The following is a 288,358-nucleotide window of genomic DNA, read 5'->3' on the forward strand; positions in this document are numbered from 1 at the left end:
ACAAAATATGGACTGATAAAATACTAAAAAGCAAAAACAAATTAGAAAATAGTGTTTTGTCCTTTTGTAAAAAAATATGTTGCTTTCACACTGATACAATTGCATCAACTCCACTTAAGCATTTATTTTTGTAATTGATGAATGCTGTGTTTATTGCTTATTATCCTCAGCACTTTTTACAAATAAATAAAAAGATATTGTATTATACCATACAAACATATAATATATAAATATGCTTATGAACTACTAGATAACATTTATTTTATGTCATACTTCATGTATAAATATAATACTTAGAAAAGTTAGGACCTATTATAAAGTCTGGTTTATAGATGAGGAAACAGAGGAATATGGAGAGGTTGAATAAAACATGACTAATACAACTGAGGGGATGGAGAAGTTGTCAAACATTTGCATATTGAAATATATAGTACTTCGTATTGGAGGAGAAAACTTACAAAGAACGTGATGAAAGAATATGGTGCAAATGAAGGCTAGTGGTTTTCAAAATATTCTTAGCAGAAGTGCTAATATTTCTGAGGCATGTAGGGGGCTGGGAGAGACAAGAGTCAGGGTCATTACTTAGGGCTCTGCTTAGAAAGATGATATTCTGACATTAAAAAATTTGAAATCTGGGACACCTGGGTGGCTCAGTAGTTGAGCATCTGCCGTCGGGCCAGGGCGTGATCCTGGAGACCCAGGATCGAGTCCCACATGGAGTTCCCTGCAGGGAGCCTGCTTCTCTCTGCCTATGTCTCTGCCTCTCTCGCTCTCTCATGAATAGAAAATAAGTCTTTTTAAAGAAATTGAAGTCATTGGTAAAGATCAGATATTCCTGTATGTATTCGACCATACTCATTAGCATTTTAAAAAGATTTTATTTATTCCTTCATGAGAGACACAGAGAGGCAGAGACACAGGCAGAGGGAGAAGCAGGCTCCCTGTGGGGAACCCAATGTGGGACTCAATCGCGGGACCCCAAGTTCACACCCTGGGTGCAAGGCAGACGCTTAACCACTGAGTCACCCAGGCATCCCATTTTTTTTTTTTATTAGCATTTTTCCAAAATGCTACTGTTTTTGAAAGGACACAGTTTGTGGTACAAGACTGGACAATCAGGCATGTTTAAGAGTACGATGATCATGTATGTTCACCAAACCTCATATTTCTTTTAGTAACTAACAGATGCTACACCTGTATCCCAGGATACCTAGATATTCCAAGAAATAATGTACACTAAATATGGAAACAGGTATTATAAGCGGAGCTTTTATTTCTTAGATGAATGCATAGCCACGGTAACTGACAGCTATAGGGCTGTAATGTAATGAAAAAGCTGTCAGTTACCCTGTAGTATTAATATAAGTAATAGTAGTGACCTGCTACTCAGAAAACAAAATAAAGTACAAGTAGGTGATCTCCAAGAGCTAACAGGCGATCTCTCTCTCTATGCGAATATGCTCAGGATTTAAAGATGAACTCAAACGGTATATTTGTGGATTTGCAAGCTCTACGTGTTCAAACAGTCCAGCCAAAACTAAGGATAGATGATAGAAACCTCATGGAAGAGAAAGGAATGCTACTTCTTCCCTCATGCTACCCACTTTCCAATATTTTCTCAACCTCAGAATAAAAAAATAATAAGGAATCGTAGTTCACAGTTGCTCCATTTGATACTTCAGTCATTTAAAAATAAACATTTGGGAAGAAGCTGAAGTAGGGTTTTTTTTTTTTTTCCCCCTCATAGGCTATAAGGCAGACTCACCCACACAGACAAGCGTTTAATTGAAAATACTTTTTAATTACTGTGAATTATCTATTCTTTCTTTACAGAAATACCTTCAGGAAAGGCAGTTGAACTAAATTTTCATCTTATTTTGCTGAGACAATCTATTCCCGACTTGCTCTATAGTTAAGGAAAGACCCCCTGGATGTACTAAATGTTTTCCTAAATGTATTTTTATAATGTAAACAGAACAACTTTCCCTCAAAAAAGCCAAATGCTTGTATTTACTTGTGAAGGGAGGAAGCTGGTCATTACACTGAATAGTCGATTGTTAAAATCCTATCTCATATAAATAGAATTTGAATGAATTTATAATTTTAAGTTTCTATAATTTGTAGATTTCGGGTCATCCTTCATTTTAATCTTTGTTTCTCCTTAGGAAAAATAATGCCTGTCTTTGTCTGACTCGGAAAGGATGCTGGTAATTTGCATATGAGATGTATTTTATTAAGATGTTTTTATTTTTGTAAACTATATCATCTTGGTATTATGCTGAGAAATACAGGTGAAGATTTATTGACTTTTGTCTCTGGTTATATGTTAATCAGTCTTAAAATGGTAGAAACATGCTGTCCTGCTACCTACACACTGGGGAACAGTGCTGCCCACAATCCTCAAAAAGTTTAACCTAAATCCAGATCTAGATCTCAGAAAAATATAGCGTGAGATTCTGTTCCTTATGCCTGCTGTGGTTACGAGGGGGGAAAAAAAACCCTGATCAATTAATTCTGCACTAATTCCCTCAAGACTCTATCCCCTTGGGGGGAATAATATGAATATGATTTTACTTATTTGAAAAAGGTTGTGCTTATATTCCTGAAAATTGTCCCATTTCTTGGATCCATTTAAAATTTTACTGTTGGCATAGCAACAGATTAACAGATCTACCACAGTTTTTACCACTTGCTTCATTCTTAAGAAAACAAAGTATATATTTATTTTACATTTAATTACATCCTTTCTGTCTTCTTCTATCAGCCTATGCATGTGAGACTAACTTCCTCCTTCATACCCCTAAGACATTCACTGTATAGTATATGTTTATAATTTGAAACTATCATGCTAAAACAGCTCTCTTAAAAAAAAAAAGTGTTTCACTGAGGTAGCTACTAGGTCACATTCTTATTGTGAAATGTTTATATGTAAATCACCAGACACTTTTAGTATCTGACCTGGGGAAAAAAAAAAAAAAAACACATCTCGTCGATTTTATTTACAGTACTGGCTTTGAAAGCTTCTATCAAAATATTGCCCAAGTATTCTTTCCCCTTCTCTGATAAATGATGTTAATAAATTCTTGGAGCATAAATTAATGTTTTGAGAAAGTACCCAGAATATAATGCCTAAGTAGTTTAGTATATTTTCCCACATTGTCTTAATAAATCAGAATCTTAACATCTAGGAACTCAGCACACCTTTTCCAGATCTCCCCATCACTGTCAGGGAAATACTGCTCATTGTCCACAAAGCCCCTAGAATCTGTGTAGGACTGGGATTCTCAACCCTCTCTGCACATTGGAAACATCTCTGGAACTTTTAAAATTGCCCAGATCTCCTCCCTTTACTTACGCCAATTCTATTTTAATTATTCTAGAGCGGGTTTCAAACATGAATATATATTTAATGCCTCCCCAGGAATACTAACCTGCAGCCAGGGTTGGGAATTGGTAGCTTAAGACCAGAGAATCAACGCAAATAAACTATGTACAGATTTCTCCCCACACTGCCTCCTGCCATCCATGGGAGGGCGAAGCTAAGGAAAGCTGGAGGCAGGTCATCGAAGATGAAAAGGTCAATAAACTAAGAGCTTGGAATGTTGAACCATCAATATTTATCAATATAATTTTAAAAATGGGATGCCTAGGGACACCTGGGTGGCTCAGTGGTTGAGCATCTGCCTTTGGCTTGGGTTCTGGTCCTGGGTCCTGGGGTCAAGTCCCACGTCGGGCTCCCTGCATGGAGCCTACTTCTCCCTCTGCCTGTGTCTCTGACTCTCTCTCTCTCTCTCTCTGTCTGTCTCATAAATAAATAAAATCTTAAAATAAAAAACAAAAACAAAAACGAAAACAAAAACGGGATGCCTAGAATGAAACAGTGTCTAGATTTGGTCTGCAGTGTATAGAGTAAGGGAGTTAATACTTCCCTTGGCCCGGCTAGCATTTCCCATCTTCAAGCATATGACTATATTTATCTTTCCACACCTACGTTGTAATGTGTGTGGTCAACCCTCCAAAAATTAATGAGGTAAAATTAAATAAAACCAAATAAAATTAATAGCAGTTACATCTGGTTTCTCCCATCTTGAGTTTGTAGAATTAAATTTCCAAAATGATGTGGAATCTTTTTATTTATTTATTTATTTTTAAGGATTTCATCATATTCTATCATCTAAGCTTGGTCATTCAAAACTCCCTTCCTCTGTTGTCTTGTGTGATATGCGTGGTCTCCAAAATAAGAAGAGGACTCCTTAGAAACCCAAGAGTTTAGATTATTCTCTGGATGTCATATACAAATATATGTGGAAAACTTGCTTAATTCTTTTAAAAAAATATTTTAAAAAAGATTTTATTTATTTATTCCTGGGTTTCTTTTATCTAACCCTATCCCCTAATGTGACTGCATGTAGAGATAGGATTTTTTTAAAAGGTAATTAAGATTAAATGACGTGATAAGGGTGGGGCTCTAATTCAATCTGACTCTTGTTCTAATAAAAGGAAGAGCGGCCAGAGGTGTGTGTGCAGAGGCACAGAGAGAGGCAGAGACACAGGCAGAGGGAGAAGCAGGCTCCTCATGGGGAGCTTGATGTGGGACTTTATCCCACCAAAAGCTCAACCACTGAGCCACCCAAGCATCCTAGAACTTGCTTAATTCTAATCATTCATCTCATTTAGGAAAATAAAAGGTGCCAGTCAAGACCAGATTAATTTTATGTAGCCACCAAATGGCATCATGGAGTGTCCTTCAGAACAAAGACTAACACATTCATTAAATTCCCCAAATATTGTTAGTATATAGCATAAACACATTTATGTGTTTATTAAGCTGAGCACATTTATTAAGCTGAGCAAAGGCTTTCAGCTTCTGAAACCTCAAAACTTGAGCTATTTGTTGAGTTAAAAATTTAAAATTACATACAGTTGCTACCTTGTTCACTTAAGTTAAAAAAAGAAAGGTTACTAGATTTTTCTTCTTCATTCTTATATTAAGGATTTGGCTACTTCTAGTATTACTAGTCTTATGCCCTTCTTTCCCAATTGTTTTCTAATGTACCTTATAATGTTGCCATTTATGAAGAAATACCAGATTTTAAATCTGACACTCATTGAACATACCTTTCGAAGCCCTGCGGAAATTGGTTTTGGTAACCCCCAAAATAATAGAATTATTGTTGCTGCTAAAAATAAAACCAGTGAGTGAGATTTAAGATTCTGTTTTATCCTTAGACTATATCCCACAAAGGATGTGAAGAGGGTTTTATTCAAAAGGCACTAAAAATACATCTTTCCTCTAGATGATTATATTACCAATTTAATGCAGAATTGAGTTCACCTTTTAAAATTTTTTTCACCTTTAGAGTTAGCATTTTTTTGAATTAGTTTTTTATGCTGTGCCATATTTACATGGTTTTAAGGTCAAAATTATATTTATAGACATACTCAGAGAAGTCTCATGTATCTCCGTTGCCTCCACTTTTTCCTTCCTCAATTCATAGATGTTTCTTTTATCAAAAATAAATGTGTATCTCTCTATATATACTTTTTCCTTATGTACACATGTACGTATGTGTATATTTTTTCTCTTCTTACACAGAAGGCAGCATACTATATGCACTGTATTGTATTTTACTTTTTCATGTCGTAATATGTCCTAAAGATCACTCTAGAGCAGTATGTAGAGATTCTTTTCACTTCTTTGATGTCTGCATTTTGAGGAGATGCCATAGTTGATGTGAACCGTCTCCTATTGATGAACATCTGGGTTGTTTTCAGTCTAATGCTATTAGAAAATACTACAGTCATCAATAACTGCAAATGTTGTTTTATATATGTAAGGAAATATCTTCATGTAAATTTCTAGAGGTTAGAATGCTCGAATCCAAAGGATATTGCCTCTGTCATTTTGGCTGGTAACTTTATTCTTGATTCCTGAAATATACTCTATTTAGTAATGAATGATCTATAATTATATTTTTCTGTGTCATTGAATTGTTTGACGATGTTTTATTTAAGAGTTTATTAAGGACTGAAATGTGTTCTTCCAAAATTCGTTCGTTCAAACCCTATCCCCTAATGCGACTACATATAGAGATAGGGCTTTTAAAGATGTAATTAAGATTAAGTGAGGTGATAAGGGTGGGGCTCTAATTCAACCTGACTCCTGTTATAATAAAAGGAAGAGCCACCAGAGGTGTGTGCGTGTGCCCAGAGAAAAGGTCATGTGAGGACATAGCAAGAAGGTGGCCATCTGTGAGCAAAGGAGAGAGGCCTCAGAGGAAACCAAACCTGTAAGCACTTTGATCTTGGACTTCCAGCCTCAAGGGCTGTGAAAAAATAAATTTTTGTTTAAACCACCCAGTCTGTGGTATTTTGTTATAGCAGCCCTAGCAAACAAACACAATATAATATATGAAGTTTGATTTGGGTGGTTTTTGCTTGTGCAGTTTTTTTTTTTTTTTCAGATTGGGTATATATATTATAGTAATTTCATTTAAAAAGGTACCTATGTATTTTCCTTGTTTCCATGCTCTGGAACAGCTTATGTGAGATTGGGATTATCTGATTTTTGAAATGTGATACATTTCCCCTGAGACACCATCAGAGGCTTGTGTTGTTTGGAGAACAGCTTTTGGATACCTTTATTTCATCTTTCAAATTGGACTCTATTTTTTGTTTTTCATTAGTTTCCTGTGCATGAAGGAACTTTGCATAAAGTTGTGCAAATTTGTCTCTTAAGATTTTTAAATTTTCTTCCATTTAAGTGGTTATTTTGTCCTTGTCATTTCTTACTTGATTACATGTACTCCCTTGTTTTTTTCTTGTTCAGATTAGGTGCCGTTTGGTATATGTTATTAAAATTGTCAAAGAATCAATTTTATTGATTAGTTGTCTTATTTTTCTGATTCTAACTCAGTAATTTTTACTTATTTTCCTTATTATTTATTTTAGTTAAATTTCCATTTTATTTCTACCTTTGAGTTAGAAATTATTTATTTGTATCATCTCTTTTTTAACATAAATATTGAAAGCAATGAATTTTCCTCTGAGTACTGTTTTACTTGGATCTCATGATTAGATATATGTGTAGTTTATATTAACGTTATTTTAGACATTCTATAATTTACGTTTACATTTTCCTGTTTCCCCAAGAGGTATTTAGTAGAGTTTTCTAAGTGGAAAGGCAGCTTGTTTTTGTTTGTGATTTTGTTATTAATTTGAATTATATTGTACTGTGATAAAAAATACGGTTTCTGTTATTTTTACATGATGGACTTTATTAAAGCTTTCTTTGTGACCTAATAACTATCGGTGTCCTGTACACGCTGAAAAAGAATATTGGATGGTGGAGACTATCTAGGTTTCTTAGTTTTAATTGGTCCCTCTTTTGTTGCAATGATGGAGGGATAATGGCTTTTATTTTTTAAGGAGTACCCCTCTTTTTTACTTTATTTTTGGTGTGTCTCCTAATCTCCTGCAATCCTTCAATGGGGCACTCAGGCTCATTTATTTACTTCTTCCATTCACCTCTAGGGGACACTAACTGCTGCACACCTTCCTTTCCAGGGTCTTGCCTCTCCCCAAATCTATTTATGCATACTTTCCTAGGCTCCCTTTTTCCCCCACAGCCGTTTGCTTGTAAGTACTTTGTCTCAGACCTCCCAGTAGTTCCCACTTAGGGTAGGACCATTCCTTTCTGTGGTGGAATCCTAGCTGATGTTATCTGTATTTTGCCAACACTGGGACCTCCCCTCATCAGCACTCTTCTCCCTTCCTCACAGTCCCTACCTGTCTTAAGAACAAAGAGTCTGAAATTTTACCCTACTCATAAACTAACCTGCAAATTTTATGGTTTCTGGTAGAAGACACAAGCCTCCAGGATCAGAGATGAAGGACTGTTTATTATTACTCACAGCAATAGCAATGATTAAGGTCATCAGTAATTTTTGTGTTGGTTCTCTCTAAGTTCTCTAAGTCCAATTTTTTTTTTAAGTTTTATTTATTTATTCATGAGAGACATACAGAGAGAGACAGAGACATAGGCAGAGGGAGAAACAGGCTCCCTGTGGGGAGTCTGATGCAGGATCAAACCCTGAGCTGAAGCCAGATGCTAAACCGCTGAGTCACCCAGGTAGGTGCCCTTCGAAGCCCAGTTTCCACACAGCAATGTAAAGAAGGCTGTGGTGTGTCTGCACATGAAGTTGGTTGCTGTATAGGATAGGGACCATAAGCTTTGCAAACCCAAATCTTTATACTGGGTGATAAATGGGCTACACTACGTTCCAGATGGTGACACTATATTTATCTTCCAAGGCAAACTAGACATTTTTCCACCCCCATATGGGGAAATACTGTCTCTGTCTTCTACAGCTGTTTGCTATACAAACATCATTGAAAAGATAATCTGGAACAAAGTACAACTCAATCCTTGCTCACGAAATGTGCAGAAACTCAAGACCTCATGGGGAATTGTTTCCCAATGCTGATTCTCCACTGGAGGATGCTCAGAGGCTGCCTCTGCTAGTGTCAGGTTTTAGTTTTCCCACTTACATGTAAATTGAAAAAAAATTTTTCTATTTCCTAGTTCAGGAGTTGGCATGGATTATAGATATTATCTGATCTCTTTTCATCCCAAATGGCTTTTGGAAGGTGTCTGATGATTTAAATTTGGGGGATAGCCATTATCCTACAGAATTCTGGAAACTCTCTGATTATCTTATCAATTTCATAGTAAAAATTATCTACTTAATAATTATTTAGGGACACCTGGGTGGCTCAGCATTTGGCTCAAGGTGTGATCCCAGAGTCCGGGTTCCACATTGGACTCCTTGTGGGGAGCCTGCTTCTCCTTTACGTGTGTCTCTGCCTCTCTCTCTTTCATGAATAAATAAATATTTAAAAAAATTATTATTATTTAAATACTATGCATTATTCTCAAAGTTTTAAATCCATCTATAGACAAAATGTGGAAAGCAAAAATAAGTAAAGAGTAGAATATAAATGCTATACAACTGTTGTTTATTCAACAGACATGGATAGAAAACAGGCAGAAGAAATGAAGATGTAGATGTGTTAATTTGCTCATCTTAAATAGTACATAGTAAATATATATTGCTTACTAATTATAAAGAGCAAGTGGAGGGGTGTGGTTTATATTTCATAAATGTGTTACTAGAAAAATAGAAATTATGTAACATGACCAAGAAAAATAAGAAGTGGGAGGGGGAGAGAGGTGAGAGATATAACTGGTTTAAATTCTTTATTTTCACAGTTGGGAAGGTACTGATATTATCTGAAAGTGATAAAGACAGAGTTATAAACATTTTATTTAAAAGTAATCAACAACAACAAAAAAGAAAACTAGGAATTATTAAAAAGTAGTTTCCTCTGGTAATGGAAGAGGAGATGGTTTGGGAATGGAACATTTAACTTTTTATTTTATACTCCTCTATGCTATTTTAAATTTTTGTTTTACCAAATATATATATATATATATTTGGTTTTATAATTAAAAATAATTTTATATGTTAAATGTTTTATATATATATGGTTTTATATATATATGGTTTTATAATTAAAAATAATTTTATAAGTTAAATGTTTTAAGGACTGAGGATTTACCTCTAACAAAATAATGGTCAATGTAGAAATCACTATAAGGTTAGAAGGCTTCTTCTTGGAGAGATCTAGATTGTTTGCTAGGATACAGAATCCACAGGTTGTCAGCTCAGGACATGTAGTCAGATGCTTAAATGAGATATTATGCCTATGGCCTTAGGCTAGAGAATGAGAGACTGGATCAAAACCAAAATACATTCTGTAGACCAAGTGTGCCACTTCCTAGACTGCTGTAAAGGCAACTATGAAACTATGCAAAAGAAATTGAGAGACTCTCACTGACTATGAGAATGTGGAAGGCTAGTGGCACCCAATATCACAGTTGTGCCATTCAGAAATGAAAAGGGAAGATAAAATACTACTCTCAATTGATCTTACTTGTTATTAATTTCTGGAGTTTTATCATCAGCTCCAAAAGGCATTATCAAATAAGGCCTTTTCTATCTTGGTAGAGCTTTTCTTAAGGAGACTGTTACAAGCAGAAATGGAGTAGTTCTGTGTTTCAACTCCAGTCTCTTCTCGCTAGAATTCTTGTACCACTGAGATCCTCTTAGGCTTAACTTTTTCATTAGGAAAATGCATATGGTACTCCTGATTTCATAGGATTGTTTTAAAAATGGAATGAGGTAGTGGCCCCTTGCAGCTGCTTTCTTAGCCTTGTTAACCTGACTTTTACTTTTGTTATAGAAGATTGAAAGTAGGAGATTCTATATTGTTAAAGTCAGAAAGTGGTGAGTACATTCATCACTTCTTGCAATACATACTTATTGCAGGATTACTATGCACTTCACTGTGCACTGTGCTAGGAACTGGGACACATGTTTGAGAAAAACAGGCAAGATGACTGCCCTCATCAGGCTTATCCTCTAGTAGGAAAGACTGACATGGCCTGAAGTACCCTGTTACAATTACAAACTGACATATATGCAGTCAAGGAACTCAGTTTTGTGTTATTAGGTAACAAAGAAACAAGGTTTAAACTAAACATTCAGGAAAAGCTTCTCAGAAAAAGGCATAGTTAACTTGAAAATGAGGAATTAGGAATTATATAGAAAAAGGAAGGAGTTTTCCAGGCAGAAGGAACAGTATGAACGAAGGTCACGGACTAGAGGTGCAAACGCTAACAAGGTCAAAGACATCAAAGGAGGTAGTATGACTACCTACAGAGGGTGGGGGTACCCCCACCGCAGAGGGTGAGGGTAGAACAGTGAGGATGTGGCTGGGGCAAAGGCTGTCCTCTTTCCAGTCCCTAAGGACACCTACTTCTTTGTTCCATAGACATTTAACACATATGTGATGAAAAGAATAATCTCTGGGTTTTTTAAGCACTTTTTCTGTGTTAGGCACTTTACATGTATCAATTCATGGAAATCCATCAACCCTTCAAATGCCCTTGAGAGGTAGCTACATCCCTATTTTACTAATGAGGGAACACCTGGTCATGTGGTAGAGCTTAGATTGGAAGCCACTCTCTCGGGTTTGTTTTCTTAGTCGCCACACTGTAATTAAAGCCTTTCAGGAATGAATGAGTGAATGAATAAATGGATGAATGAAATCATTTTGATTTGAGATCCTCTAGACTAAAATGCGAGCATGTTTCCTTTGGACTTTTGTACATTAGTTTGATGACTTCCTGCACTTGGTGAGCACTTTATTACAAGCTAAAATAAGGACTACTTACTGAGCACTTATGTGCCAGGCACTATGCGAAACTACATACGCATTATTTCAGTTGTTTATTTAGCCATAAACCAAGTTAGTCTGTGAACTCGTTGAGACAGAGGCCTTGACTTATTCGTCTTGGAACCAACAGTGCTTGGCCTATTGTTTGTCTTCAATAAATCTGCTTTTCCTTTTCTGTCCTTTCACTCCATATTTAAGTGCAATTTTAATTGCTTAAGTGCAGGGAGAAGGAGTAGGTGACCTTTTAAGAACTTCCAGAAGCTGTAATTCTGAATGTCCAATCAAACTGCTGTTAACTCAAACTACATTTTAGTATGTAGGAGCAGGCTCAGTTAATTGAAAGATTGTCCTTAAATTCAAAAAAGGCTGATGCAGGAAGATGCTTATAATTTTCAGCCAAATGTACTTTCTCTAAAATGTGCTTTCACATGCCTAATGAAGTTGTTTACTCTGATACTCCATCCACACTGAAAAGAGTTGGAAATATATATATTTTTAAAGAGGAGATATTGTTGCAAGACTTTTATGGTTATTTATCTGGGTTCTAATCCACCTGAAATGATTCTGTCCTCAGGCATGCCTCAGGCCAAAACAATGTGAGAAGAGCTAAGGCTGACCACAACCCTCAGTTCCCCATATCCTTCTATTTATAAAACTAACATCATAAAGAGAGGTTGCAAAATATTGAGGTTCAAAATTAGTTGCAATAAAATAAATTCTAAGCATATAATAGGGCATTAAAAAAAGTGATTGCTACAATACAAGTCAAATCACCTACAGTTAAATATATACATATAATATATATTACTTATAAAGCTATTAATCCAATTTAACAACATCTAGGGCATTTATGTTAAGAAATTGCTAAAAAGCACTAAATGGAATTTACAGAGATGAATAAAAAGCTTAATTATGAAGTAGACTTGGGATATTCCAGTTGGTAAATGAGGCTGTGAAATTGCCTTTTGTTAAAGAGGAGTATTAATGACTATGTTAGTACTTGACTAATATTTTATGATACTTAGTCTGCTGGTATGTGAAATGCTTCATATATCATCCTAAATGATAGTTTAGAAATAGTTTTAATGCCTATTTTATACCTTGCAAGCAAATTACAATCTGTTGATACTGGATATCTGTTGGAATAATCATAAAGTGCAATATGTATGGTTAATGATAATCAAAAGAAATTACTGAAGCTTGTACAGTCCTTTTAATCACTGTATTCTGATTCTGGGTAAATATGTGATATCTGATCAGATGGAAATCTCTAAACTGTTTCCTGATAGTCACGAACACACATTTAGATGCTAAAAAATACTCAGAATCTGATAATAACATGACAGAGAGGGCAAGAGAAGCTTGATGTCTACCAATATTTATACTCAAGGAAGCTGAATTTTGAGTATAAAAAGAAGTAAACACAGTATTACTTGTGAAGAGAAGCTTTGTAAAATGAATTTGCGTAAAATTGGACAAGGAGGTTATGTTGTATTAATTCCTTCCGTGGTTCTCCACAGGGTAGTTCTTTCTCCCTTTGCTTCCTCCACGTGGGGTTAGTCCACAATTTAGCTCTTAGCTCTTTGGTCTTTTGTTGTTACAGCTGCTTTGAATTTAGGGGTTACATCTTCAACTTTTATCTTTATGTGAATAATACTTAAGTCCCACATCCTCAATCTTGACTTTCACAACTTCAGTATCCTACCTCTTGCTTCTAGAAGAATTTTTCAGCTTGAGTCCCCAGCTATCACGTCAGTTTATTTAATATCTAAAATTGCACTTGTCATTCTCCCTGGCTACTCTTTTAGGCATCTCTGTCTATTAGTAACTCCCAAGCGATTGTTCCAGCTCAGTCCCGGAGTGCTTATTTCTGTCCAAATGGCCACCTCTCTTCCCCACCCAGGCCAGAGGACCTCAGGATATCTGCTTAACTCATGCTATCAATGTTAGTGTGGTAGCTACCCAAGGCTGTGGTAGATGCTGGGGATAAACAGATGAATAAAATCTATTTCCTGCTCTCAAGGAGCTCTCAAACCTATGCATTGGTTTCTTTCCCTATGTTGTTAACCATATTACACTCCAGTGTAGTACTATATGAACACGAGCAAAGTGCTTCAAAGGCCCTGGGCCTAGAATTATTAGAGGAATTCCATAAGAAGGAATCCCCGTGGAGTTTAGATTTATACAAGTTTTGAAGGCTAAGATTCCCATAGAGAAGACGTGGGTGGGAAACTTTGCAGACAGAGAGACTTGCATGACAAAAATTGATTTTCTCTGTAATTCCTCTTGTATTTTTTCGCTCCTCCCTATATACTGGTAAAACCTAGTCGACACTTTAATATACTCATGATTGGCCACAGCAATCTCTTAAAGTTCTGGTTTTAGGCTTAGTCTTGTTCCAACCTCTAAACGTGACAGATACACTTTCCCCAAATTTGCTTATGTGCTCTAATGTTTTATCATAATATAATTCAGAAAAGTTAACCTGGAAATCAGTGCCTTTATAGTCTGACCCTCAACTTGCATTGTAATTTAATTTCTTATCAATAGGATGCAGTGAACAATAAATAAAATGAGAAGCACATGAAAATTTATATGTTCTCCAAAAGGGACCTACAGGTTGTATTTTTTAAGTATTTGGGGTGTTGGTGTTGGTGGTGGTATGGATTATGTAGCTTGTAGTTCTAGAGTAAAGAGAGACCTGAGTTCAAATACTGACTGTGTGACCTTGGGCTAGTTATTCCACCTCTCACTGCACTAGAATCCTCATTTGAAAAGGATATGATTGTAAAAGGAGATGATTCATATATATTGTGCATGACTCTGAGCCAGGAATTTTTTCAGGCACTAGGGATATTGTGCTTGAATAAGTCTCAGCCTTCGTGGAGCTTGCATTAAAGAAGTAAACAAGTTAATAAGTGAGATATGTTTCCATAGTGAAACTGTTGTGGAGATAATGAATCAGATTAATATGAGAGTGGGAAACAGAAGATGAGAGTGGTGGGAAGGCCATTTTAGATAGGGTGGTCATGAAGGGGCTCACAGTGGTACTAACCTCATAGAACTTCTGTGAGGATTGAATGAGATAACAGGGCCAGACTTATAGTGGCCCTCCAAGGAATCCTAGCTCTGATATTATCCTTGCTCTTAACTCTCTGAATCTTGACTTATACTATTTTCCCCATCTGGTATGCGCATCCTCCTCCCTGCTCATATCCTGCACTTCTTCAAGGCGTGTTTGAAGCCCAGCCTCCTTCACGCTCTTGCATTATGCATTCCAAACCCCAGGAATCAACAATACTCTGACTTAAAAGTCCTTGCATACATTTGGCATTTAATCACGTGCAGCCTTGAGACTTCGCCTGACTCAGATTACTTTGAATTTTTATATTATGATTTAACTTTCCTGAGATGAGTGTTTGTTCTTCTCAAGTAATATATAAGTTCTCTAAGGACAGGGCAAGACCTGTGCTTTGGACTTGAAAAAATGGAGAGATTATGTATATTACAGAGATTTAATAGATATTTGCTGATACATTAACAAAATACTTTAAAACCTTGACTGAAAGCCCCCAGAGTAGAAGGAATTACTCTGCATCTGGAGTTACGTGGCCTGGAGACCTGGAGATTGGCATGGGCAGTTTAGATCAATATTTAGATTGGCCTTCAAAGTTTGAGGATATAAATTCACAAGAAATTCTAGTTTGATGGCTTTTTCTCACTGTGAAAATGGATCCTGTGTTGTAGCACTTTCAATAGTATTTTATATGCTTATCAGAATATTTTGTGTTATAACATCAAAGGTGATGCCATGTATAGAGTGCTAAGTGAGAGTGAGATTTCCATTCCTAATTTGAAATGCTGCTTATTTAAAGAACATAGACAATTTAAAGTACATGGGAGTTTAGGACCGTACATTATTGCTTTGCTGCAGGAAAAAAAAAAAAAAAAAAAAAAGAAAAGAAGCTGAAAAAAAATGGCAGCCACAGCACTTTATGTCCACAGCTATCATCTCGATGAAGCTATGGTGTCTGGTTCATTTCCCAAATTAGGTAATTGCAGCCATGAAGAAATACTGATGTTTCCTCAGTGTCAGGGAGTCAATAACATCATCTCTGTATACAAAGCACAGCCCATAAATGCTAAAGTTTCTGTGTGTTTTTCTGTGTAATTCTCTTTTCATGAAATGAACTCTTACCCGCCAGAGCAAACTCACACCGCACCAGCTCTTCAGATACACAGCTAGAGAAGGGCAAGCAATTATTCAGCATCTGAAGCTCGGTTATCATTTATTTTTTTTTGTATTTTTTTAAGTGTTTGTCTAGTTTCTTTCATGTTCACTTGGTCTTTCTTAACAAAACAAAAGCTTAAAACAACATTGGAGCGATATGCTAGAAAAAGAAACTAAAGAAAAACCAGAGAGTAGAAAATAAAAAACATTAAATAACTCATCATCCAGAAATAACCATTGGTCTCTCTTTACATATTTGCTCACGTTAATTTCTATGTATGAATGTATATGGTTTTATAAAATTTGCATTTTCTTCGAACTGTTGGTGACCTACTTCTCCCTTAATATAATGTACTGTGAGCATTTTCCATGTCCCCAGTTTACAGTAGTGTCATTTTTATGGCTTTCTGTATCTCTTACAGACATGTTTGAATGTTTCGCTAATACCCTCCTTTTGTTCATTTATAATGTTTTCAGTCTTCTCCTACACAATGCAATGATCAATACAGATTGAAGTTTAATATAGTCTTGATTTTTCTCCTGATTCTCGTTATTTCATTTGTATGCGTTCATGAATGTATATATGTGTGCATACACACATGTGCATTAGGCATTGCTTCTAAGTCCTAGCATTTAGCTATGCAATTATCAATCCATGATCCCTTATATGAAGTCTTTGAGGCCAGATGTGCTATCATAATTTAGAATTTTTTGCATTTAAAGAGTGCATATACCATCTATTATGTGCATTGCCAGTGGGGGCTGAGGCAACATCCGGAAATCAAACTTATAAATATTTCTAAAATAAAATATAGGAGCATTCACGCTAAATGGATAAATAAGCTCATGTAATTTGAGTCACATTTTGCCACCACATGAATTTTGGAATTATCTTATGAAAATATTTGGTTTTCAGATCTGTTTGGGTTTTAGAATTGTGGATGAAAGATTGGGAACCTGTAGTACTGACAAAATGCATTTCAAATGCAGACTGATATTTAGAGTCAAATGATGAAACTATAATGCAGTTCACATTTTACACTTTCTTATTTCAATAAAATAATATCAAAAATTCCTGGAGGGGAAAATCTACTTAATATGCCTCTTTTCTTTTTCTCTAAATTTGGTTTTAGGAAAGTGCACAAAATTCTTCCCAGTCTAAATCTGATTGAAATCACAAGAGCTTTTGAATTTCTTAAGGAGCATATCTCCCTCCCTCCCTCCCTTTTATTCTTACTCTCTTTCTTTTTGACAATTAGCCCTACCCTAGTAAAATTGAATCCTGTATAGTACATAAACTTTTCGGATTAGGAATTACAGTATTTAAGGATACGAAGCAAAACATATAAAGATGAATAGCAGATAGGAGAACAGAAAACCCAATTGAGTGTGACACTAGCTGCCTGACATGGTCTGAACAGGACTTAAAGGAAGAGCCCCACCTACCACACAGCGGATGGAGCTGTCATTATGAATAGGAGGCTCACACAGTGGTCATACAAACTTCTGTCTACTGGGGGATCCTACAGGAAATGTAGACGGGGATCCTCTAGCTGCTGGGGGTAATGATCCCCATTAAATGCCTATAAGCACAATGCAAGACGCCCCAGGTGTAACTCTTCTGAGCATCTGCAGCAGCAGCAATAACACGCAATGCGAAAGCTAGCTCTGTGGTGCTGCTTCATGGAGCATATCCCCGGTCTAGCCTGCAGCAGAAGAATGAAGTTTTTCAGTCCCAACAGAAATGAATGGAAATCCTAATATTCCTCAGGATTAAGTGAAAGAAGATCGAATGGGCAAACAACATTTTGTTTCCTTATAGCTGGACAGACCAGGGGGATTGGATGAGTACTGTCTACTTACTGGTATATGGTCGAGATGCCGTGGATCTTGAAGTCACTTTGCTGTTTTGTAATTACCAATTTGGAACGCCAGTATTTCCATCTAAAGGCTTAAAAAGTCTCACAAAAAATAAAGGATATTGCAGCCTCAGTATCTTATTTCTTTAAGGGGAGGGCTGCTTGTCCCCAAACCAAGAGTTTTAAATCATGGTTAATACAATGATGCATTGTAAAATACATGCAAATCTTATCAATCCAAATTGATTAAGCAAATAGATTGCGTTTCTCAAAGGGAAAAACAAAGATACAAATACCATTATATTGTTATTATCTATATTGCAATGTTTTATTATTATTATATAATATGGTCCTGTTATGTTTAGACAAGGTTTTCTGTACAAAAATGGCTGTGATCAGTTCTTAAAGCAGAGGAGTCTATAGCTTGATGACAGGTCAGAAATTGGCAGAGCCCTGGGGGGCATGCTCTAGGAAGTATCTGGGTGATAGATGTGAAATTAAAAAATGAAAAAACAGGCTTTTTTTTTTTTTGCCTTTGTTCACTGTCATGTACATTAACGTCTGTAAGCATTCTAGCAAGCTCACGTAGCTTCCTTAGGTGAAATTTAGATGACAAATCATTAGAAGTCTAGAGTCTTTCTTCATAGGAAGTGTCTGATCATTGAGGCAGAGGGAAAAAAACACATGTATAGAAAACCTCAAGTCAATAAAACACATGATTAATTACATATGATTAGTATGTAAGTTATGGCATGAGTGATGTTGATTCTAGCCAATTATCTCTGAAACTCAGACAGGGCAACTCTAGTTTGTAATTGTCTCCAGGGGCTCAGAGTTGGAGGAGGATTGCAAGGGGAGAGGACTGGACATTTGTAGGAGTGTGGGCAGGAGAGGGGAGAGATTATTCCAGACGGAGAGGAGTGTTGGGTGACTAGGCTGGGCTCATTCTAGGTGAGCTGCTTGCGGTCGCACAGACATCAGTGCTCTTGTGTCTCCTCCCGCAGCAGTCTCCATGTTGTGTATGACGATTAATTTATCTTTGAGTCTTCAAAGTAATTTGATTTCATCATTTTCGGAGGCACAGTCATGGTTAAAAGGCATACCAATAACTTCAAAAAAGGTATTAAATTAACTGTGTATTATTTACCGCAAGTGTATTTCTCTGGTATAAATCTGCCTGATTTATGCAGCAGGATGAGAAAACAGTTTATTGCCATTATATATTGTTTAGGGATGAAGGTTACAATCTGTCACAATATCTCTGTGAGTCCAAATTCTGGCTAATTAATTCTTTTTATGATGATAAATTTCATTTTATGCTTCACTTGTATTATATTTTATCTCATAAAATATAAATGTAATAAATGTAATAATAAATGAATATAATAAATATAATATGAACAAATAATTATTTTATGATTCACTTTTATTATATGATTCATGTTTTAGTTAGTGTTTCTGATAATGTGCTAGCTTTCCTGATATTTATTTTTAATATAAAAGAGATTGCTGAACTGATTGTGATTAAAGTATAGTTTGGTGTTTAAGAACAGATCAGAAAGGCTGGGATTTCAATTGCAGGTTCACTGCTTGCAGCTCGATGATTTGGGCAAGTTATTTAGCTTCCCTAGACCTCAGTTTTCTTAGTTGTACAACAGAAATAGTAACAGTACCTGTTCTGAAGGTGAAATGAGATAAGACATGTGTAGTGCACTGCCTGACCCATACGATTTTCAATAAGTGCTGATTATTTCTATTGATATCGTTGTGAAGAGATTGATTATGATGCCTTTAATTTTAGTTGCTATAGGATCTAGTGACTTTATAAGTGATATAACTTCTTTGAGTGACATTTTCTCCTGTTGTACAATTTTGCTAGAAGATCTTTTAGTTTCCCTAGCTACCAAGTACTCTGAATCCATCCTGCATTTCCACAAGCCCTTCTACAAAATCTTTAAGTGAAAAGAGAAATTAACTGCAATAACATAACAAATATATTTTGACATTTGCCTTTTTTTTCTGGGCTAAGAAATATGACTAGATAACTGCATTTCTTGAGGGTAAAGTAATAAAAATGTAAACTCTTGGTATCTAAGGAGAATGGGTTTGTTGTTGTTAGCTACTGAACATGCTCCATCCTTGCAGCCTGTCCTGATTTCTTAAGAATGTGGACATTCAAACAAACCATATTAATACCTTGAAATGACTTAGTCATACATTGTATTTTTTTATTATAAAAACAGTGGCAGTTCAGCATTAACTCAGAAATCTTTCATTTGGAGCTATATGGGGGAGTGATTTTTTAAACAAAATATTTTATTAAATAAAATCAGTCATCACATGAAGAGCAAAAGTACCATTGACAGAGCCAGTAAGTTTACTGGGGATATGTATGGACTTTGGTTCAGTTCAGGTTACCCCTCACTGTCACTTCAGGCAAGTTTCTTAACCTCTCTGTATGGTTGGTCCTTGCTATCTTTAAAAAATATTATATAAATATATTAAGATACATATGAAATGACTTTATTGAGATATAATTCACATACCATACAATTTGCACATTTGGACAAGTCAGTGGCTTTTAAATATATTCATAGTTTTGCGATATTTACCGCAACCAATTTTAGAACATTTTCATTATTCTCAAAAGAAGTCTCATACCCAGTAGCAGTCATTGTCCATTCCTCCAACCTCATCAAGTCTCAGGCAGCTACTACTCTATTGTTTTAGTAGCTTTGTTGATTCCGGATATTTCGTATAAGTGAAATCAAATGAAATACATCTTTTGTGTGTGATTTCTTTCATTTAACATAGTATTTACAGTGTTTATCCATGCTGTAGTATTTATAAGCAATTAATTCCTTTTGTCAAATATTTCTTTGATGGATATGTTATATTTTATTTACCCAGCCATCACTTAATAGACATTTGGGTTATTTCCACCTTTTGACTATTTATAAACATCTCAATTTTTATGTAAACATGTGTGCTCATTTCTCTTGAGCATATACCTACGAGTGGAATTGCTGGATCGTATGGTAACCCTCTGTTTAATCTTTCAAGGAAGTGCCAAACTGTTTTACAAAGATACTGCACCATTGTGCATTCCTACCAGCAGTGTACATGGGTTTCAGTTTCTCCACATCCTCACCGACACTTGCTATTACCTGTCTTTTTGATTATAGCCATCATGGTGGTGTGAAGTGGTATCTCGTTATGGTTTTAATTTGCATTTCCCTGATAGCTAATAATCCTGAGCATCTTTTATGTGCTTATTGGCCATTTATATGTCCTTAGATAAATGTCTGTTCAGATCTTTCGTCCATTTTTAAATTGGCTTATTTCTTTAATATCATAAGTTTGAGATAATTATGTGAGTACATTAAATACTTAGAATGGCATCTTGTATACTATAGATGTGCAATAATACTAAGTATTAGTATCATAACCTCATTTAAAATTATGCTATTTCACTGAAAAGTCTACAAAATTTAAAGACTTTATTTTGAGAAAAAGAGATGACTAAGGGAACTCAACTGCAAAGAGGAAATGAACTTGATTTTTATTGTTCCTTATTCAATGTTTAATTGTTTTCTCCCCAGGGATTATTGTAATGGGCTTAATTAAAATAAATTAATAAGAGTTTTTTGTACTCTTCTTTTTTTTTAAATAAATCTAACTTAGTAGCTGAAAACCATCCTAAAAATAAACTGTTGCTATATAGAATAGAGAAAAGCAATTCAATGAATAGATTTGTTTATCATGATAAAAAGATTTTTAATAGTGGAAAGGAAATGCTCACTCTATGTATATATGTTAAAAAATATAAGCTATTCTGAGAGCAAAATGTTTCACTTTAATAATTGCAACAAGTCTTTTTCTTACTATTTCAAGTTATGTGATGTTTCATTTCTATTTTATAAACTCAGAACAAGATTCTTTTTGAGAACGCTGACACATCATGGAAGGCATAGATTAAAGTCATGTTTACAGATGCAAGTTCTATCATTTTTAAAATAAAATAGGATATTTTCATTTTTAGCAAAATCATTTCCTGTATAACCATTATGATCACAGAAAAGAAGATGGAATGAGCATTTGGAGTCATAGAAGGTAAACAGGAATAGCCATTAGCTGCTAATGGAAAAAAGTTCAGCAGGGGCATTAAATCTGTATTACAGAGCCACCAATTTGTATTTTATCATATTGATAATGAATGCCAACATTACCATTGAAACGAAACTAGGCATTCTCCCTTTAATCCCAATAGAGAGTTTAAATCAATAACGCCCACATTATCCATCTACGTGCATATCTATATATGCACATGTACTTTTAAACTACAAAATCCTATAATGTGTTTCACTTTCATTTCAAATCTTTAACACAGTGATGTACTTCTCTATTCTTCCAATCAATTTATTCTGTTAGTGTTTTTCAGCATTTTAAATCCCTGAGCTAAGTCAATAATGTTGATTACTTACCATAAGCACTGTAAACGCTATTCTAATACAGGTTATTTGCAATTTGACATCCTCATCTATATGCATTATTCTGCTAGGAAAATTAAATGAAACCCTTGATTTAGAATCTGAAACACTTAGAAGTAATGATCCTGTTTACTGATTGACTGAAGTTGTGGTTTTTAAGCACTACTTAATAGAGGAAACAAAAAGCAATATTCAAATAAAATGGAAGCATCTGAGTTACTTTAGAAAGCATTCATAGTCAGAAAATAATAGACTTTTATTTTATTTTTCCCTGCTTATGCTTCAGTGCTGCTTAGCCAACATTGTTATTTAGTTCAATATTACCCATTTTTTTGAAATGCATGATCTTTCCAAACTTAAATTTAATGAATCCTATCTAAAAGCAATTCCAAGATTAGAATGTTATTTGCATAAATCAAGTTTTCTGTTATATTTTATATAAAACACATTATTAAAATATACTCTGACAATAGCTTTAATATGTATATTTTTAAGAGAGTTTTATTTATAATTTAACTTATCTTTTACAATGTTATGTATATGATGGTACAGGAGCATTTATCATAGATTGCCTTCTTTCTGAGCTTAGTGAGATACTAAAGTGTTTATGGATATTTGTAGAAATTTTCAAAAAATAAAATTGCTGAAAAGTCTTCCATGAAAATTGAAGTAACATTTAAAATGCTTTTGTCTTCTCTGTCTTCTATTTAAACAGTTGGTCTCAAGTCTCTATTTCAAATGGAAATATCCTCTAAAATCAACCAATCATATTTGATTGAAACAGATATAGTTGGATATTTAGCATTTGATTTAGGCTCGTGGTTATACTGAAAACTAGAAATGAGTAAACTTATTTCAGAGAAGACAAAATAAAAATAAAGCTCTCAAAGTATAGTATTTTGAGTTGAACAAAATATAAATTGCAAAATAATTGAAGAAATAAAATAATTGAGGAATATTTGGTTTTAAATAATTTCTTTCCTAAAGGATTAATTTACACTGAGTTGAACATTTGAGTTTACCAGTATTTCCAAATAGTAAAATATTTCTTGTCTCTGAGATTAATACCTTTCAGTTGAAGTACATTAGACAAAAGAGAGGTATTATGCATTATTTTGGATATATGCTGCCATAAAAATTAAGTAGACTATCAAATTCTTGAAATAATTAAAATACTAACCAGTACATTAAAACCACAGATATATAAATTCTCATTTCTAGATGTGTAGTATCTGCTTTGTGTAGTTTTAATTATTTTTATTGTTAATTTCGTTAATGTCACCTTAATTTTTTAAAAAGTAATTTACATCTGTAGTGGAGACATGAAAACAATTCACATACAACTATTTACATTTTGGCAATAAGAAATAGTTATGGGTAGTCCATAGGAGGATACCTTCAAGTGAAATAAGCAATTTTAACTAGCAGTGAGTAAACAGTAAACATTCCTACTCTCTCTCATTCGGTTGCCATAAAGATTAAAGGAAGAACTTTAATATGGCAAAGTGGAATGAAAGCTCACTAAGTCAGGGAGCAATAGACAAAAGTTGTCATTGAACTTGACCTGTAATGTATAATGTCCAAAGGATTTGAAGGATGATTTTCCTTTGTGTTTTAATGTACTACTTGTTCAGTTGGACATTCAAGTGATACACTGTATTAGAACGAGAAGCTAGAATTTAAAGTACATACTATACAAACACAGATGTATGTACGTGTGCATATTTATTTAAATTTGAAAATGCTGGGTCAAGAAAATAAAGATTTAGAATAAATACATCAGACTTTTCTAAAACAGTTCAAAAGTTAAACAAATTAGGACATGCATTACATGCATACATACATGCACATGTAAAGTGTATTTCTAATTTCTAACATGGTGGGTCAAGAAAATGAAGATTTAGTATAAATAAGCCTTTTTAAAACAAACAATTCAGAAGTTAAACAGGTTAAATTAGGACATGATAGTTGATGACAAGTATTTCTTTTCAACACTATTAATGGAAAAAAAAATAAGATAGGAGACACCTAAAGCATGTACTTTAGACTTTGAAGTGGAAATGCCTGTAGGGGTTCTGTATTTTGTTAAGTGCTTAGAGTTGGTCAACACCTAGACATGATAAGGAGATTAAGTCCTGATTAAACTCCTATCAGTAGAATTCAGATACGTGATCTGGCAGGACAAGAGCTCTAATCAAGTGCTCTTGTTTGTCTGTCATTGGCTCAATATCAGATACAATCAGTCACCCTTTCTTCTGTTCCCAAACACAGCTCCTTCAACTTTGGTTGTTTATAAATTCGATTCTAAAGTACTTGTTTCAACTAGGTGTACGGATGAATTCCATCTATCTGTGCCTAGGTGAGATTATGGCGTGGAATTATAAGGATGAATTCTAGGCTAGAAGATGCCTATAGAGATTAAGTTATTTTCCCCCTTTCCCAACAATTAGCAACACTAGACTGTTTAGCAGAGATCAATTGTAATTGAGGAACTGAGAAAGGGCAATAAACAAATTACTGGTGCTTTCACCGAAGTCTGAAGCCTGTTGGTTTACAGAACCTCTGTTATTTAATCCAGAAGCCCTGTAGGTTGTAAATTATCCATTACAGTTGTCACTAGGTCCTTAAACAGAAGTTATGTACTAGTTTAAAGACACAGGAAAAGAGAGTCTCCTGGTCTTTGTCTCACACAAAACGCACTGTATGGAGTTGGATCAATTTAAAATAAAACACTAATCCTTTCAAGTGATGTAAAAGGTTTAGAGGTCCAATAGGATAAGAAAATATAATTGGGCCTGCTCTTCTAATAAAGATCTGATCTAGGAGCTTCTTATATACATTCTTTCTGGAAGGTTGTGCACCAGAATTAAGCACTTATACTTAATACTGAGCTTTCTAGTGTTTTGTTTGTGTATTTGCATTCAGTGAATGAATATCAAAAAAAAGTAATTTTATCTGTAGAATGAATGAAAGTGTATTAACAGGTGCTTGTTTTTTTTTTTTTTTAACCTGTAACTTCACTGAGATAGATAGACTTTAATTTTCATAAGACATATTTTATGGAATACCTCCCATGAAGTAGCAAACTTAAGTTTCCTTATTCTTTTTTTTTTTTTTTTAAGATTTTATTTATTTATTCATGAGAGACACAGAGAGAGGCAGAGACATAGGCAGAGGGAGGAGCAGGCTCCCTGCAGGGAGCCTGATGTGGGACTTGATCCTGGGACTCCAGGATCAGGCCCTGAGCCCAAGACAGAAGCTCAATGCTGAGCTACCCAGGCGTCCCAAGTTTCCTTATTCTTAATAGAAAATCCTTTGGCTGAAGAAAACTCCCTTATATAACTACAATTAGACCACTTAGTTGTGAATTTCCCCTTTTATTGACCAGAGGCATCCCTTTAAGAACATTCATCCTTAATCATAATTTAGAAAGGATAAAAGAACTTAATAGACCTGCTCCTTAAAAAGTGTCAATAATCATAATAGTAAAATGATAATATTTCCACAAATTAGCAAAATGGATATGCTAGATAAAATCTGTAGCATTGCTTAGTATATTCCTTCTGTGTTCCATAAAGTAAAACTTGGGATACCACTTTTATAAGTCATTAAAGAAGAGCCATCTGTCATCTCCAGCAAATTCTGCTCTACCCTTTGCTTTTATTTCCCCAGCAGATCTTAATAGAAAAAAACAATTCATGGAAACGAGAACAAAGTTGGTGACAGAAACAACCCTTCGGAATGGTGGCGGGGGGGTGGGGGGGGGGTGGGGGGGGGGTGGGGGGGTTGGTGGGGGGGACGGGCAGCCCTGGTGATCCAGTGGTTTAGCGCCACCTTCAGCCCAGGGCGTGATCCTGGAGACACAGGATCGAGTCCCACGTTGGGCTCCCTGCATGGAGCCTGCTGCCCTCTGCCCCCCGCCCCACTCTGTCTCTCATGAATAAATAAATAAAACCTTAAAAAAAAAAAAAAGGCAATTGGAATTGCTCTCCAATTTGCACTACAGGCTTTTCTCTTTTTTCTTGTTTTTTTTTTTTTTTTTTTAGAAACTTTTTATTTTTTCCCCCTGCATATTCTCTTCTCATCTAATATACAGACTTGCTGTTTATTGAGGTGTAAGTTTTGTTCGTTGAATGAGTATGAGCACAATCGGGAGTCACAACATACTTTAAAAAAAGTCATCCTGGGAATAGACAATGCAAAGTATTACCACAGTTTGCAATATAGATTTTTTTTTAGTACAGCATAATAGAATAAGAAGTCCAAGGTAATTTAAATAAAAAAAAAGAGAGTTTTCTGTGCTTTTGAATGTTGGCTATGTTTGGGGGAAAAGTACAAATTGGATGCCAGCGTGACAAAGTAGGCAGTTGTAACCACCAGAGGTCTTAATGATTGAGTGGCTACACATTACATTTAGGTGATGATCCATGTTGGTTATAAAGATGGTCGAATGGTTTATGTGAACAGAGTGGGGCACTCTTTACTGGACCATTGTAGGTGCCCATTTCACTAAATAAGCCATGTAAGTGCCAGCTTTTCATTTTGGTCATGTTATTTGCCCATAATTATCATCAGATGGTTTCCATGAAGTAAAGAGTCTCAGGAAGGATAAGACGCACATTTTACTGGCTGTTGATGAAAAGTCTTTGATAATTCTGTGCAAAAAAGAGAGCCGCCTTCCTCTTCTTTCTTCTTCCTCCATTTCCTCCTTCTCCTTTCTACAAAAGTAATAATAATAATAATGATTATTGTACTAAGCAATAATAGTAGTTTCTCCTTTAAAGTAACTAAGATTCTACTTCCATTTAAAAAGTAGACAGGCTATCTTCAATTGCATCTACCTTGGAAAATATTTTCCTTATCAAATAGTAATTTTGCCAAATAAATATTTTGGTAAAGTTTAAATAGGCTAAGAAGAAATTACCAAGCCAAATGCTTGTTTTGTTGAAATGTGTTTTAAGTGGAAATAAAAATTTTGATCATTGTGGCAAAAGACAACCTTGCTGTGTGAGCACAACAAAGGATTTGTTGCTGCTAAGGATTAGCCCCATGGTCCCTACAAGGTGTTCTTACATGCCAGTGATGCCTAATCACGAGAAATTGAACAAATAGCATGAATTTGCCTGATTAGGAAGTAAACAAATATTTAATATAGAAAAATCTTCAACAGCATTCTTTGCTGACCCAAGCTGACAATGCTATATTAGTCAATGGCCAAAGACTGAAAAAACTATATTTTCTTAATGACATAGTTTGACAATGAATTTTTTTTGCAATTTTTATTCTGAGAGAACTTCTGAATGGTTTAGTGCTTATGTTAAATCATTAAGATGTTTAGAACACTTTGATCTTATGGGGAGACACCTGAATAGCATATCTGGTATTGATATTTTATGATCTTTCTTCATAAAGGAAAATATGAAATATATGGCTATATATTTACATGTAAAATAGAGATTTAGGTTGAGATAGTGACTTTTACAACTCAATTTTTCAATTGTGACATCTATACTGATTAATGAATTCAAGAAAATTCACTTAGTTGAGATTCATTAAACTATCAGCATTTGTTGATTTTCTAATTTAATTCTTAGTAACTTTTAAAAAGTTTTCATGCATAATTGTGATGATTTTTTAAACGGAAAAAATACCATAAAAAATCAACAAAGGGTCGAAGGGTAGTTTTGATTCATTTACTATGATTCCCTGCCTTATGGAAAAAACTATTGGTGAAACAATCTGAGAATTGGCATACTTTTAGTGTTAATCTATAAGGATGCTTTTAATCTGTTTGTTGTATATCCAAGGTGCATTCATTTTTTGGTAAAATCCTTGATTTTTAAGAATAACATTAGAATCCCAAATTCCAGGAAAGTTTCATTTTGCATAAAGAGAGACCGATGAGGCTTTAAGCTTTTTTTTTTTTTTTCTAGATCAGGTGAGGCAGAACCAATTATTTACCTCAAACTAGAGAAACCCAAGAATGTCACTTCCCAGGATCCTATGAGGCTAGATGAGATTACTTTCCCTTGACATCCTTTTCCAGCTTGGAGAAGACCAAGGTCAGCCCCTAGAGCTGCCTGACATCAGATTGAACTCAGAGCTTAATACCACAAACTTGTAGGTGCATCTGGAGAACAGAACCCAGTCATTTTAGCCTCAGTGGTCTGAGGATCTTTTCACATACTATTGACCCTAAATTAAGCATTTAGGAATTCTTTCACATTACTCAGATAATCTGAAATATGTCTCCTTGACACTTTTTATCAGAGTCCCATAGCAAATGGCACAGTGGAATCCATTCCTGAGCTGCTTAAGGAAATTTTTGAATATTGCTGCCTGGTGCTAATGGGAAAATCTATATTGTCAGTTTAGTAGAAGATCAGAAGTGTCTCAGCAGGTGGAAGATCCAGAATTAGCCATTGAAGAATCAGGATTGCTTTTAACCCTCTAAGACTTCAAATTCTCTCTCAAATAGATGGCACTGAGACCCTAGGAAGTGCCATTCTTGGATCCCCAGCCTACCCTTTGGAATGAACTTATATGTAGTGACAGGTCCAGGAAATGTAACCACAATTTCTGAACCATCTTTTGACAAAGTCTCCAATGCTACTTGTGCATCTAAATGAAAATGAGGAGCCATTAGAATCTAAGATGGATATTTCCTAGGCTTTCTTAGATCTTCTAGACAAAGCAAGGGTTTTTACTCAGGGCTTCTTTATTAACTTGTCAAAATGCTTAGCTGTATATTTTGGCTAAGATCCCCTGAAAGTCCATACTCTAGGGAGATAATGGCTCAGCTGCAAAGAAGACCAGAGGGAGCTGGGAAGGTCAATTAAAATGTATTAAAAAGCTACTTGATGCCAAGCACTATGCTAGGTTGTTCTTACAACTCTATCATGTCTTCACTAAAAAAGGGGAAAAAACCCAAAGCATTTTATTACTATAATAGTGATCATAACAAACAAAAAAAAAATACATTTGATGTTAAAGGAACTAAAACTAAGTAGCTCCCAATCAAACTCTTAAAACCCTTCTTAACGTGCTGTTGGATCATGGATTTTATAAACTGGAATCATTTTCCTGCTGGCAGCTACTTTAGGTCATAAATTGAGCTTGTGACTGCCTATGCAAATCCTTCCTCCTGGTCTCACTGAAGTCCCATTGGGGACTTGACTCTCTTTGTAGAAATCAGGGGTAGCTTGTTGAGCCTGGAGAAAAGCCAGTGGTATTCTGGGGGTTGTGAAAATCCCAAGGGCAGAGATGTGAAGTCTCACGTGGGGAACCTGGAGAGATTGGTTTAGTATGACTTTTAAAACTGAGCTGGTATCAGACAAAGTAGCAGGGTTGGAAAAGGCCTCCTCTGACAGATTATTTGATGGCAAACTCTATGTTATTTTAGAACATAAAATAGTGACTAACCAACCCTGGCTGATATTACCCTGTCCTTAATAGTAAACCTTCATGGCTCAAGGTTGCTGTATGTGTACTAGATAAGGCAGTGCATAGGAAGATAGGGCCAGGAACTGGACAGAAGAGAGTGGAGATCTCACAGATACCCTCTTAAGAGTTGCTGATTCTGGATGGGATGGCTATGCCAAGCTAGGAAACAAAGTCACCAAGGATATGGACTTCCTCCCTCCACTTTGTCACACGTTCTGTTGTGATTTAGTGCAAAGCATATCCTACTGCTGCCATCTCAGGAGCAGCGAGGGACATTAGGTTGTGGACTGTGAAATGGACCCATCTTGTGTGGCTGAAATGGTAAGAACTTCAAACTCGTCTCTTGAAGATGTCAAGCTCAGTCTCTACACGCAAAAGGGATAGTGTGACAGCATTCATTCTTACTCTCTTGATTTGGACTCATAAGGGTTTATGCCAACATAAAAGACACTATTAGCATCTGGAGCACCAGGAATTATTAAAAATTAATTGCATAGTTTTTGCCAGTTTGCTCTAAGGTAGGAGACCATCAGGCCATGTTTATGAAGGGAGCATCAAAATCAAGGCAGTTAGTATGGAACAATCATGTGTAAACACCGTGATCTAGGGAGTCTGCTATTTCTTCTGCTGTGGCTGAGTACATAATCACCCCCAACCGTGCTGATCACGTCTTAGATTTAGATCTCATTTACATAATACATAAGCATGCAGAAAACATCCTAGAGGGCAAATAAACACATCAAGAAAGAACGAGGAGAAACACTGAGAATTATTCTTTTATTCATTTTACATGCCTTTTTTTTGGATCAATTTGGAGCGCTAGCTAAGCCACCAAATAATTTTTCTCACAAGCCCTTCAACATAGAAGGCATCCAGTATACTAAAGTCTAATCCAGTTGCTTTCATTCATCTTCCATTTGTAAGCAAGTCTGTGGGTTTCATCGTCATGAGTACAAGTCCTAGTGTTTTGGGGAAGTTCCTTGGGAGATGCTTCAAAATGAACATGTTATTTCAAAGCACTCAAAGCTACTAGGTTCTAGAAAATGTAATCTGCTTAGCTTTTAACCATTCTTATTAATTAAGCACAATGGCAATGTTAAGTCAATCATAGCTCTTTTTTAGAATGTTACTTTACATTTTCCTCACACGATTTTTCATCCATATCATGGTGTCACACTTTTGTGACCAAAAAAAAAAAAAAAAAGTAATAATATTTTCTGAACTTAAGCCAACAGAAGGTCTAGTAATTAGCAGAGGTCCCCAGTCTTCTTCTTCTTCTTCTTCTTTTTTTTCTTTTCTTTCTCTTTGAGAAGGTTAGAAGCTAGAGGAAAGAATATTTTAAGAGCAAATCCTTAGGCAAGTAGTGACAAAATCCTTGTCCTTGAAGCTTATATAAATAACTTTCTAGTGTTTTTTTAACCTTTTCTCTCCCCTCCTCCATTCCCTCAGCAATGAGGCATGTCACTCCACTCGTTCACATCCATCTTTTTTTATTGATGTCCACTTTGGTGTCTGTACAGGTCATCAATTTTGCTGCCTCTTAGGCAGCCAGTGGGAATGTACAAGTTAAGTCACTGGACTTTGTGTGTCGAGCTTGAGGAGGAGGGAAAGGGAGGAAGTGTCAGCTTTCTTTAGCACTAACAGTCCCAATCAGATACTGGCACTGGGCCTCATAAATCTTGTGGCTGACCCAGGTGAACCCTTGAGGCGCAGCGCTCACTGAAAACTGATCAGGCCTCTGCTTAGCTTAACAGGCCGCTCTCGGTGACAAGTGAAGGGTTCAACAAATGCACAAAACAGATATATATTAGTTGAAAAACTAATGGCTTTTAAAAGAATGTTTGACAATTGTTTAAGGCTGTCTGTAGATCCATTATACTGATAAACGACCGACATGGTGTATACTAAAGTGGAGCTGGTTAGGAGGACGCCAACTTAAAGTTTGTTTTTTTCTTCCTCTCCTTTTCTTTCTTTCTCCTAGGTCATCTAGGGGTGGACTCTGTAAGCAGCACATCACCAAACCTGGGAAAATACCTGTGCTGCATAAATTTAACCTTGCTGTCCAAGTGGAATTAAAGAGATTCTGAGACTGCCCTCAGTGACCTGCAATTGACCGCTTGAACTTCTAAGTTAGGGTCAGTTGGGGCCCAGAATAAGAGGTCAGAAACTGGTCAGCTTTCTCAAGCCCCAACATGCTGAATAGGAAGACTTTATAGCTGTGATTTATGCAATTTGCTGAGACAGGTTAAGGAGACCTTAAAACACACCACGGGGCTCACTTGCACAGGGACACCGTCCTCTTGGAAAATAAATTCTGATTGTCCAGCGGGAAATCTCTTGGGGATACGCCTTGAAGTATTTTACCCTCTGTGTCTACAGATTCATTCCCACACTCGACCCCTGAACGTGACAGGGTTAGTGTTTCCAGATTTATTTAAACAATACAAATGCACCAAATGAAGCACTTTCAAACCTGATTAATTGCGAAAGCAGAATAACCATTGGTAATGAATTATTTGGGGGAGCAGTAAACTCCCACAAAAGTTAACTCTTAAATCAGAGTTAACTTCAGAGGCCCAACACAATAAAAGCTACAATATTTAAACCTTTCCAAAGAAAAGATGTTGGGATTTGTGTTGGTCTTTGAAGCTTGGTTCTTGCGAACTGTGTCAAGGCTTTTCTGGATAACATAGATGAAAATTATGCTGTTTTTATTAGAGTAAATGTTAGAGCTCTTACAGATAAGTTTCTGTTCCTTGTCTGGGCACGATGAAGTCAGAAACAGATCAACACTCGTGATTTCCACTTTTGCGGAAATTTGCAATGTGTGTGACATTCTTTGTTTGGCTTCCACGTTTGTTAGCAGACCAACAATCTGTTTTTTTGTGATGCAAGTCATGATATGGCCATGAATGTCAGTTTTACTCAGCCTGAAAGCAAAGAATTGAACCCAGGTCTTTTACAGATGAAAAGCTACTTGGTGCTATAAACCTTCAAGCTACCTTTCTGCTTTTTCACAGGGCATTTAGTGTTTCTGGGTGCATATGCCTCTATAACTCAAATTGGCCCTGATTTAATAGATGCAATTCATGAGGTATTAGTCTGTAATGTGATCTAATTTCATTTGGTAAATGAGAGAAAAAGGTAAAACCGTGAAAGATCCTCACTTTGAGAAATGGCTAGTGTGTAATATTCAGCAGCTAATTTCCGGGAGAGTTTTAAAGACACACTTTAAACAAGCGATATGCATACCCCAAACATGTGTTTAAGTGTGCAATTGGGATGACTTGCTGAATTACCTATCAGCTGGTCAGGTAACTAATAGCCAACCTAGCTAGGTGTATAAGCTTATGTCAGGAAAAACTCAAAAGTTATTATAAATTAATAAATGCTGTGGAAGAACTTTTCTGCGCAAATATTTAGCTGATTGACCTCAAGACCCCTTTGTTTTATCAAAGTCACACTGATTTTTCTTTCCCTCTCTTTGACACTACCCAACGATGAATTTTCTTGAAAATAGGACTTAGCCATAAAAGGCACTTCTTTTAAGGGCATAGAAAAGCTTCTTGTGTATTTTTTGAAAAAGATGTAAGATTCTATTGTATGGGGATAGAGGAAAGGAAAGGACTCATCCTCTTGCACACCTTACTATAATGTTTTTGCCTCTGGTGGTAGAAAACTGATCCTCACGCAGGTTAGAGGTCTTGCAGATGCGAATGGGGCCTGCTAAGGGTTACTCAAGGAAGTTAAGGAAAGGACAAGAAGCTTTGAACAGGGCCTCTCCCCCCTCAGATCAGACTGTCATAGCCTTTGTCTTCTCAGCAGCACAATTGACTTTTGCCAGTGGGTTCCCACACTTTAGTGTGGTTAAAATGTTGTTTTCCTGCTGCATTTAATCTGTTGTAAAAAGGGTATCTTCATTCTTGAACAATAAAAATTAAAGCTAATGTTCCCAGTTCACTGTAAATAGCTTTTTGGAAACTCAGTTAATTAAATCTTCCATTATGAAGTATTTTCTATTACTAGAAGAAATTAAAAGTAGACAGGGAGCACAGGGCAGCCATTAATGAGGTTACTGAAGATCCAAAGGGAGGCTGCATTATGAGATTGGCTCCAGAGAAAGTCTGTGGTTAAGCAAATCCCTGAAGGAATGAAGGTTCACCATACCAATGATCACTATTGATCCATTAGTATTTTTGAAAGCTCTTGTAGCAGTCAATGGGCAGTTTTGTCTTTTGGCCTTAGTACTAACTGTTGATTGATTTATAGATGGCCTTGTTAAAAATAAACAGATTAACACTGAAAGCATGTTAGTAAGTAATGAATGAATTAGGCATTTGGTGTACTCTGTAGTATGGCCCTCTTAGGACAGTTCAGTCCTTCCCGTTCTGCATGGACTAAACCCCTTCAACTTTTTGTGTTATTTCTTTAATCTATGCCAACTCAATCTGTGGGATTTCCTCATCACTTGTGTTCAAAACCATTTCTATATTGACGAATATTTGGAAGAGTTGAGTCCTTTCCAATTGCTTTTCCTGCCAACTCTGCTGGGGTTTTCTCTCTTTGGGTTAAAATTAAAATATCAAAATATGGTCTTGTTTTCTTATCATCACCAATAATTTTTGCAATCTTAAGAACATTAACTTTAGGTATTATGGCCAAATTCCAGTTCAAACAACATGCAGTTTGTTTTTTCCAGAATGCAAGCAATATGAATTTACTGAGAGAAAATGGTTGTCTTCTTAGTGAGGCATTACTGGCAATAAATAATTGGCCATTGTGTTCCAGACCTGAGACGCAGCAAGTTGCTTACTCCTTTGCTTGGCAGTTGGCTTTCTTCAACAGCTCAGGTCACCAACAGGGGCTGTGAGGTTTGCTTCTCTTGATACCTTAAGGATAATTTCATCCCTTGTATATTTCTCTGCAGTTCTAGAATCTTACACTTAACTTATCTCAAAGACACTGCCTAACAAAGGAAAAAGTGTTTAAACTGATAGTAGGCTAATTTTCCTGGAAAACCAACTAAATAATTACAACAGAAATGTTTTTATTAATATACCAGTTCAATATTTTGTAGGCCCACAATCACAAACATGGTATCTTCACTCTTTCTCTATGTAGCCTGGACAATAGGTTGATATACTTTTCATCATTTATTCTTACTAAATAATAAGAACCAATACATTAAGGCTTCACTCTGCTTGCTAAGTGTTTTTATCTCTGTTAACTCTAAATCCTCATAACAACATTATTAGATAGGTATCACTATTATCTTCACTGAACAGATAAGGAAATTGAGGCACAGAAGTGGTGATGTTTAAGGACAGTCAGAAACTGGTGACAGAGTTTCAACTCAGCAAACCTGCCTTTGGAGCTTGTGCTTATGAACATGCTAAACTACATCAAACAATTCATCCACATAGAGACAGAGTCAAACTGGGCTGGCTCTAGACAAAATCATGCAAACTACTTGACACCTGTGGTGTCCTTTCCCAGTGCCCTTCCCTTGTACTCGGGATCTAGCAAGAAAGAATGTAGTATTTATTGTTTATCCATTGATTAAATCCATTATACTGTGATACCTTCTTTTAAGAAATTTATATTTGTTCATTTGTTCATTCCACAAATATTTATTGAGACTTTATCGTGTCCAGAAGCAATTCTTTCCTTCCTTCCCCCATCTCCTCTCTTTTTCCTTCCTTCCATCTCTGTCTCCCTCTCCGTCTTTTTCTCCCTCTTCTTTCCTTCCGTTGTCCCTAACTCTCTTCCTTCTCTCCTAAAGAAGTCCAGGGGTACCTGGGTGGCTCAGTCAGTTGAGCATCTGACTCTTAACTTCATCTCATGTCAAGATCTTGGGGGCCTGGGATGGAGCCCCACATCAGGCTCCATGCTCAGCAGGGAGTCTCCTGGAGGACTCTCTCCCTCTTTCTGTCCCTCCCCCAACTCATGTGCGTGCACGCGCACACACACACACATTGTCTCTCTCTCTCTCTCAAATAAATATATCTTAAAAAAAAAAAATCGTCCAGGACTCAGTAGCAAACAAGTGGAGGAGATGCAAGGTCTTCTCCTTACTTTTGAAATTCTAGTAAAGTACAGACTGGACTCAAGGTAAACCTTCTTTAACCATTTTGGGAAGAGGGAGACCAACAGTCAGGAAGTCACTCCACAAGGACCAGATAGTGCTAATCCCCTGGAGAAGCTTAAAAAAATACACACAGATCTCTCTGAAGCCTTTACTAAGTCCTCTTGATTTTAGAGGCTTAGCTTCATAGACTTGGCAGACAAGCATTTCATTAGAAGTATACCAAGTACAATGATTTCCCAGTATGTACTGGAAGAGCACTTGCCGTAACTTCTCAAGGGAATGACGAGGCATTTTTGTTAATGCGATATAGTATTCTAGAGTTTTGCTTTTAGCTGTGCATTTTACATGCACAATTTCAAATGAAAAGTTAATTGAAACTATCATATTTTACCAAACTTTTATGGCAGCTATCCAAAGTATGAATCACTTCATTTGAAATAATCCCAGGTTTGCAACAAGATTCGTGCTTTTAATGAGCCTGGTTTAAACCATGGATTTAATGCAGAACCAATTCAGTTAAACTGTATGATTTTTCTGATCCTGTTGTAAATGTTTTTTATAGTTTTAATGCTTAAGAGACTTTTGTCAAACTTTTTGGTGACAAGTAGATCAAAAAACCCACAGTTATTTGGCTCTATCCTTCTCCAAAGCTGGCAGAGAATAGGAATTGCAGAATGCAATTGGCAGAGCCACATGCACACAAAGACAATGTAATAACATTTCAAAAGGACAATTCCATGGGGTTCTTTGTTGAAAGCATTATTTTGTCTGCTTTCAGTGATTTACTGTTTTTTCTTTCTAGATTTTATTCCAGAACTTAGAAAATATCAGATTTAGAAATAAGAAGAAAAAAACAGTGCTTTGTACCTTTCAAAGACCACAAAATACATATAGGAAAAGACAAAAATAATAAAGAACTTAAATTGGAATTTGTTGAAATGCTACATTTCTTTGACTTTATTTTGTATTTAACTTATGCATTTATACTCATACTAGTAATGCACTAAGTTTCTTCAATAACATGGAGAAAAAGCAGAATTATATAATAAATTTAAAAGAGGTTGCAAAAAAAAAAAAAAAGAAGAGAGAGCAAAAGTGAACTTAGAATTAAAATGACCAAGGAAAATATGTACATGAAAAGATGTATAATATTCTAAGCTTTTAAGGAAATTCAGATTAAAACCTCAGTGAGATAATACCATACATCTAGTGGAATGGCTTAAATAAAAATCTTGACAATACCAAGTGCTGACAAGACTGAAGCAAATGGAACTCTCACATATTGCTGATGGGAATGCAAAATGGTATATCCACTCTGGAAAACAGTTTTAGCAGATTTTTATATAGTTAAACATATATCTACCATCTGAATTAGCAGTATCGCTCCTGATTTTTATCTGTGGGAATTAAACTTTATATTAACATAGTGTCTATAGATGAATGTTGATAGCAGTTCTGAATGTTACTGTTGTGACCTGGAAAAAAAAAAAATCCAAACTGTGGTATACCCATGATGTGAAATAATACTGAGCAATAAAAAGGAACAAACTACTGATACATGCCACAACCTAGATGATTCTCACAAATGACATTATGTTGAGTGAAAGAAGCCAGTCTTAAAAGGCTATGTAATAGATGAGTCCATTTATATGACATTTGAGTGGAGAACAGCAGAGGTTGCCAGTGTTGTGGTAGAGGAAGGATGTAATTATTTTGGGGATGATGAAACTGTTTTGTAGCCTGATTGTGATGGTCTATACACGTGTTAAAATACATAGAATCATGCAAGAAATAAAAATAATAAGTCTGAAGTATTTAGGTTCAAATCTGGCCCCAGGTTTTCTTTTTTTTTTATATATATATTTTTTTAATTTTTATTTATTTATGATAGTCACAGAGAGAGAGAGAGAGAGAGAGAGAGGCAGAGACACAGGCAGAGGGAGAAGAAGCAGGCTCCATGCACCGGGAGCCCGACGTGGGATTCGATCCCGGGTCTCCAGGATCGCGCCCTGGGCCAAAGGCAGGCGCCAAATCGCTGCGCCACCCAGGGATCCCTGGCCCCAGGTTTTCTAATGGAAAAAAGGAAGCTTATTCAGTTATACAATTAACAGGATCCCTAATGGAGGAAAAAAAAAAAAAAACCCAAAACACCGGGAACTCTGAGGAAGTTCAACTAGTATTCACGTTGGTACCAGATGTGCCTTCACAAAGGGACCATGTGTTAATCACACAATAAGGTCCTATGTAAACAATGATTTAGTTTCACTAAAATGTTTCATTTTGGGTCCTTCAATATAAGCCATAGCATTATACCAAAAGACAGCTGAATAAAATTAATTTGAGGTGTGTCAACCCCATGTAATCTAAAAAAAATAAAAAAAAGAAGAAAAAGAAAAATCCTTATTTTGCTCCAACCAGAGGTAGATTTTAACATATCCTTCAAAACTGTCAACTTATGTCACTTCTGTGAAGCCTGCTTCACCTGTGGCAGAGTTAGTTGTGACATTTGTCCTGTTCCACAGCATTCTGCATCCAACTTTAAAGAGAAACTGTGACATTATTTGTGACTATTCATTTACTTGATGATTGCTCTCATTATATTGAGTTTTTGGAAAATAGGAATTTTTTAAATCTTTGTACTTTATCAGGCTGCCTGGCATATAATTGATGTTCTAATATTGGTTGACTGAATCAAATACATGTGGCATTGGTAGTAGTCGGAAGGGGTAGTGCTGAGGATGGAGAGGAAAGGTACTCACCAAACAGCTTTCCCTCTGAGGACTAATTTGAGAAGACTCAACACACAACTGTGAGGAAGATATTGCACATGAGGCTATTGAATGGGATTTATGAACTGTGCCCAGAGAACAGCAGGATTTTTAAGGCTGTATGGACATAAGTATTCCATAATGTTTTAGAAGTAAAAACAAAAGAGTTAGGAGTCATTAAGATGTCCACACCTTCTAGTTTAAGTCTTAAATTAATTTGCCCATTTTGCCTTTTTTTTTTTTTTTTTAGTAATTTACACTGGATGAACTGCTATGAAATTTCTCTGTGACCTTGGGAAAGTCACTTAACATGGCTAGGCCTCAAAATGCTTATCAAAGAAATGAAAGGGATTTAGTATTCACACAAAACCAATATTTTGTTCTTTCCTGACATCTTAATAGTTTAATGAAAGCCATATTTTATAGGCTTAATACATAGAATCTGACTTCCTTCTCTGACTTAATTGATGGGCTGCTCAATAATTTCCCTACCTGACTTGTTTTTTCTCATCCATTTGCTGCAATATTTAAAATTCCCACCAGGATCTGCTTGCGTTCAGGATTACCTCTCTAAGGCTCCTTTTAAAATGCAAGCAAATTATCTAGAGGATAGACACATAAACTCATTAATACATATTCAATATGGATTAGTGATCTTTAAAACTTAAATCCAATCAGGTCACCACCTTACTTAAAATCTCTTAGTGGCTTCCCTATGGGCTTAGGATAAAGACAAACTGCTTATTATAGCCTTTGAGCCCTAGGGTATTCAATCCACCTTCCAACCCACCTCTCCAGACTCACCCCCATTACACTCCTCAGCTCTCCGACTCCAACCTCTCCACCTTCCTTCAGTCTTCTGCTATCACCCTGCTTCTTTCAGCCTGTCACTTGTCCTTCCCCTAAGCACTTTTTTCTAGCTTGCCTCGTTACTGCCTATTTATCTTTCACTTGCCATTTAATTGCTTTTTTCTCAGGGCACTGTTCTTGATCTTCATAACTAAGTTACTTTTTCCTATCCCTGACTTCCATAGTAGCATCCTGCCCCTCTGCTTGATTGTTCATCACAGCCTTTCTCCTGTGATTATCAGATTACTGTCTGTCTGCGTCTGCTAGATGATAAACTCCCTGAGGACAGGGATTGTGTCTGCTTTTGCTTACTGTGATAGCCTTACTGCCTATCATGAGGCCTATCACGTAGTATGCCTTCATAAATAGTTGTTGAATGAATGGATAAATAAAGAATTAAATGAATGAGTAAATAAATATATCATCAATCTATTCATCTCTAGTCTTAACAAAGCACAGAACTCTGTGGAATGGGATTTAATAGCCAAAGTTTTCCAGTTGTCTACCAAGAGGCCCACTCCTCCCTAAGCTTGTTTTGTTTTATTTTATTTTTTTCTCACTTCTTCCTCTATTGTTCTCCTTGTTTGCTCTCTTTCAGTCACAGTGGCCTCCTTGTGGTTCTCCAAACACATCAAGCCTCCTCTGGCCTTAGGGCAATTGGTCTTTTCTTCCTGGAAGTTTTCCTTCATATTTCCACATGGCTGACTTCTTTACTCAGAAGCTGCCTTCTCTTCACTCAGCATAACACCCTCCAGTTCCATCCATGTTGAAGCAAAATGGTGGATATTCATCGTTTCTAATGGCTGAGTAATATTCCATTGTATCTATAGACCACATCTTCTTTATCCATTCATCTTTTGATGGACACCGAGGCTCCTTCCACAGTTTGGCTATTGTGGACATTGCTGCTATAAACATCGGGGTGCAGGTATCTCAGTCTTTCACTGCATCTGTATCTTTGGGGTAAATACTACATGTTGGTAAATAGAACTTCAATTAAAAAAAATACCAAAAAAATAATCATTTTGTACTTTAAAAAAAAGAATTATTCATGAAAAAAAAAAAAAAAAAAAGGAAAAGAAGCTGCTTTTTCAATAGGCCCACCCTGGCCTTTCTATTTGAAAGTACAATCCTCTCCCTATCCTCCCCCAGCTCTATAATCATCATCCTCTTTACCATGCTTTACTTTCCTTTCTTTTTTCCCCATAGCCGTATTATCTGCTAACATCCTATATAATTCATGCATTTATTCTATTTATTATTTCTTTTTTGTTTCTGTTCTTAGATATAAGCTGCACAGGGCCAGCGATCTCTCTTTGGTTCATTAATAGAACTCCAATACCTCCCTGGAGCACTGCTTGGTGACATGTGGTAAGTGCTCAATAAATATTTGTTGAATGAATGAAGGGAGAGAGGTGGGCAGAAACATTGTCTAGGTGAGGTATAACATGAAAAATACCAGGCAATCAGCAGTCACTAGATTATCAATGGAGAGCAACAGGAGGGAGACAGGGTTTTCTAAGGCAAAGCCATCTACCTCTCCAGTATGCATTAGGCCTGACCCTGCTTTTAAGTTAATGAACATTAATGGAGGAGGATTCTAATTTACTCCAAAATAATTTATATACTAGATAGGCTTATGGGCACGGCCATGCTTCTGACAAGGGAAAGATTTCTGCCTTTGAGTTCTGCTATGTAAACATGGCAGATGGTTATATAAACATAGTACTTAAGAACTGTATTTGGCAAAGAAGTAAGAAATAGTCTTACAAGGACATTCTGCACTTTGTGTTATAAGAACTAGAGAATTGTACAAAGACATAAAGTCCCTTCCTCTCAAACCTGTAAAAGGTATCTATTACCATGGTCACCCAAGTCCACCAGATTTCCAAACTGATCAAACTTTCTTGCTTTTACTCCATTTGGACAACCTTGACAAATTTGATATTTATTACCTTATATTTAGGAGAAATGTATTTGAACATTATTCTTTAAAATTGACAAGACATTTGATATATAGTTAACACTTGCAAATCTGGAAACTCATGACATACAAAAAGGGAGAAAAAAATAATGGAAGTGTCTTGAAATTATTCTCAATTGTATGCTACCTTTGAGAGGGAAACTTGCTGAAATTTTCTATTCAGTAAAAAAAGTCATAACCAAGTTGGGTTTAAAGACTAATTGTATCAGACTTAGCGGAGGTTAGATAAATTTTAAGGTCAAACTTGAAGTCACAGGGAAGATAATACAGACTCTATTCTCAAGTACAGCTGCCAGAAATGTATTTAGCCTATCAATAAACAGATAAAGAAGGATCCTTTGTTTCTTCCACTGTTACTCCTGCTCTTTGAATCTTTACATAATTTCTCTGGCCACATTTCCTCTAAATTATTTTTTTACAAGGAATGGTCTTATATGACAGTTTGCATCCTACATCCTTCCACCCTAGTCTTCAATCTTTTTATGAGAATCGGAAAAGAAAGAGAACTAATCATACAGTCAATGCTGTGATCTTCTCAATGAAATTATTTAGGCGACTGAAGTACTCTGTATTAATGTTGAAATTGTAAAAATTATTTGCATTAAAATTTCCTATGGCTTTTGTTATATTGGCATTCTTATCTCATATTTCATAGAAATATTTCTAATTGATGTCCAGTGGTCTAGATTTCAAGGATCTGGGCTGTGACTCTTGTTACATAATAATAGCTATTTAAAGTGTTAAGTCAAAAAAACCCGAACCAAACAAAATAAGATGGCAGGTAGGTGGGATCATGAGATATGTGGTTTGAATAGGGGAGTTGCAAACCTTGTATTTCAAAAAACTGGAAAACTGAGAAAGCTTCCTTCTCTCCATGAATTTTAAAGAGTGAACAAGCTTAACCCACTGAACACAACTCTGAAATGTTTCTAATTCCCTTATTATCAATGAAGGTAGACCAGAGAATGTGAAGAGAATTTTACCTTAGGGAAATGTACTGCTGTGCCTTCTCAGTAACTGTATAGTCCATTTCTGCCTCTATGCCTGAAAATTAACAGCATGTTAACAGGACGATTGCCTACACTGTGGCACTGTCTGTTTAGGATTAGGCCATAAAATATTGATGGAGATAATTGTTCCTGTGCTTGAACATCAGAAAGATGGAACTAAGAGTAGTTTAACTGGCATTTGCCTTTATGCTTGGTAAATAGAGGGCTGGATTTCAAAGTATAGAGGGATAAGTATTACCATGTGCTCACTTCCACAGCCAAAGCATCATTGATCAGAAACTGTGGTTTGTAAAAATGTTATAGTAAAAGTTCAGTGAAATAATTCAGCTAAGCTTTGTTGGAATTTACTGAAATAGAATCTGATAGAACTGCCTCTTAAGAACATGCAAGCAGGATTTCTTCCCATTTGTCAAGGTTTGTTTGTTTGTTTGTTTTTTAATTTGAAATGATTGTGATTTTTTTAAAATTTTTAATTTGTTATAGTATTGACTGCTATGGTACTTAGTGCATAATCTAGATTTCTTACACTTTCACCAAAAGCGAGGACCCTCGAATTTGGACTGCCTTGGTTTGGGTCTTAGCTGTGCTTATGCCTACCTGTGATTTGTTGGGCTACTTACCTCTCTGAGACTCTGCTTCCTTCTTAAAATGGAGGTTTCAGTGTATTCATGCTATAAGTCACTGTAGCATTAAATGAGATGATATGTGTGAAGCTCTTAGCACAGAGACCCACACACAGTAGACTCTCAAGTCATGTTAACCTTTGTGATGATAGAGCATCTATTTCTAGGAAGGAACAATGTGCTTCAACAGTGGCTGAATTTCGTGCCGAAAATACATGATCAGAAACTCGTTGCCTCCGAAAGGCTAAGCTGTTGCTTTATTTCAGGAGCAATGCTAAGGTGGATTTCATGTCTCTCATCTTTGAGTGGGGCCAAAGCCCGCTGCAGCTAGTTTTCGCCTAAAAATGTGGCGCAGAAAATTATAATGAAGCATTTCTCTCTTCCTTTTTTGCTTTTTTAAAGCTGAACCCTCTGAAGTCTTTACATGCAGATGAGATTGTTCACTATTTCATTCTTGATCTCATTTTGATACTAGAAATTTTTGGACTTTGGTTGGGAGGAACAGAAAGTAACTGAATGCGTTTCAACATTCATTTGGTTCAGCTAAAAAAGACTTAACATCTGTAACTACATTTCCATTCAGTCTCCAACTTCTGGTGTTCTTGGAGTACAGGACAATGCCAACCCAAAAGGAACAAGTTTATTAAAACTGACAGAAGTGCATTCTGACATGTAGGAGGTGGAAATTCACAAATTCATTTCTTTTGGACTGTTTTTAAAAGTTCTTACCCACTATTCTCAGGAAGGAGTCACCACTGCTTGACATAAGAGAGCACAAAAAAAATAATAATAATAATAAGAGAGCACAAATAATGTGGATGAAGTCCGTGGAAATGTTCAACGTGCCCGTTTTAACAGACCTTCAGGGTGGATTAGGTCCTATTCTAATTTTTTGGTTAATTTTGTTGACTAGGCTAAGAGTGTTAACTTAAGCTATATTCAGGATAAATATTAAGGACTAGAAACCATTTTTCTTTTACAATTATTTTTGAGAAATGCTTAATGCATATTCAATTTTATAATCTCTTTCTTTTCAACCACACCAAATTTCTACTGTCAAAGCTAGAAAACCTCTGTAGAATTAAAAGAGCTAAAATTTTATTTCGAACTTTTTTCTAAGTAGATAGAGTTTCATTCACAACCAGATAAAGATATCTTTGTATCCTACTTATTGCAATAATAGACCGGATGGATTCTTGGTAAAACCTGAATATTTTTAAATGCTCTATATGTTCTAGTTCTAAATTGCATGTTTTAAGCATATTGCTTTGAAATCCTGAAAAAATGCATACTGAATTTTGATGTGTTCTAAAACAGTCATGAAAATTAACATCTTCCCTCAGCCCAGGGCCAAGCAGATTTTTTTGCAGGGCCAAATTAGAATCTGCCTACAGGCTTCAGATAAAAAAAGGTAGCAAGCAGGCAACTTTTTAAAGTCAGAAAAGGCGAAGTAATCTTATATGGCTATCTTTTTTGGTAATCTAAGTAGCTAGGGAAGGGAATAATCTTTTAACTTAGGCTTAACCCTCTAGAGTGTGTGGATGTCAATAGATTTGTTTTCCAGGATGTAAGCTGGCATAATGGTACTCACACCTATAGAAAACAAAATGTTTTAATGTAGTTACTGGGAGTAGAACACTCAGGGCACATTAACTAGGTATTTATTTTAGATACGTGTTCTTTCAGTGTTCACATTTTGAGTTCACTAATTGGATATATGGCATTGGGAGGTCAGAAGCCAGAATCATGGATTACTAATTGCAGATTACTATTTCTTCCTGCTCTGAAATTCTGTAGGTGAAACTAACAGCCTGGATTACAACAACCATTAGACTACATACAACACTAGAGAAGCAAAGCCCATGGCATCAGGAAAGGAAGAATATAGAGCAGTCTAGAAAGAGAAGGCCTGGGAACAGAAGCATGTGAACCTGGAAACTATGATACATAAATGTAGATATACGTGTATAGAATGAGGAACCATTTCAACATTCAGGAGACTGTTATGAGCACCTACTCTACTGGGAATATACTAGATGTTTAGAGTAAAAAAATGGATAAGACACTCTTTGCCCTCAAACAGCTCAAATTCTGGTGAGAGGACCACAAGAAAATGAAGGAAATATGACCTGACGGAGATGGCAATAAAAATGGTAATAACAGCAAACATGTTTTGAGTGCTTAAAATGGCCCAGTCTCTGTTTCAAGCCTATTAGCACTCATTTTCATTTATCCAACAGCTGAATAAGTTAAGGACAATGATTATTTCCATGTTGCATTTAAGAGACTGAGACTGGAAGAGATTAAATAATGAAACCAAGGTCACAAATCTAGGAAGTGGTGCTGCTACTAGGAATAAAAAGAGAAGGCTAGGTTTGAGAGGAAGACCTGTCAATCTATCTGTTTGCCTATTTATGTCTATATATCTCAGGACACGATTAGATGTATATGTATCTATATGCATATGCCATTGTATCCATCCTTACCATGCTTTATGTGTTCCCGCTTTTCCAATTTTCTGTGTTCCATTACCACATCTGGGCCATACTTAATGCATTTCCTCATTCTTTATGTCTGTCCACCTGTCAAGACCAGATCAGATTCTCCTTCGTTCATGAGTCCTTCTCTAAAGATTTTTTTTTTCTTCTCTAAAGATTTTTGATGGAAACGATCTCTTCCCACTCCAAAAAGTCATTAGCTTTATTATTGTTCATTTACTCACTAATACTGTTTTATAGAGTATGTTATAGCTAGTTGCTTTGCTTGAATGTAGCAATTTGAAAAGTATGTCCCTTCGGTGTTGCATGTACAAAGCACTAAGGTATTTCTTGATGCATTGGTGCATAGATTGATTGGAGCAAGCAAACCCCTGTCACTTATATATTGTTGCTCTTGTACCAAAGTCTCATGTGCCATTCCTTCTCGTGGTTCCACTGATACTTCAGTTCTAATCAGCGATGTTCAAACGAAGTCTATTCTTGTATGTTCTTTACTGGTAGAAGTGCTTTCCAGGGTTATGCCCTGCTGGGTCCTTTACTGGGTCACTTCTTGGTTTTACTTTGACAAGCTTGTGTCACAGTTTTCTATTCTTTCTAGTCTGGTGAACAGTCTCTTACAAGGAGAGCCTGGAAAGGAATCAGCCAGCCAGCCAGCAAGCCAGCCAGCCAGCCAGGATGTTTTCCTTACAACAACATTTTATGCTCTTTTACAAAGCTGCTAAAATGGGAATCATTCTTTTGCAATTCTCTCATCAGATTGCAGTTTCAATGCCTGGGGTTTTGGCCATATTCAAATGCAGAGATTCTTAAAGTAGATGAGATCTCTCTCTTCTCTGGAGTCCCCACAAAGCTTAGCCTGTGGGATGGTCCTTTTAACCAGAAGACTAGGAAGAACTGAAATCTCATTGCAATCTTTTCAGCTTCCTTTGAATTCTTTCCCAGAACAGTTACCCCTAGTAGGCTAAGCTCTAAGAGCTTGGTAAAAATACCCCAATTGTTCTCCATTCCACTCTTTCTATTTTCTGTGCTGACAGAATCAGATGACTCCACAAAGACATCATGTTGGCTACAATTACTCCCCCTCCCCACCCCACTACCTCCAATCCTTGTCTTTTCTAAGCTGTTTCAAATCTTTGAGGAGTGAGTCCTAGGGGAAACCAAAGTTCAGAATTCTTAATCTAGTGAACTTGAGTTAAAAAAAAAAAAAGAATTATAATTATGTTATTCTTGGTTGGAACTGGCTAAACATGAAATTCTTTGTCTAGGAGTACCCACATTATGGATATACTGGACTGTAATAGAATCTCATGGTCTGTTGAATTAAAGCCAACCTGCTAGGTGTGCCAACTGTGAAGGAGTTTTATGATGAGAATGTCATGGTCTAGTTTATCAAGAAAGATGTGGCACAAATCTCTGGTTCACGGTCCATCTATAAGGTCCATCTTTAAGAAGTTTGAGAAACTCTTTGTTAACCTTTTGTGCTAAGTAGTGGATGAACATACTCTATTAAATATTGAAGAAGGGGGGATGGTATGTGTTGCTGGTTCTACAAAATATAAGAATCTCTGTGGATTATCCCAATTTACCCTCCTCCAGTGAATAAATTATGCTTGCTAATTGTTGAGGGGAAAATTTCCTTTAAGTCCTCTTCAGAGACTCTCTCGAAAGACTCTGTTTGACCTAACTGGTAGTCTGATAGTGCTCAGGTTAATGCTAGAAAAACTAGATACATTCTTAAAGGTGGAAAAAATGGATCACACATTCTCTCACTCCCCTCACTTCCAGCACCCTCACTGTCTTCTTTGTCAATACCAGGTTGTACCACAAAGAGTTGTATAGTGAAAATAAAATGGAATGACTGAAAAGTTAGCAGAAATGTGTATTAAGCTTATCCACTATAGGCCATGTACTGTGTAAGGAGCCAGAGAAAGAAAGAGAGGCGAAGGATGCCTGGGTGGCTCAGCAGTTGAGTGTCTACCTTTGGCTCAGGGTGTGATCCCCGGGTCTGGAATTGAGTCCCACATTGGGCTACTTGCAGGGAGCCTGCTTCTCCCTCTGCCTATGCCTCTGCCTCTCTCTTTCTCTCTCTCTCTCTCTCTCTCTGTGTCTCTCATGAATAAATAAATAAAATCTTAAAAAAAAGAAAAATAAGAAACTATCCCTGCCCCAAGTCTAATAAAATGAATAGAAAGAAAAAGAACATGTACATGGAAGGGTAAATATGAAGAGTAAGGAAATGAATAAATCAGAAATCATACTGGGAAGCAACTATGTAGAAGGAAAGGAAGTTTTCACAAAATACTCTAAAAATGTACTAAAAAAAGATTTTATAAATGCTTATGACAGTTTATAATGAGGGAGATTGTATTTTTTGCCCTGTAAAAAAGAAGCTTGCCATTCTCATCCATTAGAGTAGGACATGTGTTGTTTGTTATCTTTTGTTTCTGTTTTTATGAGATAATGAATTGTACTCATTCCCTTGTGATTTGGAGCATAAGGTTTCATATATGTGGGATGGAGCAGAAATATTAACTGTTCTAAACAGAGATTATCCTAGTGATGTTGGTCTTATTAGCTCAAAATAATAAATGTCAACTCCAAAAACAAGGAAATGAAGCTAAGCAAAATTCCACTAATGTTTATGTGGACCATAAACATTAAACATTTGGAAGCTCAAATCAACATTTTCCTATTTTTATTAAATACCCCATTGTGAGTCCTTGTCAAGGTAAATATCTATATGTAAGTTATAAGAGGCAGAAATAAGACAAATTTTTACATTTTCAAAATTTGGAAAAGGATGATATGATAAAGAAATGTTTTCTAAAGCATTCAAAGCAAAGGCCTTTCAACTACCACTCAACAGAGAAATAGCTTCTAATAAATCAGTTACAAATACACTGGCATATTTAAAATTGGGTGGTAAATCTTATTAATTACCTTACCAATCACTGCTCAAACCCAAACCTTTTGAAGGTTTTCTCAAAATATTTAACAAAGCATGCACATATTTGAGATTCTGGGTAATGATAGTGTATATAGTACAGTATTGATGATGCTCAACCATTTTCAATAATACAATCATTCCTTCCTGTATTCATTCACACATTTGGTATGTTGCTGTACTTGGGAACAGATAGAGGACCATGACATGGTTCCAGATCTCAAGAAATCACAACCTTTTGGAGGAGATGTCATCATTTCAGTTTCAGAAGTGCTCGTCCCCTTTCATGGCATACATACAAAATGTAGTGTGATGAATAAGGTTTTTTTGGTTAGAAACCCTGGCTCTGAAGCCTTCTTCTTCCAGTTAATAGTTATATTCTAAGCAAGGCAGCTTCTCAATGGTAAAATGAGGTAGGAACTCCTTCACTGAGTTGGGAGAATTATATGAAACAGTGCATGTGAATCATTTGGCACAAGACCTGGCACATTCAAATTGATTTAAAAAAAATGAGCTACTGTTATCATCATATTACTTGAATCTGGACCAGAATTATTATTTATTTTTGCTCAGAAAAATAGCAAACAGCTTATTCAGGGATATACAGATCAGAGGTAGAAACGCTCGGACTCAAACTCAGGTTTCAATGCTGGGTGATTTATATGCTCAGTTTTTTGTTTTTTTCTTTCTACTACATTAGATCTCTTCAGAAAGAGCTTCATTTCCATGAGTTCCTTGAAAGGATACTGCTTCTAATTAATATGGAAAAATCATCCATGCCATTGTTTCTGAATCTCTTTTTTCTCTGGACTATTTTACCAAATCTTCTGTAAGAGTTATTCTTTTTACTCTTTTACAGAAATATTCATAATATTATAGAATCATAGATGTTACTAAATGATGAATAATAATTATAGGAGAAGTTATTTTCACTTTTTCCCAACTAAATATCACCACATTATGGATCTGGCAAGTTTAAGCCCTTGATTAACTCTTATTTTGTAGCTACTAAACACAATCTTTAAAAAAAATTCTTAAGGAAAAGATGTCAAGCATGTATGAAAGCTTTGTCAGTTCTGTTTTCAAGCTAGAGTTGTTTTTTTTTTTTTTTTTTTTTTTTTTCTAACTGCTAAGTTATACACCCCATTGGAATCCATTACCGTGGCAGGTTTTTCTAGGCAAATAGCACACCAGAGGAAAGTTTGGCTGTGGGTTTTCTTCTTTCTGATTTAGTTTATTCTTTGGTTGCTAATTTGCATTTTTCTCTGAAATGGATTAGAATTATAATACATATGCAAAAGCATAAAGCAAAGAAAGACAACCCCTGGCCCCTAACTAACAGTATGAACTTCGGGAGAATTACATGACTAATTTCTAACTCAGTTTAAACATCTGTAAAAGAGGGTCATAATTTCTAATTTCAAGTTTTGTTTTGAGGATAGAATGTAATGATGTGCTGAAGCTGGCCGATTGTTAATTATTCAGGAATTTTGAGAGCTGGGTATTAAAATCTTGGTAGTTTAAAATCAGCCATGGGGTTAGTATTTATACCATGGAAATTGGCAAATGCTATAAATTGGAATTTTCCTTTTCCTTCCTGGCAAGCAAGTTGGCCAGCACCTCACTGGATAATCCTTGTACACCAGTTAGTAAAGTTCCAGACCCATATTAAGAATTCAGTATTCTTAGTTCTTAGGCATATGATTTGGATGTTAATTCAGAAATCTGCATAGGAGTGTTTTTCTTAGTTACCTCTCCAAAGGCTTGTACCAATTTATACTTTTATGCTAATAATAAAGATGTCAAGATGCTTGTGTTAAGAAGCTTACCTTTTAGGACCTGCACAAAAGAATCAATTAAAGAGGAATAAAGAGGAATATGCATGGCTTCATGAGAGAAAACTCCTTAGTTGATAGCCAAGATGGCTTAATGAAATGGAGATGCAGAAATACTGCTGATTGCAGGTCATTGTAAGCTTCTTGGTGTATCTTTGGTGGTGGTACACAGAATAGTTCATGAATTAATATGAACTAGCATATATTCTCATTTATTTATAAATATTTTCTAAGCATAGCATGTTACCTCATCTCTCTGTTCATATGTTGGCTTTTATTACTTTTGTTTCTTCTATGCAATGAATTTTGCTTACCTGGAAGTGAAGTGCTTGAAAATCATATACAAGTTCAAAATGTGTTTTTAATGATAAGGTCCATGGCTTGGTTCTGAAAAGAGCATTTGTATATCAAATACCCTTATATAAGGCTCTGCCTCCTACTTGATAGGGACACAGGAAAAGCAGGATTCCAGAGGGGAACAGTTTCCTAAACCTCACTTGCACAAGTGATCCCAAGTAGCTATTGAATTCACATTTCAGAGAATGAACTCAGAAATGGGCCACATTTTTTAGTATGACTGTTTCTACTAGGAGGGGTAAAGGTGTCTGCTACCACTAGCTAGAGAACTCCCCATTTAGATATAAAGTAGGGAAAAGAATATGAAGAATAAATAGGAATTGTCAGAGAATGTTGAAAGAATACATTCACAGAGTGAATATTGATTGAGAGAAAAAAATTTTGACCTAAGCTACTTTTGATGATGTATTCAGGAAAATTATTGCCCAGATCCAGTTATATTCCTCTTATTTTCCTAACATCCTATTGGTGTACATAATTTTGTCTTTTAATAAATACCTAAATGTATAAGTTAAGTGAGTTTATAATATCTAGCTGCATAGTCTCACAGTAATTTTGATTATAAATATTTTACAACTCAGCATAAAATTTCAAGGAATGGAGAAATGGATAAAGCATAGATAATCATATCTTTCTGAAACAACCACAGTTAATATTTGGGTAACATGCTTTTAGACATTTTAAAAACAATATGCAAACACATATATATATGTCCATATGAACATAAATATGCATATATATGATTTTCCATTTACCTATTTATATTAAATGTGGAGCCATTGTATTCTAACAATTTGCTTTCTCATTTAATATATCAAGGTTATTGTTCCATATCAGCACACATAGCCCTATCTCATTATTTTTAATAGTATTTACATTAATCTCTTCTCTTCCATGGGGATATGTTGTACAACCCCAGTGGATGCCTGAAACCACAGATAGTACTGAACCTTGTATATACTCTTTCTTAGATGAACATATCTATGATGAAATATAATTTATACATTAAGCACAGTAGGAGATTGGAAACAATAATAATATGATAGAACAATTATAATGATACACTATAAAGAACGTTATGTGAATGTGGTCCCTCTCCCTCTCACTCAAAGTATTGCACTGTACTCACCCTTCTTGTGATAATGTGAGATGATCAAATACATACTTTGTGAGACCAAGTGAGGTCAATGATGTAAGCATTGTGACACAACTACTACTGGGCCACTATTGCCCTTCTGATAATACCTCAGAAGGAGAATCTTCAGATCCTGGACTAAAGGTGACTATGGATGATGGAAACCATAGAAAGTGAAGCTACCGATAAGGGGGGACTGCTGCAGTATTCTGCTGCTGTATATACAGTAATTTATATAGTAATATGTTGATAGAAATTTAAGAGTTTCTAGTTTTTCAACGTTAAAAACAGTGGTTATTCATATGTAAATCTTCCTCTTTAGACTTATATATAATTATAATTTATGAGTGTTTCTGTTGAATAAATACCCAGAAGTGTATCACTTATTACTGCTTTTGATTTTCACCATGACCTCGCAAGGTTACTATTGTTGTATATATTTTATCATGAGAGAACTAATGAGTAAAAAGGTTAAATAGCCTATCCAAAGTCAGGTAGCTAAAAAGTAGAAGGGGCAGGTTGCGTACACACCTCATATATATGAGTACAGCACTCATGCAGTCTGCTACAGAGCACTCTACAAAGCCGTCTCTTATCATTGCTGTCTCCTAGCATTTCATTTATTCTAGTAATTTACCATTTTTGAAGTTGGAATCCATCTCCCTGTTGATGCCATTTTAACAGTCCTCATCAGCTGGATAGCAGCCTGACACAGACGTCATTCTTGACATGTGTGCACCTAGATTATTACTGGTTCCATGACTGGACGCTTGTAACCCTTCAATAAGCCACTTAAGGACCTTGAAGGAAGGAATATGAGTCTTGGCTGTATCTGAAAACCTTCTGTTGTTGACACCTTTGTTTAATAAATAGAGTGCTAATGACCAAAGTTGGCAAATGGATGTCAAAAACCTGGTAGAAAATCATAGAGACGTTAGTAGAGAATTCTTTAAAGAAATATCACATTCCCAGCAATCTTGATGGAATATGGATAACAGTTGGCAGAAAAACACAAACATTGTTAATGCTGAGTAAAAAGGAATTAAGGAAGGACAGGACCTCAACAGTGAAGAATCTCAGCGAATTGATTTAATTTGTATATTCCGTGTTATATATGCATGCGTGTGACGTATGATAAAAGTTCAAGTCTAACTGTGGAAGAGCTCTTTGAGTAACTAAAAATAAAAGTTATAAATGGCAATAAAATGTTGCACATAGTAAAATTCATTGTTTTTTTTTCTTTATGTAACATAAAGGTGCCCTTTATAATTAACGGCTTTTTAGATCCCATGAAATATATTGGTACCTACCTTATAGAATTGTTGTAAGAATGACTGTAAGTGCTTAGGCCAGTACCTAACATGTGATGGGCATTTTGTAAATGATAGTTATTAAATATATTTAATAGAAATTATAAATTTTCCTCCAAAAAGAGTGAATCAATTTCCAATACCATTTTAACAATTTAATTACAGTAATTTATAACCTAAAACATAATTTGATGTAATTCTTCATCAAAGAAAACAAAGCTATTATCTCAAAGCTATCATATGTGACCATGTATCCTCTATACAGATGAAAGGAATAGTTAAATTTGCTGAAAGTCTAAACCCACCCCCCCCAAACACCTTCCTAAAGTAGTCTCATAATCACTTAATTCTACCTTTTATTTTTTCAAGTAGATTTTTTCTGTTCTTTTTTCTCAAATAGATGTTTAAGATTTCTGGGTTATATATGTGAATAAAGATTGTACCTCCACTAATGATTCTTTGACCATTAGCTAATAACTCTTATTATTTGACAGATACATTATATTTTAAAATTAAAAAGTGTTAAGGAAATTTCTTGGATGATTTTTTTTTTAAGATTTTATTAATTTATTCATGAGAGACACACACACACAGAGAGAGGCAGAGACACAGGCAGAGGGAGAAGCAGGCTCCATGCAGGGAGCCTGATGTGGGACTCGATCCCGGGTCTCCAGGATCAGGCCCTGAGCTGAACGCAGTGCTAAACCACTGAGCCACCCAGGCTGCCTGGATGCTTTTATTTAAAAAAAAAAAAAAAAAGCAGTGAGAACATATTACCTAACTAGATTCAGGAATATTTTGATATATATGAAATCAATCAGCTCTTCTATACAATGCATGTTTTGAGACCTTGGTCCTTTACTGATTCAATTTCCTGATCAGTGCAAACTTGACATTGCACTTTGACTTTAAGACATTGAAATTGTTACTCTTTAGTCAAGTTCTCATTTCAGATGTAGGAGTGTCAGACTGCTCTAGGTAGGAATTAGAGAAAGAAATTTTCTAAATAGAAATAACAGAAAACTTTCTGCTTGTTATCTTCTCATAAGGTGTCTTCCTTTGAGGTGACATTCCTATAATGTTTTCAGAAGATTTTATTTATTTATTTGAGAGAGAGAGAGAGAGAGAGAGAGAGAGCGAGCACATGAGCAGGAGGCAGAGCAGAGGGAGAGAGAGAAACAGACTCTTCACTGAGGAAGGAGCCTGATGAAAGGACTCCATCTACCTTGAAATCATGACCTGAGCCAAAGGAGACAACCAGCTGAGCTACCCAGGAGGCTTCATTTCTATAATTTTTTAGAGCCAGTTCTCCTGAGTTCATGACTTCCTAACTTTCATATTTGAACTCACACATATTAAAAGAAAGATTCTGAATCTCTTAACTTCCTATGGGTATTTTTTGGTTTACAAAGATTAATTTAGAATATAAAATATAGCTGCCATTCTGATATAGAAAAATGGTGGGTTTCTCTTTCCCTTCCCTATGGGGGAATATTTGCTAACCTTTTGGAATCACCTGAAGTTTTGGTCTTCCTATCTCTCTTGGCAGATATTTGTTTAGGCCTTTTGGTGGGCCATCCAACAGGCACTGTCAGTTGTCTCCCAGGAGACCATGTCTACTTGCAGGGCTTACAAACCTTCACCCCATGATCCTTGAAAGAATGAATGGAACATTGTTCATCTCCCATTTATTTGCCATTCTCTCCCTCCAGTGTCTGTAAGACTTAAAGAGCAGAGTCTGCTTAAAGAGCACAGGTGAATTTCTATGGGGGATTCAGAGAAAATCAGAAGGAAATTACCTTTATGTAAGGATAAAGTTTATTTTCTGGATAATTTGACTTTTAAAAGAAATCTCATAAGAGAAAATACCTAAACATTCATACTTTCAAAACAAATGTTAAGGATTTGCGCATGCTGCCCCCTCTAAGAAAATCACAATTCTGATGGTATGGCAAATAAAGAAAAATGTATAAGACACACATCTCTGGTTTTTCACATCTCTAGATATTCACCACTTATTTCAAACATACAGAGAAATTTTATTCCATATTATGTGTTCAAGCCACTTGCTGACAGATGTCTTTCCTTTCAGTCATCTCTTATACCTCTGCTCTCAGAGCTGTTTATAGATATCCTAAGGGATGGCCAAATTAAAGTCCAAGTTAGAGCAAAATTATTGCAATGAAGTTTTTAGTTGTTTCTGGAGTTTCAGGAAGGAGTTTAATTTGTCTTTATGAGGGTACCCAATAATGAGTCATCCTTTGATGCCCACAAGTCCAAGAAATTGCTCTATCTACACAGAGAGCAGCATGGCACTGCTTACCTGAGTAGGGGTGTTGAGGCTGGATAGTTTATGCTAAAAACGTAGCAGACCTCATGCCAGCATATCTAGTACAGTAGTTGTTAAGATAGGCAAGCAAACAATTGTAATTGAAAGTGGAGTCAAGCATTTAGAGGCAGAAACACTAATTAGAACTAATTGACAAGTGTTATAGCACTCACCAGGGTAGCTCTTTACATAGGAAAATGATAGTTATGTAAATACAGTGATTAATTGTATTCACTTAGCCATTACTTTTCTTTTTGGCATGAAGCATGACCAGAACTTGGCCATTGATTACAACTTCAAATTTATGGTAGATTTCTCAATGAACATTTCTGTTTCTCCAGCCAGTTTTGCTTTTGTTATTTGTGTGTGTGTGTGTGTGTGTGTGTCACATTTCTATGTGTGTGTTTTACTACAACATCTCTGTTGGATATACAATTTGTAAGCATCTTCAATTTTGTTGTGGAACTTACTCTAAATCCATTGACATACTGAAAAATCATTCCAGGCTGGTAAACATAAATACAGTTATTTGCTCTACTTTTTTTTAGGATTTAAATATTCTGGTAATAATTTGAAAACAAGTCTTCAAATCTGTCAATCTAGCATCTGCCACAAACACTAATTCTCGTAAGAAAAAGGAGTTGTGCTGAGTGCATTATTTATCTTTAAGTACATTTTGTCATATTAAAAATATTGTGAGAAGACTCCAAATACAGAGGTTTCACAAAAGCAAAACCAAAGAAAGCACATTGGACTACCTCTTATAATGTGAGAAATGGTGAGGGAGAGTCTTATTAAAGCCAGATACCAGGTGGGAGCTGCAGTGGAAGTACAATGGGGTTGAGAAAATTTTGGAGATGTGGGTTCAAGCTATGATTCTATCATGAATTATCTTTGTAACCAAGGGAAGCCACTTGAGCTCTTTTGATCTTAGTTTTCTTGTCTTTAAAATGAGAGGAATGAAGCAGATGTTCTCCAAGGTTCTCTCTTCCTTTGAAAAATTAGTCCATTTTAAATTATTTATTTTGAAACATTTCCAATGTAAGTTCAGTAGAGTGGAGCTTAGCCCATTTTCACAGACAGTGGTAAAGATCCTCTGATGATGTTAGTGGTGGCTCAGACTTGGGATTGAGTCTGGTTTATGACCCTTGTGGACTTTACCCATTTCCTTGGGGAATGGGGTGGGAATTGGAGAGAGGTAAAGGGATAGTATATCCTTGGATTGACATACTCAGGATAATTGAAACAGTTATTCTGTTTCAATTACATAGATATTATAAACCATCTTCTGATTAAAAAACTTATTATTTTTTTTTTTAAGTTTTAGGGCAAGGAAAAGGACAAAGTTGAGAAAGTTGGCAATCTACTTCTATACATGATCATATCTCTAAATAGCTATTTCTTAAGAATGTGTTTGTCTGATTTTTGCAACAAGTCATCACAACCTCTTCTACAACATAATCTCAGGGTAATTTAATGTAAAAAAAAAAGAATTTTATTATTATATCAGTTTCCTAGTGCTGCCATAATGAATTGTTATAAGCCGGGTAGCTTGAAAAGCAGAAATTTATTCTCTCACAGTTTCAGGCTAGAAGTCTGATATCAAATGATGAACAGGACCCTGTTCCCTCTGAAACCTTGGGGAAAGAATCTGGTCCCTGTGTCTTTCAGTTTATGGTAGTAGCTGGCAATCCTTGGTGTTTCCTGGAAGCAGCATTCCAATCTTTGTCTCTGTTGTCCCATTGTGTTATCCCTGTATGTCTGTGTCTCTGTCCAAATCTCTCTCATAAGTATACCAGTCATTGGATTTAGGGACCACCTTAATACAGTGTGACTTCATTGTAACTGATTACATCTGCAAACACTCCATTTCCATATAAGACCACATTCTTCTGAGTTTTTAGGTAGACATGAATTTGGGGGAGACACTATTCAACTCAGGAAAATTGTCATCTAGAGGAAAATTCCAACCCAACAAGTATCTGATGACAAATAAAAAAATATATTTTGAAGAGTTATTTACTGGTTTTAGAGAGAGAGCGAGCGAGCATGGGCAGAGAGAAGGGCAGAGGGAGACAGAGAGAGAGAGAGAGAGAGAGGCTTCTTGCTGAGCATGGAGCCTAATGCAGGGCTCCATGTCACAACCCTGAGAACATGACCTGAGCCAAAATCAAGAGTCCCATGCTTAACCGACTGAGCTACCCAGGTTGCCCACAAATAAAAATGTTTTCATTTAAAAATCAAAAGTACACAAAAATCTGACACTCTTAAGAATTTTAGATGTAGATGTTAGAAATGATTCTCAAATATATGGCTTAAATGTGAAAATTAATAATTTTACCAATAAATTTTAAATGTATGAAATTTGTGTGATGAGTCACAAAATTGAGTGTATGCCAAGCATGTTCGGTTAAACAGCTTTGATGTACCATAATTGTAGTTGAATGTGTAAAAGAAGAACAAAAAAGAATGTAAGGTAATGTGTATTTATTTAATCCCTAAATTACTTCTTTTATGGCTTTTTCCTTTTCTTTTAAAGCATTTTCTTCCCAATAATTCCATCGCATATAATCTTACATATCTATTATTCTGTTTTCTTGATTTTTATCTTTTTTCTAGCATATTGATGTTTATAATTCTATTTTTAGCTTTTATATGAAAGTAAAAACTGATTTAAAGGTGATTTATTAAACCTGACTATCACCAGTGGAACTTGATCTAATTTAGCTATGATAATTTTTTTAAAGGAAGGGACTGTGATTCATTTATTGACAAGTTAAAAAAACCCTTCTATTATCACCTTTTCTCTGAATCCTTCACTTCTCTAATGAATTTATAGTGAGATTTTAATTAAAATGTTGATAATAAAAGTATAAAGCATGTGTTTTAAATTTACACCTGTAAATAATTCAGCAAGCTTAAAACATTTATACGTACACGACACTGGAGAGAAAGATGAGGTCTGATGGTAGAGGGGCATGATATGTTCAATGAAATAGTGAGCAGTAAAATGACCTGATCAAATTTGTGTATATATATATATACACAAATAAGTCATAATATATATATATTATATAAGTCATTATATATATATAATATATATTATATATATAATATATAAGTCATATATATGACTTATTTTTTTAAAATATTTTTAAAAAATATATATATTTTTTAAAAAGTCATATATATGTATAAAGTCATATATATAGTTTTTTAAGTCATATATATGACTTATTATTTAAAAAATATTTAAAAAAATATTTTTTAAATAATATATATTATATAAGTCATTATATATATAATATATATTATATATAATATATAATAAGTCATATATATATATGACTTATTTTTTTTTAAAAAGGAAAGGAAGTGAACAGTATAATGCAGGAATCTACATAGCCAGGACTGAGAGTGTTTAAACAAGATAGTACCAGTAATAACTGAATGAAAAGGGATAGATTTAAAAGTATCAAATGTAGAATCGGCGTATAGGTTGGACAAAGAAAAGGAAGAATTTGAGGATGATATATAGGTTTCTGTATTAGTCAGTTTGGTAGTGGGTGATGACTTTAACATCACAGGGAATATAATAAGAGATGGATAAATAGGATTTTGGAAAAGAATATTTGACTTTGTGTTTGTAAGTTCAGATGCTTATGGAGCACCAAAGAGTAGACATCCAAAGTGAATATTTGAAGCACAGGAAAAATATCTTAAATCAAGAGAATTTTAAATTTGATTTCTCTTTTTTTTCCAAAAGAAAATTTTCAATGGTTTATGAATAACAAGATAAAATAAATTGAAAATAATTAACACAAATGTAACAAAAAATAATAAAGGTGGGAAAATCAAAGGTGAGATAAGTAAAAAAAAATCTCATAAGTGAGATTAGTCAAAAAACTGTCTATACAGCTGCTTGATGTGGGGTAGAAATATTTATCCAAGCCTGCTAGCAGCAATCATGAAGGAACACCATCAATATTAACAGGGCATGGAGTTTTGTTAATTATTGAATCCCTTGAACCTAGAAGAATGTCTGACACATAGTAGTGGTTCAATAAGTATTTGCTGAATAAGTGCAAAAAGTTATTTGAAGATTTTAAAATGATTTTTAATGATAATAGTTATTTGCTCTAGGAAAAATTACTCAGATGTTTGAGATAGATTATATTCTTTTTTCCGAGGACACTGATATTTGGCTAACAGTTTGATAATAACAATATTAACAATTGATAATTCAGTTACCAAAATGTATTAGTATCATTTGCACTTTGGAGAGGGGAGGTGAATCTAGGTTTTCTTGAAATAGTTTTATACACTTGACATTTCCTTGAAATAGTTTTACACACTTAATAGTGGCCTGTTCCTCGATGTTCCAGAACAAGTGCTCATGAAACTCTACTTTATGAATGACTGTGTTCATAACTGTCAAAGAAGGGTTCTTGGGCAGCCCGGGTGGCTCAGCGGTTTAGCGCCGCCTTCAGCCCAGGGTGTGATCCTGGAGTCCTGGGATCGAGTCCCACGTCAGGCTCCCTACGTGGAGCCTGCTTCTCCCTCTGCCTGTGTCTCTGCCTCTTTCTGTGTGTCTTTTATGAATAAATAAATACAATCTTAAAATTTTTTTTAGATGTATTGCTGTATCTTATTACTCTACTTTCTTTGAGTCTTACTACCCAATGGTAGTTTAATTTTTTGTATTGCCGGGAATAGTAAATAATCTCTAGAACAAGAAGGTCTTTGTTCAGATTTTACTGCCTATTTAGATTTTCATTTGAGAACACATCAAGAAAACTGGTCTTTTGAGGTGAAATATAATTTTGTAAATTTTGTTAGTAAACCAAATGAAGGCTTCAGAATCCAGACCATAAAGTATTTTCTGTAGTATAGAAATTATGTTCTTTCTGGCTGGGACTCCTCACCATGAGGCTGATAACCTTGGAGTAAAAAGAATTTATGATAGAACTGAAATCTGCCCCTTATGATCTCCAGAGATTATGAGCAAGACAGAGTAAAGACACAGAGAGAAAAAAAAAGTGGCAATAAATCAACATTCTTATTCTTAGGTACTGTATGTCCTTACCACTTCTATCTTACTTACTTCTGCGTTCCATGAGAAGGAGGAGTTTTACTTAGGACGCAGGAACTAGTAGTGTACTTTTACTGGCATATTAGCGGTGTGCCTTTACAAGCATGTCGCTACCTTTCAGGAGAATCCTCAAACCTGGAAACTTCCAATATGGCACTGAGGGGGCAGGAAAGGGCAAGCTTTGTTAGCTTGGGACAAGTTGCCCCTTCCACATGGCATGAACATAGCACTCAGTGACCCATATTTGTTCCAATAAGGATAAATGGATGTCAATACGACTGGTGAACCATCAGATCTTGTTGAAGAGTAAAGAGGTCATCTTGTCTGGGTAATTTTGGTATCGCAGTACCAGTGTATCACAATGAGAGAACCTGATGGCTGTGGTAGCTTCTCAGGTATCACCAGTCCAGGGAGCAGCTAGTTTAGCCACTCTGCAGCCTGGAACTTGTTAGAATCCTAAGAGAACCAGGCACATTGAAAACCCTTTTTAGGGCAGCCTGGGTGGCCCAGCGGTTTAGCGCCACCTTTCAGCCCAGGGGTGATCCTAGAGGCCCCGGGCTCGAGTCCCACGTCGTGCTCCCTGCATGGAGCCTGCTTCTCCCTCTGCCTGTGTCTCTGCCTCTCTCTCTCTCTCTGTGCTCTCATGAATAAATAAATAAAATCTTAAAAAGAAAGAAAAACCCTTTTCATTCCCCCGCCCAGCACAAGGCTATATGCCAACATTGCCCTCTGCACCAAGATGTGTTCTCAGATAGGAGCAAGGGTAGGCAGTAGAACTTCATAAGACTGAACATTTTCTTGGGTTGCCTAGCCAGAACATAGTTACCTGTGAGGGTTGTTATAATTACTAGGTGGAACTAAACTTACTGAGTTGAACTAAATTATAGTCGCTTCAGCTAGAAGTAGCTCTATTTTTATTATCCGGAAGGATGAAGAATTTTTAAAGAGATTGGGTCACTAATAGAAAAATAAAGGCATTTTCTTTCCATATAGGGATGTGAATAAACTGAGACTCTTTTTAAAATTATATTTTATCTTTGTTCAGATAATTTGGAAATGGGACCAATCTAGGAGACTTTTTATTAAAATTATACAAACCAGTGTTGCATACTAGAGAAAGGCCTTTTGGATCATGGAGTAATTAGTGTGGTTAATACTATTTAAAAAATTCTAACCCATTCATAGTTCCGGAAGGTCTACAGTGAGGGTGGATGTGACTTCTTTGAAAATAATTCCTTGAGAGGAAAGCAAGAAAGGCCTGGTTTGTGAGTATAAATAAGTTTAAAAAATTACAGTTATCTCACTTTAGAAAAGTAGTCAGGCTCGGGGTGCCTAGCTTTTGTCAGGGACACAGAAAGCTCCATCTTTATTTTGATGGACGAAAGGAGAGATTAGTTTGAACAGCTGATTTTTATTCCAGTCATTCCACAAACTGTCAGGGTTTGTTTGGGATTTCTTCCTAGTAGGCTGTTTATCACTCTGACTTTCTTTGTTCTTCCTGGCTTTGATCTCAGTGGACCAGATTTTTGTCCTAAGTAACTCTAGGGGAATTCCAGGACAAGAGCAACATTCTGATTTGATGTTTGGAAGCATTGGTTTTGCTTTCTCCATCATTTGTCTTTGCTACTCTGTGTGCTTCTTTCATTTTCTTCTTTTACTTTGGTTCATTTTAAGAGTGCAACATATCAGAGAAACAAGAAGAAGATGGGTCTTCTACAGAGTTTCTCTTTCAGATTGATTTTTCAAAGAGCTGCAGAATAGCAGTAAATGCCTTGCCCTGGTTCTGCCACATGGGAGTCAGTCCAAAGACAAGTGTTTATTTTCTTGGTGAAAAATAATATCTCAGCCTGTTTGTGTGGAGTGGTTACAAGCATTGAATTGCATTAGCTGATTATTGTGAGGCCTAACCCTTTGTAGATATTTTTTGTTTGATTGTTTAAAATGTTTTAAAATCATAACCAATTTTTGGTTCCTGGTATTTTTTTAGAATACTCATAGATTTTTGGTTGTTTTAGACATGTATATGTATGATTTCTGCATATATATATTTTTTCCCCAAGTGTTATTCCCTTTTGCAGATTCTTTTCCCTTGATAGAAGTGTGCTTTATACTTATATACTAAGGGATTCTGTGAATCTGAATAGATCTAAAACAACTTGGAATCAGTATTGCTTAGAGGGTCTACAAAAATGATTTATAAGACTATAACACACATGCATATATATTTAAGGTCAAATAAAAATTGGATATATATCAAATTTAAGATGGTTTGAGAGGGGCTAAATTGACACTTTGGCTGGAATTGTAATAGTCCAGTGCAGTGCAATGATCAGAATCACAGAAAATGTCTCTCTATATATGATTATTAACAAAGATAACATGAAATCAGAAACTGACTTTTACTTAGTAAATAGAATATATTTAGCATGCAGAAACCTTTGAAACTTGGAGAACAGTAGAAAAAAGGGATAGGGGCAGCCCGGGTGGTTTAGTGCCAACTTCGGCCCAGGGCGTGATCCTGGAGACCTGGGATCAAGTCCCATGTCAGGCTCCCTGCATGGAGCCTGCATCTCCCTCTGCCTGTGTCTCTGCCTCTCTCTCTCTTTCTCTCTCTCTCTGTCTCTCATGAATAAATAAATAAAATCTTAAAGAAAAAAAAAAGGGATAAGGGAGATCTTGTAATTGAAGAGGTGGAAAACATAGGTGAGGTGACAGGTGCCATCTGCTCTGGGAAGCCTTTCTACAACGCTCTGTGCATTTAAGCGACATGATTCTTTGGTTGAAGGCAATGACACTACTTTGATAATATCATTCCTTGGCTACAAAAGAGTTAAATATATATATTTTTAAATCTGGCCTAAAAATGGCCCATACCTAGCACTGAAGCTGCAGAACAAATTTATGCTAACAAAGAGCCTGAAGAAGATGATGTGACTAACATATCCCTAACAAACTATGCCTGTTACTTGCTATACTATATAAAAATATTTATATAGAGAATTAGTCACCTCTTGTATAAATCTCTAAAACATGTGAATCTGCTTGTCATTATATACTTAAACCTTCATTCTTTATGTGTTACTAGCTCTTTGCATCATTTCTTTCTCTTATGGCCCACTTTAAAATAAGGACCCTTTCACTAGCTCAAATAATTGGAGAATCACCAGTTGGAGGCATTTTCCATAGAGATTAGAACAAAAGGCAATAATGGGAATAAATCTCTGGAAGTTGGACTTCTTATACCAAGAGTATACTCCCTTCTCACTTATAACAGAAATATCCATCATTTAGGTCTTTGTCCTTTAAGAAATTACCAATTCTTTCCATGTAGTAGTTTGTCCTCAGAAAATACTTTTAATGCAATCTTTGAAATCTATTATATCCTTGCTGAATTTTCAAATCAGATTTTAGTAGTCAGTCAACTAAAATGTCAGTGAAAATCTGTAATTTATTATCTTTGTCTCAGCTTACAAGTTAACACAACACAACATAACATATTGATGGCAAAATGTAAAGCTTCACATAAACAAAAACAAAAGGCAAACAGATGGAAGCTCAACACATAGGAGAATAGCTATGGGGTAGAGAAAATGTATTTATTTCTTATTTTCATTTAGCCGTCTACATTATGAACTTGTTGGCAATTATATATATTTTGGGCCAAAGTTTTGAATGAGAAATTAAACTATTCAAACTAATTTTCATAAATTATGAAAATGCCATAGACTGTTCACAAAGTAAAATTTATTAATTCAGTTTCATACTATTAGAGAAGGCATGCTGATAGTGCCCAAATTCCTCAGGGCATTCAACAAAGGCATGCACCAGAAGAGTCTAGGAGAGTGGCCTAGTTCTGAGAAGACTAGAGCATCTGGGGAGAGCCCTGGCTAATCCCAGGGTTTTTATTTTTAAATTTACCCCAGTACATAACTAAACCACGTGAAGAAACGATAGAAGTTGACATTGAACTTCAAAATTTTACTAAGCCCAGAACTAAACCTAAAATATGCTTCTTTTACTATATCACAAGTGAATATCAATTTAAAATGGAGCCACTAAGAAAATGAAGGTGCCTCCAGATATTCCTGAATTCCAAACCTAAGTGAATTTAGAACCATGACCTTTAGACATGAAGCTAAGATAGAATTTAAAACACTTCCCTAAAAACAGCCTGTTCCTCAGCCTTGAGATTTAGTTAGTATACATTTCTGACAATCATGCACATGAAAGAGGCTTTGAAAGAGCACTTTCCAGAAAACCAGTGCATTAATCTGGAGACTTTGAGGTGCCTGTCCATGATTTGTGCTTTAACCAATCCTCTTCTTCCCCCTAAATATACTTTTCTTTTTTTCCTTTGTATTACACATGTGCTGATTTCTCTTTTACCAAACTCTGAGCCCTTTGAACCAGGAAAATGGTCTACAATGTCAGCTTTGTTTCTCTCTGTCCTCTCTTTTGAGAATCTAGATCCTGGAATCTTTGTATGCATAAACTACTTCACACATCCTTGTATGTAAAGGATACTAGTAAATAAGACTACTGAGATCTAAATACTTTCTGCAATGTATAATTTTGTCTAACATTTTTTCAGGGAATAGCTTTGCAAGTTGAGTGAACCAGTTTATAGCAACTCATGTTGTACCATAATTTTACAAACTCTATGAAAAATATCAGGGGCACCTGGGTGGCTCAGTGGTTGAGCATCTGCCTCTGACTCAGGGCATGATCCTGGGGTCCAGGATCGAGTCCTGCATCAGGCTCCCGATGGAGAACCTGCTTCTCCATCTGCCTATGTCTCTGCCTCTCTCTCTGTGTCTCTCATGAATAAATAAATAAAATCTTAAAAAAAAGAAAAAGGAAAAATATCAGCTCACTCTGTAGTACCATATATTAAATATATGTAGAATATAATCAAGTTTGTAAACTATAACTTATTGAACTAACAGTTATCATTCATTCACCTAACAGTTATTGAGTTATTAGTGGGTACAACTAATAAGTACTACTAATAAGTACCACTCTGGATTGGATATTGGGGGTGCAGTTTAATATCCACAATCCTAAAGAACTTTATTGAGCTCTAGAACTTTACTAAGTGACTACTACTCTGTATTAAGTACTGTTTAAGATGCACTACCATCTTTTCCTCATTTAATTATCATAACAGTTCATGATCTCCATTTTACAGATACAGAAACTAAAGATCACATTTAGATCTTTCATCCATTTTGAGTTTATCTTTGTGTACGGTGAAAGAGAATGGTCTAGTTTCATTCTTCTGCATGTGGATGTCCAATTTTCCCAGCACCATTTATTGAAGAGACTGTCTTTCTTCCAATGGATAGTCTTTCCTCCTTTATCGAATATTGGTTGACCATAAAGTTCAGGGTCCACTTCTGGGTTCTCTATTCTGTTCCATTGATCTATGTGTCTGTTTTTGTGCTGGTACCACGCTGTCTTGATGACCACAGCTTTGTAGAACAACCTGAAATCTGGCATTGTGATGCCCCCAGATATGGTTTTCTTTTTTAAAATTCCCCTGGCTATTCGGGGTCTTTTCTGATTCCACACAAATCTTAAAATAATTTGTTCTAACTCTCTGAAGAAAGTCCATGGTATTTTGATAGGGATTGCATTAAATGTGTAAATTGCTCTGGGTAACATTGACATTTTCACAATATTAATTCTGCCAATCCATGAGCATGGAATGTTTTTCCATCTCTTTGTGTCTTCCTCAATTTCTTTCAGAAGTGTTCTATAGTTTTGAGGGTATAGATCCTTTACCTCTTTGGTTAGGTTTATTCCTAGGTATCTTATGCTTTTGGGTGCAATTGTAAATGGAATGGACTCCTTAATTTCTCTTTCTTCAGTCTCATTGTTAGTGTATAGAAATGCCACTGATTTCTGGGCATTGATTTTGTATCCTGCCACGCTACCGAATTGCTGTATGAGTTCTAGCAATCTTGGGGTGGAGACTTTTGGGTTTTCTATGTAGAATATCATGTCATCGGCGAAGAGGGAGAGTTTGACTTCTTCTTTGCCAATTTGAATGCCTTAAATTGAACATCAATTAAAAAGAAATTTATTTTAAAAAAACAAACAATTAATAAAATTAAATAAATGGAAATAAATTTAAAAAATTTTAATTAATAAAAACAAGATTAAATTAAACAAACAAAAAAAGAAACTAAAGATCAGAGAAGTTAATTGTTTTCCAAAAGCTGAAATCTCAATCAAGATGTCTGATTATCAAATCTATGCTTGCAAATATGGCCAGAAGACATGTTTTCTGGTTACCAGAAATGTTCTAAAAGTGAATTAGTTTCCAACTCTGAGATTTGGGGAGAATTCATAGGAAAAAAACAAGATATTTTAATTCTCTTGAAAAAGAAAATCTAGCAACCATTCCATATGGCAAAAATTGGCTGCAGCTGAGTAGCAGCTATTTGCTTATACTGGTCATTTTCTTCCCAGTGGCTAGCTGCACTTCCTTGTTATTTGCATTGTTCCTGCAGGCATTTGTGTTTAAGACTCTTATATTCTTCCATGTTTTCTATATGTAATTCATTTTATTTAAAAAAAAACATACTGGGACCTAATTAACAAGTAAAATAGGAGATTAAAATTTGGCCTTATTAATGTTACAACTATTGGAGGGGAAAGTATAGGTAGGACAACAGTGAACTTCTTATTCCAGAACTCCAATATTAGACAGCCTTTCCCAGCCTATATAAAAAAAGACAGGCACATTTAAAAAATAAACACACACACACAAATAAACACGAAGACAAAAAATTTCTATAAATTAACAACACAGTTGATTAAAAATCAAAACTATATGAATGGGCCTAACATAGCTGAAGAGAAGCTTAGTAACATGGAAGATGCATTTGTGGAAAAATCCAAAATGGGGCACAGAGAAATGAATAGATACCAAACATGAGAGATCATTAAAGAAACATGGAGGATGAAATGAAAAAGTTTACTACATACTCAGTGGAGTTTCATACAGAGAAAGTAAATGGAGAGGGGAAATATTCAAAATAATAAGGTCTTAATACTCAAATCCAAAATTTGTGAAGACATAGTGATGAATTCAAACATCATAAACATGCAAGTCCAAATGAAGACACATAGGTATTGAAATTGTATAACATCAGTGATAAAGAGAAAAATTTAAATGCAAACAGAAAAGACAGATTACTTGCAAATGGGTGACACTTATTCTCAAAAGGTAGTAGATTAATGTCTTTAAAGAATTTAGGGAAATTATATTTTGCATGGTCCAAATTATGCTCAGCCAAATTACCATGTAAGGATGATAGTAAGATGAAGATTTTTTCAGACAAGAAAGATAGGGCATTTATACCCTAGACAAATTCTGAGAGAACTTTAAAAGAGTACATTTAAGTAAGGAGAAAATCAACCACAGAGGAGGGAATGAAAATAATAAAAGCCTCAGTGAGCAAATTAATTTAAAAATATATATTAGCAATCTCGGGCAGCCCGGGTGGCTCAGCAGTTTGATGCTGCCTTCGGCCCAGGGCCTGATCCTGGAGACCCTGGATCGAGTCCCATGTCGGGCTCCCTCCATGGAGCCTGCTTCTCCTTATGCCTGTGTCTCTGCCTCTCTCTTTCTCTGTGTGTGTCTCTCATGAATAAATAAAATATTTAAATATATATATATATATATATATATATATAAGCAATCTTGTCAGAAGATAAATCTGTTTTTGGAAGGTGGGCAGTTAAATGAGGGACTTCAGTGATAAATAATAATATAGAACTAGAAAGAAGATTGAATTAAAATTTTCCATGTTCTTGATAATGTTTGAAAAATAGGTTATATATATTGTTAAAGATGGATTTGGGGTAAAAAAATGCATGCCAAATATTTAAGGCACTGATTCAAAACATTTAACAATGTACATGGTCTGGACAACAGCTAATTATAAAAGGACACTGAACAATGAGAAAGGACAATATTTATAAGCAACCGGGACTGCTATTCTGACATCTTCCAGTAAATATAAGCTGATTCAAAGATAGCCATTAAAATAATGGGAATGAATGAATAACTTTCCAAAATGTAGATGGAAAAAAGGAAATAGAGAAATTTTTATCAATTCTACAAGATTAAAAAACTGAGGTCTAGACAAATTACATGACTTGCTCAGCTCACTTAATAAACCAGGTGAGGTTAGGAGTAAACTTGGATTTTAACTATGTCTAGTGTTTCTTTACTGTGGTATTTGGCCCCACAAATTCAGTTTTCACATCAATATTTTATAAACATTTACTAGATTTATTTTCTTATTTCAGGCAGATGTATGCTATCATCATTATTGCTGATTCATATTTTAGTAGTTTTTAAATATCTCCATTTATGCTTTATAGAGGATTATTAACGTGTGCAGCTCTAAATGGTAATATCCCTTTAAAAATATTACCTATAATTTAAGCTTTTAACAATGTGTATATGTTTTAAATTTTATTAAATAGAAAAGTATTGCTATCTCTATTACAAGCATAAGTAAATGGCTGTTATTCAAAAAAGTAAGAATTTGTTCTGTGTATTTATAAAAGGACTTTATTTCTTCCACTTCAGTTTTCCTGAGGGAAAGATATTTTGTCAAATTTTATCTCTCTTTGTAACATGATTTCAATGGGTAAAACATGATTTTCTTGATTAAATGATTTATAGTATCCAAAGCAACAAGTTTGAAAGCTTAAAAAAACAAGCAGTCTAGAAATAATTCTCTTTATCATTTTTTTCTTATCTTACATTTATCCTTTGACCCCAAATACTCCACTAGCAGGGTAAGTTAGCTTCCTTTTTCAATAGAAAAAGAAATAGGAGAACTGTTTTTTTTAAGATTCTGTTAAAATCGTGTGATATCACTGGGAAATTGCTATCAAAGTTCAGTAATGACATAACTACTTCGGAAGTTAACCAAGGAGATTTTAGGTAATGTAGTTTTTAAAAGTCCAGTTAAATCACATCAAACCATTAAAAAAATGAAAACCTGTCATTTAAGGGAGTAACCATTTTTTGAGCACCTACTGGGAGCTAACTACTCTTTTATGATAGGTAATTGGTATAATATCTAGTAGGATTTTCCTTGTACACGGTGCTGAGGAACTTACATGGAAAGGAGAACCAAAGAGAGAAGGAATGGAGTTATCTCAGGAGGGAGGAAAAAAAAGTCTGAGTCAGAAACATAGTTACCTAATTGGACCAAAGTTGGCCATTGCCTACAGAGGACCTGAGAGAATTTTTTTTTTTCCCTCATGAATCAGCCTAGATTTAGAGAAAAGGAATGTTGTTATGGGATGAATATATATCATGAGGAATCAGAGAGAGAAGCTGCTGAGTATCTTTTGGCATGAAAATAAAGGATTAGCTTGGGCAGGTGCAAGGGATCAAACCTAAAGCTACGGAAATTATACTTATTAAATTCCTGCAACCCTTTGGGCCACTTGATTTAAGTGCCTTCTTTCTTAGTTTCACACTTTACTGTCTTTATGTGTGTACAATGAGACATGAATTTCTTCTGGGAAAACAAAGAGAAGAAGTCTGATCTAGTTGAAATGACTTCCGACGATGATGAGTCCCTTCCTCCGGCCACCAGCATGCATGCTCTCCGTTACCCCACACACGTTTGACAGGACAATGGGAACCGCTGTGACAGTGGACGCTGATGTGCACCGGAGATACCACCCTTGGTCTGCCTCTAGGTTTTGGGTCACCTCTGACGATGACGTCATGTCCCTTGGCCATAATGTAAAATAGATTGCTTTCTTGGCAGTAGGAAAAGTTGCATCTCCAAGATATCATTTTTGGATCTGGTCAGAATCCTATTGCATTTGAATTTTAGGATATGTTCCTGTTCTACTTGATTCCCTCAATTATAGAGCTTTACCTCCGGTATCAACTGTTTTCCATTACGTTTTCACACTGTAAGTTTCCCAGAAAAATTCATGCCAGTTATTATTATTTTTATGAGTTTATATCCTCAAATACAAAACATACAAAATAGGCTAGAATTTATTAACATGAAACATTTAATACAGAAAGAGATAGGGCATTATAAAGTTATATGTCACGAGCATATTGAATGTGCCCAATTGCTTTTAAATGTCTAAAGTATAACCATTATGTGCTATTATAGGGATTATAAACTATATTGAAGTAATATATTCAAGCATCCAAAAAATCAAAGTAAATAAAAATAATTCTGCTCATTGGCTCACAGTTAGGAAGGAATGAGAGTAATAACAATAAAATAATAATGTGCAGGCAAAGACAAATACGTCGTGCAGCAGCCTGAGCTGCGGCAGGCCCTGATTCAAGGGAGGGAGCCGGAGGCTTCCAACTCATAAAAATGAATATTTGTCTGCCAGGGGAAGACTGCACACATCTCTTTGCCACTCTTGCCCCCTGGGGGCCTCTTCTGCCCTGCCTTTGTCCCCAGTGAGGGAGGGGGGAGAACAGAGGGTATAGATATGGCTAGGAACATTTCATTCTGGGAGCTTGCGACTCCAAGGAGTAGCTGAGCACCTGCATCTCCAGAGAGTAATTTAGTTCCTGGGTCACACTGACCTTGCATCGTGGAGTCTGTGATGAAGATCTTATCTGGGCCTTTCCTTAGGGTTTGTTCTCATTCGGAGATGAAGCGAGGAACCTTTTCAAGTCTTATCATTTAGCAAATGGGAAAACTTAGGGATAGATGTAAATGATACCTTATTCCACTTCAATTATTTTCCAGAATCCCCTTGCTGAAACCCAACGTCACTATTGTGCATGGCGGCAACCGTCAGCTTGTTTTCTCGGGAACACAGGATAGACGCAGGTGTTGTAGGACAATGCACATTTACTGTCTTATCCCGGGGCTGCCCCAGCCATGCTCCCTGGAAGGGCCTCCATGTGCTGCTTCACTGTGGAGCCTCACCGAGTGAGCAGTGAGGGAGAGGCAGAGAAACTGGGTGGGCAGGCTGGTGCTGGAGAGGGAGCAGGGCAGAGAACGCTTCCTTGTCAGCCCTTGTTAGTCACAGTCATAGGCAGTACAGCAGAAGATCAAGCTCATTACAAGGAAACATTTTTTCTTATGGCAAAATGTATGAAAATCTTAAAGGTCAAGCTGTATGCTAGGAATTGTTGAAGAGCCTTTGAAGCATTTGCTAACTGAATCATGAATTATAGTGTATGTTAAAAATGATTATGTGTAAAAATAAGGCACATACAGGGTTGAAAGTGACTTTGAAATTCTCCTTATTCATGTACATATGTGAACCTGAAGGACGTGTATCCAGTTTTATATATATTTTTTTAATAAAATTTTTGTTTTAGGGTTGTTTCAGGTTTGTGGAATAATTGCAAAGCTAGTACAGACAGTATTTTCCACATCCCTCAGACCCGTTTCCCCCTATTATTAACATCTTGCATTAGTATGGTATTTTTGTCACAAGTTATGAATCAATATTGGTATTTATTAACCAAAGGGCATACTTTATTCAGATTCTCTTGGTTTTTACCTGTTGTTCTTTTTTTTCTCCCCTCTGTTCCAAGAACTCATCCAGGAAGGTAGTTTGCATTCTCTTAGTGAGTAATTATGTGGATTATCCTCTCATATCCTTATCTGCCATCTATATGTTCTCTCCAGTGAGGTGTCTTAGATTTCCTGCCCATTTTACCATTTGACGTTTCTCTCATTCTTGCATTCTATTCTGGTACAATCTACTACATCAGATTTATGTTTTGTAAATATTTCTCCAAGATATGGCCTGCTTTCTCATGTAATACTATCTTTCAAAGGGAGGTTTTCAATTTTGATAAAATATAATCCATTGATATTTCCTTTCATGAATCATACTTTTGGTGCTGCATCCAAAAACTTATCACCAAATCAAAGGTCACCTAGATTTTCTCCTATGTTTTCTTCCAGAAGTTTCACAACCTTGGATTTAACATTTAGGTTTATGATCCACTGTGAGGCAATTTTTGATAAAGGTATGTAGTCTGTATCTAGGTTCAATTGTATGTATGACTGTCCTATGTTCCAGCACCATTTATTGAAAAGACTGTCTTTTCTCCATTAAATTGTACCCTTGTCCAAGATCAGTTGACAATATTTGTGTAGGTCTATTTCTGGAGTCTGTATTCTATTCTACTGATCTTTAAATATTTCAGGTCACAGTCTTCTTTCCATGAATTCTGGTGGAAAGTCTACTATAATTCTTGTTATATTCCTCTAGATAAGGTGTCTTTTCCTCTGGCTTCTCTCGATATATTTTTTTCCTTTTTCCATTTATTGCAGTATGAATATGATATGCCAAGGTAGGTTTTTTGGTTTTGTTTTAATCTATGTTTTAAGTTCTATCATAAATCTTGACAATTTTACTTTAAATATTTCTCCTGCTTTGTTCTGTCTTTTATCTCTATCAGAGATACTCCAACTAGGTATTTGGTATACTTTTTGAAGCTGTCCCACAGTTCTTGGATGTTTTGTTTGTTTCATTTATGTTTTCCTTTGCATTTTGGTTTCTGTTGAGCTATCCTTAAGCTCACTGATTCTTTACTTGGCATGCTGGTCTCCTAATGAGTCCATTGCAAGCATGCTTCATTTTTACTATGTTTTTAATACTAACATTTCTTTTGAATTCTTCCTTAGTGTTTCCATCTCTCTACTTACATAAACCACCTGTTCTTGAATGCTGTTTATTTTTTCCATTAGAGCTCTCAACATATTAAACATAATTATTTAAAAATTTTGATAATTCCAACATCTGCATCAGTTCTAAGTCTGGTTCTGATGATTGCTTCCTGTCTTCACACTGTGTTTTCTTCGTTATTTTTGTCATACCTTGTCTTTTTTTTTTTTTTTTTTTTGAAAGCCAGGGATATTTTGCATTGGATAGTAGCAACTGAAGTAAACAGGCCTTCATTGCAAGGATTTATGGACATATGGCTAGGAATTTGACTGTGCTTAATGACTGTTGTAGTTATAGGTATCACAGGCTTTAAGGGTCTCTCTTGCCTTTATTTTTCCTTCCTTCTAGACTTTGAGCTTTTCTAATACTTCTCCACAGAGGAAGTCGGTGCCTTGCAGCTCTTTCAGCCGTAATCCACTATTATTATACTGGAGCCCTCTTGGTAGGGTAGGAGGATGTTGGGGGAAGGAGAGCATTCTATTGCCTTCCAATTGAATATCCATGTTCTGGTGGGCCTTTGTCTGGTGGCTATGACCATCAAACATGTGCCTCTATTTATCTCGCTCCCCCACTTCCCCTCTGGTATCCTTTCTGACTGCAGACTTACCATTCTTTTTCCTTGAAGCCCTGACTCCTACTGAATATGGTTTCTTCTCCTTAGTAAAGCAGAAACGCTATAGGGAACAGGAGTCAAATGATTGGTTGGCCCTAAATGGAATAGGGTTCTGGCAAGTCTTTCTCTTTCTCCCTGGTGCCTTTGTCTATTTTTGTTATTGAGAAAGCTTTGGGAAATTTCACAATGATTCTCCTTCCCCTCCCTGTCTCAGAGCCATGAGTGTTATCTCTCATAGATCTTCACTATGAGAACCTGGTAGGCTTCCTGCAAGTAGAGTCCATAAAAGTATGAAGGCTTCCCTGAGATTGTAGTCCCCAGTAGTTTCTTATTCTCATACAATACAAATTCAGTTTGTAAAAATTAATCTTTTAAGTGTTCCTACCAGTTTACAGCTACACATAAACACATCTTGTTTGCTTTATCTCAGGATGTTCCTGTGTTCTTGATTTCAGGGTAATATTTTGCCCTGCAACCCTCAGTGCTCTAAAAAGGCCAAGAAAAGTCATTAATTTACACATTGGCCAGATTTTTTTTTTTTTCTTTTTGGCTGGATGAGGTGATGTGTTCTAAGCTCTTTGCATATTGGAGCTGAAACCAAAAGTCTACATCTGTTAATTTTAGTTTTCTTTTTTCTTAAGGTTTTATTTATTTTTTCATGGGAGGCACAGAGAGAGAAGCAGAGGGAGAAACAGCTCCCTGTGGGGAGCCTGTTATGGGATTCAATCCCAGGACCCTGGGATCATGAACTGAGCCAAAAGCAGGCACTCAGCCACTGAGCATTCCAGATGCCCCTAGTTTTAGTTTTCTTCTAAATGTAATGCATAGCGTCGTGAAACATGCCAGATTTACACCATCATTATTTCTACTGTTGTAATTTTTTATCATATTTCTCCTTGCTCTCATTGGAAACAAAATATTCAATCATCAGAAACTTCATAAAGCTCAGTTCCTCCATTTTGGAAATCTCTTCATTTACTGGATTTTAATCAAAAGCTAAATAAATTCTAGGCAACTGAAAGAAATAAAGTGGAATAAATTTGTTGCATTGGAAGAGTTCAAGGTCTAGTGGTATACACAGACAAGTACTAGGACACATAAATGGACAGAGTGCTAAGAGCACAAAAAAGCAGTTAAAGCAAACACCAGGTTGAGGAAGGTTCTGGGACAAGTTGATGGAATCAAGAGTAGTGTTGAAGTAGGTGGAGAGAGAGGAGGGAGAGAGGAACATTGCAGCCACAGGGACACCCTGTGAAAGCATGAAGGATCCATGAGAAAGTGTGTGAATCTGCTGTGGGGAGGTGGGCTCTCCTAAGGCATTTGATTTTATCCTGAAATCTATGTAGGAGCTATTGAAGGGTAGTAAGCTACCATATGTTTGGATTTGCCTTCTGTACTGAGGACTCCCACAGTGATGGGGGGATGAGGTGGAATGTCTGAGACAACAGAGAAGCTGGGTGAGGGCTAAGGCATCTGTGGAGGTGAGAATTAGGAGGGTCTGAATTAAGGCAGTGCGAAGGGGGTGAGCTAAGGGACAAATACATATCCTATCAAGGTGCACATATTGTATATGTTTATGGTATACTGGGAGACTATAAGAGTTAATAAAAATCCAAATGAGTTCCAGGTTTCTGTGATTTTGGTAATGGGAGGAGGTTAGTGCCAACCACTGAAATGGGATTGAAGGTATAGGAAGAACAGGTGATGTTTGTAGAGAGAGGGGGAAGGACAATAATGATTTTTTCCCCTCTATATTTCAAAAAGAAGTATTTCTTTCTTAAGTATTCTAAAGACCCACTTTATGGAGAAGGAGAGGTAATAAAAGAGGTTGCCACAACAAATCAGATTGTATAATTTTCTACTCTTGAATAGAAATTGGAAACCGTTATCATAGCTACATTTCAAAATCAAATGCAGTCTCCTAATTCAGACCATGCGCCTTCATCAAGAGGTCATGTTCTACTCTGCTCTGGTGACTCCAGAAAGACATTCTGTTTTTTGTTCTCCCATACAGCTAATTATTGGGTAGGAAGACCTGGTTAAAAGGATAAGAAAACAGGTGGTGGAAACATAGCTATAGGTTAAACACTTTATTTAATCACTTCCTGACTAAATGAGGGATAATCTTTCCAAATTAGGTAAGGAGATTTTTTTTTTTTAAGATTTTACTTATTTATTCATGAGAGAGACACACAGAAAGAGGCAGAGACAGGCAGAAGGAGAAGCAGGCTCCCTATGGGGAGCCTGATGTAAGACTCAATCCCAGGACCCCAGGAACAGGACCTGAACCAAAGACAGACACTCAACCACTGAGCCACGTAAGGAGATTTCTAACTTCTGCAAAAATTCCATCATACTTGTAACTACACAAGTAGTTGTTCAGATTCATGGAAAATTCAACTAACGTTTTAGAGGAGCATCTAACCTAAGGCCCGAATATTATTTCTTTAGGCTAAAAAGTATAATTTAGTAGGTACTTCATAGTTATAGGTATGTTTCCTATGACTAGGTATCCTGATAATCATTGTTGTAATTTCCTATAATATTGTTCATATGTTCATATATCATTTGAAGTTTCTTCTTTGTTTTATAATTATATTGCAGACTGTTTTTGTTTTTATTTTTAGACCTTGAGCCCCCACCCCAGGAGTAGAAGTGAGTAACATAATAGTTGCTCAGTTAAAAATAATCTTTCAACAAACATTTACTGTTTAGGAAATACAATATTATCACTGCCTTTACAGAAGTGGTGTGTTACAGAGTAGATAAATTTAGACTGTGACTTCTGAATAATCGTGACCATCTTTTGAAATAGGTCATATTAAGTAAAGAATTAAACCAGATTCTTCTTTGAAATTGAGAGAGAAAATTATTTTATTATGATCCATCAGAAAAAGCAAGCATTTTTGCTTTAAAAATAAAGACATACTTTGTTGACAGAACTCAAATGGAAGTATATAATAAGTCACTAAAAATAATAGACCAAACTTTTAAAAAACTTGAGTGATTGATGTTGAAGCACACAAAATCTAGTCAAAAGGGAAGTCCCAGAAATCTTTAGAATCATATAATAACACATACACAGTTTCAGTTAGGGACATCCTTACACTTAAAGTTCTAGTGTTTATACCATAATGAGAACTCCTACGTATAATTATTACTTAATATTTGTGGAAGATAATGAACTCTCTTTCACATTAAGCTATGTTCCTCTTTAAATATTGGATCTGTGAGGTTTTACTGATATGCATGTTAGGCTATGCACTAGTAGGTTCACCTCTGCTCTGTTCAAATCACAGAATGAATGGAAACCATAAACTGAGCATATACTGTATCAGTTAAAGATTTACCAAATGAGTTCCCGTGGTTTCCCTCTCTCCCAAAATGCATTCCCTTATTTTGGAAAAGATCTCTGAAGCGGAATGCATCCTGGCCTTTAGGCCTGAGGGTACATTATTTCAAGCATATCAGGCTGCCTGGTCTAGTGCCTTTTACATGGGAAACATCTAAAGACCCTGTTCCCTCACAAAGATTTTAGTAAAAATCCAAATGAAATTGATTCCTCCTTCGGCTTTGTTTTGATTTGGGAGATAGGAGTTCTGACTTATTTATTCTCTTACATTGTTTTAGCTCACTTGGCTAAACACAAGGAAGAAGTCACCACAAATTGTTTGTTTACATAAATTGACACTGTCTTTTTAAAATCATGTGCTGGGTTTCCTTTTTATTAAAAAAAATGTTATTGCAAATCCGTTAGTAGGTACTATTTAAGATCTATTTTAAGATGTGAGGTCTATTAATTACTGAAATTCATGTAATATCAAAATAATGGTCTCTTGCAAATGTTTAAACTGTCATAAGTTCACAGGGCTAACTTAAATGAGTCTAAGTAGAGTGCTCCATTAATCAGATGAATGCCATATGTCAACTTCTAATGAATTTTTAAAAAAATCCCACACTTTCTTGATTTTCTCCCTTTAATTTGTAAATAGAGTTGCGTATCATACCTTGAACTTCAAAGGTAGATCTGTTGGTTTATCAATTCAAGTGTTATATCAGATTGTAGAGGTGATTTCCCTCCTTTGGGAATGTCATTTGGTGATTTTCTAATTAATGCACTACCATGAGCGAAGGCGACAGATTAACTATAGCATGAGCAGGAACATGCTAATTCTTCACCGAAACTCTCAACAGTTGAGTCACATGCAGTTCCAATTATTTTGCATGTTTGGCAATCTTTCTTCCCCGGTGGAACAATAAACATTAACTCATTACTGTGAAAGAAGCTTATGAAAACATGGTTGACATAAATTACTCTCTATTAAAAATTTTTTATTACAATACCAGTTTTCCTTTTTGCAACGTGATAGAGTTGCATTTTATTTTTAAAAGGACATGATCAAACATTCTCCACAAATATTCCAAATTTGCTGTGGGCCACTAAAATGTCAGATCTCTGATAGTTTTATTAATTCATTCATTTTCAAGATGATATACAAAACAGAGAGGAGAGTGGGATATATTATAATCTGAAATTTAGAACTTGAACAGAGACTTCTTAAGGGTACTAAGGGGGTGACTTTAAAAAATCACAATGCCTTTGTGTCTCAAATTTGTTTTCCAATGCCAAACATTCCTAGAAATACTTAAATTATAAACTCAATGTCCTTGTATTTACAACTATGGTAGTTTTAACATGGGTAGTTCATGCCACATTTTTCCCTTTTTTGGTTTTACTGAAAACACAGATAAGATCATTGGACATCTCTGCAGCCTTTTTAGAGGCAAAGCTGACGTCCGGGAAGGCTTTGGTGGGCGGCCTCCGCTGTCCAGGCCCCCTTGTGAAGGAACCTTCTGTCCTGCAGTGGGATCGCAGCTTCTTGGAAAGGGGAGCCATTTATCACAGTCCTAAATGAAAGCATTCTTTGAACACAAATGTCTTTTTCTCCCTTTGTCTAATTACTGAGAGGAAAAGTGAGAAGGAAATGTCAAAACAGAGAAACAGTGGTGTATAGAGAGAGCAGCCACTCTGGAGCTCAACCGGCTTTTGTGAGGGTCTGGGCGATTTGTCAAATGGTTGTGGCATAAGTCAAGCTCTGAGGTTGAAAGGTCTTGACCTAAGGAGTCCTGGAATCAGACAGTGTAAGCAAGGGGTCCGCTAGAATTTTCAGCTGTAGTGGAGATGAACAATAATGGGAGCTGGACATAACAAAACCTCATTTGCATAATTCAGGTAAGTAATTTTATTGAAACTGACAAGGATGTGACAGGCTAAGAAAGAGACGAGAACACACTCTTGCTGGGAACCACTAAAGCTCCTCAGTTAGGTATGTGAAAATAAATGACAGCTAATCTCTTCACTAAAAAATCTGTAAACAATGCTATTTTACCCAGGACTCACCCATGACCTTTTGTAGAGCTGGCTATAGATTCTTTAGTTTAGTCTTCCAGAATATAACAAATAGAATGGACCAAATTTAAATTATGTTTTAGCCTTTAACTCATAAAAATTACTCCCCTGAATAGGAGATCCTTCCAAGGCAGGTCTACATGAAGAGAGAGTAGCAACTTTTGTAAGTGGATGGTTATCAAAGATTTGAGATCCATACTATAAAAAACCTTATTTTTGCTTAAAACAGTTTTTTTGGGGGGAGAAATTTTAACTCGGGTAGCTTGTACTACGAATCTAAAAAAGTGGAATGCCTTTAACACTTGAGCTTGCTGATATATGTTCAAGAGATTATATTAATCTTTACCAGCTGATCTTTTCAGCTGTTTTTGTCTTTCTGCTTCACAAGGTGTGGATTTCAAGACATGAATTTAGTATTGATACATAATTTTAAAAACTGGAATATTTAATGCCTAACTAATAAATGCTGTTTTTGAATTTTGATAAAATCTTATGACATCAGCAAAATCTACAAATTAGATTTTATGTGGCCTGGATATACCTATCCATAAAAAAAAAAAAAAGCAGTAGAAATGGTAAGGTTATCAGTAAAAGGATTTCCTTATTTTAGATAAGAGAAACGAAATTCTTAAAAGCACTCTCTCTGTCCTATATTTGGCTTTGCTTTTATGTGTGGATCACCAGGAGATAGCTACATATCTTTTGTAAATCCAGGCTGCTCACCAGTCATTGGTGACTTTTATAGGCAAGGGCAGTAATGGATGGAAATAGTAATCAGGGTAGAGGAGAATGCTACTCAAACCTAGTTTGCCAGAGGAGAACCATGTCTGCTGTGCCCTTCAAAGATGAAAAAAATATGAAACCTACTTAGTCAGATACGAGTAGCAAAATCTCTAAGATTTTCTGGGTAGCAAATACACAAATACTCTTTCTGCAGTATATGGAACACATATATAGTTTGACCAAAATGTGGATCATTCCATCGAATGGGAAGCAGTTGAGAGTTCTGGCTAGATCAAATGTGGATCTCAGTATTATAAGCAGTCTAATGCATAATTCATGAGGCTTAATGAATATTCCAATTCATGACAGCCAACTGGCTCCATAGGTCACACCTCCTAGTCTCATATAAATAAAGAATGAGATACTGGAAAGCATACCAGCTGAACCAAACTGAGTGCCAAAAACATGCATATTAATGAGGCACTATAATAGATACTTGACTCTTTGGAAGTGCCTATATTGGTTTCCAGCTACAGAGGGAAAGAAAGTTCACAATGTACCTTTAAACACACCATACTGTGTACCATAAAATGCAGCTCTTTCTATGAAATATGGAATGAAATTACACTGATGTGATTTCAGATTCAGTCATTAACTCCATAACATCCTCTGACACTTCCATCAACACTGAAACATTCTGGAAAGATCCCTACCCCCTGCTCCCATGTTCCTTTGCAAGACTCAACTTGGTAACTAGGGAGAGGAAGTCCTTCAACAGTGCTGTTCTTTTATGTGTTCTGTTTAGTCCTTGGATCAGGATGAATGGTAGCTCAGATGAATGCATTTGTGCCATTTTTCTTGGCCCCAGACTATGTTTCCTCACTACCATGACATCTGAACAGAAGGAGAAAACATCTCCCTTTTGTAGCAGGCTAATTTAATTTGTACCTTCCACCTAGGGGTAAATATGTTTGTCTGTCTGTCTGAACTTTTTGCCTACTTTCTTTTCTCACGGGAAACCCTACTGAGTCGAAAGCAGGAAATTGCTTAGTGCTTTAACTTTATTTTAAAGTAATTTAATTTTAAGTCTTCTCACACCCACCCTAAAGTGAAGCAACTGTTGGAACCCCCTCGGGATACCCTTAATGACTTCTGCATGTCTCCCGTGTCACAGATGTCAAAGGCTTGTTGTTTCGGAGGTATTTTATCTTTCGGAATAGATGGTTTAAAAGAGATTGCTTTGGGTTTTACCCACAGAAGATGTGCATTTGTTTTAAAAGAATGAAGAAAAAAATCTTGCGGCTTTTACATTGACTCACATCCTTCCAAATCCATATTACAAGTTATTGATTTTTACTTGATCTTAAGTTGATCTTGGGCATTATTTGTGGCTTGACCTGTTTGATGTAGAATTTGTCAAAGATTTCAAGTAGACTACCAAAAAACACAAAATAGCAGTAATTCATTACTCAAGAACTATGAAATGTCTAAGCATTTGATCTGAATATTGTTACTGTTTCTCAGGGCCTCTTGAATGAGCCTCTCAAATGAAAGTTATGGCAAAGAGCAAATAGTGTATTTATTAATAAAACCTTTTGAATAGAGGAGAATTTCTTGCTTACATGAAATGTACTTCTCAAAACACAATTTAGTTTCTTTTAATTGTAATAGTTTTCAAATGAACTATAGGAAAAATATTGCTGTTTTCTTTTGTTTATGAGAACACATTCTCATACTTTTATCTCTAAATACCACTTTTAATAGAGATATAACCACAATTAATAATTTCACATTATAAGAAATAAGATATTTTTGACATTTCATTATAAGCAGGGCTTGTTTAAAAGAGAAAAATAGTGCTCGCTTCGGCAGCACATATACTAAAAGAGAAAAATAACTTTGTTAAAATTATGTTATTAATTCCTATTAAGTGTAAAAGACCATTCTGAAATATATTATTAGCTTATAATACAGGAACCTTTAACTACTCATGGCCAGACCACTCTTAGTTTTTGGTACCATACCATGATAAGTTATATTTTCATGCATATAATTTAGAAAGAGTGTCAATAATAGTAATAATGTTAATGACAAAATTCTATTAGTTGAGCTTGAATTCTTAACTGTATAAGTTAGTTGACAAGATAATTCAATGCATTAAAAGGATTTTATGTAATTGAATGAATACTTTTGAAAATTTCTTATATTAAAATATTTAAATATCTTCACATGAAGCTGCATATTTAAAAACACATGGACATATATGGCTTTTTCTGAAGAATTCTCAACTGTAAGAGTATTACAGTTGGGTATAAGAATTTTTCAGTGCCTCCAGAAAGTCTGAGTTTTGCACTTCAGATCTATGTTTCTTCAAAATATGTCAAAACATTTTCAATTCTAAAATTTTCATTGGACAACTTTATTTCTAAAGCATTACTTCTGATAGGGAAGCCAAATATAATTAGTATGATTTATATTAACAGAAATTTGAGAATTTGATTCATTGCTAGAGAAGTTTTTCATCTTTTTGGGGACTCTAAACTGGCACAAATTGCTGCAGAAGAAGAGAGGTGTCTCTGGTACAATAATGTGGCATTTCCAACTGAATCCAAAATTGTGCATGAAGGCTAGCCACTAGTACATTAGAATCTGAACCTGGAATTGGCAAGGCATATCTGTAAATGGCCAGGAATAAATAATTTAGGCTTTGGAAGTTACATATGGCCTCTGTCACATATTTCTCGTTGTTTTGTTTTTTGTACAGCCCTTTAAAATTTTGAAAACCATCCTTAGACTGAGGGCCATGCAAAAACAGGCCACAGGCCACAGGCTGGACTTGGATCAAAGACCCTAGTTTGTTGACTCCTAATCTAAAGTTTTAAAACCTGGTCTAATGTTGCAAAACATCTTCTTATCCTCAGACATATCGTTACACAGATGATCATTTCAAGTGCACGATTTCTTTTTTATTTTATACTCTACTATAATTTGTGGAAGAATATCTTATCTATAAGGCTTTATATATTTATTCTATTTGGAGGACTTAAAATTTTTAACTTCTAGTACTTAAAACAGTCCAACAACCACTATCATATTTCTTACCTATACATGATATTCTTTTATCAGCTGAAATTGTTGTAGTGGTGGCAATGGGGGGTCTGGACAACTTTCAACAAAGCCTTAGCTTTTCTACATTGCTGCAAAGTGAATGATTCTATGTAAACATTTCTCCAATTAACTTTAAGAGAAAATACTACAAGGTACCAATACTATATGCATTTCACTTGTGGAATTTTTCTTTAACACACATTTTAAGCCAAAGTCTTTTAATTTGAAATAACACAAGATGTCAAAGAATTCAGGATATTTTTTCCAGCAATTATTTCAAGTATATCAGTAAAATATAGTTTCTCTAATCTTTAAACTAATATGATGTGGATTCCCTCTGACATACCCAAAATAGTAGGTCTACAAAGGCAAAGCTCTCCTCTTTGTAAAAATGCTTTTTTTTAAATTAAAGTATCTGGATGAAGTGGGGATTATCTTTAAAATATCAAAATGCATTTTCCAGCCTGCCTTCCCCACCTTCATCATTAACACAGTGCATACTTAATGACTGTGTTTTGGGGCCAAATTTTCTTTAATCCTACCACAGTTTATTTCCACATTGCCTGTCTCTCCCAGGTTCTACACTCATCCCATTCCCATGATTCTCTTTCACAGTGCCTGGGGATGGGACTGCTCACCAAACAAATGCAGAATGTGAAATAGATTCACCGGGTGATGAGGGGGAAGATATTTTTGCCTTTAGGCAGGTTGTTATTTTAAATGCGGCGCTAAAGATATTATTTCATTTTACAGTGGTACTTAGGCCCTAACATTTTGTCTTAATACAAAAGAGATCATGGTCTAATGGCCACAGGGTTGATTCCTACCAACAGGAGAAATGCAAAGGCTACTCAGACCCTGCTGGAGGCAGTAGGGAATAAGAAAGGGGATGATCTAAGGGGGAGTCTTTACCTTAGAAGTATAAGAACCATTTAGCATCAGGCAAAGAACTATAAGGATGAATATTTAGTTGGTGGCTTATCCACAACCTTTGCTTTTTTCAACAAAGGTTATTTTGTGCCTACCATACATATGCCAGGGGTGGCTTTTTGGCTCCAGGGATATAACATGAAAAAGATCGTCTTTGCCCTTAAGTATCTCTGAATCCTTTCTTCCATCTTGATTGGCTTTTTTTCCACACTTTTTCAAATCATATCTCTATAGTCATCACAAAGGCCCCCAGATCCTAAAATATGTAAAATTTACTTCAAGTCCTGTAAATGTCATGGTCGTTCAGATTCAGTACTTATTGTCATCATCAGTGAATTTGGCTGTTTCTCCCACTAACTAGAATAGGAGTTTAGAAATCCCCTGATCTTCATTAAAAAATGTATGCATAGGTCCACAGGTGCACTATTCTGTCAAAGGACCCCTAGCTTTTTCCTGTGTCTCAGAATCCCATAAGCCAGAAGAGATTAAGAAACAGTGAAATAGACTCTCATTACTTAAAGGCTTTACTTCTTTGCCACGAGAAATATGGTAGTATTGTGAAAATAACATTATCGCACCTAATAAAACTAAAACTTATTCCTGAATATCATCTCATACCTGATCCATTTTCAATTCCCAGATATACTCCAAATATGCTTTGCACCATGCACCCTGTCCTTCAGTACCTTTTTGATGATGCTCTCGCTTGCTGAATGGTTACCAGCAGGCATTTCCCACGCTGGTGGGAATACTCTGTTCCCTTGGTTCCTTGTGTGAAAGAGTTGTTTTGAAGTTGATGAAATGAACTTTTAATAGCAGGATCAAATAGCCTTTTTTTTTTTTTTTTTTGTCAGATAAGGCAATGAATTCATCTGTGACAGAAGTAGAGGCACTGGACAATACAGAGATTTGGAATTACAGTGCCACCTATCCTGTACTCAAATATATTATTCCTGTAACATGATTGTCCAAAGTGGCTGAGGACAGAGTTAGAGGACTTCTTTGAGATTAAAAAAAACAGGATGTATGACTGTCTTTTTTTTTTTTTGCTTCCTTTTTAATAATTATTTGATATTTGACAATATGGGTTTAAACTTGCTTTCACTATAGCATTCCACTTTATTGAAAGGCTCAGAAGAAAAAAAAACACTTGATTTATTCATCCCATCTCTTCTTTTAGTATACATAATAAATACATGATTATATCAATACCGACACCCATACACATGACACAAAATAAACAAGTGCATATAAAATTACTTACAGATTTGTTAATTTTCACTGCCAACCAGTACCAGAATATTTTTGGTACCGCCAGACTAATCCAGCCTCTACAAACAGTGTGGAGAGATTGATAGATTTTTAGATATTGGCATATGTACATTTATAGCTATTGACAAAGCTTAACTCTTTTCAAGAACATTCCAACTAATATTGGCATTCTGTTTTATCCGTTGACACTCAACATGATGTACTGTGGAAGACTTTAAGACTTTCACTGTTTGACTAAGCTTTACAGTCATTAATGTTTAATCACTTACAATTCAGTAAGCATTGTACTTTCATTTTTTATGTGGCTTGTTTATCTATGTAAAGTAAATCAACAGAGCCTTCCTGATAGGCTCCCAGTACGTTTATAATCAGTCCCTTTAGTGATCAGTGATGAATACGGACACAACTATTTGGAATTACTTCCTTGTTTTATATAGATTCTGAATTCAATATCCCTTTCACAACAATTATGATAAAAGTGAATTCTAGCCAAACTCTCCAAATCCATGAACATCTTGGTGGCGGGAGAGCAAAGATAATATTATCTTTTACCCCCCTAATGTACTGTTTAAAATGTGTTGTATGTTCACGCACTATTTCTGTACTATAAAAAAATGGTTACATTAAACAATATTTTGGACAAAAGAGACTTTTAGCCATCGAGAGAGTCAAAATTTCATAGTATTCATCCTTAAGGGCAAGTACAACTCACTCCCTGCAATGGTTACCCCGAGGAAACAATGACGGAACCTTGAACCATAGTTCTGCACATGCCACTGCGATGAATGCACACTATTGTGTCATCATCATCAGGACACTAGTGAGAGACAAAATGCACTTGGCCAAGGCCAGGGGAAATGGAGACACAAAGAACCCAATTCAAGCAAAGCATAGTGGGTAGAGGGCACATTTGTCGAATTTTAACAGACTCCTGGCATTTGTATTTACTCTTTGTTTACATTTGGGCTTTTGCAGAAATGCTGAAGTGATTTTGCAAGTCCTCACTGTATATCGAGAAACTGAAAATGTAGATAGATAAAAGCACAATTTGTTACTTAAGAAAATGTATTAATGTTCCCAGAAATATTTTTTAAAACTGGTTTCAAAGAAACTAAGAAACAATTGGAGACTATTCATATAACAAATAAAAATGTCATTTTCTTTTTACAGTTCTCCAAATGGAAAAATACAGTTCTGTTTTTCCCTTTCGTGAAACTGGCCCAAAGTGTGAACAAACAAGCCACGACCAGGCTGACAGGTACTCAGTTATACTTTACTGCCGTTAGAGTGCCACCATCGTGTCCAATATCACATTCTCCATTCATCTGTCTATATTTGCAAGAGAAAAGATTCTCATGTGTAGCTCTTTTTTTAAAAAAAAAAGTTTGAATGCATTGTTTATTCTGTACTGTCTATTTTGAATACATCTTCATCTTTTATTGGCATATAATTCATGGTCACTGAAGATGGCAAGAAGATAGGTCAGTAATGCAAAAAATCAGAAAATTAGATCCATTGTAACCTTCGAGAGAATTAGGTAAAAGGCTGAGCCAGAGTGTCTGTGTGCTGACTGAAAGGGTGGCCGTAACTGAAATGCCCAGAAGGGAATGGCACAGCTGGCTTCCTGCTGCCCCCACCGGGTTAGGCTGGGGAGCAAAGTTGCCTGGAGTTGTCCTACTGCGTTCACTTCAGCTTCAGTGCATAGAGCTGCCTGGGAAGTCAGCTGCCAGGGTCAGACATAGGGCCCATTCTTGGAGGCCATTCTCTGGATTCCCAGGCTGATTTTGCAAGGGCCTTTACACGTGGCAATGCCTTACCTCATGTGCTTGCTGCTTTTGCAGACGTGGGTTTCCGAGGCGCATCTATGACTCCTGTTGTGTGCCAGTATGGATTAATTTTTCTGTCTGATTCCTCTGGATCAGTGCATCTCAGACTTGTGTGCATCAGCAAGTCCTGGGAGTTTGTTAGCAATGCAGATTCCTAGGTTCAGATGGGTGTGGTTAGGACGTAGGTTATCACTGGGCCTCATTTTGAGAAATCACTATCCTATCCATGGTGGTAAATAGAAATTTCTTTTAGATTTCTCTTTTCAGTTCATTTGTGAAAAGTCGTATCACTTATCTGGAACACTGGAAAGCATCCCAGATAATAATTAAATCTTTTCTAATATAGACTAAAACACCGATGGAAGTCACATTAAAATAATTTTGTTCTGCATAATGATGAAGCAGTGGAGCATTCCCTCATTATACAGGGAACAGATTCGGTAAGTCACACATGTGGGAGAGGTCTGAAACTCTAAGGAAGTACATTATATGTCACCAGATCATGGCTCTTTGACTAGTCACTTATTAGTGCTGAGGAGGAGTGAATTTTTTTTTCTCTTATTTGTTTGTTCATCTTGCTAGGCTAATACAGTGTCATGGTTGGTTTAATTTTTATTTCTTTTATTACTAAAGAAATTACATAGTTCTTTTGCTAATTGGTCATTTGTATTCCTGCTTCTTTAGATTGTAGTATGTATCATTTGCCCAATTTTTCTCTTTCCCATGGAGGCATTAGAGTTGACTATTGGTCTGAAAGAGGTCTCAGTACACTTATTGTATTTGTTGACAATTTTTACTTCTCTTAGATTTTAAAATGGCATAGCAGACATTGCTAACTAAACCAAGATGAAGTTTTAGAATCATTTTAGCACGTCAATCAGACTGCAAAAGATAGGCATTTTACTCAAACTAAAACAACCTATTTAATATTCCTGTTATAGTTTTAATTTTTGTGTTACTTTTCAGTGGTTTTGTAATTAAGTAGCATTTTAAAAATGCACTTAAAGTAATTTTCCTGGGAATTATCTTTTTTCTTTAAATTTGTAGAACTCTTTGGAAAATCATTCTGGCCCTGGAGTCTTTTGTAGGATATATATATTCTCTGTCCAATAATTCCAAGTAGTTTAAGACATTGCAGGTTTACTTCTGCAGTTTGCTATGTCTGTTGACTATTGTCTGGTTTTGCTTTTAACGGTGACTGGTTCCTGAGGTTACTACCCTGGGACCACTTTAAATTAATTTTAACCTTCTTTCTTCTGTGTTCTAAAAGAACACAGTCAGTGGCAGTTTCGGATACATAAAACTAAGTTCATCAAGTATAGATATAAAAATTCAAATTCTCATATTCAAAACTCAGCGTAAAATTTCAGGCAATTTATTAGACTTCTCTGGGCCTGTAGACATACTGGCCTCCTTGCTGTTCTTGAAAATGACTTAAGTCCACTTCAGCATCATGGCCTTGCACTTCCTATTCCTTCCTCTTAAAATGATCTTACCATAGGCTTCACATGCATGGTTCACCCTATCTTTTCACTGAGGTCTCTGCTCAAATTTCATCTCCTAAGAGAGTTCTAAAAAGATTCTCTATCCATGTAGTATTCTGCTTCATTTTTTAATACCATTTTTTCATTACTTATCAATTCTTCTATAAAATGTAATTTGTAATTATATGTATTGACTTGTCCCCCTTTCTATGTGTTATATGTACAGTGGTGTCCCCACTCTTAAAACATTTATTGAATTAATGTATAAGTAAATCTAAAGTAGTAAACTTAAATTCTATTTAGATCTCTTTTAAAATAGTTTTTATTTTCAAATATCACCAATATGAGATAATATCAGCATAATAGGAGACTGAGCAATAAGTATGAACATCCTGAGTATAAATTTATCTTGGTTCCTTGAAACTTAACCAAATTGTGAATAGTAATAAAAAACTAATAATAATTAAATTGTTAATAATTCATTAACACCTACTTAATATAATCACTAAGATAATTATTAGATAATCATCCTTTCTTCTTGTACATAAAATCTTCAATTCAGTGCTCTGAGCACTATCTGTACACCTGCAGAAAAGACTACTGATTATTCAATTACAGCCCAATTGTTGCCTTTGTTTAAAGAAAGGACCACTTCCTCATTTCGTATAGATATAAGCTATGTTGGCCCAGTTCATTTCCCAGAAGCAAACTGAAATGTAATACTTGACAATGGGTTACGTAGGCTACTCAAATTCTTGCTTGTATTATCTTTTTATGATTGGCTTTTTTCTTTCAGCTCATCAAATAGAGATTGATTTCTCAGAACTACTTAATATTTGGATGATGGTGCAATGATCATGTTTTCTGACAGTTTACTATTTATGTGTATTGCATGTGTGTGTGAGTTGTGGATAAAAATATTGGAGAAATAATCTCTCTCAATATATTTATGTATGTGTATATACATATATGTCTTATTTCTGCATTTTTGTCTGATAATGAATGCTATTACTATTCCATTCTATGAACTCTATTCTCTAAACCCCCTATTTGATTGCCTTTATTATTCATTTGATCGTTAATTGTCTTCTGTTAAATATATTTCCCATGTATCATTTTAACTAGATAGTTAGTTCTTTAGGGTAGACACCATGCCTTATTCTTCTTAATTGGTATCCCCCAGTGCCTAGTACAATGTCTAAGACAGTGCCTAAGATGTGCTAGGCAGTAAACATTTTTCTTAAGAGTTTGACTTATTTGAGTTTGATCTATAGCTTTGTGTCCCCATGACTGCCATTATTGCTACTGGTGTTACCATTCGTAATATTAAGTACTTATTTTTGAGTGCTTACTATATTCTAGGATTGTGGTAAATGCTTTTAACACATTTTTTTTTTTTTAACCTGAGTCTCACACTGATTTTATGACGCAGGGTCATTTTACAGGTGGAGGGACTGAGTTGTAGAGAGACCAGCACTGATCATTTAGCTTTTAAGTTTTGATCAAGTTCCAATTTAAATTCAAAGTCTTTACTGGACTAAGCATCCAGGTCATCCTCCTGAGCACTCAAACCCTGTGTCTCTAAAAGTAGAATGGGGTAATAAATAAAGACCTTGACATGTTTCTTCTTTTCATGGTGACCACCAACTGTTTCTCTGTCTTCTCTCTTCTTGTTTGTCTTTCATATGGGACAGAAAAATACTGTTTCACGTTTTGACAATAATATGATACATCAGTTAGAAAAAAGGAACAAAGGGGCAAGAAATAATAGTGTGATAAACATTAATAAAAGCTGATTTGGAAATTGTTTTCCCCAAACCCCAAATGATAAAAGAGTGAGAGATTAGCTTACAGTGGGCTGGTTAAAATTATTTTAAAAGGGTTTTGATTGAAGTTACACTCCTTTGGCCTTTTTTTATGGAAATACAGAGTAAAAATAAAAACAACACCAAACATAAAACAAGAAGGCTTCTTTATGTCAGTAAACTTATTTAAAATGTTCCTTTTATTGTTGAATGTAGTGAAATATCTTTGCATCTTTCCAACCGTGTTTTTCCTACCCCAAGGGAAAATCGCTTTGAAGAATGCGGCAAATTATTTTGTATACTACATCCAAGGCTACTGAACCAGAAGAATAAGGACATACTGCTTGTGAGTTCAGCTGGATCAATAGCTCAGCCCTGGGATTTGCTCGTCTGCTAGATACTGAATGAAAAGCACTAAGCTGCCAGTTTGTACCATGGATATTTAAGACCCCAATGCAGCCAAGAGACGCTTTTCATAAGACAGAAAGCAACTTACCTGTAAAAATGTTTAGATATATGAGCACACAGCATACAGAGACTATGAAATGTACGTGGCATGTCATGTAGGAAATTCTCTTTCTGTCCTATTACTCAAGAGAAAGAGTGCGCGCGCGCGCGCACACACACACACACACACACTCACACATAGACAACTATACCTAGAAATATATATTTGTGGAATACCTTTGTTCCAAAGGCCTCAAAGCACTCCACAGACATGATCAGATTTCATTCTCCTATCTCTGTGAATAAAAAGTGAGTGGTTGTGATTACCTACTTTTTCTTGCTGGAGAGCATTATACAGCTGGCCACGCCGGGTCAGGAGCCAGGGTGCTGGATCTCTCTTTCCTGGGTGTGCTCTTCACCATTGTTTAATGGTTGCCTAATGTGGGTGCAGTTGGACGTGTCATCAGATTAGAGTCCTGTCATGTTGTCGTTCCTGTCTGCTTTGCTGCAACTCCTGGTTTTTCCTCAGTAAACATCCATTTGGTCTTGGTATCACAGCAGTGAGATTCCCAAGCAGGCCTATTAGACAGGAAAGCAGCAAGAAGATATTAGATCCAGGCTTTCATGCTTAGCTTGAGATCTCTGTGGTACTGTCACTGTTCCGAACATGAAAGACTCCCCAACGTGGTATTTAGAAATTGCCACGAGGAAAGGGGCAATACAAATAAAGCAATTAAAAATGCAAAAATAAAAGTCATCCAGCTGAAAAATAGATATGCACTGAGGCAACGAGAAGTTTCTGGCAGTTGGCTGTGCTTATTATTCTTCCCTCTCGTCCACAGTCGGAGTCGACACAGGCAATCCAGAATGATAGGATAAGTGAAAGCTTTCTACATCCCATTTAGGCCCAGTTGCCATCCTGAGGATCTAGGAGTGCTTTGCTGGCACGGGGCCCAGCCAGGATGTGCAAGAGAAGGAGAGCTAGCACTTGAATCTCTTTGTGACCGAAAAGTGGCCCTTGCCTCTGGCATTCTCCCCAACTTCGGCTTCTGCTTCAAGCAGTGGCGCGGTGACTCAACTGACAGAACGGATGCGAAAGCCAAGTGTGAAAATGTTTGGGAAGACAACTCCTTCCATTAGAGCAAAAGGAAAATTCTGTTGTGATTTCAGAATCTACTTGCTCATTTGCCTCAGGAGTCTGGGTCTGGCCATCAACCCAGGAAGAAAGGAGGGATTTCCTTTTCTCCTTTCTTTCTTTGAAAGTATTGGTTCTTTGATACTTTTTAAGGAAGTGATTACTGGAAATTTGCTACACCTGTGTTGAAAAAAATACACTGAGAGCACATAACTGTCCATCTTATTCTCTACTCAAAATATTCTTTCAAGAAAAAGCGCACACCAGTGGCCTAGATGCAGCTCACCCAAATCATTATTGTAGCACAATCTCTGTAACCAATCAAATTCAAGTCCAGATTTCTGCTTCACTTGTTAAACTGTATGACCTTAGGTAAACTGCATAATGTCTGCCTGTCCCAGATTTCTTCTCAGTAAATTACCGGTAATAATGTTTATGCCATGAAACATTGGGATGTTGGGATGGGGTTGGGTTGGGATGGGGATTAAATTAGATACTGTCTTTAATGGCTACATTCAGTGCCAGGCAGTAGGTAAACCCATAATGAGTGGTGTGTCATTGGTACTTCTTGATGGTCCAACTTTTTTCTTTTCTTATCACCAACGCAGTCACCAATTCAAGTGACTAGATTGTCAAACATTGTTCTGTGTCTTGCCAGGGCATGTTGACATGCATAACATGACTGTATTTTTAAGGATTTATTCTCACAACTGTTTTTTTTTTTTTTTTTAAGATTTATTTATTCATGAGAGAGAGAAAGAGAGAGAGGTAGAGACATAGGCAGAGGGAGAAGCAGGCTCCCTGCAGGGAGCCCGAAGTGGGACTCAATCCCAGGACCCCAGGATCATGACGACCTGAGCTAAGGCATATGCTCAACCACTGAGCCACCCAGGTGTACTCCTCACAACTAGTTTTGGTTGACTTTTCCCCGCTAATTCTGAATGGCATAGTCTATCTTGATAGAAACCAAGTAGAAACAAAAGGGAAAACCAGAAATGGAGTAGAAAAGGCCAAGTTGAAAAGAATGACTAGGGAAGAGGAAGGCCAAAGTGTACCAGGAAATCCATTGTGATGTTGAAGCACGTGGGATAGAATAAAAACGAGGGCAGGATTCAGACACCACCAGCTTCCAACCTTTCCTCTGCCACTTACTGTTTGTGTGGCTACTGGTGAATCATTTAACTTCTGCAAATTATCCTTTTTGTCCCCTCCAGAAATAGAGTAATATCAATTACACCAGAGAGTGTTAGAAGTATTAAACAAGGATCACAAGTCTCAATTAAACTTAGAACTTTCTTCTCTATCTTCTTTTTGGAAGAATATCCTTAAACATGCTGAGTATCCAGCTCATTCACATCACTCAACAGTTGATTGTAAAAAAAGACGTACACAGTATGAACAGGTAAAAAGCTAAAAACATTCAACACTTTTGGTATAAAATAATTTGCTCAAATCTTAATGTCTTCTATTTTTTATTTAAATTTCTCAAACAAAATGAAGTGTTCAATTTAATACCATGTCTGAGAGTATAGCATTCCAACTCTATCCACCAGTACACTGTATTTTTTTTTTTTTTATGATAGTCACACACACAGAGAGAGAGAAAGAAAGAGGCAGAGACACAGGCAGAGGGAGAAGCAGGCTCCATGCACCGGGAGCCCGACCCGGGATTCGATCCCGGGTCTCCAGGATCGTGCCCTGGGCCAAAGGCAGGCACTAAACCACTGCGCCACCCAGGGATCCCAGTACACTGTATTTTTACCAATAAAATTTGAAGTCATAGCTAACTGAAGGCATTTGTACCAATACCCACTTCAGCCATATTTGTTGGCTAAAAATGGCCTCTTTACTGATTTTATTGGGAAGTGGGATTGAGATTCTAAGGAACAACCAGCTCATCAATACTACATAACATTGTTTTTTTAAGTGGACAGTGAATTGTGCTGAGCTCAAATACTATTTAGTACAGTAAATGTTCCATAAAATAAAGCCTTCTTATCATGCTTTCAAATATTGTAGGGAAAAATGCTATAAATAATAAAATATTTCAAATGGCATTGGAAATATCCACTATAGGCTTAAAGAGTGAGCACTGGAAATAAGAGTGTTACAAATAGACTTTATTGTTTTACTTTATGGATAGCACAGCAGTTTTTTTTTTAATGTAAAATTGTAGAAAATGGCCATTAGCGTCCCAGTGATCAATCTCTAAGTTACCTGTTGTTTTTGGAAGTACAAAAATTTTCATAAAACTGCTGATGTCAATATAGCTTTCAGGCATAGGAAAGTAATTAGGTTTGATTGCAAAATCAGACTACTTCAAGTAAAAGATTACTTGGATCTTACTTTTAGTTAAGTAAAAAACTTTTTAAATAATTTTAGGTTGGGATGGGAAAAATTTTCTGCTTGTTCTTCTAAGTCTCACTAATTAAACTTCTATTTCTAATTGATAACACATTTTCTTTTTTTAAAGATTTTATTTTTTTAATTTATTCATGAGAAACACAGAGAGATGAGATAGGCAGAGGGATAGGCAGGCTCACTGTGGGGAGCCCAATGCAGGACTTGATCCCAGGATCCCGGGATGACCACCTGAGCCAAAGGCAGATGCTCAACCCCTGAGCCATCCAGGTGTTCTATAACACATTTTCAAGCAACCAGCAAAATATCACACAAAAAGCTCTTTTCTGCATTAGCAGAAAATGTAATTTTATAGAAATTATTTTGGAAAATTTAAAGTGAATGTTCTGGTTTAGTTTTTATTAGGCATCAAATATACTTTCATCAAATGGTGATCAAGAGTATTTAGGTAAGCTGACATTTAAGCTACATAGAATGATCCAAACTAAGTTATAAATATTTTGTAACATTATGTAATTGGCTTTTCTCAATTCTTTTTAGTTGTCTAAGTAATTTGGTGGCAAAATAATGATTTATGTGTATAAATGTGATTCAAGCATACATAGGATTTCTGGTAGCCATTATGACATAAACCTTTCTGAAATGTCAGTCCTGGGTCCTAGAATTCAAGCATGTATCACAGCCAAAAATGATGACTGGAATTTTTCAACTGGAAATTTTTCTGTGTATCAAGAGAGTCTTCTATGGTTTACCTCCCTGTTCTCATGCTTTATATAGTTTATAAGAAAAAAAAAAAAAAAACCCTTCCCCTAAGTTTTGTCCACCCAATTCTCTTAAATTTCTTCTGTGATAGAAATCCTAGTCTGTTACTGTCACTCTATAGAAATGACAGATTTCCATATAGGTAGTTAATGTGTCACTTCAGAGTCATCTACTGAACCTTTTCCTTCCACTGGTGCCATTCTTCTGCCCTGTCTCCGCTCTTGATGGGACACTAAGGAGAGGACGCACCCTCTCCTGAATGTTATGGATGTCACTTCAAGAGTCAGCTAAGTGTATAAAACTGGAGACATTCAAAGTAAAGTGTTGAAAAGCTGTGTGTAGTGGTACTACCAAGGATGAACTGTGGCGGGGGCCGGCAGTCCATCCTGGGTGAAGGCAATAAAAAGAGCATTGGTTGCAGAATTAAAAATGAAAGTGAAACTAGTTAAAAGTCAGGCTTTCCTGACAATTCAGAACAAAGCCATTGAAAAAAAATTCTTCTCCCTGAAAATCTTTTGTTTGTCTAAGTTCTATGCAATTGTTGTCGGTTGCTGTCCCTTTTATAAAATCATGGTGGACATGCATCTAGAAGACTACAGTAGTACATACAGTTCTGTGGTGGAAATCCAAAATTGACCAAGCAAAATTTCTGAAATTGAAGACTAAAATAATCCGTGGTGTAATTAATGCAATCCAGCAGCATCAGCACATTAGAGTTTGGGGAGGTGAATGCTGAATTGGGTTGTAATGGAAATATATAAGGGACATATCTATAGATAAGGTAAATCTGAATTTATTCAATATATTTGAGGGATGCCTGGGTGGCTCAGTGGTTGAGCATCTGCCTTTGGCCCAGGGTGTGATCCAGGACTGGGGATCAAGTCCCACATGGAGCTCCCTGTGAGGAGCCTGCTTCTCCCTCTGCCTAAGTCTCTACCTCTCTCTCTCTGTCTCTCATGGATAAATAAATATAAATTAAAAAAAATTTCTTTATTCATTAGATTTGAGAATTACATGAAGGTCTACCTGATGGTCTGATCCTGGGTTACCCCCCTAACTTCACTGTCCCCACTGACTGCTTCACTCACTTTGCTTTTTTCCAGTACTCCTCATTCCCTGCTGCCTTGGGGTTTCTACGGTTGTTCATCCCTTTGCCTTGGAATGCTTTTTCCCTCATAGAGTCATTACTTAGTCCTCATTTTTTTTTTTTTTTTTAGCTCTCTTATCAAATATCTTCTTCGTAGGGAGCTCCTTCTTTGCTTACACTATCTAAAACCATACCTCCAGCCTCCATCACCCATTTGCTTTACTCTTCCATGTCTTTTGCTTTTCCTAACCCCTTACTTAGCACTCTCTAATGTCAATGGATTTGACTTACTCTTTATTTGTTCTTTTGTTATCAATTTCCCCTAGAATATAGGAGAGAATCAGAGAATTTTCTTCTTTCATTAATTGCCATATTCCAGTTTCTAGAGGCTCACAGGCTTAGACTAGTTACATAAAAAATATTTGTTGAGTAAAAAGAGGAAAGATACATGATTTGTGAAGGCAGTTTTATAATAAAGAAAACATTTTAATATAAATAATAGAACTTTTTTTTTGTCTAAGGACCCATGTCTTAGTTTCATGGTGCCCACCTCCATTTCTGCACAAAAAATACTTAATGAATGGGGTAAACATATGTCCTGGTTTACTCCTGTGGTCTCAGCATTAATTATTAATTGCGCCGCCTTCAGTTTTCACAAGTGTCTCAGGATAATAATATGATCTTCCAATCAATAAATGTTTAATGAATGAAATATTGCAGACTACTGTGGAAAAGTAGAGCTGTTTGAAGTATACCATACTTTCTGACTATCCCCCCAGCTAACTATGCATTTAATTGGGTGAAGTATCCAAAGTATCCAAAGAAAGTAGCTTAATATAATTTTTTTTTCTGATTTTACCTCCTGTAGCTGTCTTAGTTTTATATTTCTACTGAATTATAGAATATATATGTTTCCACTGGATTATATAATATATATTATATATCACATGATATATATTGACATTGAATGGTTCAATTCATTCATTAATATTTACTGAGCCTCTACAATGTATTTGGTCTTTTAAGGAGCTCCCTGTCTGGTAGGGGTACTAATGGAATTTCAGGGCCAATGTCATGAATGTAAGTAGTTAATAATTTTAGAAACCTTTTGAGAAAAGGAAGCCATGCTTCTAATGCTAATAAGAAAAAAAATTAAATTAACTGAAATTGGATTCTTCTAAAATAACAATGATGCTCTTAGACATTTTCTTGACTCTGTCCTACTATAGGCTCCCCACCAACCCCCGGTCCTAACACCCTAAAAATAACACTGCCAGATTCTGGCATTCATTTAAGTCCTTATTTTTATAAATGTTTTAAAATTTTATATTTATATACAAATTTTGTATTCTATTTTTACTCTTTCTTGTACTTTCAGACCAGCACAAGTCACATTGTATCATAAGCACACATCATAATTATAAGTGTGGCTCTAATTTATGTAAACTACTTAATCCATTTTTGTAGACATTTGATTTATTATTACTTTTATTATAGAACAATTTTGTAATAAATGTCCCTATGCTTCCGGATTACTTTATATTTTGATTTCCTTTGAGTAAATAAAAAGTAGAGTTACTCAAAGCACTGGACGTGAGCTAAACTTTTTATAGCTCCTTATATGATCTTCTAAAATGTGTTTACAAATTTATAGCTTTGATGACAATTTAAGTGCTATACTTTCTCTTTTTTCTAAGTCTAACCTTCATCCTCACTAACTTAGATATTCTTATTTCCTTTTCTGTGGCTAGAAGGGAGATGAAAAAATTTGCTGAGCAGACAGCCAATAGCTACTGTGATGCACAGACATATTTTTAGTATCTATTGGCCTGGTAATATAATTCAGTGATTATAAGGCTAGGTTTCAAGGGCATCTGGGTGGCTCAGTCAGTTAGGCTTTGCACTCTTGATTTTGGCTTAGGTCATGATCTCCAGGTCATGATCACAAGGTGTAAGTTCGAGCCCCATGTGGAGCCCCATGTGGGCTCATGTAGGGCTTCACACTTAGCATGGAGTCAGCTTGAGATTTTCTCTCCCTCTGGACCTCTCCCCCGCTTGTGCTCTCTAAATAAATAAATAAAATATTAAAAACAAAAGCCTAGATTTCAGATAAATTTGAGCCAAATTTCACCTCTGTTTAGTACCTGCCAGAATTGTAGTTTTATGCACATTATATAATCTCATTGAACTTCAGTGTCCCAAAAAGGATATAATTCTTGCTTTACAGGGTTACCACAGGCTAATTATTATAAAACCTCTAGCAGAGTACCTGTACATGGTAGGTACACACAATATTACAGTTATTTGTATTAATAAAAAGCAATTTAGGCTAATAGGAAACAAAGGTACCTCTTTGTTGTTTTTACTGATAATTTTAGTATTTAAAGGTTACATTTGTTCTTATGTTCATTGTTATCATACATTTCTATGATGTAATTCTGGACTCTATATTTGTGCATGCCAGAAACCATCACAAAGTAGTTTCTAGGAAAAATACAATCCATTGGCTCACGTAAACAGCTAATTCAGGGGTGGACTTGGAGTTGGCTCTTGAGTTCAGAGATTCTAATTATATTGTCAAATCTCTCATGACTTCTGGCTTTCACTCTCACCTGTCTACCTTGCTCCTTGTAAAGTGGTTTTGTTCCCTCCTATGCAGACACCCTTCATGCAGCTAAGGAACCAGGGGTTCCAGGCTTCCCCTTTCCAGCTTGGAAAGAGCGCTCCTATAGCCCAACATCCATGATTAAGTCTTCTGGGATCCCGCCTCTCAGCCCTGATCACAATTCAGTCGGCTTTTCTCAGGAGAGGCACCGCGCCTGAAAGCATTCATTGTATGTCATAAATGAACTTGTCTCTTGCTTTTCCATAAAGGTGCTAATTTTGTCACTTGGATTACTTTCTGAGTCTGTCGCTCAGATGAGGAATTCTGGTTGAGAAAGTTTGGATGCAAGTGTTATGAAGAGCCAGGCCAAGTTCAGAGAGGTGATCAGAAGTAAGAGTTTGGAGAATCTTGTTGGTTTATCTAAAAAAACTATAGCTACCACCTAGCTTAGCTGTTGACATTATAGAACACTTGGTGTTTAGAAGACTATGATATGCTGAGTTTTCCTGATGAAAAATCCCTTTTATTCCAAGGCCTTCCCCGGCCTCCCCCCCACCCCCTGTCCCCAGCCCAGGGGCTGAAGGGAAGCTGTTATTGCCTCCTTCTGGGGGCCCAGGGTTAAGGCTGAGCACATTCTTCTGACTGGCTTCTCCAGTCCTCTTCTTGAGCTCTTTATTGAAGAGCCTTAAAAAGTGGGGGGAGAACTTTTGGAGGTAAAAAAAAGTAATAATATTCTTTTGGTTGCTAGAGTAACATTCACGCTCTGCCACAAAACGTCCCTTGGTGCCACTGTCAGAGCCATAATAAGGCTCGTTTGTCAGTTCCAATGTGACATTTCTTATGTTTCTATATAATGCTTCTTAGATTACAATCCGTAGACAGTAATCATTGTCAGCGGGATCATCTTGGAAAACAAAGAGAAACATGAGCATCCAACGCCCCAAATCTGAACCGTTTCGTTTGCTCTAAGCAGTACGCGCCTGCTGAGGTGTGAGCTGGCTGCCATCAGTGTCATTTCAGTGAGTAACGTGATTGACTTTCCTCCTGCTATGAACAAGGCCCAAATTTTCATTCCACTTCTGGGGCTGTTTGCCTGGCCTTCATTTTCTTTTGTGTGTGTGCATGTGTGTGTGGCGTTTTGGCTTGGAAAGCTATTACCCCTTTGATTCGGTTTTAAAGGTTACAAGGCATATTAGGCCAGAAATGTGAGGATTTTGCTGAATCCTTAGTGAAAAGCAATCATTGCTGCTCAGTTTCCTTCATTGATACTGACATACATTTTGACAAACAGTACGCTTTAGCCCAAATTAGGTGGTCTTATTTACTCCTTCATCTCATTCTAAAAAAATCCCAATTTTAGGGATGTGGAAGTGCGAGTAGACGATGAGGTCCTTGATGTCAGTTAGCAGGTATGATTTTTAGCTTGTTTTTATTTGTAAACAGTTTTCTTTACAGAGTGTAAATCACCTGTGAACTCTCTACGTAGACTGAGAAAAACGAAAGAAAGTGAATCCAATAATAGACTTTCTCATATATAATAGAGCCTGTTTTTGTGTAAAATATCCAGCTAATTTGGGCTAAAGCTTTTGTGGGGGTATTTAATTATTCAGATAATTACCTTAATTTGCCAATGGAATACAACTACACCTAAATGGAGTTCAAATTGGGAAGGTTGCCCAGTGCTTTTGATTTTGTTTCATTACTTTACTCAGGATATTGGTTTTTTCAATTCTCTAGTGTTCTCTATACACTTTTATTCCAGGCAAATTTATTTTTATAGCCCCAAATTACACTTATATGTGAATAAAATCTAAACTATGGATAATTTCAATTTTATCTTCTCAGACAATACCTGTCTCTATATTCTAGATGCCCACTGGACATTTATTTCCATTTGGCTCACCACAATCTCAGACTCCATGTACCTAACATCGAGCTGTTATTCTAAAATCACATTTCATTTTTTGACCCTGGATCATCGAGACTTCCTGCCCTTTCCATGGTACCAACCTCTACTTCCCTTTCCAGCTACCTATGGAATCCAATGTAATTGGGCTTTTGCCTCTAGCTCTCCGTGGAAACAGCTTTTATCACTGATGACCTCCATGTTGTTAATTAAAGTTGGTGCTCGTATCTCAACTCTCTTTTTACTTGAATTGTCATCAAGTTTTTCTTGATATATTTGTTTTCTTTGCTTTCTAGTACAACACCATCTTCTGCATGTCCTGATGTCTCTCTGGCTGACCCTGCCTCCTCACCTTTGCTGGTGCTTCATCACCTGCCATTGGCAGGTTGGACTGCTTTGTGGCTCAGCGCTTAGACGTCTTTTTCCTATTTACAGTCCTTATGAAGATCTTCTCTTTCAGGTTTATGGCTTCCAAATACTGTTGATTACTTCACACTTGTACCTTTGGCCTCAAACACTTCTTTGAACTCCAGATAGCTCTACTTGGATGCTTAATAAACATCTCAAAATTTATATGCCCAAAGCCGAGCTTCTGATCCTCCATAATTTTATGCTTCTCACAGTCTTTTCCATTTCACTGAATTTCTTCCAAATACTCAGGCCAGTACATCAGTAAATCCTGTTATCTTTGCATTCAAAATTAGGAGCATCTACATAACTTGCAGCACCTGGTGCAAATGAAAATCTGGGGCCATTTATTAAAATATTATTAAGAATTTCAAGACTATGACAGTAGAGCATTAAATCAGAGGTAGTCCTGCATGACAGCCTGAGATACCCGCCTATGAAGACTGTTCACAATATAATGGTTGTAACCACTCACCTCTTCCATTTGCCTGAAATCCAAGCCCCACATTATTTTTTTCCTGAGCTATTTAAATATTTATTTATTTATTTTAGAGAGTGAGGGAGAGTGCATGTGAGCAGAGGGAGAGACAGAGGGAGAGGGAGAGAGAGAATCTCAAGCCAACTTCATGCTGAGCATGGAGTCTGACATGGGGCTTGATCTCATGATCCTGAGATCATGAACTGAGCTGATACCAAGAATTGGATGCTTCATTACTTGGGTACCCTGAGCTGTTTAAATGAGGTCCAGCTGGGTGTCCCTGTTCCTCCTCTTAACCCTTCCAATCTATTCTCAACTGAACAGAGAGTCTTACTAAAAGATAAATCAGATAATTTCACTCCTTTGCTCAAATCCCTCCAGTGACTGCCATTTCACTCACAGTATAACCTCCATTTCTCTTTCTCCAACTTGAGTTAGTGTGCTATTGTGTCACACCTAGATAACTGCAATATCCTCCAAGTCTTCTTACACCTGTCTCTCCTTATAGAGATCTGCCCGCATACCTTAGTAAGACCAGTCTTTATGAAATACTATTTTTATCACTTCACTTCATAACATTTAATGCTTATCTCATACTATTTCAAGTAAAACCTCTTCTAGCTCTTAAAGCCCCCCACAAACTATCTCAACTCTACAAAATAATACATTGCTCATTAAGCTCCATTCACTTTAGTCTGGCCAGCCTCAAATATATAGTTGACAGTTGCACAACATGGGTTTGAACTGCCTGGGTCACTTATGTGCAGGTTTTTTTTTTGACAAATACACAGTACATACTACAAATATATATTCTATTCCTTATGATTGTAATAACATTTTCTTTTTTCTTTCTGATTTTATTGTAAGGAAACAGTATATAATATATATAACATATAGAATGTGTATTAATCAACTGTTTATATTATTGAAAAGTCTTCTGGTCAACAGTAGGCTATTAGTAGTTAAATTTGGGGGGGTGTTAATTATTGTATGCAGACTTTCAACTCTGTAACTGTCCCTACCTCTATGTCCTTCAAGGGTTAACTGTATTCCACATTCTCCCATAATCTTGTTAATATTATATTTCTTAGTAGGAAGTACATTTTTTGCTTTATGACTCCCTTGATCATGTACATCCTCCAGGGCTTACTATGTTTCTACTTTCTCCCCAATGCCTTCTCTGACTGCCTGGTTCTTACTGATCCTGAGTTCTAATATCTATTAAATTTAAATTTTGATACTATGTGCTTCAACACAAAGCACTCTATGGAATTGGTCACTTAATAAGTACCTTTGAGGGGGCGCTTGGGTGGCTCAGTCGGTTGAGTATCCAATTCTTGACTCTTAATAGTTTGTGCTCAGGTCACGATCTCACTTAAACCCAGCACACTGGGCTCGGCACTTAGCAAGGAGTCTGCTTGAGATTCTCCCCCTTGGCCCCTCTCCTGACAAGTGCTCTTCCTCTCTCCCCCTGTCAAAGAAATAAATAAATCTTAAAAAAAAAAAAAAGGTATCTTTGGGCAGCGTCCATATCTTTTCTCCTTGATTATGCAGTGCACTGCTGAAGCCAGTGAAAGTGTTCAATATGCATTATTAACTCATTGTAAGCATGATATTAAACTATCTAATAATTAATAATTTACTAAACATATTATATAAGTTAACAACAAGGTACTAAATATAAAACAAACCGAAACAGGTTTGGCATGGAGAATGCACAAAATAATGACAGTTATTATTTATTGAGCATTTGGCAAACACTGTATTAATGGTTTTACACAAGTTAGCATATTTAATCTTCACAATAAACTTCTAAGTTAGGCGTTGTTGTTTTCCCATTTTAGCTGTGGAGAACCTGAAGTTCAAAAGGGCTAAGGAACTTTGTCAAGGACACAAAGCTAGGAAGTGGGTAGAACAAGTTTCATATATAGGTAGAGCTTAAGAACTCATCCATTGAGCTCACTTGCCTCTCCTAGTCTTCATTTACTATAAAATTGTTAAGGCCCTGGACCATTATCATAATCTCAATGCAAAGTTTCTTATATACTTTGCTAAGATACAAATCATGTATTTTCCTTTTTGCTTTATGAGAGAACTATGGAGGCTTTGTACTTTGTTTCAGACTGATAACCAGAGGAAAATAGGCAAATAGTCACCCATTTTCTCAGTGATGGGCACTTTGTAAATAGCTCTTGGCAACCAGGGCCCACATGGTTTGTGCACAGGGCCATCTTTCAGGCGTTCTACACTGGGACAGGAATTCCAAGTATTTGCCAGTCTTACAAATTCGTTTCCAGAAAGACTTTATTTTCAGTAGTTGAGTTTAAAAACATTCTAAATTACATTTACTATAGTTTGTTTAAAGCTTTTTTTCTGGCCTATCTTTCTGAGTTGCAGCTTAATTTTTCACTGTCTCATTTTAATTTCTTTCTTTCTTTCTAGATTTCATCCTCTCATTCATTATTCTTTGTCTCCTTTCTGTTTCTGGCTTTTCTTCCTGCAGCTGGGCTTTTGTTAGAAGGGGTGGACACAGCTGCCCAACCGTTTTCACATCCTTCACTGGAATGATTTTCTTGAGGTAAAACATCATTTAAGTATTACTCTACAATTAAATATTTCTGTCATCCTCAAATTCTGAGTCTGACAGTGTGCCAATAAGACCCTTTGCAGTTGTTTGTATTGGTTTGGATCCTTCCCTGTTTGCATTATTCTATTTGTTCTGTGCTGGTTTGCCTTCTATGTAATATTTTCTTATAGTCCTCATTTTCGGTTTCTATTTTATCACAAGCACCAACTTGGTTTCATTGTTGTCTTTCATTTTTTACAGGGGGAGCTATTCACTGACTACTTTCCACTGCAAATTTTGACTGCTTTTTAAACTAAATGTTTCATCAGTTTGATGGGCCAAGTTTTCAGAGGATTTAGGAGTGATCTTGGAGTCAGGAGTTAGATTCTTTCTCCACCTTTGAAGATTTTAACTTGTCCATCATTCTCTTGGATTGAAGCAGGAACAGTTTGTATTGATAGCACTACTTAAGAGCACAATGTTATACCACAAGAAAGTAATTTGTGGTGGAAACCTGAGACTATCTGCTTTGAGTCTTATTCTAAGTGGAAGTGTCTTTTAATCTTTCAACAGTTATCCTAGACTTTTTCAGAGTAGCACATTAGCAGACTCGTCAATGGAATATTAGATATTTAAACATCCAATTCTTATTAATGCACTAAATCATGCTTATTCATTATGCCTGATTTATCTACAGATAAATAGGGATGTATCAGGGTACCTGATTTAAAGACTGCCATTTGACATTTACAGAAGGGAGAAGCTGGAACCAGGATAATACTAACACATTTAACAGCCATGATCACCAATGAATGAATGGAAGCCAGTTTCAGGGTTGAGTCTTAGAGATTCCTATCATGCTAACTCTTAACACTTTGGTTGTTGAATTGTTGGGAGGTTGAGGTCTGAGTTAGAGGGCACCAGCATGTGCATGGAGGTGGGGGGAGGGGACTTGAGTTAGCATGGAATTATTCTAATACTTTAATAAGTGGATACATGTTAGTCTTGGGTAGAGTGTTGTCATCCCTTTCTAGTTTACACAGTGTGATTCACAGAGAAGTATCAGGATGACATGATTTTCCATGGTGGTTCCTAGTGAAATGTGTCCATGTCAAGCTTAGATCTTTTTAAATTGAGGTTCATGACTCTATGGTAAACAAAGCCTACCTTTGTCTGCAGGAGGTTTTTTATATTTTGAAAGCCCTGAATGTAGGATTGGGTTTTATTTGAACCATTTTTTTTGAACCAGTTATTAACTTAATTTTGGAGAAATCTCTTAACTCCCTTTCCTTATCAGAAAAAGAAGGGAATTGAATGGATGAGCTTTAAGCTCCCTTTAAGATTTAATATTCTCTACTCCTATTTAAATGCTAATAAGAGGGTTGGCTCAGTAGGCTAAGTGTCCAACACTTGGTTGTGGCTCAGGTCATGATTTCAGGGTCATGATCTCAAGGTTATGATCTCAGGGTTGTTAGATTGAGCCCTGCATGGGTCTTTGTGCTCAGCATGGAGTCTGCTTGAGATTCTCTGCCTCTCCCTCTGCTTCTTCCCCTGCTTATGCACTCTGTTTCACTCTCTAAAATAAATAAAGAAATAATTTTTTAAATAAATAAACAAATAAGTAAACACCAATAAAAAAGCTTATTTTGCCTGACACTTAGTAGACGATTGAATAAAAATCAACTCATCTTTTAGGATGTGTAGGAAAACAAACAGTATGACCAACTTCTGGGCATATAAACTATCCTTGATAATTCTGTACTCATTTTTTTCCACACGTCCAAAACATGTTTAAAGACTATCTAATTAAATATTCTTTTCTCCTTTAATCCAAATACAAAATCAAACAACGATTATGTAAAATGAATTGCTTTTCTCTATGTATTTGGCATTTAATTACATTCTGAAACATCACTATAGCCTTTCTGCAATGAGGGTACAGTTCTCCTTCATTATTCTCTCTGCTTGTATGGAAGACATAATTTCCAATGTTTATTTCAATTGAAAGCAGTTGAACTTTGTGAAAGTTCATTGTTTAGATTGCATTTGTCATGTTCAGAATCATGCAGAAGGAGCTATTTTTCACATTAATGACACCTGTGTAGTAAGTCAGAACTATTAATATGTGATATGATGGTCCATATCTCAGTGCAAAAGGAGGAAACAAGAAAAGATCATTTCTTCTTAAACTTTAAAAACTGCTCTGAAATTAATCCGGATCACACACGAGAATTCTGTTAGCCTTTGGCATTTCCACAGGTCTCCGAAGCACAACAGTTAAATTGTTTAGGTCATGTGGTTTTACCTTCACACTGATAACCTGTTTTACAGACAGCAGCTTTAGTCCCTAATGATCACATTTTGATAATGCTCTTACTTAGACACTAAATCATGATCTTTCACACAAAACTAAATATATTCCCCTTAAGGTTAAGACCAATATGCTGCCTGTCCTAATTATAGTATCAGTTATCATGTTTTAGGTCTTTTGTGACAAACATGTCTTTAATGAGGAAAGTGTCCTGAAAAAATAAGAGCTTTGTTTATGGTTGAGGTTCAATATATTTTTATTGACATTAGGTGTAATCTTTGTTGGTTCTAATTTAATGGGTTCTAAACCATGCAACTAATTAAAGAATAAAGCTAAGAGCCAGAATCAGAAAACAGAGAGAGGGACTATAACAGTGAAAATCCAACCTGATGTTTTGGCCAAAAATGTATTTGTTTCTCCATTTACTTTCCTACCCACTATGAAAGATATATTTATTCAGGACCTAATATTTTCTAGACAGTGTGTTAATTTTAGTGATATAAAAATGAAGGAAAATAGAATTTGATCCCAAGGGATTCATATTTTGGGGATATATCAAAGATATAAGTTATTATAATATACTCAAGTTTGTGAAACTAGACAAACATAAAGTACGATGGTTTATAACAGTAAGAAAAAATTATATAAGTTTTATCTATGCCAGGCAATCATCTAAGCTTTATTTATTTATTCATTTACAGATTTTATTTACTTTTTTGAGAGAGAGAGAGCATGTGGGGGGGGGGAGAACGAGAGAGATACAGAGAGAGATCACATGATCAGAGGGAAGGGCAGAGGCAGAAGCAGAGTCCCTGCTGAGTAGGGAGCCAGATGTGGGGCTTGATCCTAGGACCCTGGGGTCATGACCAGAGCCAAAGGCAGAGGCTTAACCAAATAAGCCCCCAGGTGACCCTAAGCATTTTATATTTAATATTTTATGATGAGTATAAGGTAAATACCACAACTATCATTGCTATCTTACAGATTGGAAACTGAAGTATAGGGAGGTTACTTGTCCAGTGCCACTCAACGATTCTGGGTCCTCTAAGAGGAATCATTTCTCACAGAAGGATGATTGAGCTCTCTCAAAGAAGAGATGGATTAGCTCCTGAAAACAGTTATAAAGGACCCAGTGCATGGCAACTACTAAGCCAAGTAGGTCCTTCCAAAATCATATCTTGTAGAAGGATGTTTCTATCCAGAGTATCAAGAATGTTTTATTCTGGCTATATGTCTCTTGTACTCTGAATAAAGGCTGCAGCAGGCACTAGTCTTAGCATCACATTTCCCTTTATAGATACACGTGTGTCACAATCAGTCCTTGATTTTTAGTCTATTTATTGAAAAGAGTTTACCAGCTGACAAATCCCCCCACTTTCCCATCTCAATCAATACTGTATTGGTCAGGTATCCAATAAGATCGATCGATCTATCATCTATCTATCTATCTATCTATCTATCTATCTATCTATCTATCTATCTATCTATGATCTATCTATCTTACAGGGACAGAGACAGAAAGATTTATTTATTAGGAGAAATTGGCTACATGACTATGGAGACTGAGAAGTCCCACAGTCTGCCACCTGCAAGCTGCAAGCCAGTAGTATAGTTCCAATCCAAGCATGAAGGTCTAATCCAAGGACAGGAGAAGACTGATGTTCCAGCTTAACAGGCACAAAGAATAAACTCTGCTTTTCCTGTGCCTTTTTGTTCTATCCTGGCTTTCAGTAGATTGGCTGATACCTACCCACACTGGGGGAAGAAGACAAGCTGCTGTACTCAACCTATTGATTCCAACGCTAGTCTCTTTGGGCAATGAATACCCTCAGAAACACACTCAGAAATAATGTTTAATCAAATATCTGGGCACCCTGTGACCCAGTCAAATTGACATATAAAATTAACCATCCCAAGCACCAATGCATGAAGTATCTGATTAGCACCAAGTATCAGAGACCCAAAGAGGGAGAGGACCTGCTGCTGGCAGGTGTCCAGGTACTTAGCTGTCAGCACACAGACATCTTTCTGGATGGTTCCCATTGCCTTGTGTTAGTTTGCTGACTCTGAGGAGTGCTAGGTAAACTTATGGTTCTAGTCAATCAAGAGAAAAATCATTAAGGGAAATAGTAATTCAGCTGGTATATGTGGAAACAAAGCTGGTTTTATACAGTTTAGAATATTACATGATCTATTTTCCACCTAAAATAGATTATACCCAATTTTGATGAGAAGGCAGGGGAATGAATTCACTTATCATAGTTGTAGGAATATAAACTGGTGCAACCTTTTGGGAAGGAAATATGCATATATTTTCATATGAAAAGCTATAATAGATGTACACAATGATAAGGGAACAGTTGTTAGTTAGAGATACTTTATTATAAAGAAAATATTGGAAAATTTTACCTGGTAATAAGGAGTTAGCCAGGTAAATATGTTTTATCCAAACAATGGGATACTATGTAGCCATTTAAATATCATATTGTGGAAGATTACTTATTGAAATAGGGAAAAGTTGATACTATATTTAGTAATGTGTGAAGAAATAGACTAATATTAGTGTATTATTAATGTATATCAATATATTCAATATATGATTTTTATAAAGAGAGTATGTATGTAATGCAGAAATATATGTGTATAAAATCTGTACATAGGTATTAATATATATATGTGTATATATAGCCATTTTAGAAGATTATAAACTAATATTTTACTAGTGATAGAGTTGCAAGAATTAAAATTTCTTTTTTTGCTTGAGTATTCATTGACATGAGTTGTATAATTAGGAAAAAACCTAGATGAATGGATAAAGAAGATGTGGTATGTATACACAATGGAATATTACTCAGCCATAAAAAATAATAAAGAATTGCCATTTGAAATGAGTTGGTTGAAACTAGAGAGTATCATGCTAAGTGTAATAAGTCAGTCAGAGAAAGACAAATACCATATGATTTCACCCACATGTGGAAAGAATTCAAGAAGCAAAACAGAAGAACATAGGGGAAGGGAAGGAAAGAGAGGCAGACCATAAGACTCTTAACTATAGGAAACAAACTGAGGATGGCTGGAGGGGAGGTGGGTTGGAAGGATGGGGTAACTGGGTGATGGGCATTAAGGACAGAAGTTGAAGTAATGAGCACTGGGTGTTATATGCAACTGAAGAATCACTAAATTCTACCCCTGAAACTAATAATACAGCATGTATTAACTACATTGAATTTAAATTAAAAAATTTAAAAAGGAATAAAAAAGCAATAATTATTGCACATATTAGTACTAGATAATGGGAAAGAAATCCAGATAAAATCAAATCAAATAAAATTTCTCACTCCTTCCTCATTAAATTACTTTTTATCATAGTTTTAGTAAACCTGGTCATTCTCATCCAGATTTGAGGTACTCTTTGCCCACATCATTTACCAATTCTCTGGCTAATGCCCTTTCTAAGGTCTTGAATAAAGATTAGTGTAGATTGTTTTTACTTCAGTTAACTAATCTACATTATTATCATCATTTTATCTGTGAAAAAGAGCTCATAATTAATAAAGGACAATGCTTTGCATTGGCATTAGTTTTATTTCAATATCTTCTAGATCAGGAGTCATTATATGACAATACTCAGGCTGAGGCTGGGTCACAGGTATGGAGCTTAGCTCTCATAGTATCCTCTAACATTTAAAAAACATGATATTCTTCACATAAAAATCCAGATATGAGATTTCTCTTGAAAAACAGATCACTCCCACAATGCAGTTAGAGTGCCTAGCAGACAGTGACTAGCTGGAAATGAGCAGCCACTGGCCTTTGTAAATGGCGCACTTGCTCCAGTTGGCCATGGCTCCCACCACTCTTTATTTTACCTCATATCTGGCTCAAATTCCTTGCCTAAATTTATAGGCCTTTTAGTGTGCTATCCTATTTTGAATCATCGCTGTTTTCATCATTTTTAAGGATAAGAATAATAGAATTGACTAATGATTATTGTATTTACTATCTTAAGTAAGATCATCTGATAACAATTGACCTTCTAATTGCAGGGTATATTTCTTTTTTACATTTCCAGAAAGACTGAAGAGAGAGAAAGAAAGAGGGGGTGGACAGAGAGAAGGAGGGAAGGAGGGAGGGAAAGAGAGAGAAGAAGAGAGAAAGAGAGGGAGAGAGACAGAGAGAGAGAGAGAGAAACTATATAACAAAGGCATTTATCAGAGGAGTACATGTAATGTCAAGAAAACTATTTGGAAGATTTTGTTTTTTTCTGGTTTACAACTTTATCAATGCCCATACAAAATTGCTTTATTTGTATTTGAGCAGTTCAATATTTATTCAGTTTGTGCTGTAAAGTAAATAATTGAGTTTTTTTTCCAATTGCCTCAAGGTATATATAGAGAAAAATAATGAAATATTAAAAGGAAACTAGCTTTGCTAATTTATTGAGATAAAAAACAGAAAAGCAGACTAGCTGAAAGTCCTACAAGAGGACAGTGATGCTCCAGCCCATTGGGACATTGAGGCATCAACCAATGTGCCATTAAATAATAAAACCTGTGAGGAGGCAATGCGGGAGAATAAAAGCCTATTAAAGTGCTCCTAAGAGTTAAGACTCTTGCCAGCAGAGCCATCTGTCAAGAGATTATGGAGAAGGAAATTTCTGCAGGAATTTTCCCTTGGGACCAGATGAAGTGCCAAGAAAAGGTGTGTGGCATCAGGAGTGAAGACAAACTCTGAGAGTCTTCTGCAGCGCTCATCACAGAGAGGGAGCCCTCAAGCCACAGAGTCTCAGGGAAGAGGAAGAGCAGACCTGGAAGTCTGCATTGTCTTTGACTGGAGAACCGAAGTCACAGGAAAAAGAGTTCATGAAAACGAATCTCCTTAGGGTAAGTTAAACTTTGTTGTATTGGAGTCTGAGAATTTTCTGTAGTTCAAAGACAATGACTTAATGTACTGAATTTTAAGAGTACTGGTAATGATGAATATTAAGTTGATGAGTCAAATTGAAGAAGGCAATAAAAAATACTACAAAATCAATTTCCACTTGAGCAAAAGTGGAAATGTAATGTTTTTTTGTTAAATAATTGAATCTGTGGAGTTTGTGACAATACCTGAGATATTTATTTATAGGAAATCTACTAATATACTGTTTTTATATATTTCTTCCAAATAAATGCTGGATAAAAAGTAGTCAAGGTGGACTCATGAGTATTTGCTTCTAGAGAATTAAGTTCATGCCATGCTGTGAAATAATTAAAAACCATACAACCATGAAAGTTATGAGTTAATAATAAGGACAAATATTTCATGAAGTTCCTAGAATCATGTCAGGAAAAGCTACTTTATAAAATTCTGAATAGATATATGAGTTTATTCCCTGACCTATGTTCCTATAGAGTACCATTTTGTGTTTTTTATTGATAATTATTCCTCATATCCTTTGTGATTGGCTTAGTTTTTTTCCTTTTTTTTTAAAGATAAAAATGTGAATCCTAAAAGAATAAAAATATCACTTATTTTTAATAATAAGATTTTTAAAAATAAGATTTTTTAAAAAATCATAGATTTATTTGCACTATAAGGTAAATATTATGCTTTTATTCTTCTTTTTTTTTAGATTTTTTTTAACTCAGAAGAGTTGTCCCTTTACATGCCAGGAAAATAAACACGCATGAATGTATGTTTCAGCCTAATTTAGCAAATGTTTTTAAACCTATAATACTGATAAGAAATTGTTATTCAGAAATCAGGATTAAACAGAGTTTAATTCTATTTTTTTTTGTCATGATCAAAATTAAGACATTTTGTTTAACTCATTGGTTACTTAGAGAAATGGAGACGAGCAGACATATATATAAATTCTAAACAGGCAAGAAAGAATTTTATCTGTTGGGAAAGAACACAAAGTCAAATAAAACAGTTAGTTCTGAGTGATCACAGTCATCCGGTGTTCATGCTGGCACTGTGCCCATATAAGATTATTGTGTTTAATTGGAAAGACATTATCTTGTGAATTTAAGTCAAGTTATTCTGTGAATTCAATTATAGTGGACAATTAAGTTCAATAATACAGGCTTTTGATCTTTTTTCTTCTACAACAGAACAAAATAAAACAAAACAAAGTAAAAATCATTTTTGCCTGAATTATCAGGATATTTTTAAATTCTTGTTTTTTCATTATTTCATTCATTCTTCCATTGACTTGTTCATTCAACCAATATTTAGCAAGCAGCCTTTGGTTGGAGGATATTATTGGACTAGCCATGAAATAATGAATGTACATGGTCCCTGCTCTCAAAGGGCTTACAGTCCATTACATGGCACATAACTTATCCCTTCAGCTTCAAAATAATTTGAAAGACAAATATTATTTCACCAACATGAGTTTAAGGCTAACAGAAGTCAAGCAATAGCAATAGGAAGTGTATGTGAATATTATAATTCAGGACGTGTAGTACATTGATTTTCTTTGTACTTAATATTGGAAAAGTTTTACTTAAATTAAGGGCTGAAATGAGAATTATTTACTCTGCTCCTGTGTTTTCATTAAATATGGTTTGTGATTCTTTAAAAAAAATGCAGTAGATTAATTTTACATGTTGAAAATAACAAAGAATTTCTGTGCCACAAAATGTAGACTTAAATTCTACTGAAGATTTACAAATACTGCAATTTGTTTGTGATCAAAACTCATCCTTGAATATAAGGATACTTCTGTAAATAGAAAATCTATTTGAAATTGGAAATAAGATTTTTACCTGCTATATCTATTGTTCCTAAGATTGATTTGGGGGTATTTCTAGCATTTTTGGCAGTATTACAATGGTTGATCTTGAACAAAGTGATATTTAAGTTTTTGAGTTATGGAGATCCTCTCTCTGGGATCTTTGCCAGAAATAATGAAGTTCTTGCTTGGATGAATGGGTCTGGAAACTGTCACTTCAAATAAAATGCGCTTATTATAGAGCACTATCATATCCTTCCAAAATAATAAAATACTAAGTTCAATAGTCAATATTTTGATAATGTAACATATGTACAAAAGTACAAATATAACATTCTTTTCATAGAGAATGGGTTAGTCAGAAGGGAACAAATTGGAATTAAAGAACCATACAACTATTAGGAATAAAATCTGGAACATTAAGGTAATAATAGTTCAGCAGTCTGTGAGCAAAGAGAGGAACTATTTGCTCTTGACTTATTTTTTTTTTCAGATAAAATTGATATTAGGTTTCTAGTTGAGTTTGGTGTGTTTAATTTTTATGTATTGGTCAAAAAACATGTTCTTATACTACATTATTTTGAATATTTCCCCCTTTTATTTGTGTCTTGAGTACATGGGATAAAGAACACATCATTTTTGAGGCTCCCTGATTATTAAGAGGAATGGTCACAGCCTCCTCCCTACCTACCACCTTAACACTTTATATCCGAAGAAGTGATACCTTCCTAACCAAAACTTGGTAACACAACTACTGTTGAGATTTCATATATCTGTGCAGCAATGTGGGCTGCAGTTAAGCACAGGTTGCTAATATCAAACCTCCTTGGTTTCAGTCTTAGCTTTGTTAATTACTATTTTGTGAGGGTAAGTCTCTTACCTGCTTTCCTAAGCTATAAAATGGGCATAATAATGGCATTATTATTATTTTTTTAATAATGGCATTATTTTTTTCGTGTGGATCAAATAAAATAATGTATGCACGGTGGCCATCAAATTGTAAATCCTCACAAATATTGATGATGGTGATGGCGATGGTGATGATGATGATGATAAATATTCAGACTTTTCCAGGGCCTTATCTGACTTCTTGCATTAGCCTCTAACTTTATCCAGTTTGGGACATCTTTACTGCATTCCATGCAAGCCACCAAAACAGCTTTTAGAAAGTGTAAATCTGATCTTGTTACTTTCCCAAAGTGGCACTACATTACCTTTGGCTGAAGACCCACATCCCCTACCATAGACCACAAGGCTCCTCTCTCACCCTCCTGGCAGTTTTTCACACCTCTGAGTCTTGGCAACCCTGGTTCCTCTGCCTAAAATCCTTCCTCTTTCCCCCCACCTGGCTAATTCAAACTTAACCTTCAACACTCAGCTCAAGCTGTCAGGAAGACTTTTCTGATCCCACCTTCACCCACCCCTCTGCATACTCAGGACTATGCATAGGTCTGTCTCAGCTCTAGTTTTCCAGTCTGTCAGCTTGTCATTTGCTTCAAAAGACTGTGAACTATTTGAAAACAGGGGCTATATCTTTTTTTCATTAACCCAGAATTTAGTACAATTTCTGTCACATAGAAGGTGCATAATAAATGCTAAAAGGTTGAATGAACATTCTGGGGAGCAGGCATGGAGCAGTGATTCTTCCCCCTTTACGGGTGCGTTTGTCTTCTGCGTACTGATGCCGTGCAGAGGTACTGACATAAACACAGGGACCCATGAAAGGTAAGGCAAGAATGGCCATTCTTGTTTTATCCTTCCAGCTGTTGAGCTGGAGTCAGAGGACCAGTTATAGTGCTTTTAATTTTAAACGTAATTAAAGAAAGAAACTCCACAGTGGTGATAGAGAATGGATTATTTTTGTTGAAAATTTTTTTTTTTTATCAAACTAGATGGCCCAATATATTACCAAAAGGGTGGTAAGAAACTTCTGGATCTTTGCCGTTTGCTCTTCTCTTAGAGGAATTATGTTGGAACTGGTGCTTAAAAAGTCAAGATTTTAGTGGTTGCTAGAATGATTATATCAGTCTGGATGTAAAGATGTGGTCTTAGAAAATAAGATTAATACACAAAAATATTTTATTAGGCAATTAGTATTGTTATGAATGAATTCAAAATGTTTATGGAAATAATTAAGCTGTGTTATGAGACTCATCTTAAAATTTTCACATTACCCTGACATTTTGAATATGAATTGGGATTTAATATAGTTTGCATATTTTTGAATAAGCAAATGTAGATGACTGAGGTGTGATTCCTTTTGCACCATTAGTAAGCTGCTTCTAGAAGCTCCAATTTTGAGTTTTCTGTACTTTGAAAAAAACTGTTTTCAAACTATAGCAAGAGCCTATAGATCCCCAGGTTCTTTCCTGCCCTCTCCTCTGGCACTTGTTAGGGGGCTCTGCTCTTGCTCCTATACCTAGAGCAGAGAAGAGGGAAAACATCTCATTATAGGCGTGCGCTAACTGCTGCATTGCTCATTCTGCTGCTAGCTGCAGCTCACTGGCCCCTGCTTTTTCTTGTCACCCATGCAGACATGACTCTGCTTAGAGCCTCACTTTTCAGGTTCTTTATCCCCAGGACAGTCTAGTGAAGCAACTCTCAGCACCAGTTAATTGTATAGGTCTTGTTCTAGCACTAAACTTGTCAGGCAGCTGTGCTATCTCCAGGGGGGTTTCTTTGTTGGTCCTTGACTTACTATGAAAAACAACTGTGTTACAAGCTGGTTTGGGACGAAAATATCACAACTCCAAACTAAATCACTATGCCAATGAGTTATACCAGAATCATCATAAATTAGAATAAAGCTATACTACTACCTGATGGAAGTATTAGTTTTTCTTCTAGCCTTTAGTCTTTATGATCAACTCAGACAAGTACCAAGGATTGTTTTTTATTTTCATTTTTATTTTTAACAATACTGACTGAAAGTCCACTATGTAACAATATCTTGAGTTCAAATTATACTCATTGGGTAAATGAATCTACATAGTAAATTCACTGATTGCTTCTTTATGGTTCCAGGACTTGGCTTAACCCTTGGGGCATAATAGATACTTAATCTTTGTAAATACTTGAATATATTAAAGAGAATTGGACTATGTGGTATGTGTAGGCAACTTGGAGAAACTATGTAAATTCTATTTCATTTTTAGGAGAAAAATGAATGGATATAGAAAATAAGTGACAGACCATTGGGTTTCTCTGAGACCTTTCAATGGGAGGATAGTCACAGGAAGGAGCCTCTGAGCCCCACTCTGGCATCTCCCAAACTGTGACTTTTTAAAGACTACCTCTAAGTCATATTGAGGTTAACTTATTGTGTTCGTTTTTTTACCAGGCGAAAATTAACCAAATTTTCATTCAAAGTTATGTTTTCTATTCTATGAAAAGCGGTTGTCAATGAGACACTCAAGGTCAGAGTTGATATCTGGCTTTATCTTCCTTTAAAAATGAATTTAATGACTTCATTAAAATCCAGGGATATATGAAAGGCAGCAATACTATCACTCAGCTAACAGAGATTTACTTATCAGAATTTCAAACAAGGAATTCATCAAGCTACAAATTTCTTCCAAGGAACAGAACTGTCCTGTATTCAAAGAGCAGAGGGCCATATCTCCTGTCATGCCCTTGATGACAATTCTGACGTTGACACGTATTCTAGTATAGGGCTAAAAGAAGGCTGCTTCCTGTCTCAGCTAGCTCAAGGTCCAGGAATCGATCAAGAGAAGGCAGACGTAAGGATTTCCTCTTCTTTAGAAGCCAGAGCATCCTGGCATGACTATTTTGAATCAGGTTTCCAAATTCTCAAGTTAACCTATGTAAAGGTCCTTAAGGCTGTTTATCCTTCTAGGTATCCTCAAGGCTGAGAAGTGGCCTTTGAGTAGAGTCAGCTCCCACAGTGGCTCAAGACCCAAGGCAATTCAAGAGAAAAAAACAAAACAAAACAGGTAAGTACAAGAGACAGTAACTAAGGCTTTGACAGATAACCACTGAAGGAAAAAGCACACACACACACACACACACACACACTTGCACACACACACATACCCCACTTATGAAGAGATTGAGACATAATCTGGCAGTGATTTTTTTTATCTTCAATAAAGAACTAAATTCTTTAAAGAAAAATGGCATAATTAGAGTAAGACTATTTTGACTCAAAGAATCTATGGTTCTGTCAAGTTGACCTTCTTTTTGACATATTTGTCTTTACCTCAAGACCTTTGCACCAACTCTTCTGCTACTTGAATGGTTTTCCTCTGTTTTCACATGACTGACTTCTTGTCATCATTAGTAATTTTCAACTTAAATATCGATTTCCTCAGAGAGGATTTTCCTGACCACTGGAAAAAAAGCAGCTCATTACTCACCTGACATCCCCCTATTTTAATTCTTTGCATTGTTATACTCATCAGTATCTAATATTTTTATTGTTTGCCTTTAGAAAATGTGTTTTTTAATCTTCTCCCTCACTTTGGCATAACATAAAATCCTATGAGTACAGGTTCTTGTTTTTTCCCTTTCTATCCCTTTGATTGACACATAATAGATATCCAATGAATATTCACACAGTGGATGACTTTTTCATTACCAGAGGTTAAAAAGTTACTTGGATTATAACTGATTTTTAACAAAGAGTTGTTTAACTGCAATTGAAGACTAATAATAATGGGAGGGGCAGATTCCAATAGAGCTATTTCTTTTTAACTCTCACAATTGCATATTCTTCTTCTGTTTGCTAATTTGGTGTGAAATGGCCTTGATTCTTTGTCTTAGCCATTAAAAAAAATCAAACTGTTTCTTACAAGTTTTAGTGAGTTTTAGCATTATATTGATGTTTGATTTAAAGGCTGACATGATTTCTACATATTTCACAGTTGATTAAGCAACCAATCAGAAATACACAGAAGGGTCACATTTATGACATTCCTTTACTTTTTATATGATATATATAGACCTTTAGATGAGGAATATAATATTTAGATTAAAAATGCCATGGCATTACTTTTATTTTGTTGTGTTGCATATTGCTTTCCTCATTAGTGTTGTCACGTATGTGGTTTACCTCTATTGAATAACGAATGACAAGTGAATGCCATTTAAATTTAATACAGAGTTTAGTTATCATGGCTTTGTGATGATAAGCAGGATCAATAACAAGCAACCGACTTATTCTCATATTAGGTTGAATTATAATTGTCAAATATTTATCAGTTTTGCAAACCTAGTGATCTCCTAAAATAACCCCGGCTTGACAATCTCCTATTAACATCAAGAGAGTGTTGTGACACCTGATTCCAAAAAAGTACTGAGTATTACTTAAATATGCTGACAACAAATCTGCACCAATTGACAAAAACAGTCAATGCGGAAGAAAGCCCAAGAAATGAAGGGAGCATATTTGGGTAACTCTAACATACCCCCATTAACAGACTTGAGATTGAGATTGGCATATGCAAAAATGTTGCTCTTTCCTTAATCCACCATACCAGTGTGTTTTAAAAAATTCTATTATCAACCAAGAGCTCCCCTAAAATATACCTCGAGGCCCACTTCCATTCTGCCCATAGCACACAGTGTGTCTGTGACTCAGTCCTCATGCTGTGGTTCTTACTTGAACATGGTGAAAAACCGCGTGAGGTGCTCTGGCCCCCACTGCATCCTGGACCCCAGCATCCTGCTAGATTTTGCTGACATTAAACAAAATCTTTAGGGTTCAGGAAGGTTGGGCAAAGACATCAGAGGGAAACATGCAACAATGTGGAACATTGCTGCTTGGCCTGTTGGGCTTAACGCGCCAAAATAGCCCAGAAGGAATAGCAGAGCCTTTTGAAGTAGCTGAGATGCTTCCCTGATGTCACTTCTCTGAGTTTTAGATCAATGCCTGGAAGATGAATCAGAACATGTGAGGAGAGTCACTGAGGGGAAATGTGTTGGAAAGGTTGCAGGAGTGAAGCACCCAAGCCCGGAGAAAAGGTGGGGTGAGATGTGCAAGCAGGAAAAAACAAAGGGCTGAGTCATTGGAGGCCTAATTGACAATGGCACAGCTGTGACAACAATTTGCCGGCGGCCTGACCTATTTGATGAAAGGGCCTCCGCTTTCCTTGGAACCTCAGAGTTGCAATGGCTCATAGAAACGCACCACTCATGTTTCCAGCTGGCTCAGCCTCATAAATACCTAAACTCACAAGATGACATTTTTAATGCTCTGCAATTGCTATTCTGCGTTTATATTTATTGCAATTCAACATATCCATTAGTGCATCTATCACTGATAAGTTTGTCACTGCTTCAGGAATACAGTCCATCATGCTGCATCAATTTTACTTTACAAGCTATTAATGTACTATAATGCAGCTTATAACATCGTGGGGATATATTTGATTAGGGAGGTGCCAGAGTCAGTCAGATTGAACTGAGACCCAAAATCTTTATTTGTTTATTGTAAAGATGAACAGCCTTGGTGCATAGTGAATGTGTTAATATAACAGGTGTATCTTCTTCACTTTCTCAAGCAGGCACTGAAAAGAACGAATTTAAGCAATCTATTTTGACTCACAACAGACTTACAATATTTTGTTGACACTTGACATGTTTATTCTTTTAGCAAAATTATAATCATGTTTTAATATTTCCTGCATGCAATTAGCAGCTTTATTCAAGAGACAACGATGGCATATGAGTCCAGAAGATAGGACCAACTATGGCTTTCTGAAATGAGGTAAATAAACATATTAAAACTTTAGCAAATAAAACAGAGCTTTTTAATACACGAGGTATTTCCGGATGCTGTAACAATTTCTGTGAAAAATAAACAAAACAAAAGACACCTATAAAAATATTTGAAACTGTCTAGAAATTAACAGGTCACATGAATATGAACTATATCATTTCATTCTATAATTAGAATCTGGCAACTCACCTTTGGTGTCCATGGCCTCCAGAGGCTGAACTAGGTCAGTACAGTGTGAGCTATTCTAACATTTCTGGCCATAATACAATTCTTGAGCCACATTTTAAATCTTATTGTACCAATTGCAAATTATAAAGGAAGACTTATGCACTTAAAAAAAATCTGTTCGTGAAGTGTTATCAAACCCACCTGTGAAAACTGCTTTTTAGAGAGTTGAACACGGTAGTCAGGCAGATGTGCGCTTGAACCCTTACTGAGTTACTTTTCAAATGTGTAGCATCAGGCAAGGTAATAATTTCTTTAAGCCTCAGTATTTGTTTACTGAGGATAATAAGACCCAATGCATAGACTGTTCTTAGAATTCAAGTGAGATACCCGGTGTGGTATTTCTACACAATGTCATGCACATAGTTACTGGAAAAAATTAGATGGCCCTGTATATGATTTTACAAGATGATTGCCAAGCCCGGACTTAAAACATCTAAGTTCAGAGTATCATACCTGTTATATAAAAACATGATATATGGGATCCCTGGGTGGCGCAGTGGTTTGGCGCCTGCCTTTGGCCCAGGGCGCGATCCTGGAGACCCAGGATCGAATCCCACATCAGGCTCCTGGTGCATGGAGCCTGCTTCTCCCTCTGCCTATGTCTCTACCTCTTTCTCTCTCTCTCTCTCTCTCTCTCTCTCTGTGTGTGTGTGTGTGTGACTATCATAAATAAATTTAAAAAATCAAAAATAAAAAAAAATAAAAACATGATATATAATACATCTGCACAGAGAATCTTTGGTAGGCCCTACAAAACGTGGACATCCGTAATAAGGTAGGGTAGGAGCACAAGATTCGCTTTTCACATTATGTCCTTTTGTGGCATTTGATGTCTTGCTATTTGTCCATATTATTTTTATGGTAAAATCCATAGTTTAATTTTTTTAAGGATATAATTCACTAAAAACATCAACACATTATCTGGCACATAATGAAAACTCAGCAGATGTGGGCTGTTTTTATAATGGCAATTTTACATGCTCCTCTTCCCCCATGAAATGTGACCGGCATCTTTGCTGCTACTTTATTAAGTAGTGTGAGGTCTGACTCTGAGTTTTTAAAAGTGGAAGTTGTTTGGGAACAGGCAGATTTATGAAGTCGGTGGGATAAACGTCTCCAAGTGTGTGTGTCAGGAGGCCCCGGCAGTGTGAGGGGCTGCTTCCAGAGACTCCGAGGCCTGTGAGGGCATTTTCAGAAACACGGTGTGCAGGAGGAGGGGTCAGATCAGGGTTTCCCATCTTCCAGGAGGTGTGACAGGTTCAAGTCTGTGTGGAGGAGGACCAGCAGGATGGCCCTGGGAGCAGGGTCCATATCAACACCAATAGCTGAAGGACCTGAGGACCTGGGGAGCTGAGGAGAGGGGGCCCCCTCCTAGTGACAGTTCCAGGGCTGCCACACAGAAGAGGGATTCGACTTAATCTGTGTTAGTTCCTGAGGGCAGAACTGGGACCACTGAGTAGAAGTTAAAAAAAAAAAAAAAAAAAAAAAAAAGACCTATTTCAGCTTACAGCCGCAGCTAAAACCCAGCATGTCATGATTTATAGCAGCAAATGCTACCCTAGGCAAGGATAGACTTTTCTGTTAAATTCTGAAGATAAAATGTACCAAAGCATCTGGATTCTTACAAGGATAATGTCCCAAACCTAAACTGAATAAATAATCCCTGCAGATACGGTGTTACAAAGGTTAGATACATCTAGAGGATGAACTCTGCGTCTGCTGCAGGGCCTGGTGCCATCCTTGGCTCTGGCTCATTGCCGCCCCCACCTGTATTCAGAGCCCATCAGGTATGATCCTGCCTCTGCAGTGCTTTTACCCCATCCCTCCATTCTGGTGTCACAATTTACAGAGTTCAATACTGGGCACCCCTGCCTGCTGACGCTTGGCTTGTCTCTCTGCCTCCAAATCCCATACCTACCCCCCTTTTAATCCCTTGTGGCCTCGTAAGATGTGTTTCTTCTCATTGCAATGTAAACTCCTTGAGAGTCTAAGTGCAATAGATATTTGCTTTCTAGAGTAGAATAAACCTCAGTAGATTGAATTACACCCCTTTGTGAAGAGTTAAGGAGGCAATTACAGATTTAAATAGTAGAAAACCATTCACTACCTCTTTCTGACCTTTAATCTTGCCAGAGATCATCTATCTCTGATGGTGGTAAGCAACAAGAAAATATGAAACACATAACCAGAAGAGGATCTCTCTCTCTCTCTCTCTCTCTCTCTCTCTGAGAGAAAGAGAGGGAGAGCCTACAAGTGAGCAGGGGGAGGGGTGGAAGGAGAGGGAGAGATTCTCAAGCAGACTCCCTGCTGAGCCCATCTTGGAGCCCCATCTCACCACCCTAAGTTCATGACCTGAGCCACAATCAAGAGTCAAGAGCTTAATGGACTCAGCCACCCAGATGCCTGGGGAAGAGGACTTTCAGATAACAACACATGTCTAAACCTGTGTCACTCATTAAGGAGTCCTCCTAATAAGGATGTATATTATTCTTCAGTGTTTCTAGGACTGGGTTAAGGGTAGTTTTGGATTTATGCATGGGTACTATTTCAAATATTTTCCAATCATAGCTGTATACAGATTGACCAGTACTGCCTTTAATGCTGACACAGATTTGGGGGCCTCTACTATGCTAGACATTGACTCTAACTGTAGGGAACTCATTATCAGTCCTGGAAGTACAATGAGCAGAGGCCAACCTCAAGAAGGCACAGGGATACAATACTTTGCTTACATTGGGTAGTCCAACAATTTCCCTACGAGTGAGTCTTGGAGTTATGGATGTGTCACTCATCCATTCAGGCTAGTGGAATCTTACAGATGTCAAGTCTTGTCAACAGGCATCCTCATTTTTCTCTCTGGTCTCCTATATCCTGTTCAAAAGTATATTTGAAAGTTTTAAATAGCCAATGCAGGTTTCATAAACACTTTACCTAAAATGAGGCAAGCAGGATAGGAATTTAGCCTATGCATCAAAAGGGGTGGAACCTCTGAATCAGGTTCAAATGTTACAGTAAACTACACCAAATGTTTGCTCTAAAGTTCCAAAAATATAGCTCAAATCTGAAAATCTAGCACATCAAAAATAGCCTGTATCAGAAATACTTTTTAAAAAAACTTCCCATTACTATTTATTTAGGGAACGAAAAGCAACTGTACTGATGGGAAGGAAAAGGCATTACTTCTAAAATTCCACAAATCAAATTTTTCTTACACCTTACTAGAAATTGTTCTTGCACTCTTTAGCTCAATTTAATAAACTATTGTCATTTACATTTGCTCTGTGCCAGGCATAGTCCCGATTGCTACTGGATATACACAGATTAGACAAGTCATTCTAGACAGGGCAACTAAAGTCTAGGCAACTGACATCTTATCCTAATCCTTATCTGGATTGTATTTTCACAATAATTTATTTATTTAAAATATTTTATTTTTTTTATTCATGAGAGAGAGAGAGAGAGAGAGAGAGAGGCAGAGACACAGGCAGAGGGAGAAGGAGGCTCCATGCAGGGAGCCTGACGTGGGACTCGATCCTGAATCTCCAGGATCATGCCCTGGGCTGAAGGCGGTGCTAAACCGCTGAGCCATCTGGGCTGCCCCACAATAATGCATTTAATTTTTAAAACATCTATTATCATGAGCTGTAACTCCCTAAAGGTAAGAACCTTTTCTGTCTTATTAACAAGGTAACATCTAGCACAGTGATTGCCACGTGATAGGTGTTCAAAAAATGTTTGCTGAGTGGATGAATTAGTAGATGACCAAATTATTGTATTTCAAAGTAGAGTAACATAACTTCTTTGAAAGAAATCCCCATAAAGCACTGGGATTCAAAGATAGGCATGTTACATTAAAATGGACATGGGTGGGCATTAGTGAATGTGTCGTTTGAGATAGCCACTAAAAATTTATTATCGCATGAATAGAGACTTGATCAGATTGAGATATCCCCTCTCCATCCCAATACATTCTAAAACTACAGTTTAACGTTTTGATCTCTGAAATGTCTCATTGGGTGGAGGAGAGATATGCAAAAGACAATGTTTAATTATTGCCCCAACTTGCACCTACCTGCAGAGCCTGTGCCGTCATTGTCACCATCCTTCCTAAAACAGAGAGAGGGAGTGATCTTTGCTTGTGTTTATAGATGACAGAGCTGAAGGTATTTCATGCCATGTGCATGAGTGCAGACCACAAGATCAATGGAGCCCTGCAGAGAGTTCCACAGGCACAGTGTGAATGACTTAGTCCTTTCCTAGCCTAGGAGCTGCTGGTGGGCAATCCTTTTGCTGTTAGCCTACCACTTGTGTGTTTACTCTTGGGCAGTGTGACATTATTCCTCTAGCGTGAGCCACCCCATTCTGAGTGCTTCATGCCAGCATGCACTCCTGTTGCTACCCAGAAAATGACAGCTTTTCCACATTGCCTCTGGTGGTGACTCACAGCATCCCTATCACTTGTGATCAATGGCTTTAGCTCCCCTTTCCTCTGTTTCTTTAACATCTGCCTCTGTTGGTTCTCCTCACACTCTTAGCTCAGCAGTCCTTGGTGGTAATAGGCTTGGCTTTGATGCCAGTTGGCTTGCAGAGTAGGAACTCAGTGTTGGTGACCCCTTCTTGTCATTTGAGGTTACGCAGTCATTACTGGCAAAATAAACACAAGATATCCTGAACTAGGATGTGACTTGGAAATGTCATTCTTGATAGGGCTGGATCAATCAAGAAATTTGGGGTGATTCCATTTGTTAGGAGTTAGTAGTTTGGTACCCTGTGTATCGATGCATCTTTCTAAGGATCTCATTAGCCCTGAATTGCCTATTGGTATTCTGAATATATGCTACTCCTTTGTTGCACTGCATATGCATGATATATTATCTCCTTTGGATTTGTGATGAACAGCACCATGTAAACTTCAAAAATAATCCACAATTGCTGATTTTCTCTTTCTGGGGATTAACCAGTACATATTAATGGCCATAGGACTTTAGAAATCACAATCTAATGATATGTAAGAGCATCTGAGGAATTTTCAAATGGCATTTCCATGTTCTTTATCATATCTTCTAATATAGTCAACTCAAGGCATATTCCACTTTCTGGTGTCATTTTGAGATCAAGCTTAGGAGTCACACTAAATCTAGGCAACACAATACCACTGATAGCAGGGTGTCTAGTAACATTGGCTATGTACATATCTAAACTTCAACCAATATTATATTTATTATTTATAATAATAAACTAAAAATTTCATTCTCTAACTTCCATTGACCATCTACTGACTAAAGCTTATGTTCAGTTATAATAAGCAGCAGACAAGGATTATTGCTGGAAAGTGTAGTCTCTAATTTTAAAGATCAGTACTATACATTTTCCCAGAGAATCTAAAAAGTTCCTTAAAACTCTTTTTTTCTATCTTAATTCAATAAAGTGGATGAAGTATGTAGATGTCTGTTAAGCTATTTTCAGCTTGGGTAAGTGTAAATGTTAAACCCAAATGCCAACTTTTGATTTATTTCAATGAGCCATGCTGTCTCTTTAGTATCAAACTATTAACACATGTAAAACTGTGAAGAGAGGTTAATATGCAATATTTTCATCTACTTGACGTATTTCCTTTGACTTGATAATAAATGCCCTACCTACATGAGTCAAGCCTTTTTTGGTTCTAAGTCCAGTCATTTAACCTACCTCCACTTAACTAATTCTCTAGGTTGATAGATGCCCTCTCTTTCCCCTATAAAATGCACTAAAGCCCACAGGCTGCTAAATGCAAGTGTTAGATATAAGTTCTTCCCATCATTTTTACACACCTTGTTTTCTCTTAGTAAGCTGAATGCTTTTAAGAGTTAACGATGTTTGTTTGCAAACCTGGTCATTTTATTTTGCAGTATCATAATTACATAATTTAATTTAGTATCTGTGTCCTGATGAATTAAGGTGAAAAAGAGAGAGTAGTTTGGGATTACAACTAAATGAAATACTTGGGAAAAGTTGGTAAGGGCAAATTGTTAAAACAATATTGCTCAGACAGAGTGATGTATGAAAGCACTGAATTACTATATTATACACCTGAAACTAATATAACACTATATGCTAACAAACTGAAATTAAAGTAAAAACTTAAAAAACCCAATATTGCTCAAGAATCAGGTGTGGGCAAGACAACTATGAATCCCGAAAAAAATTATAATTTAGAAGACTTATGTACCCAGATTGCTTTATATTTAGCTCAAAACTCTATTTCACCTTTAAGAAGGCTAAATTCAAAATCATGGTTATTGCATTTTGGCTGTGGCTTGTACAAGAATAATAGTAGAAACTCCAAGTAACAGATACAAAAACAATTAGAAGTAAATATATACATTTTAATATTTTAAATTAAGGGCATAAAAGTGTCTGTTACCTTTATGAATTCCGAATTGAACAGCTTTTTCATTTAGCCAACCATCTCTTGGTTTAGCTTCTTTTGGAAAATAGATATCTCCAGTAAAAAGCAGACTCTGGCTTGCAGATTTACTAGACTAATACTGGGACATTATTGAATCCAATGATGAGCTAAACCATAATCTTGGAAACCAAGGAGGCAGGAAAGCTGGGGGAAGCTCAGAAGCAGGAGAGTAGTTTGTGACTATTCTTACTACATTCCTACTCACATGAGCCCTAGCACATTTCAGTCTGTGTCTCTAGATTTTATTTTATTTATTTTTAGTATTTTTAAAGTTACTACAGTGTAGTTGACCTAGAACATCCTATTAGTTTCAGGTGTACAACATAGGGAGGGATTCAACAATTCTATACATTACTCAGTTCTCAGCATGATAAGACTAGTCACAATCTGTCTCTAGGTTTTACGTTTCAAGTTTCTGGAAAGGAGAAGCTGAATCTGCTATTCTTGAATAAGCCACCTATTCTGAATTAATCATTTATATTCTAGAGGAAGAGGTTGGTTTTATAGTCATGAATCAAGAACTATTTTTGGAAAGGGATAGCTGTCATGAATCCTGCACCTGCCCCCAAGAAGAATGTACTACACCCTTAAAATTGATTAAGAATTAGAAAAAAATGGAAAGACATTTAGTAGTATATATAATGAGGGGGAATTTTCTCCACCAGAATTCTGGGGACCTTCTCCCAAAGCTGAAGGAGGTTAGAGTGCAGGATGAGGGTATAATTCCTGAGGACATGACAGGAAGAAAGGATCACCTATAGGAAAATGGGGTCTTTGGACGGTAGGGTATGAGTAGCAAGGGTCTAAAAGAAGGAAATCAAAGGAAAAGCAATATGGTGCTGAATGGCTTGGAACTTGGAATGAGAGAGAGACAGAGACAGAGAGGAATAGAGATAGAGATCTTGGCATCTGTCTTACGTATGGAACGCTGAGGAGAAAGAAGGTCTAAAGGAGCTTTTTTTTTTTTTTTTTTAAAGATTTTATTTATTCATGAGAGACACACAGAGAAAGGCAGAGACATAGGCAGAGGGAAAAGCAGGCTGCCTTTGGGGAGCCTGATGTGGGACTCAATCGCAGGACCCTGGGATCACGACCTGATCCAAAGGCAGAAGCTCAACCATTGAGCCACCCAGGTGCCCCGAGGACCTTTCAGAACATTTTTAGAGTGAAACAATGCATCAATACCTGTACTCTCCATTAAAAAAAGAAACAAAACAAAACATGTCAACATCATTTTTAAAGGATTTCTGATTGTTGTTTTGGATGAGGGAAAGCAGGTCACTACAAGGCGGCCATAATTATTTATGCTAAAATATCAATAATGTAATACATACTGACCACAATAGTTCAGATTTAGTACTGCTTTTGGAAATCATTGGTGTTCTTCTTTACTCAGAAAAGTTGTATCCAAACACGTTTACACCATTCAAAGTAAATACAGAATTAGACACCCAGTTTCTAGCCCTTATTTCTACAATTAATAGGTCTACAAACTAGTATTTCTAAGCCTCCTTTTTGTTACTCATAAAATGTGGCTGATAAATATGAATATCAAATCAGCTGACATGTGCAAATGTGTGCAGTACAAAAGCAAAATATTCTAGCATGAAATTATTACTTTTTGTCCACGGACCTAGAATCCTAGAAAGGTAGAGATAGAATAAAACAAACGTTAATAAACATTATTGATAAATGGATAGAATCCATTCTGTAGTTTTTACTCACTTCTCCTTTATTACCCCCTCTGGAAGATCACAAAGATCACTCATGTTTCTCTTCTCTGGCTTCCTCAACACATTCAGGTCTTCTCTAGTTTCTCCCCACATACTTCCAGATAGGATACAGCCTCTAGTTCTCTTCCCACACAAGCCTGAAACAAATGTGTGGTGTCTTTTTCTTTTTAGGGTTTTATGGCCTAGAGCTATTTGGAAATAAACACAAAGAACAAAAATAACACTTTAGAGAAGTTACCAATTCTCGAGATACATCAATTGGGCTTTTGTCTACATGGAAGCGTCTGTGTGTCTAGCCCATCACAATTTCTCATTAGCTTTTAACTTTAGAAGGTCTTGGAGATGTTATTATACCCTTGGTATTTCATTTTTTTATCTCTGGGTAGGACTTCTAAGGTCTTGATACAAGTTTTCCAGTTCTTGAAGAAAACTGGATTTGAATAACCTCCTGTTTCCTCTCCTCTTCCTGTCCTCACACCCTGTTTTTGTCTATGAGGTGAAACCGACTCATTATGGATGACAATCTGAGAATTCTGTTAGGACAAAATTGCAACATCCCAGTGTGCTCAGCATCGAGCAGATCCTTTGCAAATTAAGGAAACTCCTAACAAGTACCTGCAATTTTAATATCCCTTTGTTTCTTAGAGAAAAAAAAAATCACCTTAGGTCATTTTCGACAGATATAATTTGGGCCTCCTGTATGTGCTGGATGAAAAGGGACATGTATGAATTAGTTTTTACTGCACTCTGTATTGCAAAAAGATTATAGCTTTCCATAAACTTAACTCATAAAATGACATTCAATATAAGTTATTTCTTTCCAGAGAGATTCCCATGGAATGCCTCTAGTTTTAAAATAGTACTCATTGTTTATTGAACTAACTTAAAAGAAATCAAAAGTGATTATGCTTATGTTTTCTTAAAGAAGAAAAAAGTTAGATTTTAATCTATTCATGTTCCCTCTGTGAGAGTATGTTCCAACTGAGAAATGGGACAAAACAGGAAATACTTTATGATTTTTTATGTGAAAGGGGGACTATAACCATCACTTCTGTTTAGTTTATAATTTTTCAAGTGTTGCCAGCCTTTCATCCCCTCCTGATGGGGCACTTCTTAACTTTCATCATATACAGTTATACAAATGAGTATTAACAGAGGAAAAATTACATGAATTATTTAGGAAAGCCAAATGCTTTGAGCATTACTGTGAAAAGAAATAATTCAGCATTATCCTTATCATCCTTTGTGTGTAAAAAGCCAATATTAACTTACTCTGGGAAAAAAAAAAGAAATATATCTTCATGCCAAAGTTATTGAAAAAACTTTTATACATATGTAATATATATTCTTATATTATGTATATTAGATATACATTATATACTACATATTGTGAATAAGGTACATATTTTTCTAGAGATACTGTGTCTCTGAATGTTGTAGGTGTGAGTGGTATTTAAAGACCATTTATTAAATGCTACCATGTAATTCCTTTCACATATATAAATCATTCCAACCACAATCACTAAAGTGCTTTTAAATGGTAAAGTCCTGTATCAGTAGGCTGTATTACTATTATTACTTGTATGGTTTATTTATACCCCTATACACTGCTTTTTGCATTTTATGTATTCTTTTATTTGTGAGAATTATTGACAGCACAATGAACTTTCTAAATACCACAAACTATGCAGTGCACAAGCAATCTGAGGGAATCATTTAGAATTTTGAATAATAAAAAATGAAATCAATCTCTATTTGTGCAAGTTTCTAGTGTGTTATGAATGCAATGTGATCTTGGTATTTGCTTATCAAAGGAATGCACTAAAATATTGCAGAAAAGGCCATGGGGCATAGAGAACTCTATTTTATTATTTCACTGTCCTTTGACTCTTAATTCCAAATTCCTCTCTCTTCTGTTGGTCTTATTAATGAACATTAACAATGAGATAAAAGTCTTCAGTCTAGTGTTTAACAAAAAGTGGTAGAATTTCAACTCGAGTGAAGCTTCATTTTATAGAAGATTCTGTGGCTAATGAATAGTCTGCATTTTGATGTTTTCAGATCTTATTAAGAAAGCCTAACTCAATGAACAGTTTTCTTACTCAATGATTATTTTCTTATGTACTCTTCTCATTCAAGTTAATTCAGTAGATATTGATTGAATTGCTATATACGCTTCTGAGGTGGTCCTTTAAAATGAGTCCATCTAGTGTTTTCTTCTGTTCTTGTATTCTGATCTTGTATTACTCTGCTTAAGACTCAAAATCCTAGTAAATAGAATCCAGTTGGCCAGACTTAAGAGCTGTAATATGGTGGTAAGAGCAAATTTTGGCAGGAGGAGCCAAAATTGCTTTGACCCCTTCGAGGTAAGATAAGTACCTGAATTTATCTCCCTAAGACTGCACTCACTGGGGAGAAATTTCTGCCCAAAAGTAATATGGAGTGGAGTGTGGTCAACAAAGGGGGATAGATAATGATCTCTATAGTCAAGAAGCCTAAGTGGAGTAGGTGGATATTTAGCAGAACCTTAAATAAAGTGTGGGTTTCAGATAGACAGAAAGGGAGCCAAAAGCATTTCAAGAATGAATCCATTTGAATTACTAATATCCAATCATTCATTTTCTTATAATCTGTTGAAAGAGATAGCCATGCATCAAACAATCAATCACAGAGACAGTAGCGTTACAAGCTATGAAGAATGTTTGGGTCTCATAAGTTAGCCACTTTGTAACATGAGTCTTGGTAAAGGTTCCTAGTTTACTTTATCTTTGCCTGAATTTCACTTGGTCAGTACTAGCTTTATTGTGAAATACTAACATATGTACAACTTTTCACCTTCCTCACAGGGGAATTAAGACTACTGTGAGTTTTATTAATGACTCTGATGCCCTCAGAGGGAGGTTCAAAGTATTGCAAATAAAGGATTTGAGAAAATGATTTTCCCCAGTTGTTGCTCAATTTGAGTTTCAGTTGTGCCTTTTACTTGTTATGTGACCTTGAGCAAATATTTTAGATGCTCTGGTTCTTCAGATCCACATGTGAATATGTGATATTTATATCATTGATTATTTGATCCATATTAACTATAATAGATTACAAATTGTTTATAGAATTAAGTATTTTGCTAATTACATCCCTTACACTAAGACCAATAAATGCATTCTGGAACTTCTGGATTTAAAACCACAACAATTTTAGAGTTCTATGCCATTTTTAGGGGAAAAAATAACCAAATAACCAAATGGTTCAATATGAAGTATGCATGCACAGTATAAGAATGAGGTTGAAGCTTTAATATTCCCCCAATAGCTTTCAATAATCTTGTAAAACTAAAATTATATTCATAGAAATTTGTATAAGTGCTATTTCTACTTTTCCTGGTAGTTTGTAGGCCAATGAAACGATATCTCATTTTCCATCATCAATATCAGATTTCTCAGTTTAAAAACATAGTGAGAACAAATAAATATATAGTTCTTTCTCAATTTCTGCTCCAAAGAAGCAATGATGTGTACTTTAAAAAAGCGGACAATGTAAGCAATGCTTATGTGACTAGCTTGGCGACCTTCCTTTTAAGTATTTTTAATTTAGGTCTTTCTGATTTGAGGGGAAATGATGAGTCAGAACCAGCCTTGTATAATTTGGATCAGTAGCTGGTTACCTGGTTATATGATATGACTTGAGGGGGCAAATCCAAGAGTATCTTAGCGTCCAAAGTATCTGGAAAATCTCACCAAACTTATTGAAAGACCTGGTTAAGAATTAAAATCTTATCTTGGGAAGAGCAGAAAATTAATTCACTAATGCCTGGAAACATGTATATTCTCCTTTCTATATCCGGTCCCATCGCCTTCTGCTCCTCCCAAAAGAAGCCTCCTTCATTCTTTCCCAAATATTCCTGTAACTACCTGACTTCCAAGTCTTCTTATTCTGGAATCAACACCCCTTTTCTCTCTTTTTGTTCTAATTCTATATTAGCCTCTAATAGCTATATTAAGCCTTTATAGCTTAAACTCTGTCTTCCATAAAACCTTCATTACTAACTCAAGTTGAAAGGCACTGTCCTTTTTCTGAACACATATGAGCTTTGTGGTCTGTATGACTTAGTTTTTAATCATTTGGTTTTGCCTTGTGACATCTAATCTATTGTATGTTTAATTTTTTTAATTGTTCTTTTTCCTTGTTTTTCTTTATCCTCCCCCTCATTATTCCTGTTCAATTTATTCTTCACATATATCCAAAAGGATCCTTCTAAATACCACTCTTCTGTTTAAAATCCATTGCCTATTGCACAACCAATTAGGTCTAAATTCCATACTTTGACTTATGAAGCCAATGGGTCTTTCAAATCACATAATACATAGAGCTCTTTCCTGCCTCAGGGCCATTGCCAATACTATTTTTTTCTGCCAAGAATTCTCTCTGCCTATCTTTTTTTTTTTTTTATGTGGTTATCTACTTCTTATTCTTTAGAGCTCTATAGATGTGTTACTTCCTTTATATTCTTTCTTTGTGTCATCAAAATATGATTCTCTTTGGGTTCTCTTTTATTTTAAGATCATATTCCTTTCTTTCATCTCTATACTGATATTTCCATTTATCTCTCTTTACTCTTCACCATTCTCCACTGCTCTCTGCTCTGGAGACTTGCTTTGTGATCTACATCATTGGCTTTCCTGTTTACTGGATTTGATTTTGGTTTGGTTAATGAGAGCTGAGACTCACATAGTAGGGAGTGGGGGCTACATATTTATTTCCTGGCTCCCTCCTTTCCAGACCATACAGGGTTTCTTGTAGTTATTGCATATTTGCATTTTACAGATGAAGAAACAACTCAGAATGGTTAAGAAATTTACCATTTACAATTATACAGCTACAAGTGATAGTTTCAGGATTTAAATTTAAGTATTTTCTCTACATCATTCTGCTTAACAATTGAAACAATCACTTTGTCTAGCTTTTATTTCTCAGTCTAGTTCAAAGCACTAGCCTGAGCCTTGTTTCTTTATCTCTTTGCCTCTAAAATTACTGTCTCTTTAACTTATGCTCATGATGGGGGATTTGGGGAAATGTTGTCATAGTATTTATACCCATCTGTGTTGACCTATAGAATCCCTGCAGAATTTATTAAACGTGTTAAAAAAATATTCAGACCATAACAAATAACCAAGAGTGATTAAATTAAAAAACAAAAACTACCTTGATATATATCCTCAAGACAAGTATAGTAATAGCTTATTTTTAAGAATTGTTTGAACTTAGTTTTTAGCTTAAGTAAAAAAAATTGCTTGAGATTTTACAATATTGAGCTCCATATACTGTCTACTACAACAATGTTTTTTTTTTTTTTTTTTAATGATAGTCACAGAGAGAGAGAGAGGCAGAGACACAGGCAGAGGAAGAAGCAGGCTCCATGCACCGGAAGCCCGATGTGGGATTCGATCCCGGGTCTCCAGGATCGCGCCCTGGGCCAAAGGCAGGCACCAAACCGCTGCGCCACCCAGGGATCTCTACTACAACAATGTTAATGAAACTTACGATGAGAGAAGATTTTTAAAATCATCATGGGACAAACCCTTTAGAATTTCTATATTAGATTTTGTTAACTGGATAAAGTTTGCTACTTGGGCTTTATTAATTGAGAGAACAAATACAAGGGCTAGTATGTAAACTTGGACAGAATGCAAAATTCTTATAGGTTATACATATTTGAAAGAGTTGAGGGGAATAATTGTTTAAGCCTTGAAAGTTGGAGCTTTTTACATATTTTGCTAAAGCATTGTATGTCCGATACCTCATTCTTCCCTTAAATATGAAGAGCTCTATGAAAAGGCTTTTATTCTCTTAAGGAGATCCATTAATCTCCTTAACCATAGGAAAGGCAAAAACCTTGAAGGATGAGAATGAACCTTAATGTAAATACAGATAAATATGGCGACAGCTGTAGCTGAATAGTTACAGAATTGGCTTGAGAAACGAAACCTCTGTAGTAGACACACACACACACACACACACACACACACACACACACTTTGGATTTATTTATGAAACAGCGTCTTCTAAACACAGAAACTTGCATTGCAGAAAAGGCAATTAAATAGAACAGCATGAGGTTGTCAATCACTTCAACAACTAACAAAAGCATCTACTATCAAAGCAAATAATGTAAATGTGCAAAAAGGTAGCTTGCTATCAAAGCAAATAATGTAAACATGCAAAGGCAAAGAATTCTCTATATCAAATGTCACCATTTTAATGTTTACTGTTTTTGTGAATGTTTTTGTATATGCTTGATACTATATCAGTTGTTCTGAAATTTTACATAGAATTGGCTATTATCACTACTTAGAGGATTTGGTCACCGTGTGAAGCTTTTGAAAGAGGCTGGGACTTTCTTTCTCCTTTTTTTTTTTTTTGTTGCTGTGTTGTACAAATAAATGGACAGTCACAGCTTATCATCACTTAAAGATGCATGTGCATGCTGCAGTTTACTGAAACATGATTGGCTGCTACATAAATCAATCTGATAGAGATCGGTTCCATGACGAAGAGATAAATCATTAGCCAGAGCTTTTGGAATGTAATTCATTTTAGATAGTGATTATTGATGATTTAATTTTAGCAGTACATGTACATGTCTAGATCATGATTTTATATAAAATGTTAATGCAGAAGAATATATTCATTTTGAAAGTGAGTATAAAGAAACCAAGTGGAAGTTTTCATGCAAAACATGTTAATGAAATGGCAGGCTTGCAAAGTCCCAAGTTCTTTTTGTTACATAAGCTAGAATGGAGCATATTCTCAGGAAATTTCTTAAATGTTTTCTTAAGACATGGTAGCTCAAAGACATGGCTCCAAACTTCATTTGATTTATCGCACATTTTGGATTTACATCTTCTGTATCTTTGCCTCCATTTCTACTGTTCCTTGTCCTCTAAGACCCACTATTTCTTATTCATTTCAACTCAACAATATTTAGTGGTTGTCCTCAAGAGGAAAGATCCTATGCTCCGAAATGTACCATTTGTTTTCTATCACGCCGATAAGTAGGGCATGAGTCATTGTGTTCAATGGTGCTGATGTCAGTAGCTCCAGGTGGCAGTGCCATGAGGCTGGTAAATTCGCATTGAGAGGTGGACCAGCTAGATGGTGCCCGAGTCCCCTGTCTCTAAGGAACATCGTTGGGAAATTAACAAGATGGCAAATTCAGTTTATTGGAAAACGTCCAGGAAAAGTTATATACTGTAGGGAAAAATACTTTGAAAGTCTACTTGGCGTGAAGATGAGCTGATCAAATACAATAGCTAGTCACCAGAATATCTTCTCAGAAATGTCTTTGATTTACTGAGTGAAGTATTCAAATTTGGGTCATTGATGTGAAATGCCACTAACAGGAATCTTCCTTCTTAATCTTTCCCTCATAAGGGAAAGATTTTTTTTTAAGATTCATTAATTTATTTTAGACAGAGACAGAGGGTGGGGAGGAGCATAGGTGGAGGGAGAGGGGCAAGCAGACTCCCCAGTGAGTGCAGAGCCGTATGTGGGGCTTGATCCCAGGACCCTGAGATCATGACCTGAGCTGAAGTCAGATGCTTAACTGACTGAGCCACCCAGGCATCCCATGAGGTCCTGTTTTGAATCAATGTGAACAAATATTTTCACTACGCTGGTTTGCAGGGGCACCAAATTATTGCCCTGCCCAAATGTCTGATTTAAGTCCCTAGAGAAGAGGGCAGGTGAGAGTACAATGGCAGACCTCACAGAGGTTTTATTTCATGTCTCTGGTCTTTGCCCCTGGCTAGCTCAGAGTTAGTCCTCCTGGGTTTTCCGATCACTCTACAGCCATTAACAAGAAAGTCCATCTCACTGAGGAGACACAGTATATTAAAAATCCTAGTTTGAGATCAGTTTTGCAGTGTTCTTTTCCATCCTCTGCCTCTCCATACCCAATCTGTCTAGTCTTTGCTTTTCCCTCAGAAGTGTCACCATCGTGTCTAATTCCTAACAGTTCCTCAGTTGTTCTACACCATCTAAAATCTGTCAGCCTCCAGAATCCAGTTCTTGCCTTATCCCTGTCTGCCTAGGACTCTGCTGTTCACTTATTTCTTTTGATTCTGAGTGATTTCAAGCCACCAGAACCTCTCCTTAAATCATACTGGGTGCTTCTTTTTAGTGGATAACTCCCTAGTGGAACGGGGTACTCAGGAGGACGCCAATATTTGATTGAAAATGAATGAGTAGAACCCAGAAACATCCTGCCTTTTAAACATACAACTCCTTGCCCCCGCTTCTTGATTAAAATAAATAGAGTAAGATAAAGCAAAGATTTTATTCTGAGAAAGTTTGAGCCATTGGAAAGAATGAGAATGTTCAGAGAGAAGCTGGCATATATGATAATATAGAGGATTATATTCTTTGAAGATCACATCAGGTTTCCTTTTAGGAAAATAAATATTCCCCTCTGTGGCAATCACAGAGGATTTGAGGGTCTTGATTCCAGATGAGAGAGAAGTAAGCTAGCCATAGCAACATGAAGGGTATGTGTGTGTGTGTGTGTGTGTGTGTGTGTGTGTGTGTGTATAAAAGGGATTTTAGTAGGGAATCCCTGTGGAGGTACACACGTTCTGGGGGAGAGTCCTACAAATCTAGTGGTAGCCTGTCCTATATTTCTTTTCTTTCTTTTTATTTTTCCCTTGCAATTTCTTCCCTTCTGTTATTCCTAAGCCTTCAGTGAAGTTTTGCTAAATAGCTCAGCTCGCTATTGCCTGTGCTCTGGGGAAAAACGGAGATAAGCCCGTGTCTACACTTGGCACCAAATGGCATGAAGGGAGCAGAAATGGCAGAGTCAGATTCAGGCAGCAAGAGGTTGCAGGCAGAGGGTGTGGCAGCAGACAGAGACAGATGGCTGGCTGAGGGGGAAAGTGACAACCAGCACACATTCTTGAACATAAAAGCAATCTCGGGGATTCTCAGAGTTACTAGGGCACAAGAAATTGCTAAAAGACCAAAGTCTCTCAGGGTGGGGTCTCAGAGTATTGTTGTGGAGTCATTAAAGGGAAGGGTGACCCCTGGAGGCCAGAGCAGCCTACAGCGCAAACTTGATTCACCAATTCCTTCAAGATGCATTCCTTGGTAAAGAATAAAAATTGCCCACTCCACCCGAAATGCCAGCTAAGCATTTTGAAAAAATGCATTATTTTATTAGAGCTTCTTATTGAATTAATGTACAGTTAGGGCTAAAGGAATAAATGCAGACTTAGCAGTGTTTATCCTCCCAGGCACCACCTGCCCTTTGATTATCCTGAGCCAGAGTTTCCAGTATCCGTACTCTTCCTGAAGAAACCACAAAACATTCCCAAAGGCCCCAGTGTCCTCTCACCCCCTTCCGACCCTCATCCACCACCAAAAAGAGGTCTGCTTGCTAGTGCAGTGCACTCTAACTAGCAGTGCATTTGCTCGAGTTAAATGTTTTCTCCTGTCAGTCTAGTGAATAAACTTCTTAATGAGATCTGAATGTATTACATACTTTGGTTTACCAGCAAGCCTATTGGTGGGCGGTCTGTATGCAGCAGAGACATGTTCTTTACTGAAGCTGCATAGCCAGAAAGTTGTGTTTGCAGCTTGATCCTGAGGGCTGTTGGGATCTGAGGGGCTTCTGCCGAAGCAAAGGGGTGCGCCCTAGCCCTAGTCAGTGAAGGACTGTAGCCAGGCCTGATGGATTATCTTTGAGCTTTGGACAAATAAGCTAGTCCCCTTTCAAAAATGACACTTTCAATTTTGCCAGTTCAGAAATAGCTTTTGTCTCTAAGTACAAGTTATGATCCCCATTGCTTCACAACTTACCTTTGGATCAAAAGTAGATTTGTTCTATAGCTTGGCTACTGAAAAGATCCACTTCCTCTTTTTGTCCTAATCTATGACTTAAACAGTATAACATATCATACAATTCCTAATGGAAAATATTTTCCTAAAGGGCAACACACAAGAATTATTTGACCAGCTTTTTGATTCAAGGAGGCAAGTGCCAGAAGGGACACAAACTGAGATTATTTTAAATCTGTAATTTAATTTTTTTTTGAAATTTTGGTTAGTGCAATTGCTTAGGCACCAAATAGGTAGTGATGATTGTCCCAGAGTTAAAAAATCAGAGCAAGAGGTTGTCATTTATGGTGATTTGACTTTATGGAAGTCTCTATGAATGCTGCAAACTTTTTCCAAGTGATGTTTTTACAGAATTGCTTTTAAAAACCCCAGAGGGTAAATAGTATTCTCAGAATAAACAGAAAAATGCTGACCTTGTCAGATTTAGCTGCTGAAAGCCAAGCTGTTTTAAGACTTGGAGGATCAAGGGTCATGGTTATAAACAACGCAGATTAAAAAAAAAAAAGGAAGAAAGTAAGAAAGCCAAAAGAAAAAAATATATATAGTGGGCTACACATGGATATAAATAATAAATAGGTTGACCTTGACAAGCAGGATATGAGATATATTTATGTAAAAATAAAGCAAAGAAAAAGCAACCTCCCCCCCAAACAAAACCCCCCAAACCCAGAGGCCCAAAACTACTTGAGAAAATGTTTTTTAGAGCATATTTAAAGCCGGAAATGAGTCACTTTAACTTCATCTGTTTTTGGTTTCAGAAGGGGAGAAAGGTCAAAGCTTCTTTGTTTTAAGTAAGCTGGTCACTACTTCTGAAGTGTAACATGATAGGGTTCAGGATCCTTAATGAAACAGGCATTTCCCAGACACCCAGAGCTGCAGGAGAGTTCTTTGCAGTGGCCGGCAAGAACTGGGCTTCCAGAAGGTGTCTTAAACAAAAGCAAGGCGGAGCATGACCCTTTCCTGACTTTGGTATCTGGGTGGGTGTCTGTAGCCACTTCAGTGGAGAGTAAGATGCTGGAATCAGCCACTCCTTACAGCAGTTTCATATATTATGGCACAGTGTAGCCCTACAACCAAACTATTCCAGTTCTCTTCAGTGTAGGAACTACACACAGAGCTTTGTGTTTTATACGCTGCCCTGATACAAGTGTTGTTTTTTGTGAAGCCTAGACAAAGAAACAAGTTAGGAGACTATTCTCATCACTGAGAGCACAAGCACTGACTTCTAAAAAATTCAACAGTCCTTAAATCTACTAGATTCAGCATCCTTCCAAAGGGAATGTTAAAGTGTAATCTGGCTCAAAGAGTAGTGAGGCTGAAGCTGACTGAAGAGGAGACGGATTTCAAGGAGTAATCCCAGACCCTGCTCTGAGCTTTAGAGGCCCAAACAAACTGCCATCTTCAGCAGGAAAGATAGAGTGTCTCCCTTTCTATATCTTCCCCAGACTTATCAGGGTAAGGAGGTCTAGACCCTGAAGAGGAAGGAGTTTTGAAGCACAGAAACAAAATTTGTACATGTAGTTAGATATTGAGGGCTTCCTCGCCTGGAAAAGGACAGGCTGGTGGCCGGCCTACCCTTTGCTGCCCTCCTCTAGTCTAGCTGGAGCATGTTGTTTCACATGTACCTCTGGACTATAGGCTGCTTGTTCCTGACTTTGACTCGGCAACCTTTGTCAGGCCTGCTGTATTCCTGACCTTGCTTCCTATGAGCAATATATTCACTCTGGGTCATCACTACCATGCCTGTCACCATTTTGCTTAATGGTTGGAGTTTGATGTTTTTGACCTTGGATTGAACCCGGTAATGAATAACTTCTCTATACTGGCTCGGCGGCTGAATTATCAGTGCCTTTCCCTGGCAATATGCATGTTTTCAATGATTAGAAATACAGCCTCCAAGGAAGAAAAGGGGGTGATGTTTACATGGGCTGGGCCTAGTTGCAGATTCTGGAGGTGGATATTCCAGCAGAGATGCATGTTCATAGAAGTGCTCCAAACTGTTTTGTGTAAGAACAGAAGCTATTCAACATCTAGTACAACCTGCTCCTTTCTCTTCATCCATTTAAGAAGGGTGAGGAATGTTTCCCAACCATGCAGCTCTTTATAGTTTCTCAAGATTTTTCATCTATATTATCCCACCAAATTCACCATGACCTTGAAAACTTAGTAGAGAAACTATTATCATCCTCCAAGTTTACACTACTAACAGATGGCAGGTCCGAAACAAAAATCCATGTCCTATTGTCTCCAGTACCTGCCATATTTCTACCACTCTCTGGCTCTCTCCTGCTTGCTGTTATAAAAATAGTAAACCCACAGTTGGAGAGTTCTAGATCTTTATGGAACCTTTAAATAATGTCTACTTTCATTTTATTATTGTTATCATTGTCATTATTATTCTCACAAAAGTGGAAATTTGGCTCTGAGGCAAAGAAGTGGCTTACACAGAGCTGTTAGTAGAAAACACTACATCTTCTGACTTTGAATCATACAACAGACACACATTCACAAGAAAAGAAAAAGAAGAGAGATTGAGATAGATTCATAAGACTCAGGAGACAGTTACAAGGAAGTACTCATTTCATGGTAGTGAATTTTAGTAAGGCTAGCTTCTGGTATGAAAAACTTCAAAATAATTAGATTTTTCTTAACTATGGAAAATATGAACAGAGTCTAGTTGTTGTTTTTTTTTATGATTTATTTATTTACGTGAGAGTGAGAGAGCATGAGCAGGAGGGGCAGAGTGAGAAAGAGTGAGAAACCCAAGTAGACTCATCACTGAGCCTAGAGTCTGATACTTGGATCAATCCTGTCACTACTCTGAGATCATGACCTGAGCTAAAAACCGAGAGTCGGATGCTTAAGCAACTGCATCACCCAGGTGCCCCACAATGGCTAAGTTTTTAGTTAACTTTTAAAAAGCTGATTCCTTATAGTTCCTTTCTTTATTGAATATATTCTGATCCATAAGACATCATTGGTGATATACATATGACCAGACCTAGAATCTACTCTCAGAGGACTCTTTGTATCAAAGGGTATTGTGGCAGTTTTAAACCACGAATGCAAATTCTTTGACATCCCTCCCATCAAAATTTGGGATCTGTGACTACTTCCCATGAATTTAGGTGGGCTTGTGACTGTTTCAGCCAATAACAATGATGCCACAAGACTTCTTAGTCCTATATGGTCACATACTTGATGACCTCAGCTGACATGTAAGAACCCCAGCAATCGTTATGAGGCCACCATGCAGGAGAGACAACACACATACTCTACATGTAGGCATTGGCTTTCCTGTCAACAGTCCCAGATGACCTCAATCTTTCCATCAGCCACACCAAAGCACCAGAATGTGAGCAAAGTCATCTTTGACACTCCCTACCAATCCATACCACCTGAATACTTCACAGTGACTGTCAACATCCCATGAGATAGAAGAACCACCTGGCTAAACCCTGTTCAAATTCTTTATCCAGAAAAATCACAAGACATAATAAGAAGGTATGAAGTTTTGGCATTTATTATATAGCAATAAATAACCAGAACAAGGATATAATAAATAAGTTTTAAGCAATTCACAAACAATAGAAGGCATTAATCTGATCTCTGGAGGTTTACAATTCATGCGGGCTAAGGTGTAAGAAACACTCATGAAGAAACTAGATTAACAAATGCCAGAAAAGTCAAGGAAGTGTTAGGAAAAAGTTAGAATTGAATGGATCTTGTAGAGACAACATAATTTGGTGTGGGGCAGTGCAGGAGAAGAGACTACTGTGATATTTAGTGAGTGTTAAAGTTGGTGTTAAAAAACTAATACTAACTGGTATGAGTAGTAGAAACACTAATCACCATTAATTTATTGCTTCTTATCAGCCAAGAACTTTACAAGTCTTTTCCATTTTATTTATCTTTTAATGAACTTTCAGGATATGTATCCTTATACCTTTGTACCTGAAAGAAATATAACAGTTTGCCCAAAGTAAGACAATATGTGGCAGGACCATGGCTCCAATGGATTATTATGTTTGACTCTGAAGTCCATACTTTATTTTATTTTATTTTTTAAAATTTTTTTATTTATTTATGATAGTCACACAGAGAGAGAGAGAGAGGCAGAGACACAGGCAGAGGGAGAAGCAGGCTCCATGAACCGGGAGCCCTACGTGGGATTCGATCCCGGGTCTCCAGGATCGCGCCCTGGGCCAAAGGCAGGCGCTAAACCGCTGCGCCACCGAGGGATCCCTGAAGTCCATACTTTAATGTCTGTTCTATACTTTTCTGAAATCAGTTTTCACTAATGTGAGAAATATAACTGTAATTCAAAATAATTTCCTTAATTTTCTAGAGCTTTAGTAAGTAAATCAAAGGCGTGGTATGCATTTTAACTCCTCTTGAATCAACAATGTAAATCTAGTGATTAAAATGATTTTATCAGTATTTTTGAAAAATCATATAAAATGTGATCTTTGAAAAATAGAACCTTAAAAAGTCCCCAATATTTTAGTATCATCCCTTTTTCAATAGCTTCTTTTTTAGCCTAAAAAATCTTTTTTTTTTTTTTTCCCACAATTGAGATGTATTAACATGTCTACAAGGTCCTTGTTGGGGGATTTTCTTCTCAAATACTCAGAAAATACCCTCTGTTATGTAGCTGAATAGTTATTTCACTGAAGATATTTTAACCCCTATAAGCTATTAAACAAGCCTGAAATATGATGGAGCTCTAGCTTTCACACACTAAAATAAATGAATCAAAATCATATTCTTAGATGTGACTAAAAGAAAACACATGTGAAAAGGTGCAAAGATCTGCAGAAAGATACAGTTTAAGTGGTCATCTGGTCTAGAAAGCGTATGAGTAGATTGGGTGGTGGTGTTCTCTATGATTTAAATTGTCATTAAAAACAGACTAAATTCCTGAAGTGATAAATACAAGCTTTAAATCACCTACTCTGAATGTCTCCCAAAGCAGAAATCTCGTCTCTTAAAAGGAAAAAGTAAAACAACACAATGTGCCCACCAAAGAAGGCAGCTCTGTGTGAGAAGCAATGTTCTTGTGCATCTTTGTTCCAAGAAAGTGTATGGCATTGCTAGTGAGAAACACTCCATGAAGAGAGAGAACACTTTATCCAGAAATGAAGAGCTTCCAACATAGCCAGCATAGGAGTGTTTCAAAAGCAGAGATTTGTCACACACACACACACACACACACACACACACACAATGCCAATGGTCTGTTCCTCATTAAATGATTGATTGAATTAAGAATATTTGAAAATAGAGTGAATGTCTGTCTAAGGAAATAAAATGGCTGTAGATGTGTTAGTGTTTGACAACCTGTATATTACAAACACTTACCTGTCATTATTTGTTCTATTATATAGAAATGCCAAAATTTACTAATATAATCCTCTATAGTTGGACGTAAGATTACATTATTCTCTTTCACTAGTACAAAGAACTTGAGTATAAATTTTTTTTTTGCGGATTCATAATAATGTTCTTAAAATAAATTCTTACAAAACAACTTACTGGGTCAAAGAGAATGCATGCTTTTCTGGCATTTCTTACATAGGACCAAATTGTTCTAGAGGAAAGTCATGCCAGTTTATGCTCCCATAGTCTAGAGACTGATGCTTTGTTTTTACTGAATATAGCGAGTTTTTTTTTCTAATATAAAAAGTATCCCATTTTTAGAAAGTGTGAATTTACTAAACCTCTTTATTCCATATGTTGTCTTTTACATTGTTTTTCAGACATATTAGTTTTTCAACCATCAGTTATATCAGTATATTCGCTATGGGCTCTTTTTTACTGTGATTTCAGCCAAACACCTATAATTTCCTCTAGATTTTTATGGTTTAACTTAAAAAGCACATTTTTAATTCACCCAGAATTCATTTTGATATCTAGTGTGAGGAAAAAATGTCTTTTTCTACTTTAAAAAATGTATGTATGTTAAAATCTATCCATCCAAGTGTGATTTTTCTTAAAAATTTTTATCTTAGGAAACCAATCACATATTCTAATGATACTCTGGACATATTTGTAACTTTTATCTAAAATTGTCTTCAATGCCAGTAGAAACTTTTAAAGCCACATAAACACAGCACTCTGGGATTTATAAGCATGCTTTGATTTTGATTAGAAGTGGAACAACTCAGCTTGATCACTTATTTCATACAGCAGACTTGGCTTTGATTGGCTTTTTGCTCTCTCTAAAAATAAAATCTGACCTCATTTGGTGAAGATCCACCATCACTAAGGATATTTCAAAGGATTTGTACCAGAAGTATCCAAAAAATTCCCAAAAGAGGATTTCCAAAAATATTCTTAGCAGTGGAATACGTGTCTTCCTAAAGTGACTAATTTCAAATTGGCAACACTAACTTTGTTGTATATATCTGGTTTGGATCCTAAGTTTTGGTTTTACTTCTTAATAATTGTACTCCTTATATTTTTTCTAAGACCCAACTTGCTAAGTGACTGGTCTTATATATTAAATATCTTATGTGGTTTCAAATACCCATGTTACTTGTGGGAAAACCATTTATATCAAAGCAAGGAGAGGTTTGTGTGTGTCTATTTGTTTTATACAGACTAATTCTAGGACATATAGAGCATAGTATCTCACAGATAGATATAGGATTATGAACAACATTCTTGTTAAACATATATTCTTTTTCTGGTAGATTTAGTAATGAGAAACACAGTAAACTAAGCACACAATTCCTACATTATGCTAATTAATAAAAACATATGTTCTAATAAACCCTCTTTTTTAAACAAAAATTTATTTTCAGAAATACCAAAGAAAGCATAGGGATATATCCTAGGAAGTCAAGAAGAAGAAGTTTTATTTAGAGGTTGCAAGCTAGTGGGCCTAAATTCTTCCCATTCACTTAATGTTTTTTTCTGTCTTCAAATTGTCTTTTTTGTTCACTTGTTTTCTTTTTTTTAAAGATTTTATTTATTTATTCATGAGAGACACAGAGAGAGAGAGGCAGAGACGTAGGCAGAGACAGAAGCAGGCTCCCTGTGGGGAGCCCGATGCAGTACTCGATCCCAGGACCCTGGGATCACGACCTAAGCTAAATACAGAGGCTGAACCACTGAGCCACCCAGGTGCCCCTGTTCATTTGTTTTCAAAATGTAGACACCATTGGATGATTCCTATACCCCAAAGTTACCATGGGCTCTTCCCACTCCTGAACCCTTAGGTATTTGAATTTGCAATCCCTAAATTGGAATTTTTCAAACACATTCAGCACTAATTAAATAAATAAAACCCTATACATTTGAAAATGATGGTTATTCTTTTAGGAAGGGCAATGATTGGAAAACAACCAAACAAACATAGAGTAGGGTAATTTATCCATCAGCTATGAGAGGAAGAGTAATAGAATGCTGTATTGAATCTTTACCTTTGGAGTCCACTAACCTTTGATCTGTAACTTCTTAATTTTTTACCTAGATGTTCAAGGAGACCGCATGCTTTGGGATCAATTTTTTCTTTGGTCAAAAAGCACCAAGCCAAGAGTACAAATGGAAGTCCCCTTGGCTATTTCCCTACTCTTTTCACTTCCAGCTTCATTCTGCACCTTGAAGAGATCTTCTGTACACGTGGGTGGGTATTGTAGCCGCATGTCGGCATATAAGTTCTGTCCACTTTCCCTTCTTCCCCAGAGCTACCTTGTAGTCTTGTGGTGCCCATACAGCTGATGCTGTTAGTTACTGTGAAAATGGACAAGGAAAGGGGGCCTAGGCTATTCAGGTCCTAGAAGCAAACTCAGGGTCATGTGAGCAGAGTTTAGAAGGTTGGTTACAGGCTTCAGATGGGTATGTCTTCTTAGCATAGTATACTCCTTGCTCCACAGGAAGTAGCATGGCTGGAGGAAGGCCCCAAAAGAGTTCTCTAAAATACAGGAATTAGAGTGGGGGAGCTTTTTGCCTTAGTCCAAGGGTGATAACTATTTCTTGGGACTAGTATCTTGGTGATTTATCTAGTCTTGGTTTCCAAAGCAGCACTTTCAATCTGCCATTTCCTTCACAAAGACCACAGTTTTGCCTGGGATGACTCTCATCCTTAAGATAGTATCTTTTTTTTTTAAGATTTTATTTATTTATTCATGAGAGACACAGAGAGAATGGTAGAGACATAGGCAGAGAGAGAAGCAGTCTCTCCATGGGAAGCCTGCTGCAGGACTCCATCCCAGGACCCCAGGATCACAACCTGAGCTGAAGGCAGAGGCTCAACCACTGAGCCACTCAGATGTCCCTAAGATAGTGTCTTTACATCCTTCTGCTGAGACTTGCATTTCTGCCCGATGTTTGCTTCAGGCTCTTTGAGTATTTTATTAATCCAGAGAGTTGAAATCTCCACTCACCATCTTTTAAAAAAATGTATACTCATTGAAGTATGGTTGGCATACAGTGTTATGTTAGTTTTAGGTGTACAATATAGTGATTCAATAATTTTATACATTATTCAGTGCTCACCTTGATTAAATGTTACCATCTGTCACCCTACAATGTTATTACAATATTAGAGACTACATTCCCTATGCTGTACATTTAATCCCTGTGATTTATTTATTTTATAATTGGAAGCTTGTTTTGAGTCTGATCATGGTGCTGAATACTGGTCTTAACTCACACCATAGCCTACCTCTGGCTCCTTCTTCTTATTACCTACTGTGCTCTAGTAGCCTTGCCTTTTAACCCCATGGTCTTACCTGATCTGGAATCAAGTGAAGCTCCTATAGAAGTGATGATTACAAAACACTTGTTTTGGGCAGGATGGCTATAGGCTTACAGAGAAGTCAGAAAACAGTAGTAACCAGGTACCCAGGAACCAGCATCTAAAAGGCCCTTCTGAACCCATTGTTAAATGATTAAGAGGCCATTTCAAGGAGAGGCCTCATGTTCTTTCTGAATGCATATAAATTATCCTAAGAGGAGTCAAACGGATTTGCCTTTAGTGTAGGCCCTACCTTGTAGAAACATTCTAGCCTTTCTTCTTGCAAATGCCTGAAATTGCTTTAACAGGAATACTGTCTTTCATTCCATAATTAGAGACAAAAGGCTTAAAATACACAAGCCTGACTATGGTTAGGCATTTACAGAATCTCATTCACACGCAAGTGTCATCAGTCAATCAATCAGTTAACATCTATAAATGGCAGATATTAGATTTCTTCCTTTTTGATGAGTGAGTGTGGTGGGGAATATCATAGAAAGAAACTTAGAAAATTCAATGCTTTTTCAGTGTGGATGGAATTGCCATTGAGATGGAGAAAGAGGAACATAAACAGAAGGCCAGGAACCTAGAAGACAACATTGAAATTTCCTGGATTCAATCACCTTCTCACCAGTCCGAATGTGGAACTCAGTCTCAATTCAGTTCCACTGGAGTTGGAGTCAAAGAATATAATCTACAGATGATTAATCAGTTATGCGATTATGTTTGAAGAACGGGGTATTACACTACAGATTCTTCAGAGAAGAGACAATAGCTACCTTCAGTTTACATTTGACATCTGAATGCAGGTATGAAGCAGCATCTCATGTTGTGTGGAGTCTTAGGGTAAGTCACAAGTTAAAGCATGAGATGGGGGCTGTTGTACAAAGCTATCCTCAAAGATGGCTAACAATAAATTCATATAGCAAGAAACGGGATCTGCCTTTTCCATAGGAAACCAAGCAGAGCCACATGTTTGAAATGCTTACTTTGGAACATGCAAACAAGTTTGATGTCAATCTGCTTTTCAGGATTTCTCAGCCTAAAGGATTTTGTTCTTCCTGAAGAAAAACAAGCTAGAAGGTTCTGATTATAAGTAGGCTAGATTCCTGATAGGATGCTGGGATGGGGGTGGAGAGCAGAAAGCAACATTTTTGCCACAAAATGCTTTGCTCCTAGAATCTATTGCTAGAGTTAGGGTGGGCTTTCAGGAATTCTTAAAACTAGATAGCAATCCATTCATTAATTAATTCAGTCACTAATGATACAAACATTTATTGTGTATCAATGGGAGATAAAGCATAAGCTACCAGGGTTTCTTTTGAGGAAGATACAAATATTAGCCATATAAAAGCTTGGGCTTTTTGGTTTCTATCAATAGAAATCAGCTGAAGCTAACACTGAATCCAGGGGAAATTTATTATAAGGATATATGGCATTCTAAGCAAGAGAGTATACACAAACCTCAGGAAGGGATGCTTCAAGAGGCCACAGAACTTATTCCTTTATTACTGGGGCCATCAATACCATCTCAGTACCTGGCACATGATGAATAGTGCTTGATTAATAGTTGTATAAGATACTTGATTGACAGTTATAAAATAAATTAAATAGGAACCAAGAACAGAAAAGTCTGTAGCAGGAAACCCAGAAAGTGGTCACTTGCCATATGTTACGTCTTTGCCTTTGCATTTGAGTTCTCCCTCCTCACTTAGAGAATATGGCTGTGCTCCCACCCTGGAGTTTAGATCTTACAATCCAGTTACACTTCTTAACTGTTTATAATTCTAATAGGCGCAGAATAGATCCTCATTCCCAAGAGGTGGCTTTACCTTTGTGACCAGGAGTAAGATTATGTGGAAAACCATGACTGTGGAGGACACACCTAGATAGAACAGTTCTTTCTGAGTGATTTATGGCAGACTTGGTAAATAACCAGGCTGAAATTGGATCCTGCAGTAATAGGGCCTTTTATATATATAAAATTATATATATTGTTCCTCAGTGTTCTATGCCTGAGCTTTCTCTATTCAGTTTCCCTGCAGACATGCTACTTACACCTGTGTTTTCAAATTGCCTCTTATAAGTTTGATTCCCAAATCTGTATTTTTAGCATAGAGCCCTTTCCTGAGCTTCAGATCCACATATCTGTCTTCTTACTTAGTTTTTCATTCGCGTCTCTTAGATACCTCACTTTTGACATGCTCAAAACTGAAATCATCTTCCCTCCAAGATTTGTCCCTCTTCAAATATCCTTGAACATGAAAAAACAAATACATATTTTTCAAATACACGGTAAAGGCCATGGTGAATGTTGGCAAATCAGTTTCATTAAAGGCAAAAATATGGATACGAAAAGGACATCTTGGAATTTGGAATAGAAAATTAAAATCTGAAAACTGCCAACAATATCACACATTAATAAAATGTGTGCCCACACATAGTCTGAAAACAAGATGTAATTTGGGAATTCAAATCAATTTATTTGGCCATTGGAGGAAGACTTGCTACTAGTGCGACTATACATCCCAGTTTTCCTGAACAGTTAAATTTGTTCCTGTTGGCCCAGCATCTTGTCTAGTTTTCTGTTTGTTTCCAACGTTTTATTTTTAGCAGAATATTATTAATGGTTGAATTAAACTAGTCTTACAGGACTTTAGTAGAACTCCACTAGCTTCTGCCATGGGCTCATCCAATAATGGGTAGTAATATGCAAGGTGAACAGAGTTTTCATTCAATTACCAGTGATAAACCATTTCTCTATTCCTAGCTTTTTTCCAGAGGCAGTGTGGCTAACCTTCCATTTCATCTGAAGTAGCTAACTGCATGTGGTGTCCATGGAGTAATGAGTGGGGTATTATACTCTGATGCCCCTGATGGTACTCAGCATACAAACCAGTTGTGCCAGGGCCCATACAGAGACCTGTGAGATGTGCAGTCATCTATCAGTGGAGTCAGTGGGAAAATGGGAAACTATAAATTGTGTATACATGAAATGTAAGCAGGTAATAAAGGCTGAGCACAGCCTGACACAGAAAATATAAATAATAATTGATACACTCTTGTTAAAGTGATTTTGATATTTATTGTATTATGCAACTCTGTAACTATTCAATTGTTTTATTTTTGGTAATACTTTTCTATTTCACAATATACTTCCTTTCAAGCAAAAAATTAAACTGAAAAACAAAAGTGCATGTTTGTTGAACAATTAAATATTGGTTTATCATCGTCAAGATATTTTGATGTTGACTAACTTGCACAAAAGGTTAGCTGACATTTACTATACACTGTCCTCAGGGGACATAACTGTACATGTAAATAGAAGATGACAATTTGCTAGGCACCATCAGTGTATATAGTAAAAAAGAAATGTCTTTTAGAGACTGAGTCCAAAGTAAATTATTTAACACTTACCTATATAGTCAATATGTTTATCTATTACTCTTTGACATGAGTTTTCATTTAGATCAGATGACTGCTCATCTCAATTAGTTTCATTTATTTTGATCCCAAGATTTATTTTGTATATAAAAAAATGAAGTGATTGTTTTTATTTTTGACCCATTAGGAGAAAAACTCCTTAAAGAGTTAAATGATGTCAATTTTATGTCAGTGTCATCAGATATTTCAAGTAGAAAATTAATTCCAAAAGTAGTTTACTTTTTTCCATCCAATTTACAGAATCGAAGTAAAGCTTTTGAAAGTGCATTTTGTCATAGATGAAATGCATGACATTATTTGAAATTCAATTGTAAATTCTTTACAAAGGGCAACACTGAAAATAAAACTATTTGTTTTTGCGGTGATCATACAAACGAAATTTGGAGTAGAGTGGCATCATAGTAAAAACAATGTTTTTAACAGATTAAGAAAGTTATGGAGCAGATATATATATGCAGACTTGGTTATGGTACACATATAACTCATAATTATGTCTACACAAACTGACATATTCTATTCATGAAAATAGAAGTAGTACTGTTTTAGAAATAATTTTATTTTGGAAATTTTACTTTTGGATAGATCTGCTGCATAGCCCCACCAATAAAATAAGAACAGCTAATTAGCCAAAGCAAAATAATTTTAAAATTCTATAATTCCCATTATTTTTTGCATCTTCCTTAGCTCTTAAACCTGTCCAGCTTTGAATGGTCAATTATATGATTATCCCACCTACTAAGGAAAAGGTATCACTGCCCATCCATTGAACAAAGACATAAACCAGAAGGCCGTTTGACTCTTCCTTCTCATTCAAACATCCAGTCACTAAATAATCTTAATTTTAGCTAAGTTCCCATTTCTCGGTCACTACCTGAATTCAGTGCTTTAGCAGTCCTCTTTCCAAAATTGCTTCAAAAGACTCTGTCTGGTCTTCCCTTCCTAATCTTTCATCTTTTCAATCCACCCTCCATACAGCTGTCAAAGTGATAGTTACTTGAGAACACAATCATTTGAAAGTTCTCAATTTCCCACAGAATGAAGTTCGAGCTTGTTGCCATAGAAGGTTTCTGCCGAGCTTTCACACCTCATTTCTTGCCCTCTGTGTGCCCTGCACTCCTGCCATATCTGTGCATCCGATAGACTTTTCCTTCGGGGGTGGGAGACTGCCGAAATTGGCTGAGCCTCTTACAATGTTTTTCCCTTTTTCTCTGCTTGACTAGTAGCCTAAGGTGCAGTCCTTCACAGTAGCAGTTAGCATACTGTATTGTAACTGTGGCCTTGCTATACTCTTCTGTAAACCGAGTTTCATTAGAACAAAGTATATATTTTCAGTAATGACAATACTCTCTTACACATCAAAAAAATGCAGTGAAAGTGGATACAAGGTAGAAAAATGAGTGCTGTGATGAGAGAAGCAAAAGAACAAGTTATTTTCAGATTGAGAGAGGGGAAAATTCACACAGAATCTGAATTTTTAATTGATCTTGTGGTGTGTATAGGATTTGAACGCGCAAGGATGGAAAGAGAAAAAAATCTTGGGCGAAACTACTGCTTAAGAATATAGAAAGTATCTTGGAAACAGTGAGAATTTAAGTGTGGGCAGAGTGAATTATAACAAGAAGTTGAGAGGTGAGGGATATTTAGAAGGTCCAGACCTAGATTCCCAAATGTCAGTCTAAGGTTCAGGCTTTATTCTCTTAAGAATGGGAAATATTCTGAATGTTTGAATAGGAGTCATGCATCTATGTGTCATCTGAAAACTATATGTAAGATGGCTTCGTAATAAGAAAAGAAAAGGACTAGTTAGGAAATCATTGCTCAGGCTAGATGTACAATAAACAGTGCTGTTCTGGAGTCAGCCTGTACTTGCTAGTGAGCGCCAATTGCTGAGTTTTCAGGAATTTTGTGAGTGTTTATACACAATCATTATTAAAAGTGAACTTCCAATTAAATAATTCCTATTAAAAATAAAGGTAATAAATACTCAAAATTACTCATACTTAACTATTATCTATGCATTTCAGGTAATGCATATCTGCATTGTACACAAGCTAAAGTGCTGTAGTATTGCACATCTCTTCCTAACTCAGTTTTAGTGACATTATGATGGTAGCTTGAAATTAGTCATGACAGAGTATTTACATTACAGTGATTGGCAAATACTATAATCATGACTTGATTTTTTAGAGTGTTTATTGTCTCAACTTAAGAAAGTAATGAAGAAAATTTTAATAATGCAGATTAAACTTAAAATATGCCATGTCTATAGTCATTCCATTGTGAATAGCACAAAAATTCATAGGATATTTTTCTAATAAAATATTATTGTCTAGGGCAGCCCAGGTAGCTCAGCGGTTTAGCGCTGCCTTCAGCCCAGGGCCTGATCCTGGGACCCGGGGTCGAGTCCCACGTCGGGCTCCCTGCATGGAGCCTGCTTCTCCCTCTGCCTGTCTTTCTCTCTCTCTCTGTTTCTCTCTCTCTCTCATTAATAAATAAATAAAATCTTTAAAAAAATAATAAAATAAAATGTTATTGTCCAGAAGTTGCCATGTTATTACTGAATGAGTGAAGTTCCTACATATGCCTTTATTGTTTTGGAATGTTTATAGCAGAACTTCATTAGGTCATCAATTGTAATTGTTGATTGGCTCTGGGTATGAGAGTTTGGTGAAAATCAATAAATGAACTTTGTAAGAATGAACTGGATCTGTGAAATTTACAACAAAGAATAGTATATATTTTATTATAATTTTTAAATTGTGTGCTACACATCCTTTATATTGATAACATTTATAATAAATACATGTATGTTTTCACGTGCATATATACACATACACATTTTTTGTTGAGGGTGAATGACATATGGCACACTGCTGGCAATATGACCTTCACAGTAAAAATGGGGAGAAAGGAATGCTTTCAAAAAATATTTGGAGGTTAAATTACATACAGCATGTGAAAGCTGAATGTAAGGGAATGAATAGTGATTCAGAAATGTATGAGGCTTTGAGACTTGTTGAAATATAAAGCATAAGTAGAAGAGATTTATTAGAAATAATAGTTAAGTTTTTCAATATTGTATAGATTTGGGAGTCATCTGCACTGAGGTGTCCCCAAAGTCATTGTCGAAACTATAAAAGGAAGAAAAAAAGCTTAGATCTATCTATGAGAAGAAACCTAATCTTAGGGGAAAGGGAAAAAAACAGGGAAATGCAGAGAAAGAATCAAGAGTAATCAGAGAAGCAAGAAGAGATCAGGAGACTGTGGATGGGGTCAAAGGAACTTGGTAAAGAAAAAATGTCAAAAAGGACATTATCAATAGAAATGAAGAATTTGCAACCAAATCTATATTTTTGTTTGAAACCCGCAAACTAAAGAGGCAAAAATTAATTAGATTAGAAAAGATCACCAAAGGTGACAGTAAAAGATAGACGTATGTTGTAAATGTTCTTCTAAAAGAATCAAGAATAACACAGGTAATTTATCTCCCAGGATGTCTGTAGGTTTGTTAAGAACCATCCCCCATTAAACTTTAGTGAATTGCATTTATACTGCCTTGACAGAATCACAAATATAGGCTGTAGTCTGAGAATGGAAGAGTCCTTGGAAAAATTTGCCAAATACCTCAAAATCAAGTCCAGGAATGGTAGTAGTAGTTGGCACGTTCTGGCATTAGGGGATCTCAATTACTCACATGAGAGCAAAATCTAAAAGTTAATCCAAATGCTTATGAGGTGAAAGACATGTGAACTACATGCCTGACACAGACTCATACTTGCAACTGAAGTGTGAGCTTTACTTGATAAGTACTGTGACCAAAAATGGATTTGCAAGGAAACTGGACAGCAGGCTTCGCCAGATTTCTCATCATTCAGAGGTTACACCAGGCTGAACAACAAGAATCAACACTGCAAAAGCATGAATAGGGCAACACTGGCCTGTTTCCTACTAGGTGCAACTAAAAATTGACAAGACAGGCTTTCAAAGTTATATTTGAAAGCCTGTTATGTCCCTCAATTACATATGAAGAACTTGAATTTTCTGGAAACTGGAGGACTGGGCCAAGGTCATGCCTCTTGAGACTTGGGAACTTGTGTTCTACATATTCTGGAGACACTACCTTGATAATCGACTTTGAAGAGATGTTCCCTACAAAATTCAAAGACCTCTAGCAGTAATTTGCATTTTATTAGTATTGTTGTCAATATTATAATTTTATGATTTCTCTCTTATGTATATCAAGGTCACTTGATATTTAATATACATCTTTGGCCAAACTTGAAGCGGAATTACTATAATAGTATGAACATGTTGCACAGTACTATTTTTTTTAATCTATAAAAATATTTTTCTGTGTGAGTGTAAAGGCAAGAAGAACGTTTTATCTAAGGGGGTAGGGAAAAATCAGGTATACTCTTTCCAAATAAGGTTCTGAGGCTTTTGGGGTTTTTTTGTTTTTGTTTTTTAAAGATTTTACTTATTTATTCATGAGTGACACAGAATGAGAGAGAGAGAGAGAGAGGCAGAGACACAGGCAGAGGGAGAAGCAGGCTCCATGTAGGGAGCCTGACGTGGGACTCGATCCCGGGTCTCCAGGATCACGCCCTGGGCTGAAGGCAGGCGCTAAACCGCTGAGCCACCAGGGCTGCCAGGTTCTGAGGTTTTGAGTGGATATGGATTTTGAGGGGATGCTATTCAACTCACAACAGCTCATAACTGAGTTGAAAATTTTAGGAGATATTAAAATCATTCTAAAAATCACAGATAGAAGTTTTCTGAGCAATAAAGACTATATTTTGATTTATTTTGTATCATATTCTCACTTATTTTTCACTTAGTTGATTTTTCTTTCCCTAGTTGCTCCTGTCTTAGAAGGCTATGTGTTACAGATGTGAAAGGATAAATTCACCCCTGTGGTTGATATTTATGGGAATGCAAGGTGACGGGTAAGTTGATGCACTCCTTCTAAGTATTTGACCCACAAATGTAGCCAGACACTTAAAAATAAAATCTGTGTTTCCTCACTGTGTGGTTATATTAATATCAGACTAAGTGACTTCAAGACAAGGAGTAGTGCCAGAAATAAAGCGGGCATTTCATAATGATAAAAGGGTCGGTTTATCAGGAAGACATTTTTAATGTGTATTTGTCTAATACAAATACAAGTCTCAAAATCTGTGAAGCGAAGATGTACTTAAATCCACAATCATAGTTGGGCATTTTTAATACTCTACTCTTAATAATTGATAGAACATATAGACAAAAAAATTTGATAAGGGTAGAGAATTTTTGGTACTGTCAATAGTCTTGGCTGAAACAGTATTTTATAAAACATTTCACCCAACACTGCAGGATACACTTTCTTTTCACGTATATATGGGAAGCTGACCAAGGTAGACAATAGTGTAGACTGAAAAATAAGTATCAACACATTTTTTTTAAAAAGGGAAATTGTCCAGAGTATATTCTCTAACCACAATAGGATTACATTAGAAATAAATGATATATATAAAAAAAAAAGAAATAAATGATATAAAAAAATGCTAAATATTTTGAGATTAAAAAAGGGTATGTTTTATGAATAAGATCTCAACTCTTAGAAAGAATGCCAGCAAAGCAATTTATTCAACTCTGTGAATTCCAGGTAGGTAAGGAAAAATCACTAAACTGATGAAGAAAATTAATGCTCAAAACCAAGTAATCCTTTTCAAATTTATAAGTAATAGGTCTCAGTAAAGTTATCTTCTATATTGCCTTTAACTGATGGCTGGTTGCATCAAAAATGATGTATTTAGCATTATAAATAATCCTTTCAGATATGTTAGGATTACTTAGGTAAATACTCAATGTTACTTCTCATGGTCCCATCTTCTTTTAAAACAGCTGGAATCTCAAAGACCTCCTGGAGCCTCACAGGGCGTTGCCAATCATCTTGGAAATGTAAGATAAATGCTTTTTCTACATATGTTAATGATATTGCTTATTGACTATTTACTCAGCTCAGATGTAATTGAGATCATTAGGGAAGCAAAAGAAACTCTGATCCTGTCAATACCTGACCTTTTATAATAGCTGGTACGTGCTGTGTTACTGGGTGTCAAACCAGCTAGCCCCTACATGGCACACAGCTGTTCCCGCAGTACAAGCAGAAGCAGAGGTGCCATTCCTCGTTGAAAACTTTTTTGGGAAAAAAAAAAATCTTCCGCTGTAGACATGGTGTTTCAAAAATCAGACAAAATATATTTCATGGAAAATCTATTTTGAGATCGACATTCATTTGAAAAGCTAAAACTAGCATCCGGATAAAAAAAGGAAGGGATGAAACATCAAACTGAAAATATCTTTCTATATTGTGACATTTTCGCAAATGTAAATGAGACCACCTTTAAGGCTGTCACAAGCAAAGAAATTCAACTGGGGTCTTGATGACTGAAGGGATGTTAAAGAATCTCTCATCAGCGGACCAGAAAGAATAAAGCAAAAGCTATCAGTGATGTGCAGATGTTATCAGGATGTGACTTCAGCACAACCCCACATCCCCATAGAGACAAAACTGCAGATGTTTAATATATTACAGGAACTTACCACAAATTTTGTTTTGCTTCTCCTACTTTGTAATGTTTAATTTTTTTTTTAAGGCATGAATTGCACTTTTGAAGAACTTCCTCTAATCTTAATGACTTTGTGAGTCTAAATGTCTACTACTAGGATGCGGAGAGTTCTGGGTAAAGTGGCAGAGCAGTTACCACCTGGGTGTGGGGCAGTGTGAAGGATGCAAGGGCGGGATCTGTTCTAGCGCTCAGATGCAGATGGTGGGAAGGGAGTTCTCATTGCCGTGTGATAATGGAACCCTAGGTGTGAAGTAGAGACCTTGCACTGATTTCACAACAAACCTACTTGAAATCTGCTCACATCCTGGCAAACCAGAAGAATTCATAGAAACTCACATTTGTTAAACAGAGTAGAAAATATTTGGAGATGTGAGCAAATAGTTCTGCCCAGAAGATTTTTTTCTTCTTTTTAAGTTGAAAATGATAGAGTAATGAGTTAATAGATTATTTATATTGTTTCAAAGGTAATGATTTACCTGGGTGAGGATTCTGTTTGGGGGTACTGCTGGGTTTTCATTTTTATGTTCTTGAAATCAGCCAATTGGAAAGTCATGAAAAAGTTGTACCAAGACCTATATTTCTTTCGTTTTGATTAGTTTAGACACAGTCATTTTCCAGGAAAGTTTTGTTTTCTAAAAAAACCAGCCCATCTACTCTGTTCAGATGCTGTTGTGACCCCATCTCTGAGTGAGTGTGGGCGGTTGGGGTGGAGTAGGTCAGGCTGGTCCCCTCTTCTGCCGCCCACTGACAGACAGTTTTTCTTCTCTTCCTCAGGGAGCCAACCTTGCCCTTCGGGGCCTTTATGCCAAACAAGCCTACATTGTCTGCATCAAAAGGACAGAAGATTACAGAATAAAAACAGAAAAAGGAGAAGAAGGTAATTTTTTTTTGGAAAAGCAGGACGATGTCTTTGAGATTAAAAACGTAAACCATGCTAATTAGTTTTGGGGATGGGTTCACACTTCCAAAAAATAATTTATAATCAGAAGAGTAAATAAAGGAAGCATATCCAAGGTTTGCCTTTTCCCTTTAGCGGATGTGATTAAGGTTGGTGTTTATAAAGATGAAAAGTCAGAGACAGACATCACCTAGAATTAGAACTGGCTTGATATGTATTCTTACAAATAATTTTCTTTGGGATTCAGGAAGGAATGAAGGGGGTTAACATATTGTACTTGATTCCAAAGGGAAGAGATTGAAGGACAAACTAAAAAGTAGAGCCCTGCTTTTTCTTAGAAGGCTCAAGTGAGCAAATTCTGATGATTAGAAACAAACCAAACTGAAGGCGAAGCAATTCCTGGTTTTAAACCAAAGACAGAGCAACCGCTGGGTTGAAAGCACATTTGCATATTTATGTCCACATGGAATGCATGCAGTAGAAAGTGAGCACAGTTCATCTGTAGAGGTTGGTTTATTGTGGGTCTGTGTTCTCTTTATGTTTCTAGTCCCATTGCTCGGCACAGTGCCGGGCACGTTCACATTGCCCAATAATGTTGGTTGAATTAAATCATCGAGCAAGAGAAAAGAACCCTATTCTGGATATTAGACAAAGTAAAAGATTCAAACACTGGGAGGCTTCAACGCTCTCTGTCTAAAGGAGCATCTTGACTTGTAAGAAAATTTCATGTAATTTTTATGCCAGGGTAGGCAACTACAGAGGGAGTGAAAGAAATCCTTCAGCGTAAGGTGGTTCCACCTTCTGCTAAGATGTGACCGCCAAAAAAAACTCAAAATATTTTGAGGAGATGCTATCTGCCAAAGGGATTACCACAATACATGTAGGATCAAAGAAAATTCCACATTTTACCCTGGTGATTAGCTGTAATTAAATAAAGTAAGTCTTTTTAAACTTCATTAGCAGCAAGACGTTTGCTACAGCAGAGTGGGCACAAATCATCCATTCTTAATTAAAAGATAATCCACAGGATGGCCATAATCTTCGCCTAAAAATACACCGTTTCCCCCTGAAAGATTTTCTCATCAAATAAGGATAAATAACAGTTTCTATGAGTTTAAGCCATGAAGGAATGGATGCTCCTCCCGTTTGCTTGAGTGAGTGCTGAATGTGGCTGATAACATCACTTTGGCATGCTATTATCTAAAATGGTAGGATACCTCACTTCAGCAAAGTCTGACATAAATCTTTGAAAACAAAGACATTGCATATGTATGAGCTGAAATAGATATGACAGTGTTGGCACATTAATATTCCTGTCACTAGGGGGTTTCAAACTTTTAAGGAGAGGATGGGAATGAATTCAGACTGTAGCTGGTAAAATCGGGCAACATACAGTAGGACGATTAGGCATCGCTAACCATAGTAAAATATGTACAGAAAAAGGGTTCCCTTGCTCCCTGACTTTGGTAAAAAATGACTGTGGGATTATCTCTGGGGAATGCCAAGAATAATTAATTTGGTTTAGAGATTTGCATGGTTGTTCTAAGCATACTAATAAGAATGTTCCGTGAAGACCAGTCCCAATCAATAGAAGAGAGAACTGTGTTTTCTTGTGTAGCCACTGCGGTGGTTCATGGGTAACAGATGCTTCCACTTATTCCACAACAACCCTCATTAAAAGTAACCGTGAGGCCTAATTGAATAGTTCTCCTCGTAGCTGGATTTGTGCAGAAAACAGTCCTATTATTGTATGTTCCACAGTTATTTCTTTTCCCGTTTTTGCTTGCTGATATGAAAAGCTTTACCATAGCCTCTTTGCTTAACACCCCAGGAAGAAGTAAATGGGTGGAAAAATAAACTTCTTTCTACTCCCTCTGACTCTGTATGGACTTACTATGTGTTGGGAGGTATCTACTTAGAAATGCCAACCATTGTTAGAAAAGCCTGATAAATCATCAAATTCTCGACAATCACCACTTACCAGGGAAGGTGACATAACAGTTGCCTTAGATTTCCCTCGGTATGGGGGTGAGCAAGAGTTATTCAACACGAAGTCTTAATGAAAAATCATCACTAAGTTCCACTTATGGTGTTTGAAGTCGATGTTGAAATGTTAGAATTTTTCTTTTGGTAAAACATATGCGTTGACCTGGTGAGTGGAAATGAGGGCCTGCTTAAAAGATTTTTTTACCAAAAGCTTTTTGGACACATTGCTGTAGCCCTGGGAGGCTTGGTCTGAGCCCTGAACAGCAGCTGCCCAGATGCAGAAAAAAAGGCTTCAAAACCTCTCCTTTGACAAAGAGACATGAAATAATATCTGACAAAGGCATCGCAAGCAAACATGATGGCAAATCAGCAATTATACAGGCTACAAAGGAGAGCACATCTCACTTCCAAATGTCTTTTTTCTTCTTCTTCAAATTTTACTAATAACATCTCATAGAGGTGCTTAGGTCAGTATTTTTAAAAACAATTTAATATATGACCGTGCTTTGGGTTTGGTTTAACTCCTTTATTACACTAATGCTATTTGGCATTTCATGCATGTGTCAGCATTGTTTTTGAATGGCAAAAAAAGGTTGGGACTAAACCAAGCACAAAGACAGACACTTGCAGCTCGCTATCTGTAACTTTGTTTCACAAAGGAATACATATTCTGCCCAGTTCGGTTAAATGCCAATGCGCAAAATACCACCATCTCTTAAACGGAGTCTTCTATAGAGAGAAGAGGACCGATAATAAATGAAATAATATTGGTGATAAAAATGGCAGCAAAATGGACCAGATCCAAGTTGCATAGCTTCACTCTTTAATCTCAGACTCTCTTTATTTATTTATTTATTTATTTATTATTTATTATTATTTTTTCAGACTCTCTTTAAATAGCTTGTTCTTGATCTTGGAAAATAGGTAAGAGAAAGGCTTTGAAAAAGGAGTCATAAGATTACATTTCGATGTGAAAACATTTATTTGTGGTTTTTTTTTTTTTTTTTGTCAAATAGCACACCATGAACCAATTTACATTAACAAAATGAATCTTGATCTCATCTTATAATAAGCCATCATTAAAACCAGATAGGCCCAATGAGTTGAAGCCCGGGCTTCAACTACATTGGTTATGAAGGAAAACAATAATGATAATAAAAGTAATAATACTATCAATAATAATAATAAATTAGATGGTACATGTGCTCTACAGATAACCACAATATATACCTCCTCAAAATCTCGGCTTTTTTATTCCATGATGATCAATCTGTTACTGATCAAAGACATGCTGTATCTCAAATAAGCAAAATGCTCATGGTATGAAATTACTGATATGAACTGTAAAGTAAAACAAAGCTATTTGGCCCTTTAAAATGTTCTCTTTCATGTTGACTCCTTGCAGAAAAATAATGAATTGCAGCCTCTGCTTCTTCCCCTGACATATTTGGGATAGTTTACATGACTTTGAAATGGCTTAAATATTTTACCACCCGCTAGAGAATGTTCTGAAAAGGGGAAGGAAAACATGCATTTGTTTTGCCAGGGGTCATCTCTTCCTGTCTCTGTTCGGTATGTAGGAATACCAAAGGTGTGCTGTTTAAAAGGAAAGGGAAAGCAAACTTAGTCGAATGTATTAAAGTACAGGAATATAGTTTAAGGGTTAGATTAAAAGATGCTTGAAAATGAGCGATCAATCCGTTTACCACATGGTCTGTTAGGCTAAGGACACATGTGCTAATCAAGTTACCTAGGAAGTGGCTGTAGATAACGATGCTCCTAAAATTATATCACAGATGTAAACAGCAGACTTCTAAAAAGCACTAGAAAGATGTAGTGTTTTCTCAATCACATTCAGATAAAGATTTTTTTTTTTTATTTACACCCTCACAATTCTTTTAGGATAATCTCTTCTGTTCTGTCAGATAATATAGATCAAACTTATTGTGATATTATGTTTTCTGATAACAATGAGAGTCAGAATTTCAGCATATCACTGATAAGGCTATCATATTCTTTTATTTATTATGTATAGCATAGCTGTTGTGATTTAGACCCTCGCAAAAGCTAGTGCTCTCTTAAAACATTTCAGACATGCAAACATATTTGGTTTTGAAGATTACAGTATACCATGTCTTGTTTGTTGGGATTAAACATTTGTGTCACGTATGGGTATACCACGCACATTTCCTTGTTTGAATCGAACAAGAATGGTCATGAGCTGGATTCTAAATGGAGTTGGAACATTTCCTACCACAATCATTTCACACGAAATGCAGAAAAGAAATATCTACAAACAAGTGTGAATTTGGTATTACCAATGAAGAATATACCCCGAGTCCCTGGGTGGGGACTCTAATCTTTAATCTTTAATCTTATGTGCTATGGCATTTCATTATCTAGCAAAATAAGTCTTCCATCTTTTGCTACGATTTTATATAAAATAAATAAAATACGCACTTCTTTCCTTATCCTTGCCTTGCTTACTCCTCAAAAAAAAAAGATATGTTTTATAAAAGAAGTTGTTATATTAAGATGTATGTCTGCTTTCCTTCAGAAGACAGATGAGAGTGCTTCAGCTGCCACTAAAGTTGTCGCTCTTTGTAACAAAATGTAATGCTGCATATATAAAAATGCAAAGTGTAATGTAGAGTCAAATGTCTCTCAGCACAAGAGTTGTTCGTTTTAGCACCCATTTTGTTGGTATTTATCAACTTACTAATTATAGGCAAATTGCTTCCAACACGAAAACTGTGATGATTAGCAGTTTTTTCTGCTAACTCTAGTCTACTGTAGTTCCGGTAAAGAATGTCAATAATCCAGATTCCTTTCTTTTTCCTGGCTTAGAAAATGTAAAAATAAATTCATCAGGCTAGCATTTCTCAACTTTTGGGAAATGTTTTTTGGCAAGATGGGGGTGGAAAAAGGAAAAGGGATGGGTTCAATACACCAAATCAGGAAGGTCTACTTGCTACCTCCCATCACTTGGGACAATCTTGAAGGCTCACTGGAGATTGGTCTATCACAATATGGAATCAGGTGATCCTAATGTAATGAGTAGCTGCATTTGAGCATTTGCATAGGAAATGCATCCACTACTAGAACCTCAGGATGCAATCTCGATATTCAAGGGAAGAAGAATAGCCTTAAGAATGACCTCACGTGCAATCATTGATACCTAGCAAAAGGCTGGCATATATTGTTTTAAATGTCTCATATAACTCTTCAGCAGAGATATATGATATTGCTTGGTCAGACATAAAACAGTTTGTAACCTTCAGACCTCCATTACAGTCCTTTAAAGTGAGCTCAAATGAAAATGGGAGCAACATGCCAATCTAGAAAATGTTTTCATAACATGCAATACAATAAAAGGTTGAATTTTCTATCACCATTGCTAATTTCACCCATTTGTTTCTCATTACAATAAGTAAACAAGATTAAATGGAAAATCTTACAGTTCACAGAGTACATTACACAGCAGAAATGTCTGTAGCAAATACCGACTTAGTGTCTTAACCAACTTATGTGCCTCTAAGTGACTATTTCTCCGTGCTAGGAAGTTTTTACGATTTTAAAGTTATATTGGCAGGTTCCAGTCAACAATGATGTCTGCGATGGCCTTCTTTCTCCAATACATTGCTTTTAGTCTAATTGCTTATTTGCGGTCTCAGCAAGCAGAGAGAAGAATTTTATCCTCTTTGCCTTGTCTCTGAATACTAACTAGCTGGCCCAGCCGAGGCTCTCTAAAGAGAGAAACTGCATGAGAGACACAGTGCATTTGACACAGTCAAGAGGTAAAAGAAAGAGCAAAACAAAAGTCTATTCAGGACTGAATCCTCTGATATTTTCCCCCATCCCCCAACCCCTTTAAAAATAAAGCAAAAGGGGGGAAAACCCATAAATCCATGCCTGAATGCCTGAGGTTGTCAGAATAAAGGACAATGAATGACAGGTGACTGTCAGCATAATTCTGTCTCCAAGTTATCACTTTTTGGCATTGTTAAACAAAAAAGTGTATACATAACAAGGCAATATGTCATGTGTTCCCTGTGAATGCACATAGTTCAATATAGGAGAAGCAGCTAAGTATTTCCACATGGGCACATGGGTTTCCCTTCAGTTCCATGTATTTTTGCTGGAAAATGTTCTGAAATTATGAAGTGTTTTTTTAGTGACAATAATGCTAAATAACTTTGGGGAAACTGCTGAAGGGTTACGAACCTGCTTTTCACTTCTTTTTAAACAATTTATTTAAAGACTGACTTGATAAATAAAAATCCTTGCACATGTTGCTAACATTAAAAAAAAAAAGAGAGAGACCACTGATGAGAGTTTTTCTGTTTGATTTTTAAAAGGCTCCTCTCAAGCGATTTTCCCCCAAGATCTCTTTACACTTTCATCTTCAGAGACTGCCTTAATCCTCCTGTCTTTGTTGTTCCAATGTCTGATCAGTTTGTTTTAAAGTCGCATCTACCCCACATTTCCTAGAACTGAAACTTGACTTCAGGCACTTATGGTTATAAATCCCTACAAACGGGTAGGCTTTCTAGAGAAAGGTGGAAAGTGCTGAAACGGGGAAGGGTTTGATGATTATTTAAATAATGTGTATTAAGTTGTCCGGTGCATGAACTACAGGTACAGAGGGATAACAAACGTGAAGTGACGGAGTAATTTGTAATTAAAATAAGTCTGGCCTCTTCTCAGATTACTGGCACACTCCAGGCTGTTGACCATCTGTAGTGGAAGGACAAAGATTCTATTCTCAGTTCCACTGGGCTTGGGAAGAGACACAACTGCCTAGAGCCCCAAGTTTGTAGGTCTTGCCACGGTGGGCATGAAGATGTTTCACAGTGACCAACCTCCTGATGCCAGGCGTGACCATGTGATGAACGGAAGGAGTATGGAGACAGTGACCTGTGCCACTCTAAGTGCGCACAGGGCACCACTAAGGCCGAGATCAACTGCTGTTACCACCCCAGCAGGTGTTACTATACATTCCAAATCTTTCAGGGAAACCAAGAGGGAAGGGAGAGAGCACAAGCAAAAGAAAACAAGAAAAATGGGAGAAAGTTAATTTCCTGGTTGTATCTTTTTTCTTTTGCTTGCTATGAGGGAAAAAAAATCTTAAAAGAATGAATATGAAAGGATGCTGTGTATTTCACAAGGAAATAGAAAAAATTATTTGTTTTACTTTTAAGTTTGGAAACGCAGAGTACTTGATGGAAAACATTCGTCAGACACGGACTTCAACTCAGTCTTCAAGAAATCTATGTTTGGAATATTTAATGAACTGATCATATGAGAATTTTCCTCGGTCACATATGAAGTATGTTTGCACAAATAGGTGGACAAAATTGTTGCATTCTGTTTTTATTTTTTACCTATGGTGGGTACAACTTAAACCGCAACATTTATGCATTTATTTCAGAAGGCCAAACAGAAATGATTACATCCAACACCTGAAAGTGTTTTTGTATAATCTTTATTTGTAATAATTGTATTTCTACTGCCTTTTATAATGGTCTTTGTGAAAGAAACTAAGTAAACAATGGTTTTAAAAATCTTCCAGGTTTATTGCTATTAAACTTGAAAGTCATAGATAAAATTATTTTAAAATACAAGATCAGTCTAATATTGCTTTTGGTTATTAGGAAATCCCTGGGCATGGAAGTTATATATGACACCAAATGAGACAAAGACTTAATGTGAGAGGAAACAGAAGGCCAACTTTTAACTTTTAACAAGTGAAATTAAATATGCGCATGTTAAAAGAATGAATCTCTTTATTTTTTTTTTTTAATTTTTTGATGGGGGAGAGCTCAAATGACCCAAAATTAAAGATTACTATTCAGTAGCTGTGTGAAAAGTTTTTCTTAATGATAGTCAGAAAGTAGGAAGAATTATGTTATGAATAGCAAGTACTTCATACTAGAGCCTTTTCAAAATGAAGATATTTAATTCTTCATTTCATTTATATTTAATAAGATACTCACTATACAGTTGAGGAATTCCAATTATTTTGAAAAATAATGACCTATGGGTCAGCCATATCTTGACAATTCCTGGTAAGAGTTCAAGGAAAAACCCAGGGTCTTAAAAATATAAAAACCTGTGTAGATCACCATCATCATGAAATAATAGAAAGGCTCATATAGTTTATGAATATGATGATTATTTCCCGAGCTATTTATTCTTATGAAAACTGTTAACTTCTTTCTCTCATGACAAAGAGCAAGGTGTTCAAGTGATAAAATACCCAGCTGACAGTCATTCTTAAATAGTAGATGATAAATGCTTTCCTTCTGAAATCTTTTCAGCCCCAGTGCATTACTCACTGTATTTTAGCTAATGTTCATCCTATAGGTTATAATGATGCAGTGTCAGGGCTGAGGAGTTGAGCAAATAATTACTGAGATCCAGGTAGCCAAGGACGTGGCATGGCAGAGATGGGACTTGTACTCTAGATTGAAGGAAAGGAGGTTTAGATTAGGTCTGGGAGAGGAGGAAGGGCTTGCTGGAAAAGGAATAAAATGAACAGGTACAGATGTGAGGATGAGTATAGGTGGAAAATATCCAAACCCTGAATTTCCCTTTGCGCCAATAGATAGATAGATGATAGATAGTTAAATTGGTAGATCCTGAATGGAGAACCTCATATGGGGAAGTAAAATTCTGGGATGATATTTTAGTAAAGCTTGTTATTTTCTATTTATACTATTTAAAATTTGTGAAGGAGATGTTTAATCTTAATATAACAAATATTGAGAAATAGAGAAAGAAGATTTTGAAAACCTAACAATTTAATCTTTACTACTTTTCTGTCTGAGGATGGAAACTCAGATTAGACACTCATGCAACAACTGGAATGACCCAACCATGTTCTTCTTCCACCTGGGCTCCAGGAGTGAAGTTCAAAAGACAGTGTAGCAGTGACTCACACATACACAGTGCTATTTGAGGACAAATTGGTATAATTCCTCTGAAGGAAAAAAATTAAATGCCCTACAGGTCAAAAACCTTGAAAATGTATATATACTAACGATTCTACTGCTTGGGATTTATCCAAAATAAATGATCAGATAATCCAGGTGATTAAACTAGAATCAACCTAAATGTGAACTGCAAAAGATTGATTAAATAAATAAATACCCAGATGGCCATCATTGCTTAATTCCAACAGTGAAACAATTGTTTCACCCAAGTTAGGGTGAAATAGAGCAGTTATTCTGCAGCCCCGGAGATTATGCACAGGTAGTCTGTGTGTGTAGTCCATACTTCACATTTGATGAGATGCTTAAAATGTGTATCTCCTCAACTGTGTCAGATAGGGAAGCTGTTCCACTATGGTACATATGGCTGTTTGCCACTATGTTCCTCCAGTGGGAAGGTTCAGTTTGGTTACCAAGTAGGAAGTTGCTCTTTACACTTAACATAATTTTAAATATGCATAGTAGAGCAAGATATAGAAGAAAGATACAAACTGTTTTCACAATAAGATGGTCCACAGAAGTCGCTTTTGCTTACCTATGCCCTAAAGGGGAAAAAATAATAATAAAAACTAGCTAACATCTGTCAGAAGCAGAGGTATGAGTAAGGATTTTTCAGAAAATCATATAAAGCTATCACAATCGTAAAATTAAACTTTTCTTCACATATAGGTTATATATCTTTTTTATGAATGCTTTTACACTTACTTCAAGTGTTAAAGTGAAAACCAATTGAAGCTAGAAATTCTCACAATTTTCGTGGAGTGCTACCCTTGAAGGCTTCAAACGTCTGCTCATTACAGTTTTAAATGCATTTATTTAAATCTAGCATGTATTTCCCCTTTCTACCTGTAAATAATGCTTTGGTAGCATTAAAAATCTACTTCAGAGAAGTCACTATTTCCTCAGAGAACAGTAGTCAAAAATCTCTTATTAGCCCACTCCAAGAGCATCCTTCTCTACTTGAAGAGATGATTGGCTCTTGTGCTCCTCGGGAGCAGGTACTTGACCTTAACAACTCTGTATTCCAGCAACGCCCAATAGTAGAAAATACTAAACAAATATTTGTGGTCGCAAGAGTACCCTGAGCAATCCCTTTCAATGAAGTCAATCTATTCATCATCCCCTGAGTACATTTTGCCCCTTTTCCCTGCCTACAGGTTGTCATCTGTCCTACCACTTCTCCTGAACACCTGGTGTCACTATGTCTATTATCTGTTCCTGGTTAGCTGATGCCACCACTTTTCCTTTCTTAAGACGCATTGGGATTTTTGTCCATGCCAGTCCCAATGTCACACATCTTATCTTGCTTATAAACTGCCTCTCACAGTCACACGTTTTATATATCAGCAATGGTTCTTCCTCATAAGTACCAGATACCAACCCTGGTTAACAAAAGTGGAAGGGAGCTAATTGGAAGAATATCAGGGTGATGAGGCTCATACCATTAACAGGAAGCTAGTAGACCAGGCTTCATTCAGACCATGATCCAAGAGAATTCAGGAAGGATAGGATTTACAACGTAGTGACCACAGCAGTTTTCCAATAGCTGAAATCGCGGTCAGAATATAATCACAGGGACAGTTTTTCTGGAGTCACACGAATCCTTCCCAATGTCTTAGCAGTGAACAGCCAATTGACAGATTTTAGGTTATAGACAGAACCTCCTGCTCTACTAGTGTTCCAGAAAAAAAAAGAATGATCTGGCCTTCGCACCTTTCTAGAAAAAAAGGAGCAGGGAGTGGCATGGAATTCACACACACACACACACACACACACACACACACACACACACACAAAGGGAAAGGGGTTTCCAGAAAGGAAGAAGAGGGGTCACTAGGAAGGAGCATGAATGTGGAGCAGCCATCTCTTTACTAAACTCTGATTCCCTGGTTAGTTTCCAAAGCATAGGAAATAGCCTTTATACTGCTTCATCTGTTCAAAGGGCTACAAAAGCCTGGGGCAATAGATGGCCAGATATTTACTGGTAGGAAGGGACAAAAGGGATGGAGGAAGAGATGATATCAATATTTGTTAAAATTGTGTAGCTGGGTTACATGTATGTATAAATACAGATATTATTACGTTGCCCGAACAAGTCAAAGCCAGGTAAGCAGACCTATCCAGAAAGCTACCTGTAAGGCCTGTGTTCCAGGTGCACTGAGGTTGTGCAAAAGCTGGAGAAGCCCACATGTTAACAGAGAATTTATATAATAATGCTGTTAGTGCAGTATCTACTAAAAGTATATAGTAAATTGTAATTATATTTAATAGTGGTTTATTATCAGAGTTAAGGTTTCTCCACTCATGCAAGAGGCAGGGTGTCCTACATTTGCCTTTTTAAAATTTGCCCTTAAAGGATTATCCAGCTTGTCCAAAAACTCCAGAGAAAAGACAAATCTCTTTCCATTGGTGAGGAAAGATTCTTTGGTAATTTTTGGATGATCTAGTGGATATCAAACAGGTTAAAGTATCAGTAACAATTTTTAAACAATCATACAATGAATAATCTATCCAACTGTTAAGTTGGGGAAATAAAGAGATGCCTGGTGGCTCGGCGGTTGAGTGTCTGCCTTCGGCTCAGGGTGTGATCCCAGGATCTGGGATCGAGTCCCACACTGGACCCCCTGTGGGGAGCCTGCTTCTCCCTCTGCTTATGTTCCTGCCTCTTTCTCTCTCTCTCTCTCTCTGTGTCTCTCATGAATAAATAAATAGATCTTAAAAAAGTTGGGTAAATGAAGTAATAAAATGAGTTAACAACAACAAAAAACCCAGTCCTCCCCAAGTCCAGAAATTCTGATGGCAAGTAAATGCATTCATGAGACTCATTTTATGTAATATTTTCAGTGTTCTGGCTCTACTTGGTTACTTTCTCATTTTAGAGTTAAGTTAAGATACCAAGTAAAGGGAAGATGAGAGTGCCAGGAAACCCACAGGACTGTGTCAGCTGCCAAATGCTGACCAAAGTTGAAAGGTCAGCAGTCATCTGTGGCAGATGTGCTTCATTATGATAAACACTTGAATGCTGGAAATGGTTCTGTTCTCAGATAGTTTATAATTCAGGTGAGGGATAGAAGAGTCAGGGAGCTTTACTGCTGGGAATCTTATTTCATATTTGAGAGCAATTAACCAGCTGATAAACAGGCTTTTGTTTTCCTCTGAATGGCCAATGTCCATTCATTTGGGACAGTATCTCATCAAATGGGCCACAATAACAATAAAGTTTATGTATCTTGGCTCTTTTCTCCTCTAAAACCTGTAGTAGCCTCCTGCGTTGGAATCGAGAACGAGAACTAAGCGTGCAAAATAATTATTTTCCAGAATTCACCTGATGGTGAGGCTATGGAAGATTATTTTGTTTTGAACTGGAAATATGGATGAGAAGTGCCTTTTTATTTCAATGCCTCTTTATTTTTGTATAATCAGAACATGCCTTGTAAGCCACAGTATTCTCTATTCTGTGTGTTTATATAGCTTAAATACAAAGAAAGACACTACCACATTTTAAAAGGTGTTCTAAATTTTAAAAAAGCATATGAGAGTCTCACTCTCTGAACTACCCTGTACCCATTTTCTAACTACTTATTACTGATAATCCTGAGAATTTTTTGTGATGACTTAATGTTTTACCACAAACTAAATTTTACATGTTCACTTTATTTTTTCTTTTCACCTATACATTTTCCAGTATATTCATATTCATCTCTCTTTTTTTTCTCTATTCAAGAAGGTCATTTGTTCCTGTTTTGGCTTAGTATAATATTTTCATAAGTGAAGGTGATACATAATTGTATTTTTTTTCTCACAGCAATGATTGAAAAGAAAAGCCACCTATATCCTCCTGCTAAGTTTCCCTTGAGAAGAATGAGTAAAATGAGCTCTATAGCCTCATAACCATGGAAGGGATTTCCTGTACAATGTTCACAACTTTGGCAAGGTAATGATTAAGGCCTTACAACTTCTTATAAAATTTCTGGAAAGATGGAAATTACATGGTTAGCTTTTATGTGTTGACTCAGATATGGCCAGATCAGTTTAAGAAGGCAAAACAACGTAGATTTTCATTTATTCCCCAATTAATATTTATTGAGCTCTACTATGTGCTTTGCTCAAGGATAGAAATATGATTAATATTTGGCTTCAGTTCCCAAAGACTTAATAACCTAGCATGTTCGATTGTGTTGTTTGTAGTAGTGGTAGATAGTGGTGATGATCAGTGATGATCTTGGTCGTGGGGGAGAAGAATTATTGGGAAGAAAATATATCAACTGAGACCTGTACATATATCACCTGGACCTGGAAAATGTACACTAGTTTAATTCCTCACTTCATCTATTACCACAGATTTGCTTAAATGTGATATTGATAATTATTGATTCCTATCATTCTTAGATCTCATTTATATTTTAATGAGCCTCAAGGTTCTCAAAAGATTTCAAAGGCCAGATATAGCATGATGGGATCAAACTTTAATCAAATGTAGGAAACTTCTCAGTTCCTACTCTTTCTGGGAAAGTGCTATATGCTTTATAAGAAATATGCTCTTTAGCATAAAGCATATAATTTTCTTGAGGGAATGGGACATACCTGTATATATATGTATGTATGTACCTAAAAATATGCAATATACATATGTATACATAATGCTCTTGCACATTCCTACACATCTGGTGTGAATCAATGTGGTATAGATCATATATACAAAATGATACTTCAACCCTAAATCACAGATCACTGTGGAGTAGGGTTAGTCATAGAGAAAGGTCATTATCAGATTGATTGTAAAGTGAAATATTGAACCTGTTTTAGCAAAAAAGGAAGATGATATGCATGCTCTCAATACTGAAGATAGAGAAAGGGAAGAGAAATAATATCGAGGACTTAATTTGGTGAATAATTTTAGGAAATGCAATATCCATCCAACACTTTGACTTCAGCCAGAGGATTAGGGTACAGCCCTATTTTCCTTAGGCTGAAATCTTTATGATGAAGAATGACTGCTCTGACTATGAATTTATTTTCCAGTAACAATTACTTTTAGAGTATCAAGGACTCTTGACTGACTTCTCTTGTTTAGCAGTTCTACAGTTTACCTGTTAACTATATTTGGCCTATTTGGTAAATAGCTGTTAGGAACCGAGAAGTATTTGTTGCTTTTATGTGACTAGCCTTGGGCCAGGTTTTACAGAGCAGAGTGGAAATGTAAGACATTATTCTTTCCTGCAAGGCTATTCTAATATTATCGGGTAGCTATTACTCTCTGGCAATATATTTGAAAATATAGTTACTAGTGATACGGAAAGGGACATGCTATAGGAAGACCTAGCCTCTATCAAAGGGCTTTTTAAAAACTGGAGGAAAATAAAATATCAGCAAGTAGGAGCCCCTGCTTCTGGCCTGTGTCTTAAGCAGCTCTGCACATTAAAATGCCTTCCACCAAATTTTTTAAGATCATTCTTAGAGGCTAGGAGTGCCATCCAGGCCAGGCACCGTGAGTTCAGATCACAGTATTTCTTTCATGGGATCACATGAGACTGAGCAATGAATCAGTGATGATCTATTGATTTTAGGTGAATCTTCCTCAGTTTGGACACAGGATGAGTTCAGGGATCTAGGTTACTGATAGTCCACCTGTGACCCTTAGACTTGAGCTGTATCTGTGGGCCCCACAGTCAGTTCTCACCCCTCTGGGTTCAGAGCATGTATCTCCTCTGATCTACAAGCACCAGATGGTGGCAGGGTGGCAGTAGACAGCCTTTACTTTGTGGTGACCTGGGACAGTTACTCTATTCCTGCCACAGGCTTTGCACTGCACATCTGGCAGATTTCGGGACTGGCTGTGCCTGTCTCCTCCGAGGGTTTCCCAAAATGTTGTTTCTCACTGCTAATCAACCCTTCCAATCAAAGTTCTCTCTTGCCTATGATTGATTCGATGACATACTTTCCTGGGTTAGTCTTAATTAAGCCTTGTTGGAAATGGGATGGACATTCCTTCTTTGAAAAGGGCCATTCTTCTTCCTCAGCTCAGCAGCTTTAACCAATCCTCCCTTCCAATGTGGAAGGCCGGCGTATGGTCAACATTGGAAAGTATTATATTCTAGGAATGAAATGATTTTAGTTCAAGATTTTGAGGGAAGACATATTTGGAAGATGTCTTACTTATGTTTAAACTACAAAATTCTGTCCGATAAGATTAAAATGACAGAAAATGAATGATAACTCATACTTTGCTGCCTACTCTGGGTAAGGCTTGCATTTATGTGTGGTCATCATCAATGAAGTGCAGTTATAACCTCTGATAGTCCATTGAAGTCATTGGGTGATTCAGAATCATGAGTAATGATATAACTAAATAAATGGTGTTAGGGAATTGCAGTAACAGAAAGATCTATCTTGTTTCAATACAAATGCACCCTGAAGAGCTATAGCTTTATGAATAATAATGGCATTACCACCTTTTTCATATAGTGTGAGGTATGAAATTATTTAGAAAATGACATATTAGATAATAAATAACATGAAGAGATTGTTTCTGAATCTACAGAGGAAGAGATGGTGTCTTGAAACTAAGAAGAGTCTTCATATATATTGATTGGACAATAAACAGATATTCTCTATTTCTTCTCTACTCTACCAAGTCTTCTAAGTCTTCATTTCTACTTCATATGGACCCATACATTTAGTAACATATCTTAAATCTGATTGTTTATACAGACAGAGGCCCTACAAAAATACTTATCCAGAGTACCGCACAACTAGGAATGGATAAATGTATCAAAGGAAAGCAAAATTATATCAAGAATAGTTTTGAGGGAATTCTCAACTTCATCATTCTTGCTTTCCTCAGGACAGAATCATTGTTTTCCTAGTGCTGGATGTTGTGGTTTCTTATACCAACTGACTCTTGGCTCAGAATGGCATCCTCTTCTGGGGTGCCTGGGTGGCTTAGTCACTTAAATGTCTGACTCTTGATTTCAACACAGGTCACGGTCTCAGGGTAGGTCATGAGATGGAGCCCTGTGTTGTGCTCTACACTCAGTGGGGAGTCTAGTTGAGATTCTCCCCAGCTCTCTGCTCCTCCCCACCATGCTCTCTCTCTCAAATAAAATATATAAATCTTAAAAAAAGCATTTTTGCTAGATGAACACCCATACTCACAATTTTGAAATGTCTTCTTTTAAGAAACAAGAAACAAATGAAAGCCAGTGTTTTATCATACCATCTACAATGAAGACAAGCTCAGCCCAGTTAAACAACTCAAATTTGTGGTTAGGTTAGTGAGGCATGTTCCAGTTCAGTCTCTATTGATTGTTTAGTATTGATGATTCCCTGAAAACCACACCTTGCAAAGAAAAATTTGGGTTAACTAGAGCATCCCAATAAGCCTATTTTGTGCAATTTGCCCAAGTTTATGATTAAAAAACAGATAGGAAAGTAGATGCAAGGTAGCCCAGTTTTCAGCATGATTTTGATTCAGTAGTAAATATTTTACTACTACATCCACAGGATAGTCAATGGTAGATGTTAATGATGATCAGGACTGTTGGGCCATGAGGTAATGATATTGTTTAACTTTATATGTTAGTAGAGCATATGAGTATAGTTTTGGAACATTTAGAAAGATATTTAAACTTCAAGGGAGTTATTAAAAACTTGAATACCTATAACATTGTTTTTTTTTATATTTTATTTATTTATTCAAAAGAGGGGATCCCTGGGTGGCGCAGCGGTTTGGCGCCTGCCTTTGGCCCAGGGTGCGATCCTGGAGACCCGGGATCGAATCCCACGTCGGGCTCCCGGTGCATGGAGCCTGCTTCTCCCTCTACCTATGTCTCTGCCTCTCTTTCTCTCTCTGTGTGACTATCATAAATAAATAAAAACTTAAAAAGAAAAAAAAAAAGAGACAGAGAGAGGGGTAGGGGGAGAAGCAGGCTCCCTGCAAGGAGCCCAATGTGGGACTCAATCCTGGATCCCGGGATCATGATCTGAGCCAAAGGAAGACGCTCAACCACTGAGCCACCCAGGCGTCCCTATACCATTGTTCTTTGGCGAATTAAAGTTGTCCTTAGGTGAGGAGCTGCTGTTGCCAACATAGGGCAATCCCACAAACATATACATGTAACCACAAGGTAGAAGACATATTTCAGGAATTCAGAATAATCATTGATCACTTACTGGGTACCCGATGCCGCATATTTAGACATATTTTTAAACTCTTCAAATTTATGGAGTATGCACATTGATCTCGTTCCTGTGAGAGAATTTACAGTAGACAGTGCAACTTTTCTTTGAGTAACCATCAATTATTGCTTTAATTAATATTTTATTCTACTACAAATGTTAGATTTTAATTTTTTATTATTAAGATACAACTGACACACCCTGTTGTATTAGTTTCACGTGTACAACATACTGATTTGACAATTCTATACATTGCTCACCACTGTAAGTGTAGTTGCCATCTGTAATCAAACAACATGTTACGATGTTATTGACTATATATATTCTCTATGTTGTACTTTTCATCTCCTTAACTTGTCTTATAACTGAAACTTTGTACCTCTTAATCCCTTTTTGACTATTTTGCCTACCTCCTTCCACCTCCTCCGTCTGGCAACCACCAGGTGCTTCTCTGTATTTGAGTATGTTTTTGTGTTTGTTTTTTAAGAATCACATATAAATGAAATCATATGGTATTTGTCTTTCTCTGTCTGACTTATTTCACTTGGCATAATACCTTCTGGGTCCATCCATATTGTCTCAAATGGCAAAATCTCATTCTTTTTTTATGGCTGAATAGCATTCCATTGTGTGCATGTGTATACACACACACAAACACACACATGTCTTTATTCATTGTCTTTATTCATCTATCAATGGACATTTAGATTATTTCCCTATCTTGGCTCTTGTAACTATTGCGATAAACATAGGGGTGCATATGTTTTTTTCAAATGAATGTTTTTCTTTTCTTTGGGTAAATACCCAGTAATGGAATTACTGGATCATATGATATTTCTATTTTTAATTTTTTTGAGAAACTGCCTTGGTGTTTTGTACTGTGATGGCACCAATTTACAATCTCATTGACAGTGAACAAGACTTACCTTTTCCCCACCTCCTTGCCAACACTCATTATTTCTTGTCTTTTTGACATTAGCCATTCTGACAGGTGTGAGGTAGTATCTCACTGCAGTTTGGATATACATTTCCCTGATGATGAGTGACGTTGAGCACCTTTTCATGTATCTGTTGGCCATCTGTATGTTTTCTCTGTAAAAATGTCTATTCATATCCTCTGCCCATTTTTTTAGATTTTGTATTTTGGTATTTTGGTGTTGAGTTGTACAAATTCTTTATATATTTTGGATATAAATCTCTTATCAGGTATATATTTGCAAATATCCTCTCCCACTCATTAGTTACCTTTGATTGCTTCCTTTCTTGTGCAAAAGCTTTTATTTTGATATACTCCCAATAGTTTATTTTTGCCTTTATTTTCCTTGCCTGAGGAATCATATCCATAAATATATCACTGTGGCCAATATCCAAGAGATTTCTGCCTATCCTTTCTTTTAGGAGTTTTATGGTTTCAGGTTCCATATTTAGATCCTTAATCCGTTTTGAGTTTGATTATGTGGATGATGTAAGATAGTGGTCCAGTTTCCTTCATTTAGATAGAACTGTCTGGTTTTCCCAATACTATTTATTAAAAATACTCTCTTTTCCTTACTGTGTATTTTTGCCTCTTTGTCATAGATTAATTGAAAATGTAAGTGTGGGTTTACTTTTGGGCTCTCCATCTTGTTTCATTGATCTACATACTTATTTTTATGCCAAGTACCATCTGGGTTTTTTTATTTTTGTTTTGTTTTGTTTTGTTTTGTTTTTGTTAAAGTTTTGAAGTGTATCTTGAAATTTGGACTTGGGGATCCCTGGGTGGCGCAGCGGTTTAGCGCCTGCCTTTGGCCCAGGGTGCGATCCTGGAGACCCGGGATCGAATCCCACGTCGGGCTCCCGGTGCATGGAGACTGCTTCTCCCTCTGCCTGTGTCTCTGCCTCTCTCTCTCTCTCTCTCTCTCTCTCTGTGTGAGTATCATAAAAAAAAAAATGGAATTGTGATGCTTCCAACTTTGTTATTTTTTCTTAAGATTGCTTTAGCTATTCAGCATCTTATGGTTTCATACAGATTTTAGTATTATTTGTTCTAGTTCTGTGAAAAACACTATTGGTATTTTGATATAGACCACATTGAATCTATGGATTGCTCTGAGTAATGTGGGCATTTTATATCTTTTTCGTGATGATTACTATAGCCAGGACTTCCAATGCTACATTGAATAAAAGTGGTAACAGTGGATATCCTTATCTTAGAGTAAAAACATTCTGTTTTTCACCATTATGGAGGATATTAACTGTGGTTATCTTGTATATAGCCTGTATTATGTAGAGGTATGTTCTCTCTATACTCACTTTGTTGAGTGTTTATCATGAATGAATATTGTGTTTTGTCAAATACTTTTTCTCCATATACTAAGATGATCATATGGTTTTTTATCCCCCGTCTTGTTAATGTGATACATTACATTGATTGATTTCCAAGTAGTGAAGCACCCTTGTATCCCTGGAATCAATCTCACTTGATTGTGGTGAATGATCTTTTTAATGTGTTGTTGAATGTGGTTTGCTAGTAGTTTGTTGAGGATGTTTGCATCTATCTTCATCAAGAACTATTGGCCATAGTTTGTTTGCTTGTTTATAGTGCCTTTGTCTAGCTTTGGTATTAGAGTAATATTAGACTTGTAGAATGAATTGGAAGTTTTCCTTTCTCTTCAATTTTTTGAAATAGTTTGAAAAGAATAGGTACTAAACTCTTCTTTAAATGTTTGGTAGAATTCATATGTGAAGCTGTCTTACTAGGCTTTTGTTTGTTGTAAGTTTTTGGATTATTGATTCCGTTTTGTTGCTAGTAATCTGTCTATTCAAATTATTTATTCTCGATTCAATTTTGGAAGATTGTATGTTCTAGGACTATATCCATTTCTTGTAGATAGTCTAGTTTATTGGCATATAATTTTTATAATACTTTTTTATAATTCTTTATATTTCTGTGTTATTTGTTGTCATTTCCCCTCCCTCATTTCTGATTTTGAGTCCTTTTTTTTTTTTTCCTGATGAGTCTAGCTAAAGGTTTATCCATTTTGCTTATCTTTTCTAAGAAGCAGCTCTTGGTTCCATTAATCTTTTCTATTTTTTTTTGTCTCTATTTCATTTATTTCTGCCTTATCTTTAGTGTTTCCTTCCTTGTACTTTTTTTTCTTTTTCAATTTCTCTAGATGTAAAGTTAGGTTGTTTATTTGCAATTTTTCTTATTTCTTGACATAGGCCTGCATCATTATAAACTTCCCTCTTAGAACTGCTTTTGCTACATCTCAAATATCTCAGACTATTGTTTTTTCATTTTCATTTGTCTCCATGCATTGTTTTTATTTCCTTCTTGATTGCTTGGTTGATCTATTTGTTGTTTACTAGCATGTTGTATAGCCTCCATGTGTTTGTGTTTTTTCCAGATTTTTTTTCTTGTAATTAATTTCTAGTTTCATACATTGTGGTTAGAAAAAATACTTGATATAATTTCAATCTTCTTAAATTTATTGAGACTTGTTTTGTCGAATTACATGGATCTATCCTGGAGAACGTTCTGTGTGCACTTGAAAAGAATGTGTGTATTCTGCTGTTTTTAGTAAAATATCCTGTATACATTTTTTGGGTCCATCTGATCTAACATGTGCCATTCAAAGCCGCTGTTTCCTTGTTGATTTCTTTTTTCTTTTCTTTTCTTTTCTTTTCTTTTCTTTTCTTTTCTTTTCTTTTCTTTTCTTTTTTTCTTTTCTTTTCAGATTTTATTTATTTATTCATGAGAGAAAGAGAGAGAGAGAGGCAGAGACGCAGGCAGAGGGAGAAGCAGGCTCCATGCAAGGAGCCCGATGTGGGACCCGATCCCAGGACTCCAAGATTATGCCCTGGGCTGAAGGCAGAAGGTAAACCGCTGAGCCACCCAAGGATCCCCTCTTTTTTTTTTTTTTTTTTTTTTAATATGGAATGCGTCATGAATTTGTGTGTCATCCTTGCACAGGGGCGGGCCATGCTAATCTTCTCTGTATCGTTCCAATTTTAGTATATGTACTGCCGAAGTGAGCACCCTTGTTGATTTCTGACAGGATGATCTATCCATTGATGTAAATGGGGTGTTAACGTTCCCTGTATTATTATATTACTGTCAATTTCTCCCTTTATGTCTGTTAATATCTGCTTTATGTATTTAGATGCTTCTGTGTTGGGTGCATAGATATTTACAATTGTTATATGCTCTTGTTGGATTGATTCCTTTATCATTATGTACTGCCCTTCTTTGTCTCTTGCTACAGTATGTTTTAACCTCTATTTTGTCTTTTTTTTTTTCTATTTTGTCTTATATAAGTATTGCTACCCTGATAAGGATGGCTACCCTGGCTTTTTTATTTTCCCACTTTCTTTGTGTGGATTATTATTTTCATCCCTTCAATTTCAGTCTGTATGTTTCTTTAGTTCTGAGGTGAGTCTCTTGAGGCAGCATATAGATGGCTCTTGTGTTTGTTTTTTTTAATTCACTCTGTCATCCTATATCTTTTGATTGGAACCTTTAGTACATTTGCATGTAAAGTAATTTTGATGGGTATGTACTTACTGATATTTTGTTAATTGTTTTCTACTTGTGTTTATAGTTTTCTCTGTTCCTTTGTTCTCTTGCTCTCTTCCTGGACCTGGTTTGATAGTCTTCTGTAGTATTATGTTTGTTTTCCTTTCTCTTTAATTTTTTGTGTGTCTATTGTAGGTTTTTGTTTTTTGGTTAATATTTGGGTTCATATATAACATCCTATGTTTATAGCAGTTTATATTAAGTTGATGGACACTTAAGTTCAAACACATTCTAAAAGCACTAATTTTTTTACTCCTTCTTCTACTTTTTTGCCTATGATGTTATATTTTACATCTTTTTATTTTGTGTATCCTTTGACTACTTTTTACAGATATAATTAATGATATTAGTTCTGTGTTTTAACCTCCATACTGGCTTTGTAAGTGATTCATCTATTACCATTGCTACATATTTCCTTTTACTTATGAAATTTTTTCCTTCCATAATTTTCTTACTTCTAGTTATAGCATTTTCTTTTTACTTAAAAAAAAATTCTTTCTAACATTCTTTGTAAGGTTGGTTTAGTGATGATGAACTCCTTTAACTTTAGTCTCTCTGAGAAATTTTATCTTTCCTCCAGCTCAGAATGATAACATTTTCAGATAAAATATTCTGGGTGGTAGGTTTTTTCCTTTCAGGCTTTCAATATGTCATGCCACTCTCTTCTAGCCTGCAAAATTTCTGCTGAAAGATCAGCTGATAGCCTTTGGGGTTTCTGTTGTATGTCACTATTTTCTTTTCTCTTGCTGCTTTTAAACTTTTCTTTTTATCATTGCATTTTGCCATTTTAATTAATATGTGTCTTGAATCCTCCTTGGGTTCACCTTATTAGGGGCTCTCTGTGCTTCCTGGACCTCGATGTGTGTTTCCCTCTAAAGCTTAGGGAAATTTTCTTTTCTTTCTTTTTTGTTTTTCTTTTTAAAGATTTTATTTATTTATTCATGAGAGAGAGAGAGAGAGAGAGAGGTAGAGAAAAAGGGAGAAGCAGGCTCCTTGCAGGGAGCCTGACGTGGGACTCGATCCCAGGTCTCCAGGATCAGGCCCTGGGCCGAAGGTGGTGCTAAACCGCTGAGCCACTGGGCTGCCTGGGAAATTTTCAACTACTATTTCTTTGAATAAGTTTTCTGCCCCTTATCTCTCTTTTGTCCTTCTGGGATTCCTAAAATACAAATGTTGTGTTTGATGATGTCACAGACTTCCCTTAACCTATTCTCATTTTTTATTTTTCTTTGTGCCATTCAGCTTGGTTGCGTTTCATCATCTTGTCTTCCAACTCGTCTATCTATTCTCCAGCCTCCTCAAACCTGTTGTTTATTCTGTTTGGCATATTTTTCATTTCAGTTGAAGTCTTCAGCTCTGACTCATTCTTTTTTTTTTTTTTTTTTTTTTATATTTTCTATCTCTTTGTTGAAGTTCTTCCTGAGTTTATCCACTGTTTTTTCAAATCAAGTGAATATCTTTATGGCCATTACTTTGAATTCTTTATCAGGCATCTTGCTTATCACTGTTTTATTTCACTCTTTTACCGTGATTCTGTTTTATGTTATTTTGTTTGTGACATATTCCTCCATCTCCTCATTTTGTCTAACTCTGAGTTTGTTTCTATGTACTAGGTAGGTCACCTATGTCTTCTGGTTTTAAAAGGAGTGACCTGGTTTGGAAGAAGCCCTGTGGTGCCCCATAATGCAGTTCTCTCTGATCACCAGGACCAGGTACTCCAGGGGTGTCCCAGGTGTGAGCTGTGGTGCCCCCCTCTTATGGCTGAGTTGCAAGTGCTTTTAGCTCAGTGGGCTGTGATAACCAGCTTTACCTGCCTTGGGTATACTGGGAATGGTTTTCTCCCCACACTGTTGAGATGGCCAGGTACAGCCCCTGTGAGCTCTTTGCTGGGCAGGTCGGGCAATCAGCCTTGCCATCAGCAATTAGCTTCTCTGCCATAGCTGCAAGTGCACAAAATGGCAGGGCTTGCTTCCCAGGCAGCCAACAGGAGACCTGGCTTCAGGAACCGCAGGCACATTGGTGTATAAGGTTATCTCCTGTCTTTGCAATGGAGGAATCCCACTGAAGTGGCCCGGGCCCTGGTTGGAGCTGCCTCAGCCAGGTGTGGTGGGGCAGGACCCACTTTGGGGAGATATCTGCTGACACAGGCAGTTTGAATGAGGCAGATCCACAGAGGAATGCTGGGGTGGGCACATAGCACTAGCAAAGTAGATGAAGAGTGTTAGTGCTGGCTCCCACAGGTATCTGGCTATCTAGGTTGGGGGAAGAGAAGAGAAATGGTGCCAACCAGCACTTTTATTACCAGAGGAATTTCCTGTATATCTCTCCCCCTTTGGCACAGTTTCTAAGATTAGTTAATAAATCTTCAGGTATTCTCCAGACACTTTTCACACTATTGCTTCTGTGGTATGTCTCAGGCCATTATTTAGTATTCTGGTTCTTTAAGGGCAGGAATTTGGTTTCCCGTCATCCTCTGGTTCACCAGAGTTTAAAGCTCTCTGCTTTTTAAATGATTTTCAAATCAGATGTTATGGGAATTTGTTCTTCCAAGATGGGTCCCCAGTGCTAGAGTTGCCTAGTGTTGGGTTCGATCCTCTCACTTCTTCATGCTTGTGATATCCCTCCCATTTGTGGTTAACCATGTTGGGATTTGGTTCCCAATGGTGTCTCTGCCCCTCCTTTCTTTTCCAATGTGGCCTTCTCTCTATGACTGGCTGTGGAAGAACAGTTCTGCAGTCGCCAAATTGTTTTTAGAGTTAGTTGTACAGATGTAATTATTTTTTGAGTGTCCAGGGGGCAGGGCAAACTCAGTATACTCCCATTTCATCATCTTCCTGCTTCTCTCAGATTTTAAATTTTATTTGTCCTAAGTGTTTAAGAGTCTTTTCCCTAAAATTATTTAGATACAATTAAAATCCTGCCACAAGGAGAAATCATAATCTAGGGTATTATCACCCAACAAATTTAAAACTGTATGTTTTCTGATCCTGGCTTACTAGTCAGTAAACAAACACCATAATAATGCTTAGAAACCAAAAACAGTAGTAATAACTCTAAATTTAGATTAATTTCTTATAATAATTAATTTTGCAATTTACTCAAGAAGTCTTAAAAAGCTTCCTTATTTTCCTTTACTTCCTATTTTTAACTTTTTTTTTGAAAAAAAACATAAATTATTTGTGATGATATTAGTTGAGTACATTTCACATGTCTTAATGGTAATTTAAATATTAAAATAAAATCATGGATGAAATAAATGGTTCAGCCTAATGTTTCTTCTATCATAATATAAAGACTTTTCTTAGGCACCCAGCTGCCCCACTGATTATTTATAATTTTTAAAGGACCATTTTATGTATTTTAATTTTTGTGTCACAGGTCACATAAAGATGAGTAGACTATTGTATATGACCAAGAACAATTCTCTGATCATACTTGATTCTTGCAGTCATCAAAAGGTGTTTGCTTTCAAAAGAATTATACTTCCAGCTTGCTTGCCTTGGGTAATGTCAATTAAATCCAAATTATTTTGTGATAGAGATTTTGCCATTTTTAGAGACAGGGTAAGTGAACTAGAAATGACAAAAATCAAATGAGAATTGAAAAAAATAAAGTTTGATATTTACCTGTAAATTGCTTATCTTACAATTAAGCTTTGGTTTACCCTTGCCAAATGTCCCCATTTGCAGATGCCTATTAAAAAATAAGCTTTTTTCATTTCCTGCTAGTACACAATTTAGTTTCTTTTAGTGTGTACTTATGCTCAGTGCTTTCAGAGGAGCTTTGTGTTATCTCTGGTATCTTGTACTTATAAAGAATCACTTTCAGTGTGTGTGGCCTGGTTCCTAACAGTCTATCAATTCATTGGATTTCCTGAATTTCAGAAAGCCACCAATTGATTCTTTATGCTGCCTGGCAGAGGAATTCTTAATTTTTGTGTTTCATTCCAACATCATTCTTAAGAAGGAAAGGTTTTCCTTTACATTGCCTTGAAGGGTTTACTGAATCATACATCACCAAGAACATTTTAAAGCTTTATTTTGTCTGTTATTTAAAGTGGAAAATGCTGTCCCTTAAGACACTGGCACTCTGCCATTTGCCTCCAGAATATTTCATGGTTCACTGTCAGGACTGTTGCTTTTTCTAGAAGAACATATGGGCCATTTTGGAGAAGTTTTCTGTAACATTCAGATGCTGAACATATATCTATTTACATTTGATCTCCAACAAATAATTTTTCTGGAATTTTTATACCTTATGGATTCTTTGGAACTTACTGGAAAGTATATTGGAGCCTGATGACGCCAAAGGAGGCTTGTGAGTTGGAAGTAGAAGAGACTAAATTTAATTGAAGCAAAGTTTAGCATCATTGGAATATATTTTTGTGATTTCATTATTTTTTGCTGGCATATTTCACCTTCCTCCTCTGCCTCCCCCTTTTTCATCTTCCTCCTCCTCCTCCTCCTCTTCCTTTTTCTTTTTTTAGTGATTTCAAAAAGTCAGTATAAAATATTTAAAGTAAAGGGGAAAAGATCCCCCTGCACTCTGTGATGTTGATAAATAAGTCATTGGAATGTAGTAGGAGTTAGCACACACTTGAGGATGATTGTGTCATTAAAATTGCATCCAGTCAATCTGGAAATACCTCACCTGAATTGTTCTGTAAACACTCTTCTCACTAAAACACCTGTTTAGTCTGATTGTGTATATTTTGAGTCAGAGGAATCAAACAAAATGCCTTTAAAACAAGGAATTAAAACTAAAGTACGGCTACACTCTGAATGGAGGTGCTAATTGCAATTCCAAGGAAGAATAGTCACGCTTTTTGTACAATATATTGTATTGATGACTAGAACGAGGTGTGTTTTAGGGAAAAAGACTAATTTTTCATATTACTGTTCTATCAGGCTGTCTTTTTGTTGGTCATTTGGTGAACAATTTATTGATTTGCTAAGTTATGGAGCTAGTTGACTCTTAAATGAGAGCTAATCTGCAAATGGTACTATGGCAATGAAGGAAGAATAAGGAAGTAAAAGAAAATAAAACAAAAGAACAGCAATCATGGTCTAAATCAGGAAACCATTAATAACACCATAGTCAAGGACCCAGCATAGAAAAGTCTTTTGCCTAAACAAAACTGGGATCTTTCCAGATCCAGAAGACTAGAGGAGTTAAACAGAAGTGGTGATGGTCAGAGCAAGATAAAAAGGGAAAATGAAAGTACATGAAAGAACCTCTGTGTCATCACAGAAGGCATGAAATTGGAGATAGGTTTTAGAGAATGTGCCCTTTGGGGAAACCCAAAGTAAGTATGGCTGTGTGTCTTAACCACTTCAATTATTTGATTCTCATGTTGGAATTATATACATGTCATCTGGTTGTCAGCTTGTTCTTATTCCACGTGTCCCATTTTGCCACTTGGCCACAACAACAATCAGCTTAAGAGGAAGAAAGCGCAATCGTCTTTGGACTTATTGTTTGGTTAGTGGCATCCACTTGCTCCCTGAAGATTCCTTTAAAGGATAGGGAAAAGGAAAGCCTGGGAAGGATCCCATTAGGAAAGAGTCTAGAGAATCAGCAGACTCTTTAATAACCCAGGCCACATGAAATGAGGAAGACAACCACGTAGATTCATTTACTCTATTGTAGTATATCCGACAAAAAGAAAGACAAAGGAAGAAATGATTTGCTTACTCTTACCTTTGGGAGACAAAGTCAAGAGAAAGAAAAGCAAAATTTGTTGATAAAGCTTCATAGTAGTTGTTTAATTGTCTGATTAGTATACTTCATTTTCTGATAGGTCACAATGTGAATATATATATATATATATATATATATATACACACACACATTATACTGACCCACATTATACTGGTCAGTGTATTGTTATTAATATTTGGTAAATGAAAGTATAAATTTTTTTTAAGATTTTATGTATTTATTCATGAGAGACACAGAGAGAGGCAGAGACACAGGCAGAGGGAGAAGCAGGCTCTTCACAGGGAGCCTGATGTGGGACTAATCCCCCGACCTGGGGTCAAGCCCTGAGCCAAAGGCAGACGCTCAACTGCCAAGCCACCCAGGCATCCCATAAATGTGTTTTTAATGAAATCTCCAAGTAGGTATATTCTATAAAGGAACTTTGGAATAGGGCAATATAGTATATCCTTTTTAATACTTCTATATCCTTATTTACCTCCGTCAGCATCGCCTTTCTGATTTCTCTGAGATATTTCATGCTTTAGTTTTTATTAGCCAAGACATTATAATTTAGAGTTAGAATTTTGAGTGTAACACATGATGGTACCTTACTAGAGTGCTTACCAGATACAGATAATTATTTAAATATTTCTATTCTGGAAACACACCTTTGAGTTCTGTATTTGGATATGTGTTATAAGCAACAAGTCCCATATTTATCCAAAAATCTCCCAATCCTGAAATGTATTAAATAGTAGAACTGAGCCAATTTTAAGTCCTACTATTCCAGGAAGCCCAAGATATTCAGATCTATTCCTAGGATGTACACACATATATGCACCCCCACACCCATAGGCAGGATGATCCCCAACATGTGTATTTTGAGAGAAAAGAGAATTAGAAGAATGAAGATGACAGACTCTGTGGTATTCAAGTCAGTAAAGCATATTATATCTTAGATTTTCTCAAAGGGAGTTTAGTTTCCAAAAGTACTAGGAAGACCTTGATGTAAGTGAAGTCTCACCTGTGACATGATCCTTTGGTATTTCCTATGTTTTTGCCTTTCCAATTGAAAAGTCGTGCTCCTGATGGTGTTAGGTGTTCGTCAGATCTCTGTCCATCAATAGACCTCATGCTTGGCTTGTTTACACAAGTCTTGACTATCAGGGAACATTGGCAGCTAAAGAACACAGGAGGGAGGCCATGATAACTGGAGAGAGAGAATGTCACTGTGCCTTTTGTCATGCCCAGAATGTATGCCCTATGTCCTCACAGGGAGAGGTATCAAATGATAATTACATTCATAAATTTTTCTATAGGAATTAAGTCAATAAGTTCTTTAAAAATTCAGGACTTGATTTTATTCTTAAAAGAGTCAAACAATGATTTTTTTTTTTAATCTCTAGTGGGAATGAGCATTTGATCCTAGACAGTCTTCAGTGTTCTTTTTTACACAGTTTATTTTGACAGTCATCTGTTTTTTCACTTTCAATTCATGCTAGAAAGGTATAAACTAGTACTTGTCCATTCACCTGTGACTTGTAAAAGAAAAGTTGAATCTCTCCTTGACCCCAGGCCCGAAACTCTTTCACAATCTCTTGGGCACTGGACCATAGGAGAGAATGTCATGGAGTACTGTATCACCAAGGAGCTTGTTTTCTTATGCCTTGTGAAAATATCATGAGCTCTAGACCATTGGCAGAGAATAAACACAGACCAACCATAGGTCGTTTGTTATTGTACTTTGATATCACTACTGGAATAAATCTTCTGTCTTCAAATAACAGTTTTTTTAGTCTTATTGTATTAGGTAGCAATTTCATAGTGCCCGTCTACTTTGGTGTGAATGCTGGCCATGTTAGAACCAAGCTTTATGCTAATACAACAGCTGCCCACAGGAACTCCAATCTAAGGGTTATATAGTAAATCTTGGTTGGGGTGAAGTAAATTGTCCAAGTGCCATGGTAGAGAAATGTCATCTCTATCTTTTATCCATTTTCCCCTGTGAGGCTATTATTTTTTCACTACTAAAAAAAAGTTTGATTTTGTCTAATTGATGGTAACTAAAAATATTAATTGTCTTCAGTATATCCTATGGCATATAATTTCTATTATCCACTCAAATATTCTAATATCTACTTGAATATTTCAAATGGTTAAGCCAGCTTCCTCTTTGACACACTTAGAAGAGACCCTAGGTTTGGCTTTTTATGCTTTAAAATGCACTATGAATCATTCTGCCAAACTCCTGCCCTTCATGTGAATGATATATTTTATTTACACTCTTAGAAAAAAATCTATGCATGGCCATTATTAATCACTCACACCTTTAAGAATGATCTTACCTTTTAGCTATTCATCAAAATTGGTATCCTTCCTGTTAGAAAGAGACACATCATAACTGATGTACAACCAAACTGTAGATGGGCTCAAGTACACGGCTATTAGCAGAACAGATGTCTCTTTTTTTAAGGATTACACACGCATGCGCGCACATGTGCAGGGCATGTGAGCACGCATGTGCATGCACACACACACACCTCTGTATGCTGTATCTATTCCAGCAACTCTCTTTAGAATGCCAAACTGCGAATAAAATCTTAAAAAATAAAAATAAACATTCTGTCTTGGGCAGCCCAGGTGGCTCAGCGGTTTAGCGCCGCCTCCAGCCCAGGGCCTGATCCTGGAGTCCCGGGATCGAGTCCCACGGCGGGCTCCCTGCAGGGAGCCTGCTTCTCCCTCTGCCTGGGTCTCTCTCTCTCTCTCTGTGTCTCTTATGAGTAAATGAATAAAATCTTAAAAAAAAAAAATAGAACGCCAAACTGCTAAAACCATGTTGGCTTTCAGATAATACATGGCTATGATTGAGGAGCAGCATATCATTTCCAGAAGTGACTCCCACCCAGAGCAAGGCTGATAAGACATGAGATAACTGGATTAGCCAAGTCAAAGACCTTCATCTTTGATTTTTATCAAATGCAAAGGAGGGAAAAAATTGGTAAATGAATCAGCTCCCTCTGATTACATACTAATCTTAAGAGAAGACTACTTTGTAATTGAACCATATCTCATTTAAAAATCAAGAAAATAATTTTTTTTCTGCCTTTGACCATAACTAATGCATGTTTTCCTTGGTGAAGAAATATTAAATGGTTCATAAAATGTGTTTGAAATACCTCATTTTTTGGTGGACATTTTCATTTACCTCTAAAATATTGGCTGGAAAATGGAAAGACAATGCTTCTATTAGCCTCAGGGGAAACCCAAATAGAACAGGGATTGACATATTTTCCATTCTCCTTTTTTCTTTGGCTACTATTATGATTTCATATTGAGATGAGGATTAGAAAAGGCCAAAAGTTTGGATAGCTTCTCAAAAGTATTAGATAACATATCAAAATGAGGTGGACAGTGCTTAGAGTAAGATTCTGATTACACAGCATCTATCTATACAATGTATATAAACTTGGAAATATTGTAAAATAAATATATCATGAAAGAGACATTTAACTATACAGGTAGCACTTTAAAAATTACAAAATCAAGAAAAACATCACAGTAAGGCTTTGAATCTTAGAAGATACTAAGAACTCTCTTTTCAACAGAATTTTAACTTTCTGGGCATTAAGGAATTACTTAATAGAAAAGAAAATAACCCATGGGCAGGGGGGTGGGTGGGATGTAGCCAGCAGAAAAGCTGCTTACAATTTTTGATAGGCTCTAGTATAGGATAGTAGAAAGGTAAATGATTCTATTCTCACTCCAAAACTCTGTATCTTAAATTTTTCTCATTCATTAATTTTTCTTTGCTGGCATTAAAAGCTTCCAAAGAGAAAGCCTTGGATATTGAGCTTGTTATGGATATCCTTCTTATTGTTTTTTTTTTTTTGTTTTTCACTTAATGGGAGGAAGATCTGCAAGACACAGGATCTAATCCCAATTTAGAATTGTATGATCCCTAACGCAAAACAAAACAAAACAAAACAAAACAAAACAAACAAACAAACAAAAAACCAAAAAACAATCCTGTGGAAGAAATTGAGGCAGATAACAGGGACATATTGCTCACCATTGTCTTAAACCCGGAGAAGCAAGCAGTCAACCTTTCTTAAGGTGTGTTTAGTGAATGCTTCCAATGTGCCTAGAGTTGTGTGGGATACTGTTAGGAATATAAACATGGCAAGGTAGACGTTTCTTTTTCCAAGGAGCTCACAGTCTAGTATATCACACTCAGATGCAAGTAACAACATTATAATGTGACATGGGCCACAGAGTAGATGGAATTCAATTCCATAGAAACAAGTACTCTTCAAAATTATACTTGATGTGGGCTTTAAATGCATTGTGGAAAAGCTACCCTACATCTCTTAAAAATGTTTTCCTGAGAACTACATAATTTTGTGGTTTTATAGATTATGCTGCTTTCAAAGAGTACTTTTTTTTTTCCTCCTATCAGACCAGCAGTCTCTTTCAGTGAGGATGCTACTCTAAGGTGTGATGAATTCAGAGCAGCCACCTTCACTGTCTTCATGTCTCAGGATGGCAAAGGCAAAGACAAAGGGATACCCCTTTAGGATCTGGATCACTTTAGCCTGTTACGTCTCAACCGTCAAACCTGCACAAGATGCCTCCAGATTAGTCAACAAGCAGATGATTAGAGATAAAACCTCTCATCTTGGGATAAATTTAATCCAGGCAGCATGTGCTCTTTGGTCATTTTATAAATATAGCATTTTAGAACAGCATTCTCAGAGATCCAGCAGTGCATATCCAGCATTGTAGCTAAAATATTCAAATAGAAATAAAAATAACTCCCCAGAAAGTTGCTGGCATTCATGTTTCCGTTGGAGAATAATTACAGAAGTCAGTTTCAAAGCTAGCATAAGAGATGTTGAAAACCACCTCTCACCCCCACAGAAATGCTAATGACTAGTTGTATTATAGTCTTAAAGCAAAGGTTCCTAAACCTTCTCTTTCTCAGATTTATGGTGTCACAATTACTGGCCATGACCAGACTCTCTGAAAGGAAACAGAGATTCCCTGGACAGTGAAGAGATCCCACCAGGTATCTCCTGGGGCAGTAGAACTTAGCCCTGAAGGTTTAATATTTCTAATCCTATTATGTTCTAATCCTATTACTGAAAAGTTGAGGTGAATTGAATATATTTCCTTCTTTATCTCTGTGCAATCTCACATATTTCCTTCAATAATGGCTTTTGGCTGCCTCTCACAAACAGTTTTGCTTCTTTAATTCTTAAAAAGAATATATAGACAATCAAAGTGAAATCTGTTTATAGCAACATGCAGTGCCGTGTCTCCTTATGATGCCTCACGGGGAAACTGGCGATACAGTGGCTATGCATCCAGCCCCTGATTTCTTGCCTTTTGTTAACCCAACTTATTATTACATCAAAAATCATACGACAGATTCAGCACACACATATTCACACTAATGTGTGTGTTTATGTGTGTGTGAAATAGCTACACAATGAGTTATTGAGTTGTAGATAGAAAAAATGCTAGGCAACTGCAAATTACAAGGATATAATGCCATCAGGGGGTTTAATGGTGACATCATAAATCACAAGAGCAAGGTATAAATGGACTGGGCTTCCCCACAACTCTAAGATGCCACTGGAGCTGTGATTTTAAAGATTGTCTACTCTCCCCAACCACCATTCCCTTATACGTGGATAATTTGTGTTATAATTTTCATCTTCTCCAGTTCTCTCTACTTTTCCTCATCAACTTCAAACCTTTTTTCTACACCCAGAGAGAATCTGTTTTCCCCGCAGTGCTATTAGAGCAGCTATATTTAAATGTTAACACTGGATTGTCCGAAGTTAAAGTATAACAATTCTAAAAATCATGCCATTCTGGGCTAGATGTCATACTCATGCGATATGACAGACAGGTGACAACAGACCTGAGGATTAAGAGATTTTTCTCTCCTTGGATGACTGTGCTCCATGCACCTCTACTCATTTCCGCTAAGAGCAGGGAATCTAATTACATAGAGTACCCCTGTTAGGACTGCAAACATAGAGATGATATTATAGTTTTTCTTTTTCTCATATCTGAAGTTTGGCGAATCTAAGTAATATTCTAATTTATTTCTATGTCCTAAATGATTCCTTTTTCTCTCTGATGCTGTCTTATAGAGGAATATATTAACATAAAATAATAACTGGCCCAAACTTTTGTCCAAATTTAAATATGTCCTAGCAAAGCCAGTCCCAATCTAATTGCTTTTATGTGTCACTTTAAAGTAAGAGAACCAACCTCCTGGCAGCTTTGCTTTGGGTCTTAATTAGCCACTTAACTGCAAATTGGTTGGCACCCTAGTCCTTTCATCAGTTATTATCCAAATAGCATCACCGACTTCGGATAAAGAAAAGAAAGATCCCACATGTAGCAGGTCTTTCCATCGTTATTGCCCTTTAATACAAAGAGGGGGGTTCCCAACTACTAATTAAGGCTACGTTTTTAATAGGCAATTGGCATCTTATTTAATTCATTCTCAGTGCGATGTCTTAAAGGAAAAACAATCACAGTAATGTGTGTACAGTGCTAAAGAATTTACAAAATATTTTCATCTACTTTATTACTCTTACATAGTATCTGCTTTAGCCATGTATTAATCAATATGTTTTTATTGGTTGCCATGATTTAGGATGTGGATTTTATTTTAGTCCTTATCGCATTTGCCTGTGTATCCACGGAGGTATCTAATAAAATTAAGTGGGCCAATCCCTGGTGCATAAAAGGGAGTTGGCTTCTTCATTTTTTGTTGCATTTCTAGGAAATGGCTAGACTGTTAAACATAGTGTCTAGAGAGGTACTTCTTTACAAAGCAAGCATAAATGGTTAGTGAGCAGAAGACTCAGAGGCTTGGTTCCGAGTATATAGAAATAAGGAAGAGGGTAAGAGACTACCGATAGAGATCAGATCCAAAAATTTGCCACATGGGATGAGAATTCAAAAAGAATATGACAATTTGCTTAGTGTTTTAGCAGAATATCCTCAATTGATACTTTGCATGCATTATGATATCACATCCTTCGTTGATGCTATAAAACACGTCATCATGGTGACTTTTTGGTCATCAACCCCTTTGTTGTTGTTGTGTTTTAACCTGACCTGAAAACTGGCCCTCTTATTTCAGGTTATGACACTTTTTATAAATTTTAAATGCAAGTACTCTTTTCTGTTCCGTTATTTCAGGTCACTAGGAATTGTATTTGGGTATGTGAGTTCAGACCTTCTCTGTCTCTCTGAAAGACAGAGGAGTTGAGATTTCGTACATCCCAAATGTCTCCTGCCCACCACAGTAACCAGAGCTCAGAGCCCAATCCACAGGCTGACCTCGAGTAAGATTGTTTCAGGCTGTGTGTTTTGGAAAACTTGGAATTGGTGAATTATGTTTATGAGATTCATCTCTAAACTGTACCAGAGCTTATAAAATATTAGTATTTACAATATCCTGGAACAACAAACACAGCATGGAGGCAGCTGCCTCATCAGAGACTGAGCCGCAGTGATCTCAGACATTTGTCTGTTTATCATGGACTGGATTTCCTTGGCAAATGATTCAATAAGGAAGATGAGCACACCAGTCTAACACTATGCTCGACACTGCACGGAAATTTGCTCCTCACCGTCACCCCAAGTGCTGGTGCTTCTACTTCGTAAGCCCCACTGCCTTTACGTTGAAGTGTGAAGAATAGCAATGTGGGACTGAGATCAAATGAAGTCAGGCCTTTGATTAAATGTGAAATGAGTGGTGTTTTGAAGAGAGCACAGATCTTTTTCTTTTTGGCCGATGTAGGCAGTATCTACAATTAAATCGCAAAAGGAGCAGATGTATGCTCACAGGAAAGATTTGAAAGAAAAATCATTAGGAATTATTACGCTTTGACTACCTAAAAACAAACTTGTTCCTGTGAAATATATGAGTTATTAATTCTGGCAACACTCGAGCTTTTTTCCTTCCATATGTGATTATGGAATACCCAGTTTTTAACTGTAATATGCATTTGAATTTATCCAACAAATTCTCTTCCCAGAATAAAAATTCAGTAATCTCCTGGAAGAAGTTTTGTGATAATGCAATAGCTGTGAATTAGCTAGCAAAGGGTTTCATTTTTCTATATCAAACAAACAAATGAAGCACTTTGCCTAGCGTCTTTCAAACAGTAGTAGGTATTGGATAAAGTGTTTGAATAAACAAAGTAGATGAGAAAGAAGGACTAGGCCTAATAAGAGAATATTTCTAGCCAGTCCACAGTTCCACCTTTGATATCTAAAGAATCTGACTATAATCACATCAAAAGAAAAAAATCTTATTTTTGTTTGTCAAAATAATTCCACAGTGCAGCTGCTTGCTCACAAAGAACCTCGAATAAAGGAGTGTCCACCTGAATTAGTGTGCAGCCAAAAATGTAGGAACAAAAATCTGAGTGTTCATTAAGGACTTCCATGTGATAGATATTACCCTGAAAAATAAAATGGACAGTGTCTTTCCCTCCCTCTAGAATGAGTTTATTCTGGCCAAAAAAACACATTCCAGAATTTTTCTAATTTCCTTATTGGTGGGTTCATTTGTAAGCAGCCGCAACAGTTGGCCAAGGTCAGCAAGTCAGGACTACAATGTCTCAAGTCGCTTGAGAGTTGTAATTTTTATATCAAAATGGAGGATATTTGGGGGTGGTTTATCTCCCCAGCTGTTTTTAAGCAGAGAGTGGGCTGACCACCCAGTGGATGAGACCAGGATGGGTGGAAGTGGAAGAGACTATTTGATGTGACTCAAAAGAAAAAAATGCAAGATTCTTGGGGAAAATTCTATCATGGCAGAAGGCCATGAAATACTTGTCTTAAACAACTTTTTTTGTACTCTAGATTGTAAACCTACCTCCTGTAAGCAACCCTTAAAAATCGAGACAAAATAAAAGACAGCACTGAGAGTACTTTAAGGAAGGGAAGGCTTATATTAAGGTTATATCAAGTTCATAGAATAAAGAAGATAGCGGGATCTAATCTCTTAAATATTTTTAATTTGTTTTGTTTTCATCCTGTTTTGAATGGTATTGAAAGTCAATGAATAATTTAACATTAATTTAGTAAACCTTATGTAAGCTATTTTATCTTCATAGTCTTATAAAACTGGGTTTATAGAACTGACTCGTATAAATGGACTATCAAGGAGAATTACTATATGTAAATATTGGAGGTGATAAGAGAATGAAAGAGTATTGTGATTTCATCGTTTGGTTCTGTTCATGGAAGAATCATAGCTTTTCTGATTAAATGATTTATTAAGACCATAATTAACCCTTGTCTAATACAGCAAACAGAATTTAGTTTATTAGGATGTCATGAGGAGTAGAGACATGCCCATTTCTATTATGTTACACAGAATGTAAACTTCGTGATATTCGGAAAACAGGCTATTTACTTTGATATTCCTAGCACCTGGAATAGTCCTTGACAAATTAAACAGTAGATAAACTATTTGCTGAATAAATACACCTAAATCAGTGATTTCCCTGACCAAAATGAGACAGATAAACTACAAAAACAAACAAACAAAAAAAGACAAATCACATAAAAATAGGAAACTTTGGTAGAACCCAGAAATCTGAATGTTTTAATAGATTGCCCAATGATTTTGATATCTAATTTTGGTAACCACCAACTATCTACAGCTTGGTACCATATATTGGAAACCATAAGTAAGCCCACAGACATGGAGTGTAATTAAAAAAAAAAAAAAGAATGTCTTTAAGACAGGCACACTCCATCTGGTTAATTCATATTTTTATGTCACTCTCTACTGTTGTACACTAATTCCATTTTACCCATTTTCTTTACCTGTCTGGCAACTGAAGACATTGGGTTTTAATTCCTGAATTAATGCTTATAACTTTAAGCTATAATGATGCTTATAACTCAGTTTTGGCAGACTCTTGTTTTATATGAAAGCTTCAATTTGATATTTATTTTATTTTTACACTTCTTATAAGAAAAGGAGCACATTTTTGAGATTAAAAAACAGGAAAACCAAGAAGGAACTTGAACTAGATGTCTTTCAAAATACCTTGTAACTTTGAAGTTCATAGTGAGTGGTTTTGTGAAGGCCACTTATGAGAAAAGTCTCACGTATTTAGTACACCCTTCAGGTCTCTCATATTGCCTCTATGTAGAGAGGTATGCAGAAAATACACGCAAAAGAGGTTAATGCCTTGAGGGCTGAAAACAGATCAGCCTTCAAATGCAGGAATCTTGGTAAAATATAAAGTTGTTTTCAGTAAAAAGTCCATTAAAAACTAAGATTTACATCTCTTTCGGGTTACCAGTGTGGCAATAAACTCCAAACTTCTTAATTAGTTTGGAAGTGTGTAAGGCTTCTTCATCTGGCCTTGTCTCTCTTCAGCCTTGGTGAAAAGGAGCCCATGCTTAGCGTCCACTCATCCTGGCCACTCTTTTCATAGTTCCATTGCCCAAGGACATTTAGGCACTGAGGTAGCAGAGGGAACAAGCTGGCTGATATCCCACAAGGCGAGTCATTCTATCCATCTTCTTATTTAGTGCTTATTCTGTGGTGGGAATTCTTAGCATCATGGCATTTCCCACTATCCGTAAGTCCATCTATAACCATACTTCAGATGACTTCTCCCTCCACATTAGGTGAATGACCCAGTATACTGCTCCTATCTCTCCCTGCTGGTAAGATTTCCTTTAACACTGTCCTTTAGACAAATTTAAGTGGGGGATATAATGGAATGGTGATTTAGTTTTTAGCTACTACCAACATATATAAAAAGGTCCAAGTTTCTTTCTTCATTATGTGGTTGTAAAAAAAATCCCCACCTCCAGTAGGCCATAGTTAGTTGAAGAAGTGTTGTATGAGCATGAAATATAATACCGTCAGGCATAAAGTTGGTTGGAGTCCATTCAGAGCCAGTTGTGTAAGGGGCACTGGGGCAAGAGACAAGGAAGGCAGAGAGGACCTGATGTGTGCATATGAAGTACCTCAGTGTCTCCACAGTGGCTGACTCATAGCAGGCGCGAATAGTATTTGTGGTTTTTATCATCAGAAGCATGATACCATCAATAGCAATGGAGAAAGTTAACTATTCTGAGAAATTAAGGAAGTGAATCTTAGAAACTGTTTAAATGAAAGAGATGAAATTAAAATGGCTGCTGTAGACTGGAAGAGAAGGCTTAAGAGGGGACTTTTAGGCAAAAGCAGACTCAAGAGACGTAATAAAAGTGATCAGGTAAGGAGGGATAATGAGGTAAAGAATGAGGCAGGGAATTCTGAAAAGTTTTGAATTACAGTATAAAATATCTACATGACTTGGGATCCCCTGGGAGACCTGAACAGTTGTGATAGTTAATTATATGTCAGCTTGACTAAGCTAAGGGATGCCCAGATAGCTAACAAAACACTGTTTCTGGGCATGTCTGTGAGTGTTTCCAGAAGAGATTAGCATTCAAATCAGCAGGTTTAGTAAAGAAGACCCTCTCACCATTGTGGGTGGGCATCATTCAGTTGGTTAAAGGTCCCAAAAGAATAAAAAGGCAGAGGAAGGGCAAATAATATCTGGAATGTTCATCTTCTGCCCTTCGACTTCTGGGACTTGGGCTTTCTGACTCTGGGGCTTATAGCCTGCATCTCCTTTAGAGTAGGAGTCACATCATTAGCTCTCCTGATTCTGAGAACCAGAATCAGAAGGTTCTCAGGCCTTCTGACTGGAACTGAATTATTCCACTGGCTTTCCTGGTTCTCCAGCGTGTGGACAAGCAGATCATGGGACTTCTCAGCTTCTGTAATCATGGGAGCTAATTCATATAATAAATCTCCTGTTCTATCTGTATATATCCTATTGATTCTGTTTCTCTGGAGAACCTTGACTAATACAGAAGTGTAGAGAGTACTGACATTTTTAAGACTGCTAATTTGCAGAGGACTAATTTGCGGCAGTTCTTATGGGTTGTAAGTGCAAGCTGTTGCAGTAAGAGCTGTGAACTTGAAATCTAGTGATTGGTGTTTTAATCCTGTCTTTGCCACCTAGAGCATTTTTCCTTAGCTACAAATGTGAGAGATGGAATAGAAGGTCTTTGAGCCTGTTTTAGGCTTGATCATTATACAAGTATGATTGCAAATCAGAACCCTAGGATTCTGTGAATATCCCAGTGAGGCATCCTCCAAGTTTGACAAAAGATAGACTCACAAGGTGTGCTTATGTGGGAAGTGCTATTAAAACGTAAAATAAAATGATCAGATGTGCAAGTGATTAGATAGTTAAGTGATCAGCTAGCAGAAATGTGATAGAGAAGATCTTACAGGGCATAGAGAAGAACTGTAAGATGTTCCATTTTAATAGGAATATTAGTGAGGCATTGTACTGGACCTGAATGAGAGAGAAAATGAGGAATAGAAGGTAGATTTTGTTGATATCTTCATGTACATGTGTCTGGTAGATAAATTCATGTGAGCAGATAAAGCTGTTTAAAAATCTTAATTTGGGGGATCCCTGGGTGGCTCAGTGGTTTGGTGCCTGCCTTTGGCCCAGGGCACGATCCTGGAGTCCTGGGATTGAGTCCTGCGTCGGGCTCCTGGCATGGAGCCTGCTTCTCCCTCCTCCTGTGTCTCTGCCTCTCTCTCTCTCTCTGTGTCTATCATAAATAAATAAATAAATCTTAAAAAAAATAAAATCTTAATTTAAGCGACTTAGATTGGAGTCACATGAAACTTCCTTTACAAATGAATTGTATCATGTGAAGTTAAAGGAAATTCGGGAATAGTGGCTTGGCAGTAAAAGGTAAACAACTGCAACTAACCCCCACCCTCCCAGCCTTTCCGTGACTGAGGGAATTATAGTATGTAGTTGAAGAGAGAAAGAATGTGAAAGAGTAATAGTTTAGTCTTGCTAACGTTGAAGTGATGACAAAACCATTGTTTCACGTAGAGATTTACATTAGTGACGTATAATATGATGTAGGAGAAAACTTAGCTTTCAATTCAACATTTTAGTAGGCAAATTAAAAATAACACAATAGAATATTGCTTTTCCTCTTTCCAAAACTGCTATTATCTTGATTCAGGAGAAATTCTAACTATTCTATTATGGAATGGCCCCAGTTATGACCAGACTGGTCTTTACCTTGTGTGCAATAGAATGACTAACTGTCTGACACTATCTAGCTACTTCCTCTCCTTTTTCATATTTTAGATGCAATACTATGTGAATAATATGGTATTTGCATATGAATTCAGGTTAGACAGAATTAGATCAGAGAAGATTTCAAACACTATTTTCATTCAAAAGATAAGTGTCAATGATGGGATGGCAGATGACTTCAGTATGCAAATATTTTGGTTTTCATGGAGATAGGATGGATTCCAGCACAAACTACTTCCACCTGCAGAATTTTCTTAATAAAAATATATTTCTGTTGTCTTTGGTCCACTTTATAAAGACACTCAGTTTTCTTCACTTCACTATAATGGTCCTGAGAAGCATTCTCCGTGACTAAGGTTAAGGTGGAGGATACAGACATAATGTCATACTATAAAACTGCAGTTTTATCCATCTGGATCAACTTTCATGTTACTATTATCCATATGGGAAATTGTAAAGAAAGCAGAAATATGACTTTCATTAGATTTGTAAAATATACTGAAATTAAAAAAAAAAAGAATAGATTTTCTATCAATTTATTTGTCATTCTGGACAAAGGAATGTGCCAATCATCTGACTATATATTTCCACATCCAATTGATTACTCCTAGATATTTGCATTTGCATATGTTGTCCTATGAAAAAAAAAATCTTTAGAAGTAGTCTATTGTTATCTGGCTCCTTCTTCCCACAACTATGGCATATTGTAAATTGTCTCAAAGACTCGAGTTACAATGTTTGGTTCTTTAATCTCGTGTCAAACTGAAGGTTAGTTTGACCCATATTAAATAAGGGTAGAAACATAGAAAAGGAGACATTGGTGATAAACAGTGTTTAATTCCATTTTGGAGAAAACAATCAACTCTCTTTCCGCAGGATAAGGCCGAAAATGGCAAAAGATCACACAAATATACAGTGCTGTATCATTCTCAGGTTAATAAAAACAATTTATATGCAGGGTAGTGAACAAGAGGAAAGTTATGGAAAACATTTCTCACCCAAGGACAGTGTACCAGATGTGTTAAGACTTATGGGAGCAATCAGAGGTGACCAAGTCTCAGTGGCGGGCCTCATTAAGTTAGACGGTGACCCAGCACCTTCAACTTATTAAGCTGTCGAGAACTTCAGTGATTAAAACCAAAGAAAGGTCAGATACAAACCTTCAGAATGTCCCCACACTGATATTTTCTTGTAGGCACTAGACCCTCATGGAAATACTTCTCTTGACTTTTAAAAAATTAGGTATTTGAACTGGATTTATTCAAAGCTTGAAGGAAATTTTAGTAGATGATGCCTCCTTAAGACTTCTCATACCGGTTTCATGACTGTGATCAATATCTAAAAAAACGTATCCATAGAAGGTGGTTTTGCATATCATCAGAGATGAGGCCAGAGGAACAGATTCATGGGGATGGTAACATCTTTAGATAGATAGTTCTCAGAAGATGAGCAGGAGTTGTAGCTATTGTTAGAGATACTGGGAATAAACTTTCAAAATCTTATAATTAATACATGTAAAAGTTAAAATTGAAGATTTAATTCCATCCCAAGTTGTATCCTGGGCTTTTTATATTGTAAGGGTTTAGATAACTTTTCTCTGTCCCTTCCTTCTGTTTTCTCCAGATGTATCTGTCTCTGTATTATGATTTATAGATACACGGAGCTCTGAATACATTCATATGTAAATGTAGAGGTACAGTGTTATCATATGTATGTAAGTACATACAATACATGTATCTAGGATAATGTTAAATGTTATGCTTTCTGATGTCTTGGGATATAAGAGAAGTCTCAGTTCCACATGCACTCAAACCCTTCAATGCCTTAGTGGTGGAAAGTTGCTCTACTGTATCTGCAGCACATGCCAAAATATTGTGAAACTGGTTCTGCAAGCTTTAGCCTGTTGCACATCTCCAGGACATGAAAGAGAAAAAAACCAGAAAGGGCTATTTACGCCTATAATCCCCCCACCCGCCACCACTACTGCTTTATGGTATTTTTTCCTTACCTCCTTTCAAAGAAAGTTTGCCTTCAAGACAAGTGTTTGAAGAGTTTTACAGTTGCCCGGAGTTTGAGGGCCATAGGAAGGGGCCACTGCCCTCTCTAGGGAGAATTCTCCAAGCAGCAGAGTGATGGAAAGAGAGCCCAGCAGAGAGTAAACTGCAAATGTGTGTCGTGCAAAGGGCCAGTGGGAATCCTGAGGAAGGCAGCCTTGCCTCCGTCTTTTCACAAGGGACTCCACCATTTCACAGAACCACTTCCAGGGCACAGGGCCACTGCAGAGGCGGAACTATCACTAACGGAGGTGCTGAAGGGAGGGTGGGTGGTATGGCAGCTAACTGGAAGAGGCTTCTAGAAAGCCACAAAACTCCCTGTGAGAGGGAAAATCAGAAATCTTTGAGTTCACTCCTCCTTCCTATTCCAGGATACCAGTGGCTTGGGGAGAAACTTAAATTTGCATTGAAATTTAGAGTTAGTTGATACTTCATCAACAGGACTTTTATTATGGAAGTGGAACATGAAAATTTGTAGGATTCGCCTTGGCAAGGGGACATTCTCATCCAGTACTGATAGGAGTATAAATACAAATAATATTTCTGGGCAAAGACTTGGCAACATACATTAATAATTCTCTCAGAAATTAATATTTTTTGGCTTTCATCTTCCTATGAATTGACCTCTAGAAAATAATACAAAATTACACAAAATTCAGTCAATAGTATGCATCATATTATCTCTAATAATAAAAACAGAAACAATTTATATCTAAGAAGAGAATGGTTCAATATACCTTGTGGAACATCAGTATGATGGAGAGAGATTGCATAACCATTTAAATTGTTATTTTCAAAGATTAATATAGAGCAAATGCTTAGCATATAATGTTAAGTGAAAAAGAAAGATGCAAAATTATACATGAATTTGAATATAAATTTAAATATTTATGATTATGTAAAATATGTATGCCTAAACAAAAAGATTGAAACAAAATATTAAGAGTTATAATCAGATGGAGTATGAATTGGTAATTGTATTGCTTTATTTATACATTTCTAAATTTTTCAAATTCCATTAAATTAATATTATATTGCATATATTACAATTGAAAGACACAAAATACAGGGTGATTTATTTTACTGATATAATAAGCAACATTTTTTTCCTGACTATTACATATAGTATTAATAATGGTGGCATAACAGAGCATATGAGAAATCCAAATTCAGTATATTTTATTCTATGAATTTCTAGTCTTACTATATATTTTAATATGAACAATATAATTTTAGATACAAAGTTTCATAGAAAAATTATGGATTCACTGTCATTTCTTTAAAAAGTATTTTCAAACACTTTTGTAATTTTTCTACCCAAAAAAGAAAATATTATTTTTACTGATATAATTTACATTTTTATGTATGTGTTTTTATTGATATTAATTCATACTCCATTAAGAAATGTGCTTTTGATTCCATTTCCTATACATCTTAAATTCCTGTATTTCTAATGTGCTTAACACAAAGAATAATTTGGTTTTGGAATGCAAATACTTAAACATAAAATTTTGTAGTTAGTACATGTGAAAACACTATGTAGATGACATTGTCTTCATTTGGAGGCACAAATCTCACAATTACTTTTCAGCTTCCCTTATGTTCCTTCCCTTCTCTTTTCTTCCTTTCTTTCTTTCTTCTTTCTTTCTTTCTTTCTTTCTTCTTTCTTCTTTTTCTTTCTTTCCTCTTTCTTCCCTTCCTTCCTTCATTCCTTCCTTCCTTCCTTCCTTCTTCCTTCCTTCTCCTCCTCTCTCTCTTTCTCTCTCTCTCTTCTTTCTTTCTTTCTTTCTTTCTTTCTTTCTTTTCTTTTCTTCTTTCTTCTTTCATTTTTTTTTTTTTTAGACTTTATTTACTTATTTGGGAGAGAGCACAAGAGGGAGAGGGAGAGGGAGAAGCAGACTCCCTGCGGAACAGAGAGCCTGATGAGGGACTCAATCCGGACCCTGAGTCATGATCTGAGTTGAAGGCAGATGCCCAGTCAACTGAGCCACCCAGGTGCCTCATTTTATTTCTTGATCAATATTCTCCCTGTGTTGTTTTTCCTCCGCTTTCTGACTTAGATGAGAATCCTCACCACATGGCTTCCCATGTGGCTACTGAAAGGTTGTAAGGTACAAACTGGAACCTGAGGAGTTGGCTGTCTGTGATGTGACTCTTGACCAAAGGAAAAAGGAGACTGAAAGGTGTTGGACACATAAATTCCTTTCCTTTTCTTTCTCTTCTTCACTGACTTCTCAGAGGCTTGCTTTCTTCTCATGAATCTTACAAACAAGTTTTAAGAGCCAAGTAACAGAGACAAGTCAACTCATCATCAACTCTGTGGCTCACTGTTAAGCAGAAACCAGTGTGGTGACACATCGTGGTGCACTGGTCTCACCTGCCTTTGCTTTGTTTCCCTTTTTCTGTTACCTTCATCACCAGAGCCAGCACCTCCCAAAATGTGTAAGCGCTTTAATCTTTGCCTTCTGCTTCTCTATCTAGAAGAACCAGTTTATGATACTTTCCACGTGAGATAACCTCCTTCTCCATCAGCAGACTTGGCATGTCATGGACTATCAGCATTCTGGCAAAGAGTTTTGCTAATGAACCCACCTTTGCTGTTATTTTGAAAAACTCAAAGGGAAAAATTTGAATCTGCAGAATAGGAGCTTATTTCTTTAGACACCCGAAATTGTGACTGAAAGATGACTCTGTTGAAGCCAATTTTAAGGTCGAGGTGGTAATACCAGGATTTTGGCAGGAAGGGAGAGAGAGTTTCCTCAGTAGGATCCAGGGAAAAATGACTGCCTTCAAATTCATTATGTTTCAGGTTGCATTGCACAGTCCAGATAATATCAGAATTGTGGTCTCCAACCCAGTGGGTGATCTCACATACATTTTCTGAGATTCAGTGAACAAACTTAGCCCCGTGTGATTAAAAGTGGGTTTAATCTGGATTTTACCGGACTAGGCTATTTGATGTCTAAAAATCTTGGTTTATCTCTGTAGTGGCCACATATGGATTCGAGAAGATCATGGTGATTCAAGCATGGCTATGTTGAGTGAAGTCTATGTGGTGAGAACTTTGCCTTTTTTACTGAATTCAGAAAAGAAAATGGACATGGACAATGACATTTGGAAAGAAGTCTATAATTTGGTTAAAACAGATAGGACAAGTCAATTTTCTATTAATGTGTGACTTACCTCATTGAATCCACATTTAAAACATCTAGGTTCATCCAGTATCAATGATAAAAACAAAAGGTATATGGCATGCAGGATAAACTCTTATGAGCCTTTCTTGTGTTCTAAATGCTCAAGGATTGCCTTTTGTTTGAGAACCTGAGAGTAGATATACTTTGACATCCAGAAGATCTACAGTAACTACGATATCTGATATCTGGGTTCTATGCTGAGGGAATGTAACAACTCTAATGTGACTAATGGAGCTTTCAGTTACTGCCTAGGTTAGATCACACTTCCGTATTTCTTTCTACAGCAAGATTTTGGGCCCCTAGTAACAAAGCATGCTAATAAAATTCTTGCATTTTAACATATGAAAGAATTAAATTGACTATCATAATGTGCCCCAAAAGAAGGAAAAAAAGGAAGACAATATAAAAAATTAAATGGTTCAATCTAAAACTAGGTAGAAATATGAGAGTGAATTTTCTCTAATGAAACAATTAGACTACACCTATCAGACTGCATTCCTTTTTATACTATGTCCTCTGTAGTCTGAACAGCTAAGGTTCTGGGTTATATTTTTAAATAAGCCAATTGGCAGTTAAAAATAATAAATTTAATTGACTTTTAAATAATATAATTATGTATAATACCATATTAAAATATGATAAATTTTATATAATATAATAACATATATTATATAATAAAATATATATAACAATATTATATATAATAAACTATATATAATGTGATATATTAAAATATAACATAATATATTTTAAAATATAATTAAAATTTGGTTAATTATAAAATTAATTAATTAACCAAATTTTCACTGTAGACCTTATGAATAATAAAGAAAAGCATGTGGAGGGAAACAAAATTTGTACATCCTTGGAAAGTCGTTGCTAATTTGTGTTTGTGCCCCCCAAATTTTTTATAGTTTTTTACACAGTTACATACTTCCAAAATAAGATAATACTACATAGGCAATATTGCATTCTATTTGGGAGATTTTTTGTCATCAGTTTTCTGTACATTTTCCAAGACTTTTTATATTCTCTGAAGATAATGTTTAATTGCTTCATATTATCTTCATATGATGGTAGTGTGATTTATTTACTCAGCAGCCCACTTGTGGCTGTTTTTTTCTACTTTACCATTAGAAAGAACTCTGTATTGAGGCTCCTTAAATTTTTTGTGTGTGGGGGAGAATCTCTTAGTTCTTTCTAAGAAGTAGAATTACTGACTCAAAAGGAATACAAGATTAAAATTCTTTTGATACATATTACCAAACTATTTACAAAAACTGGAGGTCAAATGCTATTCCAAGTATTTTCAATTTATGTTTTGACTATAACTGAAGTTTAACTTTTTTTCACTTATTAGCAATTTATTATTTATGAATCTTGATTCTTGATTAATTTTTTGCAAAAGAATTCATCTTATATATTGGATTACAAGAACTCTTTACATATTGAAGCTTTTTATGAGTGTACTAGACAGAAGTAAACATGAAAGACAAAGTACTTGCTTTCACAAGCTTAGTTTAGCATGCGAGACATAAAATAAGTAAGCAAACAAGGAAATAAGACACGCAGTTGTTTCAGACAAAGATATTTCTTTGCATCTGGTCTTTTAGATAGTGATGGGTGTACTAGAATTGAAAGGGATGATTCCTTACCTAATGTGTACAGAATGTGATAAGGTTCTCCAGTTCTCCAGCCTTCATCTTAAATACATATATATTATTTTATAGTTTTCCTTATTTAGCTCTTGCCCACTTCTTATCTAGTTTCTTCTTTTGTATTTTATATTTTTGTTTTTATGGAGGAGAGCTGTCTTTGCATTATGTTTCCTAATTGGCTCTGGTAGGTGACTGACTGTTTTAATCATGATATCTATAATTTGAGCTTTGGTGCCAATGTTAGGATCAGGGTGAGCCAATTACCACAGGGTGCTACTCAAAATTTCCTGTGATTGAGCTCCCAGGATTCTATCTTCCTAAGTCCCTAAGCTCACCCTTGGCTTGGAAATGTCAGAGTTGGAGAACCTGATGATAACCAAAAAACTCAGCCTTATTAAAAGTATCTCTGTCTATTGGTAGTTTATCTTTTTTTTTTTTTTAAGATTTTATTTATTCATGAGAAACATAAAGAGAGAGACAGAGACACAGGCAGAGGGAGAAGCAGGCTCTAGTTGGAAGCCTGATGTGGGACTCGATCCAGGGACTCCAGGATCATGCCCTGGGCCAAACGCAGACGCTTAACAGCTGAACCACCCAGGCATCCCAGTAGTTATGTCTTGAAGTTGTACTATGAAACCTGCCATTTAAAAAACACTTTAGTTTTTGTTTTGCATCTAGTCAAGTTTAAGAAACTTTTAAAAGGTACTTATACATTCTAAAAATCCTCTTAATATTATTCAGGTTGTATTATAGTTTTTGAACTTACTTTCTTGCAGATTTTCATTTGGAGAAGAAGAGAGTTGATTCATCATGATTGGACAATGGTGAATGAGACTCAGGAGCTGTGTCTGCTTCCTGACTTCTTACTTGACCAGGGAGGATGTGAATGGTTGTGTGAAGGGGGTTGAGTGACTCTACTGTGGGAACAATTCCCAGGAATGATCTATTTTCCTCTCTCACTGAGTGTCTACTGTGTATTTTTATGGCACTAATTACTACATGGGGGCCCTAACAGGTCACATTAGTCCAGGGAGAACACAAGAATCAAGGAAAACATTGTCATATCATTTTCCTGAGGTTTGCTGGTGAAATTTTGGAACTTCTTTTCCTTTGGACTTCAAAATATTAACTGCCATGTTGTATTAATATAATGTACTAATATTCCTTGGCATGATTAATTTTTTCCTACTAAATTTGAAGCCTTTGAAAGCTTTGTGTCTTGGGATCAAGACTATAGGCCTGTTATATTTTTTCTCAGGCTTGCCTGAAAAATGTTTAAGTATGAGAATGAAAGAATATTGATGCTATCTCTCTATACACAAAGATTCCGCTTAGGGGAGAGATAAATGTTTGTCCTTAACAACCAGCTCCAAACCAGGACCAAGCACACCTCCCCCCCATATACAAATCACTTCCCACATTCCCATATGATTGCACACTTGACTATCACGGTGCTCAGTACTGTGATTTTTTAATTTATTTTATTAAAAAATTTTTTTAAAGATTTTATTTATTCATGAGAGAGAGACACACACACACACAGAGGCAGAGACATAGGCAGAGGGAGAAGCAGGCTCCATGCAGGGAGCCTGACATGGGACTCGATCCCGGGTCTCCAGGATCACACCCTGGGCTGAAGGCGGTGCTAAACCGCTGAGCAACCCGGGCTGCCCAGTACTGTGATTTTTAAATTATTTATCTGTCTGAGTTTTCTTTACTCGATTATAACTCCAAAAAGTTAGGAAGTTGGTCTTGGATTTTCACTCTGTCTTCTTCAAACCTCAGTATAAGGCAGAGCATATGGTAATTGCTTATTGAATGAATCAATAATCCATTGAATAATCATTTTATTTTGTTCTCACATTGCTTCTGAGCTCGATCAACATCAGATTCTGCCAAATGCTTTTATAAGCTATTTTAATTCTATATCAAGTTACTAAAACTTAAACAATTTTCTGTTAAAAAATAAAATGTTTGTTTTCGCTGTGCTTCTCTTCAACTTACAGAGTAAATTGGTGTTTGGTTTGATGAGTAAGTGTATTTAGACATTTATCTGGCACACTTGAATAGATAGATCAGTGTACTGTTTTTAAAGTAATAGTATAGCATGTGGAATTTACTCTGACAGCTTCTAGCAGCAGTAGTAGCTCACACTTATACGTATAGCATTTACTACGTGCCAGCCTAGTAGCGAACTTAAGACTATTTGCCAGGCATGATTTAAGGACTTTAGATATATTGCTTTGTCTGCTCTTGTTCATAGTTCTGTGAAGTTGGTATGATTATTCCCATTTTATGTATGAGAAAGCTAGAGCAGGGAAAAGTTAAATGACGTGTCCAAGGTTATGTGGCTGGTAAGTGGTGGAGGGAGGACTAGACAGCCAACTGGCCTCCCGGCCTATGATGTCCTGCCCACTGTGCTAAAGTCTCTGCTATTTTAGGTCACGTTTCGAACATGATGCTGAGGAAGAAAAAAATATTAAGTGATAAAGAAAGACAGAATTACAGAAATGTACCTGGAATCCAATTCAACATCAACATGAGTCTCAGAGAATTTTATTGTTGGTAAAAAGCTCCGAGATTGAGTCATATGTTCACATTCAAAACAAAAATTTTGAGATGAAAAAGTGTCACACGTAATGCCCATTGCAGTCTATAATGGCCAAACCGAATCCAAAATCTTTGAACAAACAGCCCTGCGTGATCTGCAGTGCTCTTTCATGTAGAAGTGGGAATTTTTCAGCCAAGACTAATTAATTAGTGCTAGTTAAGAAAGACTGTCCACCTGGGTTTTCACTCCTCTTCACACCCCCAAATCTCCGAATCTTGGCTAAGAGAAAGGGGTACCTGAGGCTGCCAGCCCATCCTTTGTGCCTCTCAGTTTGTCCCCTGCCATCTGTCTGACAGTGTCGCCATGTCTCACCCAAAACCCACCCCTCCAGCTTTCAGGCAACCTGACTGCCATAGCCGTTCTTTCAAGTTGCTTCCACTCCTGATTTTGTGACATTAGGGAAAACAAGACATTTGGAAGCTTTTTAATAGACACGTTTGAACATAATGAAAGTTATCCGTTTTGTCATGGGAATGATAAAGAGAGAAGCAAAATAGGAGTTGTTTTAAAGGTTATTAGGAAGAACTTTCTTACCCAACAACTGTGTTCACCAGAAATGTACCTTCACTCAGGTATTGCCTGAAAGACCATATTGTTGCCCCAGAAGGAGCATCATCAAATAGTACCAGACATTATATTACATTCATACAGATTGATATCAGCTTGGGAGGAGTTAGTGTTTCTTGAGGGTTTGTGTGGCAGGTGCCTTACACATATTACTTCATTTGATCCTCAGTAATTGGTGAACTAGGTGTTATTTGCCTACCTCAGGCAGGTGTTATCATCCCTTTTCACAGACTGTAAAATAAAAACAAACAAACAAACAAAAAACCAAACAGAAATATTCCATACTATTTATCCGAAGTCTCAGAGTCCTGGAATTTGATGTTAGTCCATTCTGTCTCCAAATCTCAAACTCTTTCTATAATATGATTTTAAACAAACAAACAAACAAACAAACAGACTTTTAATTTAATTATAAAGGACAGAGAAGCAGCCAGGGACAGTGCCTAGAGAGGGCAGTCTTGGCTGGGAGGTTCTGGGAAGCCAGAAAGTGACATAAATCTAAGAGGGTCTCTGAATGTATGAAAAGGTAAAGAATAAAAAAGTCCTAGGAATCTCAAGTATGTTCCCTCCTTTGCAATACTTCTGAAAGCTTGCTGTTCATGGCCTGCTAGAGTCAGAGACTGGAAAGGAGTTCAAAGTAGATATTGGAGTGAGGAAACCCCAGGTTTTTGTTTTTTTTTTGTTTGTTTGTTTTTTGTTTTGTTTTTTAAAGATTTTATATATTTGAGAGAGAGAGAAAGAGAGAGAGAAAGAGAGAGAGATAGAGAGTTCAGGAGCCAGGGAGGGGGAGGGACAAAGAGAGGGAGAAGCAGACTCCCTGCTGAGCAGAAAGCTGGTGGTGGGGCTCAAACCCAGGACCCTGGGATCATGACTTGAGCCGAAGGCAGATGCTTAACCAACTGAGACACCTGGGCACCACGAGGAAACTCCAGTTTTGAAGATTTGTTTGCTATACCTCTATTCATAAGATTCCAAACTTTTAGATTTGCATTCCAACTTCTAAAAGTATTGTTTAAAATTTGCATTCCAACTTCTAAAGTAAAATTGTCTGCTACCAGATGAAAGACAGTGAAGAGAGTGCTGACAGAAACAGAAGTGGCTGTCTGAGATATTAGGGAGGTAGACTCCACAGGATTTAGCATCTGTTCGAATGAGAGGGAGCTCTGAGACCGAAGAGGCCCAGACTTGTGGAGCTGGTGAGGTGAGAAGGGTGTGGGGTCCATGTGTGGGGCTCGTAGGGCATCTTGGTAGAGATGATTAGAAGAGAGTTTTGAAGAGGAGGAAAGCTTGTGATGTTGGTAATGGTCAACATATCCATTTGCTTAAAAATGATAGCTAAAGCCAGGCTTTTCTCTGGGTAGCTTTTCAGGGAAAGAAAATAGAATAAGTAAGGGGACCAAGGACAGAAACATTGGAGACGTATGTTTGGGAAGCAGGAAGAGAAATCACAATCCAACAAGCAGTCTTAGAAGGAGCAATTTGAGAACAGCAGTACGGAAGGTGCTGGAAGAGAGCTATGATGAAAAAGATCCCAGAGCAGTTAAAGGTGAAAAAGGAGGAGAAGTATCTTCCATTTGGCAGCTATTATCACACCCCGGAGAGAGCAATTCAGTAGGTCAGTGGAGCAAATGGGGAAGGAAAAAGTGAGGAAGTTCCTCTTCTGAGAATGAGCTTTGGAGAAATTTAAGCAGGGAAGGAGCACAGGGGGCAGGGGCAGGGTGGTAATGTGATGGGAGCACACCTGTTAGTGGGGCTGCAGGCTTACAGTCTGAGGGGTTGGGGGGTGAGGAGGGGGTATCAAGAGAGCCAATGAGAGAGGAGAAAAGGTACGTGATTCGGGGACAAGCTCTTGGAGGATGTGGAAGGAATGGGATGAGGTTGCAGTTGAAGGAGCCCTGAGATGACTTCTCCACCTGCCATGGGAGGGAGGGAAGTGGGGAGAAGGAGGAGGAAGGAGCTGAGGAATTTGGAGAAAAACAGGAGAGAATGAGAAAGCTCATTGCTTCTAGTTTTGATCTCACTTAAGTAGAAAGTGAAATTATTTGCAGAAAATAACTGTGGGTCGTGGCTCAGTTCTTAAGGGGCCAGAAGAGCCTTATGCAAATTCAATCAATTCGGAGACAAATGAGCATTGAACGGTGGCCCAGAGCGGCTGGTTTCTGCTGAGCGCAGGATGGAACCAGTTGTCCATGTAGCACAACTTGGGAATCCAAGAGCAGAAAAGGCGGCCTTTGAGGTTTACCTGGGCTAGGTGATTAGCATTGCTCCTTGCTGCTTACAAACTTCTTGGCAGTACTCTGGAAAACTCAGCAAACTATTTTCTTTATCTTTATTGCTCTTGTCTACCAACTCCAACGACCCTTATCTGCTTCGGTGATTTCAACGCACGGGTCATAATCTTTCTCTCCTCATGTTTGACATCCTCCTCCCATCGTTTCACGATCCACATTAATATCAGTGTTTCAAAGTCCCTTCTTGGCTTCCTCAGTTCTGTTTAACTGTGTCTCATTCCACCTAAACATCCTAGGACTGCACCTATATTTCACATGCCATGGTCATTTTTCATTGCTGCTTCGCTGACCATAGTCTTGAGTTGTGGCTTCAGAATCTCCATCAGAGAGTAAAAATAGAATTTAATTTGAAGGTAAATTGGCATATATAGTTAAGATTTTATTTGTTTGCCAGAGGGAGCGAGAGCACAAGCTGGGGGAGCAACAGAGGAAGAAGAAGAAGCAGGCTCCCCACTGAGCAGGGAGCCCAAGAGGAGGACTCAAGGCCACTCAAGCTGATCCCAGGACTTTGAGATCATGACCTGAGCCAAAGGCAGATGCTTAACCGACTGAGCCACCCAGGCGCCCGGAATTGAAGTATATTTTAATCTGAGAAAATAATTACTCTTGCAGATTGATCCTAATACATTCTTTTTCTCTAAGGGACAGCAAGTATGCTGATTAATAAACGTAAGTGAATGCATCCACTGTCTTAAATGCCCCTTTAATATGAAGATTACATAATCCATAAAATAATGGTCACCATTTAATGAATATTTACACTGACATAGTTACTCAATGTGCTTTTTGTTAACTCCTCATAACAGTATTTCCGAAATACCGAAAGTCCTCTAGTACCATAATTGCTATTTGAACAGTGTCTGGCTCCACACTATGATTTTACTCCATAGTTCTTATTTATGTAATCTTCCATATATTACTTTGAAAGTGTATTGAAAAGACAGTGTAACCATTTCTATTATTTAACTGGTCTTTGAGAGCTTAAAGTTGATATATGTCAAATGGTATAGAATGGCTATTTATCAAAAGTTAGGATCTGTAGTTGTTCAATTAGAATTCCGACTCTGCCACTTACAAACTATGGGATCTTGATAATTTAGGCTAATGGTTTCATAATCTCAGCTTCTTCATCTGTAAAATAGGAAAAAAAATAGGATCACACATGTAATATCAGGTTGATGTTGACAGTTAAGTGAAGTTAATACATACATGGAACACAGTAGCTACTCATTCTGTACCCTGTACCGGGTAATAATATTACTATTATAGTTACTATTGTATCCCATTAATATATATTTTTTAAAAATATTGCCAAGCACTAATTTCACAGGCCTTCAGAATCTCCCCTGAGATAACACCGAAGGACATACCGACTAAATATGTTTCATGAGATATGATGTAATTTTATTAGTGATTCAGTTATCATGAGAGGAAGTTAATTCTTTGATTGTACACATGCTATTTTCCTGATGTTAAAAAAAAAAATTCCACACATTTTCTTCTTCTGTCTAGAGGGCAAAAAAGGAAAAAGATTCTGATATTTTGATATTGATGCCCCGCAGCTCCAATTCCCATGCTGGCTGTTTTTGTCAGTGAACTGGCTCTCAGAGCCAAGGTCAGGAGCCTGGCTGCTTCTGCTCCCACCTGCGGCCCACCCTTGGTGCTTTCATCCTCCTCTCCCACCACCTCATAACGAGCCCCCAATGGTGCTCTGTTAGGAACTGGGCTGTCATCCCCAAGTTAGCACTTGCTGCTCTCCGTAGCATTGCTTTTGATGATGTGTTTGATACAGGGACCATTTGCTAATATTTGATGGAGTATCACCCATGTTAAGCTTCTTGAAAATGAGCCTGCTTTGCTGTGGAAACTCCAGGATGAGGGTGCATAGTAATAACAAAGTTTGGTTTACGACCACCTGTTTGTGACAAAGGGCTGGGGGAGTTGAGACCATCCTGAGCTATGGTCTGCACAGAAAGAGAAGAGGCATAGAAATACATCTCTCCAACGCAGATTGCTTTCCGATGTCAGTGATAGTTTACCTCAAGGGGCTCAGAACCTGGAAGTTTTTTGCAATGAGCATTTTCCTTGTCTCACATTATCTCCAGATCAAAGTTAACACCTTGACTAAGGGGTGGGGTTTATTAAAAAGGTTAAAACTAGTGGAAAGTGATAAATTGGAGAAAATTGCCTCCAATTTTTGCAATTTATGACTCTGAAAAACTTAAGATCAGTGGTTCTCAAAACAAAACAAAAAAGAGAAATGCATTGGAATTATTTGAGGAGGTTGTTACTAACTCAAATTCTAGGTCTTATCCCTAGAGATTCCAAATCAGTAGGCCTGATATAGTGCCTACAACTCTGTTTTAGCATATAATCCAGTCAGTTCTGATGCAGGTGTTTTTTTTTTTTTAACTTTATTTAAATTCAGTTAACTAACATGTAATGTATTATTGGTTTCAGAGTAGAGTTCAATGACTCATCAGTTTTATATAACACCCAGCACCCAGTGCTCATTACATCACGTGCCCTCCTTAATGTCCATCACTGAGTCACTCTATCCCCCACCATCCTCCCCTCCAGCAACCCTCAGTTTGATTCCTGTGATCAGGAGTCTGGTTTGTCTCCTCCTCTGATTTCATCAAGTTTTATTTTTTCCTCTCTTTCTGTATGCAGGGGGTCTTAAGAAAACTCTTCATGAGGCTCGGACACAGACTTTCCAGAGACTTGGAATGTAATATTTTTTTTCTTTCTTTCTTCTTCTTTTTAAAATATTTATTTATTTATTTATTAGAGAGAAAGAGAGAGAGTGCAAGCACAAGCAGGCATAGAGGCAGAGAGAGAGAGAGAGAGAGAGAGATTGAGAGAGAAAACCTCCAGCAGACTCCCTGCTGAGCACAGACCAGGACACAGGGCTCGATCTCAGGACCCTTAAACCATGAGGTGAGCTGACATCAAGAGCCACCCAGGCATCCCTAGCATCTAATTTTTAGCATTTAATTTTGTGGCCCTGTTGTAGTCAGACAACAAAATCTACATGAAAACTCTCTCCAAGTTTCTATTCTCTTTCTACAGATGGATTCATGTTTCCACTTGTCATTTCAATTGCTCATTCACTTTCCATGTACTGAACTGCTGTGGCTCTGCATTCACTCTCTGGGTCTACCCTCCACCTGTCCAACCCACCTCGTGCCCGGGAGGCCAGCCTCGGAAGGTTGTGTCTACCAGTCTCCTTTGCCTTCAGAAGGCCAGTGAAGAGTGAAGTCAGCATTTATGTTTCTGTGCTCCTTTCCAAGAGTTTTTCACTGCTCAATTCCTCTACTAAACCTTTACTAGGAGGCATCGTAGCTAGAGTTCATGCTGGATTCTGGTAACTGCCCCCTTCCCTTGCCCCTTTGGGCCGAAAAGACTAATAGCTTCTTAAGATTGTCTAATGGTGCTTCCTTAGCCCTTGTTGGTTTTATGTAACTCTATTCATACCTTGTAAGAGTCCTGTGGTTAAACCCTCTTCAATTATTCCTTTTGAGTGTGACATGCTTTTCCCGAGGGGTCCCTGACCAACATATTAAGTAGCTTTATACCAGTTTCTGAGAAGGTCATGGAAAATAAAGCTCGGTCAGAAATGATTATTCTGACCTGGGATAGGCACTGTGTAGAAGTACGTGTAGAGCAATAAGTGAGCATAGGGGAAAGAAAAAAGGAATCCGTACTGACAATTGGGAAGAACTTATAAGATGACATTGCTGTAGGGTCTGAATATTATTTAGGAATTCCTTAGGTAGAAAAATGGAAGGAGGGCAGTCTGCAGAGAGTTCCTCTGTATACTGATTGCCATCATACTGCCTGAAGTCACTATCATCTCTCACAAGGGTTAATGCTATGGTTTTCTTTTATTCTTTCTTACTCTCCTCCAATTCATCCCCCCAACACAGCAGAGGAGTGATCCTTATAAAGCATAATGAGAATAATGTTAATACATATGTGTTTATAAATAAAAGAATAATGTTTCTAAGTTCTTTGTAGCTAGAACTCAGAATGTATAGGAAGTAGCAGCAGTCGTGGAAAAAGATGTGCATACTCTAAGTCCTTAAATACTGCACATCATGGAAGACTTTAGAATAGGGGGTAAAGTGATCAAATCTTTACCTCTGGAACTCTGGAACCAATATGAAAAATGAACTATAGGAAGAAGAGACTAGAGGAAGGAAAAACTTACTAGGAACCTCTTCTCACATGATAGGATACTCACTGATCTTGTAGAAGTGATTCTGTTATCCATTGGAAATATTTTCTGAAACTGATCATTTTCCACAACATTATCTTCTGGTAAAGAGTATGAAAATCCCTAGTGGCAATTCACACCTAAGATTCCTCAATTGCCTAGACCTATTGTCCCGAGATAATATAAAATTCTAAATTGCTTTAATGCTTTATTATAGAGAAAAAAAATTATCATAAAAGAATATTCAAAACTCAAAATTTTCTCGGCAATCTGATCATTATACCTTAACTCTACTTTTTAAAAACAGTTTCTTTTACTTTTTCTTCAAATATACATTATTAAATTACATTATGTGTTTTTTCAATAAATTCTGGCATAGATATTGAATACATATTGTGATCCTGAAAATTTAGACCATTATCTTCTGATGGAAAGGCTTGAATGTCAAATATTTACCATGACCTATTCTTTAGCACATTTGGTTATTTACTTAAAAATATATATATGGAGAAAGTTCCTATAAATTTACTTTCCATATAATGAAAAATAATATCACATTCAGTGTCAAATTTCCTTAAATAAAACTGATTTTATATTATTAACAACTCTAGTGCAAATCATAGGAAGAGGTGAAGGGCAAAAAAAAAAAAAATTAACTGCTCCCACTGTATGCTAGAAAATTTCATGTGAAACTGTTTCTTTCTTTTTTTGTGTACGTGGTTTTAAAAAAGCAGCTTTAATATTCGATTGACATACAACAAGCTGAATATATTAAAATAAACAACTCTAAAAGTTATCAGACATGTATACACTCATGAAACTACCATCATAACCAAGATGATGAATATATCCATCTGCCCTATTAATGTTCTCATGGCTACTGGCAATCTCTTCTTCACAATCTTCCTTGACCTCCACATTGACTCCAGAAAACCAAATCTGTTCTGTTACTATAGGTTAGTTTATATTTCCTAGAATTTAACATAAATATAATCAGACAGTATTTTTTTCCTTTTTTCATTAGGATAATTATTTTGAAATTCACCCATGTTGTAGAGGAAAGGAATACATTGTCCCTTTTTATGGATGAATAGTATTCCATATTGATATGCTAGAGTTTCTTTATCCTTTCACATATTGATGAAAAATGGAATGTTTTTTGTTTTGGAGTTAATTATAAATAAATCTTCTATAAATGATTGTGTACTATCATTTTTGTGGACATATACTTTCATTTCTCTCAAATGAACCCAGAAATGGAATGGCTGGATCATATGGTAGGTATTTTTTAACTTTTTATAATATTATCAAATTGCCTTCCAGAGTGATTGCACCTTTTAAATTTCTACCAACAGTGTAAGAGAATTCCAGTTCCTACAATTATTGCCAAAACTTGATGTTCATTTTTAAATCTTTTTTCATTTCCATAAGTTTGATTCAGGTATTTTTATATATTTATATCCCTACCTAAGTTTTTGAACATATGTTACGATTAACTCTCTTAATTTTAGCATCTGTATCAGCTCAAGATTGATTTCAATTGTTTATTTTCCTCTTTATGGGTCTTATTTTCTTCCTTGTTTGTATGACTGGTATTTTTTATTAGATGCCAGACATTATTTAACTTTATTCGTTCCTGGATATTTTTGTCCTCCTATAGATATCCTTGTGTCTTATTTTGTAATACAGCTAACCTTCTTAGAAACAGTTTGGTCCTTTGATGATTTTTGTTTAAGACTTATTAGCCCAAATAATGCTCAGTGTAAAGAACCCCACTACTCAGGTAAGATCCTTCTAGTCATTCTGTCCATAGCCCTGTGAATCTTGTTTTTTTTTTCAGGCTGGTCCTGTGGGCATGCTGAGCACTGTTATCTCTACTTCTCTTGGGTGCCTCTTTTCCCAGCCTTGTCTGGTTTCCCCAGAGTGTGAATTGCATCCAATTGCATCCTCAGCATCCAAGGGAATAGTTGAGGCTGACCTTGCAGATCTCCAGGGCTCTCTCTGAAGAGTTGGTTCTCTGATGCTCTGTCTTATGAACTTTAGCTGCTGTTGTCTCCCTGTTGTTTTAGCTCCAGCTTCTTAACTTAGGGAGTTTGCTGACCTCCTCTGGCTCCCCATATCTGCACCAAAGGCCTGAGACTCTCTCAGCCATGATGAGGGCAAAAGGTCTGTCTCATTTGTTTCTTGTCATCAGTGATCACTGTCCTTTTTTGCCTGATGTACAGCGATCTTGAAAACAATCATCCATATCTTGTTTATCTCATATGGAAGGGTAATTCTGGCCCTGTGACTTAATTTTGCCCAGAAAGTGAAGTTATCTATTATAATGGATGATTTAAAAAAAATTAAGTATACTGAAGCATTTTGGTTTTCCAGAAAAATTTTTAAAAAATCACTTCATGTGTCAGGAAAAGGAATTTAATTGTGAAGCCTATCTATGATTCCAAGCTTAATTTCACAAAATGTTAGAGATGATGAAATCCTGATTTTTCAATGTTATTGAATAAAATTTCAGATATATTCTCTGAAATAGCCTTACTATTTCTTCTTTTCAAAAACTCTGTCACTAATATAAGTAAGATATATTTAAGTAAGACCTGTCTATACTGTAATCATCTACATGACTATGTTGAATTTAAACATAAAACATTTATTATGGGAATACACACCTGGCCTTGATACTGTTACATTTTGGAATATGATATAACAGAATCACCACTTCCCTTCTGGATGAGCCATCTGTATCTCTTGACATGTAAATAGAACCATGCCCATAAGGACAGGTTCTTAGGGACATCACATAGTCCAGGCAAGCATAATGCACTAGTCTATGTGAGGTACTTTATGTCTCTGAGACTATTTGAGTAAATTTTATAAATGGCATCTTGTTAAGGTCCTCATTACTCTGGTGTGGTTAATATACTCATGTGAATCACTTACTATCCATCATTATTAACTGCCGAGGTTCAAATTCTAGCTCGGCTGCTTACTAGTATGATTCTGGGTAACTTATCCTCTCTCATTGGCTTATATCCTCATTTATAAAGTAGAGTTAGTAGTAGTAGTATTTAGAAGAGATAATAAGTGCTATGTAAACTTTTGTTAAAATACATAATTAATGCAGTTGATACTGAACAAGGCTTTCTGGAAGAGGAGCTCTGGATAACAATAGTGGTTGGAGGATTTGCTGGTCTTCAATAGTGGAGAGAATACACAGTTTTCTTCTAAGCAGAAGGCTGGGATGGCAACAAGCCTGATGTAGAGGTCCTCTAAACCAGGCAGGACAGCAATGATAAATGTCCTAGAAAAGAAGATCCAAGACAGTAAGAGGATCTGAGGTAGCTCTCAAGCCTCCTGTAGCCTTTAGGCAGCACGAGAGAACATCCTATAACTATGTTGTTCCTAAGAAGTCCAGAGAAACGCTAAAAGTTGGGTTGGGACCAAAGGGCCACGATAGGTACAAGATGGACTATGTGGCCACAGAAGAGCCTCATAACTAAGCAGTGGATGCAGTGTAGACCAACATCAGTGCCCAAAGCCCAGTCTGGCTGAGCCACATCTCCCTGAGGCCGATGTGAGCAGGTACCAATGACCCTGGGCCAACCATCTGCACCTTATCTCAGGAGAGCACAGAGGCCACCAGGCCAGGAAAGAAAAGTAGAAGACAAAAAGGCTCAGAGTGAAAAGGGGAACAGTCAGAAAGTGTTTACTCCCACGGGCACATAGGTGGCTCAGTCAGTTGAGTGTCTGCCTTTAGCTGGGGTCAGGATCTTGAGTTGTGGGATCAAGCCCCATGCTGGGCTCCCTCTGCTCCCCTGCCCCACTCATGCCCTCTTTCTCTCTCAAATAAAGGGTTAAAATCTTTTAAAAAGTGTTTACTCCTAAATGTCGCTTGAGTAATCAGGAATTAAACTACACTTCCCTGTGTGGCTAGGTTGTTTGTACTCTCAGACAGAAATAAGGTTTTAAGGAAGAAATTAAGTCCAATTATGACAAGAAAGAAAGTTTTCAGCCCTTGAATTTCTTTTTTAAGATATCTTTTATTTATTTGAAAGAATGAGCAAGAGAGAGAGAGAGCTTGGGGAAAGGGGCAGAGGGAGAGGGAAAGGCAGGCTCCCCACTGAGCAGAGAGCCTGACAAGGGGCTTGATCCTAGGATCTCTTAGCTCAGATCATGACCTGAGCTGAAGACAGATACTCAACCTACTGAGCCACCCAGGTGCCCTGAGCCCCTGAATTTCTTGACTGTGAAATCTGTACTGATAACTTTAAAATGATAATTGTAGGTTCACATAGTAATATGCAACACTATAAATTTGGAGCCCTGAAAGTATAGTTAGGAGATAGAAAGTCTAGTCATGATTTTGTTGCTTATAATTGTGGTAACTTGAGCAATCCTTTAACCTAAGGACTTTATTTTTCACAGTGAAATGTAGGTTAGAACACCTGTCCAGCATTCCTCAGGTTTCCCATGAGGATCAAATGGGATAATTTATATAAAAGGGCTTTGGGAAACTAGAAAGCATAATGTGATCACAGGACATTATTATGAATTAGAATATGAGCAATGATGAGTTTTGGAGGCATCATGGAATGCAGATTTATGTCAAAATGAGCTCCCCCAAATGGGGTTATGGAAGTCAATACATAGTGAAGAAAGTCAATATTTTGAGATGTGAGGGAATATATTACAGTCTTCAGAGTCAGAATGACCTGATAAGGAATTTAAGAATTCTTAACTCAGATATTTACCACCTTAATGGTATGAATAAAGTTAATTTACCTTTTTGAATTCCAACTTTCTCATTTGCCAAATGAGTTTGTGGTGATGAATGAAAATCATGTGTGTTAGGGGTGTTGGTCCTAGTAGGCCTTTGCCAATAAAGAATGATTACTTTCACTGATTCTCCATGGATGTGAACCAGTTTAAGTTAACACCATAGAGCTGGGAGGTGGGGATACGTGAGACTATGGAAGAAGTTGGGAGCATAAACAGAGGTGAGTCATACACAAGATTATAATGTTCATTGATTAAACACTGTATATAATGTGTGCATCTGCCTTATGAGGACAAGGGAAGTCTCAAGAATCCTTCTGGAGAAGAAGGAGAGTGAATTAGCTCCCTCCATGTTCCTTGGAAAAGCATGTGGGACGTTTGGAGTTATCTTTAAATTCTCTGTAAATACAGAGACTGCATATAGCCCAAGATGATAAAGCTGGGACTAGTTCATTGTGGCATTTGTGGTACTGAGCTCAGTACCTGAATAGGACACACTCCTCTTCTTTAAAGCTGACAATCTAGTGGGATAGACAAAAACAAAACAAAATGTTTATATACCTGAGTGATTCTGAACATTATTAGAAAAAAATAGTAATTGATTTCATAATTATTAAGTAAAAGGCAGGGTTCAGACTGAAGGCAAGCTCAGTAGTATGGGACAGAGTAGAGATCATAGTGGGTTTTATATATATAATATAATATATATTAATATATATATATATATTACTGAAGTTCGATTTGCCAACATATAGTATAACACCCAGTGCTCATCCCGTCAAGTGCACCCCTCAGTGCCCATCACCCAGTGACCCCATCCCCCGGCCCGTCTCCCATTCCACTTCCCCTTGATCGTTACCCAGAGTTAGGAGTTTCTCATATTTTGTCACCCTCTCTAATTTTTCCCACTCATTTTTCCTCCTTTCCCTTATAATCTCTTTCACTATTTCTTATATTCCCTGTATGAGTGAAACCATTTGAAAAGCAATGAGCAGAGTGTTTACCCAAAAGGAAGAACATGGGCTTTCCTTCTTGGCTTAGCCATTTGTGAAGGATGTCATGCTGGTTATGTGGAGATGAAGTCCCATGGAGCGTAAGGTTTGGAGCAAAAGACCAGAGGGGATGAACTTGACTTTGGGAATCATCCATTTAAAGATGGTTCTGGCACCTTGATAGAAAACCTGTTTTTGGAAAACTTGGAGCAGAAAAGGCAAAAGGGATCTAGGACACCATAATTGGCCCAAAGGTTAGCGAGAGGAATTTCTATTCACCTTAGGTAGATTAACTTTTAGGTGGCAAATTGCTAATAGTAGGGTCTATCTATCTATCTATCATCTTCACAATTTTCCAATTAACTTTCATATGAATTAGGTCATTTAATCTGAGAGCAATCCTGAGAAATACTCAAAGCATATGTCAGCCTTAATTTGCCGATTAGAAATAAAAAGTTCAAAGAGAGCGCGAGACTTGTTCAAGGTTATGCCATAAATATTGAAGTCAGGGCTAGAACTCATGTCTTCTGATGTCGATCTACCTACAACATACACGGTGGTATACTCTGCATCTTGACTCAGGTACAAATGACATTTTAAATGAGAGAATTGCCACAAACCTGTAGATGAAAACTAAAAGCATCATGCCAAATCCAGATACCATAGCTAGATCACATGTTTAGATGTTGGAGTATATCCCAGTTTCAGATCTGATATTTTAATCTACAGGTCTGATAGGATTGAGACTTACCCTGCCTGATTCTCTGCTTCCTGTACTGGGATTTCCTGAAGTCCCAAGAAATGTTTTCAGTGAACAATTTCAGTTCTCACCACCCCTCCTCTCCTCTTTAAGGAGAAAATGGAGCTGTTTGCATTGGCATTTCAAATCAAGAAGTACTTAATTAAGCAGAAAGGCTTTGACTTTGGTAAAGCATATTCTTGGCGTAGGTCTTTGGGGGCAAATGCAGCACATCAGTAGGTCAACACTACTTCCCATCCCTGCAACGTTAGGCTGATTCATTTGGGACATTAGAGAAATTTCCTCTTTCCAAATTTCATTTATGAGACAACCTTAAAATGAGCTGCATTATGAGATTGAGAGATCATGGCATTTTTTAAGGTCATTTTGTCCTCGGGCAACCTACATAGGCAATATCATTGGAAACAAAACTATTTTATAAACTAATTCTATCCATGTAGACATTTACTCTGCCATTCTGATAATTAAAGGCCCCAAACCAGTTCATTTTTTGTTACGGATGATAGATTCTTTTCTCTTTCTTTTCTTTTTTACTTTTTGTTCCTGAACTATCAGATTAGTTACCTTAAGCTTATGGATGCAGCCAGAGAGTATGAGAAAGACGAAGGGTTTCTAGATCTACATAGGCTGAGTCAGTAGCTATCACTGCTCCCAAAAATTAAAAGGATGGAATAATATCCTAGTTCGAAGATACATTGCTAGAGATGCAAGATCCTATGAAATTCTGGCCCAAGTGTTTATCCTGGATTTGTGCAGTTTTGACCAGGCCTGACTACCTCTGCCTGGATTGTGAATGATACCATTTCTTCCGGAGAGAGGGTCATTCCCTGCTTTTATTTATGTTCCATTTTATTTAGTATGCATAGTGGGCATGGTGCCACTCTGACTTTTAACCCTAATGGAGAGAGCACACAAGTTGACTGGGAACCTCTAGGGAAAATCAAGCTTTAATGACAATTTGAGTGTGAAATCTGGTCTCTGGAAGAAAGGTCACCACATCTGCATAGCCCCTAGAGTCAGGCTTAGAGCCCTGTCTGCCTTCAAATAAAGAAGCATTTTCCTGTGTCTTAAGGCTGCTTTAGTGTGAGCTACAAGGAGCACATGACACAATCAGGGGAACTGAGTGATGTTTCTGCATGTTTGACTGCACTCTGCATCCTAAGAGAAGACTTTGGAGAAGCCCAATCAATACTACAAGCATGTCCTGGACAGCAGCAGTGCTGTTTTCATTCTGTTACAATAATGAATTGAAGTCTCCCAACAGCAGGTATAATAAGCACTACTCAACCCTTGATATTCAATCACCTTTAACTGGTTATATCTATCTCAAATTCACTGTTAACTGTGGTTTTACAATACCCCACTGGCAACCTTTTATGGCTCTCCCTGCACAAAAATGCAAAAACATCGAAAATGCCTCTCAGTGCCATATACTCAGTGCTTCCTTATATTTGCTAAAATGTTTTCCATTTTTTATTTAAAGTCCAGTGGAAGGCATTCAGACATTGTGCACAAAATGAAGTGGTTTTGCCTTCAGTTTGAAATTATTTTTACCATTACTGTTAGCCTAGAGTTCATCTCCTCATCGTTTCTGGTTGCGAAATGGTTTTGTGTTATATAGATCCCCTAAAGCAAGCTAATCTTTTACAAATAAAAATGAAAAGAAACCAGGTTTTTTTTTTTTTTTCCACAAGGCTCACTTGTGTTTTTTTGGTATCTGATTATTTCGTATTTATTTAAAGTTTTGTGGATTTTTGGGTTTTTTTGGGTGTGTGTGTGTGTGTGCGTGCTATGAGATGAGAAGCAGGGTAGCTAATACAGCTTACGTGCAATAGAAATGAGCAAGTGCTTCTGCCTTATTTTATTAACACAAATGTGACAAGAAATTAAGGGCTCCTGGAAAATCCTGGGACAATCCACATCCTGGAGAGAACCCAGGTTTAGAATTCACAGTTTGAATATAAGTAACTGCATCTCAACCTATTTTACTAGACTTTCATTTTGTTTTCAATTTAATTTTAAATATAAAGAATCTGTTGTTTTAGGTTAATTCCACATTTGAACAAAAATATCTAGTTAACTCAAACTATGTTACAAGGTAGGTCATTGTTAGATTATAAGATTTCATTTCGGTCAGTTCAGAGTGCTTCATGTAAATGCAATAAATTTGACCAAAAATTTAGATGTAAATATCAGGAAAAAAAATCACAATATTTAAAATACATACTAATGGAAGCCATTCTTTTGATACAATTTACAAATTTCTTATATCTTAATCTTGAAAGTACTAACATATGAGTAGTTTAATAATATAATAATGTATTTTATATCTATATGTGTGTGTAGAATATATATAAAATATATCTGCATATATATTAGATTTCGTGGATAAGATTTAAAATAATAGGTTTTACATTTCTTTATGTCTTGCTTACAGAATAGGCGAACTTCTACTTCCCAACAAATAAAAAGCTAAAAGGTTTCATCAAAGCAAGGGTGGTAAAACTAAACTTAGCTTTTATAATAAAAATAACGTCAAATTCAATTTCCCTTTCTACTACCAAGTAATTCTGAAATGTTTTGAAGTAGCACCAGCCTGCAGAGTATGCAATCTGCAAAATATCACCAATATTTTCAGACATGTGGTAATGATTTTCCTCACACTTAAAAGTGGCCCCAATTCTAACAATAAGCACCGATGCTTTAGAAAAAATGCTAACTTTGACAGATTCGCTAGCCATTTTTTTATTGTATTTAATGAAAGATCACTAACTTCTTCTAATACTTGAAAAGCTCACCACGTTTTCAAGAGGGAAGGCACAGTAATCACTGTAAATCCTTATTGCCCAAGCAAATAGTGGAAACACTAGACCAGTGCACTAATGAATTAGGTTATTTATATTTAAGATGCTTAGAATTTCAACAATTATTAATTCCAAAATTGTGGAACTTTATTGTGCACTTTATGAGGCATATTATTAATAAATATCCTGTTTTCACAATGCCTACAATATGAAATACAGACTTGTATTTTATAGAAAATTACTCAAAATTAAGAACATGCATAGTACTGATAAGATGAATTATTCTCTTAAATTCTAGAGAAATCTAAATTCTATCAGAATTTGGAAACGTAGCACAATTTATATCAAAGTTGTAAAATAGATGAATTTGTACAGTGACATTTGCAGTAGTGAAATAAAAGGATTTGGGAGGCAAGTAATTCAAGTCCAGTATCATGACCAGATTCTTTAGTTTGTTTTCACAGAAGTGTACCATAATAGGTATTTTATATAATTAATGACCAGAGGCATAAGAAAGTTGTGAGAAATCTTCGTTTTGAAGTGACAACTATTTGTCTTTTTGATATACTTTCATTCGAGATGTGAAATTAAATTTATGGAATTCAGCCACTATAGAAAAATGTTTCATAGCTAGAACACAGAAATGATTTAATAAGTTCTATGAAAAGTCAATTTGCATGAGATCAGCACCTAGCCTATAACGGGTGGTAATGGATTGTTGGCTTGATTTTATACCACTTGACATCAGATTACAATACACTGAATAAATGTTAACCTATAATCCCTTTAGTAAAAGCGAGCATTGTTTGTCTTCCCTTGTAGAGACCACATTGATTTTCTTTTATTGGATGCTCAACCACTGCACCTTAGATTGATTACTCTGAATTAAATGTGCAGAGAACATTTTTATTATTCTAAAACAGCAATCTTAACATTAGGGAGATGCACTTCCTCCTATCCCTTCCGTACTACAGGATGTATACTCAGCCATATCATTTAGATTTCTTTAGTTTTCCCATTTTGTTGCAGGGCTGCTGTGATGCTGACCCCTACTCTGCCCTCATGACCCCTGACCCAGACACATCTGACCAGTCAAGGCTCTGGAGGTGGCAAATTAATAGAAGCCCTGCTTGTTAATTGCATAAAAGAAAAGCCAAAGAATTCATCACCTCAGTCATGGCCATTGCTTCCCTTTGACCTCCTTCTCCCACAAGGCTTTTGCTGGTGGTCACATCTGTGGTTTTCCTATAGCCTACATATTTGCCATATAATTATTCAGCATCAAACCTTATTAATCAAATCGATGCTGTGTTTTAAATGGAAATTGCAGGATTAATACAAGCATTCATTTCATCCTGAAAATCTTGATGGCTTTAGCACATGAAATCCAATTGGAATATAAAAGAAGGGATGTAGAGACCTGATTGAATTAGGGGAGGCATGGTGCACATTAAATTACATATGCCAGCAGGGTTCCATGCTTTTATAGTAAAATACTGCTTTGGAGTCCATACGTCATATACCTCTTGTGATTTTCTGTTATTCACTAGCACTCTGAAGATAAGCAAGGACATAAAAGGTTTCCGTATTTTTAAAGGTGTTTTTCCAATATCCAATATGTTTCCAATAGAAAAAATAATTTCCTATGACCGTCTCATTGAGTATGAGGTTATCCCAAGAAGATACAGCTGAACCTTTAGACACCTCTTCGTGTGATGGGAAAAGATAGGTAAATCTATAAAATCAACCCTCAAGAAAACCTTTTTTACTCCAAATGTCTACATATAGTAGGCGGTCAATAAAATTTTAATTAGCTTAAAAAAAGCATTTTTATAGGGCTTGGACACTCCCCATGTTTATTTTACCATGTTTATTGCAGAAAACACTACTGGAGGTTGAGGCTTGGAGACCAGACTCACAGCCACAGTATTACTGACAAGTGCCACAAAGATACTGCAGAGCTCGAGAGCTTATTCTTTGGGGTTAGCTCTGACCTAGTACAAGATTAGCACCAACACCATCCATAACGTAAGGAAATAGGCAAAGTATGTTCTTCAGTGCCTCACTTTGAAAATTTTGGCACATTCTAGACATTCTCTTCTCCCACAGAGTTTTTTTTTTTTTTTTTAGTTCAGTTTTGTTTTTAATCTTTGTGAATAGAAGTGAGTGCCTTCAAATCAATAGCCCATTTATGGATGCAAGTAAGCCTGTCGCTCATTTATACAGGAACATTTGGAAGGAATTTAAATGTAATTGGGAGTGTGATTATCATAAAAAGGCAAATAGTTGCAAAATAGTAAAAACATTTTGGCTAAGAGGGCTCAGTAAAGGGAAGAGGAATGGTCTCATCATCATAAGTCAGGCATTATGGAAGACATTCATTCTAGAATTTCCTAGTTTTATGTAATTTAAAGGTCAGGCTTCCTCCTACCTAAAACAAATTTAGGCTAACTTTTGAGGTTGGATGTAGTGCTTTTTTATTTGTATTTTTTCTTATCTAATGAAATAAAGATGTTTCCACAAAGGCCTCTGATAATCCATAAGTACCATATGTAAAGTAGAACAAGTCACCCCCTCTAGACAAATACAGCCCCCTGGATGTCTAGCTTGGTGAATGTTTGCCTTTATCTAAAACAGAGAAATCTTTCTCCAGGGCACATGGAGTAGGAGCCTGATTTCATGCCCCCTAACAGTTACTGTAAGGTGTTCTTGTACAGTGAACAACCTGTTCTACCATATGTGGCAGACCTGCTTTCTATGAACATCCAGAGCAATATAGCAATCCTTGCTTGCTTTTCATCAGTTGCTAGCAGACCGGATTTAGCATTTAGCATTTAGTTTTGAGGAATAAATTTGAATTCAAATAAAACTAAGGTAGAAACACAATAGGGAAAAAGTTCTGATTAAGGTGAATTTTTCTATAGAGTACATTTAAATACTAATTATCTGCTAGATTCAACTTTGTTTCTCTTAGAGAATGGAAGGGAGTTTCCCCAGACGTGGTTTACTTAAGGAGCTATATGTGAAGAATGCCTTTGAGTGACCTCTGCCTATGGTATCTCCCCTAATCTGCACTGTCATTTTGGAGTGATAATCCAAAGAATAGGGGTTTCTCCCCTTCCCTAAGCACTTTTTAAACTTTTTGAGGATGCGTTTCTCTGAAAATCTCATCTTAAGAACAGAGTTAATCAGAAGATGTTTATGGCAGAGTATTTATGAAGTTGCATTTGACAGTCTTGAAAACAAGCTGCTGTGGTATGTTTTATGACACAAATTCTTTCATTTTAATATGTCCCTTGCCAAATTAAATGATTTTACTTACCAAACTTCATACATACTTCATGATTACTTGTAAAAGACAATTAGTTGTAAAATAAGTCAGCTCAGCATCCAGAGAGAGGACTTTAATAACAAATTGATGTACAAATACTGACAGGTACTGTCTGTTAGTTAGAAATAAATAGTACCTCAGATCTTTCGCTGTAATTACCACCATCCACTATTTATACATGACCTGGTTTGCTTCATCATGGAATAGACTCAGAGCTTATTGTCTTTCATCGGGCCTCCATTAGGAGCTTAAATTAAAATGAAAATCTTCAGGATGAATGAAACTTTTAATCCAGCACAGTAATGTTACTAGATCTTAGCATAATTGTGTGTATGAATCAGCACAGGTGTGTACAAGTATGTGGAAGTAGGGGTGCATTACAAGCATATGCTTCCACATTCTAGACGGTAGTGGTTCTGTATGAGGTAGGTTCTCAAGTAGTTCTGCTGTTTTTTTCTTGTTAAGGTTTAGAGAGCAAAATTCTTTAGAACGAACCCTGAAGTAAACAAAAGTAGTAAATCAATTTGATGTTGATCTTCATTGATAAAATGGCAAACATTTCCCTTGTTTTACTAGGAAAGTGTTATTTGCCCACAAATAATGTTATTTCTGTTAATAGGGAAAAAGAAATTTGCTAAGTATATGTTTGATGTGTTAGAAATATTTTAAAGATAGGTAGATACAGAAGACCAGTAATTGTACATTCAGGAGTCTAAGGTCACTTTTTCAGGGCCAATTGTGTAAGTGATTCTCTCTGGGTGCCAGGTGACCCACACATTGTGTGTCTGACTGAGGATGAGCACTCTTTTTTTTGAAGCAAACTAATATTTATTCTCTCTGTTCCTAGGCTAACCATAATTATTTGGTATATCTAAATTAAAAGTAGAGCAGATCAGGAAAAAAAAATATGGTACATAGTTAGGGTTTGCAGAAAATTAATGTCTGCTTGATGCTATCATGTATAGATTAAAAGAAAGGAAAGACAAAAAAAAAAAAGAAAGGAAAGACTATTAAGTATTCAATGAAAAAAAAAAAAGCCTTGTCATTTTTTGGGAATCAGATATGCAGAAAGGAGGTAGGGTAAATTTTGGTGGCAAAGGGTATGTAAGTTTACTTTTCTTCCATGAAAGCATTTTCCATACAGTACAGTAAGAGACACCATGAAACGGTTTAACAATATTTGAATGTTTCCTGAAATTGTACAGTTGTCTAAAAATTCATATTAATATTCCCTTAGGCAAGAAACCTCTAGAGCTGAGGTATATGTCACAATGAATTGAACTATATTGCTCTAATTACATTGAACTCACCTGTGATTTGTTTTATTGTTATAATTATTTGTACCATTGGAATCATGGAGAAAGAAATCCTTTACAACAGGGGCCAATCTGATTTGAAGCAAGAACCAGAAGTTGTTTAAACCCATTTATGTTGTCAACATCTCTTATTGAAAGGAAGAAACAATCTTTTAATACTACATCAAGTTACATAATTTCCATATAAGTATTTTTCTAAACTTTGTGCATATATGAAGAGATAACTTCTTATCATTCATATAAAAGGTAATAAATATCTAGGGAGATAGTTTTAGGAATTTGTACTTAAATATATACATGATATGTTTTTTTTTTCCCCTCTAAGTTCAGTTTAAAACTGAAGGATTAAATTATCCAAGTCGTCAAATGATTGATTTTATTTAATGTCGTTGTAATCAGTTTCTTGTCCTGGGATTGTGTAGCAATGATCTAATTTTGATCCATTTCGCATGTAGGTGAAAAACGGCCTTTTCTTTTAACATCTGGACAAGTGTTTATATATTTTGGCTGAACTATCTCCACACTGTGAAGAGTGCTCTTTTACAATATGCAATGCACATTTCAAGATGATGTCCTTCTCCATGACTAAAGAAAAGACATCTCTCTTTGCCAATTGCCTTACCAAAAAAAAAAAAAAAAAGTAAATTCCTTTAACTTGCTAATAAATTGGCCTGATTAGGAAGTAAGTGATTTACATATTATTCATATATATATTTGTACTATAACAAAATACCTTTAATAAATAATAGTTAAAGAATAATCTTTTCTTTCTTAATAGTAGGGTACAATGATAATGAAAAGCGTGTTCTAAGAACAGTCACACAGATAACAAGCTATAAAACAGAATAATCCAGCGAAATCATTCTGAAACAAAAAACTGATAAAAGTTAGACATTTTTCAAAGAATGCATTTCCAGATGATGCTTTCTGCTTAACAAGAGCCTTTTAAAAATGTAAGTGATAGAGTTGCTCAACTGTACACATTGTTCAAGTCTCAATTAAAGTGAGCACTGTGCAAATGTGAACCGTGCAAATGGACTCTTGTACTTCACTTTAAGAGCATTGAATGACCACAGATATTGACAAGTACAGAGGACATGCTCTTTATCTTAATGCGGGATTTGAAAATCAGGTCTTAAAAAATTGGAGAAACAGAATTAAAGATAAATCCACCTATTCAGTAACCTCTTTCTGAGGTCTGCATTTAACGAAGCGCCAGACATTCTTTAATGAAAGCCCATCATACTAATAATGCACTCTGTGCTTTTACAGACCAAATCATGCCATAAACTAAAGATTCAGTGCAGGATGATATCCAACCTTGCACCAGCTCCTCAGATAGTCCAGGACATCTCAACAAACACTTGAAATGCTACCAAACCCAAGCCGCCACTTCACATGATTTATGATGTCATTAATGTCAAGCTATCAGTGGACAAGAGTAAAAGAGACAACAGCAAAGCTGACTAAAAACAAATAGTTTTGATTAAACTCAAGGACGTTCAGTACAGCTTTCAGCAAAAAGGCATTCATCATTTCCGAAGCTGACCTTGTGGGGTTTTTTTTCCCTTCGTTTTTTAAAATCCTAAATGCAAACGTAATGCACATTGGTATTCCTGCACACCCTAAGCCCCATTTTAGCTGCGTCCAGTCTTTAAGACAAAAATGAATGAAGTAAAAGCTGCAGCACCATTTTCGAGGGGGCTGATGGAGTAGTTAATTGACCCTTTCCCTTAACTCTCCCTTCCCTTCTCCTTTTATTTCCCAGAAGATTTCTGTCACTCACCTTCTAAATCATTTCCAAAGAGGAGGCTCCTCTCTCCTCTCCTGTTTTAGATGCCAGTTTTACATTCAGAAGAAAGAAGGACTAAACATTGGATATAACATGAAAGGTAAAAACGTGCGTGAAGTAAATCAGAGGAGCAAATTATTTTCATCTGAACATTTCCTTACTCGTCTACAAGCCTTGTTTTCTAGAAACATGGTCAGATTATTCCTCAGAGCATTAGTGAGCTTACATCTCTTGTAATAAGCAGGCATAATGCTCCTTTATCTGACATGGGCTCTCTCTAGAAGATACCACTTCTCTTTTGAGCAAGAATTAAAATACAGAAATGTAAAGGAGAAACAAATGACCTATCAAAGATACTGTTCTTCGTCAACATCCAATTGGACCGTCACCTTAGGAAATCTTATTTCATGCCCTTGTAAAAGCTGCCATAACTCATTCAAACAACAGGAGGAAACTAATAGTTCAGGCTTTACATGTGTATTTTAAAAAGCTGTCAGTAGCCCTCTTTCTTTCTTTTCTTTTTTTATTTTTTTTTAAGGTAATAAGATTTTCTACCCAAGTATAAAGTTTAAACAGTGGTGTTCTCCGCATACATTTCTGATAGCTTTCTGAGCAGCTAGGCTTCAAATTCTTTTATTGTAATGATTCTTTTATTTTGTTAACATTGCACACTTCAAAAGCATGAAGTGTTATAAAAGCAGATATGGCTTTCATAGGCAACAATGGAAATTAAATTATATCTCAACATCAGAATAAAATTACTTAATTGTGGGATTTCAATTTTAACTATATGTGAACTTAAATAAATTTTTATAGAATCAGTATCTTGAAAGACTTAAGAGAAAAACTGTAGTATGATTTTTTTAATGACTGGAATGCTTTCTGAATGTTCCCCATTTTTAGCTGGAATCATTTACTCAAATACACTTAAGACACTCCTCCCCAAATTAGGTATATTTCCTCTTATTAACAAAAACTTTCTGGCAAGATTTTTTTTTTATGGGAAATAAGACAGACTGTTTTATAAGTATTAACTGTGCATGGGAACATTTGTAATATCGCCCTTGGAGAATAATAAACAGATACTAGAGATTGAAATTCTGACATAGTTTACAGAACAATAATCCAAACATCTGTTATAATGACAAGGGATTTGAACAGAATAGAGAGTACATGGGAAAGCTCTGCTACTTTTAGTACAGTTGTAACGTTAAATCAAAGCAGTGCAGCTCAAGGCAGCTTGCTGCTAATATAAACAATTTTCTACATATTCCTGGGCCACAAGCCAGATCTCCGGATTCAGTTACAAGCACAAGGTCAAGAGGGAATCAACAGTATAAAATTACTGCCTATGAATCAAAAGAATAAATGGATAATTAAATATGAAAACAAATTAGAAGGTATACTCTCATTTAACTCATCTAATGAATTTGTCAGGCAACTTTATGTATGGAATTTGTTGCAGGATCAGTAGACGCTTTAATGTATTTATTGATTAAACCTGAGTTATTAGCATTTCCCTGAGTCAGGCACACCATCTCATTTTTTTTTCTATGTACATATTTGATTCCCTAAGAAAATCCAACATCTAGTTGTAATCATGAAGATAAATATCTAGTCATAATCTTATTCATAGAAGAAATGTTGCTGAAAAACTCTGCACTAATGATATAAGTAAGTTTCCTTGCACCTGAACTTCTAAGACACAATGTTGTGTGAAAAGACTTGTATCCCTGGTGTTAAATGATCTAAAATCTGGTTTCACTTTTATTAATATCTATATGATGTTGGCCACATCATGTAGCCCTTCTAAAATCTAGTTTCCTGTACTCAAAAAAATTCACACACACACAAAAACTGTGACATATGAATTTGAGATATGTAAAAAGGTGACAATGGATTATATCTTGCAATTAAAGTTTCTAATGGATTTTTCAGTCTAAAAATATGTTTGTTTTCTGATATGAATAAAAATCATATCATCAGGTCCTGGCCTTAATGACTTCTTTACTTCTGGTTAGTGCCTACTGAATTCTCTTTTATGCAGAGAAACAACTCTAAAATTTACTTCAAATTTGACACAAAGGAAAATAAATGAAAATAAATAATGGTAAAAGTTGAGAGGAAGAAGAAATAAAATAGCTTTCCTTTTATTATTTTGAAAAAGAAGGAAAGACTTGGGGCATCCCTGGGTGGCGCAGCGGTTTGGCGCCTGCCTTTGGCCCAGGGCGCGATCCTGGAGACCCGGGATCGAATCCCACGTCAGGCTCCCGGTGCATGGAGCCTGCTTCTCCCTCCTCCTGTGTCTCTGCCTCTTTCTCTCTCTCTATGTCTATCATGAATAAATAAGTAAATCTTTAAAAAAAAAAAAAAAAGAAGGAAAGACTTGTTTTGAGATTACAGTGAAGTTGCCTCTTTGTGGTACTCATTTTTGAAGACTCCAGAATGTACATGGAAATAAACTTGTATGAAAGAGGATAGTCTTCGCAGTTGAGGAGACTGAGGAGACAAGCTATTCTAGAAAATATTCTACATTGCTTCAGCAGGTTGGTGCAGAGCTTCAAGTATGCTGTTAGGTTAAACCCTATTCTTCTAAGTTATCCCATCCCAAAGGAAGTCAATCTAAATGCTGCCCCCCCCCCCAAAAAAAAAAACTTCATAAGATGTAAGAAAAAAAATTTATTTAAGTGTAATGATGACCTAAAATTACCCTGGCATGTTAACTAAAGAAAAGATGGTCTTCCAGGTCCAGTAAAAATGGAATAAACACATTCCCTTTCACTGAATGCAGCTGTCAAACCTCCACAAACTGCATAAGTAGCATTTGGGAATACGGAAACAGGAATATTAGCAGGCATAAAAGGGAAGAACACTAGAATCTGAAGTACCACTAATCAGAATTTGCCATTTTTTTCTTCCACTAGATAGTGGCCTGAACATAATGCAAGCCAAAACCCAGAAGTGAGCCCTAGGACTCAGAGCACAGAGATCAGTTCTGGTTTGAGGACCAGAAAAGGAAACTCCTAAAGCTCAGAGAGAGTAGGGAAATTTGTTGATTTGTTTTTCTCTCCTCTTTCTTTTATTGCTTTCCATGTCCAGTTGATCCTGCAGCCAAAACTGAGACAGGGGAAACTTCTTTTCCTTTTGATGGAGGTGCCAAGACAGTGGTGCCAAACCATTGATGTTTTTCCCTCTCCCTCTGTCCTTCTGTCTCATGGCTGTGGAGGTAGTGCAATCACAGAAGACAGTTTCTTACCAAAGGATCAAAAAGTGAAATCCCATACCACAGGAAAGTACCAGTGATATTATAGAGAGGAAATATCTAAGGAAAGCAATAATTCTGTTTATTAATTTTTAGGAGAGCCCTTGACTTATGTAAACATGAATCTGATCTTAATGAGCATACCATATACTCTGAGAACTGTGCTAAGAAGTAGATTTCTCATCAGGTCCAGAACTGACCCATGGGCCATGCAAATGCAGGATAGAAAAGATAGCACTGCAAAAGCTTGGAAAATGGAACTGACATTATAAATAAACATATAGAAGGCTAAAAGGATCATTCTCATAGAATATCAACAAACCCAAAGTTTCATAACTTATTATTCAAAACAAACACAGTACAACAAATATCATGTGGCATAGGAAGAACCACAGAAATCTCTGCTAATATGGCAAAATGAAATCAAGAAATACAAATGAAAATATGTCAAAGATGTTGGAATTACCCGGCAAAGACTTTCAAGCTTCTGTGGTCACGCATTGCTGTTGAGCTTTACATTTCTTCATAGCCTATGATTACCCAGTACATTGCTACTATAATTACTTTAAACAAACAGGTGGCTTTTTTGGGGCAATTAAGAATAAGAAAAATAAGATTTCATTTTACCTTCATTTATTATTTCTCCGTTACTCTTCCTCTTTTTAAATGTAGATTCAAATTTAAACCTATCTAATTTTCCTTCAGCATAAAGAACTTCTAATCTTTCTTGTAAATTTGGTCTTCTGGTGAGACATTCCTTCGTTTTATTTGTTAACATCTGTATTTCCTTATTTTGAAGGATGATTTTGCTGGATATAAAATTATAGATTGATTATTTGAATTTTTCCAGCATTTTAAATATTTTACTCTTTTCTTTACATAATTTCTGATGAGAAGTCACTTAATTCTTATCCTTATTTTCCTACAGACAAGGAATGCTACCTCCATCACAAACTTCCAAAGATTTTCTTTGTTTTGGGTTTTCGGAAGATTGACTATAATATGCTTAGGTTTGCATTGTGGGGACATAAAGTTTTTATTCTGCTTGGGGTTCTCTGAGATTTGTAGATCTTTGGTTTTGCATCTACATGAATTTTGGGAAGTTTTCAGCCATTATTGCTTCAAATATTTCTTCTCTATTTTGTCTTTCTACTGCTTCTGATATTCCAGTTATAATTATGTAAACTGAAATTGTACCACAGTTCTTGGATGTTCGTTTTTTTCTCTTGCATTTCAGTCTGGGAAGTCTCTATTGATCAACCTTCTAGTTCACTGATTTTTTTCCTCAGCCATCTTGTGCCTGTTAAAAGCTTTTTTCATTTTGGCTATTGTGGGTCTTTTCTAGAATTTCTTTTTATTCTTCCTTAGAGTGTCCATTTCTCTAGTTATATTGCCTATCTGTTCTTGTGCGCTGTCTCCTTTTTTCTGTTAGAGGCTTTAACATGTTAAACATAGTTATTTTAAATTTCTTGCCTGATAATTCTCACATCTATGTCATTTCTGAGTCTGGTTGTGATGATTATTTTCTCTGTTTAAACTGTGTGGGTTCCCCCCCCACCCCCCACCACACACGCTTTTTTAGCATACCTTGCAGTTTTTCTTGAGAACTGGAATGTTGGATTAGGGAGTAGGAATTGAGGTAAGTAATCCTTTAGTGTGAAGATTTATGGTAATCTGTCTAGGCATTTTTCTGTTTAATGTGTGTTGTAGCTGTAAGCACTGAAGGCTTTGGATTCCTCTACTATCCTTGTATTTGCCTCTCCTCTTTTCTTGAGGCTTCCCTTTGTTCTGACCCTCAGATACAGTCTGTATCTTGCAGCTCTTTTAGCTGTAATCCATTATGATTTTACTGGAGCACTGTTGGTATGGTTCTACGGTAGGTCCCACCTATAGGTGTCTTCTATATTCTTTAGATTAAATCTCAATCTATTTAACATTAAATCTCAATCTTTTCATGTGCCTGTGTTTGGGGGATGGATCCTTTCCAGATATTTCTGCAATGGCATAACTATCTGCTCGCCATCTATTTCCTTGAAGCTCTGACCACTGTGACAAATGTTTTCCCTCCTGAAATTAGATACCTAGGCTAGAGAGCATGGAGTGGGGATAAATTTTCTTCCCATTGCTGCTTTGGAGTTGAGTCCTGGCAGCATCCTTTTACTGGATAGCAGCCCTTTGTTATGGAGAAGGCCCTGGATGTATTTCAATAGTTACTGTTCTTCCTCTAAAGGAGCTACTAAGGAATCTCAGTTTAACCCTCAGGCTCCATCCATTTGTCAAGATTATTATTTAAGTGTTTTAAGGCTTCATTGACTTCTGTTTTATATTTGCAACTCTCACCTGCTCTACCTTTCTGGAAGCACACTTCCAAACTGATTTCAAGGTGACAATTTGCCTTATGATTTCAATTCTTTGAAGGGTCCAAAAGTCATTAATATTCAGTTTGTCCAGATTCTTCTTGTGAAGATGGAATGACAACTTCTAAGCTTTTTACCTCATTTCATGTAGAAATGAAACCAGAAGTCCTTTTTCTGATTTTTCTCCCTTATATTGACCACAGTGTAAGAAGATATGTATTTTGTTTATTGATTAATTGGTTAATTGTCTTTCTCTCCAAGTTATCTAATTTTCATTCAGGTAGAACTTTTACCTTTCTATCTCTGTAACATTTCTATTTACTGGTAGCAATCCAAAACAAATGCCCAGATATTAATAGAAAAACAGTTGGTTTCATGGTGATTTTTTTGGGTGAATAATTGATTTCAGGGTGATAAATAATTTTCATCTCACATTTAATAGATTAGTAATAGTTGCTTAGAAAACATAAAATAGTAGAAGAAAGTTCCATGATCAATGAGGTTTTTTTTTTCTACTTAGTAGGAAGAATCCTTATAGTACCCTTGCTCTGTATGTGACATCTCTGTCCATTGGTGGACAGACAACAATTAATTACTTTTAAATAGATGACAACATGGTTTTCCTAAACTGCTCTTAGCTATATACTTTCTGACTTGGTCAAATTCTCAAAAACATGTGTGTATAATTAATCTATTAATAATGTATACGTATTACACAAATAATTTCAACATGGTTTTAGTTCATTCTAGTGAAAAAAAACCCTTTTTAAAATTTCCAGTATCTAATGGTCTTTTTTACTAATATGAGAAATCTTGGTTCAACCTACTTATATATTTATCTTGTATTCTCTAGTAGCTTATATATGTTTTAATCATTTTAATCATATTTCCATTAATTTTACAAAAGCAAATTCACTAGGGGTGAATATAATCAATTTGAAAGTTATTTGGATAGATTTGCTTTCTGGGAATTCAGATTCATATTAAGTGGTTAGAATTTAACATCTTTATATATTAATTTATTTTATTATTTTATTTTTTAAACATCTTTATTTTTAGATAGTAAGAACTTTCAACAATTGGCACTCTAGAATTATCAAGAACATTACCACTTAAGTCTTTGACAAAGCCTACCAGATAGTATACCAACCCAAAATAACAAGGTAAATTTTGTTTTAACAAGGTAAATTTTTGTATCTTGTACCAGATAAATATTAAATAGAGATATTTTAAACATTGTGTTTTTTAAATATTGGTACACTAACAGTAAAATTATTTGGACAAAGAACTTCTAAATTTAATTTCCTCAATATTGAGGAAATTTGCTCTGTGTTAATTGCAGAATGAAAAATGGAGTATTTTTTTTCTCTCTGTGAAAGCCTTGATAAAACGCAACATAGTGTCTAGTCTCTGAGACATTTCTTCTTATTTTTTGATGATTTTTTTTTTTGGAGTGAAATGAAATTAATTGAAATTACTGGTAGCATTTTCACGAACTGAGAACCCTAAAATGATCTCAAGAGTTAAAATTCGAGGGAAATAAATAGAACATCTAAACATAATGTAGGTTTGATTTGCCAAAAGATAGAGCTAAAACACAGTGAAGTATTACAGGATGTATAGACATTGATGTATTTGGATTGGATCCAAGTCTGCTCTAGAAACTCCATTATTTTTATCCTATAGAGTAGTTCCATATAATTGTTGGATATACTGCCCTTACTGCCCTCCAAAACCATGCCCTTTTTTGGTTCCTTGAGCTGGCATTTAAGACTTACCAGTAAAACATGAAGTAAGATTAGATCTGGTTATCTGTTCTAGAATCCTTTAATGCAATTTCATATATTAAAGCTCAGATTAAGAAAGTTAGAAATTTTTTTCAATTTGAAAAGTTACCAGACTAGAGCTAATCTTTAGCCTGTGTAGGGACAAGCAAGATGTTCTTTTTCCCCCTCTCTTGATTTGCTTTGCCTTGGTACCATCGAGGTGCTAATTTTATTCCATCCAGTTTTTAAGTATTAATTGTACATGTCAAAACAAAAATTTCTTCCTGGAATAGGATGTCATATAAAAAATGTCATCTTGAAAGAAACTGAAGCATGAACTCTAAAAGCTTTAGCTAGCTAAATGAATATTGACTGGCTAATGCTACCTATAATAAAAAAAAGCTTTAATAAGGTCTCAAGTAGTAATATGAAGACTGCATCTCAGTTACCAATGTTTTATTGCATCTTAAAAACATAAAGTTTTACTCCATTAAGGTGGTTAGGCTGATCTAAAAGTATCTCTGACCTCTTGTTTAGTTTACCAGATGGGCAATGACTAGAATAGAGTTAAATATGTGGTTCTGTTCATTGCATGGAGTTGGCAGTGATGGCCAAAGTGCTGAAGTTGAAGCATTCCTAGTTGTTTCCTATGCTCTGCAGTGAAGAATCAATGGAAACTGCATCATTAATTAAATACAACAGTGACATCATTGGCAAGATCATTCATACGACATTGATTTAGCAGCAGTTTGTAGGATATGCTCTATGTTAAGGGGCAGGTCCAAGAGAGATAAAGCAACAATTACTGTATCTCATGGCTTGTACTAAGTGCTTTGCACAGACTATAGCATATAAGCTTCAAAAGAATCCCTTGAGACAAGCCTTTTTTTTTTTTTTTTTTTATCCTCCCCTTTCCAGGTATAAGTATTAAAGTTCAGAGAGCTCAAGTGGTTGCCCCTTAGGGATACATGATTAGGACATTAGTAGATAAGCTTTGGTTCAACCCAGGCATGGTTTACCCTCCTTTCTATTCTAGACTACAACAATACATTACATTCCTAGAAAAATGAGCAGAGGCAAAGGTAGTTAAGGAAGTACAGTCCCTCAACTATAGGTATTTAAATCTCTTTGCCTGATCTGTGTCTTTTATTGTTGCTGTGTAGATGTAGACTGTGGTAGGAAGGATACGGTTTCCTCAGAGATGTTCCTCAGCCTAATTACCAGAACTTGTGACTATGTTACCTTACCTGGTAAACAGAGACTTTGTAGATGCAATGAAAGTTCTGGATCTTGGCAGATTATCCTCCATGAGTCCGATGTAATCATAAGGGTGCTTGTAGGTAAACTAGGAAGGCAGGAGACTCAGAGTGACTGGATGTGAAACTTAACCAACCCATGCAGGCTTTGGAGAAGGAGGAAAAGAATTAGGAGCCAAGGAATGTAAGCAGCTTCTAGAAGCTAGAAAAGGTATGGAAACAGATTATCCCCTAGAACCTCCATAAGGAGCACAGTCATGCCAACAGTTTGATTTTAGTCCCATGAAAGCTGTTTTAGACTTCTGACCACCAGAACTGTAAGAAAATATTTTGCATTGTTTTCATTCAAATTTCTGTTAACTTCTTACAGCAGCAATAGGAAACTCACGTAAAACCCCAAAGCAAAATCTTTATACAAATGTCTTCCTCCCTTCCTCCCTGTTCCTCTCCTTCCATACTCTGTAAAAAATTTGAAATGTTTAAGCAACATGCATTCAGGTGAACTTTATTTGTAAGCAACCAACTTCTTTGAGAGATATTAAAAGCACCAACAACAGCATGCTCTGAAACCCCCATCTAACATTCCCACTACAGTTTACTGTAGGGCAAAGGATGGATATGAATTTCATCTTCCAATGCTGATTCTTATTTAATAGCAACATCATTTGGAGTGCAAGTTTGAGAAAAATTCTTTATTTTTTAAGGATTTTATTTATTTATTCATGAGAGACACAGGCAGAGACATAGACAGAGGGAGAAACTCCTGCAGGGACCCTGCTGTGGGACTCAATCCCAGGACCCAGGGACCATGACCTGAACCAAAGACAGGTCAACTACTCAGGGGTTTCTCTCAGGTGCCCTGAGAAAAATTCTTAAGCCATGTGGAGGCTCACTAGGAAAAAGCATGGTGGTCAATTACCAATACAAACATTTGCCACCAGCAAAAAAAGAGGAAAGCAATGCCACATCCAGAAGTGGGAGAGACCTGAAAAGGCTCTTTAGAGGTATGAAGGAGAGTTGGTTTATTGGGAACAGTCAGACATCATAAAGCAACTTGAAGGTATGAGGTAAAGGGTGAGGGAGAGGTACCCAAAATGAAAGTCTTGCCTTATTGCAAATATTTCTCTGAGTCATCAATTGGGATTACTATTTCCTGGGCCTCTTGACTTGCTTAAGAAAGAGCATGTCACAGTGACTTGGCGTAACAGTTTTTCAGAGACTCCTAGTTTTTAGCAGTTTGAAATCCATATACAACAATAGTTTCAAAGATAATGAATTGTTTTGCTTGTCGTTACAGTTAATAAAACTACCATTAGCAACTTTTTGTAGCTAGACAAGTATCCCAAACTTAAAAGTGGCATGATTCTAAACTTTGGGTTGTGTTTGATGAGCCCTAATGAAATATCAGATTAGAAATATTTCTCCTTTAAATAAGAACAAATTACCTGAAAAAATACTCGTTAGAATTTTTTGTGAGATATTCTGTTTTATCATTACAGCAGTGCTTCAAAATCAACAGAAGGGAAAGGTCAAAATACTGATTTTTTTGCTTGGAGTTCTCAATATTTATTGACCAAGAACAATGCTTCCTATCTGTAATAGTGGAAAGTTCATAGCTTTAGGGAACATGATGGTCTGGAATGCAAATTGAAGCAACAGATATTTCCCCTCCAATATTAAACTCTTAAGTTTTCATTTTTGTTTACATATAATGTAGATATTTCCCCGAATCATTTTCATTGATTGTTTTTATTAACTGAGATGGGAAAAAATCATTATCTAAGCATAGAAAGAAAAACTCTTCTCAATTGATGTGTTTATCATTTTAATTGAGCATAGTTTATAATTATACACCCTTGACAAAGGATGTGTTTACAATTATGGCTTCTTTAAATTAGTTGTGACATTAACTTAGTTTGGCCAACTCGGCTTTTAAATCATCTGCTAATTTAATACTAAATATATGCTATAGTTGAAATATTCATAGTATCAAAATGTTAGTAGATATAAAATAAAATACCTTCTTTATGCAATTAAATCTACTAATTAGCAATCTCTTCTTGTTGGGTTTATGGCACACAAACTTGTTACCAGTCATATGGGCTGTTGTCAGGTTAAGAAGAAAAAGAAACAACTCTTTTATGAATCTTTAAAAAATACAGAGATCCCTAATATATCGTAATCATTTAAGACTCAAGCTAAATGTCTGTGGTTAAATATAAGTAGGACATAAAACATAGGGAAGTAGAAAGAGACCAATGTTTTGGGACTGATACACAGGGAATAGCTTTGCATGAAAAATTAAGATTCATCTGAACCTACCTTAAATAAAGCATCCGGTACATGATAGAGATGGATCACTTGCTCTCATAAATCTGGCATTTAAACTGAACTAGTTATGAATATTCGTGACAGAAAGATTTAGCTGTGTGCCTCATCCCCCCCACCAGTGACTAAATAATTAGTCTTTCAGTTAATCTTCATTACCATTGTCATCTTCCACCTTGTCCTTTGAAAACAAGATTGAAATAGAAGGATATCTAGAAATTCATATTGAGAAATATGAGAGCTGTAAGCCATTCATAAGACAAAGGTGCTTGAAGAGACAGCAAAAGTTATTTCATCTAATCTATAGATACACCAATGTTAAATTGATTAAAATTTCAAAGGAGATTTCAGTGCATGGTAATGCTGATGAATAGTCTACAGACAGCAAAGGGTAAGATGAAATGCAGGCTAGGAGGGAGCACTAAATTGTCTTTCACATTCCTTGCACCTCTCTACTGCTCCTGCCCCCTGCCCTCAAACACATCTAGCTGCTCCTTCAATCTTACTGTGTAAATTTGTTTCTGGAAAGGAGTTTATGTGATAAGAACTAAGATCTTGAATATGCTTTTGGAATCCCCTCATGAATTCTATGGGAACAAGAGAAACAGACTGAAAATTATCCTTAGGAGTTAAATTTTTTGTCACTGGGAGGGCAACCTCACTGAGGCACTATTGACTCATTAATCACCAGAAGAAGGAAGTTCATGAATAGAAAAATAAAGCTAATAATAGTATGATTTATTTAGCACCTACTAGGCACTAGGCAGTTTGATCGTGTTACCGGACTCTCCCCACAATCGTGCCCTATGGGTGTTAATCTTCCTTTACAGACAAAGAAATTGAGACCCACGAGGTGCAAATGACTTGTTCAAAGTAATCACAAGTTTATGATAGAACAGCGACTTGAAAGCATATCTGTAAGATTTTAAGCAAGAACTGTTGGCTTGTTTTACTTGTTGGCAGCATACCTCAATTATTTCTTTTACTTTTTAGGTGAACCAAAGAGAAAGAGTACTGAGAATAATTTAGCTGTGTGGAGGAAAGCAAAAATAATGTAAAAAAAAAATAGACTGAATATGAGAGAGAGAGAGAGAGAGAGAGCCAGTGTCTTCTAAGGATAGATTGTATTTTAGCTGAAATTATGCTGATAATGGCCATTTGATTCATTTATTTTAAAAACAATCCTTAGGTGCTCATTTGTCCAGGAAGCACATGTTTCTGTGTATGCAAGTTATGTTAGTTTTAGCACTTGTTTTACTGGGGTTAGTGATCAACAACGATAGTTTCATCCATTTTTTTTTCACTTTCATAGACAGATAGCTCTTTTTCAGAGGTCCTCTGAGTCCTTTACCTGGCTTGACTGTAGAAAGGATCACTTTGCCTTTTTTGTTTGTTTGTTTGTAAGAGTGCAGGAACAGAAGCTTCATTGATATTCAGTAAGAGAGAATCTTCCCAGTGAAATTTAGAGAAGTCACCTTCCTGCCAATAGCAGATTTGAGGAAATTTTGTTTGCAATATCCCTGTATAACCTGAGCCACTTATTATTCGATATTTTCTTTCAAGACCTAGTATCTAAAGCAAGAGCATCTTGTATTGTCACCAAGTGATGAATTTATTTGTGAAAGAAAGAGTTGCTCTTTTGTTTTTCATTTAGACATAAATAAATGCATTTTTCTTCCTAGACATGAATTAATTAGTGCTTTTCTGTCCCAGACATCTACAACATGAAAAGAATGTAAATCCAGAACTATCAATACAATTAACATTGGAAACAGAAGAATCGGGAAAGAGAAAGTAGTCCAACAATAAATTTGTAAACTTTAAATCCCTCAAAAACTAATAAAATACATTGTGAATTGAAAGGAAAAGACAATTCACTAGATACCATATGAGGTACTTTTTAGTTGGGTTGTGTGACTTCTGTGCTACCTTTCTGTCACGGTGAACCGTCACAACTGAAATGGTTAATTTCAACACATAGAAATTGTGAATTTTGGGTGCCCAATCTGGAAGAAATTGCTGCCTTTGCTTATAGGTGCTTCTTCTTTGTACAGTAGTCAAATTTTTTTCTAATCTAGTTAGAAAATTAATTAAGATCATTATGGCTCAATAGCAGAAAGCTTTGGCACCTGTTTTTAGAGATGCATATGCTTTGAACCTAAACAGCAAATGCAAAATTAGAGCAGTCTGGACTCTTTTCAAAAGTCAGGTTCAGGGAAGCGTTCAATCATTCCTTAAAATACTTCTAACTCAAAACCTGGATTACTTTAGACCACCAGAAGAGTACATAATTAGGAGAAATTAGTTCAGATCAGGGAGATTAAATATGGGGTGCTTTATCATTCTTTCATCTTGAGGAAGGTACTGCTATTTCCACCCCCACTGTGTCCAGAACTGACTATAAACTTACTCTGGAAAGCGTTCAATATCTTGCCTGGAATCATATTCACAAAAGTGTATTTTATTATGTCATCACATTTTTAGAAGATACTTAAGAAAGTCTAAAATAAAATTTATGTTTGTGTTTGCCATACATTTTTTTGAGGAAATAGTATCCGACATATAAGTTTCAAGAATGAACCTTGCTTCTTCTACCTGAGAAATTTACATTTTTCCTACTTTGTAATGAAGGCACATAACTATGTTTCCCATTTTGATTTCAGTGTTGGAAACTTCAGATCTAAATTTTAAGCAAGCATTAATCATGTTAGTCATGTAGACCTTTATCACCAACAAATCTTTATAATCTTTTCCTTGGTCCTGATATTCATTTTTCTTTAACTTTTTATACATGTCTTTTCTTAGGATCTGCTTCAAAATCTCTTTGTGCAAAGGTGGGGTTATAAATAGAAATTTTAAAATATATGTGGTGGGACTGAATATTATTGGATAGAAAATTGCCTAATAGTTTTTCAATGAAAATGTTCCCACTAAGAAGGAGAGCCCTTCTGTTCTAAGTAAACTTTCATATATTTGAATGCTAAAATTCTAAAGCTCACATAGCACAATAAATATTAATGACAAGATAAGATTTGGGGTTTTGAGGTTCTTGACCCCTAGAGCTAAGTACTTTTGTATATACGGATTTAGTCCTACTTAGCATGAGCTGCTACAGATTTCCATAAAATTCAGCTTTTGGGCCCTGTGCTTTCATGCTTCAGTTCCTTAAAACTTACCTATAGCTCTTGCTGTGAAAAATATGCCAATTTTATGTCATTTCCGTTCAAACTTTAAATGGCTTGTACTTGATAGTTGAATCTAGGTGGTAGAAAAATGATAAATACAAGGCAAACGAGGAGCTTTTCATTTTGGGGAAGGAGAAAGAAAAGTCTTGAGAAATGTTAGTTTAACAAGTATGTAAGGATATAGACTTAAGACTATTAAAAATTGTTGTCCAAAGATTTATTTGCCAACTTAAAGAAAAGACATTCCATTCTTTCATTTCAGATACATGCTTATTAAAATATTGAACATTCAAACTTTCAAACTATATAGGTTCACTAGAAATTTATAATTGAAAAAATGAAAGATTTCATATAAGTCCAGAAGGATTTTATTTGTTTTTCAAGGCAGTAAGGTCTTTTTTTTCTGTTGAAAAACGGAAAATCTTGCCTTCAGTTTTCTTTTCCCATGAGATTCCAAAATAACAATATCTAAGATAGTTACAAGTGTGAGATGGCGGGATAAAATGTTAACTCATATCCCTGAACATCAAACAGTCTGTGACAATCAGCACCTCTCTATTTAATAAACTAAAATTATATTCCTGTGAATTCTGGCTAGAGCTAAAAATTTAATGTTAGGAATTCTCATACCATGTGACCCATTTCCACCCCCCAATGAGGCATCTATAATCATTCTACTTTGTGTGCATTAAAAAAATAGGTAAGAATTATCACTAAATCTTTCCACCTCTGTCTTAAAATGAAATTATTTCCTTTAAAACGAGTTGTCAAAATCAAAGAAATGTAGAACAGGAAATTGGTTGCTAGGGGTTAGAAAAGGCAGGGAGTGTGTGATTATAAAGGGATAGCATGAGTTTTTTTTTGTGATAATGAAACAATGTGGTATCTTGATTGTGGACATGGTTTTAAGATATCTTTACATGGTAATGTGTTTATAAAACTGTAAAAAAAAATGAGTGAATTTAAAAATTGGTGAAATCTGAGTGAGATCTTTGGTCCCAGTAACTGAATTGTGCCACCAGTTTTTGGTTTTGATAAGCCACTGTGGTTAGGAAAGATGTCACTGCTGGGAAAAGTGGGGTGATGGGTACCCAGGACTTCTCTGTTTACAGCTTCATTGTAATGAACTTCATGAGTTTAAATTATTTCCAAAGAAAAAGCTTTTTAAAAAAAGTAATCTAATTAGCTGAAGAAGAGAGAAGTCCTATAGATCTACATGTGTGAGACCGTTGCAGCTGTGCTACCATTGTTCCTAAAGAAAGTAAAAGAATACCTAGATACCTATGATACCTGGGGCAGTTTTTCTTGATTTTGTTTTCAATAAATAATCACCTGATATAGAGTAAAATGAAAATGAACTTGGGTACGAAGTAGAAATAAATACAAAAGAAAGGAATTTTATTTTTTTCAAATTAATTTCCTACATTTTGATTTTATTATGATATTCTAATTGCCTAAAAATTTATATTTGTTGTTTTGCTGTTGTGAGAGACAATAGCATTTCCTATTCACTAATCTATAGATCTAGATGTGTGAGACCGTTGCAGCTGCGCTACCATTGTTCCTAAAGAAAGTAAAAGAATACCTAGATTCCGTTGAACACTTTCTCAAAAGGCTGCCCGGCTGGCTGCTTCCACACCCTGTTGGTGTATAAGGACATAATTTATGGAGAATAATTCCTGTCAAAGTACAACGGTGCCTCTTCTATATACCCTATGATTATAAAGAAGTAACATTTATTGAATCCTTGTTATATTAACATGAAGAGTGCTAAAAGCTTTATAAATTGTCTCATTTAATATCCACCCTCACCACCCTTCACCCTCAGTGAAGTCAGTTCTTATCAATGCAATTTTATAAGATTGTCCTAAATATGCCAAAGGTTTTGCTTCTGATCCTGATCCTGCTGGGCATGGGTTTGCAAATTATACATGTCTACCATTCATGTTTATCTACTTATGTGTGGACTTAACTTTAGGTCTACCTTGTCCATTCTGACCCAGCCTCATGGCTCAGATTCCCGACAGGACTACCATGGCTCACTGTTCTCTGGTTCCAGCACTAAACTCATCTCATCGAGTTTTGTCCCATCATCAGTGAGCATAATCCATGAGTCTAGCTTGCAGTTTACATTGCCAAAACGAAGCGCCCCTGACATTGTCAACTCCCAGAGAAAGGGTATCCCCATCTTCTAGTTGAAATTTTTGCTTTTGCATTAAGAGCCTAATGGGATCAGTATAATTGCCTAAATTTATATTTTTTAAAAAAGCAATTTATTGATGGAGGCTTCAGAAGTTTAGTGAGAGCTCAGTTCAGTGCTGCATGATTAATTAATTCAAGTCTTAAAACAAAAGAAACACCCCCCCCCAAAAAAAAAACTTCAAAGATACAGATTTTTAAAATTATAAAAGAGTACTGATCACATGGTGGTGGTGGTCATGGTGGTGGTGGTGATGATGATGAGGCACAAAGGATCAATTTACTCTGGGTGAGGGATTTATTGATTGACCTACAGATTCTGTATGAATTAGGTTTTTGCCGTTGATTGGAAAGCACAACACAAAACAGGTGGCACCTAATTAAACTGTGCTATTTCTTATTTTGTTTAACCTTTACTCACAGTTTTCAAAAGTTAAATGCTTATGAGCTGGGTGCCCTAAGGTCCCTGAGAGCAAGAACTGTGTGATTTGTAATCACACAATAGGTTCTCAGCGTAGAAGAGATGCAATAAGTATGTGATGGATTGATGTTTGGAGACAAGTGTAACTGATTTAAAGCAAACAAACAAACACTGTAATACATCAAAACCATTCAAATAAAACTGAATCATTGCATCACTTCAAATTGCCACAGATGTTAAGAAAATTCTTTATTCACAATGCTGTTGTTATGTATTTCTATATGGTATATTGTGTTAGGTGTGTGATATGATCTCTATATAAATTATGTGTGTATGTTTATATGCATTTAACTTATTCTCATAAAAATACTCCCATTTTTAATAAAGTAATTGTGATTCAAAATTAAAGCACTAACCAAGTTAAAAAAAGTGTCTGGGTCAACCCCCTTCAATTGACAAAATGGCTATTATGTACTTATTTTTAAGAGTTTGGGAAACTTCCAAATTTCTTAAGTTTCTATATAAAATTAACACAAAGGGGATAGCGATACAGAAAATAATTGCCATGCAAAATATATTCAACTGGGATCTACATTTCTAAATAAATGTCTCATATTACATTAAATCTCATTAAAAACGGTACTACTACCTTAATTAGCCCTACCCCAATTATTAAGAAAGTATAAGCACATACAGAAATGTATATGGAAGACAGTGAAAAGCACACATAATCCTAATATCTGAGATAATTTCTATTAATGTGTTGGTATAAACATAATGGCCCCAAAGTAGAAATGAGGTCAATGTCCATTAACTGATGAGTGGATAGACAAAATGTGGTATATCCATATAATGAATACTATTTAGCAATAAAAAAAAAATAGTGCTACATTTTTAGGTCAGGGATGAATGTCAAAAACATTACACTAAGTGAAAGAAGCCAGAATGAAAGACCACATATTGCATGGTTTTATTTATATCAAATGCTTAGAAAAGGGAAATTTAATAAAAACATAAAGGAGACCATGGTTGCCAGACGCTGGGAATAGGAAGGGCAATTAACAGTAGGTGGGCATGAGGGATTTTTTTGTATTTATGGTTATGGTTGTACTACTTGGTAAAGTTACTAAAACCACCAAATTGTCTACTTAAAATAGGTGAACTTTCATATCTGAAAAAACCCACTAAAGTTGTTAATGAATGTGTTGACATAAAACTTTCCCAACTTTTTTTAATGCGTATATTTAAAAGAGTTGTAATCTCTATGCTGGCTTATAATTTTTTTTGATTGAGCATGAATGATGGATATTTTTTATTTCAGCCTAGTGCCACATCACTGTTTTTGGTAGATTATAATATTTTATTATACAGTTGTATCATAACTGTATCATAACTGATTTATTATTTTTCTAAATTTTTTTTTTCTAAATTTTTTACTTTAAATCTTTATGCATTGGTTTGTTTTCTTGTGTCAACTAAAAAATTATATCTAAATATATAAGTATTTGTATATGTCTATATTTTTTATTAACAGATCATTCTCAGTAACATATTACCAATTTATATTTTCATCTCTAAGTAATGGGATTACTTATTTACTCTCACACTTAGCCAGCCATGGATATTTCTTTTTTTTTTTTTTTTCAGCCTGGATATTTCAACTTTATTAATCCAAGCCATTATCTTTAAAAATTATAATAGTGTTACTGTAATGTGTAATACCCACATGCGGAGGTTAATATTTCTTCATATATTCTTGTGTTCATTTTATATTTTTTTGAAAAAAAATTGCCTGCTTGTTTACATTGCTCATGTTTTAAATTGAGTTGTTTTAAATTTATCAGTTAGGATTTATTTCCTTACCAACCGTAGTAATAATTTGCCTTTTACATATTTTGCAGAATTTTTCAAAGATTTTTCTTCGACTTGAGGATTGTTATGTTAGTCTTAAAAAACTTTACATTTTTAATGTAGTCAAATCTGTCAAATTCTCTTTATTATTTTTTCTTTTAATGCTAAGATTATGAAATCCTTCCCTCCCCAGAGATTATAAAATATCCACATAAAATTGCTTTCAGTACTTCTTTCAGTTTAATTTTAATCTTAACTATTTAAATTGCTTGTGATTTAGTTTAGTAAAGTGGTAAATACGAAAACTTTCCTTTCTATTCTTATGGCTCTTCTAGTTGTATCAGCAATAGTGACTGAATAACCTCTTCCTTTCCTACACTGGTTTGAAGTTAGCATATACCACTCAGGAGTAACAGAAATGGATTTCAGATAATTTTTAAAAATACATAGACTTATCATAAATCTTTGGCAGGGTATTCTCATTCCTGACAGACAGCTTTGCAGTCCTTAGTTTTTTACATATCACCAAAATGTAGTAAAAAATTAGGAGAACTGTTTCCTATTTGAGAGATGAAGTAGGAACATTGTCTCTTCAGGTGCAGATTGACACTTTACAGTAAGCTACTTGAAAGGAAAGATGGAAAGTCCAGTTTCGTTTGGTACTTCTGAGAAAATTCTGTTTCATCATTGACTTGGAGTGAATTCTCTCCGTTTACTACTTCTTCCTAGATGGGGTATTTCAAATTAAATGGAAACTTAGAAATCCCTATGAATTATGATAGACCTAATAAAACTATAAATATAAAATAAAAGATTAGAATCACAGCACTTAAATATAGCATTTACAGTACGCACATGTTGCAATGATTTAAAAGGGATCATAAAATATGTAAGTATATTTGAAGGTAAATTTTAAAGATTTTTGAAGAAAGTACTTTCTTTCTAGCACGGGGTAGGAAGGACCCTCGGCGTGAAATGATAAATGCTGATAACTGTTGAATGTTTTCTATTTGCAAAGCACTGTTCTAAGCTATATTTACAGAGGTTGACTGCTTCGCTTCTCACACGGAGTCTATGATGAGACCTTGGGAGAGGTGATGAGGGCTGGGTAACTCCCTGAAGGGCAAGCCAAGATTCACTCCAAGCAGTCGGTTCTAGAGTCCAGCCCTTAGCCACTACACTGGCTCTCTCAAAACTCCAGTGATTTCCAACTCTGCTTCTTCTATAGTCTTGTGTTCTCACACTGTCACCTTCACAGATGGAAGTTGCAGCTTTTATATAAAAGGGTGAAATATAGACCAGTTTCTTCACAGAATGACTATGAGGATCAAATGAAAATGTTGGACATACTGTTAACATATCAAAGCATGGTGAAAAATAGGAGCTTTTATCATCATTACAAAAACATTTCCTGTTCTTCTTTGTGGTATTTCATAGTGAAAGAACAGAGTAATAACTCTAGGCTCTAGAGTGACATATACTTCATGTGTTCATTCACCCAGTATTCACTCAAATAATAAATATATAATGAGCCCTTATCATGAGCCTGTTGTTGTAAATGTTGGGAATACAGTGGTGCACACCTTAGCAAGGATTTCTAATCTTGTGGAATTCCCAAAGGGCTTGGGATAGGAGAACTTTGCAAAAAAAACAAGCAACATTTTGGAAGATTCAGAGTTCTGAGATGATGCTAATGAAATTAGTCCAAAGGAAGTATAATTTTCTATACTTAACACCATGAAAATCAATTCAGCTGAAGAAACATTTCACAAAATCCTCTTCAAAATTAAAACCACATCATGTTAGAAGGCAGAATAATTCTTTAACATATGAAATCAATTATTATTTTAATGCTGTTACATCTCAAATCACTGTTGATGTAGGTTATATCAATCTAGAAAAAGTGATTCTTAAGAACTGAGGATGTATAATAGGAAGTATATAATTTATTTTATTTAGGTCTAGGCTTTTGAAGGCTAATACTTGAGAACTAAGGTTTGAATCTTACTACAAACCCAGGATAGCAGTAACCAAGTAAAAACTTTCAGTTTCCAGCTTCCGGTGGAAACACACAACAAATATCACCAGACAGTTAAGCATTTTGTCAATACTTGAGAATAAAATACAAGATTCAACTAATCTTAATAATTAGCCAGGAAAATCATCAGAACTTCCACCAAATTAGATAAACCAATAGGATTTGTAATGCCAGTAGTTTTATTTTATCATGAGATCAATAAGCTGGGATGTTAATTTAAGCTCAGTCTTTGGTTTATTTTTGCACTTGTCTCCTGGGTTGGAATGTGCCCCAAAGCCAATGTGACCAGAAAAGGAAGGAGACCGAAGTAGAAATCATGCTCCAGGATGAATTTCAAGATGTGAGCAATCTTTTAAGTATTAATATATTATTAAGAAATATCCTGTATGTGTGAGTCTTTCCTCTCAGCCATTGATGGGCCTCCTTATCATGGTTTATTTATAATGCATTTATCTATGGACCTATTTACTCATTTATTTATTTTTCCAGATACCTGTCAGTAATATCTCAATGACAAAGTTAACCTAGGAACTTTTTTTTTTTTAATTTGTATTTATTTATGATAGTCACAGAGAGAGAGAGAGAGGCAGAGACACAGGCAGAGGGAGAAGCAGGCTCCATGCACCGGGAGCCTGATGTGGGATTCGATCCCGGGGCTCCAGGATCGCGCCCTGGGCCAAAGGCAGGCGCCAAACCGCTGCGCCACCCAGGGATCCCAACCTAGGAACTTCTAAGTTTTAACTGAAACCCATGCCACCAACTCCCCTAACCTCTAAATTTCACCATCAGCTGTTATTTGAATTCAATTAGCTGAGTCAGCTGCTTGCAAAATGCCAAATTCTCCTATCTACCCTTCCCATATTTGCTGACCCCCAATATGAGTAAGTTATTTCCTTAGTTTGTATCTTAGCATTTTGTACTTTCCCTGGTGTTGGCTTTTGGCATTTTCTACTCAGATGTCAATGCCTTTAGAGTATGAATACTATCTTTTTATTTACCACCGCACCACATCTCATAGTAGGACTGATAGAAAATGGTTGTTCAGTAAATATTTATTTCATAAAAAAACAACTACACATTTTGAGCAGTCAAGTGAGTTACTTAGTAACGGATGTTACCGAAAATTAAATTCAGGCTGATGAGTAAGAGGTTTCAGAACAGGAAGAATTAATTTTGAAACATTAGTGCTGTACTTTCTTAATTTTTATGAAGTTTTGAGCTCATATGGTATATGGAATGCCATTTTATAAATTAAACTGCCTTCATCTTTAAAGGTCCCCAAATCCAATAAGTGTAATATTTTCTAGGAAATTTAGATTGTTGTTAGCACTAATAGTTACTCTTCTACATACACAGACACACAGAGTGGAAATTTAACATTCAGAATTTTCAACCATTTCAATGCTTCCGAAAGTTTTAAGAGGAAGCTTTTCAGAGATGGAGCATGTAGGAACTTTATTTCTTTTCTTTTAATCAAAGGAAGAATTCATTTCCAAAAGCTGTCCATCTGGTTCCTTTCATGAGCTCTAAATTTACATGATAAAAAGGCAGAAATATAATTAATATATTTTTTCAATAAAAGACAGTTTTAGGCATGTGCTTCAGCAATGAATTGTGAAAGCTTTGACACATCTAATTTTGAAATCTGTGTCTCCACCCTGAGAGAGGATGAAGGAGAAGGCAGGGCCTGCAGCCTTTTGGGTATGAGATCTTTTTGGTGATCTATAGCTGTAAACCATGGGAGGATAGTTTCAATTTTGCTCTTGAAACATGTATCAAGCCCTATTGCCAACACATAGTCTTTCCTGTCACACATTTCGCTGATTCTAAATCAGTGAAGGAGCTGTCTTCTGGCAGCATTACTGCATTTGAATCTCTTCTCTTTCAAATCTAATCTGCAATTGCTAAACCTGGCAATCTGCATTCCCCCCTCCAAAAAAAAAAAAAAAAGGCAGTGACTGTAATAATGTTTGCCATTAATATTCCCAGGAAGTAAACTGACAGGAAATGGGACTTTTATAGAGGAGGGACAAGAAGATGTGGGAGGAGCCAATGGTATATTTTCAAAAGTGGAAAGTCTGGGAGGGGAGATCAGACTGTCAGTGTGTCAAGGTCAGGTGCATTGATTTATTGCCGAAATTCAGCCACAACACCACTGGTATCTTCACAGATTCATATGAAAAGAGAAATGTGTAGTTGTTGGAAGCTGTCATAAATATTAGATTCACTTATAATTATTTCATGACAAACCATTTAATTTCCGTCAGCATTTTCTGTAAAATATTACACAGGGGTTGACTCTACCTAATGAAGTTCTTGTGATTAGTGCCTGCCCTGGAACATGGGAGGATATTCCAGGAAGGAAGCTTAGAGTTTGGGGGTTCACCCTGACTCCTTTTCCATAGGTAATGGACGTTTCTGAATTGAACACTAATCTTATTGTAGAGCTCATCCAAGTCTCGCCCACCATGGGTGCATAGGATGGGAGGAGTTTCAGGGGAATGTTTTAGAATACGATTCTGTTGGAAGTGTTCATATATACATGTAAGGCACATAAGGAACCAGATTTTTCTTCACTTGATAATGTGGACTGATTGGTAGAAAGGGCTTGAGGACAAACATTGGTGTTAGAATGTGTTACGGTCAAGAAAGATGAATGTCACTTATGCCTACACATGCGTACCAACTTTGTATTGAGTTCATCAGAATACAGATATGTGACTGCTGTTGAACATAGTGACAGTGAGATAGCAAGAGCAAAAAGGGGAGAGCAAGAACAGGTATAGTTCATTTTTCTAATGCTCTTCCATGCATTTTTGGTAGTTCAAAAATACTTATGTAGAAACATGCATGGAGTTAGCCATGTATTTCCAGGAAATGGCAAGTGGCTTTCTCATATGGCTTAGAAGGTATGCCCCAAAGCATCCTAGGCCTCCAGGCCTAGAGAAAATTAGCAGTCATGTGGAAAGAGAATTTTGAATATTTGCTATATCCATTCAGGAAAGACACACATTCATAGAAATTTGAACCCAGTTAACCGTCAACCAACAGTAAGGAAAACTAACGTATAAACAAAGAAGACATTGCTAAACACAAGCTAATTTTACTTGTTAGTAAATTATCCTCTCAAAGAAACAAATTTTTTTTCTAGTTTTTTTTCCCAATGGGTATTTCAAAAAATATTTGAAAACTCAAATGCAGATTAAAGAATGGATGCACATTCATATTAGTCCTTTTTCAACATGTGTTCAGCTTTGTTGGTTTTGAAAAGCTTAACTTAGTTTTTTCCCAAATTGCCCAAACATAAGCCATACTTTAGTTACAAGAAATAGATTCCCTGACCCATCCCATGCATGTTAATTATTGCATAAACACAGGCCCTTTTTTGTAATATCTATGAGCAGTCAGCATTCTACATACCGAATAAACTATATTTACTTTTCTGCATGTTTCTCATATCGAAGGCAACATTGAAGGCAAATTCCTTCTAGGTGAGTAGTGACTATGTGTTAATAGTCTACGTCAGAACATAGTTTATGTCACAAATTCTGAATAATCTAAATTATTTGTGCAAATCACAAGAAGAATAATTTGGGCATTCTTTGAACTCACTATGTAATTTTAAGCAGATGTTCTAAGTGACTTGCGTTTTCCTGGTTAACCAAATTACATGAAAAATGTTAAATTAGGTTGATGATCTGTCAACATATTTTAATAGCTCTTACTATACTTATGGAATATTTTTATAATCTTCTGTTAATTACTAACTGCCCTATTCTTGGAAGAAAAGAACTAAGAACGAGAATAAGGAACCAACTCTGGTATCTGATGCTATCTGCCGTTGGATGCCAAATCCATTTATTTACATAAACTTAAAAACGAAACGCTTTTAAAAAAGTGGCAAGGTGGAATTTCCTCTTCTAGTAAGCTATTTCCCAAACTTAATGACATAATATAAAATCTTCCAATGTCGATTATCTTTTCTTTGAAAAATACAGTGACAATGTCACTTGCCACATGATGGAAGTATTTACCCCTCACGTCACTGATGAATTCAATATATGATTGTAAATCTCCTATGAGTTAAGAGCTGGGACAAATAAGTCACACGTGGTCATCACCTGCTTAGAGTTCATAGTGAGGACGGAATTTATTCTAGATTTGCAAAGCCCAGAACCAATGATGAAAATGGCTCCTTTGTGCAACTCCCAGGGCCATGGATGGACACAGCTGCGGTTTCAGGAGAGAGCATCATCTTGAGGCTGACCTATAACCCTGTTCCTAGCAAGAAATACTTCTCCTTGGACTATCTATCCCTATTTACCATACATTCTTGTGAAAGGCTGCTTCTAGGTTATTTGTTTCTAGAACAAGTGAATTACCATGTTGTTCTCATGCTCAAGTCTAGTGCGCCCCATTCCTACATGCTCTGATCTCATAGAGACCTTCAATCCACAGAGGGACCTCTTTGCAGGCTTGGCTTTGGATATACAACTGTGTAATTGCACAGGGTCCCTGTTCAGACAGGCCGAGCTCTTAGCTTAATGCTCCACTGTCACCATCTTGAAATTCTTAATTATTTTTAAACAAGAGCCTTGCATTTTCATTTTGGTCTGGGCCCTCTTAATTCTCTTACCAGTCCCAAGTACTCTCTTCTGCCATTGCAGCATTATATCTTTGGGATTTGTGGTATTTCTGCTTAAAATTGCTAATTCAACTCTTCAAACAACTGGCTCATTTTCTTAACATCTTAGCATAAAATTCACTTTCTCATACAGCCTTTTCTCTATCACCATCTTTTTTTAGAGATTTATTTATTTATTCATGAGAGACACAGTGAGAGAGAGAGGCAGAGACACAGGCAGAGGGAGAAGCAGGCTCCCTGCAGGGAACCTGATGGGGGACTTGATCCTGGATCCCAGGATCACGCCCTGAACCAAAGGTAGACGCTCAATTCCCTGAGCCACCCAGGAGTCCCCTCTACCACCATTTTTAGAGAAATCCTCTTTGTCCTGTTTACTCTATCCATGTCACTGGATTATCACTAAAGCATTTATGATAACATAGAACTATTTTATCCGTTTACTTATTTCCCTGCTGTAGGTATACTCATGAAGGAGGAGACCTTCTTTCATCTCATTCAGTATTTTACCTCCATGTCTTACAATGTTGAGTCAGTATTTATTAAATGAGTAAATAAATGAATGCATGAAACAGTGAATCTGAAGCATAGGAAGCAAGAGGGAGAGTGATATGAGATAAAGCTATTGAAGGAAGCAGAGACCATGAGTTAGAATTATTTGTCTTTATCTTCTCAATGAAAGAGAGTTAGAAGTTGGAGTGTAGTGATTGTTTTTTCAATATTAGAAAGTTTTAGATTGCATTTTTGCTTAAAATTGACCTTCCTGATAATCTATTTCTCATTACAAATCATCATCTATAGTGATATTCTACTTCAAGGAAAAAGGAATAATAATCAAATTTTTAGCTTTTTGGACTTCAGAATATTTCAGTGCTCTCCTTAAAAGTGCAATGGACATTGTATTATGAATATATAGATAAAATAGACCAATTATCCTCAGTTTGGTGCTACCTAGGAAACTATGGCTGTCATTTTGTTAATACTCTTACCATTTTTAAGAGACATATAAAAAGGAAGTAAAAATAGTATCTAAATTAAAATCTCAAGGGTCATTGTATATATTACAAATGTTTAGGTCATTCAGCACATGAGTGTGATCTTAGCCCAAAGTTGTACTATTTTTCTTGTTAACATCGTTTTTTTTCTCTGGGCATGTATTCTTTTCCCGGAAAAAATTATATATTCAGTTAAAATGATCTTATAATCAAGTGAGTAGGTGTATAGAAATGTCAAATAGGAATGATAATATTTCCCACCTACCTGCCTTCACAGGATGCTTTGAGAATTGATATGAAAATGTCTTTGAAGTGTTTTGAACTCCTTAGAAGAAAGATATGTATAAATACAGAGTTGTAATTTTGGAAGTATGATTCCAATGGCCTGTATGATAAATCTTATGACGTTAGAATTAAAAGCAATATGGCTGCCTTCTTGTCCTAACTCTTCACTATAGATTTGAAACCTAGAGAGGTGAAAATTTTTGATGACACTACTGTATAACATCTTCTGTTTTTTCATGCCAAAATAAACACTGGTTCAGGGAACATTTAGCATTAATTTCATAGCTTTGGATGCTGAAGGGTGCTGTACTGGTAATTCAGTGTATTACTTGGCTAGGGAAGCCATAATGTAACACATCCTGGGTGGCTTAAATAACAGAAATTTATTTTTTCACTATTTCTGGAGACTAGGAATCTAAGATCAAGGTGTCAGCAGGACTGATTTCTTCTGAGGCCTCTCTCCTTGGCTTGTAGATGGTTATCCCATTTTTGTGTCTTTACATGGTCTTTCCTTTGTGTCTATTTGTATCCTAATTTCCTTTTTGTATAAAGACACTAGTTATATTGAAATAAGCCACCCCCAATGACCCCATTTTAATTGAATTACAGTAACGCCCCCAAATACTAGGGGCTGGCATTTTAACATGCAATTTTGGGTGGACACGATTCAGCCTATATCACTCAGATACCTGGGTGTGGGCCGGGCATAAAGTTCCTAGTTACTCCACATACCCACACCATTAATGCTTCCCATTGCTCTTGGGATAACAGGTAAACCTCTTTCTACAATCTGTATGACCCTCTATCTCATGCTGTTCCCCCTGCCCCTTACTTTTTTCCAGACACATTGTTCCTCTTTCTGTGTTTTTTTTTTTTTTAAGATTTTATTTATTTATTCATGAGTGACAGAGAGAGAGAGAGAGAGAGAGAGAGGCAAAGTCACAGGCAGAGGGAGAAACAGGCTCCATGCAGGGAGCCTGACATGGGACTCAATCCCAGGTCTCCAGGATCACGCCCTGGGCTGAGGCTGTGCTAAAACACTGAGCCACCCGGGCTGCCCTCTCTTTCTGGCTTTGGACATACTCTTCTACCCTTCTTTCTTAGGTCCTTTGTACCTGTCTTTGCCTGGTGATTTTTTTTAAGCTCTTCATATCATTATGCCTTGGGTCTTAGCTTAATGTCATCTTCACACAGAGGTCTCTTTTGGGCCACATTATGTATATTAGTCCTAATGATATTTACCATTTTATTCTATGTATTTTCTGAGTAATCTATGAGAAAAAAAGAAGCAACCCCTGATGTTTGGGAACTGATATATCACTCAAACCTAGGCCTCAATGTTGCTACAACTTGATCTCACTGTTACAGCTAAGCCATGTTGTTCTCCTGATGGACATAGTGTCGCACACAGAATGTTCCCATCATCAAGGTCATTGGGTGACCCACAAAATAACCACAATCCCCCCTCACTAAATGAATGACTACCTTTTAAAGCCAGTTACAGCTTTAAGCTTGCCTTAGGCTGTCTTCTCTATAGATAAGACTTATTGAGATATCAATGATAGAATTTCGCCTTCTTTATGACAACACCCAATCGATCCCAAAACTATCCCCAGGATTAGCCAAACAGAGCTCAAATGCTAATATCAGCTTTTTCTACTCCCCTTGTTGGGACACATCACAGTTCCCAAGGATGTGTTCTCCTCTGTTGCAACTTGTGATAAGTACAACTTGTTCAACTGCAGGTATTCTTTGTGGTCTTTGACTGAGTTAACTATTATCAGACCATTATCAGACACTTCTTGTCTGCCCCTTCCTCGAAGGTATAACCTACAGAAGGAGAAAAATTTGGGTTTTCTCTATCACTTCTTTGTTGCTAGTAGCTTTCATAGCAGCTCCCTCTGTGCCGGGCACAGAACAGGCACTCAATTAATATTGGATGAGCAAATGAATGGACACCAGAATATTTATGACTTTACGTAACTTCAAGTGCTTTCCTTTAGAACTCTGAGGGCCTTTCTAATCATATTATGGATGTGTAAAGGGGATATATTCCCTACATAGAGAATGACAAATTGCAAATGGTATGTGAGGAAGATTATTCCTGCTGCTGAGAGCAGAACAGAGTCCACGAGGGGAAATAATAAATATTACTGTGTTAGGTAATGAAAGTTAGGTTTTGGGTGGACACCTGGTTAAAGTAAGCAAATGGCCCATTTGAAAAATATACCATAGAGCAGTGTCCCTTGAGTATACATTGGTTATAAGGAGCCAAGATAATAAGTTAGACGAAATAGCTTCAAGATTGTGAGTCTCACTAGAATTTTTATTAAATTTTATTTGTTGCTCTCATCAAGTATTCGCTACTGCCATGGAAATCTATTTTAAAAAATCTCAACTGTTTTCTTCATTATAACCTTATCTTGTAAAATTGGTTTCTATGTATATTCTTCAAAGCCATTTTTATCTGGAATAGGTGGACAAATTGTATTAGATGTTTACACTTTAAGTTATATAAAAACTTTTTGTAATGTACGTGTCGTGTAGTTTGTTTTTAAAATTGTTTTCTTTCAAAAAATTGAATGGTAGCTATGCTCTTTGTGAAAAGAATCAACCCAATTAAAACACCTGAGCCCAGTTTAAAAATCTTTTAGATATTGAATAGAAAACTACACCACATCAAATATGGAATGTGTTATTAATAGAGAACTATTTAATTTCACAAATATTTTTGAGCTTTTTGTAAAACAATACACAACATGAGGACTGCAAAGATAGAAGAAACAATTTCTGTTTTGTATCTGTGTGATATGGATGATCCATGCAATAAGTTCTGAATATAAATTTTAAGTCATAAATCTGCTTCAGTGCTTTTGGGATAATCTGACAGAAAATAGACTTTCTGAATCTTTTAATAGGATTTTGTTTTGCCCACAAAATTATAAATATTGGCTGCACTAATAATGAAAGATGTTGTGTATTATTTTGTTTATATTAGTATAAAATATTAATTTAAATTTCTATAAGTAATAATGTGTTTCCAGATGTTTTCAATTCTACATAATCCTATGTTTTGTGCTTAATGCAAAACAAAACAAAACAAAGCCCTCTGATTACTGAATTTAGCAATGTATAATTCTATATGGAAATTACTGCTGAAGTAGTAAATAGTATTATATTCATGTTTTATAAGAATGAATATAGGCTCACTTATGAAGCATCTACTTGGAATTTGTCAACTTTTTTCTTTTAATGTGTAAGCTCAAATTCTTTTAAGTGGCCAACTATTGAAAGAAATGCTTTGTTAATTATATTTCTCCTAATATAGATATCTAGTTGTTTCATTTCTAAACATTTAAATAGTTTTTAAAAAGTTAATGCTATTTTTCTAAGGTTTAAGTTTTTGTGTCTTTATCTTTCACTATGAGCTATTACTTTTGCTTTCACATCTTTAAATCTTTTGAGTTCTGAGTTACACATCTAAATCTCTGGCAAACTTAGGCTTGAAATGCACTTTCTTATCAGAAGGAAAACTATTTTATGGAATGTGAATGGCTGTGCTAAATATTGACTTAATGTTAGAATAACCATGGAGAACAAAAGTGTGGCAGTTTCTTCTGCTTTAGTTAAAAAAAAAAAAAAAAAAAAAAGAAAAAAAAAGTTCTTAAGTGCTACCCTCAAAGTGTGGCAAGGCAACAAATGTAAGAATCAAGAGAGCAGAGAAGATAACTTCATGTTACTGGAAAACATGAGAACCTGGACTATACCAGCATGGGTTGTCTCTCATTATAGTTTTGTTTATTTATATCTCAGCACACATTATTATGTGCTTAAGTATTTACTTACTTTTTAATCAGGTTTTTTCCTGGCTAAGATCATTTCTCAATTAGTTAGCTTAAATGGAGGAGTGGAAAAAGGATTTTGGTGTGACTCACACAAAGAGGCAAGCTTGAGGCAGCATCAAGGGAACACATGGGGAGGAATGGATCTTGAATGATGTTCATAGTCTCTAAGTCATTATGCTTTGAGACTAGCACAAAGAGCCCTTTAACCTGGGAGAGGACAAAGGGATGGTGGAGGGAAAGCTTTGGAGCTGTCTCTTCAGTAGGTCTCCAAAAGAGGAAGGCTAGTATTTGTTTATTTTTATCAAAATATTAGGTGAGAATGGCTAGAGTAGAAAAAACTCAATTTCTCTTGTTTGTTTGAGAGTGAAACATGGGCACCCATTGTCAAAATCTGGGTAGAGGGACCAACTTTCCACTTAGCCATATTCTTCTCTTACACGTCAAGTGTTTGGGAAAAGAAAAATCAGTAGCCATTATACTATTACACAGAATGATTATTAGAATTAAAGGCAAAAAAAATTTATTATGACCTATTTAATCCAATTTAAAAGTACTTGGTTTAGAAATTTTTTGGAAATTTGATTTTTTTTAGATTAGAATAGAATGGGATTATATTCATGTTTTGCCCCTATATACCAAATGATTATCTAATAGGCCACTCCTTATATACTTGCACCATTTTTGGATGTGGATTTTCTAACAAAAAAAAAAAAAAAAGAAAGCATTCCTGAAGCATAGCCCATTAACCACTGGGGATTTATAGGATAGTCTTTTAATATGTTCATGCTTATGACTTTAAAAAGTGACTAGATTCTTATTAAATAATATTTCATTTAAACATTTAATGGTTGTTCATCCCAATATTAGCCTATTTTACCAGAATTAGTTGTGAGAAATCTGTATACTATTACTTTGTTTCTTCAGTTCAACAGGATTTTTATATCACATTCCCTAATATGTTTCACACACAAGTTCCTTACCTATAGTTTCTGAAATGAAAAAAAAAATCACCTTTAGAGATAGTTCTCTCCTCTTGCATCACCAAAATTTGTATATTTTTCCCATATTGATGTGAGCTTTTGGGATAGTTCTAAAAGCAAGGATATACAGAGAAATTTGGGATAGTTCTAAAAGCAAGAGCAGATAGAAAAGTGTGTCTTTTGCTTTATCTGAAAATTTATAATGAGTCAATTTTACAATCTTATAACAGGTCAAGTCTTTTGCACATAACTAGAGTGGTCTAAAATCTAGATGTGAACCATATATCTGACAAAAGACTGATATCCAAAATATATAAAGAAGATATACCACTCAGTAGTAAAACAAAAATGTAAACAGCCCAATTAAAAAGACCTGAATAGATATTTTTCCATGGAAGATATTACTCGCTAACAGGTACATGAAGAGGTGTCCAACATCATTAATCATCAGGGAAATGCAAATCAGAAGCATGATGAGCTATCACCTCACACCTTTAAGAATGTCTCTATCAAGAAGTGTATATAAGACGTGTTGACAGGAATGTGGAGAAAAGGAATATCCTGTATGTTGTTGGGGGGAATGTAAATTGGTGCAGCTGCTATGAAGAACAGTATGGAAGTTCCTCTAATAATTAAAAATAGAACTACCAAATGATCCAGAAATCCCACTTCTGGGTATATATCTAAAGGATATTAAATCACTCTCTTAAAGACATAATCTGTATCTTCATACTCATTGCAGCATTAATTATAATGGCCAAGACAAGGAAACAACCTAAGTGCCTGCTACCAGATGAAAGGTAATAGAAAATGTGGCATTTTATGTATAATGGAATATTATTCAGCCACAAAAGGAAGAAATCCTGCCATTTGCAACAACATGAATGAAACTTGAAGGCATTTTGCTACATGAAATAAGACAAATACCATATGATCTCATTTATATATGGAATGTAAATAAAACCCCAAACTTCGAGGAACAGAGAATAGAGTGGTAGTTTCCAGATGTGGGGATGGGGGAGGTTGGGAAATGGGTGAAGATGGTCAAAAGATACGAATTTCCAGTCTAGATATAAATAAGTTCTGGAGATATAATGTATGGCAGAGTAACTATAGTCAATTGTACTGTATCATATATTTGAAAGTTGCTAAGAAAATAGATTTTAAATTGGTCTCATCACAAGGAAAAATTGTAACTATGTGAAGTGATGGATGTATTAACCAATCTTATTGCAGTAATCATTTTGCAATACATACATATATCAAAACACTATGTTACACACCTTAAAGTTTATACGGTGTTATATGACAAGTATATCCCAATAAAGGTGGAAGCAAAATTAGGATACTAATAAAATACAGGGATGTTGGAGGCTGAAACAAGACCTTAGTATATTGTAAAGAACTGCAAAATGACATTTATTATTACTATTGTTGTTATTATTACTCTTATGTTTTCCATTACTCTGGAAGAATCTGATTTAGACGGTAGAAATCGTTCACACAAAGTCTCATGATGCTTTGTATAGACTAGAAGGCAAACCAGTAGAAAGTTGGAGAAAAATCTCCAAAAGCAATGTATTTCGCTTGTTCACTTGTTCTCTGAAAACAATGTGTCTCACAGTTATGGAACTGACTGATCTTATAAAGCCTACAGCTCCTGACTTATGTAACTGGGTAACTATAATCATTCCTACTGATTTTTTGGAAAGAGAGTAACCAATGGGATTTGGTAGGTTGTACAGGGACACACGCAAGGTGGAAGAATAAAGGTATTTTTAGATCTTAAAACTTTTCATTCAGAAATGGAGGGCTACAAAGTCAAAGCTAAAGCAGTACAAAAGGCAGCGCTATCTTCCCTTTACAAAATATGTGCCTGGAGGAAAAACACATCCTTGAAACGTTTAGGAGTTGGTTGCATCTTAAGTAGCATTAGACTGTGTTAGTAGTCTAACAGGCAGTTTGCCCAAGGACATTTTGGCATTCCTTCCATGATTTTCACAGGCTTCTAAGTACTCTTGAGAAATCAAAGTTATGTTCAGTACTTAATGTTTGTAGTAGACTCTGTAAAAGATAAAGAGAAACCTTTAGACTGATTCCCCTTTCTTATAGCTTTACAACATTCCCCTTTCTGCCATGCTTCTTTCTGAGATTTCTAGAGCTAGAGGTCATTAAGAGTAACTTGGACCTGCTCTAGAGATGGCCTAGAGAGATTAAGCATCGCCCTCCAGCACCAGCTGGTTTTTGGCCACCCTGGCGACGTGCCAGAAATCAAAGGACTAGATCCTAGTGTCTAAACTGTCATTATAGAATTGTTCTTTTCTATTCAGAAGTTTTGAGTACCTATCTGCCCAGAGGTTTGGCCTTCTCTGATTACTTATTCCCCATTTCAGTATACAGAATAAAATCTTACTCCTACAAAGTTTTACAATGTATTTTATTTGTCATGGCGGGTGAGTAGGAAAGTAGAAAGTTAATAAATAAGACTCAATAATGATAAAATTTTGGGAGGAGGAAACCTAACAGAAATAAAAATGTGAACGCGTCTGCCAAGGTATCAGAGCTCCTGAAATGAGACGGAGGATACTTTGCTGTTAGCCCCAGTAAGGTCACAGGTGTCTCCGCTCCCCGCATTGGGAGGACAGTTGACATAAGGAGAGGGGGTGGGTTGGGAGGGAGTGGTATACATTGAGAAATAGAGTAAATGGGACCAGTCTGTAAGGTGAAAATTATTTCTTCACTCCAGCAGAGATGCTGAAAAGCTTCAGCAGACTTGCCTTTAGGCTCCCTCCTAAATACGTATGGAACCACTGCCAAGCTACTTAAGGAACCAGACACAAGCATTTCTGTCCCTCTGCTTGATGGGACCCTGATTGTCATTGTGGGTGAAGTCCGAGCTCTAATCACTGTGTGATGTTCGGAAGTCATGTACCAAATAGGTCTCAACTGAGTCATTTTAGAAAGAACATTTTAAACAAAAAGCCCAGTCAACACATTCTTTGAAAAACAATCCAACTTGTCCTTGTTTAATTGAGAAACAGGATTAGAAATAGGAGAAAATAAAAGTCATCCCTAGGTGAATGAGTAAAGACTGCAGGTAAGGAATACTGTGCATGGGAGACAGGTGGAAACAAATCATGAGACTGCATGATTTTCTCAGGACCCATCTATTTATCACAACCAATCTATGGTCAGAGGTGTGTTTTGTCAAACTGTTAAAATTACAAACAGCAACACTTCATGTGACATGATTTTTTTTGCCTTTTATTTTTTGGAGACTGTGGATTTCTCATTCTTCTCAGCTGATAGGTAATTTTTAAATCAAGCTGCTTTTATTACTGAGTGGTAATTTCTGCCTTTTATTTAAAAATATATACCAAATTAGAAGTTGAATTTAATGATAAACGCTCCCTTAGATAACTCAGATGTTACTTAATATTGAAGTTACAAGGACGTCAGTGAAGATCAATCAGGTTGCTGAGAAACACAAATCCTCTAATATATTCTTGTATCAAACTAAAAATTTGTCTAAGGGACCCTTTGAATGAGATCAAACTGTTTGGGAGGCTGGTGTGTAAGTTTGTGTTCGAAAAGTGAATAAAATATAAAAATAAAACCCAGTGATTTCAGGGCTTAACTACATTCATAATTAATGTTCTTACTCTTGCAAAGAAGGTTTAAAATTTATTTAAAAATGCACGTGAGACCATAGTTTATACATATTTTAATGTTTCGAGAGCAATCTCTTTTTACATATGCTCAGTTTTTTAAATGTGAAGATAAATGTGATAGGGAGGAGCTGGAATGAGAAAGACAAATGTAAATTTGTTTCAGAATATTTTATTTTCACTATGACTATGTAATATTTCAATGGGAATTACATCAATACGTTTATTCTATTACGTAGGAACTACAATTAATTTCCCTAAAAGGTAATTTTTCTTTGTAATACATTTTCCAGTACATTGCCTTTTAATCTCAAAAATACATTTTATTTGTAAATCAAAATGGTGACGGAGTTTGCTTTTCTTTTGTTGTGATGGTTCAGGAAGTAGAAATTACCTGATGGGTCTGGCAACAAAGAGAAAAAGAAGTAAATACAATCAAAGTTTCATTTTTTGAACTTTGCTTTCCTGATGTGTATTCTGATGTTTCTAGTTGCAAGTCCACTTTATGATCATAGAGCGGTGGCCATTTCCAGTGGGTGGTCATTTGTGACAGTACATTGTTTTGTGACAGTACAGTATTTGCTAGAAAAGAGTCAGTAGGTGGAGAGAGAGCTTTGTGTATTGGTCTATTTATAGTTTCCTGTGGAAAGAATTGTGTGGGCAGCTGTTTAATCTGCACTAGGAAATGTAATTAGAAGTTTAATAAAATTTTCATTGATGGTAATTGTGAGTATGAAGGAACTCAGGAAAGCCTCAAGTTATATCTTTTTATATTTCTTGGTATTACTATTCTACAACTCTTAATATGTATCTTTAGGTCGCTGACAGAAGGAGGACACTTACGAGGATCAGAAGATAGTATCCCACAGGGGGAAATGTATTTTACACTCAGCAAAAGCAATTCTACTTTGAGTTCTGTGGAGAAAAATGTTTGGATACTGATCCAACTGACCAGCTAGCTTATATTTTTCAGAAGAGAGTAAAAAGCTTAAATATGGAATTCAACTTCGGCTGTAGAGGGTAAAATGCCATTATTTGGAACAAGTTGTTATTATTATTTTTTAATAGAGGATTCATCCAAGTAAAAACAACTCTTGCAGAATCTCTTTCTTCAGGTAGGGTTAGTCATTGCGTTTCGCCTTTTGAGGTACTGTGGCACTCAGGATCCATGCATAGATTCTATTCAGCTTTGCTAACAGTTTTATCAACTCAAGGGCCTACAGATGAAACCTATGGAGAAAATGTGACTCTCTTGCTGCCAAAATCAAGTTTTCCCTCAAAGCACACAGTATGTTCCCATCTTCTACTCTTGGGCATTTCCTTTTCAGAACAATTCCCGTAAAGGATATTAGGCCAAAATAATAGCATGGGAGTCAAAAATAGAGTGTCTCTTTTCAAATCTTGCATTACAGAGACAAAGAGAGAGTATGCTAATTTCCCTCCTTTTATTCTCATTTAAAAAATTAATATTAACTGAATCTCTGACAATCAGCACTCAAATAAACAAATAAATCAACAGCATAATTATTTGTAAGATAAATGTGATCTAAACTGTCACTGAGAAAGGCCAAAGCCGAATTCATTTTATGCAGACCTCAAGCTACTCAATTTCTAAAGGATGATTTTAATGGTGGCCTTCACTAAAATGCATATTTTAACAAGGCATATTTACAGTACATAATAAATGTTTAAATTAGATTAATTAGTATGTATGGTTGATACTTTCTTACTGTTTAGAATTATTTGCCTTGCTAAAGTAGTAAATCTAGATGAGCTGAGCACTCAAATGATTCCAATAACAACACTTGGCATTTGTGTAGTGCATTATATTTTCTAAGTACTTTATAATTACAGTATTAATTAGTTAAGTGACACAGTGATCTTGTGAAGAGGTCTGCATCATTATCCCCTTTCACAAATGAGGAAACTTTAAATGCAAAGGACACAGTAATTCACACAGCAAGTAAATAAGGTTAAGACTGAAAAACCTTTTGCATGACTAGTACATGTCTGAAGCTACATTTTACTAAGGATAGTTTATTTTGATGTCATATTCTCTTTGCTCAAGAGGTAGCAGTTGCATCCCTGATATACATTTTCAGAAAGCCAGAGACTAAGAATAGAAGAGTTCTTTTGTTTCATTCCACTTTGTATTCCAAAATAAACTTTCATTGATCTTTGAGTCTGCGTTGTTTTCTAAATTTCTTGTCAGCTCATAGAAATACAACTGACATACAGTAAGTTGATTTTGAACATTGCAAATTTAATGAATTTGTTTATTAGTTCTAATAGCTTTCTTTCTTTTTTTTTGTATGTGGAGTTTTTAGGTTTTTTGTTTGTTTGTTTGTTTTTAATATGTAAGGCCATGTCATCTGCAGACAGAGACAATGTTGCTTCTTCCTTTCTGGTTTGGAGACTTTTTATTTATTCTTGCCTAATTCTTAGCTCATACCATATAAAAGTAACTAAAAATGAATCATAGACTTAAATGTAAGATATAAGACCCTAAAGCATCCAAAAGAAAACTTGCAATAAAATTGTTGTGACTTGAATTAGACAATGATCTCTTATATAGGGCAAAAAAGACAAAAGCCATAAAAGAAAATATTGTAAATTGGACCTGATCAAAATAAGATAAATCTTGCTTTTTGAAAGCCACCACTAAGAAAATACAAGGTAAGTCACAGACATGATGAATGTGTTTCCATAATACATTTCTGATCAAAGATTAGCATGTTTAGAAAAATTTTAAAACTTAATAATTAGAAAATAAAAAGCTGCATTTGAAAATGGGCAAAAATTTGAACAGATACTTTTGTAACAAAAGAGTACCAATGGAAAATAGTTAGGGAAATGCAAATTAAAATCACAATAATGTAATTCTCATGCCCTCTAAAATGGCTCAAAAAATTTGTTTTGAAGATATGCCAAAAACCGGTGAGGATATCTCACATGTTGCTAATGAGAATGCCAGCGGTTTGGAGAACAAATAGTTTCTTATACAGTCAAACATAGAGTTAACAATGATCCTGAAACCCTGTTCCAGAGAAAAATTAAAACTCTTGTCCGCACAAGAAGCTATATGTGAATATTCCTAGGACTATTACTTATAATTGGCCCAAACTGCAGAAAAGCTAAATATCTATCAGGATAAATAAACTGTAGCACATTTGTGCCATGGAATAAGTTATCAGTGAAAAAGGGATGAAATGCATGCAACATATTACAGAGTCTGGTAAAAAAAAATTTTGCTAAATAAATGTAAAGAACCAGACATAAAAATCTATATACTGCTGGGATCTATTTATGTGGCATTCTGGAAAAGGTAATACTGTTAAAACAGAAAACATATCTGTGGTTCCCTAGGGCAAGGGAACAAATAAAAAGGGGCACAAGGGAACTTTTGGGGTGTGGGAAATGTTCTATATCTTGATTGTGGGCATGATGACATAATTGTATATATATGTCAAAACTCATTAAACTTTATGCTTAAGAAGAGTGAATTCTTTTGCATGTAAATGATATCTCAGTCAACCTGCTTTAAAAATGAATTTAAAGGCAGATGAAAAAGGATTTAAGAACTTAGTTTAGAGCAGCAAATTATAGTTAAAAATAATGTGCTTTCTATATAGCTATCAAAAAGAACAAAGTAATTTGTGTGTACATTTTTGAAGAATTTACTTAAGTATATCAAAAACAAGGTTCATACCAAGAGTGTATTATGAAGAAATAGAAAAACTGAAGAGACCTAAAAACTAGTAAACGACTGAATCAGGTATCATAAAACTTCCAACAGAGAAAGCCCAGGACTAGATGGTTTCACTGAATTCTATCAAACATTTAAAGAAGAGTTAACTTCAATCCTCCTCAAACTCTTCCAAAAAATTGAAGAGAAGGAAAAACAAACTCTATGAGGGCAACATTGCTCTGAAACAAAGCCAAAAAAACTACTGGAAAAGAAAATTAAAGACCAATATCTTTGATGAATATGTAAAAATGTGAACAAAGTCTTGTCAATTGATATTCAGTACATTAAAAGTATTATTCACCATGACCAAGTAGAATTTATTCCTACAATGCAAAATAGTTCAACATATAGAGGCCAATCAGTGTAATACATCACATTAACAGAATGGAGACAAAAACATAATACGATTATCTCTATTGATAAAAAACATTTGACAAAATGAATTGCCCTTTTATGATAAAACACTCAACAAAAAAGAAATAGGAAACATCAATTTACTAAAAGTCATATATCAAAAGTCCACAACCAACATCATATTCAATGATTAAAAGACACAATTTTCCCACTAGAGTGAAGAACAAGACAAGGATGCTCACTTTCACCACTTCTATTAACATAATACTACAAATCTGAGCCAGAGAAATTAGGCAAAAAAAAAAAAAAAAAAAAAAGGCATACAAATTGAAAAAGCAAAATTATCTTTGTCCACAGATTTAATATTTAGCAAATACTGTAAGATTCCAGACATGCACAAACAAAACTGTTAGAAGTAAGAAACAAATTAAGTTGCAGGATACAAATCAACATGCAAAAACTAGTTGCATTTCTATACACTAGCAATAAATAATTTGAAAAGGAAATTAAGAAAAAAATTACCTTTAATAGCATCATAAAGAATAAAATACTTAGGAATAAACTTAAACAACGATGCTAACGATTTGTATATTGAAAGCTACAGGGATCCCTGGGTGGCGCAGCGGTTTGGCACCTGCCTTTGGCCCAGGGCGCGATCCTGGAGACCCCGGATCGAATCCCACATCGGGCTCCCGGTGCATGGAGCCTGCTTCTCCCTCTGCCGTGTCTCTGCCTCTCTCTCTCTCTCTCTGTGTGACTATCATAAATAAATAAAAAATTAAAAAAAAAAGAAAGCTACAAAATATACTGCTGGAATAATAAACACAAAGAAATGGGAAGATAGTCCATATTCATGGTTCAGAAGATTTAATACTGTTAAAATGTCAACATTATCCAAAATGATCTGCAGATTTAATGCAGCCTCTATTAAAATCCCAAAGGCATTTTTTTCAGAAGTAGAAAAATCCATTCTAATATTTATATAAAATCTCTAGGGATCCTGAATAGCCAAAATAATCTTGAAAAGAACAAAGTTGGAGGTCTCAAACATCCTGAATATAAAACTTATTCCTAAGCTATCATAATTAAAAGCAGTAAGGTATTGGCATAAACATACACATATAAACCAATGAAATAAAATTTTAAGCCCAGGAATAAACTTTTGCGTATATGGTCAAATGATTTTTTTACAAGGTTGCCAAGACCATTCAGTGGAAAGAGGACAATCTTCTTAACAAATGACATCGGGAAAGCCAGAAATCCACATACCAAAGAATGAAGTTGGATTTTTACCGTACGGTATGTGCAAAAATTAACTCAAAATGAATTAAAGGTTTAAATATAAGAACTAAAGCTATAAAACCCAGAATAAAACCTGGGGAGAAGTTTCATGATATTGAATGTCTTGGACATTATACCAAAAGCACAAGTTACAAAAGTAAAAATAGATAAATTGGACATCAAAATTAAAAAAAAAAAACTAAAAAAAAAAAAAAACCTTTCATCAAAAGACATAATCATCAAAGCAAAAGGCAGCTTAGGGGACAGGAGAAAATATTTGGAAATCATATACTTGATAAAGAATTAATATTCACAATATATAGAGAACTAATAAAGCAACAAAGAACAGTGAAAATGGGCAAAGAACTTGAATAGCTATTTCCCCAAAGAAGATATACAGATAGCCAGAAAGCACATGAAAAGATGCTCAATATTACTAATCATTATGGAAATGCAAGCCAAAACCACAATGAGATTCCACCTCACACCCAGTAGGATGCCTGCTATCAAAAAACAAAACAAAACAAACAGTAACAAGTTTTGTGAGTACGTGGAGAATTTGGAATGACTGTGCACACTGTTGGTGTGAATGAAAAATGGTGCAGCCACTGTGGAAAATAATATAGCTGTTCCTCAAAAAATAGAACTTTACCATATGATCCAGTAATTCCATTTTTAGGTATATACTCAAAAGAATTGAAAGCAAGATGTTAAAGAAATATTTGTAGCATTCATAGCAGCATTATCCGAAATAGTCAAAAGGTGGAAGCAACCCAAGTGTCCATTGATGGATAGATGGACAAATAAAATGTAGTATATACCTACAATAGGATATTATTTAGCCACAAAAGAAGGAAATTCTGACATATGCTATACTGATGACAATATGCTAAGTGAAATAAGCCAGCCACAAAAAAGACAAATGTCATGTGATTCTCCATGTATGAGGTACCTAAAGTAGTCAAATTCATAGATGTAGAAAATACAGTGGTGGTTTCCAGGGGCTGGAGGAGAAAATTGTTCAATAAGTAGGGAGTTGCAGTTTTGCAAGATGAAAAGTGTTCTGGAGATTGCGCAACAATATAAATGTCCTCAACTCTACTGAACTTTACACTTAAAAATGGCTAAGATGGTAAATTTCATGTTATGCCATTTAACCACAACTTACAAAGTATTTAAAAGGTGAAAAAAAGCGGGTCCCTGGGTGGCGCAGTGGTTTGGCGCCTGCCTTTGGCCCAGGGCACGATCCTGGAGACCCAGGATCGAATCCCACGTCGGGCTCCCGGTGCATGGAGCCTGCTTCTCCCTCTGCCTATGTCTCTACCTTTCTCTCTCTCTCTCTGTGACTATCATGAATAAAAAAAAAAAAAAAAAAAAAAAAAAAAGTGAAAAAAAGCAAAGTGCAGAATAACAGCCATTTGTGTACATCATTTATACAAATAAATTAACTGTAATTAAAAAATTGAATTAGGGAAGAGGGTACCTGGATGGCTTAGTCGGTTGAGCATCTGACTCTTGATCTCGGCTCAGGTCTTGATCTCACCATCATGAATTTGAGCCCTGGGTTAGCTCCATGCGTGGGGCCCACTTAAAAAAAAAAATGAATTAGGACAGGAGAACTGAGGATGAGAGAAAAAGAAAAAAATTAACTTTGCATTTTTTTTTTTTTACCTTTGGTGTGTTTTGGAATTTTGTTCATGAGACTATATTATCTCTACTTTGATAAAAATACTTAGAAATGTAGATTGATGTAGATGGGTATAGGTAGACAGATGGACTAACACAAGAGAGAGATAGATGGCTGCATATATAAGTGGGAAGGACCGTATGAAATTGCTATTTGATCAATTTGGACCCACAAAAAAGGCCATTTCATACATTCAATGAAATATGGAAATTAGCAAAAGTGGCTTAGTTAATACTTAAAATCCTTTCCAGTTTTGATTTTATGAATCCAAAAAAGATAGCTTCAAAATACATCTCAATTTAGTGTTAAAAAGTTAGAAGTCTATTCAGTTTTTGATATTATAGCCCAAATTGCTTCATTTGCAATTCTGGTTGCAAGTATTGGTTTTTGTGCAGCGTTTTAGCTCATCGAATTTCTAAGATTAGAATTTAGGCCTTACTGCATAGTTTATTTACAGCACATTTATTGAGACTTAAACAATGCAGACATATGTAGCATCTTAAAGAATATTTCTAGACAAGTCAACTTTGTTGATTATCACAGAGTGTTTTCCATGTACTAAATATATCAAGAGAGATAATTTGAATGTTATAGAAGTAGACTTGCCCTTTTTGGATCCACATCAGTTTAAAAGATGCAGAGCAGAGAAACCGTGATTGTGAAGTGGGAAGAAGCGTAGAGTGTTTGGTTCAAAAATCATTCTTTGCCCGTCATGGAGCTCATGTTCCTTAGGCAGATAATGTATAGTAATAGTTGAAGCATATAATAAATACCCTTTCTTACTAATGTATTACATTTTATTAGCTAGATCAATATTGCTGTAATTTCCACCCATTAGCATCTCATTGCTGTAAAGTACATAAAAATATTTACATTAACACTGATCAAAACTGCAACAGCGTATATTAAAATATGAATGACATATAATCAGAATTTTCTGTTTCTACTGCCTCCAGTTATTTGTGACCCCAGATATGAAGTTCAAGTTTATACTTAATAGCACAATTATGTAAATCTGTAATTCTAACACTGAATTACAGCTGGTAATGATCAATAATTATATTTATGTATGATGTGAAGTTAATACTGCCACCATAGATTAATGTAAACAACAAAATTATTTCTGCAGTCGAGAGCTAACAAATCATCATAAACAAAGAGAACTAAAACAATCTCTTCAGAGCCTAATTTCTCCAGCAGAGTAAACAGATTTTTTATTCCCGATGAATGTAAAGCCCCCAATTAGAGAGAACACAACTCTACCAAAATATCACGATGGCTGAGTGTTTCACTATACTCTTTGATTCTTATTTCAGTCTTAGGAAAAGGGACACTATTCTGAAATATCTGAATAAGCTATGTAGAGAAGGGCACTGAAAAAGGCGAAAGACAGAGAAAGGTAGAAATTAAAAAAATATATATATAACCAGCATTAAAAAAACCAATTTGGAGAATATATACACTTATTTTTATACATAATAGAGTTCAATCTTTACAGTAAAAAGTTTTGCAAATATATCAGATATCATACACAGTTATTTTGTTGTCTGATACATTTTTTTTTTTTTTGAGAGAGAGAGAGAGGGAGAGAGGGAGAATTTAAGCAGGCTCCATGCTCAGTGTGAGCCTGACTCGGGGCTCGATCTCAAGACCTTGAGACCCTGACCTGAGCTGAAGTTTAAGAGTGGGACTCTCAGCTGACTGAGCCATCCAGGTGCCCCAGACCCTTTCTTGAATTATAACCACAGTTGGAAGAAACAAATGCTTGAAATATTCTATATAAGAAACTTTAAATAATTAGGAATTTCTGAATGAGGGAGAAGATCTAGGAATCATGCCACACATCTTTGCATTGCTGAGTGTGGTGTAAATAGAGCACTTGACCGACACACGTGGATACAGGTAGAAGAGCCATACCGAAATACAGTGAAAAGAACTGAAGAACAGTTGGAATATTGCAAAAGCGATTATACTCCTTGCTGAGACTAAAATCAATCTCTTGTTTCCTATTTCACTCATAAGGTTTAAGGAAGGAAGGTATTTTACATCTGTTTTATTCATCAATCACTTTTTTTTTTTAAGATTTTTTTATTCATGAGAGACACAGAGAGAAAGAGAGGCAGAGACACAGGCAGAGGGAGAAGCAGGCTCCACTAGGAGCCCGACGTGGGACTCGATCCTGGGTCTCCAGGATCACACCCGGGGCTGAAGGCGGCGCTAAACCGCTGAGCCACCCGGGCTGCCCTCAATCACTTATCTTTAACTAATGTTTACATATTGTTTCCTAGGCCAGGAATTGTCTTAGGCAGTTTGTGTATAAGAACTTATTATTTCTCACAATCACTCTGTGAAGTAGGTACTACCAATATCTCCATTTTATAGATGAGAAAACCGAGGCACGGGGTATGCAAGCTCATACAGTTAACGATTAGAGGAGATAGGATTTGCACCTGCTTTGCCTGAAATGAAAATCATGTTCTTTGCTTCACACCACAGTGCAAAATCCAAGTAATCAATACTATATAGTGGAACTCCATTGAAATACAATTTTTAGCTTTTTTTTTTTTTAAGATTTTATGTATTTATTCATGAGAGACACATAGAGGGAGGCAGAGACACAGGCAGAGGGAGAAGCAGACTCCCTATGGGGAGCCAAATGCAGTACCTGATCCCAGGACCCCAGAATCATGACCTGAGCCAAAGGAAGACACTCAATCACTGAGCCACCCAGGCGCCCCAATTTTTAGCTTCTTAATTTAAGTCAAGCTAGATTGTTAAACATCACTCCACTCCACTTCAGGGGTTCTCCTATTTAGCACTGTTGCCACTTTGGGATCAAATAGTACTTTGTTTTGGTGGCTGTCCTGTGCATTACAGGAGGTATGGCATGTCCCTGGTTTCTTCCCGCCAGATGCTAGACCTCCCCATTCAGTTGTAACAACCAAAACGTCTCCTGGGAAGCTAAATCACCCTCAGTTGAGAACCACTGAATCCTAGCCAAGTCCTAATAACTATATATAGTAAAATGAATTTTTAATAAATGCTTTTCAATAACCTAGAACACTTATTCGATAAGTCAGAAATTATCTCTATCCTCAATCTACCCAGGATATGTCACATCTTGATACTATCAGGAATGAGTCTGGGAAATGAAAACTGACAACAAGAATTAGTCATTTCCATGTAACAACTTCTCATGGTGATGTTACCAGTGATGAGTGGCCTCCCTGTCTTTTATGGATTCTAATCTCTGACATAGCTTATTTTTCACTGTGACTATATTGACAATATGAATAGACATCTGGAAGGAGATAATTTCTATTTCTCCTAACTCATCAACACAACTACTTTATATAGCCCAAGATTGACTATTTCTGAGATAAATTTAAGCTTTGTTTATGAATGTATTTCTGTTCTTAATTTAAATAAAGTTCTAGTTTCTTTTAAAGGTCACCTTAACAAAATAATTCCATTTACTTTCATGCTCTGGAAACTTTTCTTGGATTGGTAATAAGGAATTATTGGCTGATGGGCCAATTTTCTCCGAACAATCGTAGACACTTTTAGCAAGGGGAAAAAAGCAGAGTCATTCTGCTCCTCTTGCAGAAGTTCCTTGTGACATGGTGTTCTCCTCCCTCTGTAAATTTTCACCCAGTGATACAAGATGATAGACTTACATTTCTTACCAGTCTCTGTGGGACTTCTCAGGCAGCTTAACCAAAGACAAGCTGGTTTATTCTCCTTTTCTGTACAAAAATGTTTCCAAGACAATACATTTATGTGAAATTTATTTATTTTTAAAAAAAACATACATGTAAAATTTGTTATATCCAAGTAGCTGGCCTAAGAGAGTAAAAAAAAAAAAAAAGCTAATTTAACTCTCACAGCACTAAAAGGTAGGCACTATTTTTATGATGACCTCAACCTCAAAAGTGAAGAAACTGTAGCACAGAAGGTTTAAATAACTTGCCCAAGATCCACAGCTAATAAGTAGCAGAACCAGGATTTAGACATAGGGGATGTGGTTCCAGAGCAGGCATTCTCAGCTCTCGGCCACACTCCGGAATGTTCTGAATTATTATTATTATTTTTAAAGAGAGTCTATTTCTTTTCTATCTTGAAACTACCCCTACACTTCTACAAATAAAGATTTATTGTTAATAATATTTGTATTAATATAAAGATTCCTATTTATCAGATAGCTGAGGTTTTTGAGACAAAGCTCTAATCCTAAATTTGCAAAATGGAGACGGTGAGCTAGATTTGCCCAAAGGAGTGTGTGTGTGTGTCTGTGTGTCTGTGTGTATGTGTGTGTGTTGGACCATACAAAGTTCTGATTACTACATTATTTGCCAATATTTAAAGCTTTGGGAAATTTCTCAGAAAAATATGGATATTGGGTTTTTCTTGAAATAATTGGAATAAAATAACAGATTTAGTTTTCCTATATGGCAACGATCTGTCACAGCTAAGCAGCTGTCCTTTTTATACGGGACGTGCAAGCCTCAGCACTGTTATCTTGCCTCTTGCCAGTCTCCCTCATTATGTTTCTCGATGGCCCCTGTGAAACTTGAAGACCCCTGCTCTAGTCCCTGGAAAAACTGAAAAGAAGCAACACAGAGCTTAGTTCTCAGAAGACATAGGACTCCAGGGAGGTATCTTTTCCAGAACTTGAGAAGAAGATAAGCTAATAGGCTCAGAGAAATGTTCAGAGATCAGTGATTAAATCTGGGTTACCGATTCCAATATTGTGATGCTGTGTTATTAAGAAAACCCTAAATTCTACTGAGTAAGTTTTAAAGATCTTATTGGCTTTATTCAACAATTCTGAATTCCTGAATTGGGCAGTATCCAATTTAGCAGATAGAAAGGAGCTCCAAGGGATGCATGGGTGGCTCAGCGATTGAGCGTCTGCCTTCAGCTCAGGTCCTGATCCTGGGGTCAGGGGATCTAGTCCCACATTGAGCTCCTCCCAGGGAGCCTGCGTCTCCCTCTGCCTATGTCTCTGCCTCTCTCTGTGTCTTTCATGAATAAATAAATATATAAATATTAAAAAAAGAAAGGAGCTCCAAGGAGCTGCACATAATAAAAGACTTTTACAGGCAGAAGGGAGTGAGAACAAGGAAGTTGACTAGTAAACTTAGTCGTGGCAAGGCCACTCTTCTGTAGGAGACCACAGGAGTCTATCAGGTGGATGACTTCACTAATGTTGATCAGGTCGTTCCAGATCGGCTAGTTTAACATTCTATTTCTGGGAGAACTGAAAGTGTAATTAAGTCCTAGGTCAGGAGGTACAGATTAGCATTAATGACTCCATTCTGGGCCTGTTGTCTTGTTTTTAACATGGTTTGTAAAAATATATATTTGGTCATTCAGGTGATCAAAAGATACTTCTGACATATTCAGACTTTGTCCACACTTCCTGGCTCCTGGCTCCCCAAATCTTGGGGTCTCCTGAGCAATAAGAGCAATAAAACATCTTCTGTTGTAGTATTTAGTTTCTGAAAATGCTTCAGAGCCACAAAGGTGAAAAACCTAGGCTGTCATTCCCAACAAGCCCTTCTCCACCATAGTGGGATTTGTGTTAATGAAGTAACTTTTGGAAAGCACCTGGGCTGGTAGCCCAGGTGGAAGGGTGGAGCTTTCTATCCACCCCCTGGTTCACAGGAAAGGGAGAGGATAAAAGGTTGAATCATCACCAATGGCCAATGATTTGACCAATTATGCTCGTGTAACGAAGTCTCCTTAACAATGCGCAAGGAGAAGGTTCTGAATGCTTCCAAGTTAGGGGAGGTCCTGGAGAGAGCACGGAAGCTCCCTGTGCTTCCCTTATATTTCACCTTATACTTCTCTTCTATCCGGCTCTTCCTGTATTATATCTCTTTATAACAAACCAGTGATCAGGTAAGTAATTGGGTTTCCTGAGTTCTGTGAGCCTCTCTAGCAAATTAATCAAACCTAAGGAAGGGTTTTTGGGAACCTGTGATTTATAGCTAGTTGGTCAGAAAAGGAAGTAACGATGTGGGCTTGACACTGGTGTCTGCAATGGGTGGAGGTGGGGCGGAGTTGGGGTGAGACTCAGAAGGTTGTGGAGGAGAGCAGCTTTGTGGGGCTAAGCCTCACCCTATGGAATATGATGTTGTTACTGGATAGATAGTGTCTGGATGGAGTTAAATTGGAAGACTCTCAGCTGGTGTTGAGAATTGTTTGTTGGTGTGGGAAATCCCTAACTCCCCACCTCGGAAATTGGGTTCCAGAGCCCTTATTAAAAAGAAAAACCAGTAAGTCTGACCATATGCAATTATCATGCCATTACCCTAGAGTAGGCACGGTATCCTCCCCTTGATAAGAAATAGGAATTAAATTAACAAGTGGGGCAGCATTGATCATTAAGTTGGCCCAGATGTGCAGAACGGAGGTTTGCAGAAGGCTCTAATTTTGTTTTTCCACGATTGAACTTGCAAAATATGCACTACTTTGATGAAATTAGCATTGTATTTTTCACCTTTGCATATTCCTGAGCTTCATTTTTATCAAAGAATTACACAGAAATAAAAGTGCTATGTGATTCTCTAGTAAACATTTATTAGAGCTCTGAATTCCGTGAATGGAGAATATATTTGAGGATTTATTCAATAGGAGAGGAGAAGTCTGTTAAAGGTGTCTTTAACTTCACTTAGCTAGACACTGGAATTTCACAAAACTCTAGATTGGTTAAATAGTTTAATTTGGAATGGTGGACAACTAAGGGAAGCAGCTGATAGCTGGGAGATTGTAAATAGTCTGCAAGTGGGCATAAGTGGTTATGTGACACAATCTTAGTAGAGCACTTAGTGGAATACTTTATTTTTTTTAAGATTTTATTTATTCTTGAGAGAAAGAGAGAAAGAGAGGCAGAGACACAAAAAGAGGGAGAAGCAGGCTCCATTGAGGGAGCCCGACGTGGGACTCGAACCCAGGTCTCCAGGATCATGCCCTGGGCTGAAGACAGCACTAAACTGCTGAGCCACCCGGGCTGCCCAGTGGAATACTTTAAACCTGAATCCGAGGGCACTTGATTATATATTAAAAGTGATGATTAAGGAAGAAAGGGCTTATCCAGAAAGAAGAGAATCTCTAATGCCACAATCAGCCTATTAGCATTGTCTCCCCGGAAAATCCAAAACTGGAAGACCTTTCATATTACAACTGTGTCACTCACTTCATGAATGCCATTTCCAGGGAAATATTTTGCAGAAACTTTAGTTATAGAAAAACTTATAAATTGCATGGATGTACTCCCAGGTTCTCAGCCTCAGAAATAGTTTATGCCATAGTATTTTCATTGATGATATTTATGAAGCAAGACTAGGCTTTGAGAAATTATAGGGAGGCCAAGCCTATTCCTCAAGCAGGAAATCAGTTTGAGCACTAGAGATTAACATGTTTAGAGAATAAAGTCAGTGTGTGCAATAAAAGATGAGTCAAAGCAGAATGAATGAGGAGAAAGTATTTGTAGACGGCTGGTTGAAGACATCATCAATACCCGAATGAAGAAAGTTTGGTCATTAGTTCCCAATTGGCAGGATATTTATATTTAAAGATTTTATACTTTGTGATATGTCAGCCAAAATATATTATGTATTCTTAAATGATCTGTTTCACAAATTCTCTATACCTTAAGGTGTGAATTTTGTACCTGTTTATTCATCTTCCTATGGCCATTTTAAAGTACAGAATTAACAGACTTTTTTTTTTTTTTTTTTTAAGAATCAAAGAACTTTCCTAGATGAATTTATTCTGGTGCAAAGACATAGCCAACCAGATCAGTGGAATCCTAGATAAGGAGGTAGACAAAAAAATAGGACTGACTAGTAGAGTTCCAGGGCCTGGTTGGGGCAGAGAGAATAATGGTTCAGAGATAGGATATCTTTGCCACAGTCACGGATCAAGATGATGGTGAGAAAGTGCTCCTTAAGTTGTATTTTAATATCTGATATTGGAAAAAAGTCAGAAATAAGTTAGGTGGTCCAAACCCAGGTCCTCAAATTAAGGTCTACCGAGAGAAGATTACATCCATTATCTATTGCTGCACAACGAGCCAGCCTCAAATTCTGTCGCTTGAAACAGTAACAATTTACTATCCACCATGACTTTGGACAATTCCTTGGCTGATTTTGCCTCTTGGTTTCTCATGTGAGATTACCTTTTACTAGAGAATCTGCTGGGTTGGAATACCTGAGATGGCAGGTGGTGCACAGTGTTGGCTAGGGAACCTCACTTCTGTATGGACTGTTACTCTCTAGGTGTCTAACATGGACTACTCACCTGCAGTCTCACAGCAACATTGCCAGAGGATAAAGGCTGAAGGAGCAAAGTGTCTTGCCACCCAGAGACCAATACTTGTATGACTTTAATTTAGTCATATTTATTTATTTAGAGCAGGTCCTAAGACTGTCTCAAATTCTTTGGGTGGGGAAAGAGCCTCTGTCCTTATGGGAGGAGCTGAAAAGAATCTGAACGTGAAATAGAAGTGTTGAATCAATAGTGGGCTTGAAAACCAGAGACCCAATAAAATTTTTGAGTTATAGAATGAGGAAGTCTAAAGCAATTTTAAAGGCAAAATGTGAGTGTCCATAATAAATGTTGAAATGTTATTCCTGTGCTTACTTACTAATGTTTTGGGTATGTTTAAAGGTGTCTAGAAGGACTGAACATCTGCAGAATGCGGCTTAAGCAAGGATTTTTTGTGGTATCCTCATAATTATATTATTATAATTATATATTTATATATTTGATTGGGACAATTATGTCTTCCCCGCCTTTCATTATAACATTATATCAAGGTTTTAAGTGTTTTGGCTACAAAATGACTTTTCATTCATATTGGGTTCTATGTCCCAAAGTTATTTGAATGGGGGTGTTTCCATATCATACACTGTTATACACTTTTCATTGAAAAATGATACTGTAATAGCATTCTCTGGTGACAGATGGTAGCTACACTGGTAGTGAGTATAGCTCACATGTAGAGAAGTTGAAACACCATGTAACATTGTGTGTCAACTATACTCAAATTTTTTTAAAAAGATAAAAACACAGAAGGATTGTTTTCTCATGGTCAGAAGACATTTATCCATGGACCTCAGTACTTCAGGGAATTTTTTTCTTCTATCTTGGGAGTTGTAGGTTATGTGATTTCTGTTTTCTAGTTGCAGCTCAATGGTATGGAAAGCAGAGGACGCAATATTACTCAGGTGATGTCAATAAAAGAATTTTGTTCTAACCCTTTTTTAATCATAAGTTTAAGTACAGCTGTGTGTAACCACGTGTAATGAAGAATGCTCCGTTTGATATTTTGTGTTGTCCACAATCTGTTAGGTTTATCCATACATTAAAGATTAGTTTATGATATAATGTTCAAATATCCCCAGTTACACAAAGCCCTGGATGTATTTAACAGATGAAAGTGATAACCTGAGTTCACTCTTCAAATGTCTAGTGTAGTCATAGAGTGGTCTAGCTATTTAACCCAGTGAGATCTTGACTTATTTTAGTTTTAATCTTCATTTGACTTCCTAATCATGGCAGATAATAGATCTAAATTACCTTCTTTAAATTAGATGAGAAAGATATGATTAAATTGCACTTCCGACGAAAGTATCATTTTTCACTTATCCAAGCAATGGAGTGAACGATGCCTATATTTCCACTCATGTTAAGTTCTAAGTTTCCCTCCACGGTGCAAAGGTGAGCTAGCTTAATTTCTTTTTTGCATTTCTTGGAACAGCAAGTACACACCCTGCTTCCCATATTGAGCATGCACTTATATCACTTTTAGGTTTGACTTCTTATTACATTTCTCCCAAATAACAGTAGGCTAAAATGTTAATTTTTCCCTAGTGTTTAAAATAAGGTAGGTGGAACAGGGCTGATCTGGCTGCCCCAAAAGCTACTTCAGATAATAAGTTCCTTCTAGATCATCTTCCTGCCATTCCTAGAGTGAGCCCACAACATACAGGGTGGTTAGTGGAACTCCAGTTGTCACGTGCATGTTCTAGAAAGCAGGAGAAGGGAAGAGGGGATAAAAGATGACTCCCTCCTTAAGTATGTAAGACTTCATTTTAATCTTACTGACTTAATGGCAGTCACATATATACCCTTGCCAAGACAGCTGGGAAATGTAGTCTTTTAGGTGGGTGCATGGCAACCCACCAATAATTAGGATTCTATTGTTAAAAAAGAAGAGGATGGATTTTGAGAAACAACCATCAGTTTTATCCACAGTGCTTAGTAAGAATTGGTCGAATTGAATAGAAACCATAGAGATTTCTGATATGTGCTTTAAGAATCACTACTTGACAAGGTGTTTGAAATCACCTAACTTCTCGTTATTTGGTGCTTCATGTCATTTAAAGTATAACCTGAATTTAGATTACCAGAAGATGCTGTAACCTCTTAGAGTATGAATCTAATTTATCTTCCATTTCTGTGCTGAAGGCAACAGCTGCATCTTACCAATGAACCCCCATCTGATGGAAACATGTGTCTGATTTCTATTTTAGTCTTGGCATAGTAACTGTGAAAGACTTTGGTTGGCACTTAGTTATATTGCTAATATGTCACCGACTATTATTGCTACTGAACCAGCTTTCTGTCATATCCCTTATCATGTAGCATATCTATATAATCCTTGTAAGTAAGCTAGAATTCTTCTCTTTTCTACAAATATACACCTTAATTCTATCTCTAAACATGCGTACCTCACTGGCTTGTGCCTTTCACATTTTGTCTTCTATTTTCACTTAAATTCTAATACCATTATTTAAAAGTTGTCAAACAGTCAAGAAAGACTGAAAAGGAGGAAATCAACTAGAAAATTATCCAGTTGGCAGCATTGTGTAAAAATGATAAAACTCAGTATGTCGCATTACTTTGAAAACAAGAGATGATTATTTTGTTTGCTTTCTTTTGGTTTCTTAGAATGTTAAATCTTAAAATTTGTACTTACTCAAAAATTTGTCCTATACTCCCTTTGGTTAAAGCATTGTCAATATTCCAAAATCAAAATTTCAGGAGGTTTATTTATGTTTTTAAGCCAAAAGTCCTTCACAATCTTCTGCTGTGTCTAAAATGCCATTGATGTCATTTCATATGTTCCTAATTTCAGGTATTTTGTTTTTCTGTTAGGAAGTTTCCATTTGATCCTCTTTAAATGTTTAGTTTAATATTAAAATTTGGGGGGGCAGCCTGGGTGGCTCAGCAGTTTAGTGCAGCCTTCTTCAGCCCAGGGTGTGATCCTGGACACCCAGGATTGAGTCCCACGTCAGGCTCCCTGTGTGGATCCTGCTTCTCCCTCTTTCTGTGTCTCTGCCCCTCTCTCTCTCTCTCTCTCTCTCTCTCTGTCTCTCATGAATAAATAAATAGATTTTAAAATAAAATAAAATTTTGGTTCATTTCCCTCATTCTCATAAATATATTTACATAATTATTTTATAACCTGTTAAACCTAGTAATTGGGTGATCTGAGGAATAGTTTTTGTTGTGTTTTTTTTTTTCCCTTTTGTTTTTCAGGCATGTGCTTCTGTCTTTGCTTTGCCAAGTAATTTTTGATTGAATATCAGATATTATACATAAAAGTCATGAGGACTGCAGATGATGTTATTTTCAGAGATCAGAGAGAGTTCGTTCTTTTCTTTGGTAGACAAAGGGAATGAATGGCGATCACCCAAATAAATGGAGAGCACTGCTGTGATGCTGTGTGGCATCTGTGACGTAGCTTTGGCCTATGCTGGGTTTACCCTGGACCTCAAGAGTCTCCAGTTGAATCGACGGGGAAGGTTCCCCACTCTCTTCGTAGGTACTCTAATTTTTCTTCTCTGAGGCTGGTGTACACCTCTATCTACTTTTCAGATATTTTATACTTTAGCTTTTAACCTTGGACTCTGCATAGCCCTAGAATGTGGCCATCCCTCTAAGGCATACCCCATTGGTATACTGGAACTTCTTTTCTAAATATGTATCACAAGCTCTTATGGTATTTCTTTTTCCCAGGAGGAACACTTTGTTAGTCTACACCTCTAATTCTCAGGCTCCTGCTGAGGTCTAGGATGGGCAAACCCCGGTCCTGGGTGCCTCATCAGTTCTCCAGTGTCTCTGAGCAGATGACTTGAATGTTTTTTTTGTTTTTTGTTTTTTGTTTTTTTTTTAACAAGAGCACCCCATTGCATTTTTTTTTAATTTTTTTTAATTTTTATTTATTTATGATAGTCACAGAGAGAGAGAGAGAGAGAGGGAGAGAGGCGCAGAGACACAGGCAGAGGGAGAAGCAGGCTCCATGCACCGGGAGCCCGACGTGGGATTCGATCCCAGGTCTCCAGGATCGCGCCCTGGGCCAAAGGCAGGCGCCAAACCGCTGCGCCACTCAGGGATCCCTGACTTGAATGTTTTATCAAGTTTATCCCCAAGTTTTCCCTGCCAGAGCTTTGGACTGCCAAAAACTGATAGATTTATTTATTTTTTTTGTACTCTTTGTTCACTTTACCTTTAATTGGATACCGTATGGACAACTTGGAAATTTACCTCTCTACCTTGTGCTCTACTATTGATAGACTAAGTATCCGTGGTTGAATGTATGCTTATATATAGGGAGGTACATTACTTCAGAAATGAAAACATATACAAAAAATAATATGTCCCCAAATATATAATCTTAATAAAATGCTTTCAAAATTCTTAAACATTATTAAATCTGTGTATTATACAAGTCGTTAAAAATGAGCACTTCAATATAAAGAGCATATTTATGCATTCAGAAAAATTTCCCAAATCATTTGAAATGTTTATCTGGCATAACTGGAAAAAGGAATAAGGTTTACTTTGTGTGCTTCCCCGCCCCCTACCCTGGCCCAATATCTAATGTTATCTTATTTTTTTTAAGTTTATCTGATTAAAAAAAATAAAAGTTTATCTGATCAACATAAACCTTTACACTTACATAGTAGAATAAATTTTTGGAAATTGATTGATCTACATTTTCTAATTTCTATCTATAGCTTTTTCTCTTTGAGAAATCTCATCAATGCCTATTAATTCAAGCACCAGTTATACAGTAGAGCTGACTTTCAGCCCAGACAACTCTTTGGGGCTCCAAATTTGTACATGGAAAAGTCACCGAGTTATTGTGACTTAAATGTCACATGGATATGTCAGACTCAACTTGCTAAAACTTTATTTCTACCCATGACTCCCACTGTACCTGACATGTGGCAAGCACATACTATATATTGACTGACTATTTGAATGACATCTCCCCACCCATCTCCAATCAAGAATCTTCTTTATTCCTTACCTTGGTGAGCAAAAGAAAACCAAACAGCCCTTGTAATAATCCCAGGTTCCACATATCACTTTCTTGGCTCATTTAAGAAGAAAAACATCTCTCATTTTTTAATTTGTTTCTTCTAATTTCTGTCTTTTTCTGTAAGAGATGTTCTCAAATATCTGAAACCATTTGTCTTTCCATATCTATTGAGAATAAAGCACGTGCGCGCGCACACACACACATACACACACACAAATCTAACTGGAAGCTCAGTTTCTCTTGCCAGGGCTTATTGAGTGATTGATTTCATACCAGGATTTTGGGAAGGAGACCTGTCAGTTATACTGGAGAAACCCTTAAATATCAGCCTTTCTTCACAGGTCATTCAATTTCATCAGAAAAGAATCCTTGGGGCTTTTTTCTGGGAGCAATAGACCTGGAAACTTGATTGAATATGTTCTGGGAGTAATTTTATCTCTCTCTCTGTGTGTGTGTGTGTGTGTGTGTGTTGGGATGAAGGTGAGCTCATCACCAAGTAGATATACTTTTATTTAATGTCTATTTCAATATTGTAAGTCAGCCTTACCTTTGTTCTTTCTCATGTCCCTAAATCCACAGGCTATTTGAATTTCTTCAAAAAACAAATCTCTGGGCTATGTCAGGTGGAGGAGAGGCAATTAACTGGCCTTGCCAGTTGGTGAAGTCCTCAGTAAGTTTTTCATGTTCCCTTAATACCCTGTGCATAACTCTATTACAATTATCATAGTATATTATACTATGGTAGATGTTTGTCTAGCTTTTTGTTTTCTGACTATGGATTCCTTGAAACAAGATTATTAATCACAGAGATAGTATTTAATGAATATTTGAGAAAATGAAATAATGATTTATTTATTTTTATTTATATCATTTATTTATTATTAATTATATATATTTAATTCCTGATTTTTTTTTAGTCAAACTTCTTCAACAAATGTTAATGAGTAAGTGTCATACATGGTTTTAAGGAGCAGTAATATATCAGTCAACAAAATGGAAACTGACCAGTGCCTTCTGAAACTTAGACTCTAGTGATAAGATAAAAAAGAAATAAAAAACAAGGAACATGCAAGGTATGTAGTTAATTAGAAGTGACAAGTGCTATGAAAATAAGGACAAATCCAAGCAGGCTGAAGAAGACTGGGAGTGTTGGAAGAAGTTCAGTTTGTGGCATTAAAGTTGTTTCTTAGGCAATGTTGATGAGATTAGAGCAAAGACTTAGAAGGAAAGTATGAGCTAAGTGAATATCTGCAGGAAGAATGATCCAGATAAAGAAAATAATAGGAACAATGGCCCCAAAGGAGAAGAGTGAAGTGAAGCAGGAAAGGGGGAGAGTGTGGAAAATGTGATAACAGAGGAACAGGTCCCAGTTCATGTTGGGATTTTTAGGCCACCATAAGTATCTTGGCTTTCATTTCTAGTGAAATGGTGTGTTATGACTGAATTTTGACACTGTTGTGACACAATCACAAATATATTTTGTAGGATCACTAAGAGTGGACTGTAGGAGGGAGGGTAGACACAGAGAGACCTGATAGAGACAATAGTGATGAGAGAAGATGGTTGTTTTGACCAGGAGAGTAGCAGGAGAAGTGAGCCTTGTTTAGATCTTAGATATTTGAAGGTGGAGCTGATGAGATTTGGAAATGGATTAAACATGGCTTTTGGCCTATATAACTGAAGGATAAATTTGTTATCAATGGGGGGACAAAAGGTAGAACAAATCTTGAGGGAGAGGATCAGATTGGGACATAAATGGATTTGTTTATTAGACATTTACATGACTACGTCAGGCCATCAAATCAGTAGAGCTATTTAAACTGTAAACATACATTTGAGAGTTTAAGCAAACAGATGCTATTAAAAGCCATAGGACTACACGAGATCATCAAGGAATCGAGCAATGATAGGAAAGAGAAGATTGAGGAATACATTCTAGGGAACAAATTAATAGGCTTGGGAGAAGAGGGAGAACAGAAAAGGAAACAGAGAAGGAGGTATTCATCAGGTAGGAGTAAAACCAAGAGACTGTGACCTGGGAACCAGGTAAAGGAAGCGTCTCAAGGAAGAGGGAGTAATCAACTCTATTGATTGCTGTTAAGTAAAACAGAGCGGGAACTTGGAATCGATCAATTTACAATTAGGAAGTCGTAATGTAGGAACAGAATTCAGTGGTAGTGGCCATGGTGTGGTAGTGATCTAGACTTGGGTGAATTTAATAGGGTATTGGAGGAGAGGAATTAGACATAGAAAAGTCTGTTGAGGGTTTTTGCTGAAAAGAGAACCAAAAAAATGAAAAAAAAAAAAAGTTCACCTAAACATGGGAGAAATAATATTATAAGAATCAGCATATTACTT

General features: G+C 36.2%; 1 long non-coding RNA gene and 1 other non-coding gene across 4 annotated transcripts; one reads left to right on the plus strand and one right to left on the minus strand.

Annotated features, from left to right (window-relative positions):
* Positions 1-31,309: 31,309 nt before the first annotated feature.
* Positions 31,310-207,012, plus strand: LOC112653364 (uncharacterized). Of its 3 annotated transcripts, none has more exons than XR_004814428.2 (17): positions 31,310-31,459; positions 40,315-40,400; positions 86,084-86,171; positions 87,086-87,179; positions 90,290-90,374; positions 107,079-107,249; positions 110,479-110,977; positions 116,672-116,768; positions 119,471-119,542; positions 145,326-145,478; positions 147,120-147,400; positions 154,893-154,981; positions 155,919-155,975; positions 157,421-157,523; positions 170,328-170,456; positions 203,188-203,254; positions 205,828-207,011. It is a non-coding gene; the product is annotated as an uncharacterized LOC112653364 (long non-coding RNA). The 3 variants fall into 3 exon arrangements; XR_007409714.1 differs by lacking the exon at positions 31,310-31,459 and adding an exon at positions 39,631-39,957; XR_004814431.2 differs by lacking the exons at positions 31,310-31,459; positions 40,315-40,400 and adding an exon at positions 51,402-51,559 and having other exon boundaries at positions 205,828-207,012.
* On the minus strand, positions 178,611-178,721 carry LOC112654251 (U6 spliceosomal RNA). Its single transcript, XR_003132900.1, has one exon. It is a non-coding gene; the product is annotated as a U6 spliceosomal RNA (small nuclear RNA).
* Positions 207,013-288,358: the final 81,346 nt, after the last annotated feature.

This window comes from Canis lupus, chromosome 3 (genome assembly GCF_003254725.2).
Source record: "Canis lupus dingo isolate Sandy chromosome 3, ASM325472v2, whole genome shotgun sequence".
Taxonomy (NCBI): Eukaryota; Metazoa; Chordata; class Mammalia; order Carnivora; family Canidae; genus Canis; species Canis lupus.